Raw genomic sequence first — 288,358 nt, 5'->3', positions numbered from 1 at the left:
TTATGGTTATTTTTTGATGATATGCTAAACAATGTATGGATTATTCATGCCTCCCCTTTTTAGACCATATAGGGTAACTTCCCAATGTTGCCATGGTATCTGTAAACTGTCAGGGCGCTGGTGGGAGTGTAGCAGTGAGGACAACCAGAGGTCACTCTCATGGCCATCTTGGTTTTAGTGGGTTTTGGCTGGCTTCTTTAATGCAACCTGTTTTATCAGTGAGGTTGTTATGATCTGTATCTTGTGCCAACCTCCTATTTCATCCTGTGACTTAGAATGCCTTCACTCTCTGGGAATGCAGCCCAGTAGGTCTCAGCCTCATTTTGCTCAGCCCCTATTAAAGATGGAGTTACTCTGGTTCAAACGCCTCTGACAAAATGACTAATCTGTAACAGTCACCTCCTCCAGCTTGTGGAGCCAGGAAATGGTACATGATCTCACAAAGAAAATATTCTGAGCTGAAAAAAAGAAGGATCAAATTTCAGTTTGGATTTCCAGTAGAAATACTTTTTTCCACACAGACTTTAAAATTATATTCTCTATCACATATGCAGAGAATACAGGCAGTAAAGTGAAAGATGCTGAGAGTACACTCAAGTCAGTCAGAGCTTCAGTTTTGCTGGGTCAGTCCTCAAGTTAATGATCAAAGACTAAGAATTCTCTGTAGGTCCCAAAGTAAACCTTTGACGGTTAAGGTTATATGGATGAGACACTTAAGGATATATGGATGAGACCAACAACAGAGGATACAGAGAAGGATCCATACCACATTGGAGAGAGAGAGTATTATTCTAGATATGTTATCCAAGGTTTCTTAGCAGTTCATTAATGAGACTAAACTAAAAAAACCAGAATCCAATGATTTATAGCTTATTATATTTGCATGTAATTGTAAACCATATATACTTACCAATACAACATTTAATGAAGCACAAGGAACTCTCCTATTATTTCCATAAGAAATTCAGCTAAAGAACTTCTTTAGGTCCTGTTCTAGAGAAACATCTAGACGGAATGAAACCTTTTTGACTATTAGATCAGTCTTGGTACCCAGCGGAGGTGTATTAATCCAGGTCAGATTTGTCCGTAAATGACAGAATGCCCCAAGTAACAGCTATTTAGGCAAAACTGAAGTTTACTGCTTTCTCATATCACCATGAACACCCAGATCTGGAATATCTACCAGGGACCCAGACTCCCTCTGTCGTATTACTCAGGCATCTTCGACATGAAGTTTCCAACAGGTGGTTGCTTCAGAGAAAAACTCCAGCTTCAGCCATCTTCATTCATTCTGGCCAGTGAGAAGGAGCAAAAGAAAGGTAAGGCATTATTTTCCTTCTCATTAAGGACTTACAGTCCACCTGCATCTTCTTGGTCAAACTTAGCTGTATGACCACAACCAGTTACAAGTAAGGATGTACATTTCAGTTCTCTTTCCAGGTAGCCACAGTCAAGACCAAAATCAGAGTCTCTCTCAGGGTGGAGGAAGGAAAAATAAATGTTTAAAGCCAAATAGCAGTTTCTCTTGCAGTGACCAAAATTCCCTCTATCTTATATGATTTTGGCCTAACAAAGTGTTTTTCTGTTTGGATATATCAGCAGAAAACATCAATGAGAGCTTATTATGGGCCAAGCAAATAACTAAATACTTTAAAAATAGTATTATGGATTAAATTGTGTCTCCCTGAAAAGGTATGTTGAAGTCCTAACCCCTACTACCTCAGAATGTGACCTTCTATGGAAACAGAGGTAGGTGCAGGTGTAGTCAAGTTAAGGTGAGGCCATTAGGGTAGGCCCTAATATGATAGGTATCCTAATTAAAAAAATGGAGAGGATAATTTGAACTCAGATGCAGACAAGACATGCACAGAGGGAACAGTGTGCAGAGACACAGGGAAAATGCCATGTGAAGATGGAGGATTGTAGTGTTGCATCTGCAAGCCAACCACAAGAAGCTAGCAAGGATTCTCCCCTGTAGGTTTCAGAGGGAGCATGGCTCTGCTGATGCCTTGATTTGGGACTCCTAGCCTTCAGAACTGTGAGACAATAAATTTCAGTTGTTTTAAGTCACCCAGTTTATGATACTTTATTACAGCAGCTTTAGGAAACTAACAGAAGTCTAGGTCATCTCCAAAATTACTAGGTAGAAGAAATAAGTTCTACTGTTCTATCATGCTGTGGGGTGGCTATAGGTAACAATTTATTATCTATGTTCAAAAAGATAGAAGGGAGGATTTTGAATGCTCATAACACAAATAAATGATAAATGAGGTGATGGATATCCTAATTATCCTGATGTGATCATTAAACATTGTATACATGTATCAAATATCACTCTGCCCCTCATAAATATGTACAATTATTATGAATAATTTAAAAAATAGGTTATCTCATTTAATTCCTACAACTACTGCTTTGAGAGAGGTGCTCTTAGTTTTCCCTTTTTACAAATAAGTACATTAAGGCTCAAAGAATACAGCAACTTGCCAAGATCTCTTGAACTTTGATTCAGACCCAGTTTTTTTTCTGATTCCAGAGCCTGAGCTCCCAATACACTATACTAACTAAATAACTCAAAGCACATGTCTTTAAAATCTGCATCCTTTCTCAACTTGAATACCACAAGAGATAAATGTGAAGTGTTAAGTACATATTAGGTGAGATTAGTACCCCATAGTTCCCACATCCTACCCCATAGGTCCCCCCATCCTACCCCATAGGTAGCATGATATTGTAACCTATCATCCAAACAGGGACACTTCTGAGAATGACAAAGATGCTTGATATAGTTTGGATGTATGTCCCCACCCAAATTTCATATTGAAATGTAATCCCCGTGTTGCAGGTGGTGCCTGGTGGGAGGTGATTGGATCATGGGGGCAGATATCTCATGAATGGTTTAGCACCATTCCCCATGGTACTGTCCCAGCCACAGTGAGTTCTCTTGAGGTCTGGTTGTTTAAAAGTGTATAGCAATTCTCTAGCTCTCTTGCTCCTGCTTTGCCTTCTGCCATGACCTTAAGCTTCCAGAGTCCTCCCCAGAAGCAGATACCAGTGTTATGCTTCCTGTACCTCCTGCAGAACCATGAGCCAATTAACCTCTTTTCTTTATAAATTACCCAGTCTTAGGTATTTCTTTATAGCAATGCAAGAATGGATTAATACAATGCTACTTATGATTACATTGGGACAGGAAGCCTAAATGAAAACTATCTTGGGCAAACCAGGGCTTACTCACACAGTAATACTTACCTTATTGCTCAGTGCCCCATCCACACTGACTCCTAACCAGAAATGTCACTGTAGCAGACTTGCAGAATTCTAATAATTACAGTTAGAAAACATGAAAATACCTTAATTAAGCAATAATAATAATATGGTACCACACAAATAAGGTATTATTTCATGAGTAATATATAGAACACATAAATTACAAAAATGATGTTTAAGGTGATTAATCCTAAAAAAGATATATTTTGATTATTTAGCTGAACATATTGGAGAAGACTTTCCGACAAAGATTGAGAACTCCTACCTGTGGAAAATTTAAAAAGACAGAAGGTAAGGTCTATCTTGTTTGAAACGCTACATATTGGTGCTCTGTTTGTTACAGCAATGAAGCCAATAACCCAATACTGTAAGAATGTCAAGCATCCGGTTTTTCACAGAAGAACAAAAGCACTCCTCTTACAGACTCATTTCTAGGGTTGAGGAAAAAGTCACTCTTTCCTAGAGATATGGATTGAAAGTCATTGTCTCTAGTCTCATCCAAATTTGGACTTTAATAATATCAGAAAGGAGTCAGATTAGACATCAGGAAGAGCTTTCTAAACTCGAACGTCTGCCAAGCTAGAGCCTTCTTTTATTATTTCTAAGAGAGCTAGGTACCCTTGGAAGTCACTTCGCCTGGACTGTAACCAAATAATAATAAAACATAATAATTCTACAAAGGCTTAGTATATGATCTACATAATTGTATAATCTGATAAAAAGCTCAAATTAGGACTCTCTATATTTGTGAAAGTCCAGTTCCCACAGCCTCTGTCTGGGGCTAAGACAGACTCAATAAAACTATTTTTGTGCATGTGAATATGCACTTCAACAAACTAAATACTGTATAATCTGACTAAACTGTAGGGTTCTAAAATGTTAACTCTGCTTACCTCTGCATGGGAGGATTGCCAGTGATTTTATGTGTCTGTCTCTTTCTTTGTTGAGTTTTCTCATTGAGAATATAATATTTTGAAATTATATTAAATATTTATGAAATTAAGAAAAATTTCTTTTAAAAAGATCATCAAAAATATGTATAGAATGAGCCTATATCAGTTATCTATTGGTGTATAACAAACAATGCCAAAACCTAGTGGCCTAAAAAAACAAATTATCTCACATTTTTGTTGGCCCCGTCTTTGGAAGCAGTTTGGTTAAGGGGTCCTTGCTAGGGTCTTTTTTGTTTTGCGACAGAGTCTCACTCTGTCACCCAGGGTGGAGTACAGTGGCACGATCTCGGCTCACTGCAACCTCTGCCTCTGGGTTCAGGTGATTCTCCTGTCTCAGCCTCCCAAGTAGCTGGGACTACAGGCATATGCCACCACACTCAGCTAATTTTTGTATTTTCAGTAGAGATGGGTATCACCATGTTGGCCAGGCTAATCTTGAACTCCTGACCTCAGCTGACCCGCCCGCCTCAGCCTCTCGAAGTGCTGGGATTACAGGCATAAGCCACCACACCTGGCTATTGCTAAGGTCTTTTATGAGGTTGCAGTTAGGATGCTGGCAGGGGCTGCAGTCATATGAAAACTTGATTGGGGCTGGAGGATCCCCTTTTAGTATATCTCACTCGCTTGGTATTGGCAAGAGGCTTTACTTCCTCACCATGTGAGCCTCACTCCATAGGTGGTTTGAATTTCCCCATGACATAGCTGTTGGTTTCTCCCAGAGTGGTCTGAATGAGAACAAGGCAGAATTCACAATGACTTTCATGACTTAGTAACAGAATGTACACACATCACTTCTGTCATATGCTATTCATTAGAAGCAAGTCAGTAAGTCATACCTGCACTCAAAGGAAAGGGAATTAAGCTCCACTTCTTGAAGAGAGGATGTCAGAGAATTTGTGGATATATTTTAAGACCACCACGGAGCCTATCATCTACAAAAAGAAAAAAAGAACAACACATACATACAGAGACCCATATAATATTAGGCTGGTGCAAAATATTAGGTTTTGTCATTACTGTAATGGCAAAAACTGCAATTATTTTGTACCAACCTGATATATTGAAAAAAATCTTTAAAATAAAGTTATCACTGGGAGTGGAAATAACTGAACATTTAAAATTTATCCTTTTCATTTTATTTCTACTTTTTAAAGAACAAAGATTTTTCTTTTGTAACTAAACAGAAAGGAAAGGTTTTGACAGAGATTTGTGGTCAATGTAGTGGTGAAAATAATTGTATTAATCAATAGATCAACTTGGTCAGATTTGATATCTTTAGAATATTTATTTTTTCTGATTCATGAATAAGGTGTATCTCTCAATTTATTTAGGCCTTCTGTAATGTACCTTGATTGTTATCTTTTTTTTTGAAGAGACTGTGTACATTTTTCTCTTTGGTTGGATTTATTTCTTAGTATTAGATATTCTCTGACACTATTATATACTTTTTAATTACAATATCTAGTTGTTTGCTGTTGCTGTAGAGAAATTAATATATTTTTAGTCTAATCTTATGCTAATAAGCTCTCTATATTCTCTATTTCTAATTTTTTTCTCTTAGATTATTTTGGATTTTTCTATACAAACAATTTTATCATGTAAAAATGATGACAGTTTTAATTTTAACTTTCCAATTCTCATACCTCTGATTTCTCTTTTATTTCTTACTACTTTAGACTAGGAACTCCAACATCAAGTTAAATAAAAGTCACAAACATTGATTTTTTTCACTTCTGATTAAATAGGAATGCTTCCAAAATTTCCTTGTAATGAAAATATTTTCCTATAGTTTATCACTATCAGGAAGTTGTATTATATTTTTGATTTACAAAGTTTTTTAAAATCAATAATTCAACATTATCAAGTGTTTTTCCTGAATATAGTGAAATAATAACATGGTTTTTTCTTACCTGTTAATGTTGGAAATTATATTTATGAACTTTTTTGTTAATTAAGCCATCCTTTCATAGTTGGGCTATATTCAACTTTTTTATGATATTGTTAACTTTTTGTGAACAGATAGGTTCAACTTGCTAATAGTTTGCTTGGAATTTCTGCATCTATTCTTTTGAGTAAAATAGGGTTATAATTTTTGCTTCTCAATGCACTTGTATCAGGATTAAGATTACTAATATTAAAACTGTAACTTCACAGAATTAGAAAAAAATTTAAAAGAGAGAAGCTGGGAAAAGATACGTATAAAACATATAAATGACACAGGGTTGCCACCCCAAATATATAAATTATGCTTACAAATCAATAGAAAAAATTTACAACCAAAACCAAATGGGAAAAAAAAAAAAAGAAATTCACAAAAAGAACAATGGAAATATTTAACTAGTATGTAAAATATCTTCCATCTCAATGTAAATTAGGATAATACAAATTTATACAATAATTATACACCACTTAAAAATCCAGCAGAACAATGAAACTTAAAAAATAGATTAAGTAAATCCTGGTGTTGCAGACAATGTAGAAAAACAAGAATTTCAACTCTGTTGGTAGAAGTGAAATTCATGTTATCAATTTGCAAAGCAATTTAAAAATATTTAATGAAGGCCAGGCACAGTGGCTCACACCTGTAATCTCAACACTTTGGGAGGCTGAGGAGGGTGGATCACCTGAGATCAGGAGTTCAAGACCAGCCTGGCTAACATGGTGAAACCCCATCTCTACTAAAAATACAAAAACTTAGCTGAGCGTGGTGTGGGCACCTATATTCCCAGCTACTCCTGAGGCTGAAGCAAGATAATCACTTGAACCCGGGAGGCGGAGGTTGCAGTGACCAGAGGTCACACCATTACTCTCCAGCCTGGGCAACAAAACTGAAACTCCGTCTGAAAAAGAAAAAAAAAAAACTAACGAAGATGAAAGTGCGCATGACCTACTATATAACACTTCTACATCTAGAGAAACTGTCACTTTTATGCTCCATAAGAGTGTAAAATGAGAAACAACCTTACTATCTTTCAGTAGGGGGAAGGCTGACTTAACTGTTAGATATAATGAAAAAAAAAAGCGTATCTGCATATATCTACATCATACATGCTGAAAATAAAAATGCCAGTGGAAAAAAAAACATGTACAATATGGTACCATCTTCGTAAATGTTGAAAACACAAAAGCCAATGTTATATATTGTTTATGGCTATAAATGAACAGATTAAAATAGAAAGCATGAATAGCAAAGATAACACTAACTTGATGAACCGATGACTCCAGGGCTGAAGGTCTAGGGAAAGGAATGGAGAAGGTCAAGGAGGTTCCTATTGTGACATTATTTTTACTTTTACAATTTGAAGAAAATATGACAGCATGTTAACATTTGTTAATTTGATGGCAGAGTGTATATAAAGTTTATAAGTCTTTCGTTTTCCCACGGTTTTAATTTTTTTCATAATTATAAGTAAATATGTATGAAACAGAACCTCTTTAATTAGGTACAGTTGGCCTCCACATCCCCAGTTCTGCATCCATGCCTTAAACCAATCCCAGATCAAAAATGTAGTTAGCGCTAGGATGGGTGTGTCTATACTGAACACATAGGGACTTTTTTTTCTTATTTCCTAGACAATACAGTATAACAACTAGTTAAATGGCATTTACATTGTATTAGGTATCATAAATAATCTAGAGATGATTTAAAGTATGCTGGAGAATGTGCCTGGGTTACATGTAAATACTATGCCGTTTAGTATCAAGGACCTGAGCATTCCTGGATTTTCGTATCTGCAGGAGTCCCAGAACCAATCCCCTGTGGATATCAAGGGAAGGCAGAATTTGGTAAGTATGATGGCATATCACCCCTCTTACTGCCCCTGAAACTGTTGTCTTATGCATTCTGTCTCTGATATTGAATACTCTCTGGACTTGTTGCTTCATCTGTAATGTATAGGTGGTCACTGAAGATTCCTTCTAGCTCAGACACTGTAGGTGCCATCCCTTTTCCAAACCCTTGTACTCCTCTTTCCCTCTTCAAGGTTCATTACCTGAATCCATTAACAATCCACCTTCATTTTCTCTATGGCTCCTTTTTCTAAAAAGTTACCAGAAAGCGTTTGACCAAAGCATGCTCAGTAGTCAAGTTTGCTAAAACCCTAGGAAAGTTTTTTGTTTTGCTATTCATTTTCTTATGAGTCTTTCCATTTCCATTTACAATAAAAGTCCCAAATTTTCACCCGTCGTCTCTGCCGTTGAAAAGGTGTAGCGAGGAGGAGATGCTAATAGGGAAGATGTCCCACGGGCCCAAGGGTGCTTCTGCGCTCTTACCTGGGTTTCGGACCCAGCAAAGGCGCAGCTAATTTAGGAACGAGCTGCAACGAGGCGGTCATAACTCTGTGCAATCTAGGCAGGGCAGCGTGGGTGGAACCAGTTGTCCTCTGCAGCTTCGGGGAAGAGTAGCTCTCCCTGTTCTCTGAGGAAGGCGGGGGTGTGGAGGCGGGAGGCGGGGAGACAGGGCAGCCCGGATCAGAAACATCCTGCAGCATCTCCGCATCCGGAGGAAAACTATATTTGGGCGAACTCCGGTGGAAAAGTGCCCCAAGCTGTCACAGCCTAGAGATCTTGGGGCTGCAGCCCTCGCGGCCTGCCGACGGGGCAGAGGGCGCCGGTGGAACTGGCTCCCTGCAGCTCTGCGGCGGCGCGCGGACCTCGGCTGTGTGCGAGGTGGCGGAGGAGGCTGGCGGGATGCGAGCCGGACCTCGGCGCCAGCATCTTCTACCTCCTCAGGACAACCGCGCAGCCATGGGCTACCAGAGGCAGGACCCTGTCATCCCACCGCAGGTAAAACTAGCGACTGGGCGTTCTGAAGCCAGTTTTCCGGAAATTTCATTCACCTTGCAGCAGGTCAGGTCACCTACCTTCACCCGGGCTCTTGGTTTAGCACCGCGAAAAGTTCTCTGGGAGAAAAAGTTTTGCCTTAATCTGACTTTGTTTTTTTTTCCTTAGCAGGCAATTTAATTTCACACAATCACATCACCGAATTCCTAACAGATCCTGTACTTAGCAGCTGGGGCAGCTGTAATCTGGAAATTTTAGGGTGGAGTTAGCTTACCAAGCTCTGTTGAATTACTAGCCATTATTGTTATTCTTTATTACTGTTATCCTGGCATTATTTTATTTTCATTAGTGACATTACTTATTATTACTAGAAATATCGTGCTAGTATCCTGCATTACATATTTGTTACTTTTCTAATTTTCTGAGCTAGTATTTGCTTATAATTGCTATTTTATCTATTAAAATAGAGAGATCTAGATGACAGAGAAACCCTTGTTTCTGAACATGAGTATAAAGAGAAAACCTGTCAGTCTGCTGCTCTTTTTAATGTTGTCAACTCGATTATAGGATCTGGTATAATAGGTAAGTGTATGTTGTTTTGGTTTCAATTTTAAGTGAAAGGGCAAAATTTAAGACTCGCTATGCTGCTAGTGTTCATTAATTATTTTTAAAGAAAAAAAGACTTAAATAAGAAAATTGGAAATTTTCTTCCATAAAAGCCTTCCTTTTTTTCTAGTGTAACTGTATGTGTGCGTGCCTTTTATGCTGAAGATGGGGCTGTCATTCACACTGCTTCCACAGTTAAGAGCATCTTCCACATGTAGTAGATTAAGGTGAAACTGCATATGGGCGGTGCTGAATCTTTTTTCTGTAGGCTGTGTGGTTGATTGTTAATGTTACCTAATGTATTTTTTTCCACTTACTGAAGGGTCCATCATTATTTGAATCATCTTTCTTTAACCTTATAGAAGTATAAAACTTCCAGATATTTGTAAATGTTAGAGGTGAAAAGTTTAATATGAAAACATACCAATCTTATGAAAAATTAAATTCATACATTCTTTACCTATCTATACAATGTTAAATTTTAAAGTACAAAATTATTACAATATATTAATTTTAAATATCATTTAGTCAACAATGCAAATTTGTTCATTGAAAATGCATATAATTTTCCTAGCAAAGGAGCCATAAAATCAGAATTAAAAGAAATAAATAGCTCAGATTTTCCCATTGTATTAGAAGCAAGGGAAATTGTCTGAAAAAAGTTAAAAGTGTATTGCATTATAGTAATAAAAGCAGCTATATTTTCAGTGGTTATTATTCTTTTTGGTACCTGAAAACATTCTATCTCAGAAAAGACAAGAAGAAAACAAAATCCTGCAAAATGCAATACTTTTTTGAGAATACAAGGTTTTATAAAGTTGTGACATTTTTGTCTCTGTCATCATCTTCTGAAAATTAAATATTTATCTGGATTGAGCTACTTTTCTTACTCTTGAGTTACTTTTACTTTTCACAAGTTAATATGGTTCCTGATTTTACATTTTTCTATGGATAGTCTTTTTTTTTTCTCCAAATGATACATAAAATGGCATTACCTGAGATAAAGTAGAAGGAAACAGGGACAAAGGTTTGTTTACAATTCCACCTCCATGTGCAATGAAGGTATGGGCAGCTGTACTTAGAAGAATTCTAGAGCTAATTCCTGATGTGAACATGCTAAGCTAAGACATGTCAGCAATGCTAAACAGTACCACTGAATCCTGCTCAGCGGCTTGTTTTCTTTTCTTTAAGGGAAAACTTTTCAGAGAATAAAAATCTTGGCTGCAAATATTTTAACTGTGTTTGTTTTAGATATTTTATTGTCCATAATCTAAAGTTGCCCATTTTCCCCAAAATTACAAGAAATAATTATACGTACCCTTGTCAGCATTATAAAAAAGACTTTCGCCTTCTCATTTTTCTCTCATTTTTTTCCTACATAGTAGCCCCATTTTGACTCCAGAGTCTGTCTGTCTTAATATTCCATAACCCTTCTGTGCTCTTTATTATCCACTCTGCTTTCTTGGCTAGCAGGTAGGAAAGGATTTGAGGTAATGATTTTCCACATATTCCAGGGCTGTGTCACTCTTACCCTGAAGTAAACGTTATTTGTGTGAACTGGCATTTGTTTTTCATTTGCTGCTTTCTAATTCTTATCCCATCACCTCATAAACTTGCTCTCTTGACTTGTCCCTAAGCTAATAACATTTTATTCTGAAATAAGTATTAATGCCTAACATTTAATGTTAATACTGTCCTATGTGCAACTTACAAGTATGTCATATAAGTTTATAAATTGACTTTACCTATTATATGCAGAAATTGAAGGGGGGAGTTTCTGTATTTCTAGCTTTCTTGTTAATGTGAGGGGTGGGGCATTTTATGTTTTTTCAGGATTGCCTTATTCAATGAAGCAAGCTGGGTTTCCTTTGGGAATATTGCTTTTATTCTGGGTTTCATATGTTACAGGTAAAATACTATATAATTTCTTATATCTGCAACTTTAATTGTGCAGTAACTACACACACACACACACACACACACACACACACACACATGCTGCAGCTGAATTTCCTAGTTAATTAGAAAGTGCATCAAAGAATCCTAAAGAATTTAAGCATTTATGCCTGAGGAGATTTACTTTTCCTACTAATCCTTTAAACAGATTAGAAAAAGTAGAAGAGCATTATATATTACCAAGCCTAAATCCTTTTCATGTGCCTTTTTCACTTAATGCAGAAAGTAGTAGATGGGGAAGTCATTTTAAAGCTTCATTAAGGCTAAGAGAGGACTGTGCTCTGAAAGTGCAGACAGCAGGACTTCGTGGGCAGGTGCATGTGAATGAACAACCTTATTCAGCTGTTGCTTGTAGAGGTAGAACTGAAGTTCTGGTGATCAACCAGCAGGGCTCATCAAGCCTCTCCACCTGGCTTATGCCTGCCCACACTCGCTGCCCGCTACTATCTTTAAATGCAGCAATAAGTTGCTTCTATATCACATCTTCTGTTCTGCTTCCGCTTCTTCATGTAAATAGTTCATTCACACCCACCTTTTGTCACTCTCCCATTTAAATGCAGGGTTTACAACTCATAATCATCTCCTCTTTTTGCTGTCCTCGTCCCCGCCCTGTCATCCCACCATCTCACCTTATGACAAACACAGCGTCTTTCCTCTGTCTTGGGATCACTGTGAAAGAGGTGGCAATGATCGAAAACAAGCACCACTCACAGGAGTTGCTGCTGTGGTGGATTAGATGCCCTTTTACCAGCTAGTGAGTGTTGCCCTGAGCCTCATGGGGGTCTCCTTGCCTCCATGAGGGACCAATGTGCGGTACGGTTGGAGCTCCAGTGCTCCACCACGGCAGTACTTGCTGAGCTCTTTCCCCTGCCCTGTCCTCTCATTCCCCTTCTTCTGGAGTACTTCATCCACAGACCCCTTGCCCGGCAATGTCTGTCTCAGCTCTGCTTCTAGAGATCCTGCCAAGATGCCATCCCTCGTAAAACCTCAGGCTTCCAAGACCTGCCCAACGCTCAGCTATTTTTTCTCAGGCTGACGAAGAGACAGTAAAGCATGAAATCGTTTTCAAATTCAAAGCTAGACAGGCATTGAACTCCCTGCCTTCTTCCTACCCCCCACCCTCAAGACCTAAACTGCTTCTAGTTATTACAGCTCTTTATTTATAACGTAAGCACCTATAATTCTGTGCTTATTAAGAGTTGCTGGTGTTTAAAAATTGCAGTCTACTTATTGGGGCATTTATTACACTAAAAAAAAAAAATCTGATTCAAGGATTTGTCCCTGTCATTCTTAAATTTCCTGTTTCCCATCAGCACTGACAAATAATCAATTTCCACCATAATCACCATCGTTTATTTAAATGCATTGTAAACATTTACACACATTGTAAACAGGTAGGCAGAAAAAATTTAAAAATATGCATCATCCACGAGTTCAGGACTTGAAGAGAATGAACAGTATGCTAAAGCCAATCATATTATACATGAATAAATCATAATGTGAATAACTTTTTCAACTAATGCCATATATAAACCTATAACAATAACTGTGAGAAGTCCTTTGCAAATTCATATGTTGCAAATTTACTTATTAATGAAAATTACCAACTCTTAAATTTACTTGCATGATCCAAATTCTTAAATAACTGATAAAGGATGACCACACAAAATTGAAAAAAATATATAGGCTGATTCATTTTTTTTTCTTAATTAGGCTTTTAAGAGCAAAATCTACATGTAGGGTATAATGTTGAATTTTTCTTTAGATTGGAGCTATAATTAATCAGTGGTTTGCCTCTAGAATTATTATTTTGCCTTTTAAGGCCACTAATGAGGTATGTTCAGTAAAACAAGTTTTTCTAAGTTCTGTTTTCATGTTTGTGAAATGCTGGGGAACAAAAAGAATTATGAAAATTTACAACAAATAATTCTAGTTTGCTTTAAGATTTTCAAATTTGTTGATTAATGTAAAATAATTTTTATTGTCTGAGCATACAAAATGATTTAAAAGAAAATTCCTCTGTTAAGTAACATAGATTAATTCATGAAGTTTTTAAAAAGTTGCATATAATATATTTAAAGGGAGATCAAAATATTATAGTAATTAATACTTAAGATACCTAAAACTGTTAAGGGAATGTATTTGTAGCCTGTATTTTATAAGCAGATGAAAGCATTTACATTTATTATTGACTAAATTCTTAACACATTCTTACCTTTAAGTGATCATTTTGAACTTTTATTAAATGCTCAGCGTTCTCATCCCAACCATACCCTTCTTCAGCAAGCCTTCATACCATCTTTGAAATTGGCTGCCTCCTCTCTGTGACATAAGTATATAAATTGTATATAGATTACATAAGAATCAATGAGAATCAAGGAGGAGAATCAATGCCAACTCTGTTGCCAGTAACTTCAGACCTTGGCTAAGCCATTGTAACCAACTGAAGTCTCAATTTTCTCCTCCAAAAAAGTAAAACATGAACATCTACCTCAAAAAGATTTCACATTATGGCTGCATTATTCTCAGCATCTAGCTCATTGATTCTCCTTCTTGGCCAGTGAGCTACTGCTCAGTTTTCCTGCCTCCAGCATCTGTCTACTTTCTGATCAGTCCTCCATACTGCTGCAGATTATTTTTATAAAACCTCAGGCTGAACTCTGTAAACTCCCCTGATCAAAACATTCTGAGACTCTGTAAGGACAACAACAACAAAATATTGCATGTAAATTCCTTCATAGTTTGGCCATAGTCTGCATTTTTAGTCTCATTCCAATTATATTAACTGCCCTCTCACTCTGTGACCAACAGTCACATGCAGACATTCTCAGCCATTCCAGAGAATTCTGTTACCCAGGGAGAGAATAAGCTTTCACACCATCTTCCCATTGATAGTCCTCCTGCCTGACATTCCTTTTCTTCTCTACCTGGTGAAACCTTGTTCTTCCTTCAAGGCATTATTCAACTTTTTTGTGAAGCAGTTTCTAATTTTAAGCAAAGGAAGTAGAATTTATTGATATGTCCTTTGTGTTTGCAGGATATTTTAAAATCTATTAATACTTCTTAGGGCTGGGCACGGTGGCTCACCCCTGTAATCCCAGCACTTTGAGAGGCCGAGGCACGTGGATCACTTGAGGTCAGAAATTCGAGACCAGCCTGGCCAATATGGTGAAACCCCATCTCTACTAAAAATACAAAAATTAACTGGCCGTAGTGGCTCACATCTGTAGTCTCAGCTACTCAGGAAGCTGAGGCGGCTGAGGCAGGAGAATCGCTTGAACCCGGGAGGCAGAGGTTGCAGTGAGCTGAGATTGCGCCACTGCACTCCAGCCTGGGCAACAGAGTGAGACTCAGTCTCAACAATAAATAAATAAATAAATAAATAAATAAATAAATAAATAAATAAAATTAAATAAATAAAAATTTATTTATTAGGTCATTTATCACATTAAATTGGAATCCAATGGGTAGACATATAGCAATCCTACTATATTGATCATTGATTCATTCAACAAATGTATACTGATCACCGGTGTGCCAGATATAGCAATGAGAAACATTATCCCCGCCTTTTTGAAGCTCACAATATAGTCAAGCAGAAAAAAAACAAAACAAAACATAATTATAGTACTTCATAAAAAATACTATAATAAAAATATGTACGTGACAGAGACTGGCATTTAACCTAGCCTCAAAAGAGCAGGAATGTTCTAGGGAGGAGGAGACACTTCCTCTGCGTATTTATCAAAAAAAAAAAAAAAAAAAGTGAGTTAGCAGAGAAAATGGAAGCAGATGGAAAAGTGGGAATGCAAAATGCAACTGAACAAATGATTTAGTCTGGCCAAAGTGCAGGGTTGGTGTTTGCAAATGGAGAGAGGGGAAGTTGGAGAGGTTTGCAAAGGCAGATGGAAAGCCTTTCATGTAATGATAAGCATTACCACTTCCTGAGCTAGATGCTGAGCACAATGCAGCCATAATGTGAAATCTTTCTGAGGTAAGTGTTCATGTTTTATATAATGTGAAATCTTTCTAAGATAGGTGTTCATGTTTTACTTTGTTGGAGGAGAAAATTGAGACTTCGGTAGGTTAAAATGACTTAGCCAAGGTCTGAAGTTACTGGTAACAGAGTTGAGATTTTAATTAAGTGCATGGATTCTGAGGCCAGACTACTAGGGCCTAAGTCCCGATTCTTCTTTTACTACTTCTGTAGAGATCAATTTACTTAACCTTCATGCCCCACTTTTCTCATCTGTTAAATGGTCATGATAGTAGCACCTACCTCTGGTTGTTGTGAAGATTAATTAGTATTTGTAAAGTATTTGGAAAAAGACCTACCAAACAGAAAAGCATTGTGTAAGCATTTGCTAGTAGTTTATGGTTGTTATCATTATTATCTGACTCCAAATACAATAACTTTTCCCACCGTCACATGCAGCTTGTCAAAAATAAGTAGAAATAGCGTAAGTTCCCACTCAGCTTCTAGAAGACAGTAGGCATTGTGGTGGATATTTAAACACCATAATCCTCACACCACTCTTCAAGGGTGCCATATTGCCTTACTTTACAGATGAACTCAAATCTTTCATCCGAGGTCACACAGCTATAAATAATTTTTATCCAAAGACATTAATGGGTCTCCCTGAAATATTTTAAGCAGAAGACACAATTAGTTTTATAGTAATCTATGGCCAGATCCACCTGGTGGAGGGAGAATGCTCAGAATGTCTTGGTAGGGAGGAGAAATCAAAGGTATCTTGGTTGGGGGCCAGATTGGTGGGTAAAAGAACTATTAGTGGGTTATTTCAGTACTCCAGACAAGAAATTATGAAGTCCAAAGCGCTACCATAAGGCAAGTCAAGATTACAGATTAGGGGCTACATTTGAATATTTCTGATGCAATCGTTAATAGACTTAGTAACCACAGGAATATAGAACGTAATGAAATAAGTTAATGATTAATAAGATAAGTCTGGGGAAATTCTCAAGTTTCTGTTGATACTAATTACAGATTGGAGAAATATGGATAGAGAATCAAATTCCAGAACCAATAACCAAATTAGAATTTATATATTTTAAAAGTAAGATGTCTATGAGATCTTCAAGGCAAAATATTTATTAGGCAGCTAGCTGTAGAAGTCTGAAGTTTTGAAGGGGGTCTGACCTGGAAACACAAATTTATAGGTTATTAACATCTGAATGAAAATTGCAACCACAGCATAAGTGAGATCACACTAGTACATCTTGAAGGGTGAGAAAAAAGGCTGGGCACAGTGACTTACACCTGTAATCCTAGCACTTTGGGAGGCCTAGGCGGGTGGATTACCTGAGGTCAGGAGTTTGAGACCAGCCTGGCCAACGTGGCAAAACTCCGTCTCTGCTAAAAATACAAAAATTAGCCAGGCATGGTGGTCAGCACCTGCAATCCCAGCTGGTCAGGAGGCTGAGGCAGGAGAATTGTTTGAACCCAGGAGGCGGAGGTTGTAGTGAGCCAGGATGGCGCCACTGCACTCCAGTCTGAGTGACAGAGCAAGACTCCATCTCAAAAAAATAAAAAAGTGAGAAAAAAAAAGTCCAAGAATCCAGGGCTTGAGCAGAGTGAAAGAAACTGGTGAAAAATTGAGTATAAATGACCAAAAAAGTAGGAAGAAAACCACAAGAAAGAGATGTCACAGAGGCCAAAGGAGGATGGTTGAGAAAATAAGGAATGATCAACAACAACAAAAAACAGTGTTCCGAAAGAGCAAATAAGAGTGAGGTCTAGGAGGTATCAATTGGATTTATCAACTTGGAGATCACTGATGCTCTTGTTGAAAGAAGTTTCACTGACCTGGGAGGGAATCAAGGGGAAATCATATTACAATGACTTGCATTTTTATGCATTTCCATATTACTTAATGGATAAAAATGAGAAAGAGAGAAAAGAGAACAAGTATCTCACATTGTGTGTAGCTGTGTACCAAATACAACTGCAGTGTCTTTCTGTAAAAAACATTGAGTTAAATGAAAACAATGAGGGAGACTGTCTTTTCATTATATAATTTCTGTATATATCTATCTTTAACTTCAATTGAAGTTTCTTAAAATGTAATTTTTTTTTTTTTTTTTTGAGACAGAGTCTCACTCTGTTGCCAGGCTGGAGTGAAGTGGCAGGATCTCAGCTCACTGCAGCTTTTGCCTCCTGGATTCGAGCGATTCTCCTGCCTCAGCCTCCCAAGTAGCTGGGACTACAAGTGTGCATCACCACACCTGCCTAATTTTTGTATTTTTAGTAGAGACGGGGTTTCACCATGTTGGCTAGGATGGCCTCGATCTCCTGACTTCGAGATCCACCCACCTTGGCCTCCCAAAGTGCTGGGATTACAGGTGTGAGCCACTGTGCCAGCCACAAATGTAAATTTCAACAGCAAAATTTCATAGAGTGTCTCTTTCTTAACCATAATAACTATAAAATAAAGTTACTAATTTTATTATATTATAAAACAAATGCTCTGACTCTCCTAAATGTATTATTTTCTAAATGCTACCACACCTTTAATTCTCAGTCTTCACACATTGAATACCTATGAAATATTTGATTACCTACATACCTACAATTGAGCCTCAACCTGATGATATTTGCTGCATTGGTTACATCAGGAAAGTAAAATGGAACACTGGCAGTTTGACTTGAGTCTGTTTTCTTTTCTGCCCTATTCTTTGCATGGGTATGTTAAGTATATATTTGCATCTTGATTGAAAAATATGTAACTGGAAGCATTACTGTTTCATAAAAGGTAATGTTTTATGAAAAAGCCTGGCTCTGCTAGTACTGTAACATTAAATTAAATGCTTCTTTAAAATTTCCCTTTTTCTCAATGGTAATTAAGTTAAAGCATGAAAAATATTTGTATTACGTGTAATCTGACATTTATTTAATTGATATTATTGCCATAGACTTTTCCCTCATTTTATTGATAAAAGGAGGGGCCCTCTCCGGAACAGACACCTACCAGTCTTTGGTCAATAAAACCTTCGGCTTTCCAGGGTATATTCTCCTCTCTGTTCTTCAGTTTTTGTATCCTTTTATAGGTAAGTTGACTGTGAAGATAAATATTGCAATTATGTGCATAAGCATATGGTCATTTCTGAATAAAATACTTTTAATAGTCTTTAAAGAATATCATTATAGCAGTTGAAATCTTTTCCAAATTAAATATTTACTTCTTTAACCATTTTCTTCCTTACTTTCTGGTCCTTTTGATTTATTTTCTATTTCTTTTAAATAAAATGAGGGTTATTTTCACTGAGTTAATGTTTGGGCTTTCTGTACTTGGTAAAAAATTGCATGATCTAGAATAAAGAGTGAATAAGAGAAATAACACATTTCTTATAAGGCTTAATACTTAAAAAAAAATGCTAAGGATTTGTGGAAGCCATGTACTAGGCCAATGTGCTATTTAAAGTTTATACCGTAATGGTGAGAATGTCACCTAACACTTCTTGAAAAATGAAATGTTAATATTCGCCAATGGCCAAATTGACTTCATTTTTAAAAATCAGTACTATGGAAGGTATTGTTCAAACCACTAGTTCCATATGTCTCCACAGAAAGCTAAGAATTTATTTCCCAAAAAAGTCTTACTTTTTCAATGGAGGGGATATTTTAGTGCCTTCAAAGTTTTCTATTATTATTCCCCACTTTACGCAGTACATGTGTTCCTGAAAAGAGGTTTGGAAACTGAACTTTAACAACAAAATAAATTGCATTTTTAATAACTAGCAGAACTTGCTACTTAAAGGTATTCTGAGATGAATCAACCTGTAAAGAGAAAATCCTTTTTTAATACAAATTGATACTCTGCCATAGATCTGTTGTCCACTTATCTTTAAAGTTGTCCAAATGGGTAATCATAATATACATTTGAAAGGAGTAGGGTAATGCCAATGTTTGGGAAGTAATAAGTGATTGCTTTCAAATTATTTAGGATGAAATATGTGATGGCTTATTGATAACTCTTATTTTAATTATGTTTTTAGCGATGATAAGTTACAATATAATAGCTGGAGATACTTTGAGCAAAGTTTTTCAAAGAATCCCAGGAGGTAAGTCAAAATAAAAATTGGGAGGATTTAAATATATTTATTTATATAGTTATTTATAGTTAACATGGTTCATAATAATTTATAAATAAAAAATTTGAAAGTGAAATTATTGGATTACTTCAGGTATCTCACAATTTCCGTGATCCATTTTGATTTTAAAGTTCAGATCTGCTTTTATACATAATTTAGTTCTTATTTAGCCATTTGAAAAAATGTTTTTACTATTTATATACTTAGAATACTTTATCTTTTAAATTTTTTATGCTTCATATCACCAGCTCTCTGGACTAATATTTTTTCATGTACTATTTAAACTATGTGATTTCTTAAATAAGCAAGCAGACTATTTTACCCATTATTTGTATTAAGGTATAATTTAATAGAGTAAAATTAACCCTTTAAAATCTATATTCTGTGGCCAGGCATGTTGGCTCACGCCTATAATCCCAGCACTTTGGGAGGCAGAAGAGGGTGGATCGCTTGAGCTCAGTAGTTCAAGACCAGCCTGGGCAACATAGTGAAACCTCATCTCTACAAAAAGTACAAACATTAGCAGGACATGGTATCTGCACCTGTGGTTCCAGCTACTTCGGAGGCTGAGGTGGGAGGATCACTTGAGCCCAGGAGGTGGAGGCTGCAGAGAGCTGTGATCATGCCAATGCCCTGCAGGTTGGGCAACAGAGTGAGACCCTGTCTCAAAAAAACAAACAAACAAACAAACAAAAAAAAACCCAAAACCTATATTCTGTGAGTTTTGACAAAGGCGTATAGTCATATAACCACGTCTGCAATCAAAATACAGAACAACAAGCCAGGCACAGTAGCGTGCACCTGTAGTCCCAGCTACTCCAGACACTGAAGCAGAAGGATTGCTTGAGCCCAGGAGTGTGAACCACATACAGAGAGTCTGTCTCTAAAAATAATAAAAATAATGCAGAACAATTCCATCACTCCCTCCAGTTTCCCCCATTTCTCTTTGTTGTCAAACCCTAATCTCCAGCTCCCCCTGCCAACCTCCTGATGAGATTTCTCTCCCTATAGTTTTGCTTTCTTCAGAATGCCAGGTAAATGACATCATACCATATGTAGCTTTTTTGAGTCTGGCTTCTTTTATTTAGAAAGGTGTATTTGAGATTCAGCTGTGTCTTTAGATATATCAGTAGTTTGCTCTTTTTAACAAATTATTTCTGAGAAGCATTTCATTTTATGGATGTACAATAGTGTATCTATCACCCAGTTGAGGGACATTTGTGTTGTTTCCAGTTTAGGGTAATTGCAAAAAAGCCAGTGTGAACATTCTCAAGTAGACCTTTTCAACATATTGCTACAACTCCACTCCCTGTTCAACTTTTCACTATGTGATAGCTTTTAGAATAATTCAGAGATCATGTGTCTTTTTGCTTTGAAGAGCTTCTCATCCAAGCTACATAATCCCTCTTTCATTGTGACACTCTCTCTAGTTGCTATTACAGTTGAGGAGATTGATGCAAAAACACCTTTCCTCTTAGTGCTTGAATCACTTATTTTAGAGACATACAAAACAAAACGAAACAAAATCTAGAGCCAGAAAGTACACCTATTCCTCACACATGGTTTAGTGGAACTTGAGATCATGGAGACATAGCTGTCAAATCACAGACTCACTAATGACCAGCTGTGTGACCTTGAGAAGGTTAGTTGTCCTCTCCGAGTTCCAGTTTCCTCATCTCTAAATTATGAATCAGAATATCATCTGCTTCATAGAATAGTTGTGTGAAGCAAAAGAGGTGAGACAGGTAGTTCTTAGCACACAGTAGACTTACCCAGTACTGTTAGTCATGATTTTTGTTACCCTGAACTGTCTGTAGCTTCTGTGCCAGCCCCCAAACTCCAAAGCATGAATGCATAAGCTGAGGCCACATAAGTGGGTAGAATGCTAAGGGAAAGTGGTCAGAATATAATACAAGACATACGATATAATCTAAATTATGTAAATTTTCTATTTGCATATACAAGTAAGAAAAAATAAGAAAGAAATACTTTTATGTATAAACTGTGGTTATCTTTTAATCATGAGATCCATGGGATTTTTGTGGCGGTTTTTCTGTGTTATTTTTCAAGGTTTTTCTTAAGGGTTTTTCTTTTCTCTGTTTTTTGTTTTTGTTTCTGTTTTTGTTTTTTTTGAGACAGGGTCTCACTATGTCACCCAGGCTAGAGTGCAATGGCATAATTGGCTCACTGTAGTCTTGACCTCCCGGGTTCAGGTGATCCTTCCACCTCAGCCTCCCAAGTAGCTGGGATTACAGGTGCACACCACCATGCCCGGTTTTGTAGAGATGGGGTTTTGCTATGTTGCCCAGGCTTGTCTCGAACTCCTGAGCTCAAACGATCTACCCACCTCAGCCTCCCAAAGTGTTGGGATTATAGGCATAAGCCATCTCACCTGACCTCTAAAGTTTTTCAAAAGAGAATTACTAATTTAAAAATATATTTTATTACTGTGTTTTCCTATTCAAAAAGTAGCACCGATTTATTGGAAAAATATTAGAAAACACAGACAAGCAAAATGGAGAAAATAGAAAAGACTAATAATCTCTTCCTCTTGGGACAACCAGGTGGTAACCATCCTTTCAACCCCCTCCTGTTTTTCCTCTTCCTTCCATCCTTCCTTTTATCTTTTAATGTATACTTTCAGAGTTTTAAGAATACATGTAATTTCAGATATTCGTAAGAATAATATAACATCATACATCTTGTTCTGTAACACGCTTCTTTCTCTTAGTAATATTTTAAGAACATATTCTCATATCAAAACATAAATATATAAATGCTTTAATGCAAGTTCAGTATTCTGTACAGTACCTACTGTACAGTTAGAGTGGCCATAATTAATTTAACTTCCCTTGATAGAAACATTTTGATTGTTAATTTTTATTGATTTTTAATTATACAAGCAATGTATGTATAACACTCTTCATAAAAACAAAACATTATAGAACAGGCTAATGGTCCCTTGAAGCCCTCTTCCAGGTTATCAATTTTGTAATCATCAAAAATGATTTTTAAAAATGTAGGTCATGTGGCAAGGAACACAACTTTATTCTTACAGCATATTCACCCTTTTGGGGTGTGACAGTTTATAATGTTCACTCTGTTTGTATATCTTGTGAGGCATAATATTATGCCAAAGTATTTTTAGAAGCAGATACTATAAAATTCTTATCAAAGTTCTATTTTTATTCTGAAATACATCACTAATAAATTGGCAAGTAGGCAATTGCTTATACTTTTCTCTGGTAGCCAAAACCTTAGCTCTTGATATAAGTCAAAGTAACAAGAAATGTTGGGAAAAAAAATAGTATGTTTACATGCTTTTAAATTTTTACAAAAATTTTATTTTCAAAAATTTCAATTTTCACCTTTCTTTACTGTTGTTTAAACATTTAAAATGCATACTTGGTTGCATTTTTGATAGGTCCATTTAGGTAATAGATCTCATCATTAGATCATTAGTGAAAAACATCCTTTATGCAAATGGGATCCTCAGTTATTAGGCTCCTACCTGTTGATCACAGCAGTCTGTGTCAGCGTTTATCTAGCCCTTCACTTTGCCAGTGAAGCAAAAGGTGTAAAGAGTAAATAGAAATAGATACACAAATAATTTGGTTCAAATTATGTTCACCACAAATATGTAAATAGTGAGTTCAGGGATTTTGGAATTGATTTTCCTGTTTTGTTTCAATTCTTAATTTTATAATGACTAGTTATGGCTGAGTTCAAGTATTCCATTAATATTAATAATTAAATATTCCATTCCATATATATAATATATATGTACACACATACACATATATACACATCATATACATATATATACACATATAGAAAATACTAATAATCTATTAACCATATATATAATACATATATGTGGTAAAAACCTATGTCATTTTGAAATTTCTTTCTTGAAACTTTCTTGTAAGTTTATCAGCCATCTAAGAAAATTAGTGTCATTGTTTAGGATAACAGCTTTTATTTTCTTACCACAGTCATTCACTTATTTAAGACTGGATCTCTGTAGACTTTAGACTATGCAGAAATTGATGCACAATGACTTGGTACCACTGAAGACATTGCAACAATATAATGACATGATCTCTGAGTGAAATTTAATATGAGCTCAAAATTTAAACAGTAGTGTCTTCATTGAAATAGATATATAGCTCCTTAAGTGACTATTTTAATTAGCACACCTTTAAAAATATATAAATCCTTGTATGTTTCATTTTAGATTTAAAACTTCTGTTTATATTTGATTATACAAACAACACATATAATTATATATGTTATATATGATATAATATATTATATATTAATTTATATGTTGTATATTAATATATAATGTATATTATATATTTATAATCACACAAATATAATTATATTATATTATATATATATGATTTTCGATATATATAATTTTCTATTTGTATTTGACCATAGCCAAGAATCTGCCACATCTACCAGTTACAGCAGCTTCCCTGTGACTTTTGCCCTATCCAGTATGTTGCTTCTGCCAATCAGGGAAACCACTTTTTTCTTGACCAAAGTATAGAAATATATTAAATATTTTTATCTAAATCTTTATTTTTGAAATTTTGTTAAAGTATTACTGTCCAAGTCTCTTGCGTACAGAAAAACAAACAAACAAACAAACAAAAAAACCTTAGAAAATGCAGCATCCACCTATAGCTTACTTTCTACCTGAAGGATTTCGTCATTAAAGGGTTTTGGGCAGGGAATGACATAATGTTTTTTACCTTAGAAAAGGAATTCTGTAGTTTCTGGGTTAAGAGTATACCGTAAGAAGACAAAGGAAGGCAGAAGCATGAAAACTGGTAAGGAGGCTAGTAAAATAATTTCAGTGTGAAATATTATAACATCATTTGAAGTATAAGTCATCCTGAAGTTTTTTTGTATTTGTATTGTGATTTATTTTTATTTTTACATGGTTTTATGGAGAGTATTAACTCAAAATCATTGTCATTGAGGTAGTATTTATGTTTAAGTAATGTTTATAATTAAATGCTGGGCTATTTAGTGTGTCACCAATGTGTTACTTATACCTGTAATATTTAATATTTATTGTGTTTTAGTTGATCCTGAAAACGTATTTATTGGTCGCCACTTCATTATTGGGCTTTCCACAGTTACCTTTACTCTGCCTTTATCCTTGTACCGAAATATAGCGAAGCTTGGAAAGGTAATTTTTACATTTTAAATTGTCATAGAAAAGTACCTTGTTGCCTGCAGTAAGCTACTGTCTACTTGACAAAGTTCTTAATTACAGTATTCATCTTTAGTTTCTTCTAGTTTATTTAGGGGTTATGCTAGAGTAAACTGTTTGAATCATTAGTTTGTGAGAACCGATGGTTAAATAGTTGATGAGTATGAACTAAATATATTCTTCCTTTTTCTTTTTTAAGGTAGATACCCTGATGTCAGACAACACATTTTAAATTTAGAAAATAAAAATAACTATATTTAAAGCAAATCTAATTTATTGGAAAAGTGTTCCATCTTTTGTGTAGGTAGTTTAAACAATTTAAAATTAAGAAGCAACAATGAATCACTTCAATGGCTTAAAATATATTTATTTGTAAATTACAATGTCTATTGTGCTTATTTTTCATCCAGTGAATTTGATTTTCAATGTGTTGATTGGTCAATTTTTGAGAATTTTGCCAATATTTATGATTCGTATTACTAAAGAGGAATACTGAACTCTTCTAATGAAAACAATTAAATAATTATTCAGTTCACTACAGATACTCATTTGCACTTACTCTCAAGGAATATTTGTATTTTACCCAAAATATTATTGGTACTATGTCTACATAATGCCAAACATTCTGACAAGATATTTTTTAAAAGAGTTATTTATATAATATTTTTATATTCTATTTTGAAAAATCCAACATTTGACTGAATTTTACTTTTCACTGTGATGTTTGATGTTGTGTATCCAGTTATGAAGTTCATCCTTCCAGGTAGAGCTGAGGGTAGACATAATATATCAGAGTATTCTGACCATCCCTAATAGCCATCCAGAAACAAACAAGTCTGTATCAAAACATGCCTTTTTGTGAATTATATAAAATGTTTGAACTATTTTCCGTTTCACATATTCAGTGTACACATAAATGTTAACTTCTGAGCAGAGAGCGAGGCGTTCATAAAAGGAAGGCTATTCACATTCTGTCATATTATTAATACCTGGGCATTTTTTCCTAAATCCCCCTTAAAAGTGTCATATTGAGATAGCTAAATAAATCGCTCAATGAGCAAAGCAGAGTGGTTAGGAGCCCTAATCTGCAGTCAGGCTGCTTGTATCTGAGTTCCCTCTCTGCCACGTTCCAGCTGTGTCACCTTGGGGATGTTGTTTAATCTCTCTCTCCCTCAGAAGATAAGCCAATTCCTAATAGAAACTTCTTTCTAGTTAAAAATTAACAACTTAGAAAACAAGGTTAATGAGACTCACATAAAATACAAGCAGTTTTATATTTATTTTTTCTTATCAGAGAAAGGATCCATAATGTGCTTATTCATTTAAAAATATTAAGACTAGACACACAAACCTAGCATAATGAGTGCACAGGGCACAAACACACACAGACCAGTTTATATTTTAACCAGTTGACATAATGACAGAACAGAGAAGAAGAAGTAAAACAGGCCTAGAAACACAGACCAAAGGGCAAAACCATGTAGGAAAAGTAGAGCTGGAGAGCAGAGAGGAAAAAACTGAGGTACTCCTCCTCAAAAAAATAAATAAATAAAAATAAAAATAAATTTTAAAAGGAGGGGAGGAATGTGTGTGATGTTGGAAGAGAGTAAGACAAGTAGAAGCAGCAATTATAGATAGTGAAAAAGCACATGTCAACACTAAAATAGGACTTGAAGAAAAAAGGAAACATAATTTCACTTTTACTTTGATAAGCTAAAATCACCAGTTTTGTATTCCGTGCAGGAGCCACTAAAAATTTTCAAAGCCGTATTGCATGGTGATGACAGTCATATATAATACTTGCTCACCTACTTGGGGTGGGTGCGGGGACCAACACTATGATCTGATAAGAAGTTACCTGCCTGAGATTATCAACACCAAGCTTCAAGAATAACCTACTAAAGAATTAGGCAGAAAAATCTATATGTAAGTTTACCCAATTAAAAACGAGAAAGACTTAACATTTAAAGTAAAATAATTTCTGTCCTAAACTGGCAATATCCTTGTATTTTCTTTGACAGGTCTCCCTCATCTCTACAGGTTTAACAACTCTGATTCTTGGAATTGTAATGGCGAGGGCAATTTCATTGGGTCCACACATGTAAGTTTTGTTGTTATATTTGTTAGTCTTTGGTTTATAGCCTTCACATAGATACTTAGAGGGCATAGATGCAGAAATATAAAGTAACCATGGTATCAGAAATATCATTTATCTTTGGTATTTGACAAAATGAGGTAAAATAATTACAGGTCGGTAAACATACATTTTTCATTTGGACTCTACAAAGCTACAAAAAATTAAACCAGGTTTACTTATTATTTTAATGGCCTAAACAATTAGAATAAGAAATAATTAGAATTAGAATAAGAAAGGAATTTTGAATAGTTGAAAAGAGGAACAAAGTTTCACTAATTTGGACTGAAATAAGAAGAATAAGGGACATAGTGGATGTTTTTATCCACTAAACAAAATGAGAACACTTTGAAAACCACCCTTTATTCTCTTCTGATTATTTTCCTTAATTATTTTGTGTTAAAATACTCCATCATTTGTGAACTAAAGATAAAGACTGATAGTGGTATTTGTTTCTTTTTACTGTTATTATTTGGTCAGGTAAAATGTTGACAAATTGGTATTAGTTCCCCCAATTGTAAAAATGTTATTCATTCATGAAATTTAAAAGTGTGTGTATTGTCAATCTAAACTACACTGTGTGTATGCTTTGCTTATACAGTACATTCCCCAGATACGGACTGGGCAGTTCATAGTCACGGTCCCAAGAAAATGCTAGAATGAAACCAGCTTAGATAGGCTTTAAACACTGAATTTGGTTTCCACAATTCACAATAAATATTAGTTGAATAAATAAATAATACATTAAGGAGTTTCCAGGGTATCTTAAATGTTTTCTCTAAGCAAGACACAGAAAAATTAATTTAAGATGTAATATTTAGCACAGTGCAAGGAATACTGGGTTTTTAATGAATGACATCTGTAAGAAAAAACATAAAAGGAAACCTAATGAATAGCCCTAATTGTTAATGCAGTGGCCAAAGTAATTTATGTTTTCTCATTGATTAATTGTTGCTCTGCAAAATTAATTCATTTTCCACTGATAGGCTTCTTAGTTTATCAGGAAAATACCAAAAAAAAAAAAAAAAAAAAAAAAAAAGGCCTCAGGCTAATTGGGGAAAAAGCATGAAATATCTATGAAATATCCCGTCTAAGTGCATTTGATATAGCCTTTTCTTTGAAAAAGCAAATGCGTATTTTTAAAGGATTGAAGTAAAGGAGAGAAAGCATAAATATCTGTAATGTTTATATTTTTTTCTTCAAATAATTTAATCCTGATTCACAGTTGTATTGGTCATCTCAGAATAACAAAAAAATATATAAACCAAGTAATGTGAAATGACAGAAATGTATTTTCTCAGTTCTGGAGGCTGGAAGTCAGAGATCTGGGTGCCAGCATGATAGGATTCTGGTGAGGGCCATCTTCCTGCCTTGTTGAGGGCAGTCTTCCTGCTGTGTTCTCATATGGCAGAGAGAGTCAGCAAGATCTCAGGTGTCTCTTCTTATAAGGGCACCAGTCCCGTATTGAGGGCTCTACCCTTCCCTCATGCACTTATCTAACCCTAATTATCTCTCAAAGTCTCCCGAAGGTCTCAACTGCAAATGCCAGCACAGTGAGAGTTAAGGCTTCAACATGTAAATTTGGAGGGACACAATTCAATTCATAGCATTAGTGGTTTTTTTGTTTTGTTTTGTTTTTACCTTTTTTTGGAGACAGCGTCTCATTCTGTCACCCAGACTGGAGTGCAATGGTACAATCATAGCTCACTGCAACCTTGAACTCTTGGGTTCAAACAGTCCTCCTGCCTCACCCTTCTGTGTAGCTGGGACTGCAGGCATGTGCCATCACACTCGGCTAATTTTTTCTTTTATTTTTTTGTAGAGATAGAGTCTTACTATGTTGCCCAGGCCAGCCTCGAACTCCTGACCTCAAACAGTCCTGCCTCAGCCCCACGAAGTGCTGGGATTAACAGGTGTGAGCCACCATGCCTGGCCTAAGTTAGTGGTTTTGAAATGCGCCTCTTTCACTTCAATATGGCCATTTATTCATTCACTTTAGTAAACACTTACTGAGTTTCTGTTGTTTCCAGTGATTGTGTTGTGTCCTGAGAGAAAAAGCAGAGAGAGGCCTGAATTAGCACCTGCTTCCAATTATTCACAATCAACAATGGAGAAAGGGCTTATATTAAAACAAAAAAAAAAAAAAAGGAAGAAAAATCGATGACAGTACAAGGTGATAAGTGCAAAGCAGAAGCATGAAAGGAAAGCAAAGACCGTGCCAAAGTAGAGGGTGCTTAATGATCTATCCCCATCAGGGAAGGTTTCCTGGAGGAAGAAAAATATGATCTGTGTGTTTTAAAAGATGAATTGCAATTGTTCCAGATACATAGAGGGTGTGAGTCTGTATGCATTACAGACTCAGGGAAAAGTATGTATAAAAGCACAAAAACATATACTTAATTCTACTGATATTTATTTACTGATTCTACTGATATTTATTTACGTTATGTTGGTACTGTATTCAGCTCTGGTTTTTATTTTTTTTTTCTTTTTTTGAGACGGAGTCTCGCTCTGTCGCCCAGGCTGGAGTGCAGTGGCCGGATCTCAGCTCACTGCAAGCTCCGCCTCCCGGGTTTACGCCATTCTCCTGCCTCAGCCTCCCGAGTAGCTGGGACTACAGGCGCCCGCCACCTCGCCCGGCTAATTTTTTTTATTTTTTAGTAGAGACGGGGTTTCACCGTGTTAGCCAGGATGGTCTCGATCTCCTGACCTCGTGATCCGCCCGTCTCGGCCTCCCAAAGTGCTAGGATTACAGGCTTGAGCCACCGCACCTGGCCCAGCTCTGGTTTTTAAAGCTGAATTCACAGTAACAGAAAGCTAATAAGTATATTAAACAGAATACTATAAATGATAATTTGGGCTAAAAGTTTTAATTGTGTAAGACCAAACTGTTTTAATTGATACTTTTTATTATAAAAAGTGTTTACAGGGAAAAATCATTGGGTTATAACAAAAGTTCTTATAGGTTTGCTAAATATAGTATTATGAGGCAATATTGCGGGGGAAATATAGCTAACACAGGAAGTAAATTAATCCTCAGTTGCACCATGGGAGAACTGTGTAAAGCAATGATTCTCAACACTTGTTTCACATAAGAATCATCTGAAGCCGGGCACGGTGGCTCAAGCCTGTAATCCCAGCACTTTGGGAGGCTGAGACGGGCGGATCACAAGGTCAGGAGATCGAGACCATCTTGGCTAACCCGGTGAAACCCCGTCTCTACTAAAAAATAAAAAAACTAGCCGGGCGAGGCGGCGGGCGCCTGTAGTCCCAGCTACTCGGGAGGCTGAGACAGGAGAATGGCGTGAACCCGGGAGGCGGAGCTTGCTGTGAGCTGAGATCCGGCCACTGCACTCCAGCCTGGGCGACAGAGCCAGACTCAGTCTCAAAAAAAAAAAAAAAAAAAAAAAAAAAAAGAATCATCTGAGTAACTTTAGAAAATACTGATGCCAGAGCCCCACCTGTAGAGCTGAAGGAATTGATCTAGGGGGCAGGCAACTGGATTCATTATTTCGCTGTTGGGGATTCTATGAACAAAGATTCTAAAGTCTCTTGGTTTAAAGAGATTAAAATCATGAGTACATATTTTTAACTGATACATTGTTTCTAAAATTAAACCAGAGATTTTGTTATTTTAGTTACTGTTTTGTGATCATTTTTCATGATGCATTCTCTGCTTGTTTTTTTCAGTATTTTTTTATGTACAAAATATCGTGTGAAATACTGTCATGAATACATAGAGAAAGAAAATATCTCTGCTTTCCAGGGGCTCGCAGTTTAGTGAAGAAGACAAAGCTATACAAATGACTCTCATAGAGGCAGTGTACCTTGATATAGAGAAAAAAGAAAGGGCAGTCCACTTCCTGGTGGGGCTCAATGAACTGATTTTTATGGCCAAAGAGCTATTTAGTTCTGTTGTCAACAAAATGTGGCCTACATCTGTCTGCCCTTCCTCTAGTAGCGATACAGTATTTTATCGAGCCTTTGAAATTTAATAACAAGGATTATTTACTTAACTCTTTCAATATTTAGATGTTAAAGAAGTATGTTTTTTAATACTGTGCCACCTTTGATGTCTGTTTGAATACTACTGCAAACAACTTCTGTTCATCCTGGTTTACAATCAGGCTAATCAAATCCCAAGTTCAGGAGTTGGCATGGTAGCTAGTCAGGCAGGGCTTCTTTCTGAAAATACGACAGCGATGAATGCTTGTCATCCATAAAACATGAGAAATTCAATACTCCATGTGTGGTTTTCTTCATTTTCGGTTCAGATGAATGATCAGAAAACCTGTGTTTTTTTCATAGGTCTTTTAAAGTGGTGTTTGAAAAAGATCTTTAAACCCACCATCCGAAAAGGGGAAGGTCTGTAATGGCTACTGGTATTGACCTTGTTACTATGGAAACACCATTTTAGTGGTTATGTGTTAAAAATAAAACACAGTTCCATTTCCTTTTCCATAAGTCATAGGGCTATAAATTCTGCTTTTTGATATGATTTCAAATATCTCACAGTCCAATGACTTTCAGGTTTTTTGGAGATTATGTTCAGTTTTATTGTATTTTCTAACCTTTTGCTTTCTAAAAACTGAGGTGGCGAGGAAATTTAATTGCTTTTCAGAAAGTGTGCTAATATAAAAATGCAATAACAGTTCTCCCATTTTTTTAAACTAGAATCAGAGGCATTATCACTGTTTAAAAAAAAAGCCTTCATTTAATGCCTTATTAATATTCAATTCTTTACATTCAGAATGGAAATTATAGCATGCAGTCCAAATTTACAACTATTTTCCCCTCATATGACATCTTTCTTTTAGCATTTTAATCGTGTGGTATTCTAAACAAAATTCCAAAAAGCGAGTCCATACCTTAGGCATTTATACATATAAAATGTGTCTTCCACGAGGATCTCAATGCACATTAGTTTCCTTAACCCTTATACATTCAAACCCTGAATTCTGCAGTTTTATGCTACACATAAAGAAGAAGTACAGGGGGTTAAGAAAAGGATTTTTTAAAATGGGTAAAGACAGAGGAAGGCTACATATTTAAGGAAATAAATGATTCATTCTGACAAATATTAGCCACTGAACTTTTCTTTTAAGTGCACAGGTATGTGTGCAGATTTGTTATATAGGTAAATTTGTATCATGGAGGTATGTTGTATCGATTATTTCATCATCTAGGTATTAAGCATAGTACTCATTAGTTATCTTTCCTGATCTTCTTCTTTCTCCCAACTTCCACCCTCTGATAGGTCCCAGTGTGTGTTGTTCCCCTCTCTGTGTCCGTGTGTTGTGATCTTTTAGCTCCCACTTATAAGTGAGAATATGTGTTCTTTACTTTTCTTTTCCTGCATTAGTTTGCTAAGGATAATGGCTTCCAGCTCAATCCATGTTCCTGCAGAGGACATGATCTTTTTTATGGCTGCATAGTATTCCATGGTGTACATGTACCACATTTTCTTTATCCAGTCTGCCATTGATGGATATTTAGGTTGATTCTATGTCTTTGCTATTGTGACTAGTGCTGCAATGAACATAACACATTTACATGTTTTTATGAGAAAACAATTTATATTCTTTTGGTATATACTCAGTAATGGGATAGATGGGTCAAATGGTAGCTCTGCTTTTCAGATCTTTGAGGAATCACCACACTGTCTTCCACAATGGTTGAACTAATTTTACACTCCCACCAATGGTGTATAAGTGTTACTTTTTCTCTGCAATCTTGCCAGCAGCTGTCATTTTTTTATTTTTTCAATAATAGCCATTCTGACTGGTGTGAGATGATATGTCGTTGTGGTTTTGATTCGCATTTCTCTAATGATCATTGATGCTGAGGTTTTTTTCATATGAATGTTGGTCACATGTATGTCTTTTGAAGAGTGTTCATGTCCTTTCCCTACTTTTTAATGGTTTATTTTTTTCTTGTAAATTTGTTTAACTTCCTTATAAGACGTTATATATTAGACCTTTGTCAGATGCATAGTTTGCAGAAATTTACTGCTATTCTGTAGGTTGTCTGTTCACTTTGCTGATTGTTTCTTTTGCTGTGCAGATGCTCTTTAGGTCGAGTAGATCCTATTTGTCAATGTTTGCTTTTGTTGCAATTGCCTTTGGCATTTTCGTCATGATATATTTGCCCATTCCTATGTCTGGAATGGTATTGCCTAGGTTGTCTTCCAGGGATTTCATACTTTTGAGTTTTACATTTAAGTCTTTAATCCATCTTGAGTTAATTTTTGTATATGGTATAAGGAAGGGGTCCAGTTTCAATCTTCTGCATTTGGCTAGCTAGTTATCCCAGCATCATTTATTGAATAAGGAGTCCTTTCACCATTGCTTGTTTCTGTCAGATTTGTCAAAGATCAGATAGTTGTAGATGTGCAACCCTAATTCTGGGCTTTTTATTCTGTTCCATTGATCTATGTGTTTGTTTTTGTATCAGAACCATGCTGTTTTGGTTACTGTAGCCCTTTAGTGTAGTTTGAAGTTGGGTAGCATGATGCCTCTGGTTTTTTTCTTTTTGCCTAGGATTGCCTTGGCTAGTCAGGCTTTTTTTGGTCCCATGTGAATTTTAAAATAGTTTTATCTAGTTCTATGAAGAATGTCATTGGTAGTTTAATAGGAATAACATTGAATCTGTAAATTGCCTTGGGCAATGTGGCCATTTTAATGATATTGATTCTTCCTATCCATAAACATGGAATTTTTTTTCCATTTGTTTGCATCATCTCTGATTTGTGTGTGTGTGTGGCAATTGTGAATGGTATTGCCTTCATGATTTGGCACTCTGCTTTACTGTTGTTGGTATATAGGAGTGCTAGTGATTTTTATACATTGATTTTGTATCCTGAGGCTTTGCTGAAGTTGTTTATCGGCTTATCTTTTTTTGGCTGAGACTATGGGGTTTTCTAGATATAGCATCATGTCATTTGCAAATAAGGATAGTTTGACTTCCTCTCTACCTATTTGCATGCCTTTTATTTCTTTCTCTTGCCTGATTGCTCTGGCCAGGACTTCCTGTACTATGTTGAATAGGAGTGGTGAGACAGGGCATCCTTATGCTGGTTTTCCAGTGGAATGCTTCCAGCTTTTGCCCATTGAGTATGATGTTGGCTGTGGTTTAGTCACAGATGGCTTTTATTATTTTGAGGTATGTTCCTTCAATTCCTAGTTTATTAAGAGTTTTTAATGTGAAGGGGTGTTGAATTTTATCAAAACTCTTTTTGGCATTTATTGAGATAATCATATCGTTTTTGTCTTTAGTTCTCTTTATGTGATGAATCACATTTACTGATTTGCATATATTGAACCAACCTTGCATCCCAGGGATAAAGCCTACTTGATTGTGGTGGATAAACATTCTAATGTGCTACTGGATTTGGTTTGTCAATATTTTGTTGAGTATTTTTGCATTGATGTTCACCAAAGATATTGGCCTGAAGTTTTTTTTGTTGATGTTGTTTCTCTGCCAGATTTTGGTATCAGGATGATGTTGCTCTCATAGAGTAAGTTAGGCAGGAGTCCCTCCTCCTCAGTTTTTTGGAACAGCTTCAGCAGGAATATACCGACTCTTCTTTGTCCATCTGGTGGAATTCAGCTGTGAATGTCTCTAGTCCTGGGCTTTTTTTGGTTGGTAGGCTATTTATTATTGATTCAATTTCAGAGCTCGTTATTGGTCTCTTCAGGGATTCAGTTTCTTCCTGGTTCAGTCTTGGGAGGGTGTATGTATCCAGGAATGTATCCATTTCTTCTAGAGTTTCTAGTTTATGTGCATGGAGGTGTTCATAATATTCTCTGATTGTTATTTTATTTCTGTGGAGTCAGTGGTAATATTCCCCTTGTCGTTTTGAATTATATTTATTTGGATCTTCTCTCTTTTCATATTTATTAGTCTAGCTGGCTGTCTATCTATTTTTTGAATTTTCAAAAACCAGCTCCTGGATTCATTGATCTTTTGAATGTTTTTTGTGTCTCAAATCCTTCAGTTCAGCTCCGATTTTGGTTATTTCTTGTCTTCTGCTAGCTTTGGGGTTAACTGTCTCGTGGTTCTTTAGTTCTTTTACTTGTCATGTTTGGTTGTTAAATTGAGGTCTAACTTTTGGATGTGGAGCCACTGAATTTTTTGATGATGTGTAAATTGTCATCCTTTATGTTGCAAATGTAAACAAGCACAGAACCTTAACTGGTTGAAGCAAAAGAGAGTTTACTCCCTTAACTGTAAGTTCAAGGTTAGTTCTATTATTAGGATTATTAGTATGCTTGGATTTAAGAGCTCAATTAATGAAATCAGACATCGTCTCTCTTTTACCATCTCTTGCCTGTACTTCCTGTTTTGACTCTAGTTTCTGAAAGCTTTTCTCCCTGACAAGATGGTGGCAGCAATCTCAACCTACATCAATTCCAGTTCAAATCCATAGAAAGAGAAAGAATTTTCTCTTTTAAGGTACCTACAACCTCACTCACAGAATTAGTTCTGATTGGCTCTAACAAAGATATATGAGGATTATAGACCCTATCATCATGGCCTATATTGAGTTGTTTGCCTTTAGGTTACATGCCCACACCTGGATCTAGGGATAGGATGAACCCAACTAAAGCACTTGGAATAAAAATAGGGAAAAGGGTGTCCCAAAGGACAGTGATGCCAGCAGAAGGGGGAGTAGCCATTGCAAGGTGCAAACTACATATGTCCACTTCAGTGATGGGAATTTCAATCAAATGATATGGGTGGAAGCCAAGTTAAATGAAATTAAGATGTAAGTGAGTGATAGGAAAGTGAATTCGGAATATCCTTCCTCCAATTTCCCCCTTCCCTGCCCTTCTCTTCTTCTTTTATGAAGAACATCTATGAATGAAAGTAACATGGTGAAACAGTGGCTTGAGAGAGTAAGAGCTCTAAAAAAGTACCATCTTTATCATGGAATATATTGAGCATGTGACATAGACTAAGCTGAAACCTAGAACCCAAAGTCCTCCATAAGTGATGAAAGGCTAGACTTTTGGATACAGTTAGGGTGATCTTGGAGAGCAGTTAAAATACTTTGTCCTTTTGAAACAATAGGATAAGAATATAAGGAGTAAATTGTGAACACATTCTAAAGATCAGTGAAGGGAATTTGAGTATTCATGCCTGATAACCTATATTTTTTCAAAGATGAGATGATTATCGGAGAGTGCAGTAAATAGGAGTAGGTTCACAACATGAATATTCTGGTTGGTTAAATTTCCTGTTGGTCTCACCATAGGAAGTGAGAAGGATCTACACATAGAAATAAAATAATAATGTATTTGTTAAATTATCTTTAGTTATATTCTGTGTGTTTTCTTCTATGTGTATTTTCTGTCTCTCACTATATTGTAAGCACTGTGAAAAGGGAGATTACATTTGCTTTGTTCACACTATATACCCATTACTCAGCAAAGTGCCTAACAAAGAATTAGAATTCAAAAAAGAATTGCTGAATCATCAATTGGATGCATGAATGAATCCATGTGCCTTCTGGTTTTAGTTCATTCAACTTGGGGATTAACTGACAAAAATTTTGAAGTAATCAGACAATAAAACATTGTCTTGAGAAAAATAAAAATTTCATACAAACACTGTCAAAGAAAATTTGCCTAAGGCTACTTTGATGCTAGTAACATTTGCTAACCAATTTGCTAAAACACCATTTGACTCCAGGCTCTGCAGCACTCACTGTTAGACTATTGGTATGTTTTACCAGGAAGATTGCATTCATGAAAGAATGCATAGAACTATTGCTTTATCTGAGTCTACATAAAAATAGGAAAGATATTTGCAAGATAATGTATGCTCAGGGAGGATTAGTCCAGTCCCTGTGTTAGTGGAGCTGGAGGAACAGCCTAGGCTGCTCAATATTAAGTACTTATTTCACTCACTGTTAGTTATTTTATAAATGGAATCCATCCATAAATGGATGAACCTGTTCTTTGAACCAATAACATTTTATTAAATGTATAACTGATGCCAGTCACTCTTCCAGGTACTGGGACTATAAGATGAAGAAAGCACAGTCCTTGACCTCAGATCCCTATAGTTTGTGGAACAAACTTATGAAAGACAATCTCAATATAATAAGTAGTAGAATTATGAGTAAGTGCTATGGAAACAGAGGAAAGACCCTTAGCCCAACCTGTGCAGGAAGGTAATATTTCAGGATAAGAAAATACGTGGCTTTTTGCTTTAAAAAATAAACAGGCATAAGCTGAGTCAAAAAGGGATATGGGGGACGGGAAGTTGGTAGGGACGGGTTAGAAGATACTGTAGGCAGAAATGTGTGTGACCCAGAGATGGGATACATATAACAGCAGATGGAGTTTGATGTTCTAACACTAGGAAGAACTTGGAGAAGAGGGTTATTTTGCCATTGGCTGGGGGAGCTACCATATAAAAATAAAGGCCCTCCTTTGATAATTTTCTCCAAAACTCTTTTTTTCACATTGTTTCTCAAATGCATTTTATCATAGTTTTAACAAGTGTCATATCTCCATATTATCTCTTTTGAAAAACTGCTGAAAGTGGTTCTGTACTTACTCAGTCTTTGTATGCTGCAGTAACAAAATACCACAGACTGGGTAATTTATAAAGAATAGAAATTTGTTTGTCACAGTTCTGGAGGCTGGGAAGTCTACGATCAAGGCACTGGCGTTTGGTATCTGGTGAGAGCTACTCTTTCTGCTCCCAAGATGACACCTTGAACTCTGCTTCCTCTGGAGGGGACAAATGCTACATCCTCACGTGAAGGAAGGGATGGAAGAACAAAAAGAGGCTGAATTCACTTCCTCAAGCACTTTTATAAGGGTGCGAATCTCATCTATGAGGGCTCTGCCCTAATTGCCTAATTACCTCCTAAAGGCCCCACCTCTTAATATTGTTTCACTGGGGATTAAGTTTCAACCTTAATTTTAGAGGGAATGCAAACATTCAAACCATAGCACCCACTGATCCTGACTTCCCTATCACCACAAGCTATACAGCTTCTGTATTTAGAAAGTAACTAGGGTTTTGGTGATTCTGAGCTGAAAGCTGTAGCAGTGTATAAAAGGAAATGAGCCTAGAGAGTTTGGCAGAGACCAAGATGAAGGAAAGCTTTACATGTGGTGGTGAGAAACTTGGATTTATTCTTTAGTTAATGGGGCATTGAAAGTTCTTATACAGGTGAGTAACTAGATTGAGTCTCAATTTTAATTGGACTTCTTTTGCAGTGGAGGCGAGGACAGATGGGAATATAAAGACCTGGAAGGAGACTATCTATAGCAAGGCAAGCATCCAGGCGAAAAGATTCCATTTGCCAATGGAAATGATATAAGGATAAGACTGGTAATGAAGAAGAGGGGAAGCTCAAGTAATTTTAAGCTGGTAAAATCAGGAGAACTTAGTGACTGATTGAATGAAGGCACTAAGGGTATAGGAGTTACCTAGGGTGATGCCAAAGTTTCCAGCTTGGAGAACTATGTGGGTAGATGGCCCAGAACTCACTGCCAATGGAAGAAAATAGAAGAGTCTGCCAGCAAACTAACACTTATTTAGTGTCTACTGGGTAAGTCACTCTTCTACGTACTGGGGCTATTAAGACCAATATATCACACTCCTTTTCTGAAGACCTCTTACAGCTTATTAGAATGTGGGGTGGGGCAAAGGTCACCTAAAAGATAACCTCAGTGGACTATTTAATAGAATTATGAATATGCTGCTAGAGAGACATACAGGGGTCTACCTTTTTTAATGTGATTTACCAGGATATGAAGGAAAGATGATCTGGAAAAAATATATAGTATATTTTAAATATATCCTCATTTTGTGGAATCCTTGTGGGAAGAGGAGTAGAAGTCACTCATCCTTTTGGAAATGCAAGTCTGGATTTTGGAAAGGGTATGCGGACAAAACTGTACAGGGACTGCATATAAGGTGAAGAGAGGCACAATCCAAGTAGAACCCCAATGACAGAGAATTATGTGGACATCACATCTGAAATTACATTTATTTTTGATTTAAATTCACATGATATTTTAATTCTGTTTTGTGAAAAAGCACAACAAAGAACCAAAGCAACACCCATAATTCTCACAAGTTTTCATTATATTGAAAAAGTGATATCCTGCCCCCTCCCACCTATACTCTGCCCTTTTAATCCAAACCCACAGAGGTAAACACAGCTAACACTAATTTTTAAGTGTTAACAGAGGAATTAGAGACCACCCAGTAGGTGACAGAATAAGAATTAAAAGAGACTGGTGTCCCAAATGGCAAAAATGAAGTATTTGTGATGTTTATGGTGTCAAGCTGTGCTAGCTTTTTATGTGATTCATATTTTAAAAATTTATATTTCAGCAAAAAAAGCATAAAGTTTTATGTAAATTTTAACTAGAAATCAGTTTTTAAATAAATTTATTTTTAAGGTTTAATGAAAATTTGATCCATTGTCTTTTTAAATTAGATATGATTTACATCAAGGTTTTCTTACAGGATGTACAGAACTAATTAGAATATATACTTTTTAAATAATTTCAACTTTTATTTTATATTCAGGGGGTACATGTGTAGGTTGGTTACATGGATTTATTGGATGACACTGAGGTTTGGAGTACAAGTGATCCAGTCACCTGTACAAATGATCCCATCATTACTGTGGTAGTGAGCACATTACCCAATGGGTAGTTTTTCAACCTTTGCCCCTCCTTCTTTCCCCTCTTTAGTAGTCTGTGTTCCCAGTTCCAGTATCTGTTGTTCCCATCTTTATATCCACATGTACCCAATGTTTAGCTCCTACTTATAAGTGAGAACATGTGGCATTTGCTTTTCTGTTCCTGTGTCAATTTGCTTAGGATAATGGCCTCCAGCTGCACCTATGTTGCTGCAAAGGACATGATTTCATTCTTTTTTATGGCTGCATAGGATTCCATGGTGTATATGTACCATATTTTCTTTATGTAATCCAATGTTGATGGGCACCTAGATTGATTTTACATCTTGGCTATTGCGAGTACTGCTGTGGTAAACATACAAGTACATGCGACTTTTTTGTAGAGTGATTTATTTTCCTCTGGGTATGTACCCAGTAATGGAACTCCTTTGCTGAATGATAGTTCTGTTTTAATTTATTTGAAATATCTCCAAACTGCTTTCCACCATGGCTGAACTAATTCACATTCCCACCAATAGTGTATAAGTGTTCCCTTTTCTCCACAGCCCCACTAACATTTGTTATTTTTTATTTTTCAAGACAGGGTCTTGCTCTGTCATCCAGGCTGTAGTGCGGTGGTGCAATCATGGCTCACTGCAACTTTGACCTTCTAGGCTCAAGTAATCCTCCTACCTCAGCCCCCTAAGTAGCTGGGACTATAGGTGTGTGCCACCACGCATGGCTAATGTTTTTATTTTTGTAGAGATGGGGTCCCAGTTACATTGCCCAGGCTGGAAGCATGTTTTTTTGTTTGTTCGTTTGTTTTCACTTTTTAATTATAGCTATTCTACTAGTGTGTGATGGTATCTCATTGTGGTTTTGATTTGCATTTCTTGGATAATTAGTGATGTTGAGCATTTCTTCATATGTTCATCGGCTGTTTGTATGTCTTCTTTTCAGAAATGTCTGTTCATATCCTTTTCCCACCTTTTAATGGAGTTATTTGGTTTTTGCTTGTCGAATTAAGTTCCTTACAGATTCTGGATATTGGAACTTTGTCATATACATAGTTTGTAAATATCTTCTCCCATTCCGTAGGTTGTCTGTTTAGTCTGTTGATAGTTTCTTCTGCTGTGCAGAAGCTTTTTAGTTTAATTAGGTCCTACTTGTCAGTCTTCGTTTTTGTTGTGATTGCTTTTGAGGACTTAGCCATAAATTCTTCGCCAAGGCCAATGTCGGGAAGGGTATTTCCTAGGTTTTCTTTAGGATTTTTATAGTTTGAGGTCTTACATTTAAATATTTAATCCATCTCGAGTTAATTTTTGTGCATGGAAAAAGGTAGGGGTCCAGTTTCATTCTTCTGCATGTGGTTAGCCAGTTATCTCAGCACCACTTATTGGATAGGGAATCCTCTCCCCATCGCTTATTTTTGCCGACTTTGTCAAAGACCAGATGGTTGTAGGTGTGTGGCTTTATTTCTGGATTCTCTATTCTGTTCCACTGGTCTATGTGTCTGTATACTAGTACGACGCTTCTTTGGTTACCGTAGCCTCATAGTATAGTTTGAAGTCAGATAATGTGATGCCTTTGGCTTTGTTCTTTTTACTCAGGGTTGTTTTAGCTAATGGGGCTCTTCTCATTCCATATGAATTTCAGAATTTTTTTCCTAAATTTGAAAAATGATGTTGGATAGGAATAGTGTTGAATCTGTAGATTGTTTTGGGTAGTATAGTCATTTTAATGATATTGATTCTTCCAATCCACAAGCATAGACTGGTTTTCCCATTTGTGTGTGTGTGTGTGTGTTTAAATGAATCAGTTTTAATATTCAGAGTGATTCCTAAGAAGAATTTTCCTGAGCAGCTTTATATATTAATGTAAACCATGGTTGTCTATAGAACAGAATCAGAATATAAGTGAGCTGAGAATGAGGAAGTGACAAGAGCTTTCAGTGGATGCAGGAGCTGGGGGAAGTGGCCAGATCTGCTTGTCATTAATAACTTGTGGTGTGACAGGCAACATGGAGCCTTTGTTTTGTGTCATCCAAAGCACTTAACTCCCAGGTGTGTCTGGCTAAAAAGGCTAATACATGAGGCTCTTACAACAAAAATGCAGGCTCTGCTGGAATTGTATATTTGAAAGTGCCTCTGTTTAACTGAAAGGGGTTGGGCAGGTAGCATAGAGAAGCGTGATGTTTTTTGATTCTCCTGATCCAGAGGTTTAAGTTCTGAGGCTCCTTTTTATCAGTCTGCAGAGACTGGAGCTCCCTTTGATAGGACTTGCTTCCTACTACGTTGCCTTATTGTTATTCACCTGTTAAAAACTAGGCCAAAATTTCAGAATGCAAGAATCCAAACTGAGACAATATTGCAAAATGAATTTAACTCCCCAAAGCTCTCCATCTCCCACCGCAACCCCCGTAAACACAAACGGTTTATTAAAAATATATAATGAAGCATTCGTTTAGATTTTCCAGGGTAAGGGAAGCAATTAATTTTAAAAGTGTTTGCTGTTCTAAGGCTACAAACTGCTGTAAGCCAGTTCCTATTTTTGTTAGTACTAAAATATTTTGAAACACTTGAATCATTGCTGTTAAAATGATCTAAATTTTACAGTAGCCTTCATTATTTGCCTAGATCTTTTTAAAGCTTTCTAAGGTATGATAAGGAATTCTGCTTCTTCTCAATGTTGTTTTTATTTGCATTTATTCGATGTATTTATTTTTCTCAAAAGAATACATTCACAGTCCAGGCAAGATGGATCACACCTGTAATCTCAGCACTGTGGGAGGCCAAAGCAGGAGGATCCCTCAGACCAATGGTTCAAGACCAGCCTGGACAACATAGCAAGACCCCCACCTCTGCAAAAAAAAAAAAAAATTAAAATTAAAAATATAGCCAAGTGTGGTGACATGCACCTATAGTCCTAGCTTACCTGGGAGACAGAGGCTGGAGGATCTCTTGAGGCTAGGAGTTTGAGGCTGCAGTGAGCTATGATCACACCACTGCTCTCCAGCCTGGGGTTACAGTGAGACCCTGTCTCACAAATAAAATAAAGTAAAAGAAAAGAAAAGAAAATTTATTAACCTGATTTTATAAAGTCAAAGATTACAAATGACTTTTAATGAAATAGAGTAGCCTCCTACCAAAACCTGTTTTATTTCAACCCTTTAAGCCTCCTTATCTCTTGGCATTCACATCTCTATTTCTAAGTAATGTGATTCTAAGTGCCTTTTTTGGTGTCTCACTGTTATCTTCTCTTACAGTAGATGAAGATTTAGCTCTCTCAAGCTATCCTTCCTCTTCTTACATACATGGAGAATACCACAACTTTTAAAATTAAGTTTAGGTTTCTCTTCTTGTACACTTTTCCCTTTGTTTTCTCTACAATTACCACTCGATTTCGGTTTTGTGTTTATCTGGATATTCAGTTTAGCTTTTAAATTTGGTCATTTTTGTTACTTCTTTTCCAGATGCCAAAACATATAATCTATTAATTTTATTATTTTTCCTGAAAACCTCCATCCCAGAGCCTTCTGTTCTGCCCTCCATTCTAGGCAGATTGCTTTCTCACTTTGCTCCCCCACGATCCTCCTAGGACTTCCTTTTACCTCCTTTTTGTGTTATATACCCTCTATCCATGATCCCAGCTCTTCCATTTTCTTTCCTTTCTCCTTTTGTTGGAGCATTCTCGGTCGCTTTCTGGTATCTCTGAGTCCTCCACATCCAGGGGTTTTGTAAAGTGAATCACCTCTTTCTCATCATGAGCTCCCTCTACACGGCTGCAACATCTTCTGCTCTCAATAGTCACCACAGAAGTATGCAGTTTCCTTTTCACAGAGTGTCTTCTCCTCAGATATCTCTTCTTCCACTATCCTTTCCCTCATGAATTTATTCCTCTTTTAAATTTCTTTAGTAGCATTTTAGTGGGGTCTCAGAAAAGAGAAAAGATAAACTTATGTGGCCCATCTACACATGTTTAATTGGGTGTCCAAGTTTAACTTTTGATTATTAATTTGCATGGGGGTTTAATTAAAATTCAAACATTTTATTTAAAATATATTTTCTGCCTTAGGGAAGTTCTATCTTCCCTTCCTTCCTTCCTTCCTTCCTTCCTTCCTTTCTTTTTAGACGGAGTCTCGCTCTGTTACCCAGGCTGGAGTGGAGTGCAGTGGGGCACAGTCTCTGCTTACTGCAACCTCCACCTCCCAGGTTCAAGCGATTTTCCTGCCTCAGTCTCCTGAGTAGCTGGGATTACAGGTACACACCACCACGCCCAGCTAATTTTTGTGTTTTTAGTAGAGACGGGATTTCACCATGTTGGTCAGGCTGATCTCAAACTCCTGACCTTGTGACCCACCTCCCTCGGTCTCCCAAAGTGCTGGGATTATGGATGTGAGCCACCACACCTGGCCTAGGGAAGTTATTTCATTTGGGCAGGGGGCATTTGCTAGGCTGTAAATAGGATACCTTGCAAGGTTATATCTTGGAACATATACCCTATAGATAAGAGGGGAGTACTGTGTATACACTGTATAGTATTTCTTGATCACAGCCCTCTGTATTCACAGCTTCTGCATGTGCAGACACAACCAACTGTGGACAAAATATTGGAAAAAAATTAAAAATAACAATATGACAATAACAATGATACAAATTTTAAAATACAGTATGACAGCTATTTACCTAGAATTTACACTGTATTGGATATTGTAAGCAATCTAGAGATAATTTAAATTATATGGAAGGATGTACTTAGGTTATATGCAAGTATTAAACCATTTTATATCAGGGACTTGAGCATCCATGGCTTTTGATATCCATTGGAGGGTCCTGGAAACAATCCCTCCCACATACCAAGGGACAACTGTGTATGCATGACCAATGTCATCTTCCAGCTTTTAGCTTACCTGTATATTTTTAAATGTGTATATAAATAATTTTATCATATGGATGTTTTATATTTACCTTCCATTGATTTTATTATCTTTAACTTTATTATGATTTTTAATATTATGGGTTTTTTTGAGTTTTAAATTTCTTTCCCTCCTTCAATATTTTATTTATTTTATTTTATTTATTTTGAGGCAGGGTCTTACTCTATTGACCAAGCTAGACTGCAGTGGGGTGATCATGGCTCACTGCAGCCTCAACCTTCCAAGCTCAAGTGATTCTCCCATCACAGCTTCTCAAGTAGTTGGGTGTATAGGCACACACCATCATGCCTGGCTAATGTTTTAATTTTTTGTAGAGCCTGGATCTCCCTGTGTTGCCCAGGCCAGTCTTGAACTCAAAGCAATCCTTCTGCCTCGGCCTCCCAAAGTGCAGGGATTTCAGGCGTGAACCATCATGCCCAGCCTCAATATTGTATTTTATTCTTTGATTTATTTTTTTCTGTATTTTATTATATTTGAATTTAAAAATTAATTGGGGTAAATTGATGTTTATATGATATTGAGTCTTCCCATTTGTATGTATGGATATGGTGTATTTCTCCATTTATTTGTGTCTTTAAATAAAAGTTTAACATGACATTAACATCATGCACATCTTTTAAAGTATTTAGTGTTTTTGTTGTCACTGACACTTAAAAAAACATTTTATTTGGTTGTTGTTAGTGTACATCCACCCACTTGATGTTTTGTGTGTATTGAACTTGTATCCAGTAACCTTGCTGAATATGCTTATTTTCCATATGCATAATTATATTGTGCACAAATAATTTACACAATCTTTTCAGTGATTACACATCACTTATTTTATTGAATTAGCTAGGAATATCAATAATATATTCCAAATGCAGTGATATTGAACATCCTATCTGATTTCATTCCTTAAGTAGAATATTTTGAACTTTTCACTTTTAAGTATGTCATTTGCTGTAGGATTTGGTGGACATTCCTTATCCAGTAAAGGAAGTTCTATTTTATTATTAGTTTCCTCAGCATGTTTTTCAAAATAAATACTGAGTTGTATGCTTTTCTATATATTTTGAAATGGTCATAAGCTTCTTTCCTTCATTAATCTGTTAATGTGGTAAATTACACTAATATCTATTAATATAACAGCTATTAATAAATATTGATTATAATAATATTTTGTTATTAAACTCCCCTTGCATTTATTGAAAAAAAATCATAGTCGTAATTCCTTATCTTATAAATTGCTTGATGGCATTTGGAAACATTTTATTTCATATTTCAACATTTACAGTTTAAAGTCAAAAGGTCTATAACTTTATGTTTTCATCCAGGTTGAGTTTCAAAGTTTCAGCAATCTCATAAAATATACCCAAGAACTTTCTTCTCTCTCTTTTTTTTTCCTGTACAACTGGTTGTATCTGGAACTCAATCGTAGGCTATTTTATAAATGATTGGAAAGCCATACTCAATATCTGTTTCCTTCTCTTTCCCTAGATTTAGACATATGCATTTTCCTATCTGTAACATCTTTTTTGGCACTTTCCATCTTATAAAATCATCATCATTATGATGAACAGAGAAAATCCAAAATTATCTCTAGGTATTGTTTCACACTCCGGGAATATACCCAAGGAACCATATGGACCTAAGGAAAAAATTTAAATGGAAGAGAAAAAATGAAAACTAAACTTCTACATTTTATTACTAATATAAGATTTAAAAAGTAGGACACCACCACAATCTGTACTGGGGTTGGGGAGTAAGAGGGAATATTTTCCAAGTGCAAAAACCATAAGAGGGAAAGCATACCATTTAAAACATATTGTAAAGTTAGAGAATCCTCAAGTTTCTACAACTGTTAGAGCTGCCTGATCTAAATCATTTTCTAAGGATCATGTACAAAATATGTATTTTTTTCACATTAACTTTGGAATTTAACAGGTTATGCTACTTTTAATGTCGACTGCATTTAGAGTAGTGGAGGCAGCAGGTGGCAGTAGTTCCCACTCCCAAAACTGGGACTTGGAGCAAGTCTTATAACAATCCGTGGCCTACCCTTACAGGCCAGCCTTTCTGTAAAGTTTCTTTGTGTCTGTAACTGCTTGTTTCATACATGGGAAAAAAGATAACATAATGCATAAATCCCACAAGGTGTGGATAACAAACACGATTTTTTTGTGTGTACCTTCTTTACACAGAGAATGAATAAACAAACTTATGAAATAGATGGGTCTTCATCTTTAGAATGAATTCCTGTTTTTTATTGAAAACACCCAGTGCCTTTTCATGCTTCCTAGGAATCTCCCTGTTCCATTCTTCATGCATTGTTCTGAGTCTCACTCGAGCCTTCCCTTCCCAAGGAAGTTGACCATACTTTTAGACTTTTTGCTACCTTTATTAATAATGCCGGATAATAATATTAATACTAATGACTGTTTATTGAACACGTGCTATGTGATAAACTCTCTTCCAGAAGTTTTACATATTTTATCTTATTTAATCTACACAGTGACTTAATGAGTTAGATACTACAATTATCCTCAATTTATAGATGTTGAAATTGAAGCACAGAGAAGTCACGTAACTTGCCTAAAATCACACAGCTAATAAGTGGAAGGAGGCCAGAAGAACAATTTAGGCTAATGACCTTAGAGCCTCTGCTGTTCATCATTACTCAGGGTGTGTGAGCCAGGTACACCTATCACTGCCAATATCAAATATTTTAATTCCACTAGGATGTAGCCTGTTTCAAGCTGTTTAAAGTGCATATATTTCCAAAATACCCTTGAGAAATATATCTACAGGTGGGAATTTGAGGCCACTGTCAGATGGTACAGCCCGGAAAAAATATGGCAATGAATAAACCAAGAAGATAAATCTCAGCTTCTTCACTCATTATTTGTGGAAGCTTGGCAAATTATATCACCATCCAGAGCTTGATTTTCTTCATGTGTTAAATGGTGATGATAATTCTTAAGTGTTATTGTGAAAATTAAATGAGATAACACAGTAGAGTTTCTAGAAGATAGTACATCCTCAATTAGCATTAGTTCATGTTTACCTCCCTCAATAAATTTTAGTGCCAACTAAATTTTTCTTGGATAGGTTAAGCCTGAAAAAAATAAGAGCAGAATGAACAGCAGTAACTGGGCATTATTAATTTTTGTATCTCCCTCAAAAAGTAGCTTCACTGGTGGGTGTATAATCAGTGCTTTCTGTTAAATTGATGAGCAAATAAACAAATTCACAAGATTACAGAGTCTGGATATTTTACATATGTAAAAATAGAATCCGTCCAAGTATTTGAGATACATTTTAGAGGACTGGGGTTAAGAGAGAACACTCATGCTCCTGGGAAATGTATTCATGGTGACACAAGATTAATGGGAGCCCCTTATTAATTTCTGGCTTAAAGACACTCAGTTTATATTTGTGATACTGTTTCTTGTTATCTGATATACTGATGCTTGAATTTATTTAATAATTTATCAAGTTAACTGATTTTTCTTCTAGACCAAAAACAGAAGATGCTTGGGTATTTGCAAAGCCCAATGCCATTCAAGCGGTCGGGGTTATGTCTTTTGGTGAGTATTTGGTTTCAAAGGCCCTTTCTCAATGTGGAGTTCTCTGTTCCATGAAAAAAGTGCTATGTTTCATATTTATGTCTGGATAGCAGATGTCCTAAGTTTTAGACTTCCTATTAGCAGCATATGATCTAGTTTGTGCCAATATAAAATTAGGCTCAAACTTTTCTCACTCATCACTAAAATTTGCTTCAATTTGAAGAAATCTATTTCTCATGCAGAAAACTCATTACAGTCATCTTGTTTCTTAACTTGGAAAGCTAGCAAGTGTTATGGACTTCTTCAAACCCTTTATTATGTCCCAAATGGCAAAGGAAGCCACAGAATGAAAATGATGGTATTTAGATTTTCCTTAAGATGGGAAGGGTCATTAGGAAAAGGAAAATGGGAGAGAAGGTTGGACTGGCCTGGTTTATATCAAGAGTGACGTGAAAAGACCATATAAGCCTGATGTGAATGGTCTCATTTCTAGAACTATTAGAAAAATTATTTGCTGACATATTAATAAATTTGTATATTTAAACTGCAGTTCATTGGCATCTAAAGTAGTACATGTCTCTGAATTTCAGAACTAAAAAAGAAAACCCTGGTGCTTGCTTTAATAATGCTTTTTTGTGTGTGTGTTTTTTTTGTATTGCAGCATTTATTTGCCACCATAACTCCTTCTTAGTTTACAGTTCTTTAGAAGAACCCACAGTAGCTAAGTGGTCCCGCCTTATCCATATGTCCATCGTGATTTCTGTATTTATCTGTATATTCTTTGCTACATGTGGATACTTGACATTTACTGGCTTCACCCAAGGTAAAGTGAGAGATTCAGTTATAGTGTTATAGTGTTGATGTGCGTTGGTACCGGAATACCCAATGTTCTACTCCTTATTGTACAAGTATGCCCAGTGTTCTATTTCCAAGATTACTCTCTTCCACCCATTCTGTCTATCCTCCTGCCCCCTGCTGTCTATTTCCTAATTTTTACCTTTTTAAACTGCTCAATTTAGTTCTGTAGCCCATACTCTCTCCTTCTACACACTGTCACTTCCCAGGACACGACTTTTGGCTTTCCTCCACTGCAGCTTGATTTTCAAAGGTACCAGTGGCCTCCCAATCTTCAAACAACCTCGATTTGGATTCTCCTGAATCTCTCTGAATCACTTACCAATACTGAACTTCCTTTCTTTGCTCAAATTTTCCTCCCTTAGAGGAAAGAGTTTTATTCTTTCTCTCTGTTAATTTTTTTCTCTTTTCTTTTTCTGTACCCTCTCTAATCTCCCACTCCACTCCATCCCACACCACCCAGATAAAGGTCTCAAGCATATTGTTTGCTCTTCTCTCAAACAGTTTTCCAGATATTTTCGTTGTTTTAACTCTAACCCAGACCTTCATATTGTTTGCTCTTCTCTCAAACAATTTTCCAGATATTTTCATTGTTTTGACTCTAACCCAGAGCTTTCTCTTTGTCTCCAACCTGCTGCCTATAGGACATTTCTACTCAGTTGTTCTGTATTTGTTTTAATCACAAAACATTATGTTTCCCTTAAAACCAGACCTTTTCTTCCTCCCTCCAAAGATACTTCTCTCTTTTTTTGCATTCACCCAGGCCCAACAACTGAGCAGTCCTCTCTTCTACTTCCCTTGACCCTTACATTCAATCATCAATGTAGTGTAATATTCAGGACAGTCCAGCAATAGGCTGCGATTCACGTATTTCACAGCTCTTGCAGGTCTATTATCTCATTGACCTTCAAATAACCCTTTGAAGGGAAGTGGAATAACTAGTTCTACCCCCTGATTAAAACACAAAAAGATGAAGTAACTCGCTCATGCTGGCTGGTGACAAACCAGAAAACAAGTCTTCTGACTCTCAGGTTCAATTTTCTTTCCATCCGCTTTCTGCCTCCCCTATTTTGGTCAACTGTGACCCTCTGAAAGTTGTGCCTTTGCCTCAGCTCCCATTAGCTTAGTTTTCTGAAAACTTGGGTGCTCTTGGAAGGATGGCTGCCTTATTCTGAACAGAGGTTACAGATCACTATGATTTTAGGCAAATATTTCTCAGGAAATGAAGGAAGATGACTTCAAAAAATAATGTTTAGCAAAATTCAAATGCAGTCAAAAATATAATACATGCGTGTGCCACTAGACTGCGGTAACAAAGTGACCTTGAAAGTTCTGATAAGAATTGTGTTTCAAAGCATTGCCATGTGTCACTATTGCTACATAGTTTGCCAATGCAAATGGCCTGTGGGCTCTGGTCTGTACAGGACCTTCGTTTTAAAATGCCTTTTCTGTAAGACATAAACCTTTTTTGTTTGTTATATCTTCCTGGAGCTTTTATCAGTGGTAATTGCTCAGATATAATTAAATCTCTATAAAACAAAGCTGACAGATGTTTGATGTCATTTTCCCCCTAGCTGTAATTCTTTAAAATATACTTAGATTCAAGCTGCAATAAGCTGACATTGTTTCTCCAGGCCACCTCTCCTTGGGTGAATCTAGTCTAATTGGTGTATACTGCATTCTTCTTTTCTAACCTCTTTCAGTAGATAAATTTCAGCTTGTGAGGCAGTGGGAACTCAAGATTCTCCCTGACATTTCTATTGGAAAGATGGTAGGGCTTATTTTTTTTTAGTGGAGGTTAGTGAACGGGGAACTTCAGTCTTTTTTTCTTAGAGTACTGGAATCTTTTCAGTCAACCTTGAAGCAGGTTTCTGCCACCTTTGTGTTTTAATCCCCTCCTGCCCAAAAGGGATGTTCTAAAGTAATGTAGATTTGTTCTAGTTGATGGGGGGAGGGGAGAGAGCCACTTCAAGTAAATCTTGGGAAGAGGCAAATTATTTAGGATATTCAGCTTTGTAATGAAAAAAAAAAAAACAGTTCAGAGGTATAGTTTTTCTTCTTTTTAAATGGTGTAGTATTGAGTGACTTTGACCTAATTTTCAATTAAGTTTAATTTTAAAAAGGTAACCACAAGTTTAACATCTAAGCGTGTTATATTCAGAAAATAAGCAAGCCTAAATACTCTGTTTCGGCATTAGTCGTTGTTTTATTTATTTATTTATTTTTTATTTCTTCCATGGACTACTGTACAGTTGTAGGTAATTGTTTTTTGATGACATGACATCTGCGCCCTAGTTAGATCCCTGTATTTCTTCATAGGCAGCTGAGAAATATAGTGTCTAAATAAGAATTGTTTCAAGGTCTATTTAGTCCATCATCTAGTCTGGAACTTATTAAATTTAATGTTCTTTCTGGGACATAGCCATATTTTCACAGTTTTGAGTCACTGCATTTACACTTGGGCTCATGAGATGCCATGAAAGGCAACATATGTTTGGAATTTCTTGCTGTGGCCCCAAGGTTGCAATGAAACCCTATAGCATGATACACAGGAAATTCAGCTCCCCAGATGTACTGGTCTACTCTTCCTTTCAGGATTGTTCTTGATCTAAGAATAGCATTTCAAAAGGAAATTTGTTTATTTTAACAGACATTTTTAAAAGATAATGAAGTCACTTACTCACCAGAAACAAAGACCAGAAACCAGTTTACAAAGCCAGTGCCCAAGAATTTAGGGAGTTGATTCTGATGTAAGAAGACAATGGATCAAGTGTTTTTCAGAAGTCAGTACAAATTTGCAGCAAATCTACCAAAAACAAATAATAAGAGAAAAACTATCAGTGATGGATTTATCTTCACATGGAGCATGTACTGGTTCAAATCAGTGAAAAACTACATAGTTATTGGATTCAAAAACTTGTATTTAGACCTGGTCATCTATTCTCTTAATTAAATGAAATGAAGTTTATGGAGATTCACTTACAAGTCATGTGTTGCTTAATGACAGGGAAACATTCTGAGAAATGCATTGTTAGGTGATTTCCTCATTGTGCAAACATCATACAGTATACTTACGTAAACCTAGATGGTAGCACCTATTACACATCTAGGCTATATGGTATAGCTTATTGTTCCTAGGTTATAAACTTGTACAGCATGTTTCTGTACTGAATTATGTAGGCAACTGTAACAGAATGGAAAGTATTTGTGTATCTAAACATGGAAAAAATACAGTAAACATACAGCATTGTAATCATATATGTGGGCCATTACGTGATGCATGACTGTAATATCTAATATTTCATTTATTAGATAGTTATCTCAAACATTTAGTATCTAGTAAATGAACTTATTTTACATTATTATCTAGGAGACTTATTTGAAAATTACTGCAGAAATGATGACCTGGTAACATTTGGAAGATTTTGTTATGGTGTCACTGTCATTTTGACATACCCTATGGAATGCTTTGTGACGAGAGAGGTAAGCACAGTTCCTTCCCAACGCTTTACCCAGGTGATCTCTCTGCCACATTTAATTTAGGAAGATTTATAAATAATACAGTTTGGCAAATTCCCAAGGGCACGACAAATGGTATAATTCATAAAATTTTCTTTTTTGACTATAAAATGTAGTCATTTATGTAGCTTAAAGATGAATTGATATTCAGATGTTTACAAGACAATTTTTCAAAAGTTGGGTTTGAAAATTAGGTTTGGTGGATTTGGCTTATATTACCATGAGCACAAATATTTATACAACTGCATTCCAAAGTGACTGCCAACCTTTAGCAATAGCCAAACTAAAGTTGTTGCTTTTAAGGCATTCTTACAAAGAAATTAAGTACCAATGTTTAAAACATGTTTTACAAAACTGTCTTTTTGATTAGATGTTTTATCAGTCAACATGTATTAAAGGCACTGTAGAATCTACAGATTCTAACTGGTTTTGTTATTTTTTAAAAACTAAAATATCTTATATTCCATGGAGAACCAAAGTTCAACTGAAACTTTTAGTTTTACAGATATATTTTATTTATGTATTTATACATGTAGATGTATATATTTACAACTATACATAACATAAAATAATATAAATAATAACAAATATATAGGATATTATTTACATATACATATATTGTCAAAGTCAGCTCTAAATTGTGTTATATATTCCACTTGGATTTGTAGAGAAATATTTTCTGAAAGAGAATTCATTATTTGGTGTAAATTAGATAACATGGCCGTCAGGAATCCCTTATGCTGTCAGCTGAAAATCCACTCTACCAGTGAGCAGTAAAACGTGATCTGGCTTCACAGTGGATCTTTCAGGGACCACACTGAAAAGGGCTCAGATCTAGGATCTGTTCCTAGAGGCTGTTTACACAGTGCACCATGTGAAAGGGTCTAATGAGAGAAGTGAAATGTCTACAGAGCTTTAAATACACTAAGTAATCAGCAGGCTTCTTGAGGCAAGCCAGGGCTTACTTTAAGTCAGTCCCAGTGATAAGGAACTGACTGCACAGGGAAGCAGAAGAGGGAAATGTTCAGCACTGTGTATGTCCTTTACAACTAGTACTTCTCTCCCTCACACATGTACAACTCACAGGCCAGTTCTCTACCTTGACTATAAAGGAGAAATAGACTGAACTAATTTTTTTTTTTTTAATTTAAGAGCCTTTTGAAACTTTACTAGCTATTGTTAGTTTCAGGAAATGGTATTATTTTAGCTTCTGCCCAGTATGTAGGTTCAAATTTGATCTCTAGATCAACAAGTAAGAACAGATGGTGCATTCTCACATGGTTGCTGGTAAACTCCCTACAGACGGGCTGAGTCACTTCACCTGCACAACTTCTGTCTTTAGTACTTGAAACTTGAGTTTCCTTTCCAGCTGCAGTGGCAGGAAGACAGAACTGAATCAAGATCTCTGCCACAGTAGCAAAGACTCAGCAGACGAATGGTGTCTATAACTTTCCCTTCTCTTGCTCTTTATTCTACATGCATACACACGTACACACACAAATGTACGACTGACAAAAATATAATCAAACTGTTTCAATTCATAAAAGCACTAAAAAGGCTGTCTACCCTTAATAAATATCTCTTACTAGCTGCCTCACTAAGGGATTTTTTCACTCTCACAAGGATATCATAGAGGCATCTGTAAGAACGGATCTTAAATAAGATACTATTTGGAGAGACATTACAACTTATGTTATCAATATCACCATTAAGTTATTAACAAAGTCATGGTGGTATGTGACACGTGGGAGATGTTGCATATCCAGGCAGCACTGCTTAGAGAGATGGCTTCTTTATGATACCTCAGTATCTGAACTTCTGTCATTTCCAACTCTTGTCTCACTGTTCTTTTGCACAGGGTCACTACTTATTCAGACTATCTTCTCTTTATCCTCCATAGGTATTGTTCCTGTTCTTACTTCTTTGCTCTTTTTCATGCTCTTGTCTCAGCCTGTAATTCTGCTCCAAATCCTGTGCATGTTTCAAGCCCTACCTCAAGCCAAGGTAGGTCAAGCATATTTCAGGGATGCTGTAAAGGAGATTACTCTAAGGAGACAGCTCTAGATACCTAAAGCTCCTTCTAGTCCTAAATCCTCTTTGATCTTTTTTGTCCTGTTATAAATTGATCTCTACTTGCTTTTTTAAGTTTGGTTGTATGCCTCCAAGAATTAATTCCTGAGAATAGGAATCATTTGCCTGACATTTTATCTTTGCAAACCATATCACAGTATGGGACACATTAAGTCGGTAATGTTTTATTGCTTTCCTGATCTGAGTAGTCATGAAAAATGGTGATGAACTCTTTCCCATTTTTGTTGAGGAAAGGCAAGATAAAATAGACTTAAATTGTAACAAATAGGAATTAGTTTATACAGAATTAATTTCCTGTTAGTAAAGGATATTATACATCCAGTATTAATAAGGGAAATGTGACAGCTATTTCTTAGAAGCCCTGCAAATAATCTAAATAGCATGTTTAGTTTGTTTAAGTAGTAACCTGTTGGACTCAAGAAAGAAGGAAAGGATAACTTTCTAAAGTCTCTCTTATACTTGAAAGATACATGTATTGAAACATCGGTATGCCACACTATAGGTCTGTAATGTAATCCACTGACTGATAGTTCAACAAAGAGTACTTGTTATTGATATGTGTGTCTATATGTAAGTACTTTGGAAAAGATAGAACATTCCTAGTGACTTGAGATTTGATTAATAGCCTTGTTGGTGGTATTTTATACATTCCTAAAGACCATTGTGAAATACTCCCTCTACAAATCCTGCATGCCTTTAAAAGTCCCTCTCAAAATAATCTGTTTATTTGGCAGGTAATTGCCAATGTGTTTTTTGGTGGGAATCTTTCGTCGGTTTTCCACATTGTTGTAACAGTGATGGTCATCACTGTAGCCACGCTTGTGTCATTGCTGATTGATTGCCTTGGGATAGTTTTAGAACTCAATGTGAGTACATTCTAAGATTTACCCCTTCACTCTAAAATTCTCTGTAAAAGATAATGATTACATTTAACATAAGATTTATTTTCCTTAACAAAAGTATCACTTTTGAAGTGGAATGAAAATATGTCTATAATAGTAAATATTTTCAATGATGATTCTGTGCACTTTATGGAACTATATAGTTTTAAAGCAGTGGTTGTTTAGAGACCTATGAGGTTGTCACAACTGGGTAGGCAGTGCTATTGGCTTCGAGTGGGCAGAGGACAGGGATATACATCCCACAATGTGCAGGCCTCTTACAGCAAAGAATTATCTGATCCAAAATGTCAATAGTGCTGAGATTGAGAAACCCTGGTTTAGAGTTTATCTTTTGTATATCTCATTTACTACAACACATAAATGTTACTAAAAATAGCTATAAATTAAGGGACTATGGACTTTGCTGAAAAATAATATATCTAGTGAAATTTATGAAAAATATGAAAGGATTCAAGTTATATCCATTCACTTGCTATGACACAATTTCTTTTTATTTACATATTTTTCTCTCTCCAGACCTTTCTTTTATAGTCTGCACTGCCATCATCCAAATAGAAGTCCTCATAATATCACAGTTGAATTAATCCCAGCTCTGTTTCAACTATCATATATTTAAGTTCTGCTTTCAGTTTGCCGGCATTTTCCTACTAGAGCAAGTATAAATTCTGTTGCTTCTACTTTCTTGTCTTCTATGTAAAACTATTTCCCATTTACTTCCCAAAAATCTATGCTCAGCTCTAGTCAGTCTTATTTTTTGGCCTGTGAATAAGCCATATTAATTCTTTCCATTATTCTTTGTCTTATCTGCTTTTTATTTCCTATAACAATTATTTTTCTTTCATTTCTGTCTACATTTTACAAAGACTTTAAGATCCAGTGCAACTTCTAATTCCTTTATTCACTGATCAACTATTTATTAATTACTATGTGCCACACAATAGAATATAAGGATGAATGTGATAAGAAAGGATCTATGCATTCTCACAAATAAACATAAAAGTTCAACTGCAATATAGGTGATGAAGACAGAGGAGGCTGGGAATGGTGGCTCACACTGTAATCTGAGCATTTTTGGAGGCCAAGGTGGATGGATTGCTTGAGCCCAGGAGTTGGAGATCAGCCTGGGCAACATAGTGAAACCCCGTCTCTACAAAAAATTAGCTGTGTTTGGTGGCACGTGCCTGTAGTCTCAGCTACTCGAGAGGCTGAGGTGAGAGGATTGCTTGAGCCCAGGAGGTAGAGGTTTCAGTGGGCTGCAATGGCACCACTGCACTTCAGCCTGGGCAACAGAGTGAGACCCTGTCTCAAAAAAAAAAAAAAAAAAAAAGAAAAAAGAAAAAGAAGAAGACAGAGGGAAGTGAATGGATTCCCAAAACACATTTTTGAGAAAAGATTGGCACAATTTGGTGACACAGATTCCATTGGGAAGACGGGAGCAGAATGACATCTTGGTTTTATTTTGTGGAACTAGAATAATTATACCATTTGCTAAGATAGGAATGGAAGTTGTTCTACCACTACAAAGTGGCTAATCTTCTCAATCCTTACAGAATTTCTCATCGGAATCACCCACCGGTTAGCATTTATTGGTCATGCACCACAGGGAGGGCAAACCCGTACAGATGGGATCCCAAGTCATCATTTACTCATTTCATTGAGAATTGAGGCATAGGTGAAGGTGTTAGTGTCAATGCCCAAGTTACTATATCATCCAGATACCATTTTAATTTGAAATTCCATACAAAGGCAGGAGGGAATTCATTCAGGGACCCTACTGGGGACTTTCTTGTAAATGGAAAGTGAGGAGTAAGCAGTTTCCAAAACCTCAGGAGACTGGTAATTATCTATTCTACCAACAGTGGAAGGAAAGCTCATAGGAAAGTAAGCAAGTGTCAAAGGTAACTTTTACCTTCTGCCCAATTTTGCATAGGCCAAAGACTAGATCTTTAGATGTTTTTAAAACCTGATTATATAGACATACATTAAAAATTAGAGTGCCAAATTGTTATGACCTGATAGCCCAAGACAATTACACTAGTTTTAAAGCACTTTGTAAGAATTAATAAACTCTAGGATCTCCATTCTCAGACCACCTGAGAATAAGTGTTTTCCACATCAGTACGTCTTTTGGTGTGCATAAGAATGTATTCACATCTTTACTCAACTCTTTTTTGTGTGGATACTTACCATGTCTAATAGAGCCAAATCAAGCGTCATGTCTGTTAGTAACTAATACATGCTGGATCATGCAACACTTTAGAAATAACTTAAAGCATGCTGTGCTCCACTTCATAATAATAATGTGGACAGGGCGCAGTGGCTCATGCCTGTAATCCTAGCACTTTGAGAAGCTGAGGCAGGCGGATCACCTGAGGTCAGGAGTTCAAGACCTGCCTGGTCAACATGGTGAAATCCTGTCTCTACTAAAAAATACAAAAAAAAAAAAAAAAAAAAAAAAATTAGCTGGGTGTGGTGGCACATGCCTCTAGTCCCAGCCACTTGGGAGACTGAGAGAGGAGAATTGCTTGAACCCAGGAGGCAGAGGTTGCAGTGAGCCAAGATTGCGCCACTGCACTCCAGCCTGGGTAACAGAGCAATACTCCATCTTAAAAAATAAAAAATGAATAATAATAATAATAATAATGTGAGCTACCATGTATTGAGTACTTACTCTGTACCAGGTGCTTTGCAGTATCATCTCCTTTTATCTATATTAAATTGACAGATGAAGAAACTAAGGCACTGCATGATTAAATAGTCTGAGGTCATACTAGTTACAAGTAAAAAAATTCAGATTTGAGCACAGGCATTTGGACCCTAAAGCTCACATTTTAAACCATTACACTACTCTGAGATTTTCTAAGCATAAGATTTTAAATTATGTAAAATGATTATGCTCATTTCTCTATCCACTTTCTAAAGTTATAATATCTATGCATTGAGTTTATCTATAAGAAAGGTTAAGAGTAATCTATGATACATATGGATAAACTTTAATAATGGGTTAAAACGTACCAGGAGATGAAATAAAATGAAACTAAAAGGTTTTTGTCTTAATAATTTTTAGTTAATAACTTTCATCTTAGTAATTGTAGGACTTTAGAAATGTAGTTAATAGCTTTTATCTTAGATAACAATTTTAGTACTTTAGGAATTCTTTTTTATTTTGGCTTCTGAATAAGTAGAATAATGAGCTTCACAGATGAGATGAATCAGGTCTTGCAAAGTAAGGAAATGCTACTATTTAGTATCACCAAATAAGATAGAATAAAATGAATTGAGGTAATATTAGTTATTAAATTAAAAAAATAGAACTTTGCTTTCCTTTTTTTTCCTGTTTGCATGGCAGTAGACAACAGTGAAATATTTTTCCAAAGCAAACACACACTAAGTTTTAAAGGTTTCATTTTAGAAGCAAATCAAATAAATATAAGCACTATTCTTGGTAACAAGAATCCAGCATCTTAGCACTAATGTTGCTATTGGAGAAAAGAGGCATCCGCAGTAATTGGACCCTATGGGTTTCTACTTGCAGCAGTACAAAGAGAGAAAATGAAGCAGCTGGTGCCTGTGGCCAGCGTAACCAGCTCAACAAGCCTTATGTGTGGTTTACAGTGGAAGGAAGAAAGCAAGCCAAATGCCAGCAAGGGCCCACATAGAGAAATACAGTCTTTGGGGTGAGCAAGCCATAGTCCCAATTGCCAAAGACTCCCTGAGCAAGAGGGAGTTTCTTTTTGAAGTATTGGAGTGAATTTCATGAATTTAGATTGATTATTAAGTAGAAATTTAAAAGATGTATAAGCATTATTTTATTTAGTTTCCAGCTTCCTTGCATCATTTGAGAAATTTCTATTCAGGTAGGAAAATTCAGACACTTTTTCAATCTGTACTGGCAATAAAAATTTTCAATAGCTTCTGTCCTTTCTCTCCAGCAAACTGCAAAATGCCCTGACATCCATAGTGTTGTTATCAATTAATAAGTATTATCCCGCCTTTATAAATTAGACTGTATTTTATTGTCTTTTTAATAAGCAGTTATGATTTTACATCCTGTCAAGCAATTTCAAAAATTATTCCAAAGCCAGTGGTGTATCCCTAAGCAAGACTAATTAAATAGAGCAAATAATCTGGACTAGTTCGTAGGGAATAGATCAGATGCGACCACACTATCATTTTACTCCTGATCTTGACTTCTAGCAACAACCTTTAGTAAGATTGAGTGTTTAAATATCAAGAAAGTAGCTGGTATCTAAACAAGATACTCAACTGGAATCCTTCTAGTAGAAATATGAGCTATATAGTCTTTCCTCTAACTGCTACTTTCTCAACACTTAAGAATTATAACAAACAGAACACCCATTGCTTCGCGCTGCCCAGCAAGTTAAGTTTGGAAGAGTACCAAAAGGCTGACTGATGACAGCTTCTTAGCAGAAGCTGGGGGCAGTTTTCATTCTGATAGTACTTTCACAATCTACAGTTCCAGATGAATTAGCCACATGTTTGTGCCTACAAAGAGGAGACTACAACACACACACACACACACACATATACAGACACACACACATACACATATTTGTATTTGAATTACTTTTTGTTGTTTTCATAAATTGTTATTTTAAAGAAATCAGAGGGTAATACTTTTTGTTATAAATACAGACCAAGTGTTACAGTATCTTTCATAATTTAAAAAGCACTGTTAATTCCAAATATTATGATAGAATCTATGGAATCCATAATACATTTCATTCTAGTCATATAACAACTAATTGTTTATTTTTTGTGTACCTTTGTAGATATTAATTTGTATTCAGGTGCTATGAATGGCAAAAGTATATTTTCCATATATTCTAAATTAGAACATGATTTTGGTATTTTTTAGTATTTTCTCATTCTTATGTCTCTTACTTTGGAAATATTTTCCATGCAGTGTGGTCCCTACTACTCTTTCTCTGGATACTTTTGTTTTTGTAAAAATTCAAAAAGTTGTATAATTGGGATCATAGTCATAATATTTCTGGTATGGAGAGATTGCTTTGTATAAAACACACAGCAATTTTATTAACTGGTGTGAGAATATGGTTATTTTAAAGCTATTTTTAAGGTACAATTTATAATTTTACATCATCCAACTTCAAATTCACTTTGCTGTTATTTTCCCTGGAGAAAATTTACCAAAATAATGTGTCAAAAAGCTTTTAAACCGTAGGTGATAGTTGCATAGATTTTCATTATACTATTTCTTTCTACTTTTGTATATGCTTACAAATTAACTTTTAAATTTAGAAAAACATAGTTTATGAAAACTTGCATTTAGTTGTAAAGTAATAATCACATTTGTTATTGATTTTATATATTAAAAACTTACATTTTATTATTTCAGAGAACAACATTTGTGAAATGTCATATTAAGGGAATGAAAACCAAAAACCACATGATCAGATGGGTGCGGTGGCTCACACCTGTAATCCTAGCACTTTGGGAGGCTAAGACAAGAGGATTACTTGAGCTCAGGAGTTCAAGACAAGCTGGGGCAACATAGTGAGACCTCGTCTCTGCAAACAAATTAGCCAGGCATGGTAGCATGTGCCTGTAGTCTCAGCAACTCAGGATGCTGAGGTGGGAGGATTACTTGAGCTTGGGAGGTCAAGGCTGAACTGTGATCATGCTAGTGCACTCTAGCCTAGGCAACAGAGTGAAGCCCTGTCTCAAAAAATAAAAAAAAAAAATTTAAAAAAAAAAAGAGAGAGAGAGAGAAAACAAAAAACACGTGATTATCTCAACTGATGCAGAAAAAGAGTCTGACAAAGTTTAGCATCATTTCTTGATAGAAACTCTTTTAGCAGTTTAGAGAAAGAAAAGTCCTCAACATAATAAAGGCTATTTATGAAAAACCCACAGCTAACATCATAATTAATAGGGAACAACTGAAGGCTTTTCTACTAAGATCCAGTAAAAGGTAAGGATACCCACTCTCACCACTTCTCTTCAACATAGTACTGGAAGTACACACCACTTCTCTTCAACATAGTACTGGAAGTACTGGCAAGAGCAATCAGACAAGAAAAAGAAATAAAAGGCTTCCAAATTGGAAAAGAAGAAGTAAAATTATTTCTATTTGCAGATGACATGATCCTATATGTAGAAAACCCCAAAGGTTCCAAAAATAGTGTTAGAACTGATAAATTAATTCAGTAAAGTTGCAGGATACAAAACCAACATACAAAAATCAGTAGCATTTTATACACAAATAATAACCTAGCTGAAAAAGAAATCAAGAAAACAATGTCATTTGTGATAGCATCAAAAAATATACTGGAATAAATCTAACCAAAGAGGTGAAAAATTTGTATACTGAAAACTATAAAATCTTGATGAAGGAAATTGAAAAAGACACAAATAAATGGAATATATAAATGAATGGAAAGATATCCTGTGAATGGAATTAATATTGTTAAAATGGCCATACTACCCAAAGCAATATACAAATTCAACATAATTCCTATCAAAATTCTAATGGCATTCTTCACAGAAATAGAAAAAACAATCTGTATTGAAAGGAAAAATAAAGTTGAAGGCATCACACTTCCTGATTTCAAATGACATTACAAAGCTGCAGTAATCAAAACAGTATGGTACTGGCATAAAAACACAAATATAGACTGATGGAACATAAAAGAGAGCCAAGAAATAAATCCAAACATATAGGGTCAACTAATTTTCTATAAGGGCACTAAGAGGACACAATGGGGAAAGGATAGTCTTCAATAATGATGCTGGGAAAAATGGATTCCCAAATGCAAAAGAGTGAAATCGGACCCTGATCTTACACACCATACACAAAAATCAATTCAAAATGGATAAGATACCTTAATGTAAGGCCTGAAACTAAAATTCCTAGAAGAGAACATAGGGTAAAAGCTCCTTGATATTAGCCTTGGAAATGATTTTTTTGAATATCAGACTAAAAACTCAGACTATAAAACCAAAAATAAATAAATAGGACTACATCAAACTAAAAGGCCTCTGCAGTGAAAAAACAACAAGAACAAATGAAAAGACAACGTACAGATTGGGAAAAAAATATTTGCAAACTGTCTGACTGATAAAGGGTTACTATAAAAAAGTTACAAATAATTCTAATAACTCAATAGCAGAAAAATGATTAACTTGATTAAAAAATGGGCAAAGGACCTTAGCAGATATTTCTCCAAAGAAGACATGAAATGGCCAACAGGTACACGAAAAAGTGCTCAACATCATTAATCATCAGGAAAACGCAAATTAAAACCACTAGACAATATCACTTCATAACCTTTAGGATGGCTATAATCAAAAAGAACAGAAATAACAAATGTTGACAGAAGTGTGGAGAAAAGGGAACCTTAGTACGTTGCTGGTGGGAATGTACATTGGAATAGTCAATATGGGAAACAGAATGGAGGTTCCTAAAGAAATTAAAAATAGAACCACCATATGACCCAGGAATCTCTATTATGGGTATATACTCAAAAAAAATGAAATCATCACCTCATAAAGATATCTATACTCCCATATTCATTGAAGCATTATTCACAATAGTGAAGAGATGGAAACAACTTCAGTGTTCATTGATGTATCAATGGATACAGAGAATGTCATATAGATCTGTCTATAACATGGAATATTATTCAGCCTTGAAAAAGGAGATCCTGCCATTAGCCACAACATGGATAGACCTGAAGAACGTTAAGTGAAATAAGCTGGACACGTAAAGCAAAATATTACATGATCTCTCTTATGTATGGAATATTTTTTTAAATGTCTAATATATAGAGTTAGAGATAAAAGGATAAAACCGTGATTACTAGGGGCAGGAAACAAAAGGAGGAAATGTAGAGAAGTAGGTCAAAGAATTCAAAGTAGCACATAGGTAGGATTAACAAGTCTACAGATTTAATGTACAATATGAGGGCTGTAATTTATAAAATTGTATTATATTTGGGACTTTTGTTAAATAAGTAGATATTAGCTGCTCTCATCACCAAAGAAATAATTATGTGAGATGATAGATATGTTAGTTCAATACAATAACCATTTTATGTATTCTATGACATCATGTTATAAACCTCAAATATACACAATAAAATTTATTTTTAAAAAACATGGTTTATGGTTTAAGAGAATATTGGTCATAAAATTTTAATGTATGTTACATTGTTAAATATACTATAATTAAAATTTAACATAATTAGAAAAACATATTACCTAAAATGTATTAAATGTTAACATTTGTATTATTTGGTAAGTTTCTGTTGCGAATTAGGCCTACTCAAGGGGAAAGTCTCTTCCTTTGACGTCAATAACTGTTGGTATTTTTTATAATAGACAATTCTACCACTCATTATTTTAAATCTGACATTCCTCCTTAGGTTGAGTTTATTCCTAGATAATGCAGGCAACTGTGAATGAGTTATAGTCATTTAGCTCTGCTGTCAACTGTCTCAGTAATTAATGTGCTTAGTTTTATTTGAAAGATGGTTTAGAAATGCTATTTCACGTTAAATGCCTTAGGGTTATGGTTTTTCTTTCTCACACAGATAGGCACGACTTCCATACAAGCTCAGGTAAAGAAGAAAGACATTGTGGCCCCTATACAATTTCCCAAAATTTCCCTCTTATTCACAAATGACAAATAGACCATTCATGTTTGAAGGGCATAGTGGATACACAGTAGTTTTAATGAAGCATATAAGGAAATACGATGAACTGAAAATACAGGAAATTTCAAGAGTCCTATTATCTGCTTTATTTTCTATATTATTTTCTGATAATTTCTTAAGTCGATAAGCTGTTGTACTATTTCATTATTTTCATTTGTAAATATGCCAGTGGAAAAGGCAACGCCTATTTCTAAGTCTTTCTTAGAATTATTTTTCCTCCCTTTGTTTGATTCATCTGAACCTATCACATGTTTAACATGTGCATGAAAAACACATTTTGTAAATGCTTTTCAAAGCTGTCCAAAGAATGTTTCCATCTAGTCACATTATCTTGTTTCTTGTTTTCAACATGCAGGGTGTGCTCTGTGCAACTCCCCTCATTTTTATCATTCCATCAGCCTGTTATCTGAAACTGTCTGAAGAACCAAGGACACACTCCGATAAGATTATGTCTTATGTCATGCTTCCCATTGGTGCTGCGGTGATGGTTTTTGGATTCGTCATGGCTATTACAAACCCTCAAGACTGCACCCACGGGCAGGAAATGTTCTACTGCTTTCCTGACAATTTCTCGCTCACAAATACCTCAGAGTCTCATATTCAGCAGACAACACAACTTTCTATTTTAAATATTAGTATCTTTCAATGAGTTGACTGCTTAAAAAAATATGTATGTTTTCATAGACTTTAAAAAACATAACATTTACATGTTTTAGTCTGTCTTTATATTATATAAAATTGTTATTTTGGCATTTTTCAAGACTTGGCTTTCATGACTCTTTAGTGCAATATCAAAGATAAAAGAAAAATTGAATGTATTTCACCTTTAACTGGAACAAAATAAGTGTTTTGTTCTAATGACTGCACTACACTAATGCTGATTGAAGAAGGGAGAGTGAAGCCTTTAGCATTTTCCCCCTTTTATTTAATATGCAAACCAGTATATTGTGCTCCAAAATAAGTAGGCGATTGTGGATTGGAATTTTGTGTAGATGTCTTTTGGTCGGGGGCGGGGGGCATTTTATTTGTCCTTAAAAATCTGTCGAACTGAAGAGAAGGGAAACCCACAACTATTGAAAAGAAGACATATCCCAAGAGCAAAGAGATCTCCATTATAATTTCAGCAGCATCCCTTATTTAAAGGGAAGTGGATCCCTGGAGAAATGAGCACAGACCTCTCCTTGTGAGGAAGCCTGAATCATAAACTGGCTGTGAGGAGCGAGGTGAGTGAAGAATCAGAATCACCTCCCATCTTCTGCTGCTGTGGGAATACAATGGTAGCACCATTCTAAAACAGAAAAAAAAAAAAAGCAGTTTTCTGTGGCAAGAACCTAAGACACTGATGATATGCATCAGTTGAATTTTCAGTGCTGTCAGGAATATACAACGGGAAGCTGAACTTTGAAACTAGAAACGTGTAAGAAGAATCAGGGCTACCGAAGAAGCTTTCTCAGTCCACTGGGGGTTCCTCAGAGAGATTTCTGGGAGCTCTTGTTGACTGGGTCTTTGGGAGCAGATAGTGAGATGGAGTTTATCATAACTAATGGGAGAGAGGGGAAAGCAGGAATGGTAGGGAGAGGTAGAACTGCAATGCAGGCTGACCTCAGCCAACTCCACAGGGAAGCTGGTGCGTACATGACCCATCAGAGTTGTCCCTGTTCGGGGGTAATAACCCGGTTTTGATACGGCTGCCTCCATCAGTCTTTGAATGTGAGCATCTGGAGAAGGGTGAGTTCTTGGGCTAGGCAGCTTTTTGCAGCAGAGCAAACCCTAAAGGAACTGAGAGCTGGAGGTGGTCTACTGATAGCTTCGTCACCACATGCTTCCTTACAGGGGTATCTGGGACACACAGCTGTGCCCACCACAGATGCCCTCGGTTTACTGACGATTTTTAAATGATTTTTTAATGAGGATTTTGTGTCTTTGTATCTATGACAGTCTTTAAAAAGTAACATGAAAATTTGGGGCCATCTGGATGGCTTCCTTATATAGAGTATCACCTAAGATTTCCATTTCATTTGTATTCCAATCAGGTTGTCCATCTGTGGCACTATATTAATTGTTATCAAATAAGAAACTATCACAAGCAGAGTTAATACATATATGATAAGTTCGTACAAATCAAATGCAAAAAAAAAAAAACCTACAGGAAGTGTATAAAGGGTAGGTTCATAGTAGTTTGAATAAAGTGGCAAGAGCTGAGTCACTGTGTGACTCATAGTGGGAAAGGCCTATTGAACACAAAGGAGGATGCATTTTAGCAGGTAGAACCATGCTCAGGGTTTTAGTGGTGATTTGTTTTTTCAATAAAATATTATCCTTGCCACTAAATTAATTTAAATTCTGTTGAGTAACTTTTCTGTATTTAACTTATAAATTTGTTTTTTATAGTTAAGGGTCATAGGCTAAGCAGTTTGTGCCTGTTTTTAGATTGGTACATGCTTAGGTAAAATATAATAAAAATGCTTTCATTCCATGTAAGAAATGAGGAAATGTAAGCAAGTTTTGCCACAGTCTGTCCTTACATTGCTCAAGACTGAGAAACACTGACCTACATAGTTATTAAATAAAGTCATGAGGGATGAGATCTCTAAACATGTACAAAGAAAAGTATGTCAAGGATAACATAATTTAGCACGTAACCATCTCTTATCTTGTACTTCAGTGTTGCTTCATACTCTTCAAGTAGAGGAAAGCTCCTGGTAGGAAGGGAGCGCATCATTAGTACCTAATAAATATGTATTGGTTTATTTGTTTTTAATCAGCTGTAGAACAAGACTGCTTATGACCCAGTTATTAGCTGCATGAATTACCGACATCTTTCCAATTATAATTGAATAAATCTTAGGAACTCACATTTATTTGGCAAGAATACTTGTATGCTTATTTTGCCATCATGCATAACTACAAGAACCCCACCCTCCCAATCTATTTTCTGCCTCAGTTCAATAAGAGATTCCCCTGAAAATCTTTCCATCCCTGCCACTTGTTGCCCCTAACAAAGCAACTTGAAGGTTTTAAACCAGTTTTTGAAGCTGTCACTACACTTAAATGTATAAAGTGCTTCTTAACTTTAAAAAGGTGGTGGTAGGCAGGAACCATATCTTTACACACAAATGAGAACATCTAGCAATACACTTCCTTTAAGAATATAAGTTGGATAGCATCTGTGTAATTTAGAAATTGAGTCATTGTTCGCTTATTATAGAGTCTTTATTATCAACACTAACTTGAACCATCTTCAAACATCAGAATGGGTAAACTGTCTATGACCATACCACCCTGAACACACCAGATCTCATCTGATCCTGGAAGCTGAGCATGGTCTGGCCTGGTTAATACTTGGATGGGAGAACAGGTAAACTGCCTTGCCTGGACTATTTCCAATGATGCCAAACAATAATTGTTGCCTCTTGTCTTTCTTAAACGAAGACTGTATCCATTTTACCAAACTAAGAAGTTTACAGTTAGTCCTCTGCTGAAGTCATACTATACACATCTACTTAATTAAAGATACATTTATTGAACAGAACAGGTCTCCTCCTGGCTTATGTGCTGTAGCCTTGCTTAGGAAAGGAATTATACCCTGTCTTTTAATTAGGGGTGGCTATTGACTGGAGCAAATGTTGTCAGGTTGTCCAAGAGTGGCCCAAGCATGAATCAATGAGTGACCATGAGTGAACTCATCAGTGAGGGTCACTCATCAGTGATGAGTGATGGTCACTCATCAGTGAGGGTACCCATGAATGCTTTACTAACTGTGGCAAGGATTGCTACTTCAATAGAATCAGTGCTCTTAAGAATTTATGCTCATTCTAAAAAATGTGTAAAGAATTTGCCATGATAGCAGAGCAAGTATGTAGAGTGGACCAGAGATGCTGTGAGCTAGAGAACACATAGACCTGGAGAGAAAGAAAAGAGCCCAGTCTTTTTCTAGAGTAGTGGCTTTTAAACTTGGACATGTGTCGGAATCACCCAGAGGCCTTGTTGAAACACAGATTGCTGGGCTTCACCCCCACAGTTTTTGATTCAGTACTTGGAGTGGGGCCTCAGAATTTGTATTTCTGAAAAGTTTCCAGGTGATGCTGCTGCTTCTGCTGGCTCAGGGATCACGTTTGAAAAAGGTTGGAAGTTGGACATAAGAAAGTGCTAGATGGAGCCATTTATTTAGAGGCTGGGACACAATACAAGCAAGATGTAGGAATACCATGCTAGATCTCAGGGAAGAAAATGAGACTGGAGATGTAGGAGGGAGAGCAATTGGTACATATTAAATGTGTTATACTTTGCCTCTTTGAAAAATCATTTAGAGACACAGTGAGAAGAGGAGAAACCAAGACAATAATATTAGTGAAGAGCAATGACAAAGGACATGGGAGGAGAATGAACACGGGAGAAAATAGAGATTACAACCCAAAATCAACACAGCTATGCTGGTTAAGCTACAGGCCTGGTTCTGAGCCTGCCAGCACTCAGGGAAGGTTGTCTGAGCTTTATGGCTACCATTGTGAGAAGGAAGAAAATATATCAGTTTCTCAAAAGAACATCAAGTTTTCCAAGGACTAAACTCTCAGCAGAATGGCTTACTTGGAAAATTACATAGGGAACATGAGTAAAACTGGGTTATGAACAATAACATCATTCAGATAAAAAATTTATGTGGTTGTCTTTTATAAGACACTTTTTCATTCCATTAATGTTTGCTCATTGATAATAAAGATTATCAATACATTTAGCTTTGGCATTTTTATGATAGTATTCATGTATGGTAATATGTAAATGCTCCATTAAAACAAAAACAAACAAAAAATCAGATTTATTCTGTTCTTCATTTCTAACTCTCACTTGATTCTGGTCCTTACCAAATGATATGATTTGGCTGTGTCCCCACCCAAATCTCATCTTGAACTGTAGCTTCCATAATTGCCATGTGTTGTGGGAGGGACCCAGTGGGAGATAATTGAATCATGGGGGCAGATTCCCCCATACTGCTCTCATGGTAGTGAATAAGACTGACAAGAGCTGATGGTTTTATCAGGGGTTTCTGCTTTCACTTGGCTCTCATTCTTCTCTCTTGTCTGCCACCATGTAAGACATGCCTTTCACCTTCTGCCATGATTGTGAGGCCTCCCCAGCCACATAGAACCATAATATGAGTCCATTAAACCTCTTTTTCTTTATAAATTAGCCAATCTCAGGTGTGTATTACCAACAGCATGAAAATGGACTAATATACTAACTCACACACTAACTAATGCTATGGCCACTTACCTGAGCATACTGCCTTCAGACTCCTCCTGCCAAGATAATTTATGTATCACTTCAAGAATCTTCTTATTAAACAAATACTTTGATAACTAATGCTTTCTGACCACTTGCTTGCTCAAAAGCTTTCCATGAAACTCTTTTGCTTGTAGAATGATGTACTGACTCCACAGTCTCTACTCAAAGCTTTCCTAATATGTCCTCAACATGCTATTTTGGTCTTATCACTCATGACTGCAGGAAGGAACAATTTATTCTAACATAACTAAAACATTTCTTTACCCTAAAAATGTTCTGTACACCTTTAACTTTTACCCCTGAATTCTTATCATTCTTTCATCTGAAATGTCCAATACCCCCATCAAAATTCTATCAATACTCCTGTCTTCCCCATGTGCCATTCCTGACAACTCTTACTGCAAAATAGTTCTTCCTCCTCTGGAATTCTTATAGTAGTGTTATACGAAGGAACCTTGTCTGGCTAATCAGTCTAAAAATTCCTTGAGAACAAAGAGTGTGTCTTAAAACCTCTTTTTATTCTTCATAGCCTATAGTGTGGCACCTTGGAATGTAGTAAATGTAGTAAACACTTAAGTATTTGATGTGAGATTCATGGTATAAAAGAGAAGATGGTTAATTGCACCTCTAGCCACACAAATTATTTTATTGGATATTTTCAGCTATAATGATTGTCATTCAGTAAAGTAGCAATGTGACGTGATCATTCATCCAACAAGCCAGCTTAGATAATTAAATTCAGTTATTTGTTTTTCTTTACTATGCATAGACCCTTCAGAGAAGTTACTTGAAATATTCTTAAAACCACTCAAGTACACACCAGTCTGCACATATTTTTTTTCACTTTTCTGTCACTAAATAAACATGTACCTGTATTTTTCTTAATTATAAGCTCCTTGACACCTGAGACAATGTCATAGTTTTATTTTTTGCCAGTGTATGCTCATATATCTTACTCATTTAAGATGCTTGATAAACATTTAATGACTTGAATTTATCTAATTTATGTGTATTTAATCCCTTTTAATTTATACCCTAGCAGGAAAACCTATATTAATCCCCTTCACTTAATATTATTTCAAAAGAAACAAAGAGTCAAAACTTTAAACCCAAATGCATTTATGGTTTAGGCACAATCATCACCTTGCTTAACTTCAGCAGACAGCTCAGTAATTTAATATAGTGCCGAGAAGAGGTAGTTTAAGAACAATTTAAGAAAAACACCTCAAGCTATATCTCAGCTTGCAGTTTAAATTTTCAAAGACTTTGGAAACGTATTTCCAAGGCCCAGTGGCAGCTACATATTTGTCATTTTCAAAATTTTGTTTTGCCAGAGGATAGCAAGGCCAGTTCCAGAAAAAGGAATTCAGTTCGGGCTTCTTACAGTCAAGTCCCATCACATAACAACATTGTTCTTTAAATCTTTAGGTACTGGAAGATAAGACAATAAAGTATCTTCTAAGAAAAAGGAAAAATTATTTTATTTCAGGAAGGCAGTCTTTGAGTGATTCATGACTTCTCTAACAAAATTTAGCCTTCTTGTAAAGTCTTAAGAATTGTCTAAGCTACAGTTTTTAACTACTGTGTCCCTACGTGAATGACGTAGAGTGGAAATTGAGTAATATGACCTTGAGTTTTACGTGCTCTATGTCTCAAAGCATTTCAAAATAAATTTAGATTTTTTTAAAGCTATAAATATAGACAAGGGAAAGGAAATAAGCTTAAACATTTAGAAAAACAGGGCTTAGAAAATCCTAGGACTTTGTAGGGGCTACTCAATTGTACAAACATAGTGGGAGATGTTCCATATTCTAGAAGATAGCTTGACTTTTCCAAGTAGACATTTCTTAAAAGAAAATAAGCAATTAAAAAAAAATGTTAGCTTCAGGTGCAGAGTTTCCTAGGAGCAAGCAATTTTATATGTGAAACCTAAATGTCAGCTGTGGACATGCCCCTTCCACAATTCAAAGCCTACTCCATAGTTCCTGCAAATTCTTTGGGCTTTCTTTCTCATATGTCCTTATGCTGCCATAAACCATTATTATTTTGTTCCGTATCTGTAAAGCTCCATAATATTTTAGATGCAAAACACAATCCTTTCATCATTTCCATGAAAATCCACTTACATCATGCAGCGTGTAAATGTTTTGATACTGTTGTTGCATCTCTTGAAGATTTAGAATGCTTGCAAGGAAGGGTCATATCCCAGAGAAAGGCCTTCCACCAGTTCTCAGACTTCCCTGTCTGAGCTCCTCCTCTCCTCCTCTCATGTTGCATCTCCTTCTCCGAATTAACAAGGAATATTTCCCTCTAACTTCCTCAGGGAGGTCCCAGCACCTCCAGACTTCTAGGAGACCCACTATACCCCCTCAAAAAACAAACAAACAAAAACCTTTACCCCACACCTTATCATTGTTTTAATCCCGACACAAATGCTAATCGCTTTCTAAAAAAAAAATCACAGCTGGGCACGGTGGCTCATGCTTGTAATCCCAACACTTTGGGAGGACGAGGTGGGTGGATCACCTGAGGTCAGGAGTTTGAGACCAGCCTGGCCAACATGGTGAAATGTCATCTCTACTAAAAATACAAAAATTAGCCGGGCGTGGTGGTGGGCACCTGTAATCCCAGGTACTCTGGAGGCTGAGGCAGGAGAATACTTTGAACCCCAGAGACGGAGGTTTTGGTGAGCTGAGATCGTGCCACTGCACTCCAGCCTGGGCGACAGAGTGAGACTCCATCTCAAAAATAAATAAATAAATAAATAAATCACATAGAAGCTATCAATACAAATATGTTTTCCATTCCCTTACACGTATGTACTCTGTCATTTATATTCTGAATTACATTTCTGGTCACTTTGTTCTCCATGAAAAGAGAAGCCCAGAAAACTTCTGCCTTGCATAAAACTAAAACTTGGGTTAATGGCTTTAAATAGAAACCGTCCCATCCAGATGGGTAACAGGGTTGACCAGCTCCCACTGTGGTTTCCCGATGCAGTGAAGCCACATGGCTTAAAGCTGTGCTCCAACAGATCTATTGAGCTTATCTTTAGCCAGTGTTATTTTTCACCCCAACACTGTACTGTTCTCCAAACAACAGCTGTGTGTCTGCCTACTTCGTTTGCCCTCTGGATAAATCTAGCCTTTTAGAATTAGATTAGAGCAGTCCCAGCTGTAGTGGGTGGATAATCATCTGCTTTATGAGTGAGGGGAATTTGAAAAGCCTACATGTTTTCTCAAATATCATCTATGGAATGATACTATGGTGTCTGACACATTGTTGATGGCTTTTCAGTATTCAAAGTAGGAATATCCATTAACACTGGAGCATAATTAGAGGATCTAGATGAAGAATTAGAAAGTGTAATTCTAAGAGAATGAGAATGCTGCCCTCCCAACTTCTCTCTACTTTCCTAAATTCTGGTAGAGTATAAGGTTCTGTCCAAATACCTCCTACTCTAAGAGGTTTCCCCAGCCTTCACCAGCAGACAATAACTTTTCTTCCTCTGTAACCTGTGAGTATATGTCTTGCTAGAAGGAGTCATCCATTATAAATAAGAACTTTCTAACAATTAGAGCTGACCAGTGTTGGCACAAACTACCCCGAGTCTTAATGAACCCTCTGTTCCTGGAACAAATTAAACAAAGGTTTGACAAACAATTGCCCGCAATGTGCTGGATAAGAATTAAACTTGATGATTTTTAAGTTCTCCTCTCATGCTGAGCTTCTAGGTACTGCGTTGTGTTTTCTGTTGAAATAAAATACAGCTGTTATGGAACACCTTTAATATTTACTTTTGCATGTCTTTTATAGAGAGAAGCCACTCATTTCTTTTCCATGTTTAGACCACCTTGTACAAAATAAGTGTTCAAGAAAATGGATGGATTGGACAATGCCAGATGATTTTTGAAGGGGTCTTAAGAAAGGGAAGGGAGGACAACCTGGAGACAATAAAGCAGTTATACAGCAGTGCCATGAAGCACCAGATTTCCAGCATTTAGGACCCCAAGGAAGCATGGGATTTCACAGGGAGCTAGAGACACCCTACAACAACTTCATGTTTATTTTACCACTGGGCCTATCCATGTGCTAGAATTTTTGTTGCCACTGCTGAGAAGCATGCAAGACTTGCTCTTATTCTCTTCCTTCTTGTCATAATTCCTGCTTTCTTCCTCAAGGAAAGGATCATTTGCAGGAAACGTTAAAGAAACTTTAACAATTGTGGCAAATAGATCCGCAAATTCTGTAATTGCTCCATTTGAATGGAGAAGATTTACGAAATGCAGAATGAACCCTAACCACAGATAAAAACAAATGCATCCAACCCATAACTGGGTGCACAAATGTGCGGCATCTACTGGTGATTAAGAGCTTGGAGGTGGTTGTACTGCTTTTTCCCAAAAACTATAGTCTGTGGACCAAAAGTATTGGCATGACCTGGGGTCTCTAAAAATACAGAATCTCAAGCCTTGCCTCAAACCTACTGAACCAGAATCTGCATCTTAATAGGAGCCACAGGTCACTCATGTGCACAGTCAGGTTTGAGAAGCACTAGCATAAAAGAGACCTTGTCCCTCGGGAGCAGGACCTATCAGAATCAGCTAGGAAACAGTTACATAAGCAGTCACTTATTGGAGAGTCTATTACGCCCACACTGGGGCTTTTGTCACGCATGAGAATGTGGGGTAGCCTTTCAGGAACCTGGGGAAGAAAAAAGGTTCTTGGCTATAACACTTAAACCCATTTGTATCTGTTCTACCTGTATTCATGTGGTCAAAAACTTTTTTTTCCAATTTAGCCAGGCAGAGTGGCACCCACTTGTGGTCCCAGCTACTCAGGAGGCTGAAGTGGAAGGATTGCTTGAGGCCAGGAGTTTGAGATCAGCTTGGGCAACATCATGAACCATGCCCCACCCCATCTCTACAAAAAAATATTCAAAAATTAGCCGAGTGTGGTGGCTCAAACCTGTGGGCCTAGCTACTCACGAGGGTGAGGCAGTAGGAAACCTGAGCCTGGGAGACTGAGCCTGCAATGAGCTGTGATCACACCACTGCACTCCAGCTTTGACAATAGAGCAAGACCTTATCTCAAAAAGATAAAATAAAACTTTTTTTTTGCCATCATTGCCTAAAATTGAAACATACCATCCATACCTTTTATTTAGGTCACACTGGCAAATTCTTTTTAACTATGGTAGAAATAATGCTACAAATGAAGAAAGCTTGAAGACAACCTGTTGATTTCTAGTTTGTATTTTAAAAACCCTAATGAATAAGTCAGTTAGAAAGTTTTCAGGATGGGAATATGCTTTGAATTTAGAGTAGTCATATCTGTTATCAAACAAATAGGAGATGGGCTGTGGACGGGGTAATCATTGAGATAAACATTTAAAGCCTGAATATACTACTTACTTTGAATGCAAAAAGAGGATAACTTAATAGTTAAATATATGAGAGTCATAAAAATTACTCTAAAATTTATGTTGCTTCTAGATTAAGTGGTTGACTAAATATAAAATATTCAATATCATAAGACATACTCTCCAAGTTGACTGAAAGCCACTTAAAATACATTTTGACTTTAATAATAATGAACATGCAATTATTTTGGTGACATTAATAGCTTAATAAAAAATATAATCTATTTATAAGCAAGCAGTAACTGCGTCACATAATTTAATTTAAATTTAGTGAGGGTCTGGTGTTCAGCGAAAGGGGAATATTCCTCATTCTAACCTCAAGAACTTTTGATAATAAGGGGAATCACAAAAAAAAATTTCCTTAAAAAAGAGAAAATCCTGCCTTTTGCAAACGTGGATAAACCTGGAGAACATTATGCTAAGTGAAATGAGCCAGACACAGAAAGACGAATACTGCATGATCTCAGTTATATGTAGAATCCAAAAACTCATAAAAGTCAAGAGTAGAATGGTGATTGCCAGGGGCTGGGAGGGGTGTGTTGGCAGAAATGTTGGTCAAAGGGTAAAAAGTTTCAGTTATGCAGGCTAAAGAAGTTTTAGAGACCTAATGTATACCATACTGGCTATAGTCAATACCAGATTGTATACTAGAAATTTGCTAAGAGACCTTAAGTGTTTTCACTAACATGAAAAACAAAAAATAAGTAACTATATGAGGTAATAAATATGTTAATTAGCTCAATTATGGTAATTATTTCACAATATATACAGACATGAAAATGTCTTGCTGTACATCTTAAATATATAACATTTTTGTTTGTCAATTGTGCCTGAATAAAGCTGGGGGAAAAGGAAGTAAGCCCAAAGAAGTCACATCTAGATGAAGGCCAGTTGGTTTCCTAAGTCCCGATTGTGACAGAACATGAGATCCAAAGTTCCAAGGCTGAATCTGAATTTCGTCACTGTTTATGTAAGCAAACGATATGACCTTTTTGATCTTCCTTTCCTCATCTTTAAAGTGAAGAAATTATCATATGCTAGGTTTCTCTGAGAGTTTTTCTTATGTTTATTGATCATTTGAATTATTTTATACACCGTATTTTACTTATTTTCTCCCACTGGGTCTTGGTTTTTTCCTTGATGAATTAATAGTATTATACCATTATGAATAATTTAATAATAATTAAAATAAATTTTGTATTTGTCTTTTAATTTTATTTTTTACTTAATGAAGTTTTTCATTTTACATGGTCAAACATTTTTTATCTAAGAGTTTTTAATAATTTTTGTAAAAGTCATTTTTCAACTCGAGTAGATATTTTACACTTACTGTCTCCTATTTTTAATTAATCACAGTTTATGTTTATGTCTTATTTTATTAAAAATTATAAAATGCACATTATAAGTAAAACATAATAACATAAATATTAAAAAGTTAGCACACTTCATATTTTGGTTTATTACCCTACAGTCATTTTTCTATGCATATTTTCACTAGATTGAAGTAATACTATATAGAGGTTTTGGGTCGGTTTTTTGACTATCATATTACGAGCATTTCCTCTGCCATTAAAATTCTTCAAGGGAGACCTGGTTTTTAATAGCTGCATAACATTCCACTTTTCCTATGTTCCATAATCATTTTGCTATTGTTCTGTTTTTAGGGTATTTCTCATTTGTGTTATAAATAAACTTAATGAACATTCTTTCATGTGAATCTTTTTACCATATTTCATGTTATTCTTAATATAATTTTTTAAAAATAGAATTACTGAATTAGAGAATATAAAAATTTTAGGGCTCTTCCTCTTTTGTACTGTAAACTCAAAATCGAGGTAAACTATACTAATTTAAAATGTCACAAGTATACATGAAGGTCCATTTGCCACACATCAGCAGTGAATACTACCATCCAAAAATATTAAGTATCAGGCAAGATCTGTTCCAAATGGATTTAAAGCATAATGTTTTGACTCTATATTCTTAGAGACATACTTTAAGGGGGAAAAGAACCTTTTTTAAAACAACAAAAACAAGCACCATTTTCTGTAACCTTATTGTAGGTACCTGTGGTGGTGTAGGCATTGTATTCCATGGCTGCTATGTGAGCATATGGTTCAAGGCAAAGGAGTAATTATAATGGTGTCCTTAAAAATCAAAATTTTGGACATGGCATAAAGGAGATGCAGATATAACATCAATAAATTTTGTAAGCTGTGCGAGATGGCCCGTGCCTGTAATTGCAACACTTTGGGAGGCTGAGTCAGGCGGATCACTTCAGCCCAGGAGTTCAAGACCATCCTGGGCACCATGGCAAAAACTCATGTCCACAAAAAATACAAAAACTAGCCAGGTGTAGTGGCATGCACCTGCAGTGCCAGCTACTCAGGAGGCTGAGGTGGGAGGATCCTTTGAGCCCAGGAGGTTGAGGCTGCAGTGAGCAGTGATTACACTACTTCACTCAAGTCTGAGTGACGGAGCAAGACCCTCCTCAAAAATACATACATAAATAAAATACATACATAACATTTGGTAAAATTCCTGTCATCTTAAAATTGAACAGGAAATATGTGTATGAATTCAAAAATATTTTATCTCCAAAAATTTAAAAAACATATTTCCTTGTTCTATAAACTGCAATGACTGAGAAACAATGACCAATGCATAATACAATGAACACAGCAATGCCAATATTGTGGTCTCCAAATGCCTTTCCCACTGAAAAGGACCAGGGCTCTTTGGAGAAGTGGTTCCTCGTAGGAGTGGGACAGAAAAGTTACAAGATAAAAATGGAGCATCATTTGATGGTAGAAAACAAAGAGGCAGATGTACCAAATTAACCTGCAAGTCATCTTGGAGTGGTCTGTTTCCATTAGTCAAAGATGGGACAATATGAGCATCAATCAGAATAGTAACACCAGTGGCCTAAAATACGATTTGTATATGTTTTTAAAACAAAACAACAACAAAAAACTCATTCATTATCCTTGGAGCATTCCAGGGAGCCAATGCATTATTTGAAAACTGGTGGCTGGGCGCGGTGGCTCACGCCTATAATCCCAGCACTTTGGGAGGCTAAGGCCAGTGGATCACCTGAGGTCAGGAGTTGAAGATCAGCCTGGCCAACATGGTGAAACCCTGTCTCAACTTAAAATACAAAAAAAAAAAATTAGCTGGGCGTGAGGGCAGGCGCCTGTAATCCCAGCTACTTCGGGAGGCTGAGGCAGAAGAATTGCTTAAACCCGTGAGTCGGAGGTTGCAGTGAGCCGAGTTCTCACCACTGCACTCCAGCCTGGGTGACAAGAGCGAAACTCTGTCTCAAAAAAAAAAAGAAAACCAGTAAAAGGGGGAAAATCAAGCATTTTTGTAGGCTTTCTTCTAAAAGTTCTACTGCTGGGTAACCAAAGAATTCATGGGAGAAATTTCTCTTTATTAAAATATTCTGGATAATAAATGCAAAGAGAATGATAGAATTAAAATATCATCATTATATCACCCTCTAATGAAATATAAATCTAAGCAATGATCACCAATAGCTCCTAACATCAGCAAGAGAAAAAACTTGATAGCATTTGTCATCAAAGGAAGATTGTGACTCCACCTATATAGGAATGTAAAAAGAAAAAATCAAACTTGAATTATCAAGGCTCTAAATCTAACTTCCAATCTGTAAGAGATAAAGAAGGGAAATTATAGATTAAAAGAGACTCAAAAGGCCTGTTGATCAATTACAATGTATGAATCTTCTTTAAATCCTGATTACAACAAACAAGTTGAGTGACAGAGTGAAATAATGGGAAAATGTAGATACTGATAGAATCTTTGAAGATATTAAATAATTATTTAAATTTTTATGGGTGAAAATGATATTGTGATTATGTTTTGTGAAGGATCCCATCTTTTATGCACACTGAAATATGTATAGGTGAAATTATACCTGAGATTTGCTTCAAAATAATCTAGCAAGTAACAAGGGAAGCAGATGAGGGTATAAATTAAACAAGATTGTCCATAAGGTGATAATTGTTGAAACTTGGGGACAGGGACACAGCATATTATTATTAAACTATTCTCTTTCTTTTTGTATATGTTTGAAGTTTTCCATAGTATATATATTTTTAAAGAATGAAACATTTTTGAAGTATCTTTTCAGAGGGAGGAAGAGGGATTGAGTCTAATTACAACCTTCAAGGGAAGAAATTGCATAGTCTGCCCCTTTTTGGAACGTTAAAGAAAAATGTGTGAATTCATAGTCTTCTGGTCATTATGCAAGAAATGTTCTCCTTGAACCAGCATCTGTGCCAACTTCATAAAGAATATTATCATTAAGAGGACAGCATAGCTCTTGCAACCCAGGTGATACTTATTTTCTTGGGTACAAAAATGAAACAGAATACCAAGAACTCTTAAAACTCAACAATAAGAAAGCAACCTGATTTTAAAATGGGCCAAACACCGTAACAGACACCTCAACAACAAAGGTATACAGATAGCTAGTAAACATATGAAAAGATGATCTATATCATATGTAATCAGAAAAAGGCAAATTAAAACAACATTGAGATACCATGATGCACCTATTATAATGCCCTAATCTGGAACACTGTTAACACCAATTGCTGGTGAGGATGTGGAGCAATAGAAACGCTCATTAATTGCTGGTGGGAATGCAAAATTGTACAGCCATTTTGGAAAACAGTGTGGTGGTTTCTTATAAAAATAAATATACTCTTACCATATGACTCAGCAATTGTGATCCTTAATAATATATTTACCCAAAGGAATTGAAAACTATGTCCATACAGAAACCTGCACACAGGTGTTTGTAGTAGCTTTATTCACGACTGCCAAAGCTTGGAAGCAACCAAGATGTCCATTACAGATGCATGGATTAATAAACTGTGGTTCATCCAGACAATGGAATATTATTCAAGGCTAAAAAGAAATGAGCTATCAGGCCATGAAAAGACATGGAGGAAACGTAATTGCAAATTATTAAGTGAAAGAAGACAACCTAAAAAGCTTATTTACTCTATGATTTCAAGAATATGCTGTCTGGAAAAGGCAAAATTATGGACATAATAAAAAGAGCAGTGGTTGCCAAGGGTTATCGGGAAGGGAGTGAGGAGTAGGTGGAGCTCAGAGGACTCTTGAGGCAGTGAAACTACTCTGTATGATAGAATAATGATGAATTTTTTTTTACACTTGTTGAAACCCATAGACTGTACAAAAGTAAGTGTGAACCCTAATATAAACTATGATCTGTGAGTAGTTATGACGTGACGGTGTGAATGTACCAATCTGACTGGTAACGTTGAAAGTTGGGAAGACCACACATATGTGGGGTCATGAAGTATGTGAGAAAACTCTGTACCTTTCTCCTAAGTTTGCCATGACCCCAAAACTTCTCTAAAACATTTATCTTAAAAAGGTGAAATGGAAGTAAAAATATCATCATTGAGGGTTTTCCTTTATTTGCTTTCTGTTGTTTATTTTTTAATATTAAAAATAGAGTATTCTATAATTTAGAAAAAGAAAGCTTATCACGTAACTCTGTTGAAGACTTATAATTATTACCTGCTGTGAACTAAAAAAAAAAATAGTTTGCCAGCATAAAAATATGACTAAAAGACATACAATGTCCAAATGGAGCACCCAAGTGCAAGGAGTGAATCCAAGTCTCTCCTTCATGGGTTCCTTCTGATACTTACTGTGGACAAGTTTCTGTGTAATCACAATGGCAAGAGAGCTCCCTCCAACATCACACAGGGAGAATCGCTATCTTTTTCTCTTTTCACTTTTCATCTCAGCAGCACCCAGTCCTGGCACTGTTCGCAACACAGTATCCTCGGGATGCACTAACATCCACGACTCCTTTAGGATCACGGAATCATAAGTGGAAAGATTCTAAGGCTCTGAATCTTTCACAGGGAGAGAAGATTTCAGCATACAAATTATATAGTGTTGAGGTAATTTGCAAGTACACAGTCTCACATTCTTCAATAAACCTGGCACAGGTTTAAAGTCTTAAACCATCTGTTCTTGGATGGCTTCACTTTTATTTCCCTTGGAGGCAGCTGGCCTCTCCTTTGGCCTTGACCCAGAGGTCAATGTTCTTTCTTGCTCAGCCTACCATCATCCCAGGCCTCCTCTGAGTTTCACTTCCACAGATTTCCTAGGCCCTTAGAGAGCCAGGGTCCTTTCCAGCCTGGAGCCCAAGTCAAGTTCACTGCACTCAAATGGAAACTGTTCTAGTAGTTCCAAATGTGAGCTGAGAGTTTTCTGACCAACCTTCCTCTGGAGCCTGGGCAACAACACAGTTTACCTGAGCTAAGCATCCTCCCATGATAAATGTGTTTTGGGTTTCTCTTATTTTTTCCCTTTCCTTCCTTGTACTTCAAAATTTTGCAGAACTTGTAGTCTCCTCTTCTTTATACTTCTGATCACTTACACCTGAGGATTCCCCACCAGCAGGTCACATTCCATATTGGAATCACAGTTTCTTTGAAAATGCCCAACCTCTCAGTGCACCATTAGACCTATAAACTTGGCCTCAATGTTGAACCCTTACCATAGACCTTTCGGCTCAGTAAAACATGGAGAATCATCTTTCTAAACTTAAATGCAGATTTGTGACAGTTGTGTGTGCATATTCCTGGTACCCACCCTGATCTCCTGGGGTCCCCTCTTCAGAGGACTGGCCTTGAGCTGCCTTCTGAGTGCTGACCTTCTGCACTTGTACTCTTTACAGAGAAGCAGAAGTGCCTGAGACACTACATTCCTGAGGAAACCCATAGCCAAGTACTGACTTGTGTGGGAGTTTAACAGCCCAGTCTTTGCCTCAAAGAGGGACAAATCTGAGACGTAATATATATTCCCTGTGGAATCACTGTGAGGCTGAGAATCTACCTGAAATGTCTCCCATTTGTCTTCTTTTGCCTTCTCAGTCCTACTTCTTCACCTAAGAGTACATCCTGAATAAATCACAAATATTAACACATGAATTCTTATCTCAGAGTCAGCTTCTCAGTAACTCAACCTAAGAGTCCATGCCGTCAAAATACCAACATGTAATTACAGTCAATGCCTGGATTCTGCAAAACTGATCATTCTAGATTTGGCGAACTTTAGGAGGGAAAGTTTGTACCTCCATTCTAGACAAAAGAAATATATAGAGATAAAATTATCCCACTGTAATTTTTTATATTGTATTTTCTTTGATGATAGCTTTTTTAAAAAAACTTGCATTCAATTTTCACATTTTTAAAGAATCAAAGTTGACGTATGTTTTTTAGCATACATTTCAAGAAAAGGGAAGGATTTAACTTTTCCATATAATTAGTAGCCTGAATACAGTCTCTTAACCTATAATTAAAGTGTTTTCATGTTACAAACATGTTTTCAAGTACATGAAAATAATATTAATGAACATTTTTTGGTGAGTAAATTTGCCTTTATTTTTATAATTTTTCAGAATTATAAACATAGCATATTGTAAACATTTTATACTATGTATAAAAATCTGGAAGGAAATATGCCAAAAGATTATATGGTGAGGCTGTTTTTCTATTTTTCTATTTTTGAGATTTTCATGAAAATATACTATTTTCATAATGACAAATTGTAAATACAATATAGATAATATAATCAAGTGAAATAGAAATGTTTAAAAAACCAAAACTTTCTAAAATAAGTAAGCTCACATAATTTGTATAGATATTCAAGGTATCTCCTACACTAGCTCATTAAAAAAAGTTCTGGATTCTGGATGTTTATATTTAAAAATTACATACTATGTATCTTCCACCTAGTAGATTGCCTAATACTGAAGCATAATTCATATTTGCTGAATAAATGATTTTTATGATAGAAAATTATAGAAGAAAAACAACTTTTATTTAGCTTTGTGTTCATTAGCTGATTAAGCAAAATATTCAATAAGCATCACTAGGATATGAGGCAGAGTTTTTTGGTGCTCATATTACATGTAGAATTTCAAAATTCATATTTACATGTAAAAAAAATCTAAGCAAAAAGGAGTATCTACTTACATAAGCAGACTGAACATTAAACAGAAGATATAAAAGTTTAATATTAGCCATCCTTAAATGCAAACATCAGTACATCAGTGATCTGTTTGAGATTTACATTTATTGTCATAATCTGGTTATCATTTTACATGTTTGGTCACTGCTTACAATATATAGCACAGTTCAAATGAAAGCCTTTAGTCTAGAAGCTGCTTTACACACTGTTGAGTACTTTTGATTTTATTTTCAGACATCTCATGCTTCAAATGTGAGCTACTCTTAACCCATTGGAAAGAACATGGAGATTTTTAGCTAATTTAAGAAATAGAGGACTTCTACTGAGAAAAGAGTTATGTTCTCAGATCAACACTAGATATAAAATGAGGTTGTTAGCCAGGCATAGTGGCATGTGCTGCAGTCTCAGCTACTTGGGAGACTGAGGCAGAAGGGTAGCTTGAACTCAAGAGTTCAAGGCTGTGGTGAGCTATGATTGCACCACACCACTCCAGCCTAGGCATCAGGGTGAGACCCTGTCTTGAAAAATAAAAATAAGCTTAGTGTTGAGGCAGGAATTTCAGTCATTTGTCAGAAGAATGTTCCCCATTATCCTTCTTTTAATTTTTTTCAAATAAATATGTGACATCTCAATATCAATATTCAAAAAAACTGAAACATCTAAAATAGCAAAATGTCACCAAACCTTAGCTTCTGTTCACTTTTCATTTTGTAATCACTGTCACAGCACATTTTTTGATCAGCTGTTCTGTATTGTAATAGCAAAACCATAGAAAGAGTCATAATTTTCAGTGACATAAATTAGACATCATATAAGCTTTACAGAAAAAAAAAAAGGATGATTTAACATTAGACAGGTTACCATGGCAAGACTCTAGATAGTCTGTCTTGGGGGTCTGAACAATAAAATAACTGTCAGTGTGCAGTGGACCCAGGTGGATTCAGGTTCAACTGTGACATTCCTTAAAGATCTTTCGAGTTACATGAGCTTGTGATTATTCATTGAAGAAAGATTTTGTAGCATCTACAAAATTTGACCTCTGCAACTTTAACTTTATGGAAAAAGTTAGACAAACTTATTTTCCAGGCAATGATTTAAAAAGGACAAATATTTATGAGGTACTAGATTGTAACGTCTTAAAATGCAAGGTACAATCAAACACATGAGGTTTTTCTTCACCTAAGAGGTATTTTTACTTGCCTCAGACAAAAAATACATAGTCTAATACACATGTACATTACTGAGATATTTGAAGGGATAGTAAACATTTTATAGCACATATAATTAATGATGTTTTACATGAAGCCAAAGCAAGAAGTCAGTGTGAATGACCTTTGAATTGAAAAAAGACAGGCTGAAATGTCTTCAGTAATTATTTTGGCTGCATAAAATCTGAATCAATAAAAGAGATTCCAAAGTTCTTTTACAGAACCCATAGGACTCAATATACTTTGTATTCAATGAAGTCTTGGGCAAAATTATGACAAATCGTTTGTATTAAAATACAAAAACTTTTAATTGTGGTCCTCATGCATAGCTCACCTTTGCCACTTTCATGAAGGAATTACAAATCAAACACTTTTTCTTGGGTTATTTTAGTAATTTTGACTGGTATACATAGTCTATGAGAAAAATATAAAGTTTTTTCCTAAGATATTTTAATATGCTTATTTAGCAGTTGATAAATATTCCTTATATTTTTATATCAATTAATCTTTGTTTTGTATTTCTTAGAAATATGAATGAATGCAGCTAGATAGGCCAGAGACAGTGCCAGGCTTTTCACTGTCCATTATTTCTTAATCACACATGCAAAACATCTAAGATATTCTCGCTAGTTAAGAGTAGCAGTTTGGTTGAAATTCTAGCATGATTCATTGCCACAGGGATAACATGTAAATCACCCAAGGCACCGAAACTTTCTCCCAGCATGTTGAGGCTTTCTAGCTTTTGCTGTTTGTTCAAATATAAGCAAGTAAGTTGTGAAACTTAGCTCATCTGTGTCAATGGCCAGTTTCCTTTGCCCTATATCCTATCACTTAGAGATTCACCCCAGCTGACTCTTCCAACTCTAGTCCTAGTACTGCCCTTTGTTGTTCTGGCTGCCCAGCAAACTTTTCCACAAAAGGCCAAAACAAATAGGACCATTGACAGACATTACAAAACGGCAGTTACTCTGCCAGCAGACTTACAAACCCTCAGGGGGTCTCCGGTGGTGAACTGAGTCTAACATAAGCCTGGAGCTCTCTGCTGCCAAAGGGCCAGTGCTCTTCTCATAAACAAAAGGTGTACTATAATTTCAGGATGATTTTTCTGACTCATTTATAGATCTTGCTCAAGGCCTAAGTATAAGAGAGGTAAAGACAATGTCCCTCCAATAGGAGATGGACTGGTAAATAAATGATTGCCCAGCCTCATCAGGATATCAGCAGCACTCCAAACACACCTGGCTACACCTGTCCAGTAAAAACCCACTGTACAGTACTTTTAAGTAAAATATACTTTACTAACTAAAAATGGGAAACCATCAGAGGACTCTGAGAAAAAGAACTGTGGTTTCAAAAAGTTATTCTAGCTGCTCTGAGGAACATTGGCTGAAGAGGACGAGAATGAGAGTGAGGGGATGGGTCCAGAGGCCGTTGGTATAGGGAAAACAAGATGGTGGCTTGGTTTAGAGTGCTGGCATATAGATTATGCCTAGAAGAAACAATGTTTCATGTTAGAAGAGTTATAGGAAGACCTTCTTTGTGGCTAAAATGACATAGCAGAGCTGGTTACTAAGGCTACTTCTAGTACTCCCAGATACAACTATGTAATCTGTATGCCTATTAGCTAAACTCTCTGTGCCTCAACTGCCTCTTCCATAGAATGGGCAGATAGAAATGCATGAGGTTGTTTTGAGAATTAAAAGCATTAATACATGGAAAGCTATTAGAAAAGAGTTTTACACATAAAAATTATGAAAAAATACCAGCTATTATTATTAACTTTCCATTCCCTATGTTACAAAGTTTCAGATAAGATGGCACAAATCAGTCTGTCATGATTTACATTAAATTATTAAGGTATAATGTAAAAAGAAGGCTAATAAGAAGACATCCTTGTTCTACTCCACTGGTAAATATCGTATATGACGAGCCATTCCTTCTGCTTACTCTGGTCTTACAGCACCATGAATGCCTCTATTCAACATAACTCCATTTCACTCACTGCTGATTTCTGCCCACACAGTCATAATACAGAAAGGGTCTTTAAAGGACACAGACAAGAATTTGTTATACCAACAGCTTTCATTTCCTTTCAGGGAGAAGTTAGGGTATTCCTTCCTCTCTCTCTTTGGAATCTCCAAGGAATCTCTGATGGTGCCCATGTCTCCTCTTCATGTTTCCACTCCTGCTAGGCAGCACGCCTCCCCGCAACCTCTTGTCCCCAGCAATCACTGGGCCGCCCCCATCGTGGTTCTAGTTCTCACCTGAGTCCAGTTTGTGGTTTCTGGTAACCACACATTCATCTGATATCCTTCCATTCCAAGAGAAATTAGAGCTCCCTGAAGGATAACCTCTGGGCTGCTTCACCCACATAGAATTTCTGAGTTCCTAATGTATGTCTGAGTTGTTCCCAGTTTCACTTCTCTGTTTTTTCATCATCTGAGTGATCAATTCTCCATATTTAATTCCTCCTCTTTGAAAGGCTAAGGGTGATTTCTATTTTCCTGGTTAGACATTAAATGCTATTTGGAGAGTTATATTTGTACTGCCGATAATATTTGTAGAGTTGATCAAGTGAAACACATTGGCAAAGATCAGGGCCCACCATTTACAACATTACATAAACAGCTAGAAGCAGGAAATCTGTTTTGAGTACTTTATCTACCATAAATTTTCAAAATAATTTTAAATAATGTTTAAAGTTTTGTTATGAAGATAATAGCTGCTTATATTTTTTTAAAAAATAAGGAAGTTTGAAAAATAAGACTTTAATTACTGTTAATATAACTCTCCTATATTGTTCTTGTGCACATCACAGTAGTGTTGGGACGTGGGGGAAAGATGCAATATTTACATTTACACTAACTAAATTTCACCCTATTAAATGAGCCATTTAAGATCACAGGGACACCAATTTAACACTGAATCAAGATCACAGAACTTGAGAGGGGTGGGAAGAAGGCAATGGGGATTTATTAATCAAGACTCATTTGACCCCTCTCCTATTAACAATGGCAGGGACAGTTACTAAAGAGGAAGACACCAGCTTTGTAATCTGGGAGCTTTCTGCTAGCATGGAACAAGAAAAGACAGAGGCAGAGAGCAAAAGAGAGATGAACCCCAGGGGCAGAATGGATGTACTCCTCTGAAATACACTGAGGCATCCAACTCCATTATTCCACTCTAATTCCTGAATAATTTCTCCCCAAAGACACATCTCTTGAGCTATTTCTTCTTATCCAGGAGCACAGAGCACTGATTGTCCTCTGCCTATGACAAAACCAGGATGCTGCTCATGTGACTAATTAAATCTTGCAAAATTAATTACACTCTTCATGGTAATTGAAAAGGCCTCAAAAAATATAAACCAAATGTTACAGGATCATCTGGTTTGAAATAACTTATCTCAAAAGATATAAAACATTCTGGAATTAGAAAAAAATTAGAGTTTATCACATCTGTCATTTAGCCAACCAAAAAGGTCTATATGCCAACTAACAATAACTATGAATTCACCTCTAAAAATCATCATTAAAATGCATTTCTCGATTTCTTTTCATTACTTGCTTTCTTGTTAGTCCGTATCTATTGTATCACCTCCAGATTCCAGGAAAGAATCAGATGACAGATGACAGCCTTGTCCTCAAAGGAAAGAACTACCCTGAGTTGTACAAAGACTGCAGACAGCCTTGACTTCTGTACTGACAGCCAAAGAAAAGTGAAGCAAACTCACCGCCCTGTTGGTGAGGACGAGTTGGCAGCTCTCTCTTAACGAGTGAAATCCAAGGCCAAATATTTCTGTAGCTTCTAGTTGCATCAGCCTCACTCCCATGGAGCAGATTTGGGGAGTTTCATTTAAAAAAAAATTTTTTTTTAATTAACAATATATTTTACAAATGTCTACTGTAGGTTGTTCAAAATCAGAATATATTATAGAAGTCTATCTCAGTTGGAAGTTAATTATAAGATCGGGTGCGGTGGCTCACGTCTGTAATCCCAGCACTTTGGAAGGCCAAGGTGGGTAGATCACTTGAGGTCAGGAGTTCAAGACCAGCCTGGCCAACATGATGAAACCTTGTTTTCACAAAAATACAAAAATTAGCTAGGCATGATGGTGGGTGCCTGTAATCCCAGCTACTTGGGAGACTGAGGCAGGAGAATCGTTTGAACCCGGGGACAGAGGTTGCAGTGAGCCGAGATTGTGCCATTGCATTCCAGCCCGGGTGACAGAGCGAGACTCCATTTCAAAAAAATAAAAATAAAATAATAAAACATCAAAAAGTATTACAAAATTATAAGCAAATTGACAAACACAAAGTTGAGAAAATATATACAGGCTTATGGTATAGAGTGTTAGAAATGTGATGTATCTGGAAAAAAAAATTATTTGAATGGTTTCCATCTTAATTCCTAAACAAGACATATCTCTTGAGCTCTCTTATCCATGAGCATAGAGCAGTTTGCACACTGTGTATAAGGACGTTGCACCCTGTGTATGAGGATACTAAGATGTTACTCTCATGACTTCAATTAAATTTTGTCAAAAATCAGTTATAGTCAACCCTTGAACAACATGAGTTTGAACCGCATGGGTTCACTTATACATAGATTTTTTCTGCCTCCATACTTCTTAGATAGCAAGACCAAGCCCTCCTGTTCTTCCTCCTCCTGTGGCTCCTCAGTGTGAAGGCAATGAGGATGAAGAACTTGATGATCTACTTCACCTTAATGAACAGTAAATATATTTTATTTTCCTTATTTTCTCAATAGCATTTTCTTTTCTCTAGCTTATTTTATTCCAAGAACAGAGTATATAATGCATATAACATACAAAATATGTGTTAATTGATTGTTATCAGTAGGGCTTCTGATCAATAGTCAGCTATTAGTAGTTAGGTTCTATAAGAATGAAAAGTTACACATTGATTTTTGACTACACAGTGGGTCAGCACTCCTAATCCCTGCATTGCTCAAGCGTCAACTGTATACCAAATAATATTCTCCACTGGAAGGGTCTTTTATCTTTTTAATCTCTCCTTTCCTTCTCTTTCTCCTCTTCTCCTCTTTCATCCCATTCTCTTCCTTTTCCACCTCATCTTTCTTCTTCATATTTCTTTACTTAGCATAAGTCTGGTCCTTAACACTCACTCAAGTTTCTACTCCACTCCTGGAGTAGAGTCTTTTCACCCAAGAAGAATTTCTGGACTGAAGACAGTGCAGCAACTCTCAGTACCATCAATGTCAGTTTCCTCATGTGTGAAATGGTGACAATAACGACTTCCTAGTAGGTATTGGGGTGAGGATTAGAGATTATATATGTGGGATGTTCAGTATGGTCTTGACGTGTTAGGAATCCACAATTAAATATAGCTGCTGTTATAACTGGTTGGTTACTGGACTAGGAATTGAAGGAGTTGAATTTCAATAGGTAAATATTAAATTAACAGAAATTAATAGGAAATTTAGTGTGTGTTGAGGAAATTTTGCACAGTTTAGCAAGACTGCCATCCACAATAAAAAAAAAAAAAAGTGGTAAAGCTAGAAAGGTAGGTTGGAATTGGGGGATAAGGTGTGTGTTGGCAGTGGGGAAAGAGAGAGCCATGTCAAGGGGTTTGGATGCCATCCTGCAGAAAGTGTGGAACCAGTGAAGGTTTGAATGTAGGGTCAAGTAAGAGCTGTGCTTTATTCGGAGGCCACTCTGGCAGCGACATATAGGATGCTTGGGAGCTAGAGAGAAACTAAAGCAAGGACAGAAGAAGAGAGGGAGCTAATTTATATCCAAGCAAAACATAATAAAAGGCTGAAGTATGATAGTAGCAACAGAACTGAAAAGAGAGATGATTCAGTAGTCATTTTTGAAGCATTAATTACAAAATTCAGCATCCAACAGAATATAGGAAGTCAGGAAAAAATGCTGCCAACGTAGTGACCTAAACTTTGAGTTTAATGGCAGCATTTCTCAGGGTGGAGTGCGGACAACAGGCAAAGGAGAAAGAAGACCTCATAAAAAATGTGAAAGGAAAGAATGGAGAGGGAAGTTGACAAGAGGGAAGAGATGGAAAAATACTGGGAATGGAAATGATGATTAATATAAAATAAAAATGGTTACATTCTATGGTGTTGTTTAACCCATAAAAGGAATTTTCTCAGGTAAATTAACAAATCTGTAAAACCTAGATGACTAATCCAGGGTATGTACTAATTTGATTGTGTGGGAGGCACTGCCAATGTACACTTCAGGACATTTATTTGCTCTTGCAATTACATTAGCATAGAAATAGTCAGAAAATATGCAAAAATGTTTCTGAAGGAAATTCCCACTCCTTAGTTTTTCTGCTCTGATTAAGATACAAAATTATCCATCCGGAAATATTTGGGCACAGTTCACCCTTCCTCGAGGCAGAAGAATGAGTTAACTTACCTCTTGGTGCCCCTTGCAATGCTCAGATCGTGTGACCAAGGGCTCTGGGCTCAGTTTCAGCAGTTAACAGTCACAGTGGAAACCCAACACTAAAGCAGGATGGAGAATCACTGCTAGAATCAAGGTACTTTGTCACTTTGAGCACAGAGTAAGGAACATAAACAGTCTATTGACAAAGTTGTTTGCTTATCATTTAAAACTGGGCACCAGACATTTAAAACTGGGCAGGAAACACTTTTGAAAAATGATAATCCCAAAAGTCTAGAATTAATAGAGTGCTTTCATCTGCATTTCTGGGATTTTTGGTCATTTGGATTTTGGCACCAAATTATCTAATGAATTCTCAGGGTGATAAAGAGGAACAATTAAATTTTAGAATTTTCCTTTTTTTGTTTTTTGTTTTTTGTTTTTCGTTTTTTGAGACGGAGTCTCGCACTGTCTCCCAGGCTGGCGTGCAGTGGCGTGATCTCGGCTCGCTACAACCTCCGCCTCTCAGGTTCAAGTGATTCTCCTGCCTCAGCCTCCGGAGTAGTTGGGATTACAGGTGCCTGCCACCACGTCCGGCTAATTTTTTGTATTTTTAGTAGAGACGGAGTTTAACTATGTTGGCCAGGCTGGTCTCGAACTCCTGACCTCATGATCCACCCTCCTCGGCTTCTCAAAGTGCTGGGATTACAGGCGTGAGCCACTGCATCTGGCCTAGAATCTTATTTTCTTTTCTTTTTTTTTCTTTTTTTCATTTTTTTTTAAGACGGAGTCTCGCTCTGCCGCCCAGGCTGGAGTGCAGTGTGGCCCGATCTCAGCTCACTGCAAGCTCCGCCTCCCGGGTTTACGCCATTCTCCTGCCTCAGCCTCCCGAGTAGCTGGGGCTACGGGCGCCCGCCACCTCGCCCAGCTAGTTTTTTGTATTTTTTTTAGTAGAGACGGGGTTTCACCGTGTTAGCCAGGATGGTCTCGATCTCCTGACCTCGTGATCCGCCCATCTCGGCCTCCCAAAGTGCTGGGATTACAGGCTTGAGCCACTGCGCCCAGCCTAGAATCTTATTTTCAAATAATTATTCTTAAAATGCCTTTAGGGAAAGCTTTTATACAAATACATTTTTTTCAGTAATTAATCAGTATTATTTCAAGTAAAATATTTCAGCAAAATGTCCACTCATTTTAAGCCTCAGAAACCTCTTTTTAAAATGTTATGTTTTCTTTCAGTACTTTGGTTGAACTTACACATAATCATTTCTCCACTAAATGGAGTCACAAGGATTTATTATAGCAATTAATTTTGTACTTGTTCTGCCTAAGGCACTCAATTAGCATGGATGTAAAAGACACAATTTTATTATGCTAAATTATCTCACATATAATATGTGATTAGGGCTAAATAGTGTCAGAAGTCAAAGTGGCTATAAATAAATTCATATTAGAGGACTGAATGAATGAACATCATGTTTTTCTCATCTTTCGGAATTTTATTACCTGTGAGGTTGCAAGATTCCATGAACGTATGACACCTTAGAAGCAGTAAAAGTGCTAAGTTGGGGATATAAGGATATTCATAAATAGCCTTATAATAGTGAAGGCCTCTTAGTGGTGCATCCTCACATTGGCAGCTATCTGAAATAACACTAACCAGTTCTCTTTCCTCCTTCAGCTTCATGGAAGTACTCTGCTAGGTCCTTAAGTCTCACTCTGAGATTTCCCACAGCTGAAGTAATAATGTCTTAAATGTATATAATGTATATAGGACTTTCCTTGTAGGGTTCACTGGCGTAAGTACCATTGAAGGAAATAGTATGTATCTGTTATAGTATATCCATAGTCTATAACCACATTCCCATAACCAAATATTTTATAGACTTTAAAAGTAAGGGTTAAGTCAAGGTCATGCAGTTAGAAATTAATTTTTTTAACACTAAGTCTAGTGTTCCATTTATTACCTTATTTTTATTAACTTAGAAGGCACACTCAGCATGTACTATAATGTTAAAGTTTGCAAAACACAGGTTAGTGTCTGAATCAAGATAGCATGTCTTCCAAGCAGCTTGCTTAATTTGCTCAGAACCTAATGCCAACTTAAAAGAATTCAAAGAACTTGGATTAGGTTGCTTTTAATAGTTCCCATTATGACCTACTAAATTAAATTACAAATTGAAATGCAGCTGAAGTAACTCTGTAACTAGCGGCTCACTGCAACTTCTGCCTCCCGGATTCGAGCGATTCTCCCGCCTCAGCCTCTTGAGTAGCTGGGACTACAGACGCCTGCCACCATGCTGGGATAATTTTTGTATTTTTAGAAGAGACGGGGTTTCACCATATTGGTCAGGCTAGTCTCGAACTGCTGACCCCAAGTGATCCACCCACCTCGGCCTCCCAAAGTGCTGGGATTACAGGCATGAGCCACGGTGCCCGGCCAACTAGTGTTTTTATGGCTGATGAAAAGCCTTCAGCTTAGCATGGAGGCTCACGCCTATAACCCCAGTGCTTTGAGAGGTTGAGGCAGGAGGATCGTTTGTGCCCAGGAATTCAAGACCAGCCTGGGCAACATAGCAAGATCCCTGTCTCTACAAAATGAAATAAAATAATTAAGCCAGACATGGTGGGGTGTGCCTATAGTGCCAGCTACTTGGGAGGATAAGGCAGGATATTTGCTTAAGGTTGAGGCTGCTATCTCAAAAAGAAAAAAAAAAAAGAAAAAAAAAAGCTTTCAATGTCTAACACCCGTATCTGGAACATTTATTTTCGAACATGAGTTCCATTTGCCAAACTCTAATGAGATATTTTTAGGGCTAAAACTTTGTATTTGGGTTTTTCTTTTTTTCTTTTGAGACAGAGTCTCACTCTGTGGCCCAGGTGGGAGTGCAGTGGCGCGATCTCAGCTCACTGCAACCTCTGCCACCCGGGTTCAAGTGATTATCCTGCCTCAGCCTCCCCAGTAGCTGGGATTAAAGGCACCTGCCACTGCGCCTAGCTAATTTTTGCTTTTTCAGTAGAAATGGGGTTTCACCATCTTGGCCAGGCTGATCTTGAACTCCTGACCTCGTGATCTACCCACCTCTGCCTCCTAAAGTGCTGGGATTACAGGCTTGAGCCACCGTGCCTGGCCTGGATTTTTCTTAAAAAAATCACAGCACCAAGATCAGAGAAGCGTGGGATATGGATGGGATTCCAATTAGTGCTATTCCAATTAGCGTCTATTTCAATTAGTGCTATTGATCTTTGCCACATGCCAGAGTCTGTGCTAGGCCCCTTCATGAACATTATAACATTTAATTCTCCCTGAACATGGTGGGATAGGCATGGCAACCCCAGCTTCACAAATGATGAAATTTCAGGATTATGAGACTTTTTGATATTTTGTCCAGAAGCTTAGTAGCAAAATAAATTGCTGTTACCATCTTACATTGAAACTCAAGGATAAGCTAGCATATCATGCAATTTTAACATTTATCATGAATGGGTCAATGCATTTATAAATTAGGCTGACATTAGCAAAATAACTTATGTTTGAATAAAATAGAACTTTGGCTGGGCTGTGGCAATGGAATAGGTTGTGGAATTTCATTTATATACTGTATAACCATTTATTAAGGTAAATACTACTTGTAACTACAAACAATGTAAATATAAGAAAATAGTAGGAAGACTTTAATTCGATTTCTCTGAAATCTGTCAATATTGACTTATTTTAATTTGATTCTGGGTCTCCATGATGCTATGGTAGAAATCAATAATGATTATTATTACAGAAAACATGTATATTGTACTTACTACATGCCATATACATCCTTTGTGTTCACTCATTTAGTACTCACGACAACAATTTGATTTATGAGTTATTATTGTTCCCATTTTAGACATGAGAAAATTACAGCACAGAGAGGTTAAGGAACCTTCCAAATTTTACACAGCTAGCAAGTGACACATAACCCAAGCAGTCTTCCTCCTAAACAGAGGTCCTTTAACCCTACTCTATATGTCATATATTTTGGACTTCTTATAGTCTAGTTCAATGACCTATGAGGTAATATGTGATTTTCATAGTTGTGCTTCGAAACTGCAGTTCCAAATTGCTAGTCCTGAACTCAGAATTGGAGAACCAAATCACTTTCAATTAAATTCAACACATATTTATTGAGTGTCTGTCATTTACCAGAAAATCTTCTTAATGCTAAGGATTGATCAGGTACCTCTGTGCCACTGAAATGGCAGAAGATAGAGAAAAAAAAAACAAAAACAAACAAAGAAAACCTTTCACCTGGATTCTCCATGAAGCAGAGTCTAGACAAAGGCTGCATTAAGTGAAAGTGGTTAATTTAGAAGTCTGATCTCAGTAAACAGGAGTTAGGGACGGGAGAGTGAAAGAAAAACCATGACGGAAACAATCAATGGACGCAATAAGCCGGCCACCCCTCTGGTTGACTAGGTGTTCTATCTATCCCCTGGGACACTTTGTGAAAAGCCTTCCTGGTTACCTGTCTGAACTCATCTCCTGCACCTTTTTTGTTCCAAGCAGACACAATTCCTACCTTTAAGCCTTTGAACTTGTGATTTTTCTCTGCCTAAAATGGTCTCCCTCCAGATACAGGATGATTAACTCCTTTCATTTCTTAAGATTTTTCTCAAAAGTCATGTTCTCAGTGAGGTCTTTATCCCATCGAGAAAAGCACAACTCCCCACAACACTTCCAATTGCCCTTCCCTCCTTTATTCTTCAACTTAGCATTTATCACTTTCTAATATTTTCCTTAACTCTATTGCCTATTGCTTGCCTCTGCCACTAGCATGCAAGCACCTGAAACTGTGCCAAGCACATAAAATCTGCTCAGTAAGATTTTGCTGAGTGAAAAAATAAACAAATGGTTTCAGAGGCATCCATATGCCTTTGGGGGAGTTATGACAATTACAACAAAGATCTGAAAAAGTAAAACATTCAGCTTTTGACAACAGACTGTAATTTTTGAGTTCATAGATAGTCAATAAGCTTCTGTATCAGAATGTTTTGAAACAAAACATTTTCTAAGTTTATTTCTGATTAATATATTAAGAACAATGCCAAACAAATTGAATGGCAGGGTTTCATTACAGACCACAGAGAAAAGGAAACCCATGATCTCACATCAGCAAGTTATTTCAAAGAGCAATAAGGAGCAGAAAGTCTTTCCCTTTCAGGAGAGGTGATATTGGGAAGTAAAAAGAGAGGCAGAGAAAACAGCCTTTCAGATATATCTTATATTCCGCCTATACTTATCAGGGTTAAAATCATGGGAGGATGGAATACTAGGTTGAGGAAGGAGCCAAAAATGGAAAATTTTTGTCCCATGTTCCACTTGGTATCTTGGGAGTATGTTACCATGAAATAAACTTCACACTGATACAGGGAGAGAAAGGAGGATTATAACAGTGGGGATTCAGTGAAGGGATGTGGTTAAACACAGTGGGGAGGCAGTGAAGGGATGTGGAGGCAGTGAAGGGATGTGGTTCCTCCTCCAGCAGGATTTGTGACTCCACAAAGCCTGCACATAGCATAAAAGGGACCCAAAAATTCCTGTCTATAACAAACAGGCACTGCTAGTATTTCAAAAATTAGCTGGGTGCTTACCCAACATGGTTGCAAGATGAGGTCAAAGTCCTCCTATAGCTAAAGATTTCCAAAAGGGCCCAAACTTAAGAGCAAGGGGGAGACACACCAGAACAAATGCAGGATCTGTAGTGCAAACTAGGATTAAGTAAGGTAGGAGGTAGTTATGGAAAAACAATTAGGTTCTGACTTAAGATGAACATACCACAATTTCCTAGCCATAGATTTCATTCATACATACCAGCAAAACACTCAAGAACCGAACTAGCGTGAGCACAAGTTAATAGACATCAACAGTTGCAAATCCATGAGCTGGATCTGCACAAAGACCTTCCTCCAGTGAGAATCTTATGCTTTCCATCGAGTTGCCCTCTTATAAGGGAGGCAGGAACAGGACAAAGTCCTAATAATGAGTTGAATTTGGAATTGACTAAATGTTTACCCAATAGAGTTTGCTTAACTAGAAAGAAACTGTCTAAACTTAAGAAATTGATATACCTTGAACTGGCAAATTGAAATTTTAACCCTTACCCCAATCAACCCCTGTATTAGTCAGGGTTCTCTAGAGCGACAGAACTCATGGAATACATATATACGTGTATATATATATATATATATGCATTATATATATAATATATATTATAACAATGGGGAGGCAGTGAAGGGATGTTGCTCTGTAGAGGGACAGAACTCATGGAATACATATATATGTCATATATATGTAATATATAATATCTATGATAACAATGGGGAGGCAGTGAAGGGATGTGGTATACATATATATACAAAGGAGAGTTTATTAAGTATTAACTCACATGATCACAAGGTCCCTCAATTGGCCATATGCAGGCTGAGGAACAAGGAGAGCCAGTCTGAGTTCCAAAATTGAAGAATTTGGAGTCCAATGTTTGAAGGCAGGAAGCATCCAGCACAGGAGAAAGATGTAGGCTGGGAGGCTAGGCCAGTCTCTCCTTTTCACATTTATGTCTGCTTATATTCTAGCCACACTGGCAGCTGATTAGATTGTGGTCACCCAGATTAAGGGTGGGTCTGTCTTTCCCAGTCCAGTGACTCAAATGTTAATCTCCTTTGGCAACACCCTCACAGACACACCCAGGATCAATACTTTGCACCCTTCAAGCCAATCAAGTTTACACTCAATATTAACCATCACAAGTCCACCGGTTGTCAACCCATACACATCTTCTGAGATCATACATAATCTTCAAATAAAGACAATAATAAGGTCATAATTATGGCTAACATAATACAACTATCCTTTGAGCAACTGGAAACGCACCAATCCCCAACACAAATACTATTACATAAAGTTAACAATGCTCAAATGCTGATGTGAAGTCAGTAAATCTTATGTCCCATGATAAAAGAGAAAGGAAATAAAATGAAGATATTTTCCTAGTACAAGTGTATACATGCACAAACATGCTTTTAACAAAAGAAGGAGGAAATACTCATGACAGTTACAGTCCTCGTTTCTGCAGCTGGTCATGTGGTCGTAGGGTATTGATGACTACCTTCTTCCACTACCCATTCTGTATTCCCTTTGCCTTAAGCAAGCATCTTAGCAGGTAGCAGGTCATGTTTTTTTTGTTGTTGTTGTTTGTTTGTTTTTTTCCTGGTGGAGTGACACTAATTTTCTTTCTTGAAGGGTCTGGGTCATCTGTAGTCCTGCCTGGATTGGGCTGTTATAGTTTCCCATTGACCTTAATCACAGGGCATGGTAAAACTAAGAGACACCCTAATGAATCTCCTATATGCCAGGCAGACTCTTCCTTACCTCCATCGTAGAGTAGTAGACTGATTTTATATTGATAGTCTGGGTCAGTCACCCCTGCCAACATTGTAATTCCCTTCTTAGCCTGTTGACTTAAAGGTAGAAGAAGCCAAAAGTGTCCAGTGGTAATCTTAACTTCCAGTTTAATGGAATCATAATTGTGTCTTCTGGTGGCAGCATTCCTCCCTCTGGAACTAAGATCGCTAGACCAGCAGAACATAATGTCACGGGAACAGGAAGCAAACATTTTGCTAGTGAATCACTAGGAGTGATGGTGAGTGGTGCCACTTCTACTCCCCCAATGACTGAATTATCAACAAAATTGGATTAGTTATAGATAAATAAAAATCCACACATTCTTTGCACATCTGTATAATGAGTGAATTTTCTACCCTGCAACTATAGCATAAACATTACCACTTAAGTCTGGCATAAACAGTTATAGATTAAAGTACTATGATCCATTCCAGACCAATCTAACTGATCGAGTCCTCATGTGCTACTTCACATTGATTAATATAGGAACAGAACAATTTCTACTAGAGTCTACTAGTCTGAGAAAAGATATATAGACAGAAAAAAATAAGCTTTTATAGTGACTGAAATGTTGGCTGTCAACATAATCAGATGTATATTAAATACAGAAACATAGATATAGGAAAAAATACATACACAAAGCCTACTTTCTTCTTCCATGGTTCCTAATAAGTTAAGGACAGACTTTTCTCCATATTAATCATTCAGTCAACCAATACTCAAAGTAGGAACTGATACCCTGAAGCATTTCCAAATGGAACACTAACCAAATATATTGCCATGTGACTTTAGGTAAAAAAAATGAATCAGGACATCTCTTAATACATGTAATACTTTTGAATGAGAATGTAATACTTCTTCCTTTAATTTAATGTTAATTTTTTCTTTAACTGTGTGTTTGTCTGGGAAAGACTAGTTACATATAATCTATAACAGGATCTCAGTTTTTGCATTGGTCATGTAATGAAGGAATTTAGTACAGCTGTTGGTCAATCTAATTACTATTTTTGAAATAAAAATAAGGAGTTATATCCTGTTGTTGTTTTTGTTTGACAGTCACTGATAGAGTTTCCTGGCTAAGCGACTAAGCTAATGTCATAGCAATTACTTAAATGAAAGGTTGGAGTATAAGACTCACTGGGGAAGATGGTCATGAAGACCTATTAACTAACCAAAAACAACTACTCTATCCATCTTACAAAAATTCTCTACACAACAAACAGGCAAGAATTATTAAAATACCATTGGGCAAAATTTGGTCTAGGTATTCCAGTCATTTGAAATACTGTAACTGGTTTCAATGTATACACCAAAATTAAAGACATTCTATGAGAAATCCAAAGGTAAAGTAAGAAAAAGACATATTTTGTTGTTTTTTCCATGTGCAATTTACTAAAAATGGTTAATTTGCCCCGTTAAAATAATTTATAAAAATTTTCTTCTCACTGCTAATACTATTCTCTGCCTGTTGTTCCTAGTCACTGCATTTTATGCTTAATCATTGATATTTGCTCCCTTTCTTCTAGTACCAGTTCTCACTTACCCGATTACAGTTGTTCCTAAATTGTAGTACATCATACACAAAAAACATATTCTCTGTGGTTTCTTTAACGTAAAAATGACTAGAAGTGAAATCAAATATTAGTGCTGGCAATGAATTCACTAATTGGAAAATACTCTTGCAAGGTCAAGGCAAGTAAGGAAATAAATAATCAAGAAATAGATCTGGTGGCTTTTATGTTCAAACAGTAATAATTAACTGGTTGATTTAGAGAAATATAATCTTTTCATCTCATTTAACATTACAGAAATTTCTAAGACCAAGAGCAAGGTAATCAACAAATTTCAGTGAAGTGTTTCCTTTAAGATTGTAAAAATTAATAGCTCAAAAAGCAAAGTTAAACAGTCATTGTGTTGGAGTATAATTCCAAAGTTAAAATTATTAATGACAATAAAGTTATTAAAAGTTAGGTATGAAACCTAAACTGAATTTCATTATGTTTTTGATAACGTATCATTTTCAAAAAGTTGAAAAATTGACTAAAACAAATGTAGAATAAACATGTGTCAAAGATTTATTTGGCTCACTAATGAGGGAAACAGAATGTTAAACCTGGTTCCAAGCGCAGAAATACCACCAACCACCACCACTAGTCTGGATATCAAAAACTTGTTCTTTTCAGTGGTGATAAAATATTTTCCAATTGACAAAAGGTCACAACTATACAAACAACAACAAACCCCCAGAGATTATTTTTGAAAACAAAAGAAGACTGGTCTCATTTTATCCTGACATATGATTGTAGTACAAAGTGTTAATTAACCTCCTTGCTAAGGTTGGCACATCTAGAGCCATATAATGTTGAACAACTACCCAGTCTAGAAAATTAACTTCAGTGAAAATTTCATAAAGAACCTCAAATTACATTTTTAATAGATTTATTATTCCAAGTTTTTTCAAAATTGCTCTTGTTGGCTATATTAGTCCAAATCTAGGAAACCAAACCCAAGATACTCATCTCAACAGATTTTACCTATAGTATCTATAAATTTGAGTATATTGTTTTCTGCTCAAGGTCCCTAAAATACAGTGAAGTTCCTGGCCTGTTAAGAAGTAATGGTATTTATAGCCTATAAGATCTCAAATGCATATTAGCGACCATTTTTCTAGGACTGTTTTATGGGCATAGGTTTCACCTACGAAGTGCAACCTTTGTTCCTTCATGGTGGTCTTGTCAGAACTGATGAAATAAGATTTATTCTCATATATGTCACTTCCAAGAATGGTCTTGGTTGCACAATCAGTTTGTCTATGTCCTGGTAAAAAGAAGGACAGATTTTTATTGAGCCTGTGCAATTAACTATATTGCCATAACAGAAGATCAGAAAGACTCAGGAAAGTATTCTGTTCCTCAATTCTGAAGCCTCAGGGAAAATAAGTTACCATTTAAAGAGTGTTTCATTTTCATTTGCAAAAATATAGTCTACTATATCAAGAGTTAAGGAGAGATTCAGAAAAAATGCGGGAGGGGTTTCTAATATACCCATTAGAAAAAAGAACACTAAACATAATAACAACAATTAGATTTTCCTACACTTTAAATCTTAGGTATTAGGTCAGCAGTTTGCTTTCATGAGGTTGTCTGCAGGACTAAAAAGAGAGTACCTAAAATCCTGACTCAGTCTCCTAATACTATCTGACAGTTGTCTAAGTGGTGACACTTAAGATCCACATTCTATACCCAGATTCTATATCTTGAAGTATCAGTAGTTAAGAGTATAATCAATGAAATATTTTCATTAATAACATAAGTATAATGTAATTACATTCATGGTATTTAGGGAAGGTAGAGATGCTCTTTGATATGCCAACTACTCCATCGGATTTTACAATAGTGTACAGCTCTTTAAGAAATATAGAATATAACCTATAACTCAATTATTTACATCTTCCTGTTTTATGAAGTAAAAGGAAAAAATTTTGGAATTGCCCACGGCCCTGGGAATTTCCAAAAATGGTTTAGATATAAAATATATATTGAAAATAATACTTCTTCCATTGTAGGATCTGACCTTAGGTAGGTAAAATCATAAGAGTTATCAGTAGATATTTGGTCACTTACAAAAGACTCATAGATGCCTGAGAACAGTGAATGGTTTTGATTGGCTACCTATTAATCAAAGTGGCAATAAAATATTTAAATTAGAAGTCAGGAAATTTTATTTTGTTTGTGAATAATCAAGGATATGAAAAAAACACACTACCACAAATTATTAAAAATTATTAAGGTGAGACAGAATCCCTGTTCTGTGAGCAGATTATACAGTATAACTTTTTACTACCTCTTGCTAAGAGCAGATGGAATTCTCTAAGACTTACCTGCAATTTTAAGAGAGAGTAAACCAAATTCTAGTTTTACATAAATGTAACATTTGACAGAGGCTCATTCATAAGCAGCTACTTTAAAAATTATCTTATGAATAGCACCATCAAACCTGAACAAATTTGCCAAAAATTTAACACATTATAATTCTTCTTTTTGGACTTATCATTTGCAGGGAATTATAAACCAAAGCAACTAAAATTCACTTTCTACAAACCTTCTGCAATTGTCTGTATCTATTCACATTTATTTTTTACTTTCTTCTTTCATACTTTAGAACAACCAGACATTTTACCTTAGGATAATACTACTTTCCCCTCCCCTTTTATCAACTAAAACATATTCCATCATCTTAATTTACAATCATAGCACTCTGCCACAGTTGCTTTTAGTAACATTTCTATCACCAATATGAATTTTAACCATAACCAAAGTAACCAACTTCCACTTCACAGAGATAACGGAGATATAGATAATTGAGTCATTTTCGTCAGACCCAAGCAATTTAGCAGATTATCAAAAATCATAATCAAATATAACATGACTTTATACATGCATTCTTTTTGTATTTTCTTAAAGTAACAGAAAGTAACATGCATGCTAGCATGAACCAAAAACACAGTTTCTCTTTAGTGAACAAAAATATTGGCCTTTGTTTCAGTATTCTATATTACTTAGAAATTATCTAAGTATCCAATAACATCCACCAACTAATTAGATTTCATGCTAATTCCAGTTCTCAAAGTTAACCAAGGGGCTTGAAAATTGTTTAAACTGATACATTACAGAAGATACTTAGTTTTATTTTTTAAAAGATTGTCAGAATTGTAATTCAATCTACATGATTGTTATTTTTTCTCACATTATTTTTTTCATAAATTACGTGAGAATAATGTTAGCTTATCTAATCAAGAAACAGTACAAGAAGTGTGGAAATCCAGATTAATTAATCTTTTCATAAAAAACAAACCCAAGTCTTAAATGAAAAAACAAATAAATAAATATGTTTTATTACACTTCATACAGGTAAAAGACATATTGCTGTATTTTAAAGCTAACATTTTTAAAAGTCTAATTTGTTTTCATAGTTTGACCTTGATTAAGTAAACTTGATTCTAAAATTGAAAGGTTTCTGATTGGTCGGTTTCTGTAGGAAGGGCTTTTTGCTTCAGAGTCTAGATCTCTTAAAGGCCTAGAACTTTAGTTTCTTTATTTTCCAGAAATTCTGGAAATTTGAGATTTACGTAAGTGCTTATCCCTAATAAATAAAAATCGAGCTCTGTTATTTTAAAAGACACTGTAACAAATATTTAAGACCCTTCAGAGATACGAAAATACTCTACACTCGGTCAATGAGAGTCAGTCTTTTCACTATCACAGACACATGGAAAGCCTGCATACAAATATAAAACATGTATCAAAAATTTACTTAACTTGTTAATGAGGAAACTGCAATATAATAAACATGATTTCAAGAGCAAGCACACATGAAGAGATACTAAAGAAAAGAAGGGCCGGGCACAGTGGCTCACACTGGTAAACCTAGCACTTTCGGAGGTCAAAGTAGAAGGATCCCTTGAGCTCAGGAGTTCGAGTCCAGCCTGGGCAATATAGTGAGACCTCGTGTTTACAAAAAACAAACAAAAGTTAGCCGGGCATGGCAGTACATGCCTGTAGTCCTAGCTACTTGAGAGGATGAGGAGGGAGTATCACTTGAGCCCAGGAGGTTGAGGCTGCAGTGAGCCATGATCACACCACTGCACTCCAGCCTGGGCAACAGGGCCAAACCCTGTCTTGAAAAAAAGAAAAAGAGTCGGGCACAGTGGCTTCTGCCTGTAATCCCAGCACTTGGGAGGTCAAGGTGGGTGGATAACCTGAAGTCAGGAGTTCGAGACCAGCCTGGCCAACATGTGGTGAAACCTCGTTTCTACTAAAAATACAAAAATTAGCTGGGTGTGGTGGCAGGCACCTGTAATCCCAGCTACTAGGGAGGCTGAGGCAGGAGAATCACTTGAACCCGGGAGGCGGAGATTGCAGTGAACCGAGATTGCACCATTGCACTCCAGCCTGGGCAACAAGAGTGAAACGCTTCACAAAAAAAAAAAAAAAAAAAAGAAAGAAAGAAAATAAGAATGTTGGAGTAAGATTGCTATGTTAGATATAAAACTGATTTATGTCCTATAGGGAAATCAAATAATAATCTTAGAGCAATCTTTTGTACTAGACAAATCCTTTGCATCTCTACCCAATGAAAACCCACAAGTTAACATGTAACTTCACAGCGTAGGTTCTAATCAATAGTAAATACTATATCAAACAAAGGGGCATTCTCCCACAGAGTTAAACTACCTTTAAGTGGACCTGTTAGACAAAGCTCCCATATGATACTGAAAGGACACATGATCCTTTTTGCTTCATTTCCAATGTGTGAGTAATTTTTCATAACAATGTTTAAAGTTGAGATTCTTGATAAACATGAGAGTTCCTATGTCTTCAACTAATCCAAATAATAAAACTTAATTAGATGTTTATCTGTGACAAAATTAATATTATTTTTCAAAAGTTCATATTTAAGCTAAACTTCAGTTGTTGTCAGATACCAACATGAAATTCCTTAAAATCCTGGAGGTCGAGGATAAATTTGATCATAAGATTAGAGAGGGATCAAATTGATATGAGTAGTATTGGGCTTCAGGGGGCAGAGAGCATTCTAAAAATCAATACTAAAAGACATTTTTTTCCCCACGTGGTAATGTAGGGCATAATTTGAGTCTAAATGAACTCAGGAATGCCCAGACATGTCTGAAGAACTAATTAGGTAGACCACAGGAGTTGACTCCTGAGTTCTAGGGTAGAAGGAATTTTGAACAGAAGCTGAAGGAGTTTGAGAAATACAAGGATTAAAAGCCTGTTGGTGTAGCACACAGCCTGACCTCAGGATATTGAAGACTCCAGGAATGGGCACCTCCCTAGTATCTTCAGGACTTACAGCTGTGAGAGCACCAGTGATAAACTTCTGTAACCCAGAGAGATGTGTGCTTATGGTGCAACCCTGCAGCAATAGTAGTGAAGAGCTCTTGCCCTAAGTAACTGAGAGTGAATAGAACCCAGTAACATAAGAAGACTATCCATGAGCTCAAATTAAGCAATTTTACCTTTAATCCCAAGATCTCCAGGAAAAATATGAGAAATACAAATCCTTGTTATATTGTGAGAAATACAAATCCTTCTCAACACTTGAGTAGCTACAGCCACTGCATTAGCAAAGAAGGACATGAGTCCACAAAATATGGATTTTCAACACTACATAACCGTTTGTACCCAAAGGTAGAGAGTCTAATGAAAGAGGCAGCTATTGAGAGAAAAAAATCGGTTGAATGATTTCTGATATTTTAGAAGAAAAAGCAAACTTACTGGTGTGCATTTAGAAATCTAAGCTTTTTCTTTTAATTTATGACCTATGCAGAACTATTAGCACATTGATAGATTTTTGTGTTTTGTTTTTGGAGAGTATTTATTAAATGTTTTAAACAAATAAACAATAGTAGCTTATAGGGGGCATTTAATTATATCTCCTTTTCCTCACCTTTGGTCAGAACATTTAATAAAAGGGAATAGGAACCAAAAAATGATGTTTGGAGTTGCCCAGGTGATAAAACAGGTTAGAGTGTTATTATTGTTTTTTTTTCTGGGTTCATAATTAGGTGAGTGGATGGAAGGGACATTCCTCAAAACGGGGTGAAAGCATTCTGTGAAGATGCTCCAATTCAGAGGATTGTTCAAATGTTTCATGTTCTTAATTTGGAAAGTATTAAGATGATTTGGGAGATGATTGTTCTCAGGTATTGGGCCTGCCATGAAGGATGAGGATCCTCTCCTAACCATCCCTCCTTACCGCCTCACCACAATATTCTCTGTGCTCTGGGTTATGAGGTTGATGTGGTTTGGTTCTGTGTCCCCATCCAAATCTCCCATCCAAGTACTAACCAGGTCTGCCCCTCCTTAGGTTCTGAGATCAGATGAGAACAGTCACTTTCAGTGTGGTATGGACCTAGACACAAACCTCATCTAGAATTGTAATCCCCATGTATCAGGGGAGGCACCTGATGGGAGCTGATTGGATCATGGGGGTGGATTTTCCCCACGCTCTTCTCATGACAGGGAGTGAGTTTTCATGAGATCTGATGGTTTAAAAGTGTGGCATGTCCCCATTTGCTCCCTCTCTCTCCTGCGGCCATGTAAGACTTGCCTTGCTTCCCATTCAGCTTCTGCCATGATTGTAATTTTCCTGAGGTATCCCCAAGCCATGAAGAACTGTGAGTCGATTAAACTTCTTTTCTTTATAAATTACCCAGTCTCAGGTAGTTCTTTATAGTACTGTGAAAACAGACTAATATAGTGGTTTTACAGTTATCTTATTACTATCATTTCCTCTGGCCACCAATCCAACCCCTAACACACATGCACATATACAACATATGCATACAAATATCTGTTACAAATAAATTACATCTTCATAATTTTACACTGAACACTCCTTATCCATAAATGACATCTTCAGAGCTGTTGAATTCATTAAAACATTAGTGTGGAAGATTCTAAATGTTTCATATTTTCCTCAAACCTCTTTCAACCACAAAGAAGTTGTTGGGTTTGAACACCAACCAACCCCTTTCCCAGTCCAGCCTCCCCGATTCAACCTTGCTTCTGCTACTCCCACGAAAAATTTTAAGAGAGAAAAAACAATTAAATGTTTAGCTACACTCCATTTTATTTTTCTTTGAGTTATTGCTGTACCAGTCACAACATATCAATGATTTCTTTTGTAAAACCAACCAGGTAATAACAATTTCTGCTCTGGAATAGCTTCTTTGTTAAAAGAAAAAGGTGTTGCCCCTCTGCATTTCCTATTTTGTCATAAATTTGAGCTGCATTTTACTCATCTTTCAAATAAAAATAAAGGTCAGGTCCACTGGCTCACACTTGTAATCCCAGCAGTTTAGGACGCTAACATGGGAAGACTGCTTGAGCCCAGGATTTGGAAGCCAGTCTGGGCAATATAGTGAGATCCCCCTCTCTACAGTAAAATACAAAAATTAGCCAGTCGAGGTTGTTCACACCTGTAGTCCCAGCTTCTCGGGAGGCTGAGGAGGGATAATTCCCTGAGTCCAAGGAGGTTGAGGCTGCAGTGAGCTGTGATTGTACCACTACACTCCAGCATGAGCAATAGAGTGAGACCCTGTCTCAAAAAATAAATAAATAAAATAAAAATAATTATGCTTCCTTGTTGTCTTGTAACATGTAACAAGAATTAACTGCAACCTTTAAATATATAGCACTCCTTAGTACCTTATAAGTAAATATAATAAATACCAAACATTACTGTAACGTTGGTAAGAGATTTTTCTCTTTATGGCTTGCTAGAAGGCACTATGTATTGTAGTTTGCATTGTTAATAAAACTTCTTTTATAGAATTTTAAGACTTTTATTTCATATTTTTAGGAGTACTTTATATGAAAATATTATAATTTCAAATTAGCTACAACTACTGCTTTTGCTAAATAACACAACTTTCAAAAACAGACTTAAGTTTAAGAGGTGTCTATTGTTCCAACTTCCTACTCAGGGCAGGCCTCATCTCTATAACCAATCTGATAAATTGTCTTCTAAATCCTACTTGATTTTTCCCTGGGGACTACTGGAAGAGCAATGCATTGCATTTTTAAAATTAAAAATAAACATGCAGTGGACATGAAAAGCCAAAAGTTGGTAATGAAAAAAGTCTTATAAAATTGACATACATCTGGCAAGACTATTAAGAATTTAAAAAAGAAGATAGAAATAAAATGGATTTGGAATAAAAAAATGCAACATAATTACAGCTTTTTTAGGCTAAAACAAAGGATGTTTAAAACTTCAACTAATTTAAAACTTCAACTTTAGATCAGAATAAAAGATATAAGATTCTTCTACATGATTCTAATGTATACTTTTTTCTCAGCTAAGATTTTTCTACTCTTAAAATGACTTTAATTGTTTACTAGGAGCATAGGTATACTGTATACTTTTTTTTTAGATGGAGTCTTGCTTTGCCATTAAGGTTGGAATGCAGTGGCGCAATCTCGGCTCACTGCAACCTCTGCTTCCTGGGTTCAAGTGATTCTCTTGTCTCAGTCTCCTGAGTAGCTGGGATTACAGGCACATGCCACCATGCCTGGCTAATTTTTGTATTTTTAGTAGAGACGGAGTTTCACTATGTTGGCCAGGCTGGTCTTGAACTCCTGACCTCAGGTGACCTGCCTGTCTCGGCATCCCAAAGTTCTGGGATTACAGGCGTGAACCGTGACGCCTGGCCCATACCTCATTTATTCTGTTTCCCTTTATCATGCTTCACAAATACTGCATTTTTACAACTTGAAGGTTTCTGGCAACCCTAATCAGGCAAGTCTATTGGCATCATTTTTCCAACAATGTACTCATTTTATGTGTCTATGTCACATTTTGGTAATTATCCCAATATTTCAAACTTTTTCATTATTATTATATTTATTATGGTGATCTATGATCAGTAATCATTGATGTTAATTACTACTGCAATTGTTTGGGGGCACCACAAATTGCACTTACATAAGATGGCAAGCTTAATCAATCAATGTTGTGTGTGTTCTAACTGCTCCAGTGACCAACCATTCCTGGTCACTGATTGATTAAGTTTGCCATCTTATTGGCTAAGTTTGCACATCTCTCTCCCTCCTTTTGAGCCTCCCTATTTTTTGAGACACAACAGTATTGAAATTAGGCCAATTAATAACCCTACAATGGCCTTTACGTTTTCCAATAAAACGAAGAGTCACAGGATGCTCACTTTAAATCAAAAGCTAGAAACGATTAAGCTTAGTAAGGAAGGTATGTCAAAAGCTGAAAAAGGCTAAAAGTTAGGCTACATGCATCAGTTAGCCAAGTTGTGAATGCAAAGGAAAGATCTTAAAGGAAGTTAAAAGTGCTACTCTAGTGAATATACAAATTATTTTTAAAAATTCAAAACGATCATAATGCTGATAGAAATTTTAGTGGTCCAGGCCGGGCGCGGTGGCTCAAGCCTGTAATCCCAGCACTTTGGGAGGCCGAGACGGGCGGATCACGAGGTCAGGAGATCGAGACCATCCTGGCTAACACCGTGAAACCCCGTCTCTACTAAAAATACAAAAAACTAGCCGGGCGAGGTGGCGGGCGCCTGTAGTCCCAGCTACTCCGGAGGCTGAGGCAGGAGAATGGCGTAAACCCGGGAGGCGGAGCTTGCAGTGAGCTGAGATCCGGCCACTGCACTCCAGCCCGGGCTACAGAGCAAGACTCCGTCTCAAAAAAAATAAATAAATAAATAAATAAATAAATAAATTTTAGTGGTCTGGATAGAAGATCAAACCAGCCACAACATTTCTGTAAGGCAAAGCCTAAGCCTGAGCAAGGTCCTAACTCTCTTTAATTATATGAAGGCTGAGAGAAGTGAGCAAGCTGCAGAAGAAAAGTTGAAAGCTAACAGAGTTCAGAGGAAAGAAGCCATCTTTCTAACATAAAACTGCAAGGTAAAGCAGCAAGTGCTGATGCAGAAGCTGTGGCAAGGTATCAAATCTAGCTGAAATCATTGATGAAGGTGGCTGCACTAGGGAATAAATATTCAAGGTAGATGAAATAGCTTTATACCGGAAGAAGATGCCATCTAGGACTTTCATAGCCAGAGAGAAGTAAATGCATGGCTTCAAAGCTTCAAAGGACAGGCTGACTCTCTTGATGGGGGCTAATGCAGCTGGTGACTTTGAGTTGAAGCCAACAATCACTCACCATTCCAAAAACCCTAGGGCCCTTAAGAATTATGCCAAATCTACTCTGTCTATGCTTTATGAATGGAACAACAAAGCCTGGATGATAGTGTATCTGTTTACAGTATGGTATACTGAATATTTTAAGTCTACTGTTAAGAGCTACTACTCAGAAAAAATATTCCTTTCAAAGTACTACTGCTCATTGACAGTGCACCACATCACTCAAGAGCTCTGGTGGAGATGTACAGAAAAATTAATGTTGTTTTCATGCCTATTAGCAGATCCATTTTACAGTCCGTGAATCAGGGAGTACTTTTGACTTTCAAGTCTTATTTAAGAAGTAGATTTCATAAGGCTATTCCTGACATATATAGTGATTCCTCTGATGGCTCTGCACAAAGTAAATTTAATGCCTTCTGGAAAAATTCACCATTCTAGAGGCCATTAAGAACATTTGTGGTTCACAGGAGGAGGTCGAAATATTAACATTAATAGGAATTTGGGAAAAGTTGATTACGATTCTTATGGATGACTCTGAGGCATTCGGTAGATAAAATAACTACAGTAGATAAAATTCAATACATAAAATAATGACAGATATGGTAAAAATAATCAGAGATGGAGAGATAGAAGTGAAGCTTGATGATATGACTAAATTGCTGCAATTTCATAATCAAACTTGAACCAATAAGAAGTTACTTCTAATGGATAAGCAAAGGAAGTGGTGTCTTAAGATGGGATCTTTCCTGGTAAAGTTGCCATGAACATTTTTGAAATGACAACAAATGATTTAGAATATATGTATATATTCTTTTTTTTTTCTTTTCTTTTCTTTTCTTTTTTTTTTTTTTGAGACAGAGTTTCACTCTTTTTGCCCAGACCGGAGTGCAATGGCACGATCTCGGCTCACCGCAACCTCTGCTTCTGGGTTCAAGTGATTCTCCTGCCTCAGCCTCCCGAGTAGCTGGGATTACAGGCATGTGCCACCATGCCCAGCTATTTTTGTACTTTTAGTAGAAATGGGGTTTCTCCATGTTGGTCAGGATGGTCTTGAACTCCCGACCTCAGGTGTTCCACCGCCTTGGCCTCCCAAAGTTACAGGCGTGAGCCCCCGTGACCTGCCATGATTTAGAATGTTATAAAACTTATAAAAACTTGGTTGATTAAGTAGCAGTAGGGTTTGAGAAGATTGACTCCAATTTTGAAAGAAATTCTACTGTGGGTAAAATGTTGCCTAACAGAATCACATACCACAGAGAAATCTTTCACGAAAGGAAAAGTCAATTGATACAGCAAACTTCATTGTTGTCTTATTTTAAGAAATTACCACAGCCACCCAACCTTTAGCAACCATCACCCTGATTAGTCAGCAACTATCAACATCAAGGTTAACACCCTCCACCAGCAAAAAGATTACAACTCACTGAAGACTCGGATGATAATTAGTGTTTCTTAGCAACGAAATACTTTTAAATTAAGATATGTACCTTGTTTTTAGACATAATACCATTGCACACTTAATAAACTACAATATAATGTAAACATAACTTTCATATGAAATGGGAAACCAAAAAAAAATATGACTCGTTTTATTTCAATATTCGCTCCATTACAGTGGTTTGGAATGGAACCTGCAATATTTCCAAGGTATGCCTGTATTCAGAAAACATGCCTTAAGGAAGAACTGCTATTCAGTTCTGGTTAACAATGGTTGCCAACTGAGGAGCTACAAAAAGGCTTCAAAAGTTTTCATCTTAAATTATTAGATGTTTTTCAGTTTCTTGTGAAACTGTGGTTATAAAATATGGTTATTTTCTTTTACTAAAACATGCTACTATATAACTTTATCAACTATAGGAGTGATCTGTAAACTCTGTAACTGTTCAGTTTCTATTCCTGTACTAGCATATAATTATGTGTATGCCCTCTGAAAAGAATGATCATATCCCATGAGACATGAAACTGTAAAACTCCTAGAGGAAAACAGAAGAAAGTCTCCTTGACATTCATCTTGGCAATGATTTTTTTGATTCGCATGCCAAAAGCACAGGCAACAAAAGCAAAAATAAACAAGTGTGGCTACATAAAACTAATACGCTTCCGCATAGCAAATGAAACAATCAACAAAATGAGAAGGCAGCTTACAATTGAGAGAAAGGAGCTGCAAACCATATAGCTGATAAGGGGTTAATATTCAAAATATATGAGTACTTTACACAGCTCAATAGCAAAAAAGATGAATAACCTGATTGAAAAATGAGAAAAGGACCTGAACAGACATTTCTCCAAAGAAGAAATAAAAAATTGCCAACAAGTATATAAAAAGGTGTTCAATATCATTAATCATCAGGGAAATGCAAATCAAAGCTATAGTAAAATATCATTTCACACCTGTTAGATTATCAAGAAGTTATTACCAAGAACAACAAGCGGCCGGGTGTGGTGGCTCATGTCTATAATCCCAACCTGGGTAATATGGATCTTTACCAAAAACAACAACAACAGTAACAACAAGCAAAAAATTAGCAGGGCACAGTGATTCATGCCTGTAATTCTAGCACTTTGGGAGGCTGAGGCAGAAGGATGGCTTAAGCTCAGAAGTGTGAGACCAGCTTGGCCAACATGGCGAAACCCTGTTTCTACAAAAAATACAAAAATTAGCTGGATGTGGTGGTATGTGCCTGTGGTCCCAGCTTCTTGGGAGGCTGAAGTGGGAGGATTGCTTGAGCCCAGAAGTTCGAGGCTGCAGTGAGCCATGATTGTGCCACTATACTCCAGCCTGGGCAACAGAGTGAGAGACCCTGTCTCAAAAAAAAAAAAAAAAAAATTAAGGAAAAATAAGAAATAACAAGCACTGGTCAGGGTGAGGAGAAAGGGAACCCTTGTACACTCTGTTGGGAATGTAGATGGATGTAGACACTGTGGAAAATAGTATGGTGGTTCCTAAACAAATCAGAAATAGAACAACCATATGATCCAGTAATCCCTACTCTGGGTTTATACCCAAAGGATATGAAATCGCCATCTTATAAAGCTATCTGCACATCTATGTTTATTGCAGCATTAGTCACAGTAGCCAAGATATGGAAATAACCAAAGTGTGCATTGATGGATAAAGGAAACACTGTGTGTGTGTGTGTGTGTGTGTGTGTGTGTGTGTGTGTGTAAATGGACTGTTATTCAGCCTCCAAAAAGAAGATCCTACTTGAGGTGAGAGGTTTGAGACCAGCCTGGCCAACATGACGAAATACCATTTCTACTAAGAATACAAAAATTAGCCAGGCGTGGTGGCGCGTGCCTGTAGTCCCAGCTACTCAGGAGGCTGAGGGAGGAGAATCACTAGAAGCTGCCAGGCGGAGGCTGCAGTGAGCCGAGATCTCACCACTGCACTTCAGCTTGGGTGACAGAGCGAGACTCTGTCTCAAAAAAAAAAAAAAAAAAAAAAAGACGAAGAGAAGAAAAAAAAAGATCCTGCCATTTGCAACACTGTGGGTGAACCCAGAGCACATTATGCTAAGTGAAATAAGCATGACACACAAAGAGAATTGTTGCATGCTCTCTTATATGTGAGATCTTTTTTAAAAAAATTGAATACATTTTGAATAAACAATTGAATACAGAGTAGAATGATAGTTACCAGAGTTGGGGGATGTGGGTTTGGGGTTGGGGGTGGAAAATGGGCAAAAGGCTCCAAAGTTACAGTTATATAGGATGAATAAGTCTAGAGATTTAATGTACAAAATATGGTCAAAGAAACGAACAAAAGGAATTGTGATACCTCTACAGGTAGGGTCGGCAGGTAAAATGCAAGATATTCAGTTAAATTTGAATTTCAGATAGACAGCAAATAACTATTTATAATAGGCAAATATTGCAGGTGACATACTTATGCCAAAAAATTATTCATTGTTTATCTGAAATTCAAATTTAACTGGTTATCCTGTATTTTTATTTACTAAGTCTGGTTATCTTACTTATAAACTTCAGTTTTCTAATATACGTAATGAATAGTTTGAGCACATGTTATCTAAAGTCTTTTTCAGGTTTAATGTTGTATGATTTCTGTTACAATCAGATATTTTTAATAGAGCACAGTCATTTGCCATACTTATTCATAATTCATACCCTGCAACACAGATGATGATACTGTTGTATTACCATTTTATTGATAAAGAAACTAAAAATTACAAAATTATTTTTTAAAATATTTTTCAGATATGGGATTTTGAATTTCCACTAATGAAAATATGATAATTGCAGAATGCCTAGCTTCAGTGAATTGACTTGATTTTGATATTTAAAATATATATTAATCCTGAAATAACTTAGGTAATTCATCGGTTTTGCTAGACTGCTATGACTGATGTCAACTGAAGCACAGAACTCACAAACAAAAAGACTGTATTCTAAAACCACCGCTAGCATGCTCCACCAATTTCTTACAATCTTCAACTTCCTTAAACTTTTTTTCTTTAAGTGGCATATCTCAGAAAGAACTAGAAGAAAGTTCTTGGATGTTGAAATAGTGTTAACCATAGCTCAGCTTGTTCTGTGGTATTGACAGATTGCAAAATTTATAACATACATAAGAATTACACCTGGAGTAATGAGGCAATACTTCATTTAAATCAAAATATGTAGAGAAGAAAGGAGTCTTACATTTGCCAGACATAAAACTATATTTTAGTAGCATTCCATGTAAAAGGTCACTGATTATCACAAATAGTCCCCATGTAGCAGGAGATTGAGAAGTTAAAACTGATATGATAATTTTGAAGTCTGGATATTTAAAAAAATAAAAAAGAAAAAGAAAAAATGACATGGTTTCCTTTAACACGGTCAGAAAAAAAAGTCTTAATCCCAGTTTTGTTTTTAATTCCAAAACTAATTATTTATTTACTTAGTACATTCCTAGGTCTCTGAATGAAAATATTTGTTCTTTGTTGATCAAAATTATGCACTCTATTTATTACAACAGAAAATTATAAAGATCTAGAAAATATATATCACTATCCCTGAAATATACACTGTAGCCCTTGTAAATATGCAATCATATAAAAATACATCAAACAGGAAAATCACCTTATTTAAGTAAGCTTATCCTGCTACTTACTTGTATTGTGGCAGCTGATAAATACTGTAAGCCCAGGAGAAAATACTTCAGTCAGAGATCTGCATCACTCTTTCCATTACCTTGTTAATTGCAGACTCATACCTGTATGCCAGGGATGCCTGAGTGCCCTCTATGCTAGACATTGAGCTAAGTCTGTTAACTGTGTTCTCTCATTTAATTTTCTCAACAATCTTATGGAATTGCTATTATTTTCCCAAGTTACTAGATGAGCTAAACAATAAAACCCAAAGTTCACACACTTACATATATCTAATAAGTTATATCATCATTTTCTGCCTTTCTATCATTTTTCCATTTCTACTGCAGTTACCAAGGAAAAATAATTAAAGTAGCCAATAATGAATGTTTAAAACATTAAAAAATTGTACCTTATATGTGCTAGAAGCAGTGATTTCCAACATACTAGGTGGACTTTTGGCAGTGTGCTCTTCCCATCATACTATTTGTAATCCAAATATTCATTTTGTGTAATTTTCCATGTAGGGTTGCCTTTGATTTTCCTAGATTGTTGTTGTTATTGTTGTTAGTAGAGGAAAATGCACAGTGTCATTAATTCTGCTGCAAATCTCTCATGGGGTGGACCTTGTTAGGAGTACAGAATGATCTGATTCAACTTCATCCTGTTCTGTACAGTTTTCAATGTCTTGGGTGGATCCCACAGCAGAACATGGACTAATAATAACAAGAGTTCACATTTTTATAGAGTCTTTGTTCTTGGTCTGGTCAAGGGTGCTCATTCCAGAATGTATCTGAGTTTCTGACCATCTCTTAATTTTTCCTCTCTCTATTTTGCCTCCCTGATCTTCATATTCCTTAAACGAAAATGGATATGTCTACAACCTTAAACTCTCCCCAGACTGAAGTGTGTCCTTTGGGACTAGGCGGGTTCAGGTAGGCAGTACCTTTGAAGCTGGCCTAGGAGATAGAAGATCTTCAGCATGCTGCTTACACAATAATATTTATTTGCTCTGGGATAACTTTTAAGTCTGCTATGATTGCAACAAGGTAACTGTAATGCTACTGCAAAATAAAGTAAAAACCAGAAGAAATAACTTTGGATTCTAGTTTTGCTACTTTACTAGTATCAAGGCTTTGGGCAAGTCTTTGCTTCAGTTTCCAGAACAGTGAAATAAGGATATGAGTGTCAATCTATGCAAGCCCTTAAGTGGCTCAAACTGGATTCAATAAGTGAGAGTGCATTGCAAGGGGCTGTATGTGACATCTTGTTATTAATAGTCCATATATATGAATTCAATAGTTTTAACACAATCAGCTTGATTACTCAACATAGATAGTGAGAAAACTCAGAGATCACAGAATATCTATAGATTCATTATAGAGATAAGGAAATTGAAGATCCCGCAGTAAAGTGATTTACTCAAGGTCATTACAGAGCAAGAAGCCAGAGCTCTCAGCTTGGAGGAGGAAATTATCTGCTTCACAGATGGCAGCTTACAGAGACACAGCTGGCTCCCATTTGTAACATTTGTTTAATAAGGGCTTCCATTACCCTCACTGGACACTTACTCTTTGCCAGAAACAGTAAATTTCCTAATGTCACCCAGATAGTAAGAGTCAAATCCAGGGATGTAAACTCAAATCTGTCTGGCTCCAGAGCCTGAGCTCTTAACCACTGTGGTACTTAGTTAACCGCACACACACTCAGCCTCCCAAGAGAAAAGGCACAGGAGGGGGCAAGGAGCCCTGCCAGGATGAAATATGCTGAGACTTGTTAGGTTTTATGCCTGGAAAGCCAAATCAGTGGCTACCTGGCTCAAAGTCGAACATTTTGAAATACATGGAAACTGACAAGCAGTTAAGGCTTTAGGAAGCTCTTTAAAACAGAAAGGGAGAGATGCAGCTTCCAGTTACAGTTAGAATTGAATAGACAATGTAAATTCTAAATACAAAGATTCAGTTAATTGTATCACACGAAATAGAAAAAAGTTGACTGTTTTGTCCTTATCTTTTTTTTTTTTTAAAGGAACACCCGCATTTGAATGGTATTTGAATTTTAAATTACCAGGGTACTTTTAACAAAACTGATACTTTAATAGAAGGGCTTATTTACTTCCAATGAGTAAGAAAATTACTGCCAACAGAATTACGGAATCCAGAAATAGAAATTTATTTGACAAAAGGATATCTTAAAGAGGGAAATGAGAAAGTAGATTTTAGTTAACTTTGTGTTGATGGAGGAGAATCTGAGCTTGACATTTGAATGGGCACTGAAAACCCTGCCCTCTTTAATGCTCATAGCACTAAATTACATGTCTGCATGCCCGTGCACGTTTCTCCAGGCCTCACCTCTATTCTGGAATGTGTGCATATTAATAAAGAGTTTCTTTTTAGCACTGAATATGATAATATAGAAATATAGCACCATTTTAAGAGATAGCATACCAAACTCAGGCATTTCTTCTTCTGATACTTAGAACTGAAAAATTATTTATATTTTGGGAGAGCAGTAAAAGGCCCTACACTGATTATTGACCAACTTCCTTAAGATTTTAAGTTGATTGACAGTCACAAAAATAGTACTGATGAGCCCAGTGGTCTGTGAGCCCCTCAAGGACAAAGGCAGTATCTTTGTGATCTTTGTTTTCCTAGCCCAATTCTTGGTATAGCAGATATCCGATAAAATGCTCCTTTGATTGAAATAAAATTTAATTCATGAATATATAATCCTCTCGGAAGTTCTATTCTAAAAAATGTTCAGTGATTTTTCATGTTTCAAAATATAAAATCTGATGAGTTAAAAACTGATTAAAATTGAGAACAAAGCACATCTATTTTGGTTCTTTCAATCTCTAGAAGGCTTGTTTGTAAATGACCCTCCAGGAGAGAAAAGGTATTAAAAAAAAAAAAAAACCTCTGTAATTCCAAATATAGGACCATGAAGAGTGTAATTCATATTTTCCCTTTACAAATAGTATTGCCGGGTGCGGAGCCTCACGCCTCTAATCCCAGCACTTTGGGAGACTGAGGCGGGTGCATCATGAGGTCAGGAGATCGAGACCATCCTGGCTAATACCAAAAATACAAAAAAAAAAAATAGCCCGGCGTGGCAGTGGGCGCCTGTAGTACCAGCTACTCGGGAGGCTGAGGCAGGAGAAGGGTGTGAACCTGGAAGGCGGAGCTTGCAGTGAGCCGAGATTGCGCCACTGCACTCCAGCCTGGGCAACAGAGCGAGACTCCATCTCAAAAAAATAAAAATAAAAAAGTATTGTATTTATTTTCTTCAAGCTTTGATATCAAAGTGAGTACTGAACTTCATACAAGAAAAACAGGGATTTATTCATACTTTAGGAATAAATTAGTCAAATATGACTTTTATTTCTTCTGTTAATATAAAATAACTGGATAAAAATATCTCCCACACTCAGTTACTCTACAAAAAATATTTGTTATCTCTGGTACTTAAAGAAGGGGCATGCATTAAACTTGAAAGTATGAATAAATGTATTACCACTTCATTTGGGTAGGTCATTTAACTCACATATTAAAATAGATATGATGAGAGTTAAAATGGCTACAATTATTATGGTTATTAAAAACTACATAAACAATACAGCATTTAGCCATTATATTTGACTTTGAAATGTTTAACAATTGGCTTTAATTTCAATGGACAAAACTAATTCTGTCAGTTTTTATTATAATTGCATACATTGGACATCAAAGTAAACATTTAATCATTTAAGAGTTGTTAACAAGTTTTCATATTTTCCTTTGTATATTTCTAACTTCAGTGCAAAGAAGAAAACAGTTCTCAATGAAACAAAATCAAAATTTTTTTTCATGAATAGACATTTCTGTGTTAAGGAAACTATACTATTTCAACAAACATATCTGCTGAGTTTATTTATTCTTACCTATTAATTGTTGGTCAGTTTGGAAAAAGGCATTAAAATAAGATTATGAATTGGAATAGGAGGAAAGGGAAAGGGAGATATACCAATGATAAAGATAAATACAATTACAAAACCTGGCTAATTACAAAACCTGGCCCAGGATTTCTGACAGCCAAAGAAAATATTTTTGTTATTTTGGGATAAAGTTCTCATGCAGCATTTATATAGGGAACATCAAATTCTAACAACACTTTCTATGTGTTAATACATGTAGGAATACTCTGTAAATTATGAAAGCACTACACAGAGATGAAAAGGTAATTAACTATTATGCATATATTACTGGATTGAGACTAAAGCTACAATTCTGACTTTCAGCTCCCTGTTTTCATCAACGAAGTCTTATGCATAAATAACATAACATATTTGTCTGAGATTGGGCAGCTTCTCTGAAATACAAAGTCTGAAATAAGACTTTCATTAAAATTGATATGCAACAGCCCTGATCTTGTTGTATAAAACCACAAACACATACAGTCTAAGAAGACAGAAAATAAACACTTCCTTTAGGTTGTAATGTGCAAAGGTGAAATGCATAGAAAGATATTAATGACCTTTGAAGTGTAATTTTTCAGTTTTGAATAGAGCTTTTCAAGTGGTACTTATAGTATGAATATAATGGTACTTTTCAAATGGTACTTATAGTATGAATAAAAACATACGTAAAATAAGCATTTATAAATGTTTTCATTGTTCCAAATAGTTCACAAAAATTTTAGACAAACTCCAACCATTATGGCCCACTTTAACATGCCTGTCTGCTTTTTATATAAGCACACAGGTATTTATTAAGCATGTAAACCTCCTTTCCATTTATTACTATCCAGCAGGATTCCAAAACCTAGATTATTATTCAGAGAGATATATAGCTAGGTGAGCCTTCCTTTAGCATCATTCTACCCATTGATTTTGGTACTAACCCCATCAGGTAACCATGTGAAGAATAAGTCTTCTTTCCCTAGTAGGACAAACTCACCTTCCATCTGTTCCATTTAAAATGGCCTACCAGCCCCTTTGAGTTGACGTCTTTCCCCAACTCAAGTTCCTTTTAGGATTCTCCTGAGGAGGCAAGGCCTGAAGGTTTCCTTCACTCTTTTATTCAGTGCACACATATTGGTGGAGAGTCTCCTGTGTTCTTGGCTATGCTTTCAGGAGACAAAGGGTAAGACGTCGTCCTTTAAGGGCACGGTGGCTCACACCTATAATCCCAGCACTTTGGGAGGCCAAGGCAGGCGGATCACAAGGTCAGGAGTTCAAGACCAGCCTGGCCAACATGGTGAAACCCCTGTCTCTACTAAAAATATAAAAAATTAGCCAGGCGTGGTGGTACACACCTGTAGTCCCAGCTATTCAGGAGGCTGAGGCAGGAGAATCACTTGAACCCGGTGGCGGAGGTGGCAGTGAGCCAAGATCGTGCCACTGCAGTCCAGCTTGGGTGACAGAGCGAGACTCTGTCTCATAAAAAAAAAAAAAAAAAAGAAAAAAAGAATAAACCCCCCTAACTCTGCATTGTGTAAATGAATAACTGAAACAAAATGTCATGGGGCCTTGCCCTACCTAACAGAACCTACTGGGGGCCAAGAAAGGGAAGGGCTACTTCTATCTCTGCAATGAGAGAAGTCTTCCTGAGGGGATAATACCTATGCTTAGGCACTTAAAATGATCGGCAGGGTGGTGAAGAGAGGGGGAGATTCCCAAACGGGGAAATTGAGCACAATCTTGGAAACATGGGCAATTTTGAAACAGCTCTGCATAACCAGAAGATTGGAAAACAGCAGTTTTCTCCTGTTATGTAAAAAGATTTATAGCAGCCAGGCACGAGTGGCTCACGCTTGTAATTCCAGCACTTTGGGAGGCCGAGGTGGGCGGATCACCTGAGGTCAGGAGTTTGAGACCAGCCTGGCCAACATGGGGAAACCTTGTCTCTAATAAAAATACAAAAATTAGCCAGGAGTGGTGGCGGGCACCTGTAATCCCAGCTACTCGGGAGGCTGAGGCAGGAGAATCGCTTGAACCCTAGAGATGGAGGTTGCAGTGAGTTGTAGTCGCATCACTACACTCCAGCCTGGGCGACAAGAGCAAGACCCCTTCTCCAAGAAAAAAAGAAAAAAAAGAAAAAAAAAAGAAAGATTTATAGCAACTGTGATTATTATTTTGCTAATCATTGGCTACAGTGAGGATAGCTTAGTACCATATGTGAAGACCACCAAGCTTGGTGGTGCTCTTAAGTGGTTTTGCCCAACATGAGCTTATTTCTTGGTTATGTGGATTCTGTTGTAGGTCCTTGGACTCTCCAGGGCAGCTGTGCTCTGGGTGATAGTTTAGCATTCCAAGAACCTTCAGTCTTGTGTCACCTTCATTTTAATAGATGCTTTCATGATTGTAGCAGCAAAGGAAGGGAACATAGAGACTCAAACACTGGCTTAAGTAATTTCACCAGGAAACAAAGCATTTCATGTCTGTTCACATTTCCACTTATCAAAGTCACAGGGTCATACCTAATTTCCATGGGGTGGAGCATATATTTCTCCCTAGGACCAGAAGGAGGAGAGCAAAAAGTGGTGAGCACTGAAAATGCCTTCAGCGGTTATGAAATGTTATGAAAATGTTTTATGACTAAGATAAGGCCTAATCTTACTAGTATTAGGGTCCATAATATTACTAGTATGTCGTACATTAAGGCTGAAACTAATTAAAGATTTAATCTTGTCTTGTGATTGAAAGTTGTGGACTTTCAAGTAGTTTCACTGTTACTCAATATTTGCATCATTGTCTGTGCAAGCAACTGTAAAAGCTTGCACAGCTCCGTGTTCAGAAGCATAAATGATTCATGAAATTGTTTAACTAGAGTTATTGTTTAAAGACTAAAACCCAGAGGTATTTACATAAATTGCTTTACTCTTAGTTAAAATCTCTAAAAGCAACTTTTTCTAATATGGTTCCAGTATTGCAATCCAAATGAGTCATGTGTTTTTCTTTTCATATTTAAGATGCACTGAAAGGACTACATTATGCAGTGAAAGAAAGAAATATCAATGCCTGCGTATGATAGACAAATGGCACACTGCTAGGTATTTAGTTCAGCAATCTTTTTTGTTGCTGAAATGGATAAACAACTAAAGGAGCATTAAAATCAATTTAATTTTAATACCTGCCAAATGTTATTCTATCAGTGGCTAACACAGGTTTATTACTTGATGTTAGTACTACAACAGAAGTCCCCTGCAGGATGTTCCTTCATGTAAGATCTCTCCATCAGTTTAATCCAAATATGTTTTTAAAACTGTCATTTTAAGTTGATTTCTTAATGTCATATGGTTTTCTGAAAACACATTTTTGGACCCATCAGAATGGCTCGCATCTTAAAACAATTGGCACTTATGAAAAATATAAAATATGTAAATAATTAGGGTGGTGCAAAAGTAATTGCGGTTTTACCATTACTTTTAAAAATGGCAAAAACCGCAGTTACTTTTGCACCAACCTAGTACCTGTCTGTCAGGTGTAAAGAATCATGTAAAAGGCATGCACGTGGATACTAAAACGTTCAAACAAGCACACATCTGTGTCTAATTCCTTTACCCTTGTAAAACTTCCAATAAGTGAATACAATCTATCAGTTAATTCTTAGTTTATAGACTGTCATCAGACATTCTGTTGTCCAGTTCTCATGTCAGAGCTGTTATAGGCTTTTACAAAAAATGCCTCTGAAGACAGGGCAAGCTTAAACCTGCCATCAATTAGAAAGATCTGTGTCACAGGTGCACTTTTAAAAGAATGGCAATCTTAGAGGTCAAGTTAAAAACACAAATTAAAAAAAAAAAAAAATCCTGGACGTCGAGGGTCAGACTCCAGGGAGGGCAAGCTGCAGGTCCCACTCTGCGAGTTTCTGTCCTCATTCCGCGGAGGCCCTAATCCTCCCCGCGGATCCTGGCAAGGCAGGTAACCTCCCTTCCCCCACACCTGTCCGGCTCGGGCGCACCAGCCTTCCCCAAGCGCAGCCCTAGCGGTGGGAATGGGAACACCTCGTCTGGGAGCTTCCTTTCGGTTCAGCTTCCCCAGCCGGACCCCAAAGACCCGAAGCCCTGGGGGAAGGAAATTCCAACTCGCTCCCGGCCCACCCCCGCCCCGTTCCTTTCTCCGGCTCGCTGCTTCCCTCGCTCCGATGCCACCGAGCTCGTCCCCACTTCTGGGCGGCAGTGCTGCACAGGCGGCGGCGAGCTCCCGGACTCCGGGCAGGGAAATGGGGCAGGGTGAGTGAGAGATCGGGCTCCAGCGAGGCCCCCAGCGCCCAGCGAACGCCCGCACCCCGCCCGCGGGACAGGGGAGGCGCTGAGTCGGCCCTGCCCGCGCTGGGCTGAGCCTCGCAGGGGTTGCCGCTTCTCCATTCAAGTCCTGGCTTGAGAGCCGAGCGGCAAGAGCGCGGGCCGGGGGAGGGAAGAGTAGGAGAGGAAGCCGCGAGGGAGAACAGGCGAGCTACTGTCTCCTTTGGGAAAGAACGTAGGAGCCTTGGGTGGGAAAAGAGAGATCAGCCCTTCCAACTTCTCTTAGGGAAAAGTTTTCCCAGGGCGTTTTGTTTGTGCAAACTCGGCCGGAGGAGCCTGGGAGTGCGCTGCCGGCGTGGCGGCGGTGCCCGTGCGCCCGGCCCCGCTCCTCTCCCTCCCCGAGAGGCGCCAAATGGCTACCCAGTAAACCCCACGGGGCGGGGGCTGCAGCGCCGCCGCCTCCTCTGCGGTGCTCTGGGCGCCCGCTAGACCTTGCAGCGACGGCGGCGGCGCCCGCGGGCTGGGAGCCGGGGCCCGCAGGTGGAAGCGCACCCGGGAGGCGGGCCGGTCCGGGCTGGGGCAGCGCGGGCGGGCTCTTGACGCTCAGCCAGCTTCGCTCCGGCCTCGGGAAGGCGTGCGTCCCGCCCTGACCCGCCGGTCTCTCCCACCCCAGCAGTGACGCGCCGCCTGGGAGCTGGAGCCCGCGCAGCGCCCCGCAGGGCGATGGACGGCCGAACCCCGCGCCCGCAGGACGCCCCAGTCGGGTAAGCCCAAAGCGCCGCGCCGCCCCTCACTGGGGAGAGCGAGGACGGCGAGGATAGCGAGGCCTCGGCCGTTTCACCTGGCTGGCAACTCGCTGCCCTGCCGGCGGCCTGACTCACTGGCTGTCCTCCACGCGGCCGGGGAGGCTGCTTCCTCCCGGCCTTCTCGGAGGCCGCCCGGGCGGAGGGCTCGGGTCGTTTCTGGTTGCCTTCCTACCGGGGCTGCCCTGGGTTGCTGAAGGCCAGCTGAATGCCAGGAATTGGGTGAGGAGTCCGAGAGCAAAAATTGTAACAAAGGGGCCCTTGTTTGGGCTCTGGGGGAGCGGTGGACGATACCTGTAAGTGAGCTCCTGGGGAGGGAGGGCAAAAGTTTCCTTGGCCATGGGCTGAGACCCAGGCAGGTGAGCAATGCCAAGGTGACTGTAAGGAGTGGGCTTTCTGCAGGCGGTTGGAGGGGGACAGGAGGGTGTGCCAGCTGTCAGCCCGCATGACAGTTCCGGGAGCGAGCGGGGTGCGCGCCTCTGACTGGGGGTGTGTGTGCCTGTGGCCAATTGCTGGTGCCAAAACCCAGGGCAAATCAGATTGCAAACAACTCTACTTTTCTTTTTATCCTCACATGTTTGAGAAGAGAGGAAGGGGCTGTCACATGGTGAGTTAATGTTAAATGAGGCATGTCTTCCTGCCAGATATGCTAATAGTCACCTTGCTAAGCGTTTGAGTAAACAGCAATGAGAACAGGTAGTTCTGCAAGAGATGAAGAAAACCCGAAATTAACCTTGGTCTTGGTAAATAGTTCAGGAGTAACCTGGATGCTAGTTGAGCTTCTGAAGTGGGAAACTCATTTGATGTAGTACAACTTTTTTTCCCCCCAGCGTTAAGTGTTCCTCCAACAGTTTATTTTCTTAGTTAATCTGAACGCAGAAATGCCCAATTGAGAATATGAGCATTCCAGAAATAGAAACGTTAGGGAAAAATCGACGTTGTCACTAATGAATGAGACTTGTACAATTTTCCTGATTTAAGAGTGTAGAAGTCATTTTTCCCTGGAACATGACAGGCGTTTCCTTAGAAGCAAGTCACAGCATGTTTATTCATCAGAGACCATGCGAACATTGGCAGTTGTCTAGAGGAAACATGGAAAAGTCTCAAAGCAACATGACTAATCTAAAAGATATTTAGTATAATTTTTACATAGAGGAAACGTAGTATGTGAATTAATTATTTCATTTTGCTCCAATTAACTTTCTCCTCTCTGCAAATATTCCTCTCGCTGTTGACTTTCATTTCTTTCCCCAGGTTTTTCATTGTTTAAATATTATCATATCTCCTTACATATATTCTCACATCAGGATGAGTAAAGAAATATATTGGTAGAAAGATATTGAGCATACAAGCAAGATTCCTAAGTGGAGCTGCAGAATTATGTGAATTGACGAGACAGCTGTCAGGATACTGAAATGTATTCAGGGATTGCAAAATAAAATAGAATTAAATCGGGTTTGGAAATGGATTAGGTTAAGGTACTTTCAAAAACAAGAAAGAAAAACATACCTGCTTTCACAAAATACACCCATGGGTGTTCAGAAGTCACTGGGGACTTTAAGTAAGTAGGTGAGGTCAGGTGGCTCTGTGTTAAAGAAACAGAAAAACACTTTTTGCTGGCAAGCATAACTATAGTAAGAACCTTCAGACTTTACTCTTGGTATTTTATTTTAATGTAGAGACGAGGTCTTGCTATGTTGCCTAGGCTGATCTCAAACCCCTGGCTTCAAGCAATCCTCTAACCTTGGCTTCCCAAAATGTTAGGATTACCAGTGTGAGCCAGTGCGCCCAGCCACTTTTGAGAATTTAAAGGTTAAACTGATAAGTTGTTTGCTTAAAAAGGAAGTACAAAAGAGCTTTATCTAATTTGTCAAACATCTTTAAAGGACTTTTGCCCTCCCCTTTTCAAATTTAAGTAGGGAAAATGTGTCAACACCTTATCTAAAATAACACAGTAGTTCTATCATTTTACCTGACATTATTCTATTCAGGGAAGTGATCATTACCTGAAAAATATCAACATTAAAAAATTACCTCTCTACTTCATTTGTCTTCTTTCACTTGTGTAACTTGTCCTTTGGCATATGCCTGTCATATAAGATTTGTTGAATATTTAATATTCAGTATTGCCTCTGTTCTTTCTCAAAAACCCAGAATATAAAGGGTTTAAATTGGGGGAGAAATATCTAGACAAGGATATTTTGGAGGTGGCAGGCAGCAATCTTAATATGTTATAATTGTTAGGTTTTGGAGGAAAATTTCTTGCTATAAAACTGACTAATTATATCATAACTCATTACTTTAATAGACAATGAAGCCTAGTTTAGTCTTTATCCTTGGATATTACTGTTGGAAAGAATTCCTCTGTAATTTTCCAAGTTTTACATTGTTGTAACATGTCATTTTAACATAGCACCAAGTTTTGTTCTCCACATTTTATAAATGAGACTCTGAAGCTCAGAAACACTGAGTGAGTGTGTTGAAGTCCCAGCAAATTAGTAGTAAAACCAGAAGAAAAACTCTTAAGTGCCTAGTTCATTTTGTTAATTGCTTTTAATCTTTTCTTGACCATGGTATGATATAACAATCTACATTTTAACAGATAACTTATATTTAACCATTAACTCTGTAATATTTTAATACATTTCAGGAAAAATGTAGTTAATATCCTTATCCTCACTTTTATTAATTCTATGATAAATTAGCCCATTCGGGGAATGATTGATTATTTTAGGAAAATAAAATAGTATTATGGCCTCTCCGCTGCTGCTTTTTCTTTGAAACATTCTAAATAATAATTGTAACATCAAAAGGGGTAGTTTGAAGGTTTTTTGGTGCCTTCCCGCATTTAACTCGCATTTAGCATTCTACGACATTGTGAGTTATGTGGGTTGGGTGTCATTTTCTTTTCAGTGGAAGCGACGGTGCAAAGAAATAGTGGCTGCCTTAGGGTGTGTGCTGGTGAAATCCCTGCCTTGAAAGGGTCTGATACTGTGGTCATCTTGAATGTCTTTCATTTTGGCCTCCATTGTACTGCTTTAATCCCTTACCATTCTAGATTAGATCCCTTTCTTTTGAGACAGGGTGGAGTCTTGCTATGTTGCCCAGGCTGACCTTGACCTCTTGGGCCCAAGTAATCCTCCCACCTCAGCCTCCTGAGTAGCTGAGACTACAGTCACAAGCCACTGTGCCTGGCTTTAGATCCCTTTCTTAATATCATGCAGAAGTATCCACTTTATATTTGTTGTTCTGTATCTTATGGGCTTCTTTTTGGCATTTGTTTTGAGGCTAAGAGTTCAGATGTCAAAAGACATTGAGTCACAACAGTTTCAGTTTTCCTTTGAGCAAAAAGTTTGCATGCAACTTTATATATATTCAAATGTGATATGTACATTCTTATATATTTACATATTTTATGTATACTATACATATACATACATAGATACTCCTATCTAATTCATGTGTGTGTTTTCATATGTATGTGAAAGTTGACTGGCTTAACTTGCATAGTGATCTAGATGAAAAATGATAAATCATTTTTATATTTGTTTCTACGAAGTGGAAATCCTAGGTTGGTTTGAGTTTTTTTGTAGAGAGCAACACTGTTGGAGACCCTTGTTGGAAAATTGAAATGCTGCATTGGAAAAGAGAGTGATAGCCAAAAGTGATTTCCTTCTCTAACGTGGATATCCAATTAGTAAAGTTATTTAAGTTTCCTATATTAGTACTTAGTAAAGTGACATTAATCTCTTAGAAAAAGCAACATGATTGCTGACATCAACTTGGGTGCTTATCTTTGGAACTAGTGCTTACGTTCTTTACTTACCCAGATATGCTTTACAAAAAAAAATCCTTCGAAATTTAAATGTCAAAAGCTTAATTGACCTTGCTCCTGAGGATCTTAATATTTTGATTCTGAAGTACATTTTCAGGAATGTACAAGGGGGACAAAAGCTCTCTATCATTTTGCAGCTTTGGAGCTATGGGGTTAATTGAAGGCATATGAAAAATTAAAGAATGATGTAACAGCTGCTTTCTTAAGCTTTCGTAGGGGAGCGTTATTGGTTCTAAAGTTTCCCTGTGTGAACTGAGTTCTTGAATACTTAGAAGTTAAGTGACTTTTCTGAAGTTTCAACATGAGAGTCATCTGGGGTGCTTTCACACTAATTCTTGGGCTCTCACACCCCCGCCCATTCTGATTTTAATTCTCCTGGTCTGGGACCAGGGGATGGCTAGTTTTAAAATGCTGCTCAGGTGATTGTAGTGTGTGACCAGATTTGAGAATCATTGATTAAGTAGATATCAACAGCTAACATGGAGCTGATGCCAAAAAGAGAATAGAGGCTGTTACTAATCATTTGTAAGGAACTCAAGATTGTAACTTTAGCATTATTTTGCCTTTTGAAAGATTCCATGTAGGTGCTTTACAGTATTATTTTTAAAGCTTTTGCTACTTCTTTTTGAATAAGTATATTAACTTCATTTTACAGTGAATGAAACTGAGGATCAGAGAGCTTAATTAACACATTGAAGGTCATACAACTCTAAGGAATGGAAGATTATTAGAAACAAGCTCTGATTCCAAACCTATGCTTTTCATAGGGCTATGTTTTCTACCATGGATTATACTGAATGGCTAAAAATGATTTTTATTTAAAGTGGCCTTATAAAAGCATTATCTTGATTCTTTTTAAAATCATGTTTATATTTTATATTTAAAAACTACAAATTTCAATGCATATAAAATGTCTAGCATTTAAAAGGAGATTAAATATTGGATTATGTCTTCAAAGTAATGTGTAACATATTCCTGTGTTTGGTATGATGTAATTTAACTCATAGTAAACTGGCATTTTTTTTCATCATATGACAAAGTCTATACTTATTTTTTGATATTAGGCAGCTATTAAATGTGTAATAATATTTCAAAAGTAGGATTTTTGATTACTGAATAAGAAAAATGAAATTATTTGTTAAAACAGTGCAATACTTGTCCTTCAAAATCAGATTATCTCTGCATGAATTAGAGGATATTGAATAACAATATTATGACCTTATATTTTTGGTTTATATTTAACCATTAACTCTGTAATATTTTAATACATTTCAGGAAAAACGTAGTTGATATCCTTATCCTCACTTTTATTAATTCTATGATAAATTAGCCCATTCGGGGAATGATTGATTGTTTTAGGAAAATAAAATAGTTTTATGGCCTCTCAGCTGCTGCTTTTTCTTTGAAACATTCTAAATAATAATTGTAACATCAAAAGGGATAGTTTGAAGTTTTTTTGGTGCCTTCACACATTTAACTCGTATTTAGTGTTCTACAACATTGTGAGTTATATGGGTTGGGTGTCATTGAAATGCCAGATGTGTTAATATAATAATAAATGCCAAACTTCATGTTATTAAGACAACTACTTTTAATTAATCAGTCAAAAACTCCTGAACCCTTACTTTATATAAAACACATTTTTCTAGGCACTGGGAAATAGGCTTCTAATCTTAAGAGCTTCACTACAGAAATTATATGTATCTGTAGGAATAAAAGGAACATGATATTAGTGTATAAATGATACTTTGTTACTGGCTTAAAACATTATGTCTATGCTTATAATTTAAAATGCAACAGCCTAACTTATGGGTCAGCAAACTATGGTCTAGCCAACTATGTCCTGAAAGTCAAAACAGCCCTCTACCTGCTTTTTTCCCCCTTTTTTCTCCTTTTTTTTTTTTTTTTTAATTGTGGTAAAATATGCATAGCATAAAATTTACCATCTTAACCATTTTTAACTGCATGGTCATTGGTGTTAACGCACATTCATATTGTTGAACCATCACCACCATCCATCATTATAACTCCTTCATCTGGCAAAACTGAAACTCTAAACCCATTAAACAGTATGTCCCCATTCAACTTTCTCCAGCCCCCCAACAACCACCATTCTTCTTTGTCTCTATGATTTTGACTACTCTAGGTACCTCTTACAAGTGAGATCAAAGTCTGTCTTTTTTTGACTGGCTTATTTCACGTAATGTCATACGTGTTGTAGTATGTATCAGTACTTTATTTCTTTTTATAGCTGAATAATATTCCATTGTATGTATAGACCACATTTTGCTTATCTATTCATCCGTAAGTGGATATTTGGGTTTCGTTCACATTTTAGTTATTGTGAATAGTGCTGTTGCTATGAATAAGGGTATACAAATACCTCTTGAAGACCCTGCTTTCAGTTCTTTTGGGTATGTTGTTAGAAAGGCTGGATCATATAGCAGTTTTATTTATTTATTTTGAAGAACTGCCGTACTGTTTGTTTGTTTGTTTACAGTGGTTGTATCATTTTATATTCTCACCAAAAGTACACGAGGTTCCAATTTCTTTTCACCAATTTTTATGTTATGGAGCTCCCCCCCACTTCCCTGTAGCTGCTATCCTAATGGGTATGTGGTAGTATCTCATTGCATGTTTGATTCCTGTTTCCCTAACGTGTAGTTATTTGGAATACCTTTTTGTTGGCCATTTGTAAATCATCTTTGGAGAAATGTCTGTTCAAGTCCTTTGTTTTTCAATCTGTTTGTTTTAATTCTGTCTATATTCTGGATGTTAATCTGCTATCCTCCACCTGTATTTATAGAGTTTTACTGGCAAACAGCCACCCATGCTCATTTGCATATTATTCTCCAACTGCTTTCACATTATAGTTGAATAGTCCAGATAAAGACCATATGGCCTGCAAAGCTAAAAATATTTGCCCTCTGGCTCTATACAGACAAAGTTTGCTGACCCACTGGCCTAATTTATAAGATCAGTAAATTAACTAGTCATTGTTTAATTAAAAATTTATTGTATACAGGAGACTTCTAAGTATGAACTGAAATGTCGGTTAAAACAAAATTATTTATTATCTGTATGGAGTGAAATATATCTTATACTAGAGGATTTTGCAGAATGGAGATTGGTGATTGATTCCTTTTTCAAGTAAAGACTAGACTTGGCTGTTGGCAAACATTTTAGACTTTTAACATTTATAAGATATTAGAATATATTTTAAAGAGAATTCCAGACTTCTGTGCCAGAGAAACTTTAGAAAAAATGACTGATATAATTAAGAAGATATTTAGAAACAAATGTGCATAGGAGGAAATGGACCGAAGGTGGAAGGAGTTCCTATCTAGTTTTTTGAGTCTAAAAGTCAAAATGTCTTTATAATTTCCAGCAAGTATTTTTATTGTTGTTCAAGATACTTCATGTACTCAAGCTTTTGGTGTTCTAACATTAGTATGATAGTTGTTATGAGATTTTTTTTATGACTTTGCTTTGCTAAAATTTTCCCCCCATCTGCTACAGTAAAAACAAACTAAAAGTATGAGAGAAAGAAGTTTCCCATGACTATTTATAAAAGGCCAAACGTCTTCAGTTTTGCATACAAACTTCATATCTGAGGAATGAATCCTTTGGAAAAGATTCTCAAAGATTGGCTAGTCTTTAGAAAAATGGTAGAGTGAGCATGGGTAATTTATTTCATATAATTTAAGTTCACTGTGCTGTTTATAAATTTAAATATTTTAAAACTGTTGACTTTAGATGTAAGAAATCTGTGGAGTTGAATTTTGGAGCATTTTGGCAAAGTGCTTTAATTGGAATTGTCATCTCAGTATGAAGGCAGCAAAGAATGTAAAGGCAGGAGATATGGCCTATTAAGCTCAACTCATAGAAAGTTGAAAACTTAGTTCTATTTGTAGCTTGTAGCTATTTATTTATTTATTTATTTTTGAGACAGGGTCTTGCTCTGTGGCCCAGGCTGGAGTGCAGTGGCACAATCTCAGCTTATTGCAGCCTCTGCCTTCTGGGCTGCAGTGATCCCCTCACCTCAGCCTCCCGAGTAGCTGGGATTACAGGCATGTGCCACCATGCCCAGCTAATTTTTGTACTTTTTGGAGAGATGTTGTCCAGGCTGGTCTCAACCTCCTGGCCTCAAGAGATCCTCTCACCTCAGCCTCCTAAAGTGCTGAGATTACAGACATGATCCACAGTGCCGGGCTTGTAGTGTGTGTGTGTGTGTGTCTTTTTTTTTTTTTTTTGAGATGGAGTTTCACTCTCGTTGCCCAGGCTGGAGTGCAACGGCGAGATCTCGGCTCACCGCAACCTCCATCTCCCAGTTTCAAGCAATTCTCCTACCTCAGCCTCCCGAGTAGCTGGGATTACAAGCACGCACCACCATGCCCGGCTAATTTTGTAGTTTTAGTAGTGACGAGGTTTCTCCTTGTTGGTCAGGCTGGTCTGAAACTCCTGTCCTCAGGTGATCCGCCCGCCTCGGCAAAAGTGCTGGAATTACAGGTGTGAGCCACCGTGCCTGGCCATTTGTTGGGCCATTTGTAGTTTTTAATTCCTCAATTGAAATCAGAGCTATATAAACAATTATTATTTGTAATATAAACAATTATTTTTTAAAAGTATGGTTTAATAGCACAGAGGTTTTCTTTTGTAATGACTTCAGGCTTGTAGAAAATTCCTTTGGACATAAAGGTGTAAAAATACCATATATTTGAGAATAGTCAAAGTGTTTCAGAAGCAAACCTCTGAAATGTGGTTGAATAAAAGCTGAGTTATAGTAGTTTGGGTTCAAAATATGGTTGTACTTATAAAATCTGATGTTTTAAAATATGGTGTGTAGGTTGACTTTAAATAGGATTGAATGCTAAGGCATCGGAATATATCTTTAAAATAATATTAATCATTAGAAAAATTACATTGATTCTCAGTGTGATTAATTTGAGGGATTAACACCAAGTAGTTGGTAGGCATTCTGGTGTATTTTTAAAAATTAAATATACCTTTTTACCTTATAGCCTAAAGTAAAGCTTTACATCATAGCTTCTGTAATTACAACAACATGTGTTTGTAAGGAAGTAGAGTTAAGATGCTCAAATCTAGGTGAGACATTTATCTACAGTCCTTGAGGATTCCAGCTCTCAAATCTGCCTTCATGCACATGCACACATAGTATTTCTGGAGAAATGGAATCGAGGAAGTATTAGATGATCCCAAGGGGAGTAGCGGGGGCTGAAGCCAAAGTTTTAATAGCTACCACAGTTGTGTATTGATTGAGATGTGCTGGAAAAACAGGAAATTGAGCTGCTAAATGGGAAAATGACTACTATCCTACCATTCCCAGACCTGATTGGATGTGCCACAGTTTCTAGGCCAGTTAGCCATAATCAAGATAATTACAGGAGTCATTGAATTCATTTTCTCCTTTGTGCTAAGATGAATGCAAGTTACACACAAAATGGAAGCCTCCGAGGGTAGAGCAACTCTTTCTCTTTTTTTATGCCTGATAGTCACTTGCTGTATCACTGCTTTAATAGAATTAGGAGAGAGACAGGGTCACTATCTTATAGGACAGTATCTGTATTTCCTGGTCTATGGCAGCTCCTATAATTCTCAGGTATCCGTGATTCAGTTATTGGTGGCAAACTCCTGAGCAAACTGTCGTACCACACTGTGGGGGTGAGTTCTTCCTGTCTCTTGCTCCTACATAAGATGTGGTGTTCCCCATTTCCAGATAGCAGCTAGGTGCTTTAACTTAAAGCAAAAAAAAAATACTGTTTCTGTGCTTCAGGAGAGCAAAGCTGAAAGTGGTAGAAAAAAACATCAGCAGGTGAAAAGAATGTTTAAATTTTATTTATTTCTGCTAGATAACGTAAGTAAAATTTAAATGATCCCTACTAGGTAATTTAAATAAAATTTAATAACATTTTAAATGTTAAAATAAAAATTATTTTTATTTTTTTAATTATTTTTTGAGACAGAGTCTCACTCTGTTGCCCAGGCTGGAGTGCAGCGGCTTGCTCTCAGTTCACTGTAACCTCTGCCTCTCAGGTTCAAGTGATTCTCCTGTCTCAACCTCCCGAGTAGCTGAGACTACAGGCATGCACCACCATGCCTGGCTAATTTTTGTATTTTTAATAGAGACGGTGTTTCATCTGGTGGCCAGGCTGATCTCGAACTCCTGACCTTGGGTGATCCCCCTGCCTTGGCCTCCCAAAATGCTGGGATTACAGGCATGAGCCACTGTGCCCTGCCAAAAATAAAATAAAATTTTCAATGTTCGTGATCCTATGATATCAGTCTTTTCAGTTTCCTCTTTCTCTGAAAGTAGGTAAACTTTATTGTGATTATTATCTATGAACTTTGTTCCTCCCTTTAGGAAAGTGAGATTTGACTTTGATTGAACGAAAAATATTTAATGCTAGTAATCTGAAAAGAGGAAATATACTCATTTTTCCTCTCACATTTGAATTGGGATGAGTTTTATATCTAGAATCTATTCCACTTTCTAGTTCACTTCACTTTACCATACATCATTTTGAAATACAATCTGATCTGAAACAAACAATATTCAAGAGTAATTCACACCATAGGTTTGTGATTCTATGTAGAAATATGTAGGAAATTCACTCTTAGATGACGCTAGGAAAATATAGTCCTGAAGTTTGTGCTGGTATCCTTGTGAAACCTAGAAACATATTTCCAACACTAATTTAGTTACACGGTTATAAGTTATATAATCTTAAATTTATTTAGGAGAATTTTTACAGCTTTCTAATCAAATTCAAGATTCATATATATATGTGGGGTGCAACACTTTGAGATTTGAGATTTTCATTTTTTATGTATCATTTAGGACACTAAGGTTATGCATGTTTGAATTAGTGGCAGTTCTAAAAATTATCTGAGGATTTTGAATATTTACTATACTTTTTGATAACCCAAATCCATTCTTTTTTGTTGACAGCAGTGGGGTGTTTGAATGTCTTGGATTTGGGACATTCACAGTTTCCGTATATTACTATAAAGCGTAGGTAAGGTAGAGACCAAGTTTCTGGCATCCCATGGATATTTGGAAGGGTTTGAACACAAAGGTACCACAAATACCAGTGGTATTAAAGGAATAGCCTTGCGGCACCAAGAAATACAGTTTAGGATGCAGGGAGTGAGTAGTACAGTGAAATGATTTAATTCCATGATCAGCATCTTTTACTTCTACTTTTACAGAGGAACTCATCTCAGCTTAGTTGCCACTCGGTGGCTGAACCATTGTGGATGGTTTTGTACTTGTCATCACCGTGGCCCTAGGACTCTCTTTTTTCAGAATGTGGATCTATGTCACACCAGTATGGACCTATGTCAAACATTCTTATGGAAGTGGAAGGAGTGCAAGAAAAGGAGGAGACACTTTAGGATTTGAGAAGGGAGATGTTTTTATTCCTAAATCTTAGAGAACCAGCCAGCTTCTTAAATTTGACACTTCTAATTAAATAGTTTTCATTGTTATATGCAGCTGAAGCTCTATAATTGGTTATCTCAAGAAAAATATTTTAAAGTATTTATATTCAAAATAAAATGGAAAAATCTGGGAGATTTGGGGTAATACCCCATTCATATACAATTTTATTTTTCATTTATATTTAAATATATTATTTTTCAGTTGTGTATATGATATATATTTCTTTCTTTTCCCTTTGCCCTGTGTGATCTGCTTATGTATTTACACTACTGCTTCATGGAAAAAAATTAAATTTCATGGAGTTTTCTTCAAAGAGAGAATTTTATTTTTTATTTTTTGCTTTGGTTAGCTAAGTAGATGCATGCTTTGCTAAATGGAAATGGAAGAATAATTGTGTTTTTATTTGGGGATGTGGATGAAGATGAAAGAAGAAAACAAGCAAAATATATTCAGTGGGTGGGAAAATAAAAGCAGAGCAGTTTCTGATGGTAGAAGAAGAGGCAGCTGTGCTAATGCTGGGCTGTATTGCCACTAAACAAGCAGTTTGAAGGCTTTGATCACTTGTATTCACTTTGTAACTCGGGTACTGTTTGTGGAACACTTCTGTGATCTTAGGTTATTATGAAGTGTTTTCTGCCAAAGACTATATATAACCCCTTCAAAAGTACCCTATCTGATTGTGGGGGAAAATATTTCGTCCAAAATTAAATGGATGGTTGTGCCAACGACAGTTCTTTACAATGGGATTTATGGGCCATGTTATTTATTCGTTATTTTTCTAATAGGCAACATATTCAAATGTCACAAAAAGCAAAAGAGCAAAATGACAAAACGGTGAGACATCTCCTTCTAGCATCTTGGTTCCTGTCACCCATTTCTTTCCCAGAGGCAATCAGTGTTATGAGTTCTTTTGAATCCTGGTAGCATTCTAAACTAGCACTGTCCAATGGAAATATAAGCCACAAATGCAATTTTAAATATTTTAGGAGCCACATTAAAAAATTAATGTAAATAACATATTACATGACACATGGTTATATGATTCGAAGTCTTTCAAAACAATAAAGTTGTCTTTAGCAAAAAAAATTTTATACCAAGTCAGATTTGAAATGTAAATTAATTCCATTAAAATGTCAGTTTCTTAGTCACACTAGCCACATCTCAGTTGCTCAAGAGCCTCATGTGCGTAGTGGCTACTGTACGGTTAGTGCATCTCCTTATATTCATGAGCCAGTGTGTGTACGTATATAGTTTCTCCCTCTTTTATACACATTGAGTGCTGCTTCATACATTTCTTTTTTACTTAACAATCTACTTTGTAATTACTCCATTTTATTACATAAAGAGCTTTATTTTTTTCCTAGCTATGTATTATATCTTTGTAGGGATGAATTTTAATTTATATAACCAGTCTCCTATTGATAGATATTTAGGTTTATTCCCCTCACTCACCCTTTGCTACCGAGTTGTCATTTTAATAACCTTTATGCAGTTTACAATTTGTTGTGAAACCCTAAAGGGAAAAGGCCATATTCTTTATTGCTTCTTTTGTGTAATTTGCAGGGTTTAATATCATTTCCACAGATACCTAGAAACAATGATCAGTTATTGTATAGGTGGTATTTGAGTTTGTGTGAACTCAAGCAAAAAGTCAGTGTTGAAGATGGAGACAAATTACTTGTCCATTGGAACGATAGGAGCTGAGTTACGCAAAGTATTGAACTGATTATTTAATATTCATTTTTATAGCCATTAAGCAATGAATTATTATTAAGACACCATTAAATGCCACACCGTTAACATTACTGTTTTATACCTCTCAGCACTCTATTATAAAATTCCATTCTTGGTTTGAGCTTCTCATTTAGGATTATTCCCTGCCATAGTATTTTTGAAAGAAATATGCATTTCATTAACAGTACTATATAAGTGAAAATTCTGAATAACATGTTCATTTTATATCTAGAAAAAACAAAAACTTTGTCCATCATGGGTAAGGTTGTTTAACAAGACAGAAAGGGTATATTATTTTTTACAACCTAAATATCCCCATTTGAGTAATTACAGCAGAGTGCTATTTTATTTATAGAACAGGTTGTATGTTTGAGAGTGAAATAGTCGTTAATTGTGTGACTAATTAGTACCTAAGAATTCATACTCATTTGTGTCAACACCTTGAAATCTAAATTGTCAATTTCCTTGCTATTTTGATTCCAGACTTCAATTGGTAGAGGACATTAGTCTTTTGATGTGAACAATAATGGGCTGAAGAATAAGACCGAATAATGAAGGGTGTTTTCTTCTAGCTCATGAAAGAAAAGATGAGAATTTAGAGGTCTCATAAATGCAAGGAATCCAATTGTCATGTGGGCAGATAGGAAAGAAAAACAAGTATGAGTATTCTTTTATTCTTTCTTCCCAGTGTTTTTTGAATGTTACTCTTCAAAATGGCTACAAAACTGCAAATATTGTGGTAGAAATCAGATTTGTGCTTTTTAAAAAAATAAATGTTTTTTGGCAACAAATCAGCATTTTACATTATTTCCAAATAAGATGAAATTCTAAGCCAGAATTTACCATGAAAGAAAACCTTAAAGAAATGGGCCGGGCATGATGGCTTATGCCTGCAATCCCAGCACTTTGGGAGGCCAAGGTGGGTGGATCACTTGAGGTCAGGAGTTCGAGACCAGCCTGGCCAACATGGGGAATCCCTGTCTCTATTAAAATTACAAAATAGGCAGGCGTGGTAGTGCATGCCTATAATCTCAGCTACTCTGGAGGCTGTGGAGTGAGAATCTCTTGAACCCAGGAAGTGGAGGCTGCAGCGAGTCCAAATCACGCTACTGCACTCTAGCCTGGGTGACAGAGCGAGGCTCTGTCTCAAACAAAGAAACAAGCAAAAAACAAAACCCACACAAAAAGAGAAACAAAACAAAACAAAACAAAAACCAAAAAACTTTAAAGAAACGATCATTTAATAGGATCAAGTATTCCATAAAACATTTTAAGTAAGCCTAATACTCTACATTTAACTCTGCTGGCTGCCTCACAGTTGTCTGATGCAATGAAACAGTGCACTTGGCACTCTAGCATTTAACAGCATTAGTTTTGGTTTCAAATAAAACTGGTCCAGCAAGAAGTCAGATAGCACTTGGCAGGCGGCTACTGGATAGCGAGCTTGGAGACAGAACCTAGACCTCAATCTGTGCTCTGCCACTTGCTGACTTTAGGCACTTTGTTTCCCCTCTCTCAGCCACAATTTCTTCCATTGTGGAAGAAGACAGTAATACAGAATGAAAGTGTGACAATAATACAGTATATGCCAGCCATTTGGTTTATGTTTGTGAAATCTTAATTACATTGCTAGAAAACAGCTGATTGTGATGTGGGCATCATTATTGTACTATTTTGAAACCAGTGAAGGACAGTACACTCCCTGTTCTCATTTGCCTCTCCCAGGAAGTGGAGGATGAAGTTGGTTAGAAAGTTCATAAGTCCACTGTGAAACTTCTTGTGCCAGGGAACTTGTTCTTGGCACATTGAATGCAAAATGTGTACTAATCTTAATGAAAATCACATTTCCTTTTGGAGGAGAAAAATGCCCCCACTGAGATTAGGAATATGCTACCAAGGTGATTGTAATTCTGATTCTTTCCTTGCTTCACCATTCTGAGAATTGCCTTACCTCTTAATATTTCACTTTTCTCTTATGTAAGATGAAAGTAACTCTAACTGCATTTCTTTGATTTTGTTAAGACTGATATGCAGTGACTGAAAATTTTCTATGGTAAAGTCGTATACAAGCATCATTACTCAGAGAGGAGGTAGAAACTTGACATCCATTCTAATCATAGGTTATCATATATTGAATATACTTTCTTTACACATGGATTAAAATCAGATTTCCTACCTCCTATAAACAAGAAATTGAGGTATTATACTTTACCACAAATGGCTGTAAAACTGTCAAGAAGCTGACTTCAGTTATTAAAAAGAGCAAGAGAAGTCTATAACTTCTGACTCCTCCATCTCTCAGGATGACCGCGACCCATGACTTAGTACAGGGGATAAGAGTGGGTGGCATTTGTTTCAGGTTGTTTAAAGCTGTAACTCTTTCAGGTGTGGTGGCAGCACAATGTCATAGTCTGAAAATTTGCCTCACCCTCGACTAAAAGCTTTTAATAGCACAAATACAGCCAAATAGACTTATTGATTTGTATTTTTTACTGGATTCGCTTCTTGTTGTAATATAGAAATTTTTAAAAAATTTTCTTTCAGGTTAAGTTTTGATGTAAAAGGAAAGTGATTTTATTCTATAATTTCCATGTACTGTACAGCAATATTTTCAATGCAATTGGCTGCTATCAAAATCTCAACATAATTAAGATCTATTTTTTTCCTAAGTAAACTTAATGGAAATTTTCAGGTAGAATACAGTATAATCATGCATAAACTCTGCACTTGGAAAGTTTCTTAAGCATCAGGGTACTCCTGGTAAGTTTACCTTATAATAAATGTGTTTCACAAGTAGTATATAAAATAATATGGTGCCTTAATTGCTTCAGAGATTGAATGAATATTTGTAAATGTATTCAAATTTCCACTAATTAAAAGTGTCAGAGTCACAGTAATTTAAGAACAGTGACCAGTGGCTTGCATGACTCTGGTTATGCAAGTAATGAACATTTATGATTCACTAGGTACTGTGCTAAATGCATGACATGTTGCTATATTTAATGGTCGCATCGAGCCCATATCCAGTAGATGTAGATGTTATCCAGATTGTACAGAAGAGGAAACTGCAGCTTAAGGTATAACTTGTCTGAGATCATGTGGCCAGGCAGTGGCAGATATGAGCCTGGAATCCAGATGTCATTTGGAACCTATTTGCTTGACCACTTTGCTTTTTGACAACTTATAGACAACTTGTAGACTGGCTTTACTGACAAAGCCAGTAGGATAAGTAATAGCAAGAGTGATCTTAAATGGGAATGAACACTATTTTTTTGCATTTTTAATATTTTTTTCAATTACAAAATAAACATGCTTGTCACAGAATGTTTGAAGCAATAGGAATAGGTAAAGAAAAATAATTTTGCAAGCCACCTAGAGATAAATAACACAACTGACTTGCATTCCAACCTTTCTCAAGGTGTATTCTGATTTATAATTTAAAATGCTTTCTGTAAAAACAACTCCCATGGTCACATAACTTTGGGAAAGTGTAGGTTTTAAAAAGTTAAAAAGTTAAAATTGTTAAACTGTTTTCTTCTCTCCAGGCTTTCCCAGAGATACCTTGAAATCACTGTTTTTTTAAGCTATATTTTAGATAATGCTATGTATAGACTGCATCCTTCTAGACTTTTTTTTTTTTTTTTTAATTGAGACGGACTCTCACTCTGTTGCCCAGGCTGGAGTGATCTCAGCTCACTGCAACCTCCAGCTCCCAGGTTCAAGCAATTCTCCTGTCTCAGCCTCCCAAGTTGCTGGGATTACAGGCATGCACCACCATGCCCAGCTAATTTTGTATTTTTAATAAAGACGGGGTTTCTCCATGTTGATCAGGCTGGTCTCAAACTCCTGACCTCAGGTGATCCACCTGCCTCGGCCTCCCAAAGTGCTAGGATTACAGGCATGAACCACTGTGCCCGGCCCTAGACTTTTTAATAAGCATTTAGGCTTTTAACTGTGTATACTATTTATATATTCCTTTTTCTTCAGGGTTATATTATAGGCTATTTCAATTATTTAAAACTCATTTAAAAATATGTTTTGAAGTATTTGCATAGCAAACCGTGTGTGTATGTGTGTTCTGCATTTTTTTCAACCTTTCATCTGTTGAACATTTCTGCAGTTTCCAATGAAATCATTAGATGTGAAAGTTTTCCATTTGGGTGAAGGTGATTCCAGAACTGAAAGGTTACAGTTCCTGCAGCAGTGAGGAAACCAACCCCAGGGATTGTTACACAGCTAGAAACTGCAAAACCCATCACAAATTTTATCCTGTGATTGGCCATCGTGGGAGAGACATGCCAGAGAAGGGACATTCTCAGGGGAATAAATGAGAAGTCATCTATGAGAATGAGTTGGTAAGTTAGGTGTCTGCATATGTAATTACACATTTGGTTCAGAGATATGGAATTATTCAAGCATAGCCTGTGTGTTCCCCAGGTTGTACTGGAGAAGCTTGGACACATGAGGAGTTCTGGTTATTAATCTTTGCTGTGGTGAAGGAGGGTAGGAGGTTTGGAAGTTTTCAGTCTCCTTGAAGGGTGAAGAAACTGGGCCTGTGGACAGGGATCGATTTAACAGGGAGATTTAGATTTGTTGTAGAGGATTGGGTTTGAAGCCATTTAATCAATAACCCATTCTAAGAAGAACAAGAAGTCTTGAATCAACAGTTTGTTGATTTTCAATAAGTATTTGTTAAGTAAACAAACAATGTCTCAGACACTGTGCTGGGCACTAGCAGCTAATTGTATTGAAACTATTACTATACAGTACATGGAAATTATACTTATGGAGTAATGTAACTGCTTGTAATGAAAACATGATTGAATCTTATTAAAAACACACATCTTTGAGCAACCTCCAGGGCAGTGTAAACAATACTCTGTTTTAAAATAAGGAAAGTCCAAATCTCTGAATTGCCACTTACTATGCAGTTTCAAATACTTTTTTTGGTTGTTGTTCCTTGGATGAATTTATGTTTGGTTCATAAGATCTCTTAAAACTTTTCACCAGCCTGGCCAACATGGCAAAATTCTGCCTCTCCTAAAAATACAAAAATTAGCCAGGTATGTGGTGGTGCATGCCTGTAATCCCAGTACTTGGGAGGCTGAGGCACGAGAATCGCTTGAAATCCGGGAGGTGGAGGTTGCAATAAGCCGAGATTGCGCCACTGCACTCCAGCCTGGGCAATAGGGTGAGACTCTGTCTCCAAAATAATAATAATAATCATCTTTTCAGAGAGCTTACATGACTATGGAGCATGTAAATGTGTATATACCTTCTCTCTACTCATATTGAAATTTTCCCTGAGATTAGTTCATCTCATTAGACTTTGGGAAGTTAATATCGACTTCTCTTGACCAGAGCCAAGTTTGAAACCTGACCTTCCCAGTTTGAGATAATTAATGGCAACACTTGGAGAATATTACCTTCGTCAGGGGCAGTGGATTGCAAGGGCCATTGAGATGTCAAAGGGAAAATTCCCAAAGGGAATAGCCAACAACCCAGAAGGCATATGAGGACCATTGTTGAGGCAGCTAGAGGTGGTTGGCTTTGGTGATCCCTTCCCTGCCTGGGGCTTCCAGGGCCCCCAGCTCAGCAGACACAGTGGCAGAGCTGCCAGTTTGACATCAGACAACAATAGAGGTTATTCTTCATCTGACCAGACTCTACCAGTCACCTTTGTTCCCTTAAACGTGTGACTAATTATGAGAAGTGACAATTAGGACACACTGGAAATAGTCCAAGGGACACTGGTGTGTCATTTTAGGGAGACCTATGGTTGAATCTTGGCTCAGAAATTGAACAGTTATGAGATATTTGGACAAATAAATGTCTTTGACTCTGTGTTTTTGTTTTCCATCTGAAATTGAGGATTACTTGTCTATTTCACAGGCTCATGGGTATTAATTGGAAGCATTTATATGTAAAGCCATGAAATATTAACAAAGTGATAAACCTCATGGACCATGATTTTCATTTAGTGATTAAATATCTGTAGCTAAGTTATTAATGTTTTTGAACATCAGCCATATGAAAAGTTAACAAGATTGGTTTAAGCTCACCACTCTCAGTTTCTATTCAGTAAGTTGGTAGTTGATACTTGGTTTAGGATCATTGTTTTCCAAATATAAATAAGGTAGTTTTGTAACTCATGAATTCATGGAATGTGATTCTTGATAAGCAGGTTTTCCAGCCCTTAATCATTAGAAAAGGTTCTACTAGGTAAGATGCAGAGATAGTGAGCACACAATATGTATATTATAATAATTCCCTTTTCCTGTAGGAAATAAAATAACCAAGTAGCCAAATATGTTCTTTCCCTAAACTTTATTGTTGGCAGTGGTTCCTAACAAAAAGGCTTTGTCTCTGAACCCGTAAGACAGTCCTCTTGTGTAAGAAGATAGTTTTAATTTTGTTCCTCCCATGAGGTCTATGGCTTGGGTTTTATCTCTTGTACACAGATTGGGAACATTCACTATGCTGTCTCCCAGTAATTGCATAATTTCCACATCTCCACGTCTGTAAACTAGAAATAGTACCTTTACATTATAAACAATGTGTAAGATTGTTGACAATATGTGTCTTGAATAGGTTATGCATTTCCTTTCTGTGTTTTTGACGAGGTTAGTTCTCTTGACAGCACAAATTCCCTTGGGTGTGGAGAGTCGGATGGCATTTGTGTGAAAGTGTTCTTTCTCAAAAGTTCTTTGAGCTTTGTGGTGCCATCTTCATGTCAGATCACATTCATTTTGACATGGATACTTATCTAATTAAAAATTGTCCATGGCTGGGCACGGTGGCCCACACCTGTAATCCCAGCACTTTGGGAGGCAAGTGGATCACGAGGTCAGTAGATTGAGACCATCCTGGCCAACATGGTGAAACCCATCTCTACTCAAAATAAAAAAATTAGCTGGGCGTGGTGATGTATGCCTGTAATCCCAGCTACTCAGGAGGCTGAGGCAGGAGAATTGCTTCAGCCTGGGAGGCGGAGGTTGCATTGAGCCAAGATCACGCCACTGCACTCCAGTCTGGGCGACAGAGCAAGACTTCATCTCAGAAACTAAATAAATAAATAAATAAATAAAATTGTCCATGTCATTTCTGAAGGAAGGCAGATTATTATTTTATAATATTATTTTAATCATATTATTATTTTAATCATAAAGCACACAGTTGCACTTTTTCTTATTTAAGGAATCCTAACCAGGTTACCACTGCTCATAAACTGCTGAAAATTGGTGAGAACCTCAAAGTCATGGAGGAAGAAGGTGTGATCATGCAAGAGGGTAGCCCACTAAAGTGTGCTCACGTTTTGAACTTGATGTTTTCTGATAAATGCAGGTATTCTTACTGAAGCTAGCTGGACAGTGTGAATACATTACTATTTTGTTATTTCAGATAACTAGATAATTTTAAAGATTTGTAAAGTATTATTGTTTCCTGGCAGTACTTGTATATTTTATGAAAATAACAGCAGGCCTGGCGTGGTGGCTTATGCCTGTAATCCCAGCACTTTGGGAGGCCAAGGTGGGCAGATCACCTAAGCCTAGGATTTCAAGACCACCCTGGGCAACATGGCAAAACCCCAACTCTATAACAAACAGAAAATTAGCCAGGTGTGGTGACATTTTCTTGTAGTCCCAGCTACTCAGGAGGCTGAGGTGGAAGGATCAATTTAGCCTGAGAGATAGAGGCTGAAGTGAGACGTGATTCTTCTACTGCATACTAGCCTGGGCAACAGAGTGAGACCTTGTCTCAAAAAAAAAAGTGGGAGTAAGGAAATGACAGCATTTTGCTCACTCCAATAAACCGTTCTGAATAGATTAACATTTGGGAGTCTATGAAGTTAAAAAATCCAGTGGTGGCTGGGCACGGTGGCCCACACCTGTAATCCCAGCACTTTGGGAGGTCAAGGTGAGCAGATCACCTGAGGTCAGGAGTTCAAGGCCAGCCTGGCCAACATGGCGAACCCAATCTCTACTAAAAATTTTTTTAATAAAGGACAAAAAAAAAAAAAAAAAAAAGAAAAAAAAGCCGGGTATGGTGGCAGGTGCCTGTAATTCCAGCTACTTGGGAGGCTGAGGCAGGAGAATAGCTTGAACCCAGGGGGCGGAGGTTGAAGTGAGCCAAGATGGCACCATTGCACTCCAGCCTGGGCAACAGAGTGAGACTCTGTCTTAAAAACAAACAAACAAAAAAACAAAAAACAAAACAGTGGCAAAAAAACTAGATGTTCTTTTTTACCCTGTGGAAATAACTAAACGAAAAATATTTTAAAATCTCCCAGCTTTTAAAGCTAAGGGCATATTTTAAATGAAAGTCAGTGAAAACCTGGACCCAAGATTATAAACAGTAGAAACACAAGTTTCTGAACAATTGTTTCTTTCTCTACCTCAAATTCACTTTGTGTTTGACACTTTGCCACATTCCCTGACATCTCTGAGCTTTCATTGCATTTTCTCATTTTTCACTTTGATTAAAAAACTTTTTTTTTTTACATTGTCAAACCTTGGTGGTTTCCAATATGATCAGAGTAAATAGAAGATTATTTTAAGGTTGTATATTTTAGATATTTGACAAACTCTTAAAATATTCATAACATTTCAGAAACTCTTAAAATATTTAATTTTAATTTTTCCATTATAAATTCACTTCCTATGCTTTATCTCTTTTATGTTTGTGTATCCATTTTTCTCTTGTTGACTTTATAAAAGCTCTTAGTATGTAAAAGCTATTGATGCTTTAAGACCTATGTTCTAAATATTTTGCTAGTTTTATCATTTACTATGCAACTTGGTTTATGGAAACATTTTTAGCATTTTAATTTCATTATTATTTTAGAGACAATTCTGTTTATTTTCGCTTTTCTTGGAAGGAAATGCTTACACTTTGTAAGTCTTTAAACTATTACTTTAAGTTATGATAGATTAAATATTTGACAGAAACAGGCCAGGCACAGTGGTTGACACCTGTAATCCCGGCACTTTGAGAGGCTGAGGCAGGAGGATCCCTTGAGGCCATGAGTTCAAGATCAGTCTGAATAACATGATGAAACACTGTCTCTACCAAACAAAAACAAAAACAAAAACCGCGCTTGGTGGCATGCACCTGTAGTCTCAGCTCCTTAGTAGGCTTAGGTTGGGAGGATCCTTTGAGCCTGGGCAGTCAAGGCTGCAGTGAACTCTGATTGTACCACTCACTGCACTGAGTGACAGAGCAAGACCCTATCTCGAAAAAAAGAAAAAAAAATGTATATATACATGTATGTTTATATGTATATTGTATATACATATACATATGTACATGTGCATATATACATATATATTTGGCAGAAATTAAGAAGTATATATTCTTTTTTGTTATGAGATAGCATCTAAATTAAAAAGTAATTATTTCAACATTACCTGCTGGACAATGAATCTTTTCCTACTGACTCAAATAACACCTTTATAATATTTGATATCTTTTTTTTTTTTTTTTGAGACAGAGTCTTGCTCTGTCGCCCAGGTTGGAGTGCAGTGGTACAATCTCAGGTCACTGCACCCCTCGCCTCTTGTGTCAAGCAATTCTCGTGCCTCAGCCTCCTTAGTAGCTGTAACTACAGGTGTGCGCCACCATGCCTGGCTAATTTTTGTATTTTTTGTAGAGATAGGGTCTTAACCATGTTGCCTAGGCTGGTCTTGAACTCCTGAGCTCACGCAACCCTCCCACTTCAGCCTCCAAAAGTACTAGGAGTACAGGTGTGAGCAACTATGCCTGGCCTTGAAATCTATTTTTATTCATGTGTTTGGTATCAGGCTTTCCATTCTGCTCCATTGATTTTTCTGCATTTCTATAAGTGTTTTACTTGAGGTGTGTTTATAGTATGTTTTAATGCTCTGGTAGAGTAAGTCATATGGTTACTATTCTTTTGCAAAATTCTCTTGTCTCTTTTCAGGCATTGTTTTTCCAAGTGGCATTTAGAATTGGGAATGAGAATTGATTAGGTTGCATACAATTTCCATTTATATTTGTATTGCATTTTCCCATTCAGGAACTTCTCCCCAGCACTATTGTCTTCCCCTGATGTCTTATCTCCCTGTTATAGGACATATTTTATCACTGGGAAAGTGTTTCTTCATGAGTTCTTTCTGTTAGGAGCAAGTTGTCTTGAGGGCTACTGTATTAACCAGATGCCTTCAACTAAGTAACTTATGGTATCATAATGTAACATAATATAATTAAATCATATTATGGCATTGTGACGTGGTTCTTAAAGTGTGGTCCCTGATCCGTAGCATCAGTATCAACTGGAAACGTGATAGAAACAGATTCTCAGGCCGGGCGCAGTAGCTTACCCCTGTAATCTCAGCACTTTAGGTGGGCAAGGTTGGCAGATCCCTTGAGGTCTGGAGTTCGAGACCAGCCTGACCAGCATGGTGAAACCCCATCTCTACTCAAAATACAAAAATTAGTTGGGTATGGTGGTGCACGCCTGTAGTCCCAGCTACTAGGGAGGTTGAGGCAGGAGAATAGCTTGAACCTGGGAGGCGGAGGTTGCAGTGAGCCGTGATGGTGCCACTGCACTCCAGCCTGGGCAGCAGAGTGAGACAGAGTCTAAACAACAACAACAAAAAACAAAAACAAAAACAAAAACAGACTATCAGACCCACTCTGGATGTATTTAATCAGAAAATCTGAGGGTGGATTCCAGCCATCTCTATAAGCCCCCTAGATGGTTCTGACCATGGGAAAGGTTGAGAACCACTGGTGTAGTAGAGAGAACATAGGCTTTGGAGTAATATAAAATAAAATCCCACTTTACCCCTTTATAGCATTGCAATTTGGATTAAGTTTTTATATGCCTAAGTCTTGGTATGCTCTTTTGTAATATGGGCTGTAACAGGAGTAATCTGTATTATAAGCAAAGGGTATAGATACGTAGTAGCTATTAGTGCTATCAGAGTGCTTCTTAATAAGTGAGAGCTGAAGTAGTGTACAATATGAGTATTAGAAAGAGTGATGGTGCCTAGGCAAATAGAAGGAAAGGTCTAGAAAGTAATGGGTGTTGCAGGTTTTGATGGGCTCTATATAGTTGGTAATGGCCAGAAGTACATAAGGATTCTTGTTATGGGAAGGTGAAGATAAACACTTTTAGTCTTGTTCACAGTTGGCACCTTTTAAGTGGGCAGACACTCGAAGGTGTGCTATCATTGAAAACTAAGAATTTGTGTTAAGGATATATGTAGGATTAAGTTATTCGAGCTCTGCTGTTATATTGCCCAAAATAAAACACTTCTCTCCTACATCTCTAGTTTTAAACAAAAATCTGTCATAATTAGAATATGCCAGTGGAATAAGGATTGATGTCTTCATTTGGTAAAGATTAATATGAAAAAGTAAATACACAAAGCCTTGTTTGTGATTGAGAAACTGGAAAAATTAAATGATGTAATTTATTGATAAATTGCTTTATGCCAGAAACTGGGTTAAGTGGACTTAAAAGGATGATCAGCATTTAGATGTGGCTCATGGGCAGTTTATAATTGGGAGGGAAAAATAGCCTAGTGATGTGATACTACCTATGACAATGCCTACTGATAAAAGTAGCCTACTGATATGATATTACCAGTAATAAAGGAAAAACAAGCATGGCTATGGAAGCCGCAAGGTGGCTTCCCTTCCTAGAAGAGGGAACTGTTGCACTAATCTTGAAGAATAGGTAGATCCTATCCCAGGAGAGGTGTGTAGAATATACTGTAGGAACTCATTCAGTGATTAGTTCTGCCTGAGGCCACTGGAGTCTTACAGTGATGGTGAAGGATTTAATGGGAGTTGCCAAGCCAGACAACGAAGAGCTATTCTAAATGATGCATAACTGTTGGAGATTGAGGAGTAACCTAGCGTGAGGAGAACGTACAGGCTTGGCAGGGCAGGTGAGGCTACAGGTGAAACTGCGCAAGTTCTTCAGATGTTGTGGTTGACTGAAGAGACTCTTTGTTTTGTTTAATATTTGTCTTATTTTTAGATAAACAGTATTTTTATCTCCATTGTTGTAAGTCTTTCTTTTTTAAAATTTTTTAAAATATATACCATTACACTCAGATAAGGGAATTTAGGTTAGAAGTTCAGGAGAACTTTTATGTTACAAGTTCACATTTATACATCCCAATTTTAGTTTGGGTTCTATTCAGTCTTTCTCAGCCTTGAAGGCTTTCAGCTGTGGGCTCAAAAGTTGGTTGGTTAATCTGACAAAGCCTCTTCCACCAGCGGCTGTGGCTATGAGTTATTCTTGCTACCTGCAATGCTGTTGCTCAGTGAGTTCTCATCATTCATGTTCCAGATTCTACAGTGTTCCCCCCTTAGCCTATGGATGTTTGTGTATACCTCGCTGGAGTCCTGACTTAACTTCAGTTCACGTAGCTGGGTTCTGACTCCCTGGCTAGCTTTTGCTAACCTTTTCCTCTTGGGGCCTGGATCCTAAGTTCTGTGGCCTCCATAATCAGCTGTAAGCCTGCTATGAATCAGAGAGATCCACTGGGAACCTTGGCTAGATTCCATCCTGACTTCTATACATGGTACAAAGTGCCTTGAGATCTTGGCTGTTGTGTTTCATCCACCAGATGATACCTGTTTAGTAGAGTGTAGATAACCCCCCATAACTAATATTGAACCTCTACTTAGCAACTCTTGGGGTTCTTTTGACTATTGGTCACACATGTTGATAAGCTCCTCTTGTCTTAGTCCCACATAGCCAAACACTGACTTTTATCCTGAATGAAAGATATGTATTTTTATATTGTAAGGATTATAAATTGCTAAATTCTGTGGATTCTTACAATATAATATCCTTTAAAATAAAATTTCTAATTTAGTCCTGGGCTATTTTGATAACCTCTTCTTGCCCTCAGCTTTTAAAAACTTAATACACTACAGTGTTATTTCCAAACTACGTGTCAATTCCTGTCAAGCTTTCCTTCTCTTCCCAAAAGTCTTTGCTGTCTGTACGGTAAAGGCCAGATTCTGTAGAAGGCATTGAGAATGCAGGGTGTCTGGTTCTAACTTTCCTCTGTGGCCTTATCTCTCACACTGTCTTTTCATCCATATTCTTTTCAGACTTGGAGGGCCGCTGGTAGCTTCTGAAGACTGGGGAGTTTCACACCTCCTTGCCTTTGCCTGCTGTTTCTTCAGTGTGGAATTCTACTGTCTCAATTCACTTCCTAGAGGAATCCACACATTTTTCAAGACCCACTTCCAAATTCCGCCTTGTCTTTGAAGCTTTCACAGATCCTCAAACCAAATGCATTTCTTCCCTTTTTCTTTCATGATACTTTTAACTCTATCAGAGTATATATTACCTTCTATTTTCTATGTTTTTATGTACAAGCTTGCTTTTACACAAAATTATAAACTTCTTAGGCAAGATTTCTCTTTATATCTACATTAGCACTTGCTCACATTGTTTTGTACCTACTGGGTTTCCAAAAATTATTTTTTCCATGATTAGGATTTTGATGGTCTAAGAAATTTTACTTTTTGCAAAGAAGGGTACAGTGGAGGAATTTAAGTCTTTCAAATGGTTGTCTGTTTTTTCTAACCCCTTCCCTTTCTCTTGTACGTGTCAGGTAGAGGAATCTGGGTGAGTGCTTGAGGCTGTGTTAGAATGAATAATATGGTTTGGGGAGGAACAATTCCCATGGATCTTTAACCAATTAGGATAATGGTAATACTTTGTTTGAAAATTGTTTAAAAATAGATCATAATCCTAATGATTTATTGATATTCCTAATACCAAGTACTGGGATAGCACTTTTACATCCTCCTGCAACAACCCCATACGGTTCATGTTTTATCCCTTTTTATACAGGAGGAAACTAGGCTTATACAGTTTTCTTAACTGAGATTAAGTGAGAGATGGAGTCAGGTTTTCATGTCAGATCTGTATGATTTCAAAGCCTGCGTTCTTCATCACTGTGCTCTCTTGCCTTAAGCGTTTGGAAAGTATGCATTTCTGTGAATCTTTTTTTTTTTTTTTTTCTTTTTTCAGACAGGGAATCACTTTGTGCCCCAGACTGGAGTGCAGTAGCATGATCTCAGCTCACTGCAACCTCCGCCTCCCGGGTTCAAGGTATTCTCATGCCTTAGCCACCCAAGGAGGTGGGATTCCAGGTGTGCACCACCACACCCAGCTAATTTTTATATTTTTAGTAGACGTGAGTTTCACCACATTGGCCAGGCTGGTCTCAAACTCCTGACCTCAAGTGATCTGCCCACCTCAGCCTCCCAGAATGCTGGGATTACAGGCATGAGCCACTGTGTCTGGCCTGGAAAGTATGCATTTCTGACCTCACTTTCCTGCTATGGAGATCAAATCAAGTTCACCAGCTCACAGTAGAAACTAGTGATTTCAGTGTCTGCCCTTCTCCAAATTAGCTCATTAGCTTGTAGGTGCTCAAGAGGTCAACACGGTAAGTTACCTTATCAAATTGGATAATAGATAAGAGAAAGAGGCTAAAATGCTGAGACACTTATGTCAAATATAGTTACTTTTTGTTGCATATAATTAGATGCCAGGTAATTAAGAGAACTTGTTGGAGGGTGGAGGAAGGTTTAGAGGATAGTGAGAATTTATACATTTTTCTAAAGTTGAGGTATAGTTTACTTTTAATGGAGAAAAGACTAAATTGAGGTATTTTGTATGTACATGTCTACCTGTTTTTCTTTATATGATATATGCAAATTCTGTCTTTTTCCCCTCTTTCTCTTTAACCAAGTATGACTTCCTATGGAGATATGGTGTCCTCAGAAACTTTTGAATCAATGAATTATTGTGGGGGAAAAAAGAAAGATTAGTAGAAGGAATACCTTATTGTTTTACTCTCCATCAGTGTACATACATTGAGATAAACATATATGGAAACTTTTAGTTGATTTATTTATTCAATCACTATTTATTAAACATCTATGTGTCAAACTCCATCAGGATGAGAGATAAGACACACCCAATGTCTTCCTCAGAGATTGCTTAATTGAGCACCCAGAAGAAAGTAAAGACTCTTTCATTTTATATATAAGAAAAAGAGTAATAATACAAAAATCAGTTGTTTATTAAGACCTTATTAGATGCTGGGTCATTGAATATATTAATGTTACAGCATTTTATCCTTATAATGACTGTGTGTGAGAGATACTACTATCTTTTTATCTTATTTATAAATTGTCCCAATTTATCAGATGGGGAAGGGTAGGGGGGAACCAAAGAGACAATGGGAAATGAAGCAGCTTCTATAAAGTATTTCATTCTCGCTACCTTACTACTCTGATTCATCTATTTAAATTATATATTATTTTGGTGTATACTGTGTGAAGGATTTTCTTTAGACATTACTTGTCCAAAACTTTATAGAAGTAGCATTCCTTGTGCCTGTTCTGACCTTGTTACACAGACATGGGTCTGAATCAAGGATGTGCCATTTTCTTATTGGGTAACCTTGAGAAAGTTACTTAATTCTCACAGCCTCTGTCCCCTAGCTTATAAAATGTAGATTAAACCCCATTTTGCATAGCTCTGAAAGCACATGTTGGTAAGACCTTAAAAGTTTATTTCTCAGTCATTTTCCTCTTATGCATTTCCATAAAATAGCTCAAAATAATCGTGTGATCATATAAAAAAGATTTTGCTGAAATTTTCAGCTTGACTGAAAACGGTTTTCTTGTAAATTCCTTGAGGTGTTCCAGCAGCCCAATAAGTTCAGTTGTGATGTTGGAGAGTAAACATTGGAGTTGAAATTGGAAGCCCTGTATTTATTTTGCTACTTTGTTGTTCATTTCTTATTTTAAGAGACATGGAGTTGCTTTCATTTAATAATTAGCTTATAAGTTTTTACTACTTGTTGATGCTTGAAAGGGCCACCAACTCAGCAGTCAGATGGAGAAATAACCAACACCCCTGATGTTCCATTTGGATAATGGTAGCTGGTTACATAATGAAAATAATGCTGTTTCTATCTGTTTAGCTAAAAAAGCAACCATGACTCAAGATAAAAAATCTCTCCTGAGAAGCTTCTTGAATGCCCAGTTTGACGTTATACATTTTGTACCATTGGTTACCCCTGTGAGGTCTTTCAAGGGGTACATGGTTGTTCATGTAGTGGTTACAGTAAGTGCATTACTAAGATCTTTGTTGATTAAACCAAAATTTCATATGACAATGTAGATTCACATTAGCATATTGTTCTGTTGTGATTTAAAAATCTTGACTTAAAGTGGTATCTGAATATAGTGAAGATGTGTTTATTCAATATTTTCGCATATGTCCATCCATTTGATGATAGGCCTGTGAGAATTAGAAGTGTGTGTCACTTTCTAAAATCTAATTTTAGAAACGTTGCTTAGAAATCAGTTATTTTTTTTTATTTAAATCAGAAATTTAATTTTTGGTCTTACATGTACTGAAAAAAGTTGTTATTTCAAAGAATCAATGGTAAAATATTTGAGGTGAATAATCAAGACCTAATTTATTTGAGTGTGCATAAATGAATTTGGTTATGCCATACTTATGGAGAAAGTGCAAAACTAAAGTATTTCTATTTTAGTGTACAGTAGGGTGCAACTGCATAATGCTTATTTAAACAATGACTTTTTTTACAGAGTCTTTTTAAAACTAAAATCAGGGTTATAATTTTTAATACAAGGATCAACTAACAATTATCAAATGCTTACTCTAATATATGCTAGGCATTGTGCCAAGTTTTAGCTTATATTTTATTTTTATGACAACTCAGAGATGGGTGCTAAGATACTTGTTTTATATCTGGAGAAATCTGGGCAGGGAAGGGTGAACTCTTGCCAGAGTTACAGGAGGTTTGGAAGGTCGTGGGAGGAACAGTGTGAAACCATTCACATTCACTTAACCATTAGTCTGTTGTTGCCTCTATAGTGTCACAAAAATGCTATTTGCTTACCTTTTTATGAGGATTTTTTTCTAGAAATTTAATGTTTCTAGAATATAAACTGATAAATAACAGACAGGAACTAAGTAGTTCATAAAAATCTTAGGAGGACAGGGACAATGCATGCCTTATTTACTTCACTATGTACCTAGCACATGGTAGGCCAGTTAATTCATTTTAGTAAAATGAATCAATTAAAATGTCATCGTAGAATAGTGGTATTAAAAATTCCTATGTACATCCTGATTTTAATTTTGTGTGTAAAGCCAACATTCGAGTGTTCTTGACTGGCTGACCTAGTTTCGTACATAATACAGTGTCAGAAATTAAAATGGTTTTGTTCTTTTATTTGTGTTTCTAGATGTTGGTGAAAATAGTATAAGTCTTAAAATATCTTCAACTAATTGTGATGTCAGAAAAAAATGGTTTTGTTTGTTTGTTTGTTTTTTCGGAGCCTTAGTTTGAAATGGGTTGTCATGGTTACTACAAATTGGAATCTAATCAAGAAGAGTCTCATGAGGAATCAAGACCATGCTGCAGGTATTTTAGTTTTAGAATGAAAGGAAACAGGTCTTGACATCTCAATCTATGTGAACTGTTGAACCTCAGCAAAAACTCTACCACAGAGGATTATGAATTTAGGTTGATAGTTGCAAGTGTAGATGCTTCTAGCATTCAATTTGGATAATATAAAAGCTTTTTTTTTTTCTTTTTTGGTGAACTTTTGCAGACCGTTGCTCAGGTTCTTTATGTATTTCTAGTCTTGATGACAGAAACCTGGATAAACTTTTTTGGGTGTTCCATTTTTTCAGTTATGTCTTGTTGATTCTATCATTAAATGTCTTTCAGATAGGGGTTTGAAAAATGTAACTTCAACTTTTCTGGAAGTCAGAATACCATTTTAAAATAAGTAATCTTAGAGCAAAGAAATTGAGAAACTGGAACCCAATATAGAATGCTGGTCACAGATGATGGAATTCTAGCTCTTTAACTAGAGTCAATGTTTAGATACATGGTATTCCATTCAATCTAGGATGACATCAAATCTTAGATTCACCATTATGTATATTTCACTGAAAGAAAATCACGGCCAATTAAACTGATACAGTGCTTTACACCAGTTTTGATAAACACATGCAGTCATAATGCCACTATCACAATTGAGATCTACAATTCCAAACACGATGCATTATTGCTTAGTTTAATATTTAATGATACTGAAAGATTTTAAATTTTTCCTGTTTTCATCATATCCTGTGCAATCATGAGAAGAAACATGTAAACAAAATAAATAGTTTTAAGGTGTTTCTTAAACTTCTTCAGATTCAGATCTGACTCTTCTTTTGAACTCCCAGTTGTCAATGACTGTTATTTCGCTTATCTTGTTCTTTATGCAGTGAATTGCATCACTAGTTCAATACTTCCGTAATCAGAAATGCTCTACTGTTGTCCCTGGGGTTTTCTTTCAAGTGGATTAAATCTATTATGCAAGTTTTGGCCATCATTTTCTTATTTGACTAACTCTAGCTTTTGTTTATTTCTCAGTTGAGTAATATGTCACTTGAAGTTAAGCAATTTCTGTTCAAAGTCAATAAGAATGTTCTGACAGATTAATGCTTGAAGCATGCTTCATGTATTTATTTTCGTATATTTCAACATGCTTTTCATATATTTTGTTATTTTTCTTTATACTTCTTTTCAAATAACTTTTGTTTTGGATAGTTTTTTTAAAAGTTTCCACTGTGAACCATATCTCTGATATCTGAATTCCCTTTAGAGAACTTGAATAAAATTCAGGATTAAGAATTTTGAGCTTTAGTGATTTAGAGAATTATAAATTATTAAAATATGTTCATGACATATATAACAATTAACTTCAATGTTACCATACCTAAAGAATCAACTCTTTTGATTTTAGGATATTTCCTTTGTTTTAAAAATTTGGATCCTATGATTTTATGACAATTATGAATACTTCTATATTGCTATAACAATCAACATTTTCATATCTATATTATATTAAATTTCATTGCTATGTCATTCATTTAGTTTTTATATGGCATGTGCTTATATAATTACTTTTGGATTATTTTATAATAACTTGGATTTTTACAATAAAAATTTTAAAAAGAAATTTTCCAATAAATATAAAATCTGTATATGAGACAGATTTATATTTCTAGAACATACCTCTCCAACCCCAAATCCAATTTTCAAATCTCTTCTTTTAGGAAAAAAAAAAATTCTTAAATATATTCCAAATACCAGAAAGGAAAATCATCTATAGTCAAGAATCAAAAGATGTTTCTTTATACTAGAATTATAGGTAATGAAAATATCATATGATTATAAGATGGTATTTATTTGGGTTGAGAGCTAGAGAAGTGGATGATTTCTTGTGTTAAATCCTTTTTCTCTCATACATGTGCCAATATATCTGATCTTTGTTTTATTTTTTCTAAAGTAAAATTTTCTAAGCATCTCAAAGCAAAATAAGATAGATGATTTTTTAAAGACCTTTTTGGGCATTTATTTAAAAGAGGGCTTTTTTGTTAAAATTGTTACCAAACAGTTTAAATAATTACTAGAATTGTGTGGCTCTTCATATATAAAATTCTAGTTCTATTATATGATGTTAATGTCATGTGAATATCTTGCATAAAATTTTGAGCTTAAATGCATACAGTATTTGTATTTGAGAAATTATATATCATGATCAGGGCAACTCAAATTATTAAAAGATGCTGACTCCAGGTGTTTCAAAAGAAATTATTTTATAGTCTGTTTAATGGAAATGACTATTAATAGTCACTTTAATTCAACAGCTTATTTAGATACTTTAAAAATAATTTTTATAAAGTCAGTTCTTTAGAGGTTAAATATTTTCTTGTCATTGTTGTCTTTGGATTGTCCTTAATACCCTGAGACTTGGCTGTTTGTTCTTGAAAGACCAATTCTGTAATTTTGAGCTGTTTGTCATTTAGCTTAGGCAATGAATCATACAAAATTTTAGACCCCCAAAATATTTTTTTTTGTTAATATCCTGATTTTATGGATGATTAATAGCAATTCCCAGGTTGTCCTCAAAAACAGGGATTTTGCTGGCGAGGGAAATTTTGTTACATGTAGGAATAAGAGTTCATTATACTTAATAATGAATATTTCCTTTGTAGTTGGACATTTGAAAAATGGCTTTTATGGATGCTATCAAGCATACCTACCAGAATATTAAAATATATAAACTGCACATATCTTTCAACTCTGTGATTTCTATTGAAGGGCAAGAACAGATTGCTGAAGGTTCTTTAAATTCAAATATAAATCTTATTTATTCCTAATTTAAATGATAGAATTTATCCTCTAAGTCAACAAAACACTATTGTAGTCAAGAATGGGAATATTTCGGCTACTTCGTATATTGACATTTTTTTGAGGATGACAGTCTGGTGATTAATGAATTCCAAGTGTTGCTCTAGTGCTGCTCTCCAATGTACTCTGAGAGTATTTAGTGAATGCTGTAGAAAGTACCACATTGTTTGGCTATAAAAAGAAACATTGTTCTTACTTGTTAAGAATATGTGAGTGGGGCAACAAACCAGCTATTTCTGGTTGAAACAACTTCACTTAGTGATAGTTTCTTTCAAATACAGTGATATATGAAAGAGTATAAAACACTGTGGACTTTTATTTACTTAAAATTTTCAAGTTTTTAAAAAAGTAATAGTGTTGTATTTTTTTTTAATGGGCTTAAATGCTTTAAAAATCTGGTTAAACTTATACTCTTCCTTGGAAAGCTAAACTAAAAACAAAGAAGTAAGGAAATAATGTCAGACTAGCTAAAGGAAGTACCATAAAATTCAAACATGTTTCTTAAAAGACACTAACAGATTTTTGTTCATGCCTTATCAATTTTTATTTAACATTTAATCCTAACATGTAGCTAGTTGGTTTGAAAACCAAAGGCAGATGGTAGAAATGGTGATTTAGAATGGTGAAAGATAGACTGCTACAAATGTGTTGGACTAACAGTAAGCACTGATGACGAAAACAAGAGGAGACAGAAAAACTATTAGAACTAGACTCAAAAACTGTAAACCTTATCATGAGGGCCTATACATATCAGTAAATCCCTAAGCTATTGTATAATCCAGCAAAGACATAGTATTAAAAATTATTTACCAAGTCAAAAGACCATAAAGCATCAAACTGAGGTAAAATGTGCTTATTAAGGAAGGTTGTAAAACTAATTACAGATTGGGCCCGAAGGAAAATCTAGTCCATTTACACAAATGTGAATTGTACAGAGACATTCTTTGACCCAAAGATATTATTTAAAGTAAAGCCGAGGCCAGGCACGGTGGATCATGGCCGTAATCCCAGCACTTTGGGAGGCTGAGGTGTGCAGATCACTTGAGATCAGGAGTTTAAGACCAGCCTGTTGAACATGGTGAAACCCCAGCTCTATTAAAAGTACAAAAATTAGCCGGGCGTGGTGGTGCATGCCTAAAGTCCCAACTACTCAGGAGGATGAGGCACAAGAATTGCTTGAACCTGGGAGGCAGAGGTTGCAGTGAGCCGAGATCCTGCCACTGCACTCCAGCCTAGGACACAGCAAGACTGTCACAAAATAAAATAAAATAAAATAAAATAAAATAAAATAAAATAAAATAAAATAAAATAAAATAGAGCTCAAACAAAAACAAACCACTTGGAAGTAATAATCAAATTATCCTAAATGCTTAGAGGAGAAACTAATAGGAGAATAAATTATCCTAAATGCAAAGGAGAAATCAAAACAAAACAAGTATAAACAGTAAAAACAATGCTAGTACTATTAATAGACTATACTCAGATGCAAATAAGTATCTGCACTGTATTTACATTATTAAAGTGAAAAATGAGAACATGAATAAGAAATTCAACTCCTGATACTAAAACAACAAAACAAATATATGGAGAGGATGTAAATAATGCGTACATAAGTAGTAATTAATGATTTGACAAATATAGAATTGAAAACTGTGTAGCTTTTTTTTTTTTTTTTTTTTTTGAGACGAAGTCTGACTCTGTCGCTCATACAGTGGCACAATCTTGGCTCACTGCAGCCTCTGCCTCTCGGGTTAAAGCGATTCTCCTGCCTCAGCCTCCTGAGTAGTTGGGATTACAGGCGCTCACTGCCGCACCTGGCTAATTTTTCTTTTTTTTTTTTTTAATTTTTAGTAGAGATGGGGCTTCACCATGTTGGTCAGGCTGGTCTTGAACTCCTGACCTCAGGTGATCCACCCACCTCGGCCTCCCAAAGTGCTGGGATTACAGGCATGAGCCACCATGACTGGCCCTATGTAGCCATTTTTTAGGAGAAGGGCAAAATAGACTTCTTGAAAATTTAATGAAAAGGAGAACAATAATGTTGTAATGGCTTTCCAGAGTTAGACATAACTTGTGGTAATGGGTTAGAAATTGCAGATGAAATGGATGAGTTTCTAGAAAAAATATAGGCCGGCCATGGTGGCTCACGCTATAATCCCAGCACTTTGGAAGGCTAAGGCAGGAGGATAGCCTGAGGCCAGGAATTTGGAGACCAGCCTAGGCAACTAGTGAGACACTGTTTCTGTTTCTACAAAAAAATAGAAAAATTAGCCGAGTATGACAGCACGTGCCTGTAGACCCTGCTTCTTAGGAGGCTGGGGTGGGAGGATGGCTTGAGCTTGAGAGGTAGAGGCTACAATTAGCTGTGATGGTGCCACTGTACCACAGCCTGGGCGACAGAGTGGGACCCGGTCTCAAAAGAAAAGAAAAATAAATAAATTGAATCGAGAATTAGAGCTGTTGGATCTAACAATGATAGAATGAAAATTATGAAGAAAGTTATCAAAGGTCTACCCTCCAAAGGCTCTGGGGTCATTCATAGAAACAAACTTATTAAGTCTTCTAAGGAAGGCATTACACACTCTTTATAGCTTTACAGAGCATAAAAGAAGCCAGGAAGCTTGAGTTTATTTCACATAGTGGATACATTTCTACTAACATTTACAATGAAATTGCACAAAATGAAAAAGAAGCCATCCTCTCTTATGAGTATGGTTGTAAAATCCTAAATTAAATTATTGTTACTAAGTGGGATTATTGCAGGAGTTCAAGAATGGCTTAGTTAGTAGAAAATTATTCATATATTAATTAAAGAAAAATCATGCTTATAGTTATATAGATTATACGTGGCAGAACTAGGTATCAAACTCAGTTTTGTGGTACACCGATAGTCACTGTATATTCCTTGGGAAGTCACTGTTAGAGAAGAAATGGCAGCACAAATTTCAAAGGAGTTTCTTTGGAGTTTCCTACCCACCCCCCCTTTTTCTTCCTTTTATTTTTTGTAAACAAGACCGCTAACAGTAAGAGAAGCAAAGGAAATCTTTCATTTAAAACCAATAAAAACATTTAGGAAATTGTCTGGATAAAAAATATGTAACCACCTATTAAAATGGCTAAAATGTAAGACATGGACAGCATCAAATGCTGGAGAGAATGTAGAGCAACAGGAACTCTCATTCATTGCTGATGAGAATGGTACAGCCACTTGGGAAGACAGTTTGGTAGTTTCTTACAAAACTAAATATGTTCTTACTATATGATCCAGCAATCATGCTCCTTAGTAGTTAGCCGAATGAACTGAAAACTTAAGTCCACACAGAAACCTGCAGACAGATGTTTATGGCAGCTTTATTCATAATTGCCAAAACTTGGAAGCAAACAGGATGTCCTTCAGTAGGTAAATGGATACACAAACTGTGGTATACTCGTACAATGAAATATTCATGATAAAAGAATGAGCTATCAAGCCATGAACAGACATGGAGGAACCTTAAATGCACATTACTCAGTGAAAGAAGCCTAACTGAAAAGGCTACATAACTATATTATTCCAACTATATAACGTAAACTATGGAGACAGCAAAAAGATGAATTGCTAGGGATTTGATATGGAGAAGGAGGAACAAATAAATAGATCATGGGATTTTTAGGGCAGTAAAACCATGACGTATGATATAGTAATGAGGGGCACTTTATACATTTTTTCAAAACCAATAAAAAGCATGAACCCTAATGTAAACTGTGAGCTTTAGTCAATAATAATGTATCAGTATTGGGTCATTAGTTGTAACAAAATTACCACACTGATACAAATTGTGTATAATAGAGACAACTGTGTGTGTGTGCTGAGGAGGAGATGAAAGGAGTATGTTTGTACTTTTTGATCAATTCTTTGTAAAGTTAAAATTACTCCAAAAATTTATGAATCAAAAATTAATATGGAAAAATCTGCATCTTTTGCCTTAGCCACTTGAGGCCATCGTCATCTGTCTTCTAGATCAGTTGAATTTTCAGAGAAAGGAGACATATAAAATGACTTGCCGGCGTGAGAAAGAAAGCACTAGAACTTGTATTAATATGTAATTTTACAATCAGAAATTAAGCTTCACTAATAAAACATAAGTAGGCACTAGAATGTTACTCAGTTTGTGGGTCAGAGAGTCCACGTGTGGTGTTGGAGTTGGGCTGTGGGAAGAGAGGTTGATTTGAGCTGCACTAGGAGTTGCCTTGTTGCCCTCGTGTAGTTAGCACCTTTCAGTATAATGCAGGTTACATAAACCAGGTAAGTGTTTTACACATTGTATTATTTATTAACTAATCTTCATGATGGATAGGTGAATATGTTTGCAAAGAAACTCTACATTGAATACAGTGAAAATGCAAGCACCAGTGACCCACAAGAAAATAGCAGAGTTGATGGTTATCCTTTGTATCAACGTTTTGTCAGCCACGTTATAAGAAACAATCAGATCTAATAAGAATTGAACCCCCAAAAGCAGTTATCAGACTATCTGAAATAAAGATTTATATTCACCTTTACTAAAAATATACCATTAATAAAACATTTTATATAATATGAAACAGACATTTCATATTATAGACTTTTGATTTCATAAGTAAACTTTTATTATTCTTTTCATTTTCATTTTTTAAAAAAGCACCCATGAATACAGCAGCACATGTTATTTATAAGTTGTGTCAATTCTTTTTCTTTTACTCATAGAGTTGTGTGATCCAATACGTCTGGAGATTGCTGGTCTGAATGACTCCAACAGTTTCCCAGCTGGTTTTCCTGTCTCTGGTCCTCCAGAGACTTTCCTCCAAACCATTTTTCATATTGCCACCAAGAAAAGCACCCCAAAATGCAACTTGGATTCTGTCATTTTCTTGCTTAAAACATGTACTTTCTATTTTTTTATGCTAAGGCCTAACACTGGTCATGTAAGACACTGATAGGGGCCTGGTCCTCCTCCCTAGCCTTATCTTCTACTATCCCTGTTCCTGAAAGATCTTTCTCTCTGTCTCTCATGAGTATCTAGAGGAATTTCATCTCCCCCTTCATTAGCCTGTGTCTGTCTCATTATTCGAGTATGTTGAGCCCTCACTGCCTTCAAGAAGATGTTTTCTGCCTCGAACTTGGGTGTGATGTGTCCTTAAATAGCTACCTGCCTAGTCCACTGGGCCTGGACTATTGGTATTTGCTTGTCATCACTGTGACAAACTTCAAGTACCTCTAGGGCTTACTGTTTTGGCTGTCTTCGTGTGTATAATATATGTTTGTGATTAGACAAATTGATTAAAGCCGTATTTTAGAAGGACAGTGATATTTTGTACAATGTTAGTTGACACAAGATGTATTATTATAAGCCTACTTATCCAAAAATAGATCAAGGATTATAACCAATGGTAGTTTTATTTGTCAAACTTTGTTTTTTAAATCTTGTATGATTAACACTTTTTAAAGATATCACATATTACTAATACATTTATTGAGAGGCAGAGAAATATGTAAAAACTTAAACTAACATACATAAAATAGTTAAAGCAAAAGTTACTTTCTAACATTCTCCAAAAATTTTGGTTCTTATCCTTTGACCAAGTTTACATTCCAGAAGATCACTAAGGCTTTATAATAGTGGAAAATTTCTTCTTTTATTTGAGGAAATACTTGTCATAAAAAGTGAATTAAAAATCTGTATATTGTAATCTATAATCTTTGAAGTGGCAATTTCTGTTCTTCAGAAAGTGAAAGAGTACTTAGCACTGACTATATCACCTGATTATTTAGTTTTGGAAAACTTCTATTCATGTCTTCCTTTAATTATTCATTTTTCAGTTTGCTTCCCTCCCCTTCCTTCCTCCCTCTCTTTCCCTCCATTAAGCATGAGTTTTAGTTTAAAATGTTATTTCCTACTTGTAAGTCTAATGGGATGTTATTTAGGGAATTTTATAGACTTTCAAAAATAGTTATGTATCAAAATAGTAATACTGCAAAGACTAAAAACTCTTAGTATTAAAGTAAACTATGTCAGACTTTTAATTTGTTACAGACTTTCTGTATCTAAATACCTGAACATATGTATGTTCTAACTTTATCAGATCACCCAATGGACCTTATTTGGAAAGTCAACACTGTCTAGTGAGTGAGGCAGTGGAAGCTGTGCACACAATCTTCTCTTGATTTCAGTAAAATCCCTCTCTGCCTTCAATCCTGTGCTTTTTCCTGCTGTATTGGGCCAAGTAAACTCAGTTTTTCCACATTTCCATCATCTCTTTCCTTCACATATATTACTGGCAAATACACATGCACATTTGGATGTATGAATTGTTCAATCTTAGTCTACATTATAGAGGTGCAGGTTTGAACTGTTTAAAACTGTTATCAGAGGACCCATTATGAAATTATGATCGATGCTTACCATGTGCCAGGTATTGTGCCAAATATTGTGAGGTTTACGAGAGTAGAAGCATTTTACTTTTTCTTTCAGTTTCTTGACAATTTTACTTTCCCTACAAATACTTTTTTTGTCACTAGAAATTATTTATGAATCTTAATATACTATGTAATTTGATAGTTGACTGTAAATAACAAATATAAAACATGCTAAGTATTTTACAACTTTTTTTGCTTAAATTTTGTTTTAATTTTTAAACTCTAGGTTCTAAGCTAAAATGGAATTTCATATTTATTTCAAATGCAGCTACAAAGAATCAGAAAATACATTTTTTTCCTCCTTTTGAACGTTCAGGAAATAGGACATGCGATTCAAATGACTGGTTCTGTCTGTAGGAGCTTGCACTGTAGCCGAGTCTTCTTTCAGCTTCTGGATGCCATTATTCTGCTAGAAATATACAGCATGTTCACAGATAATAGAAATAAATGTACTATTTACTTGTGTGATTTCTTTTTCCTGTCATGGATACTTTTACTTTCAAATGGAGGTGGGACAGGATCAAATAGAAAACTGTGTGGCAGCCTGGATATCAATTCTGGCTATTAAAACTTTGGACAAATAAACATGCAGTAAAATTGACTTTCATTGGATGTATACTTCTAGGAATTTATTAAATTAAAAAAAATTGAGATAGGGTCTTGCTCTCTCTCTCAGGCTGGTGTGCAGTGGTGTGATCATAGCTCAGTGTAACCTCAGATTCCCGGGCTCAAGCAATCCACTTCAGCCTCCCAAGAAGCTAGGACTACAGGTGTGTTGCCACCACACTTAGCTAAGCTTTTTAATTTTTTTTGTAGTGATGAGATCTCACTATGTTCCCCAGGTTGGTCTTGAACTCCTGGCCTCAAGCAATCCTCCCTCCTTATTCTCTCAGAGTTGGGATTCCAGATGTAAGCCACTGCACCCAGCTTCAGTGCTAGGAATTTTAACCCATGCACATGTTTATAAAATTTCCACCACTGTCAGGACATAGACTGGTTCCATCCCTCCAGAAAAATCCCTTTTGCTGTTACTTTGTAATGAGACCCTCCCTATCAATAACACCTGGCGACCACTGATCTATTCTCTGTCAATGTAGTTTGAATTTTTATGAATGTCTTAAAAATAGAACCATACAGTATGCAACCTTTTGAGACTTTTTTTTTTTTCCCACTTGGTATAATGCCTTTGAGATTCATCTAACTTTTATGGGTGTCAGTGGTTCCTCTTTATAGCTAACTGTAGTATTTTGTAGTATGGATGTACTGCAGTTTCTTTATCCATTCACCCATTGAATACCATTTAGATTGTTTCCCGTTTGGGGTCATTATGAATAGAACATTCAAGTACAGTATTTTCATTTCAAGTACAAAATTTTCATTTCTTTTGTGTGCTGCCTAGGAGAGAGATAGCTGGGTCATGGTAAGTGTATATTTAATAAGAAACTTCTAGACCATTGTCTAGAGTAGTTGTACCATTTTGCATTCCACCAAGAGTGCAAGAGAATTTTATTTGATCTGCATTCTTACCAACATAGTATTGCTGGTATTTATGTTAGCCATTCTAATACATGTGTCATGAGATCTCATTTTGTTCTTAATCTACATTTTCATAAAGGCACTTGATGTTGAAAAGCTTTTCATGTGCTTATTTGCCATTCGTATATCCTTTTTTGAGAGAACTGCTTAAGTCCCTGGCCATTTTTAATTTGGGCTGTTTTCTTACTGCAGAATATTCTAAGTTCTTTATATATTCTGGATACAAGTTATTTGTCTGATATGTGATTTGCAAATATTTTCTCCTAGACTGTTGCTTGTCTTTTTTATTCTCTTAATTGTGTATTTATAGAGCAAAAGTTTTCAATTTTGATAAAATCCAATTTACCATTTCTTAAAAATGTACTATGCTTTGGCGTCTTAAGAACTTGTTGCCTAAATCCAGATCATGAATGTATTTTTGTTTTTTAAAATTTTACAGTTTTTCATTTTGTATTTAGATGTATTCATCATTTTGAGTTAATTTTTGTTAAAGGTATAAACTTTAGGTCTGGATTCATTTTTTTAGCATACAGTCCAATTATTCCAATATTATTTGTTGAAAAGACTATCCTTTCTCTAATGAATTGCCTTTGAACCTTTGTCAAAGACAAGTTGTTCATGTTTGTGTGGCTCTATTTCTAGATTCTCTATTTTGTTCCATTGATCTATGTGTTTGTCAATATCACATTGTTTTGATTACTGTAGCTTTCTTTATAATAAGTCTTGAAATTGAAGTTTATCAATTCTCCAGCTTGCTATTCTTTTTTGAGCTTTTTTAAAATTCTAGTTCCTTTATCATGCTGTATATTTTAATATCCGCTTGTCTGTACCTACAGAAATCCCACTGGAGTTTTGACTGGAATTGTGTTACAAATACAGATCAATTTGAAAATAATCTTCACTGTACTGAGTCTTCTAATCCATGAACAGGATATGCCTCTGAATTTAGTTAGGTCATCTTTGATTTCCTTCATCTATGTTATGTAGTTTTCAAAATACAGATCCTCTACACATTTTGATGGAGTTACAGTCAAGTATTTTCATTTTGGGATCTTAAAAATTATTTATTGCTATTATATGGAAATATTTGTGGTTTTCAATCAATAAAAAAAGGGCAGCTCCCTCTGTGCATTAGGAAACCCCTTCCCTTTCCTTGGCCTTGAGCTATAGAGCATCTCCTTGTATTCCTTCTAATCCTCTGCTTCTGAGTTTAGGCTGCATTGAGTCCAAGCTGGGGTATACTGGAGGGGAAAAGTAGTTATTCAGCTGCTTTTCAATTTACTTTTCAGATTCTTTGAATTGTTGCTTTATGGATTCTCTCTGGGTTTTATAGCTGCGTTCTGTTAAGGTAGAGTAAGCAACCACTTGCTTACTCCCTCTTAACTGAAATTTGAAGCAATACCAGTTTCTTCTGCTGTGAATAGAACTAAATAATTTGAAAAACATTGTAAATATGTTTTGTTAGCAGATAGTCCTCCTGAGTATTGAGATCTTGCAGCATTCTTCCCTTGTCTGCTCCCTCTCAAGAAAATGACAGTACAACTCCTTTCCCAGCCCTGAATACCCAGCTCTTATTTATGGTCTTATTTAAGTATTGATTAGGGAAAAAAACCTTTTTTGGCTTGAGTAGTTGTAATTGAGTATGTGATGTCAGAGTAATCTGTTTGTGAAAATTCTTCTTAAAGAAGAGAAGTCATAGTGTTCTATCTACATAACTAGGTTTGAGTTATTTAAGACTGCGTCTGCTGGCAGCCTTGGCAATCTCTAGGGAGAAGTGGAGGACTGATATTTAGAAAATTGTATGAGAAATGTATGAGAAAAATGTATGAGAAATTTGATATTTCACAATTAAAACTTTTATGTAGCAAAGTAAATGCTGAGATGTGAAGGCAAATATTTTAAAGAAGGAATGAACTCCATTAATTTACATAAGAGCCTTAGATTTTTTTTTTAAATTCACTGCTTTAAAAGCTGATTTATCTAGCTAGAATTCTGCAGTGAGAGTATTAAAAGCTTTTGGATTGTAACTGGTGCAAGTACATTTTCTTTTACATTTGTTGGCCACTTTGTTTCAGGTTTGTTTTAGGTATGCCAAGCGCAAACCAGTATAACCGTGAATTTCTGAACCCATCTCCTGTAATAATTGATCCTTTCAATGTAAGTTTTAATTATGTTCTGGCTTAGTATAATGATATAGAGATAGTGTTATATAGTTTCAGTTCCAATCTGGTTTTCCCTAAAACGGAAGATATTTAGCAACATTTGTATCTGCTATTACTTGTTCTTGTATAAGAGAAAGGAAGTAAAGAAATGGTTAGTTTTGTGTTTGCAATGGAGGAAGAAAGTGTTCACTTGCTTTTTCAAAAGTGGGAGAAAAGTGCTCTACATTCCCTTTTGCTTTGCTTGGAAGAAATATGTACTGTAGTAAAAAAACAAAACAAAACAAAACAAAACAAAACATAATTAGAACTTCTTGAAAAAACTAGCTGGTATTTCAGTTATACCTCATTTTGATGAAGGATGGGTATCTGGAAGCAGGGTTGGGTACATGGTCATGAGGAATTGAAAAAGCATAGACTTTAAGGTCAGAGAGATATGAGTTTGGATCTAAGCTCTGTCATTAAAATGGTGGATATATTGTTTAATAACCCTAAGGTTTTTGTTTTTCTGTCTTATGTACAGTTGATTTACCTACTTAATTCAGAGACTTGCTTAGTGAATTTAACAAGAACATTTGTAAAGGGGCCCAAAACTATGCCTGTCATATAGTGGCATAAGAAATAGTGCTGTCATTATACAATAGAGCAAAAAAGTCAGTAGTTTAATAGCTTAAAACTCTCTGAAAAAAATCACAGGATGAGTAGCAAGGAAACTGATTAGCTTATTTAATATGGGCAGATTCCAGCCATCAGGGAGGCCCAACATTGCCTAGTGTGGTAATGCCGGCACATGAGAGGACTTTGAGTTACATTGGCATTCCACCTGTAACTTATGACATCAACAAAGGTCCCAGAAATAGTACTTCATTTTTCTTCTAGCCTTGTGAATAGCATTGACTTTTAGAAACTTTATAGGCAATACCAAATGTGAAATTGTTTCAATTAATATTTTTTGTTAGATAATTTTATTGACGTTAAATCTCTTTCTCTTCTCTTTAAAACATTTTTTAGAGTCAGAGTCTCATTCTGTTGTCCAGGCTGAAGTGCAGTGGTGCAATTATAGCTCACAGTAACCTTGAACTCCTGGGCTCAGGCAATCCTCGTGCCCCAGCCTCCCGAGTAGCTAGGACTACAGCTTTGCTCTACCACATCTTGCTGATTTTTAAATATTTTGTAGAGATGAGAGTCTTACTGTATTGCCCAGGCTGATCTCAAACTCCTGGCCTCAGCAATCCTTCCCCCTTGACCTTCCCTCTCTTTTTTTTTTGGAAGGCCAACTACTTCATCTGTCATCACCCACCATAAAATTTTATAGGAGCTTGGTTTCCTGAACAGGTTTTTAAAGTTTTTATTAATTATAGTAAATTTATATTAAAAATACTTTATTATAAACAATATTCCTTGTAGAAAGTTCGAAGATATTAATATGCATAGGTAAAATAAAGCAAACTTCTCCAGAGTTTATTCCTATTTTCTTCAATGTATAGAATTCTATATTTATTTATTTCTGTATGCATTTGTTTATACCAAAATGAAATGGTATAAGGTATGAGGTTATCCTCATTTGTCAACTGATTTTTCTCTGCTAATGCTCTTTACTTTTTCATGTTAATTCATTTTCATCTTAGTTATGTCCATTCTCACATCCTCATATGTACCCAGTTCATCCTCACATTGACTCAAATGCCCCTACTAATTAGGGTCTAATCTGGGACTTTGCTTGGCATTTGGTTATGTCCTGTAACCTTCAAGTAGTGTCCACTATGACTCTTTTTTTGAGGGGATCAAGATAGTTGCTCTACAAAATATTGTGCCATCTGGATCTTTCCGGTTTCTTCTTTGTGGTGGTGTTAACTTGTTCTTAAATCCTTGTATATGGAAAAGCAAGATCTAGGCAACATCGATTTAAGTTAAATAGGTTTCAAGTAGAACATATGTATGTGGGGTCCTGGGTGCCACCACGCATCCCACCAGGAGACACAGCGTCCAGTGGGGCCGCTGTTCAGGGAGTACTCTTCAGACCACAGTCTCAGTGCTGCTTTCTGAGTCTGACATGCTTCTACTTCTTATGTTTGATATCACTGTATATCAAAGAATCATAATTTTTTTAGTCTAATAAAAAGTTTGTACATTTTAAAAAAGTTAATTTCAAGTGTAACTTTGAAAAAACTCAGTTTTTACAGAAAATGTATATTTTAAGATTGTTGATCACACTATTTATTATCAGGGCTTTCTCTAAGACTAGGGATGTATTATTTGAGGTTTCCTAATGTGGCGCCTTTAGTCTCAAGAAAACAGTAAAACACCTTAGATATTGTAGATGTATGTTCTGTATGATTAAAAAAAATACATATAGACTTTTAAAGCCTGTAAGAAGTTGTGATGAAGACATAGCTTATGATCCTGGAGAGAAATAATTTAACTGGGAGCTGGTCATTGGTCAGTCTAGCTACTCTGGGAGTAAGAAAGATTAGAAGATATTTGCAATGGTTAATTTAATAAAATATAATGAATTAATAGAAACGATTAACAATAATGCCATGAAACATGTTTTTAATTGACATTTACTTCATTTTAATTTACTAAACTTTGAGGAAATTCCATATTTTTATCAAAAGTGAAAAAGTTGCCATGTAATATATCTCCTCTCTCACTCTCCTCATATATATGCATAATATTCTTCTGTCAAATAATTTTCAGTTTATACCCCTTTAGCCTTGTGAGTGCTTCAGAATATTCTATTGCTTCTTAAAAAACATTATTTCTAAAAGTTCTCCTGTAGAACATTATTATAAAGGAGTACCTTTAAAGAGACATTTAGGGTTCCCTTTCAAAATAAGCATATTTGATTACTTGATATGTGGAACCAACTTTCCCTAGAGAAGAAGATGAAAAGAGTCCTCGAAGGAAGTGGGCTTAGTGAAGACTGGTCATTGTGATAAGTATTTCTCACAATTCACTTTTGTTTTTATTGGCTCTTGCTCTTGGCATTGATTTAGAAGGTTTAAAAATTCATTTTCTTTGCTTTTCTTAATATGAAGTATTAAATATTAGTACTTGTTGTGTGGGGCAAAGATATGTGAATCCAACAATGTCTTTTGCTCTTACATGTAAATGGTGTTAACTTAATAGAAGAACACAAGGGCATTCTGGGGCAAGAGGGTCTGTGTCTGTGAACCATCAATCTTCATGTGGGGGACGTGAAATTGCCTTGTAATTCCTGGGGAATTCAAGTACTCATATTCCATATGTACCGAGCCCCAGTAAGTCTTGTTCTTTCTCTTTCCTTTTCCTGTCACTGCCTTGTTCAGGAGTATGCACTTGACTGAACAAGTGGAATAAAATTTGCTAGGCCATCCCTGTGCCTAGTAAAGGGTCACCGAAATGTCAGAATTCTAAATACGGTCTTGTATGACTCTTCAGAGGTGTGTCTGCATTTTCCCTAATCTGATTTTTTTTTCAGATTACTCCATCCTGCTGCCCTTCGCCTCTGCAATAACCTGAAATGAACTTTTATCTGTATACTTCTGAAAATTTTTACCAGGACCTTCCCTAGGTGTAACATGCTCCCAAAGTCAAGGACATTCTTTTTATACTCAACACGGAGCATTTAGACAAATGTAGTTTTCTTTTACCTTGCATGTATGGAATGATTTATGGTATGCATAATTTAAGCCTTACAATAACACTGTAAGAATAGGTACTGCTATCACCAGGATACAGATCAGAAGGCTGTGGTTCAACTTCCACCCCTTCAGTTTTGAGGTCTGGATTTTTCTTTTCAAAGGAATTGACACCTTAAATGGGTAGACAATTCTTTCTCTTAACAAAGAGAGCTTGACTGTGAACTTCCTTCAAATTTACTCTGCCATTTCTAAGTAAGTATTACCTTCTGTTTGTATTAATAAATAGGAGACCATATGGAGGGGGTACTAATTATGATTAATAATTTATGTAAAAAGCCATTTTTACCATCTGGTAGAACTTTCTATAATGTTACTTTTACAATTTAAAAACACATACACATTCCTAATCTGTAATTGAAAATTACTTCTCTAATAGATGATGCTAATGATTTCCATACTCTGTTACAGTTTACAAAGGAATATACTTATGGTCTTATCAGTCTGCTATAAAGCAGGCTTGGTTTTGAATTGTTAAATGGTTCCTCATGCAAATGTCTTTTATATTCCATGACATACTAGGATGATTTTTCTTTTCTTTGCATTTTTTTCCTTGTCCTATGTGGACCTGTTAATATTGGAAAGGAATTTCACAAGGAACTTAACATGGAAGCTATAACAACAAAAGTCTCTGAAAGTAGAACATATTTTCAGATCACTAGTGATTTTAGTCATTTAGTTTTTTGAAGATAGCAAAAAGGATCTAACATAAGAATATAGATAAATTAGGTCACAGTATTATCATAATCTCTCATTTGTTTTCCTTTAGTATTTTTCAGCATAATAAAATGTATGTCAAAATAACATGAAAATACCTGAAATGAGGTTTTGTTAAAGAATTAAATCTATGAGATTTATGTAAAAGGTTCAGTTTTGGTAGTGCTGTAAATATAAGATGGTACAAACTCCCCTTTTAAAAAACTGTTTTTTAAAGAAAAGCTTGAAACCTTCCTTTAAAAAGGTTTACAAGACACTATCATGTTTTGTTCTAGCTAAACAAATTTCTGTTTGACAACTTAAATAGTACAGAAGTCACTCCAGAAGGAATAAATTGGATGTTTCACAGGTTTGAATTACATTCTACTGCGGGGTCAGGCCCATAGCATGAATTTAAGAGTTTCTGCCTTTTGGTAGGATTCCAAAGGCTGATTATCTCGGACCTGTTTTTCAAAAGTAAGAAGCAGAAGATAAGCTTGTGGCTCTTTTTTCTCAGACTGGGTGGTGATCCTTCATTGGGAGTTGAATGGAGTTTTGGGGTAGGAATTTTTATGGGGAGGAACTGTAGGGTGTGTCTGCCAGTGGAATGTTCATTCCAAGGAAAGATTCCAGGATAGAGTGGGCCTAGGAATGGAATTAATCCTGAGGTGGAGCAGAGTACATCACTTAATCTTCCTGCATACTGATCGCAGGACAGGCATGTTTGAGGAGTAACATCTCCGGGGAAAGAGTATATGCTCAAAAGTGTTCTCTCTAGATGTAAAGCATACATACAAAATTGATATTATAAATACTTGAAAAGGGAAAATTAGTCTTTTTCATCTGAAGACATTTAATGCTTACTGCATGTTACATGTGTAATTTAATCTGAACGCTATTTGATTGGTACTATTCAATTTGAAAGTTGAGGAAATTAAGGCTTGGATGTTAAGTAATTTACTTAAGGTTATATAATGAATAATGGAGTCTAAATTTGGCCTTACGTCTTTTGAACTTGAGTTGTTTCTTAGTCATGATCCTATTGTGAAAAGCAGGCTGTTTCTAATTATGTGATGGCTGAACCCTAAGGAGAGCCAAGAGCCAAGGAGGTCCAGTGCAGTTGGACCTCCTATAATCCCAGCACTTTGGGAGGCCGAGGCAGGTGGATGGCTTGAGCCCAGAAGTTTGAGACCAGCCTGAGCAACATAGTGAGACCCCATCTATACAAAAAATAAAAATTAAAAAAATTAGCCAGGTGCGGCGGTGCACACCTGTAGTCCCAGCTACCAGGGAGGCTGAGGTGGGAGGACTGCTTGAGCTCAGGAGGCGGAGGTTGCAGTGAGCTGAGTTTGTACCTCTGTACTCCCACCTGGGCCACAGAGTAGTCTCAAAAAATAATAAATAAATAAATAAATAAATAAATAAATAAATAAATAAATAAGAATAGAAAGAAAGGAAAAGAGCCAATGGGAATTGGTTCGGAAAGTGTATCTACTCTCTACCTAAAGCAGCATCTCTTATGTGTTTATCAAAAGAGACTGTGGATTTAAACAATTAAAATAATTGAGCACTTATCTGACCCACTTTGATATTGAAATACAAATGTGTATGATCAGTCAGTTTTTAGTTTCAGAAAACAAGAAAAGCCAGCTGTTTTAAACAGAAAAAAAAAAAAAAAAAAAAACCCAGGGAATTTGATACTTGTAAAAAGGTTGGCAGTTTGGAGCAGCAGAACCTCACCTGTGCTTTCAGGTCTGGTGACACCATTTGTCTGGCCTACCAGAGGTGCTGCTACCTTTGCTACCATCAGGAACGTGGAGAAGTTGCTCCTAAAGTTTAGTTGTGATCCGAGAATCACAAAGACAGCACTATACCTGGTGGCATATCTAATTAACAGATGCCTGGAGGTAAGGGAGCCTGGGAAGAGAAGTATTTAGGATTTTGGCCTCTGCAATTCAGGCAGGCATGCAGGAAGACACTTGGTATGGAGGTTACCCACCATATTTTAAAAAAATTTATCTATCTTTCTATCTATCTGATAGCAATGGGATAAGACCCTGCTTTGCCTCCATGTCCACATTTCCTGACCTCCCTCACTCCCAGCTGTCATTAAAATGTGACTTTTGTCTTTCTGGTCGTGTGTTTTTGTTTTGTTTTGTTTAGTTTAACCATGTCACTAAAGGCTTTCTCAGTGAATAAATAATTTAAAAATAAATATTTGATTAATATAGGTAGGTAACTTTTTAAAAAGTAGTTTGAGAAGTTGTTTTGGCAAGTAAGACAAGGGGTGCTAGAGCTAAACTCTAGCTCTCAATTCCAAATAACCAGCAAAAAATAATTAGCAGATATAACACTAGGAGAGTGTTCTGAGTCTATTGTAACTCTGGCGGCACTAGATAGGCTGCAGAGAATCAAGTATTTGTATAGAATACACTGCTATATGTATGTATTTATATACATAATTTTTCTGAATGGAAAGTAATTTAGATGTGGACTTTACTGGACACTTCTGATAGGAGTTATCTTTTGGAGAGCACATTATGATATCATATTTCAAGTTATGCAGAAGTGTGCAAAGGATTGTTCTTAGCTCAGGTGCCTAAAACTCTCAAAAGTTTAATTAGTTTCTAGGGAGAGGTGGAGAGTCTTCCAAAGCATTTTTCCCCTCAGTCATCAATGATGTATTATGTAAACCATGTTTTCTTTTCTGGAGTTCCTTGTGGAGTCTTACAACTTTCTTTCTTTACTTCTTAAACCTTTTATATGTAGCAGGCAAGTGTGAGATACCAGTGTATAAATTAAGAGAAACAATTCAGTAGGGAGACTCTTTGTTGCTGTTTAATTTCAGACATCTGTCTCTCAGATTTTTTCTTTATACAGTTAAGTCCTCAATTTATGTTGTCACTGGGTTCGTGGAAACTGCAACTTTAAGTAAAATGATGTATAAGGAAACCAGTTTGACTATAGATTAATTGATGTAAACAAGACTTCCTATGACATTTCTGGTCACAAAAGCATCAACAAACTTTTAAGTAAAAACCCAAACTGTGAAATTATTAAACATTAAAATAAATCAGAGCTATACATACATTTAAGAAAGGTTAACAAACCAGGTGGGATAATGATTTACCTATTTATTCCAGTTTAGGGTCATGGGTGGCCAGAGCATATCCCAACAGCTCAGGGTGCAAGGCAGGAACCCATCCTAAATAGGATGCCATCCCATGGCAGTGTGTAGTCACACACACCCATACTCACATACACTGGGACAATGTAGACACACCAGTGAACCTGACGTGTACATCTTTGGGAAGTGAGAGGAAGCCAGCCATTCTGGAGAAAACCCATGCAGACATGAGGAGTAAGTGAAAACTCCACACAGATGGTGGCCCCACCCAGCGTGAATTGATTTCTATTCTCATTAACATTATAATGAAACAACATTGAATGAAACAACATTATTCAAGAATCTGAAGTTATGTATTTTTCCCCTTCCTCTGTTTTCCCTTGATGTATTTAACTACAGGGAGGAAAAAACAAGTGGTAAGCTTTAAAAACAAACCAAAATCAGCTGGCTGTTTTGGAAGTATTCACGTTTTTGTAACCAGTCCAGTGTGTGTAAAATATCTATTAACTTAAAGGCAAAACAATAAGCAGTAGCCTTAGCTGAGAATTACCCAGTTGCTCAATTACTTCATTTTCAAAATGTCCTTTAAAGGGGGTAACTGCAGAGAGAATGTCTGCAATTACGATCTAAGTTTTGATATGAGAAATAGGCTTGCTGATGATTGGGTTTCAAGTAGAGAGTTAAGTAGTCTTAAATTTCATATTCTCACCTATTGTAAATCTGAATACAAATAATACAAAAGCTAAAAATATAGACTTTTGATGGAATAGCTAAGTATTCTAATATACCCTCTGAGCTCCCCCTCTATGCCAAACAACTTCAATTTCACACTTCCCTCTCCTTCCCCACATATTCTTATTCCTCAAAAGCACTGCTGTTCCTTTGGAAGGTATTAATTCTCCTTAGCACAGAGGTAATATTGGCTTTTCTCATGCCCCATTTTTGCTTCATATTCTATCAACCTTATAAGACAGGATATGTACAACAAAAATTCTGACTACTTTGGATACCATCTGGCTAAACATACGTGACCACTCTCTTGTCCTCCATCTACCAGCCAGGTCATTTCTTCCCCATTTCTATCATCTCACTCCCTTCTAACCTTCTATCATCATGATCTCTGTTAAAATACGGTGTATGACCAATCTAATACCCTATCTTAATGTGTTTTTGTTTTGTTTTGAGACAAGATCTTGCTTGTTTTTTTGAGGCCAGGTCTTGTCTAGGCTGGATTTGAATTCCTGTACTTAAGTGATCCTCCTACTTCAGCCTCCCAAGTAGCTGGGACTACAGGCGTGCACCACTGCATCCGTGTGTGTGTGTGTGTTTAAACCTCTACTCCTACAGGTAATTTCCTTTGTTACTAACTGGAATGACCATACCTCTGAAATTCAGAAATTCCACTCACTTTACAAATCCTTTCCAACTAAACCTTTTCTAGTACTCTGTACATCTCTTGAACTTTTTATTCTAGTTATCTGGCTTTTTTTGGTTAAACATAGAGATGGGGTCTCACTATGTTGACCAGGCTGATCTTTGTCTTACTCTTGGCCTCAAGTGATCTTCCCACCTTGGCCTGCCAGAGTGCTGGGATTGCAGGTATGAGCCACTGTGCCTGGCCAGTTATCTGACTTTTCATGCATTTATTTCTGTATTCTGTGTAAATTCCAGCATCAGTCATTTTAACTACTTTCAAAGTTGACTCAATTTCAGGTTTTTCCTTCTTCCTAGACAAACTTTTACCAAACATGTCACTAACCATAAAATGGAATCATCCTAAACTGTAGTATCTCCTATTTCTGTTTTATAGCTGATAGATGTTTCTAGAGGGAGAAAGTGGGCCTTGATAACCCAGTGGAAGACTCTTTGCACGTATCTCATGTAATTTTCATAACCTCCATGAAAGCTATTTTTATCAGCAACTTGCAGACTTTTTTTTTTTTTTTTTTTTTTTTTTAAGGTGCAGTGTTGTGTTTGAACCTAGGCCTTATGATGTGTGGAGGACAATGGATGTGGCAGCTCCAAATGTCATATCTGCACATGAGTCTTTCTTAGAGAATAAAATCTCTTTCTCTGATTGTCAAACAAGACTTGTGGTCTCACTCTGAACTAGCTTTAACTGAGTGGCCAAAGCAGTCGCCATGGCCGGAGTAATGTCAACATCTAGCTGGCCTGGGCTAGGGTTCTGGTCAATCATAGTAGTAAGTTTGGGAGATCTTTCTACTTGGTTTAGGCCAATCAGTGCCCACTTATGTGGGTAGGTTATGGGAATCAATCCCATCTAGTCACCAGCACTGCTAATCTGTGCAAAAAGTATAAAATGGAGGCCAGGGAAGCATCTGACAAGTGTCTGTTACAGTAATTGATATTTTTATTAAATAAAAAGGCTTCTCACATTTTCAAATTCTAATAGTTTATTTCAGGTTTGGTTGTAGAAATTTAGAAAGCCAAGTCCTAAAAGAAGGCACTATGAAATCAACAATGAATAATTTTTCAGGGTTTATGTTTTTCAGAAGCTCCTATGGGAGTAGGGAAGGTATTATTATAGTAAATACAAGTTGGGATGTTATGAGCCATATAAGCTGGAAGACCAAGGATGCAAAGTAATTGAGGTTGCAGGTGAAAGTGTAGCCCTGGTGATTCTTCAAGTACTCAATGATGGATGGCATGTAAATGAGGTTAGGGTATTTATTTGAGGGCTCAAGGTCACAGGCAAGGGATGCAGGAGTGGAAAGTTATAAGAAGCTATATTCAGAGGATGAATACTTCTTTTTTGCCCCAGCCTTACTGAGGTATAGTTGCCAAATAAAAATTGTATATATTTAAGATACAGAATATGTTTTGATATATGTTTACATTGTAAAATGATTACCACTGTTAAGTTAATTAACATATTCATCGTCTCATATAGTTACCATTTTCTGTGTCTGTGATGAGGACATTTAAGTTCTACTCTATTAGCAAATTTCAGTTTTATCAGTCACCATGCCATACATTAGATCTGCAGAACTTGTATTTGATACATTATAATCGTTATATTTGATACGTTTGATTTTTCAGATGTGGAGATGTTTCAGGTAATGACAAGTTCCTAGTGGTAATGGAGGACAAGTTTGGAAAGACCAGTGAGCTAGGTAGGATGTTGAATGGACTATCAATATGGGCACTGAAATTTAGAGAGTAGTGACAGCACCACGGAAGTATAAGCTTACTATTAGCCAGATGTCAAATTCCTCAGTGTTTGTTGAAGGTGACTCAAAGTTAAGTGATTAACATGGTTAAAGTGGTAATAGACATGGATGATGAGACCCTTGGGGGTGAAGGAAGGATTGTTAATGAACTAGAGTCATACATTAGCGCGGAAGGGATTCAGGAAAATGCTGACTGTTTCCTTTCCCTGGTCTGTGGAGGCAAGCAGAGAATGAACAGAGTCCATTTGACAAGTGTGTGATGGAGATGGCATAATCAAGAAAAAGACAAGAGACCTTAAGGCAAGGAAGTAGAGGATGCTGTCATAGAAAATGTTAAGAATGGTGTACCAAGCTTTTTGGGAATTAGCATTTCAAGAAGTACAATGGAAATCATTAGAACGGTGTGGGTAAGGGTTAGTGAAAAAGGATCTGGGAAGGTGACACTGAAGCCATTCTGGGAAGTAATTCTGGATCTCTGTCTCCTGAGGGAGACAGGGCTGCGAGATGAAGACCCTGCATACAGGTTCTCTATGCTGTGATTCTAGACTTTTAAAATTTTTCATTCTTTTAGTGTTATCACTGACTGTTGCTTGAGCTTCTTCTCTTGGATCACCCAAGAAACTGAGCTTCTTGCTGTTTTCCAAGCCATTCCCTATTCCTCCTGCTTCTGTTCATACATCTAGTTTTGCAGAAATGTCTCAGTTCTACTTCAGCATCTCAAGTTAATATCCCATAAGACCATGTCAACCCTCACCTCCTCCAGCATGTGACTCACTATCCCTCTGCCCAGTTATATTCTCTGTTTTATTTGGCATGACTTTTAGGACACTTTGTATTCATGTTATTTTGTGTGTATTTGTGGCAGGACTCCATATCTTAGTATATTTCCTATGCTCTCTAGTAAGGTGCCTTGCACTTTACATGTATCAAAGTACTGTGTGGAATATGAGCAGTCAGAAAAGACTCCAAAAGGAAAAGCCTTCTGAGTTTGTGAAGTTTTGATCCATGTATGAAAATATGCTTAATTCATTTCTGTATGCAGTAAATTCAACTTTGTTAACTAGAATTAATTTTATATAGTACATAGAAACACTGGAAATTGAATTTAAGACATTATTCATCTGAAAAATTAGATTTACCATCTTTTTTAATGTGACTGCTTCATTTTAATTCCTTAATCATCTTAGCTGCCTGTTTTATACCTGTCTGGTATTTAAAAAAAAAAAATCCACCTTTTATTGCGGAGGAGGATTTCCTCTAGCTATTTATTTTGAATCAAAGGAGACATCAGCTGTAGCCTATGTCCCTGAATCAGCTTCCTATTTTCTTCTTTGAGAATAAGCCTCAGATATCTTTTTTTTTCTTTCTTTCTTTCTTTCCTTTCTTGGACTCAAATACCACTGAAAACTCCCAGCAAGCAGAAAGAATAGTTATATGATGACTGGAATATTGGTATAAAGTTTATTTTTGTTGCCATAGCAACTACTCAGCTACATTGTCTCTCACTTGTGAAACTTCTAGCTCCTATGAAAATATTTTGTGTAACTTCCTGTATTAACCCCTGCTTGAAGTTATGTGTCTGTTCCTGGCTCATCGTGAAGGGCTTTGCCTATTGTTTTTCTTGCTTTGAAGAAACCAAAACCAAACAGAACTCTTTAAATCTTTGACTACTTCTGTTCATTTATGGGGTTGGCTGGAAGTTTCTTGTGAATGTCCAGAGTACCCTTCTGGTATAGTCCGTTTATGTGGCTATCTGGGACCATCACAGACCAGTCTCACTCTGTCGCTCAGGCTGGGGTCCAGTAGAGCAATCTCTGCTCACTGCAACCTCCACCTCCTGGATTCAAGTGATTCTTGTGCCTCGACCTCGGCCTCCCCCAGTAGCCAGAACTACAGGTGAATGCTACCACACCCAGCTAATTTTTGTATTTTTAGTAAAGATGGGATTTCCCCATGTTGTTCAGGCTGGTCTCAGACTCCAACCCAAATTACCAGACTAGGTAACTTCTAAAGACTAGAAATGTACTTTCTCACAGTTCTGGAGACTGGGAAGTTCAAGCTCAAGGCCTGGACATCTGGCAAGGGCCTTCTTGCTTCATCCTCACATGGCAGAAGGCAGAAGAGCAAGAGAGCTCACTTGCAGCCTCAAGCCCTTTTTACAATAGCATTAATCCATTCATTAGGAGGGAGCCCTTGTGACCTAAACATCTCTCATTAGGCCCCCCTCCCAACACAGTCACATTAGAAATTATGTTTCTAACACAGAAAGGAAGGACCATAGCATAGCAGGTATGGACAGTCATACCATAGCACCTTCATTTTATATGTATATTAATTGTTTAAAAAAAAAAAAAAACATGTATTGACTCTAGTAGCAGTGCAATCCAAAAACGAAAATAGCAAATTTCCTTCTCTAAGGGAATCTACAGTGTAAAGGGAAACAGATAAATGCATAAGTATCATATAGCACTTTTGCACCCTGATTACCCATGAATGGCCTCCTCTAAGTGCTTAGGGAACAGAAGACAGGGAAGCAAAGTATGCAAACAGAAGGAAGGGAGGAGAGATTAGGATGCCTTCTTCAGGAAATTCACATTAGAGCTGGCCCTTCCAGAGAGAATACAGTACGGTGGACAATGGGTGGATATGCTCACTTCACTCTGGAATTCATCGCAGCAGCCGCGTGAAATAATTACATATGTGGATCCAGCACTTTCTGTATGCTTTCGCAGTGTGTAAGGAACTTGGAGGACTAAAGAAATATCTACAAATTATGCCTTAAAGAAATGAACTTAACATTTAGAGATATAAAATGCAGATACAAAAATAGAACAATAAAACGATGTAGGATTATATACAAAAGCAAGTGTTTATTGAGGGACTTCTGTGTGTTGCGCAGTATAGTGATGCTACTTTTGTGGATCTTAAAGTCTATAAAATATAAAACATATAAAACATGCATAAATGAAAACTTAATGTGAATGAAGTTAGAGCTAAATGCTGTGAACACTTTGAAATGACAGAATGTACCATGAGATGAGAGAGAAAGGAAGCCTGAGAAGATGACAGTGGTCCACTTGGATCTGCTGCTTCTCCTGCCTGGACTCTGGTCTTGTCACCTCCTTCTCATGGCCTGGCTCCACACATCTAGAAAGAATGTGAAAATACCCACTTTTATCAGAAGCGTTTGATGGGTTAATTGATTGATTGAGACAGGGTAGCTCTCTGTTGCTCATGCTGGAGTGCAGTGGCATAATCATGGCTTACTGAAGGCTGTATCTCCCAGGCTCAAGCAGTCTTCCTGCTTCAGCCTCCTAAACAGCTGGGACCATGGGCATGCACCACCATGCCTGGCTAATTTTTTATATTTTGTAGAGATTGAATCTTGCTATGTTGCCCAGGCTGGTCTCAAACTCCTGGCTCATGCGATCCTCCCTCCTTGGCCTCCTAAAGTGCTGGGATTATAGACATGAACCACCATGCCTGGCCAGTGTGATGGTTTTAACTTCATTTCGATCTCTTGCTTATAATATTAAAGTGTCTGAAACCACTACTGCTAAATCTGTAATTGAATATCTGGGATGGAGGAGGAGTTTTTAATGTTTGGGTCTGACCAGCCCAGCGAGGACATGCACTTCTGACCACACTGATTCCCTGAACTGCTTTCTTCAGAGCCACAGGCCACAGCTTGAGAGCCTCTCTTCTCTCCTCTCTGCTCTCCTCTCTCCTCTCTTTTCTCTTCTTCTCAATGGAGTCTTACTCTATTGCTCACGCTAGAATACATGCAGTGGCACGATCACGGCTCACTGCAGCTTCGACCTCCCAGGCTCAAGTGATCCTCCTGCCTCAGCTTCCTAAGTAGCTGGGACCACAATCATGTGTCACCACATCTGGTTAACTTTTTTTTCTAATTTTTATTTTTAGTAGAGATGAAGTCTCATTATGTTGCCCAGGCTGGTCTGGAATTCCTGGGCTCAATGGATTCTCTGACCTCAGCTTCTCAAAGTGATGCGATTACAGGTGTGATCCACCATGCATGTCCTTCATCTTGCCTTTCTGAAAGACCTGTGGAATTTGGGCATTTATTCTTGGAATATTTCTGTAGAAGTCCAAAAAATACATAGTTGTGATAATTGCATACTGAAGGCTTAATCTCCCTTTTATGTAATATATGAAAAAAAATGTGAAAGCAAGGCAAACTACTGAACTATTGAAGTTATAACATTTTAAGTATAACCATTTAAAATGTATCTTGGGGAAGTTCTGATTTTATAGGTGATAAACTTATACTTGCAGTGCGTTTTCTTGTTATTTTGAACATTAAACTTTTATCAAACATTTAATGTGATATATTTATAGAACATTATTTTTGTATTTCAATTGCTATTATGAAGTCTAAATCTTTGACCAGAAATCTACTTGTTATATTAATAACAGTCTTAAAATATCTGGCTGTTTTTATTAAAATTGTGGTAAAATACACAAGATAGAATTTACCATTTTAATCATTTTAATGTGTAAGATATAGTAACAGTTAGTACATGTAGAGTGTTGTGCAACCATCGCCACTATCCTAGCTCAGAACATTTCCGTCATCCCAAAAGGAAACCTGTACTCATAAAGCAGTCCCTCCCCATTCCCTTTCTTCCTCAGCCCCTGGCATCTACTGATCTGCTTTTTTTTTTTTTTCAAATGTGAATAATATAATGTCACAGATTGCAAAATAATGGAAAGAAACTGGTTTGATCTTTCTTGCTCAGTTGATATAAAAAATAATACTTTTCTATTCGGTTTGTTAGACTAATTTTTTAGTTAGGTGATTTAAAAAACATAATTAACAGTTAATTTAGGGATGAGGAGCTCCACTGTAGAAATTTTTATTAAAACATTAGTAATTTTATTAAAGTAGCAAATGAAACTCACAAAATTAAGAAGTAGTAGTAATAAAGGCCAGGCATTTTCTTAAACTTTCATAATACTGAGAATGGACTGTAATAATGAAGCTAGCCATCAAGATTTTTCACACTTTAGTAATTTCTGGGAATATAAAATTGCAAACATGAAAGTAAAAGATAATTCAAAGGAACAAGGATTAGAAGTGTTGGCTGAATAAAGTGTCCTAAGTTTTAAGGATAAAAGTTCTACTTTTTTTTTTTATTTTTAACTGGATAGCCTTCTCTGAGGCCAAAGAAAAAACACCATTAAAAGAAAGGAATCGCTTTATTCCATTTTTAAAAATTCAACAACACATTGATAATGTTTTTAGGGAAGCATGTTTGCAATTTCTCTAAAAAGCAGCAATGAGGTTTGAATACTTTGTTATATTTTTGAGATTTGTTGAAAATAGATCTACTTTATTGGTTTTCTCTGTGTATGTGGTTTCTTTATGCTTTGTTTTGTCTTGAGCACCTTCACAGATAAAGCCTTTGAAATAAAGTCAGGGTCGATGTTTCATTTGGGGCACAATTTCGAATTAAATTTGACTTTTAGTTCAGTGGAAAAGAATGTAGCTCTGGAGTCAGACTGCCTAGGTTCAAGTCCTGCCTCCAAGGTGTACTACTGCCTTGACTAATTTGCTAAATAGTTCTTACCCTTATCAGTGAAGTATCTTGTAAAGTATCCATAAAGAGATGTGTCTGTGGGGTTGTGAGAAAGGGGAAAGAGCACCTCAGCAGCACTTCACAAATTGTCTGTTCTGTAGTAAGTATACAGTGAACATGAAAGCTTCTGATTTGACCGTGATGATACCAAAGCATTCTTTTATCTAAAAATTAAATGTTGGCCCAATGCTTCTCTAACTTGTTAGTAGCAATTTTATTTTTATCAGCCTTTCTCAAAACTGTTCCAACCTCTCTCCACAAGTATTCACATACTGTTATCACAGGCATGGGCCATTATTGTGCTATTTTTGTCATATGGATATGAGGTACCTAAAAAATAAAAGGTTTTGGGTTAAAAAAAGAAAGTCTAGTAAGTTAAATCAATTTAAACAAGAGAAATGTTTGTTGTATCTGTGTAGTGTTCATTGTGATGTATGCAAAAGGTATTTAATCTTATTTTTTGTGTTTTTGATTTTGAGGCAGTAAACTTCTTTTATAATTAAAGTGCAACATTATGAAACTCACACTATTACAGAGGGAAATGCGTTACTGCTGTTGAAATACTGGAGGGATGTTTGTGTATTTAAAATTCTCCTAAGTATAAGGAAACGCCCAGGGGAAAATATGCACATCACAGGCGAGGGATTCTTAAAGGGTGTCTGTTCTAAGGTTGACTTAGTGGAGGAGCAAATTATTGACTGAGAATTACATTTACTCCTTGCCCAGAGACCTCACAAGGCGACAGCAGTCTCCATGAAAACACAGCATTTACACTGTAATGTTGCCTACCCTGCCTTGTGGATTTCCACTTTGCCCGTTAGATACTCTGGCAGCACTGCCCAGGGCAAACATTATTTGGTTTCTAAATAAGGCATAAAGCTGAAAATACACAAAAGTGGAATGGTTGTGGAATAAATAGGAGCGCTGCAGCTCTTGTCCCTTCTCTGTGGTGATAATATCATCTATGTCTTTGAGCTCATATCCCATTATCCTGAGATCCAAGGAAAATAATAATTAGATCTTCAATTAATGTTTAATTATTCATTATTGTCAAAGAGGAAACCACGCTAAAAAGATTGCTCTCGAAAAAAGCCATGAAAATCTCAAAACTTTTCCATGTGACTGACTCAGAAGCCTTAAAAAAAATGGACATATGTCTTTAAGTTGGCCAATAACTTTTATAAATTTAAACGTTTATAAAAGGGAGGAATTACATGGAATTCCTTTCATTCTCAGAAAATGTTTACTACAAAGGCCTCTTATGTTCTTATTTGTGGCATTAGAACCCTCAGTGTCAGCCATTTCTACACTGTAGGCACTGTGCTGAGAACTTTGGTTACAACAGTCCCCTAAGTGGCTGTTATTACTACCCCATTTTACAGATGTGGATTTAGGAGAATGAGGATAAGTTAATTTGCTCTAGGTCACACAGACAACTAATGGGAATACCAGGAATCGGGTCCAGGTAGTCAGCTCTGTGTTGCTAGACTACCTCACATTTAAGCAAAAGTAACACTTTGCTTGAATTGTAGGACAGCAGAGTGACATCATTATTTATCTAAGCTATAAAAGAAATAAAAGTAAATCATATCATACTTTAAAAATATTTTAAAATTCATGAGGCAAACCTTTTTCTCATTAGGCCTCATCTCGGCTCTGAGTGCAATATGCAAACATTCCCGCAGATGGAGGCCTGACCCGTGTCTCATACCTGCACGTTCCCTACCCTCCCTTCAATGTTTGGTCTAAACGTGTGGAGTGCTGTCATCTTAAGTCTTCCCTTTCCCTCTAGACTCAGTTACTGAGACAGAGGCTGATGAAAAAAGACCTGAAGGAAGGCCCTAGTCTCTGTGGTCTCTGTTTGGAGGAGCTAAAAGGGGACTTTTTGGTCAAGAGACTCAGAGAGAATGTCCCTGCTGTAAGGTGACTGTCCTGCCTGGGCCTGAGAGTCTGTGGGAGGCTGGGAAGTGTCCTGTGGAAATAGGCTCTGTGTTCTGGGAAATGGTGTGGGTGGGGCAGGGCAGGGCAGGACAGGACAGGTCATTAAGAGCAAGGAGGAAGAACCCTGCATCTCCTGAAGTTTACGTGGAATTCTCCGAGGGATTCAAGACCTCATCAGTGTTGGTGAAGGCTCTTTAATATTGTTCTCAAGGCTGAAGGGAGCAAGGAACTTCCCTGGCTTTTCCTGTTGGGAAAATAGAAGGCAGGGATAGCCCAGATTCTTTCAACTTATCAAGAGATAGCAGGACAGTTTTGCTGAAAATTTCCCAGGCAAAGATGGTGACTTTGTCATGATTTGTACTGTTTATCCTTTCTCATTAGAGAGCCTGTGATCTAGGGTAATATTTACATGTTTGGATCACTTTTCCACTTAGAATATAAGAAAAGACCAAATTTCCCTACCCCTACTTAGGAATAGGAAAGTAATTTGGATAGAAAAACAAAAACAAAACAAAAGAAAAAAAAAACACAAAAAAACCCACAAGCAATTGATCTCATTTGGAGACTGCAAAATATAAAGACCATGTTTCCAATATGACTCTCAAATTCAAAAATCCTGAATGACTCATTTCCTGTGAAGTTTTGTCTTCCTCCTGTAATTTCTATCCTAGTTGTGGTTGGTCTCATCATTTACTGAATTATCGTAGTCATACACTGGGATTTCTCCTGGTCTTCCCCCTCCCCTTTTGTTAACCTGTGACTCGGTCACTAAATTTTGCTGATCCTATCACTTAAATGTCTCCTCAACCCATTTCCTTACCTCTCTTCCCAGTGCTACCAGGTCTTGGCAATTTTTACCTGGATTATTGATCATTTAATTGGTCTGCTTGTCCCTGGTCTTAACCCTTTAATCAGTCCCTTCCATTTTCATTATAATGATATCTCCATATGCAAATAAGATCATATGACTCCCTGTTTTACTGATTTTAGATAACTCAAATTCAGTATGGCCTACAAGGCCTTGCTTGGAAAGTTGTCTTTTTTGTCTCACTCACTCTGTTGCCCAGGCTAGAGTGCAGTGGCATGATCTCAGCTCAATGCAACCTCTGCCTCCTGGGTTCAAGCAACTCTTACGCCTCAGCCTCTTGAGTAGCTGGGACTACAGGCACATGCCACCACCCTGGCTAAGTTTTGTAGTTTTAGTAGAGACATGGTTTTGCCATGTTGGCCAGGCTGGTCTTGAACTCCTAACCTCAAGTGATCTGCCCGCCCCCGCCTCCCAAAGTGTTGGAATTACAGGCATGAGCCACTGTGCTGGGCTGACAAGTTATTTTCTTTGGAGCATTAAGACCTCTTTTCTCCCCTTTCATTTGCTATTCCTCCCAAGTATAACCCTTTCTGACACACCCACTCTCTGAGCTGGCATTTTATTCCTTCAGTGCCTTGCAATCTTCCATGTCATAAAGGCTCAGTCAATGTTGAGTAAGTTTCTCCTGATCAGTCTCTGCTTTTCTCATGTATCTGAGGCTATTCCTATTAGAACCATCCTATTAGAAGCGCCAGAATTATCTTTTTGTGGCTGTTGCTGGCAACTCTTGGCCACTACGCATAGGAACAGACAACGGTGAGATGTAGCCATGTACTTTGTTTTCAGTGCCATTCTCCCAAGGCCACATAGAATGCTGTGTTTAGCAGGGCAAATTATTTGACAACATAGAAAATTTTACATAAAAATTCAGAGTTCTTATGTCTTCTGAAAAACTGGAAAACTTCCTAACACAAATTCTCTTTTCCCAGAGTATTAATTAGCTAGATCTGAATAGCCTGTACTATTGCTAGCCTTTTCTCCAGCTCGCTGCAGGTACCCCTATGCCAGTTTCTTTTACACTTGACCCATTTCATTTCTATTGTGCCTCAGTGATGCCTGTCCTAAGGAAGTTGTTTTACACTCTTTAAAAGTTGCTTTCGGAAATCAAGCTAATATTAAGCTTATTATTCATGAATTTCATTTATCTTGGTTTAGAAGATTGTGTTCTTATTTTTCCTAAGAAGGATCATTGTGAGCATTCTTGCTGTTATCTGCATTTAGGTATATAGCAGCATTCCTGTGTCGCTCTCCCTTAGTGCTGCCTGGAATCCTCAGGTGCATAGGTGCATATACAAAACGTTTCAGGAGAAGCTTAGGGCAGCATCCTTAGGAAGGTATGCAAAGAAAATCTAAAAAAGAATCTTGGATTATACTGTAGTAGTCATTCCGTCTTTAACAGTAGTGTGTGTGTGTGTGTGTGTGTGTGTGTGTGTGTGTGTAACTCATGATTTAGTGAATTTTTGTTTTTCCTGGCATATTATTTCTTTTATATTGGGTCAAATTACTTCTTTTTAAATAAGTTAAGACCAATAGTAAGGTTTGTATATGCCAGATACAGAACTGAAAAGACATTTTGAAAAATAAAAAAAAAATAAATCAAGCTACAATTCAAAATTAAACTTGTACTAAATGACATATGGTATTCTGGATTAGATCATGGAACATGTAAAAGACATTAGTGGATAAACTCTTGAAATCCAAATATAGTCTGGAGTTGAGTTAATAATCACTAATTTTAGTATTAGTTTTGCCAAAGGTACATTGTTATATAAGATGTTAACATTAAAGGAAACTTGGTAAAGTGTATATGGGAACTGTCTTTAGTTACTTTACTAATTTTCTGTAAATCTAAAATTATTCCAAAACAATAAGTTTATTTTTAAACATTAAATATCGATCGTAATTATTTTTGTGTTTTTTCCCCAAGGGCTAATAGTGTTACCCTTTTTATATATGTTAATCATAATGTTGTTCCAAGGACACTTAATCACAATTTATATAAATAGTTGTTGAATTAAAAAGAAAAGTGTTCCTCATAACTGATTCACTTATTTGATAGCAGAGACTTAATGATTGCTTGTCAAGTGCCAGCCCCTGTTATAGGCATCAGGAGAAGACTGACAAGGTGTCTCTTCTCAGAGTTTAGATTCTGAGGGAGAACCAGGTTGGTGGGGGGCGGGGGGGGGGGCAGCCAGACAAAATAAATAAAAAAAAAAGTGATAAATGTTTTGAAGATAATTAAAATAGGGTGATGGTATAGCAATTGGTATGCTACCATAGACTTGACTAAGAATCTTTATGAGAAGGAAACATTTAAACAGGGATATGAGTGAGAAAAAGCATTATAGGTCCAGGGAACAGTAGTGGCAAAGCCTCTAAGACTGGGGGTGCTTGTATATACCAGACCTAGAAAAAGCCAGTGTTGCTGGAACGCAGTGGGCTGATGAAGGGGCCATGAGAACTAGATAGCGCTGCAGTTTGGGGCTTCCTTTACCAGGATGAGGAGTTTGAAATTTATTCTAAGGGCCATGGGAAGCGTTTGGAAGATTTAAAACAGAATGAATTGATAGTTTACATTTTAAGATGGTGACATGGAAGTTTTGTGGAAGAGATTGGAATGCCTCCTGAGAGCAGAGGCAGGGAGACTGTCAGGGTGGAGTGGGAGAGGATGGGGGGTTGAACTGGACTGGGGGAGGGTTGTTGTAGTGTAGATGAAGTACGTGAATTCAGCATCTTTTTCGGATTGAAAATGGAAGTGAGGGAAAGAGAGGAATGAACCAAGATGAATTCTTAGATTTTGGACTATATTGGGGCTGTTATTGAGGTGGGGGAGACTAAGGGAGGAGGGGTGAAAAGTTCACTTTTGACATTATCAAGTTTGAGATGAAAAATAGGCACCCAAGAGATTTTAAAATATGGGTAGTAAGACCCCCAAGTAAGGTGATCCCATATAATTGATTATGCAACTTGGGGTATCTTTGAGGGCATACGAGGAGGAAGTATTTGGACACTAACGACTACCACCAGGGGCCAGGTGCCATGGCTCACGGCTGTAATCTCAGCACTTTGGGAGGCCAAGGCTAGGGGATCACTTGAGGTCAGGAGTTTGAGGCCAACATGGTGAAACCCTGTCTCTACTAAAAATACAGAAATTAGCTGGGCATGGTGGCACATAGCTGTAATCCCAGCTACTCAGGAAGCTGAGGCAGGAGAATTGCTTGAACCTGGGAGGCGGAGGTTACAGTGAGCCGAAGTCACACCACTGCACTCCAACCTGGGTGACAGAATGAGACTCCGTTTTAAAAACATAAAACAAAACAAAACAAAAACTACCAGCAGGACAACAGAGACAAAAACAGAATGTATTGCATGTAGGAAAGATTTCAGGATTGGCAACATGAAACGTTTAGAGTGCCATGAAGAAATCAAGCATGATAAGATTCCAGTAAGAATCCTGTTCTTCAATATCTGGAGCAGCATGAGGGGCATTGGTGTTAATGAAGATATGAGACAGTCTGGGTGGGGTTGGGGATGGTTGCCAGATGGAATTGGACTCATGAGAGGCTATGAGGTAAAGAAGTAGAAACTATGAATGCATTTTTTTTTTTTTTAAGAGGCAGAGTTTCTTCCTGTTACCGAGGCTGGAGTACAGTGGCACAGTCACAGCTCACTGCAACCTCAAACTGCTGGGCTTAAGCAATTTTCCTACCTCAGCCTCCCTAGTAGCTAAAACTACAGCATGTACTGCCGTGCTAACCTGAACATCTTGTTTTTTGAAGTTATTATTGTATATATATTTAAGGTGTACAACATGATGTTATGATAAACATATACATATTGAGATAATTATTGCAGTCAAGCAGATTAAAATATGTATCTCCTCGCACAGTTACCTTTTTTTTTTTTTTTTGAAAAAATGGTACAGGCACTTGAAAACTACTCTTAGCAAATTTCCAGTTTCCAGTATACAGTACAGTATTATTAGCCACAGTCCTCATGCTGTGCATTAAAGCTTACTTACTCTTCTGAACACCTTCTTAAAAATGTTTTGTTGTGGAGAGAGATGTAGGTACAAAGTACGCAGAGCTGTATAAGAGACAGTCAAAGCTACAAAGCAAATGCCAGTGACAGTTCTTGTGATATTCTGAGCTATAACCTTATCAGTCAGTATTGCACACATGGAGGAAGAAATAATGCTTCTGTCAGTGAAAGTAATGGGACATGTAATTTTGTATCAAAGTTTCTGTCACTCAGAATAGTCTGTGTTTGATTTTGAACATTCTGGAAATATCAGAATTGTTGCAGAGATGCACTTTGATTTAGAAGAAGACTGACTATAAAATCTAGGTGTTTAAAGTCTTCTCCTTTCACATCAGGGCCCTCACAGTAGAACGTTAGTAGAAGTGAAGCCATGAGACTGAAATGCCAGCTTCTACTGGCTGAATTGAGGTTTCCATGATAGAAAATGATGTTTGCGCTGGACCCATTGGGAGAAATTTTAGGGCATCTGCCAGGAAGTTTACCTGGTTCTTTTTACAAAATTAAATGCCTGCTTTTTTATCCGAATTTTATTTTTATATACTCAGCTTTCTTCAAACTATCATCCTACAAGTAATTTTAAGGTTTTAAAAAATATTATACAGATGTGCTTCTTAGCCATAAGATCAAATGATGAATTAAAATATTTTGTATATATTGAGAATCTGCATTTATAACTTTATAAAGGAAACAAAAAATTGGATTCTCCAGTTTTAAAATTGCTTGATAAGGAGCTGCTTTTTATTTTTGTAATTTTTATTGTGTAAAACACGTTCTCTTCAGAAAAAGACCCTATGAAAATGTTAGCATGATTATTCCCAGAATGATTTGATAAGACCAGTGAATTCTTTCTTTTACATATTTGCCAGAGGTAAGAAGTGCCTGGTGCTTACGCATACATGATAAACAATTGAGTTAGTAAGAGAGCAGGGCAGTTGGTTCAGCATCCTCTAAAAGTAAAGCGCTAAAGGAACTACTGTTTTATAGAGACTTTCTGGAACAGTTGTAAGTAAATATGTTGTGTAAAACTTTTAAAATAATTTAACCTTTCCTAATCTTTTGCTTTAAAAATATCTAATATTTTCTCTCAAACTACTATTACCCTTACACATTTTAATATGTCTGAGGACTCCTTTTCTCTGTCAGCATTTTTGTAGAAAAAACTGAAGTAGTTATGTTTTTGTGAATTGATGTTTTGGAGAGTAAATTATGTAATTTTTTTTCTTAACACATTAAATGTATATGCAATGATTAAATGTACATGCATATTAGGGAAAAATTTTTTTAAATGTAATGCTTAATCCATTAAACTCTGTGTGTATACATTATTAACTACTGCTGTTCATTATGTTCTTACTGGAAACACTTCCTTAAGACATGGTGAAGTTCCTTTCAAATTATGGTAAATACTTCAGTAAACAATATGATAAATTACACTAATCTAGGGCTTTAGCTTTTACAAGGAATAATCTCTATCATTTAAAATATGAGAACCCTATGAAGCTAACTTTAGGTATTTTCTTCGGGTACTGGACAGAAATTCAAACTAGAATGAAGCATTTTGATCTCTAGATTGGCACTCTTTCCCCTGTACTCTTTCCCCTGGCATAGGCATCTCTGTGTTAACAACCCTCTTGCTAGTAACAATTGCAGTTAGTCAATTTACCTGCATTAAATTAAAAAAATAAAGAATCCTTTAGTACATGACCCTTAGAACACACCTTGAGTGTAATATTAACTGTGTCAGCATGAACCTTGAATAAGAAGGTTGCTCGTGGACATTCTAAGTTGGCTGGTACACGATTACATATAACTTTGCTAAACTAACTGAATAATGCAACTTGACTCATCTCCTTGTTTACAGTACTGTACTTTCTGTGTGTGCTAAAACATTATTCTTTTATTAAGGACTGCATTAACTTCATCCCTTAAATAGATGTCTGGTATTATGTAATATTAGATGAATGTGAGAATTAGTCTTTTTATGTAAGATAAAATTGTGGTATAGAATATCTGTGGATAGCCAAATGCATCCTTTAATTGAAACTCCAAATGGTTTGTGTTGAAAGTTTGGTGGCCTAAAAGAAAAAATTGAGTTAACATTGTCTTGTGGTATAAAGTATTGCTTCTAACAGAGCTAATTAGTATTTAAAGAAGTCTTAGAAGAAATGATAAGATTAATTAAAAATCTTTACAGAATGAAGGAGAAATAATACATATACTTAGGAGAGATTCCAAATGTTCAAATTATAAATCTACTTGCTATTATAAAATGTATATAAAATGCGAAAAATAGTCAATAGAATCATTGGTTGTATTTTTTTTAAAAAACAAGGGCTGTGTTTCTAAATACCTTGTAGAAATCTAACTTATATAATTCAAATGTAAATTTCCCTTAGAAATAAATACATGAGATTTACATTTTCCAAATTTTGCCGATAAAGAAACTTGATCATATTTAAGGTTGACATAAACCAGACCAGCACAAACTGCAATCTCGCCATGTTTTATTTTAAAAATAAAAAAGATAGTATCAAGTTACTATCTGTCACTGGTTTATGGCTGCTAACCACACACTGTGAGGATTAACAGCTAAACAAATCCCCTTATTCATGTAGGGCATGAGGTCAGATGATTGAGACTATACATAGGCAAACTTAATGATGTCATTAATAAGGAAGAGGAGAAGGTACCTTTCAGTGTCTTGTTTACTCCCTATGTTCTTTAGAAAGCAAATTACTGAACCATATGGAAAAGGAAAAAACTAAGGTGAGTAACAGAATTGTTTAACACAAACTCATTATACATTCAATATTAAGAGTATAATTATATTCCATTTTCATGTTTGAAATAATTATGCAATGATCTTTAGAACTGGATGACTCTTCTGTAGAATTTTGAAGTTATATAGCTATAACTTGGAATGTTTAGATGCCTTATCACAATTTATTCTTGTCAAAGGAAAGTAGATAGTAATTTACAAAGACACATGCAGTAGTTGGCACATAAACCATATATGTGGTGATGTACAATTAGTAACTAGTGCTTTCTAAACCTGTCTCCATCTATTCAAAATAGTGTGTCTTGTACTGACGCATTTTTTTTTTTTAACTTCAGCCTGTTGTCAATTATGTCATGAAACTCCCAAGTCATGTGGAGAAGCCCATTTATAATTCTAGTTGAGGTCATTTGTTTGTTAAAGATTTTCACGTTTGGCAAAATATACTTAAGTTTGAGTTTATGTTTTGTCTAATAGGAGTACTCTAATCATGCTGTAGTGCCTGAACTGAAACTGTACACAATTTTTTTTTTCTAATAAGAAACTCTAGAAAATAATGATACCCAGTTGTTTAAACAACAAAATATTTGGATGGAATATCAAATTGATTACGCGTTACATGTGTGTTTTTTGTTTTGTTTAGAATTATTAAAGATGATTTTCAAAGTGTCATACTGTTGACGTAAAAAACTTAGGTGGTTGGTCAACGTCATCTGTGGTTTCTTAAAGTGCACATACATTATAGGTATCTCATCAAATTCATAAATATAAGCAATGATCTCAGTGATATAAAATTAGTTTTGCTTTTGAGATAAAATTTTTATATTTTCTAACTTTTTATAAGAAAAGTGGTAGAACGCAATTAAGAAAATATTGTAAGAGTAACATAAGTGGTGCTTATGAAATTGAGGACAAAATATAGAACATAATCTTTTTGTGAGTTCAGTACAATAAAAATATCTTACTTTTATTTTAGGATCAAAAAGTAAATGTATAAATTAGGATTTTAGCTTCTGTATCTTGACATTCATAATAACTGGACCACACCTATAATACCAAAATTCTTGTGCTATAAAAATTGTTTTAATGGCTTTAATATTCAATGGCTATTTTTGAACAAAGTCTTTGCTAAGACATTGCTAAGTACTGACCGCCACCATTACTTGGCGTGTTATATACGCCTTTGTTTCTAGGTCCACCTATTTCCTCAGGGAAAGTTTGTATAAATGAGACTACCGTATATTTCTTTCTCATTTCCTTTTCTTGTTTCTGGGAGGAAGAATTGCAATGGATTTTACAGTGTTTATACATTAAATCAGATACCTTTCTGTGGTACTGAATGTGATGGTAGTTGGGAGGGCCAGGAGTAGTATTTTTGTTTGTTTAAACGAGGCAGATGACAACATTGCTTACTTTTCAGAATATGGGTATTTTTCCTTTGTTTTAAAAGATTTAATATAGTTTTACAGATCATGAAGGCATAATTATAATGAATTAGTCTTTAGTATGCATATAGCTAATGCTTTTCTTTTGATAAGTTAGTGTTTCTTTTAGTAGATGTCATTTCAGAGGAACTATTTATTAGATAGGTTTGCATAATGTATTGTGTGGTTTTTTTTCCTTTTTGTTTCAATCTGTTACTCTAAATAGAATTTTAAGATCTTAGATTGGTGTTTCAGTGGTGCTGGGCACACAGATAGGGCATACAGTAACAGAATGGCAGAGGAGAAAGAAATGGGTCTTTGAAATGAACTTCTCTGGGTTTTAAACCTAGGTCTGCAGTTTACTGACTGAGGACGAGTTAACTCCCTTCTCAGGAATTTATGCCTTGTCCTGTAAATTATACACAAAACAACAACTCACAGTGTTGTGGTAATAATTAGTTTAATTCGTATATAGTCTCCTACACATTGTACCTTAGTAAATTCTATTATTTATGTTTTTACGGGTATTTCAAAAGTGCTCATTTGTTGACCAAAGACACCTAAAGAGAAAGGGAGAACAAGGTAACATTTGAGACTTTTAATGTGAATGTGTAGTTGATTAATATTGTCAAATAATAAACTGTTGGTTCTTTAAATACAGGAATTGTACTTATTTCTTTATCCATAGCCAGCATAGGTGCTTAATAAATGCTTGCTCTAGGGGGCGTGCATGTGGCAAAACTAAAGTTTCTTCACTTCCTGGTTTAGAGTTATTTCCTGTGCATTGCTTCTTTTAACTCCGTGCAATTACTATTTTTGAAATTGAGAGAGGATCTAACTATGTTGCTCAGGCTGGTCTCGAACTCCTGAGCTTAAGTGATCTGCCTCCCTTGGCCGCCCAAAGTGTTGGGGTTACAGGCATGAGCCACCGTGTCTGTCCCAATTACTCTTAAATGAGCTCGTTTTAATTAATCTGTAATTTGACCTTTTTCACAAACAGGAATATAAATATATTCTTATTTACTGATGGGGGAGAATATATATAAAATGACTTATTTGGTAGAGTTGTCAAACCACCAGTCTGAAAGTAAAAGGCAAATGTCTCTACGATAGATGGGAAGAAGAAAATGATTTTCGTGGAATATAGATGTTTAGTAACCCTACAGCTTGATTATTTTTATATATTGCTGGAAGACAGCCTGGTTGTTGAATGGCTGAGGATAATTTATTCTTTGTGCAGGTTCTTGTTTTCTATGAATCAGGGTCAAATGCTGAAAGGAACTGTTATTTCACACTAAATACATTAAAAATTCTAACCCAGCATGCTTTTAAGAAATGAGATTTTTTTTTTTTCAAAATTAGGAAAACATTTGAACACATAATACAGTACGTGTGTATCTGAAAGAGAAATCATTCAACCATGTTTTATTGAGCATCTTCTTTGTTCCAGTAAATATTCTAGATGCTTCAAGACACAGCTTTAAACCAGAGAGTTAAGGTGCCTGGACTCAGTCAGCTTCCATTCACTAATATGAACTTGCTAATCTGAATTAATAACTGAGAATTGTGAACATTTACAATAAGCCATTTGCATATTGTTGCTTATATGGAAACATTTAGTGGGTAAACAGATTTCTTTGCTTAGTGTGCCATTGTGTGCTTGCAATAAAAATATGCCTAAAAATAGTTAAGGAAATAGGAAGGCCAGTGCCTTCTCAGAGATTTTTAGAAATGTCATTTGTCAATACATATTACTTGTCTTTAAATTTAATTGTGATTTTTTCAATTCTGATGACACTAGTAAGATTTGCAGATTTTTAAAATTTCTTTTTATCAAATTATTTACTAAGGGATAGATGATAGGAGGCATTTAACTAGTAGACATAAGATGGTTCTGGATCATTTCCTCCCCAGATAAGAGGGATTATTTCTGTAGATGAGTAAAAATGGTTTCTGGAAAGCTGTGCTTTCTGTATTTATATCTTAACTCAAAGGTGTCCAATCTTTTGGCTTTCGTGGGCCACACTGGAAGAAGAAGAATTGTCTCGGGCCACACATAAAATATACGAACGCAAACAATAGCTGATAAGCTAAAAAAAAAAAAACAAAAAAAAAACCTCATGTTTTAAGAAAGTTTACGAATTTGTGTTGGGCCACATTCAAAGTCATCCTGGGCTGCATGTGGCCCTCAGGCCACAGGTTGAACAAGCTTGGCTTAGATTATTATTTTATTGAGAGAATCATTTGTATTGTTTCTGGTGCATGTGATCTATCCACAGTCTTCTCATTTTCTACTGCCTTTCTTCCAAATTGTGTAATAAATTAAGGAGTAACAGGTGGTTGCTTTTGCTTGGCCTGCACGTGTTTGGATAAACTAAAAAAAAAAAAAAAAAATCAAGTTTCAGGTCATGATTTCTTAAAGGTTTGTCAGTGTATGTATCAAAGTTCCCCATCATTCCTGTATCTAGTAATCTGTAGAAGTTCTTAAACTTCAGTCACAAACTTGTTCAAATAAGATCTCCAATCCCTCAGTCATACATGCTGAATGTCTGTTCTTTGCACTGTTTGGGGCTAGGACCAGTAGGGTAATTTCTAGTTCACCTGCTCATCCAGTTATATTTCTTCAAAATTTTGTTTTACTTAACCTGTTGAGGCCTGTTTTTACAATTGCTTATTTTAATAATGTAATTTTGAAAATATTATATACATACAATGCAAAAACAGGAAGAGCTGTTTCCATAAAAGCAAAATTAAATACTTCAGAAAGAATCTTTGGTGAGCTACCTACCCTAACCAAAAAATTATGCTATTGAATTATAATCGAATGAGACTACTAAAATAATGAAATAAAAATATGAAATAAATGAATTTACATATAAATTATTTTGCAGATGTATTGAAATATTTGATCTACGTAGAAAAGGAAAACATCAAAGGCAAGCCTTTGTATGCTGTGTATGCAAGAAGGACAGGATGAAAATCCCATCAGTGGGTGCATTTGCAAAAAAAAAGCTTTCACTCTACATCAAAGAGCAGTGAATGAATTTGCATCTGTGCATTTTAAGTTAGAATGTTTGAGGTTATGTGAACTTTTGATTTCCCACTTTACCTGACCTTTTTGTAACCTACTGACTAGAAATATTACAGAATTTTGTTATACTTGCCTCCCTTTTCGATCATTTTTCTAAATCATTAATCCCAAACTATTTTCCATAAGATAATGCTAGTATATCTTCTATCTATATGTTTTAAAACTCTAGTGATTTTTCCAAAAAATGAACTTATTTAATTATGTGAGAAAAAAATTAAAAGTCATTCATGCAGTTTTATGTTTGAATTTGAAAGTACACTTTTGAACGGCCTATTGTTGCATAAGCAACACTTGGAGCAGAATTCCATCCCTCTCTGGTTTTCGGTAGTGAAACCAGTACATGAGTTAAACACAGTTATGCTGTCTTCATTGTACCAACTACATCTTTCTTTATTGAATATGTTAGTTTATTCATTATCCTTATGATATACTCAACATTTATACTAACCCATTGATCTGTAGTTGAAGGAAGAATGGCTTAATGAAAAAGCAGAGGCTTATGGTTCTTCAACTGTTTTAATCATAATCAAAATATTTCTTGGATAATTAATTTTGTGTCCGAGGCTGTGTTTTGTGTAATATAGGTGTGGCTTATAGTTCTTGAATATCTGTTGATCTTTCATGAGTAACTTATAATTTTAAATGCCAGTGGCTTTAAACTATTTCTACGTGCATGGAGGAAAGCAGGAGGAATCAGAGAGTACTAGGAACATGTTATGTATCTGTGCTGTGAAGTCTTAACAACAATGACATACTGTATTAGTTCGTTCTCTCACTGCTATAAAGAAATGCCTGAGACTGGGTAATTTATAAAGAAAAGAGGTTTAATTGGCTCATGACTCTGTAGGCTATACAGGAAGCATGATGCTGGGATTTGCTCAGATTCTAGGGAAGTCTGAGGAAACTTAGAATCATGGCAGAAGGCAAAGGGGAACCAGCACTTCACATTGCTGGAGCAGGAGGAAGAGCAAAAGGGAGGAGGTGCCACATACTTTTAAATGACCAGATCTCACAAGAACTCACTATTGCAAGAATGGCACTGAGGGGAAATCCACCCCCATGATTCAATCACCTCTCACCTGGCTCCATCTCCAACAACAGGGATTACAATTCAACATGAGATTGGAGCAGGGACAGGGAACCAACCCATATCACATGCAAAAAAAGGTATATGCAAAGACTTGTATGTGAGTGTTCATAGCAGCGTTATTCATAATAGCCAAATAGTGGAAGCAACTCAATCATATATTAATTGGTGAATGGGTAAATAAAATGTAGTCTATTCATACAATGGCATTCTATTAGGGAATAAAAAGTAACAAAGTATGGATATTTGCTACAACAGCGGAAGAAGCCATTCAGGAGAACACATATTGCATGATTCCTTGTATATGAAATCTCCAAAAAGCAAATATATAGAGACAGAAAACACTCTACTGGGTGCTTGAGGCTGGGGTCCATTAGGGTTAGAGCAGATATATTAGAAAAAATTATGATCTTGGCTTATTTAAAGGACAAATAAGAAATAGTAGAATGAAAAGAACTTCAGAGATCTTCCAGACAGCCCTTCATTTTACAGATGAAAAGGCAAAAGTGACCTTCATTTAAGTCACTGTTCCTAAATGTATTTTTGATTAGCTTTAGTAATTGCTTTTGTTTCTATGTTTCAATTATTGTTTTGTTCATGTATATCGTAGAGCATAAGATTTTTTATTGTTTTACATTAGTAATTTTCAAACACAAAAGGAGTATTCATTACTCACTTTTCACCCAGCTTTTAAAGTCACAAACGCTTTGCCAATTTTGCTTCAGCTATCTCCATTTTTTCCCCTTTATTCATCTCAAGAAAATCCACACATAGCCATTTTACTCATAAATATTTTATAATATATCTGTAACTGATAAGGAAATTTAAAAAATACTTTTTGTGGCATTAATGTATCTAACATTTGGTGATTATGTCACTTAAATCTCTTATTCTATATGGGTTCTTTCCCACTCCCTTCTCTTTGTTCCTACATTTTGATTTGTTAGTTAAATTGGATTATTGATCTTGTAGACTATCACAAATTCAGGATCTTGCTAATTACATTCTTGTGATTGTGTTTATATTGTTTTTCAATCTACTTAATTTTTTGGTTAGAGTCATATTAAATGTTTTAGGTAAGAGTACTTCATATGTGGTATTGTGTGTGTTCCGTTGCAACATGTCATGAAGCACATAATATCTGTCCAGTATTTAGTGATGCTAAATTTGAAAAGTGGATTCAGATGGTGTCCATCTCATCCATTTATTATATTCCCAGTTAAATTCTCACCTCATGGCTTAGAGTTCATTGATGAATGGTTGCTTAATACTGTTTTTGAGCAAACATTGAAACCAATAATTTTCTAATTATTTTATTCCTTCTGTATTTTACTAGCTAGAATTCTTTAAAGGAAACCCTTGTTCGTCAAATGTTTTATTTCTGTATGAACTGTATTTCAGGCAGTATAAATGCTTGATTGATTCTTTCCCTACATTTTCAGGGTGCTAAGAGATGTCCTACCCTAGCGTCCTTCGTAGTGACTATTTAGTTTATTATTAATAACTTATGGATTTTTAAAATAAATGTTATGTTTCTAAACAATGTAGTCATTCTTTTAGTGTTCAAATTATCCCATCTTAGGCCAGAAAGAGGCCCTTCCAGTTGCCTGCTGAGTCATTTTGCCATGACCTCCATAGTCTGTGATAACCTCTCTGATCCTAGAACATTCTGTTTGCCAGAAAGGTCTCATATGCTTTTTTGGCCCACACCTGGACTCAGCCATTTTTTCAAGGAACCCTGGTTCCTTTGGTGGAAAATATATTTTCAGACCATAGGTACATGCTCTTTGCTACTGGGTGATGACTGTCAAGTGGACAGCTGGATAATATGCACTTTCGAAAGAAGAAAATCATGTTCATACTAATATATTCAATCAAATTTAAAGTTACAGCATTTTTATTTAACTCCAATTTTATGTTTATCTCTTCTCATTCAGAAAATATTGACTCCTAATAGTATACATTTAGGTATTTATTTTATAATTATATGAACAACATAGTTTCAAAATACTATGTTAAATAACTACTAATAGACAACTGGTTACAGTTTTAAAATTTTTAGTGTTTTTGTCTTTAGAATATATCATATTAGGAGCATATAAAAAAGAAAAGCTAGCTGGGTGTGGTGGCTCACACCTGGTAATCCCAACACTTTGGAAGGCCAAGGCAGGAGGATTGCTTGAGGCCAACAGTTCAAGACCACCCTGATAAACATAGTGAGACCCCATCTCTACTACAAAAAACAAAAAAAATACCCAGATGTGGTGGCACTTGCCTGTAGTATCAGCTACTCTGGAGGCTGAGGCAGGAGGATCTCTTGAGCCAATAGCTTGAGGCTCCAACAATTACGCTCCTGCACTCCAGCCTGGATGATGGAGCGAGACCCTGTCTCAAACAAAAAGAAAAAGAAAAGCTGTTATTTAAAAACATTTAATGTTTAAAGGCAAAATTTTAAGGTACATTTGTAGAAATCTAACTTTCATTCCTATTCCTTTTCTCCCACATAATCATTTTTATTTTTATCTTGACATTGTTTCTATTATATTCCATATAGAACCCCATCTACTTCTTATCAAAAGATATTATACTAAAAGCACTTATTTTCTTCATTTCATTTGCCAATATATGCCAGTCATGAATGTATACGATCTTTTTCATTCCTTTTCATGATTGCATAATACTTTATCAAGTGAATGTACCATAATTTGATGTCGTCTAATATTCATGGATATTTGGTTGTTTCTTGTCTTTTGTTTTCAAAAATGCTGCAAGAACTAACCTTTTGCATAAGCCATAAGCGAGTGTGTCTTTGGGATAACTTCCTGGTAGTAGGATTATTGGGCCAAAGGGTAACTACGTATTTGATTGTGTTAGTTATTGCTAAATATTTCTCTATAGGGAAAAATTCCTCCATTTTGGTCTCCCACCAGAAAGGTATGAGAGTGCTTGTTTTCCCAGCCATACCTATAGTGCGTAGTCAAATTTTTTACATTTTTTTCTCAAACAAAAAGAAAAAAGACTTTTTTTTCATACCTGATACGTACGAAGTATATTTTTGCATAAAACTAAGGATTTTAAAATTGTGTAGTTATTGGAAACACGACCCTTTATGCCAGGAATCAGTGAGCTTTTCCTGTAAGTGGCCAGACAGTAAACATTTTAGACTTTTAGGCTCCAAGGTCTCTGTTACAACTACTCAACTCTGTTATTGTGTGAAAGCACTCATAGATTATATGTAAACAAATGAGCATGTTCGTGTTCCAGCAAAACTTTTTTTTTTAAAAAAAAGGATGATAGGCGGCCAGGCACAGTGGCTCATGCCTGTAATCCCAGCACTTTGGGAAGCCGAGGCGGGCGGATCACGAGGTCAGGAGATCTAGACCAACCTGACTAACACGGCGAAACCCTGTCTCTACTAAAAATACAAAAAATTAGCCGGGCGTGGTGGCGGGTGCCTGTAGTCCCAGCTACTCGGGAGGCTGAGGCAGGAGAATGGCGTGAACCCAGGAAGCGGAGCTTGCAGTGAGCCAAGATCGCACCACTGCACTCCAGCCTGGGTGACAGAGCGAGACTCCGTCTCAAACAGAAAAGGATGATAGGCTTAACTTGGCCTGTAGGTCATAGTTTGTTCACCCTTGCCTTATACTGTTTTTAATAATGCAAACTTTTTAAGATGATCAGATACTTTTACCAGGCTAGCTAGTTTGTTCTCGTATAATACACTATACATTTAATATATTGATTAAATGAGACAGCTGAGACTCAGCTCAGTATATGTTGATTGATACTAGAACTGAAGTATACTGTCTTGTAATGCAGCACTCTTTCCAATTCCCCACTACCTCTCCTGGTTGGTGCAGGACACTGTATATTGGATTGTTTCATCTATGGTACAGTAGATGCTACTACTGGCCAAACTTACAGTGAAAGTACTTTGAGTTGTCGTAGACTTGTCCTCCTTCAAACACACATGCTCAGTTGACTTTTATTTTGCCCAGTGACACTCACTTTTTTTCTGGCTCAGTGGTTGGCACTGTCACCTGTGGCAAAAGAGCATGGTCAGGTTAAACAGCCCTATAAGGAAGGATTAAGCCTATAATTATGGATTCACTTGAGGCCAGTATTAATCAGCTGAACTATTTGAGCATAATCACATAATGACTATAATTTTTCATCCAAAAGAACTTATTTTTCCACAGAGCGAAGAGCAAGTGAGCTAGCATTTCAGAGGTTACAGCAACTGTTTAATTTAGAGATTAGCAACCTTTCAGAAATGATGTTGTAAGACTTGATTTATTCTCTAGTTGCGTTGCTACTTCTCTTATAATGAGATGGCTGGGAGATAGTGGGAAAACTGTGATTCAATCTTTGTTGAGAAAAGGTAAAAGGGGCCTGGTAGGTACTTGGCACAGAGCTGCCTAATATAAATGTGAAAATTGTACACCTGGATGTTCCTGTGGATATCCTGTGAGGAGAGAATTTGAGTGAAGATTTGGAAACTTATTGGGTTTTAACTTACTATGTTGTATATGGAGTAATATTTAGGTTGATCTTTTCATGAGTTATATCGAACAAAGGAAACTTTTAAATCAAATAACTTGATGCTTATTTTTGTCTATGATTTGTCAACAATAATTATTTCATATAAAAGCATAGATAAAGGCCTCTAATAGACATTTAAATATGTGACACCAGTGTCTTATTGAGGATGTATTTTCCCTGCACACCGTTGTTTTCATAGCATGGGTTTTTTCCTTAGGTCAGTGTTTTCACTTCTGTATTGATATATCAAGTGTGTTATGACTAACAGTATTAGTTGTTTTTTTTTGGGGGGGGATGGAGTTTCGTTCTTGTTACCCAGGCTCTAGTGCAATGACGCGAGCTTGGCTCACCGCAACCTCTGTCTCCTAGGTTCAAGTGATTCTCCTGCCTCAGCCTAGCGAGTAACTAGTATTACAGGTATGTGCGCCACTTCGCCCAGCTAATTTTGTATTTTTAGTAGAGACAGGGTTTCTCCATGTGGGTCAGGCTGGTTTCAAACTCCCGACCTCAGGTGATCTGCCCGCCTTGGCCTCCCAAAGTGCTGGGATTACAGCCATGAGCCACCGTGTCTGGCCAGTATTTGCATTATTAAATACATCCATATCGTCATTGCATTTCTTTTGCTGTATCTGTGGCAGCCTCTTGACTCAGTTATATAGTCTGTGAAGGAGGTCTTGTGTGCGTAGGACTTCTTTAGTAATTAGCCGTTAAATAGAACAAGAGTTATTGATGGGGATCATCATTTTTTCTAATATCTTTGCCTTTATTTTAGTTCAGTGGTTTCAACCTGTAATGTGCTAGATTATCAACATATATTACCTGGACCCCGTATGCAGGTTTACTTTAAATAGGCACAAAGTAGGGCCACCCAAGCAAACCTTTTTATAAACAAGTTCCATAGGTGATTCTAATATCTACCAAATTTTGAGAATCACTACCTTAGATATAGTTTTATTGTAACTTTTATTTTTTTTACTAGTTTGCTTTGAAAGAAATTACAGAAATAGTGCAGAAAGTTTCTCTGTGCCCTTCTCCTAGCTTTCCCCCAATTAATAATATCATATATAATGGTAGTATGTTGTCAAAACCAAGAAAGTGACATCCATACTAATGCTATTAACACAGGTACAGACCTTATTCTGATTTCATCAGCTTTTTACATGCATTCTGTAATCATTATGTTTGTTGATTCAGGTTTGTAGTTCTATGAAATTTTGCCACATGTAGATTTATGTAACTGCACCATTCATTATCAGAGTACAGAACTCTTCACCACCACAAAGAAACTCTCTTATGTTAACTTTAATAGTCTCATCATGCCTCCAAATTTGGCTGCCATTGATCTATTTTCTGTGACCTGAAGTTTGTCCCTTTGAGACTCTTACATAAGCAGAACCATACAGTATGTAACTCCTTGAGACTTTCTTTTCTCAGTCAGCATAATGCCTTTGAGATCCATCTGAGTTGAATGTATCAAAACTTGGCTGCTTTTTATTGCTGAGTAGTTTTCTGTTGTATGGATGCATCATAGTTTTTTATTTTTTTCTCCCATGGGAGCACATTTGGGTTGTTTCCAGTTTGGGTCTATGAAGAAAGCAGCCATAAACATTCATGTAGAGGTTTTTGGGAATATAAATTTTCACTACTCTTGTGCAAATACCTAGGAGTAGATTACTGGGTCATACATTATGTGTATGTTTAGTTTTATATGGCAGTGCCAAATTGTTTCCCAGGGTGGCATTCACCATTTTGCATTCACATTATACAAGCCACATATGAGACAGCCAGTTTCTCCACATTTTTGTCTGTACTTGGTATTTACCAGTATTTTAAAATTTAGGTGTGGCCGGGCGCGGTGGCTCACGCCTGTAATCCCAGCACTTTGGGAGGCCGAGGCGGGCGGATCACAAGGTCAGGAGATCGAGACCACGGTGAAACCCCGTCTCTACTAAAAATACAAAAAATTAGCCGGGCGCGGTTGTGGGCGCCTGTAGTCCCAGCTACTCGGGAGGCTGAGGCAGGAGAATGGCGTGAACCCGGGAGGCGGAGCTTGCAGTGAGCCGAGATCGCGCCACTGCACTCCAGCCCGGGCGACAGAGCGAGACTCCGTCTCAAAAAAAAAAAAAAAAAAAAAATTTAGGTGTGTAGTGGTAGCTCATCATAGCTTTAATTTGCATTTTCCTAATAGATAATGTTGTTGAACATTTTTTTGTGTGTCTATTTGCCATTCGTGTACCCTCTTTGGTAATGAGTTTAAAACTTTTTTCCATCTCATGACTGGATTGTTTCTTACTATTGAGTTTAGAGGGTTCTTTGTATATGCTAGATATGTCTTTTTGCTGAATATGTGACTTGCAAATATTTTCTCCCAGTCTGTGGCTTGCGTTTTCATCCCCTTAATAGGGTCTTTCACAGAGCAAAAGTTTTTAATTTTTGATGAAGTCAAATTTTTTGATATACATATATGTATACTAAATCTATGGATTGTGCCTTTGATGTCATATCTAATCCTATGGCCTAACTTTTGTTCCCAAAGATTTTTTTTTCTTATGTTTTTGTCTATAAATTTTTTAAGTTTATGTTTTAAGTTTAGATCCAATTTAAGATAATTTTTAAATAATGTGCTACATTTGATTTTAATATTTCTAAACTCTGTTTGAGATACTATGTCCAAATAGTTTTTTTAGCTAGTATTTGTCAAAACCCATAGCTAGGAAAATTATTTTGGCAAATTTATTTCAGGGAATTTTCTTTATCAGTATATGGTGATTGATAGGTTTACCCCAACATAAATTTAAAATTTTGACAGAGTCGATGATGTTTAATATTTACCCAAGTTCATATTTGAGAGTAGGTTATTCGGATTGTGACTTGAAAGCAACTTTTGGTTTTATTGTTTGGTTGGCTAATCTACCAGTAGGCTTGCTTGGCTGACATATGCATTCCCACTCTTTAATATGTATATGTGCATATATTTTAATAATTATAACTCTTACATTTAATGTTTTAAATGCTAGGTTAGAAATTTTGGAAGTTTTTTTAAAAAATCAACTAAAATTTTTTAACTTCCTTTGGTGGAGAACTTTTTTTTCTACATTTATTGTTTCAGAGAACAAGTATAGTAAAATTTTTAAAAATCCAAGATAATTTTGTTTTTAATGAGTAACTTTTTCTTCAAATTTTTATGAATAATAATTTAACCTTTTTAAAGTAGAAATACATATTTGTAATAAGGCCTTTTATATTTAATTTCTATGTGCCAAAGAAAAAAGAGTTCAGAATTTCACATAGTTCTCTCTTCTCATGTTTTTGTTAATCATTAAAAAAAATTTAATTGTAGTGTCAATCACATTTTTATGACCTTTTTTGGACTAATTTTTCTAAACCACAGTAATTCTCCCATATATGTTGCCTGCAAGGCAACAAACAGAAGTGCGAAGGAAGCTTTCAGTAGATGATGTTGAGTCCAGTTGCTGCTGACACTTGTACCGGCGGAAAGCTGTGCAGGAACACAAGTGAGCATTGGGACATGGTTTTGTGGTTTGGGTTTGTTATTGAGTGAAGTTATTTGGTCATTTCTATAAATGTTTATGAATTATTTTAGGGTTCTATTCAAAAAAGGATAGTATTTGTTAGGGGATTATATACATAAAACATTTGGCATAATTTCTGCAACTAGATAAGCATTCAGTTAATGTAGAGTTTTTTTTCCTAGAGTGCATTTAGGGCATCTTTGCTGTTGTTTAGTTGGACTTATTTCATTTTTAAGTTATTGGTGTCTGAGGGCCTCATATGGTATTTCTTTAATCTGCTCACCATTTCTTTATATAGCACTGAGTACACAGGGGGTGCCCAGTAAGTGTTGTTGACTGTCTTGTGACTCATTGTAGATATTTCTTTTAAGTCTGTTTTCTCAAATTGCTCATTTGTTTATATTAATTTTATATCTCCTCCTTTGATATAACTATTTCTGCTGAAGGTTTTTCTCATCTTTTTTCTCATCTTGTTCCCTTTTCTTGTTAAGAAAGTTTGACTGTCTTAACTGTGCAAAAGTAAACATCCCCTGTAAGATATTTAGGAAAACCCAGAGATAAACTGAAATTACAGGAACATTTATGGGACATATATAAGACATTTAATATTTAATTATTATTATTATTTTTTGAGACAGAGTCTCACTGTCACCCAGGCTGGAATGCGGTAGCATGATCGTGGCTCACTCCAGCCTTGACCTCCCAGGATCAGGTGATCCTATCACCTCAGGCTCCCAAGTAGCTGAAACTATAGACATGAACCACCATGTCTGGTCTAATATTTAATTTTTCCTTTGTAGTTATATTTTCCTATCCTATATCTTAGTCTGTGTTGGTGGCTCCTTGAGAGAGAAACCCAGACAGACAGAGGTGTGTGTGTATATATGTAAAATTCTATTCACTTCTATTTGTGCATTTTCTTATGTAAATTGTATCTCAGTAAAAAATATAAAGTAAAAGATAATTTTTATTTCTTTCATGAGGAATTTTCCTCTTTGATAAAAGAAAGCAAAAATATAACAGGGATTTAAATTTGAAACACTTATTGCTAAACTTATGGACTGCTTTTAAGATATGTTATATATTCACTGATCCTGAGACCTTGAGTTTACATAAATGTGATTGACCTAGGTAGCAGCTTTTAGGTGTATATTAGAGTTTCCAGTGAAGGTATATCATTAAGTCTAACTGAATACTTACGGTGTGCTAGGCATTATATGAGACCGGTCGTTCTCAAAATTGACTGTACTTTAGAATCTCTTGGGGAGATTTTTAAAAATCCTCACAAACCAATTAAATCAGAAACTCTGAAAGTGACACCTAGGCCTCAGTATTTTCTTAAATGTAGGTGGGTCCATTGTGCAGCCAAGTTTGAGAACCATTGTGCTAGAAAATGAAGGTACCTTACCCATTTAACCCTCTCAGCAACCTTGAGAGGCTGGAAGTGTTATTCCAGTTTTGCAATTCAAGTTCCGGTGAGATCAAATGACCTAATAACTAATTTGTGCAGACCCAGACACAAATCAAGATCTCTGGCTCTGAATCTTGATTTTTATCCAATAACTCTTGGTGATTAGTATGTAGATTTTTTTTCCTTTTTAAATGCAAGTGTTATCTTTTTTTATTACCCCGTGCCTTTCTGGAATGCATTAATGTTGTCACTGGGAGATTATACTGTATGTATTTAGTGAGCAAGATATTTTTGTTTTCTCCCTCTCATATTGCCCACATATCCCCACCAGAAACAGTGAAGGCCAAATTATACAACGATTATCTAAAGCACTTATTTTAAATTTATAGACATTAGAATAAGTTTATTGACTTAGAGATGCTGCTTAGGAGTAAACTAGTTCTCTATCAACTTTTATAAAAATATATTTTTGCCATTTTTTAACTCAGATATTATAAGCAAAATGAAAAATAGAAACCAGGGTTTTGGAATTGAAAATATTATTAGGATATTACTAAATGTTGAAGAAATTTCCCTAGAAATTACCTGGTGATGACAAGTAGACGGGGAATGGAGAGAGAGAATTATGTTACTTAGCATCTCAGTAACTGGCTATCATAGTGAATATTAAATTTTCCTCACCAGAATTATTTTTAGGAGTTACATGTTTTCTACTGGAATACATATCTGCTTAAAATAGGAGAATAAGAGTTGCTTCAGGAAAAGTTACTTGGCAAGTAAATTTGGAATAGACCTCTAGTGAAAGCCAAAGGAAAATAAGTGCTCATGGTGCTCACTAGCGCATTCTCTCGCACGCGCGCTCTCTCTCTCTCATGGTGTCAAATACACACGTATGTATACTCACACATTTGTATATGTCTATATATGTACTACATGCATAGAATATATTTAGAGTAAGGTGAACAAAAGCTGGCCGTATGTCTATTAAAGGTCTGAAATGATAACTAAGCATGAGTCAGAACAACTTCTAAGATGTATTTGGGAACCACTTTTGCACAGCATAGTGATGTTTTTATGTATACATGAAAAGTATGGCAGGATGATAAATGCTGTCCATTTGTTTATATGAATTTAAAAGGGCATTTAGAAGCAAATGAACTATCTAATTTCATTTAAGAAAAAACAGCTTTTGAGTTGAGACCTAAATTAAATTTAAAGAATCCTGTCATTACCTACATGACCCTTTTATTACATGAGTTAGAACACAGAGCAGGTTATGTCTTTCTGGGTATATGACAACTAAATTACAATAAAGCTTCATCTACTCATGCTAACCTTATTCTCAAAGGTCTAATGATACAAGGAGGTTCTATTGTGTTCCTGTGGCCCACTTTACATAATTGCTATGTTCCTTAAAAGTAGTAAAAGGGAAAGATTTGAGAGAGATATAACAACAAAAAATGAATCAACCTAATGAAGCTATATTTAAGTAGATTCATTCTTTAAGAATTAATTGAACATACTCTGCAGAAGGTAATGTACTAATAAAAAATGCCGAAATTATGTTAATGGTTTTTGCCTCAAAAAATGTTTCTGGCGGATAAGGTGATGTACTTTGGAAACTATGCACAAGGTACCCTGGGGTATTTCCTGCATTGTGCTAGTCACTTGGCTACATCTTTACTCTTTCTGCCATACTCTACTTGCTAGAGGGAAACCTGTGTCTTTAAAAGCAAAAATTTTTTAAATTTTCCTATATTTATTTCAGACAGGGTCTTGTTCTGTCACCTAGGCTGGAGTGCAGTGGCACAATCATAGCTCACTGCAGCGTTGACCTCCCAGGCTTAAGTGATCCTCCTACCAAGTAGCTGAGACTAGAGGTGCATACCAGCATGCCAGGCTAATTTTTTAATTTGTTTGGTAGAGATGAAGTATTGTTATGTCATCCAGGCTCTAGGGTTCAAGTGATTCTCCTGCCATGGGCTCCAAAAAATGCTGGGATTACAGGTGTGAGGCACTGCGCCCAGCCGGAAAGCTGGGTCTTGTCTTTGGATTTGCTCCACTTCATCATCACGCAGAGATGGGTGTGATAGATCATCATAGCTAATTATTGAACAAAAGGATTTACATGTTTCCTTTAAATACAGACAAGATCCTAAAAGAATTTAAAATAGACTTCTATGTGTAAAACAAGAAAGGTTCTTGGATTATAAAGAGGATGTGCTCTAAATGTAGGTCATGCCAGGAGCAGTGCTTTAGAGCACAGCGAGTATGTCAATCACCTGAAACTGAAAGTCAGGTACAGGGTGTATGTAGAACTGTCATTCTAGTTTGTTTTTGAGTGGTGAGATTGCAATCAAGGTGTACACTGGGGCTGAAGTCTCTATTGGGGAGAGATTTGCTTCCAAGCTCACTCTTGTGACTATTGGCCTGATATGTCAGTTGCCACATGGGACTCCCCATAGGGCAGCTGGATTCTCTCAGAGCAGGAGGGTACCTAAAACAACACCATGGTCTTTTTGTAACCTAATCTCAGAAATGACAGCCCATCACTGTTGCTGCATTCTGTTTACTGGAAGTGAGTCACTAAGTCCAGCCCACATTCAAAGGGAGGACATTGCACAAGGAAGCAAAGTCATTGGAGATCATCTTAGAGGTGGTCCACTGTGGTAAGTGTATTTCCTTAAACTGAGTATATAAAAATATTATTTTAACATGTAGTCAACATACAATAATTACCAATAGATGTTTAATACCTTTTACTAAGTCTATGGAATATAGTGTGTATTTTACACTTATAGCACTTCTCAACTCAGATGATATATTTTCATTGGAAATACCTGATCTGTATTTAGATGTCATGAAATTTATACTTGAAAAAATAGATTCTGGGCCAGCACAGTGGCTCACACCTGTAACACCAGCACTTTGGGAAGCTGAGGCGAGTGGATTATTTGAGGATAGGAGTTCACGACCAGCCTGGCCAACATGGTGCGACCCTGTCTCTACAAAATTTAGCTGGGCATGGTGATGCATGCCTATAATTCCAGCTACTCAGGAGACTGAGGCATGAGAATTGCTTGAACTCAGGAGGCGGAGGTTGCAGTGACCTAAGATCGCACCACTGCCCTCCAGCCTGGGTGATGGAGTGAGACTCTTAAAAAAAAAAAAAAAGTTCCTATACGCAAGTTGTCACAAATATACTTAAACATTTTCCAATAACTGAATCAAGTATCAGTTTTAAAATTCAAATAAAACTAAATAAAACTGTAGTCCCTCAGTCACACTAATTATGCTTCAAGTGCTCAGTAGCTACATGGCCGCCATGTTGGACAGCAGAGTCCTGGAAGTTTTGCTGCAAAGAAGGGAGGGTAATGACAAGGTACTTGGAAGAAGCAGACAAGTAGTATTTAAGATAATAGAAACCTCTGCTTTTTTGTGTGTGTGTGCGCACCTTGGAGAGAGAGATTTAAAGTGGCAGAAACATGGGATGAAATTGATGTGGCTATGGTCAGACTTGAGTGGAGGTGCCATGGAGGCAGAAAGCCTGAAGGGATGAATGGCTTGTGGTAGGGACTTGTTATTCCAGGTGTTGAAATGTAAAATAATTGAGTGTGGGGGACTGAAGCAAGAGCTTTTCAAAATTTTCCTTTGCGTTTGCCATTCCCTTCATCATTTTTTCCTAGTGTGAATGCCAAGAGAGAGAAGAGCACTTGGAAATGGATCCCATTTTCCAGGCTTCCATTTCCTATGAGCCTCAGAGGAGACCCTTTCCTGACCAGGAGCAGAAGTGTTCTCAGCATAGGAAGAGCTACCTGGGAATGGGCGTCCTGTCCATGTGACTCTCAACCAAATGCTGCTTGTAAATTAGTGCAACCACTGTGCCCTGCCCTGACTCTAGTCCTAACTATCTTGTTTCCATTTCCAGTCTCTAAACAAAATTGTGCATAAATATTTGTATGTTTGAGGTAAAGGGGCATGGGATCATCTTGTTCAATACCTGTATTTTGTAAATTAGAAAATGGAAGACCAGAGAAATTAAGTAATTTACTTATGGTAACGCAAGTGGCCATTTAGGGTACTCCCAGGCCTTTTGATGTCCAGTATATTGTTTCTCCAACCTCACCTGGGGAAGTAGCTGACTCAGTGGTAGGGCTGGGGTATGGGTACATCTGGCATCTGCCTTCCTGTTTAAATGTTGAGGCTTATGGCCCTTGCTAGGGTTACTGGGGCAGGGGATGGATTTGGTGGGTTTTCATTTGTAGTTGTCCCATGTTCTCTGTGCTTTTGGGCAAATTTCTTAAACTTCTGTAAACCCCAGCTAAATGGCAGTGGCAACTGCCTCATAAGATTAAATGTAGACAAAAAGCACCTGTACAGGACTTAGAAGAAGATATTCAATAACCACATTTTTTTTTTCTCCTTCACTACCTGGCTTTTGCTCATTCACTTGTTGTTGTTGTTGTTTTTGTTTATTTTGATGAATGTTTAAGCTCTCAAAGAAATGATGTATGTGATGGTAAGGAGCGCCGACTTTAGAATCAGACACCTTGGGTTTAAATTTCAGCCCCACCACTTACTGGCTAAGGAACCTTAGGCAAGTTCCTTAATCTCTCTGCATGTCACCCTCGTCTGGAATGTGGAGGTGGCAGCACTTGCTTCATACAGTGTAGTAAGGACATGAGTTAGTGCAGGTAAAAAACATTTTCTAACACACAGTCAACACTCAAGGATTAGCTGCTGTTGATACCGGATAAAAACTATTTTTTCTTGTGTTCTTTCTGGCTCTTACTGTTGGGACATGACACTAGCATTCCATATGTGCTGCTTTGATGTGAAGAATACTTACTGCCTTTGCTTGATATATTATACCAAGTATAACTGAAAGATGAGTCCCATTCTTAAAAATGAAAAATTAGATTATTATTTTCTGATAATAATCATGATTCTCATTGGTTAAAGGAAGCTACAGATGAAACATTTGAGTCCTGTCCCACAGATTATATGGCTTCAGCAAATTACTGAGCATCTGGGCAAAATGAGGGAGTCTTCATACAATCTAAAATTTTGTCAGTCCCAATTTAATCCCGTCCCCAAATAGGAAAACCATTTAGAAACTTCCTGAGGATTGAGCTCTTTTATCCATGTGGATGTCTTTGGGGCTTATTTAAACATTGGGACTTATTTGGGTGGCCTTTTCTATTATCTTTCTTATTTGGGCGGGGAGATTTGGTGGGTTTTCATTTGTAATTGTCCATATTCTCTGCGCTTTGGGGCAAATTTCTTAAACCTCTCTAAACCCCAACTAAATGGCAGTGGCAGTGGCCTCATAAGATTCAATGTAGACCAAAAGCACCTTTATAGGACTTAGCAGTAGATATTCATGAATGACTTGAATGACTTCTCATACCTCTGGCTACAGAATAGGTTGACTCTCAGCAACCCACCAAGTTTTTGCTTTTCTATGAACTCATGAAACTAATATGACCTTCCCTCCCTTCCTTCCTCAGTTAAATAAAAAAAAAAAATGCTCATCGAGAACCCCATCTTGTGCCAGTGATAGTTCTAGGTGCCAGCAGAGAATGAGACAGGCCAGGTCCCAGCCCTCCAGGAATTTTTATTCTGGGGTCAAATAATAAACAAGGAAATAAGTAAATAAGCAGGATGATTTCAGATAATGATAAATGTGATGGGGACCAAGCAGGGCTATGTGAAGGGTGGGCCACAGTGGGTGGGGTGCACCTTGGTACCTTTTTTGAGTGGTTAGAGAATACCTCTAAGAGGGGGAAATATTTTAGCTGAATTCTGAATGACCTCAAGGAGCAGGCAATTTGAAGTTTTCTGGTTAAAAGCATTTTGGACCGAGGGCAAAGCTGTGGAAGGCCCTTGGATGTGAAAAGACTGGGTCTATTTCAGGAAAGAATGCCGGTGTGAATTACATGGAGCATTGAAACTGGGAGTAACAAAAAGGGAGCTGAGGTTGGCTCATTGGTTCTCAGATGTTAGCATACATCAGAATCACTCGGAGGGTTGTCAAATGTGGCTTCTAAGTCCCTGCCCTTAGTGTTTTCTGATTATGTATGTCTCAGGGCTATGGTGGTCAAGTACTACGGCTGCTGCTCTGAAACCATATTTAGCTCATCTGGGGCCTGCAAGCCAAGGAAAAGATTTTGGGTTCACCAATGCATTGGAAGGCCAGTGAAGGATCAGAGAGATGTGATCTGATTTATGTATTTTTTCTTGTTTTTCTCCCCCACTGACCTAATGGCATACATATTTAAAAGATCACTCTGACTACTGCAGGGGAGAATAGATTTTAAGGGACAAGAGGAGAAACAGGAGAGACCAATGAAAGGGCTTTTGAAGCAGTTTGGGCAAGAAAAGATGATGCCTTAATTACCAGGGTGGTAGCAGGGAGCTGGTGAAAAGTATAGAAGTTCAGGATATGTTTTAGTGTTTAGATCCCAGGGGAATTGTTAAAGGATTGGAAGTAGGAGATAAAGGACAGAGAGGAATTAAAGTATGCCTGCTGGAGTTCTTTTTGCTTGAGTTAACTGAGTAGTTAGTGGAGCCATTTGTTGAGATGGGGAATAATATACAGTAGGTTTGTGTGAGAATGAGGATTAGAGATGAAGAGGAGAATCAAGTTTTGATTATATACCATTTGAGATACCTATGGGACATCCAAATGGAGATAACCATGAGATGATTGGGAATAAAAGTCAGAGCTCAATAAACAAGTCAGGGTTGGAGATGTGAATTTGGCAGCCACTGACATATAGTGATATTTGAAGCCATGGGGTTTTATGAAGTCCCTTGGAGGTAGAGGTTGTAGAAAGAAGAGAAAAAGGCAGAGAATGGACTCTGGGTTGCCCCAGCATTTAGAAATCGGAGGAGGTGAGGATGGGGAGACTGAGGAGTGGCAGTGAAGAAGGAAGAAAACAGTAGATTATGTGCCCACACAAAGAAGCCAAGGGAAGACAATCCCTCACAGAGGAATTGAGTGACTGTGAAATAGCGCTCAGTGTGACCAAGATGAGACAGATAATTGTCTATGATTTGGACCCTCATAGGTTTTTGGCTACCTTGAAGAAAAAAAAAATGTAATATAAGAGTCATATAATGTCTTGGGTTCTCGTCGATTTTCATTTTTGCATATCATTTCAAGCCGTTTTGACATATTCAGTCTTTGAAATTAGGCTCATCAAGAAAAGAGGGCTTTTATTGTTTTTAATTGTATTCCCTTGAGAACATATTACAATGTTATGCCCACTTCTAAATAAATCTTATTTAATAAATTCTTCTGTTGTTTCATTAAACCCAGACAAACTGAGAAATTGTGTTGAGAAATTGGTCTCCAATTTATAATTGAAATACATAATTTAGTGGCCATCAAAACACTGCCAGTTATTTTGAGGGACTGCCTTATCAACACTTACCACAATAAATCCTGTTTTTGATCACCCTCTGTGTTGAGAGAAGGTTACTGTTAAATTTATTTTTGGTCTTTAGACTGCAATACTTAGAAACCCTATTGTTTTAACACTGAGAATTCACTCTTATATTTTTGTCTTTAATGTTGAAGCCATATTTTTATGTAGCACTTTTCTGAATGAAACTGTAAGAATACTTTATAAATATAATAAATATAACAAACTGATGAGATCCCATTGGAGTTGAGTAGCTTATTAAGGATGTAACTATATCTCGTATAGTATTTTATACCTTTGCTTTTTCAAATCAAGACTAGAATTATGTTTCGCTGAGCTCTTTTATTCCCTCTTTTTAGCTTTTTTAAGGACATTATATTGACAGTAATGGAGTAATGATTACAGTGGGCACATGATTTTGGAGTGCCCTGTAAATCAAAATGATAAAAAGACCAATCAGCAGTAATAGTAGAACACTAATTAAATTCTGTGTTAAAATGAGGTTATGATATTTTCAAAATATATTATTGAGTAATGCAAATTTTGCCTTAATTGGCCTTATTAAAATTGAGTATAATATTGAGATAATTTTAATAAAGCAATGATTTGCATAAGCAATAATTTACTGTAGCTTGTTATTTTTAAGCTTCAACTAAATTATTTTTGCCCTGATGTGGGAGGAGTTTTCTTATTATACATATCTTTCCAATATAACCTCCTCTCCACCCACCCTTATGTGAAATTTGCTCTTGTTTACTGTTAAGGGGAAAAAACCTCTGAAGAGTAGACTGATAGTCAAACAAGGCCACCGGAGAAGAAAAGCATACGTGAAAATCTATTTGATAAGAAAACTGGCTCAAACATTCCTGTTTAAAAGGGGTGAGGAGGCTTCAGTGGCAGTTACTATGATTTTTAAATATTTAAATATTTTAAAAACTTAGTATTCTTAACTATAGTTGTTATTGAATGTTAATGTTACATTTTTCTCTTTAGTTTGTATTATCAGAATTTCCTATATTTAGGTGATAATACGCGTTTGATTATTTTCACTGTACTTTTAACTTTGGGTGACAATTTTGTTATTACTTCAGAGCCTCTGACCAAAAAATTAATGTTAGGAGAGTTGTGAGTAGGTAAAAGATATTTTCAAAATTTTGCTGGTGACTAAAAGGTCAAATAAGTTAAAGGCTTAAAGCTACTTAGGATTCAGGCCAAATCCAGGCTTCCATCTGGTATTCTTTTCACTAGACTGGACTATGTAGTAAGCAAACTAGATAAACACATTCCTAAATTTAGTGCGTATGGATCACAATTGGGAACTAACATATAATTGATCGTACAGACTCTGCTTATCAAAATTCTACTTTTCTTGCAAAACCTGAGTCTCTTGTCTTTTCTCTTTGAAGCATGCCTTGGTGCTGCTCCCCAGCCCACACAGCTGGGCTCAGCTGGCTTTCATTGACCTAAATTTTCAAAGTTGCCATCTGTCTGATGACCCTTCTTTTTCGTTTTGTATTATTTAATTACGCGTTGCATCTTCTCGGTTGTACTGCGCATTCATTGTGGAAGGATCTTGGTCTTATTCACATTGCTTTCCATTTTTCAGGAACAAAGGTAACAAATACATTATTAAATTGAAATAACAACTGGGAACATTAGGATGTTTTTCTAGAAGTCTTGTGTAAATGCCCCAGTGTGGTGGCTGCTGCCTGTAATCCAGCACTTTGGGAGGCTAAGGTGGGAGGATTGCTTGAGTCCAGGAGTTCAAGACCAGCCTGGACAACATGGCAAAACCCGGTGTCTAGTAAAAATATAAAAATGAGCTGGGCGTGTGCCTGTAGTCCCAGCTACCCAGGAGGCTAAGGCACGAGAGTCGCTTGAACCTGGGAGATAAAGGCCGCAGCAAGCTGAGATTGTTCCACCGCACTCCAACCTAGGTGACAGAGCCAGACCCTGCCTCAGAAAAACGTTCTGTGTGAATGGTTTTTCAACTAGTGCTTTGTCCTACTTTCCCTGTCTTAAAAGAAATTGGCTTATGTATAGTGGTTAGAGATGGATTTTCATCACAGACTCAAACTACCTGAGGAAGTAAAACTGTCACACACCGACATCAAAACTGTGAGTGAGAGGAGTTCACTGCAGTGTGCAGTAGACAGGGAACACTTCCCCGTAATTACGAAGTTCTCAGTTATCCCTTGCTAATAAAGCCAATGTGTATTTTTCATTCATCTTGTAAAAAATAAAACATAATCAGTTAATTTTTTTAAAAAATCCCAGATAAGTATGAAAGCTCATTTTATCTTTTGGTGGTAAGGACTCTTTTCCTTCCCAATTTTAGGCGTAGGTAGTGCATCTTCTGTGGAAAGTAGTCATTGAATTCACTCTTTCAGCAAATATCAGTGCCTGCTATGCGGCAGGCATGGTCCCAGAGATTCTGTGTATTTGCAAATGTGTGGACAAGGTGATGGAAACAAGTCCCTAGTCTCATGGAATTAATTACCCTTTAACGGAAGGAGACATAAGTATGTTGCTCATTAACCCTGTGGCCAAAAGTAAAGCAGAGAGGAAGAGATGGGGGTGTTAAAGTCAGGAACAGACACTGTAGACGGCCTGGTATTGTGGATGTGTTCAAGAAAAAGGCAAGAGTCCTGAGATTGGAATGCAGTGAGCCTAGGGAGAAAGTGTTAGATAGGGGACTGGAGAGGCCGGAGGTAGGGAGGAAGGAAGGACCTATTACAGATGGTCCCCTGCTTGCAATGGTTTGACGTATGATTTTTCAACTTTATTGTGGATTTGTCAGAATGTAACCTCGTCATAAATTGAGGGACATCTGAATTTATGACGCTTTGAATGAGGATTTTCTGATTCTATGATGGGTTTATTGGGGATATTTGGTACATTTTGATTTTATATTTTCAACTTAGGGTGGATTTATCAGGTTGTAATCCCATCATAAGTAGAGGAACATTTGTATAACACTCTGATTGAGGCAAGAAACCACTCGAGAATGTGAGAAGTGAGGCAGTGATCTGACTTGTATTTTATTTTATTATTTTATTTACTTATTTTTCCACACATTCAGAGAAACTTCTCTAGTAATGAACTACAGAAATGACCCCTGAAAGTTTAGTCATCTAACTTGTATTTTAAAAAGATCACGCTGGTTGGTACGTTGATACTAGATTACAAAGTGACAAGGTTGGGAGTGGGGACACCAGTTGGCAGCTTGAGCAGAGGTGTTTGGTGATCCAGGTGGTTGGTGGATTCTGGGTCTATTTATGAAATAGAGCTGGTGGAATTTGTAGATGGATTAGATATATGTTTATATGAACAAGGATTTTTGGCCTGGACAAATGAAAGAAATGTGATTGACTGAGATGGGAATACTTGGAGAATCTTTTTAAATTTCATTTTTGTTGCTATTACCAAAGTTACTTTTTCTTTCATTGTACTTTATGACTAGTTTTTGCTGATATTTATGTAGACTATTGACACTTCCATATATGACCTTTGTACCAACCCACCTTACTGAATTCTCTTATAAAATGTTTCAGTCAATTCACTGATTTCTCATCTCTTCTGATTTCTCTGTGCAATTTTACCAAACCATTTAATTCTAAAAAGTACCGTTTTCTTTTATGGCTCTATTCACTTTCCTCTGCCTGAAATATCATTTATTTCTTGCCTTTTCCTGTGTTTTCTCTTCATTCTTCAAAACCCAGCTCATGTTTCCCATCTGTAAGACATTTCTGGATTCCTAGGAAAGTTCCGTTTTCTTCCTGTGACCTGCGGCTGCACCATCTGCATACCTGTGTTAGAGCAGTCATCAAACTTAATGGTAATTTTGCCTGCCTGTCAATCCTTTGGGGCTATGAACCCTTCAGGAATAGGAACTGAGTCTTACTCATCTTCACTTTTCCTGTGTTTAGCTGAATCTGCTCTGATAATTGTCTGTTATAAAATAAATATTTGTTATACACGAGTGGTCAATTTCTGCAGATTTAAAAACTGAAATTTGAAATTGGGGGCATTCTTCTTTACAGGGATTTTTATAAGCTTTTATTCATTGTAACAGTTTATAAAAATGTAGTTTTGCTACTTTAAAGTTCATATGGGACCAAAAAGCCCGCATTGCCAAGACAATCCTAAGCCAAAAGAACAAAGCTGGAGGCATCACGCTACCTGACTTCAAACTATACTACAAGGCTACAGTAACCAAAACAGCATGGTACTGGTACCAAAACAGAGATATAGACCAATGGAACAGAACAGAGCCCTCAGAAATAATACCACACATCTACAGCCATCTGATCTTTGACAAACCTGACATAAAACAAGAAATGGGAAAGGATTCCCTATTTAATAAATGATGCTGGGAAAACTGCCTAGCCATAAGTAGAAAGCTGAAACTGGATCCCTTCCTTACACCTTATACAAAAATTAATTCAAGATGAATTAAAGACTTAAATGTTAGACCTAAAACTACAAAAACCCTAGAAGACAACCTAGGCAATACCGTTCAGGACATAGGCATGGGCAAGGACTTCATGTCTAAAACACCAAAAGCATTGGCAACAAAAGCCAAAGTTGACAAATGGGATCTAATTCAACTAAAGAGCTTCTGCACAGCAAAAGAAACTACCATCAGAGTGAACAGGCAACCTACAGAATGGGAGAAAAATTTTGCAGTCTACTCATCTGACAAAAGGCTACTATACAGAGCTACAAAGAACTCAAACAAATTTACAAGAAAAAAACAACCCCATCAAAAAGTGGGCAAAGGATTTGAACAGACACTTCTCAAAAGAAGACATTTATGCAGCCAACAGACACATGAAAAAATTCTCGTCATCACTAGCCATCAGAGAAATGCAAATCAAAATCACAATGAGATACCATCTCACAGCAGTTAGAATGATGATCATTAAAAAGTCAGGAAACAACAGGGGCTGGAGAGGTTGTGGAGAAATAGGAACAGTTTTACACTGTTGGTGGGACTGTAAACTAGTTCAACCATTGTGGAAGACAGTGTGGCGATTCCTCAAGTATCTAGAACTAGAAATACCATTTGACCCAGCCATCCCATTACTGGGTATATACCCAAAGGATTATAAATCATGCTGCTATAAAGACACATGCACACGTATGTTTATTGCAGCACTATTCACAATAGCAAAGACTTGGAACCAACCCAAATGTCCATCAATGACAGACTGGATTTAAAAAATGTGGCACATATACACCATGGAATACTATGCAGCCATAACAAAGGATGAGTTGATGTCCTTTGTAGGGACATGGATGAAGCTGGAAACCATCATTCTCAGCAAACTATCACAAGAACAGAAAACCAAACACTGCATGTTCTCATAGGTGGGAATTTAACAATGAGAACACTTGGACACAGGAAGGGGAACATCACACACCAGGGCCTATTGTGGGATGGGGGGATGGGGGAGGGATAGCATTAGGAGATATACCTAATGTAAATGACGAGTTAATGGGTGCAGCACACCAACATGACACATGTATACATATGTAACAAACCTTCACGTTGTGCACATGTACCCTAGAACATAAAGTATAATGAAAAAAATGTAGTTTTGTTGCTCTTGTAAAATAAGTCTTTTCTGAAGTATAATATGTTCTATTATTATACCACTAAGAGTTAAGGGCTTGTAATGTACAATGTAGGAACCTCGCTTCAATCTTTTCATGATGAGTCATATGTTAAAGGAGTTGGAGTCATGAGACCTTAAATTTTGAAAATTCCGAATAGGTAGATGTTATATATTTACTTACGAAGAAGCCTTTTGATCTTGTTTGGTTCTAATGTTTGCCTAGCAAGTAAGGATGGGAAGAATTGAAATCTATATTTTTCTGAGTGGAAAGGAGTAGTATTCATTCTTCTAAAACCAATTAGCCTTTTATAAAGGTAATATTTTCAAAAACTTTAATTCACAGTGTTTCAAATAAAACCATAAATATGTCATTACTTATAGTTTATTTTCACATTTTACTTTTTCAACCCATCAGATCTTTGGATTGGCCTATGTAAGTTCAGAATGTCTACTATTCCTGTTATAAGTTAAGAGGTTGTCTTAGTGACACAAAAATATTTGTTAGAAAATTATTAGTAATGTTTTTCATTGAAGCAGATATACTATTTATCAAACAAGCCATCATAGTTCATTGCTAGGTACAGTGGGAAATATAGCCATCTATGTGCAGTGGGAAATGCAGCCATCTTTCTTGCTTTTGTTCTTTGAGTTAGGGTCTCACCATGTTGCCCAGGCTGGACTCAAACCCCTGGACTCAATGCATCCCTCAACCTCAGTCTGCTGAGTAGCTGGAATCTCTGCTGTGTGCCACCACATCTGGCTAGCATGCTTCATGCTGCTTCTTTTGCAGGGAGTGATAAGTGTAGATAGAGAGTTGAAACTGGTACCCAGAAAAAAATACTTAAAAAGTTACATCTATGGAATTGATATGTGCTATATTAATTCAAAGAAGGAAGAAATTCTGTGGAAGGGGTAGTTTGGGGCAAGCAGGGTGGATTTAGCTAGTCTTTGAAGGATAAGGTAGGGTTTGTCTGAATGGAGAAGCAGAACATACTACATCGGAAACAAATAGGATGAAAGGCCCAAAGGTAAGAGTTACTGTGAAATGAGAGAGTGAGATACTGATCTTTATCCTGAAACATTAAGGATTTTTGTAATTTATCTCATCAAAGATAATAAATTTTCCTCTTGACTTGCTAGAGTGAATACACAGTAACTGAATGTAATAGAGGCCAGTGTAAAATCTCTTTATCATGTTTCTTTTTACGTCCAAGTAATATAGGCATAGTACTCAAACCAAAACAAAATGCTAACTGGAAAAGGAAAAAAAAAAAATCCTAATTTGACCATCCGACACTAACAGTTAACATTTTAGAACATTTTTTCTAGATGTGAAAAACAGCTATATATATATATATATATATATATATATATATATATATATATAAACTCATATATATATGAGTTTATAAAATTGGATCATATTAAAAAGTTACCTTAAAAATAAAATATTTTGTATTTTTTGTGTTTTATTTATATTTTAGGAGAAAACCAAAAGCCAAGGCACCACTTCCTCCAGCTGAGACCAAATATGCTGATGTCTCTTCAGCTGCTGATTCTGTAGAATCCACTGCTTTCATCATGGAACAGAAAGAAAACATGATAGATAAAGACATTGAACTCTCAGTGGTCCTACCTGGGGATATTATCAAATCTACTACTGTTCATGGCAGGTACGCTGGAGTGAATGAAATATCAAGACCTCCCCTTCTTATTCCACCATTGAAAGCCTCTGTGATATATGTCTTGATGTTTGTTCTTTGAGAAAACGCTTCATTTATCACTCAGTTTAGTTACCTGTTAAAAAAAGAGTGCTAAAATGGTGTTAAAATTTTTCTATCAATGTTTTAATATCAGTGCTGTGAATTCCACAAGCCCAATTAAATGTCTTGAAATCTGGAACCCTTTCATATCTCGTTAGTTATCTAACAAGTTTTTAAAAATAAGCCTTTCCTGGAGGAATGGCCATCAGTTATACTGATTTTGTAAACCGAACTTACAAAACAAGCCCAGTGACCCAAAGGAAAATCCTATCCTTTTCTTCTCAAATTTTTCTTCCCTCTTTAAGCTGCTTCTTTAAGTTTGCAAAACTCTTAATTTTAAGAGTTTTATTACTCTTTATTAAATACTTTTGTATTTATCAAAACAGTTAAATCTGTCTGTAAATTAATTGGCAATTTTTTTATTTCATTGAATGATTTAATTAATTTATTTAAAATGTGGGTGAGTTAAGTAGAAAAGTAAAATCAAACTTTATCCCAGCAAAAAGGAAAGATGTGATTTAGAAGACTGATATTTTTAAATACCTTTGTGAAAATTGGAAAAATGGAACAAAGCCAAGTGTAATTTTCCATTTCACTTTGAAATGGAAAGTTACATGAACTATAGACTTGGTCTTGTTCTTTCACCTTCAACTGCCTATTTGTTATCAGGAATCCTGTTTTAGAAATTTAAGCTGTTTTGACCTGAGCGCTCTCTGTGTGTGTGTGTGTGTGTGTGTGTGTGTGTGTGTGTTTGTGTGTGTGTGTTGTGTATAAGGAAAAGAATATGTTGGGTATTGCATTCTTACAGTCTGGTTTTGTCTAGAAAACCTCATTTAAGGTACCCTTAATTTTAAGATGTATCATTAAAATCATGTGTAACTTTACAGATTATTTAAAGTACATGAAAACAAAATAGTTCAGCTTTAGCAAATCATATAGTGTTATTTAGCTCTGATTACATTTGAGGAAGTTGCATTTTGCCATTTATTTTGTATTGAAAGTCATTTTGGAGATCACACATTGAATCCTGTTTATGAGATTGAGAAAACTGTGTCCCTGGCAGGCTCCCATCTGCAACCGTGGATGGCCTCGTACGTGTGAGAAAGGCATCTTGAAAGTTAGAGACAACGACCATTATCATCAATTCTTGAAATAATATTACTCTGGTTTTAAAAGGATAATGGATCTGGCTGGGGGTAACAAAGGCAATTCCTTTTTTTATTTTTATTTTATTTTATTTTTCCTGAATTCAAAGTAAGTAAAAAAAAAAAAGTCACCCTTTTTTTCTAGTTATTCAGGGTTACAGGTGATGCTGGTTTCATCACAAATACTCTTCAGAATTTCTTCTTGGGGATGTACCAGTCATCTATTTATATTGCCTTATTCTCTGCTTGCTATAAGTGAATCTCTGGGTTCTTCAGATTTTTTTTTAAACCTTAGTGACTTTAATATAAGGAGCATGTTTTTTCTCTCTGTCCTGTCACCCGTCATATTTATTTTAGACTTTTCCATATGCCACCCCGAGTTAACTTTTCTTCTCTTTCCTCAACTCTGGAAACCGAGATCCATGGTCAGCTTCCCTATTTCCACCAGAGAATGGTGGAATCTCATCATTTTAAAACTGTTCCAGTTCTTAGATCTTAGGGTTCCTTATTTGAATACTACCTTTTAAAACATCTAGCTTATCCACTTTCTCTTTAACTGAATTAGTTCTTCATCCTCCTCAAGTCTAATTTATGACTGTTCTGTAGGATGCTGCATTTTTCTTCATGTCTAAATTTTCATCATATCTATTTTTTCTTTATACCTGATAGATTCTGCATCAGACATTTCTCCTACATTTGTACTTACAAGCACCCTAGATTTTTCCTACCCTCCTTCCAGCATGTTTGCCTCCTCAGGTCCCTAAATCTGAGTAATTTTTCATCAATCAGCTTTGTGTTTCTGGGCCACCAACTATTTTGAATTGCTGTAGTTTTTTTTTTTTATCTATGAAAATGTATTGTAGCTGAATTGATAGGATTAAATATGATTAAATGAAATACTATCAGGGCTTGGCACCTATTGATTGGCTTCCTTGTTTTTTGTTTGTTTGTTTGTTTTGTTTTGTTTTGTTTTGAATTGGGAACTGCTTTTCTTAACCCTGGCTCTCTTCATTTACCTTGCACCCTCAGATTAATCTAAAATGCCTCTCTGTTTGTGGTACTACCTTTGATAAAAGACTGCAGGACAGCAATTCAATATCAGATTAAAGAAGTCCAAACTACCTAGCCTGGAGATTGGGATACCTTATTTTCTCCTCCAAAATTAAGTAGGCTTTTCCTTCACCACCACTCTCCTTTCTTTCTTTCTTTCTTTTTTTTTTTTTTTTTTGAGACAAGAGTCTTGCTCTGTCGCCCAGGCTGGAGTGCATTAGTGGGATCTCAGCTCACTGCAGCCTCCACCTCCCAGGTTCAAGCAATTCTCCTGCCCCAGTATCCCAAGTAGCTGGGATTACAGGTGAATGCCACCATGCCCGCTAATTTTTGTATTTTTAGTAGAGACGGGGTTTCACCATGTTGGCCAGGCTGGTCTCGAACTCCTGACCTTAGGTGATCCACCACCCCCAGCCTCCCAAAGTGCTGGAATTACAGGCGTGAACCACTGTGCCCCGCCCTCCTTTGTGTATCTTAAGCTTCACCACATGACTCTTTGCTCTTCCTTTGTTCTTCTACAAATACTCTATTTCTTTCACCTCCATACTTTTATGAACTTTTTTTCCCCCCTGGTGTAACTCACTACCCTCATTTTCTCCAGTTAGTTTATATAGCTCAGGTGAGATATTTTATATAAAGGCTCCCTGATCTCCCCGGAATCAAGGATTAACTCTGGCTTCCAAACTCTTCTGACACTTTATATCATATTTATTACATACTGTTTTTTGCTGCAATGTATGTGTAGGTCTTAGCTTTCGAAGAAACTACAGAGCCATGAGAATATCATCACTTTTCTTTATAGTGCCTAGCACAGTTTCTTGCAATGTAGTAGGCATTTCATAAATTTATCAAAATGAATATTGTCTTCCTAAACACTTATGTGTAGATGGAGGTAGCAACATAAATGGTGTGAAGAAGCACTTGGAATGAGTCCTAGTTGTTTACCCAGAATCTTTTAAGTAAAGATATTTTCTCCAGGCAGGGAGCAAGGTAGGAATGCCCCAAATTTCGATTGCTTTTTATATTTTGTTTAGGGCTGAAGAGTTTTTCTGAGAGTAGAATTTATATCAGTGTGTTTGTTTGTTTGTTTAGACAGGGTTTCAGTCACCCAGGTTGGAGTGCAGTGGTAAGATCTGGGCTCCCTGCAGCTTCTGCCTCCCAGGCTCAAGCAGTCTTCCCACCCCAGCCTCCCAAGTAGCTAGGACCACAGGCGTGTGCTACCAGGCCTAGCTAATTCTTGTATTTTTTTGTAGAGATGGGATTTCCCCCACATTGCCCAGCCTGTATATCAGTGTTTTTACTATGGGGTTACATTTAGGGACTTTGTTTGCAGTAGTTTTATAATTCAGACATGACTCATTGATGCTATGACTGATTTTCTGTTTTAAGTGTTTGTGATTTAAAGTAGTTGTGTGATTCTGAGTATCTTGGAAGTGTGATTCTGGGATATCTTAATGCAATCCAAGATGTTTAAGAGTCTGACTTGGTGTATCTTTAAAAGTGTGACTTGGGATATCTTTATAGTGTGATTAGGGATGTCTTGAGTGTCACAGCTGCTGCTGACCTATTGTTTCACAAAACTGTTTAATAATAACAACAAAAAGAAATGTTCAAATAGAAAATTATGTACTACTACTGATAAATGTTAACTGCCTAATGGGAAGACTCAATGATAAAAATAAATGTTCTTCATGGCTTTGTTACTACCATATAAAAGAAATATGAAAAATCTCAACAGAATAATACAAGAATTTGGTGGGGGACTAAGGAAAGTAATTTTAAGTGTGTGAGGGTTTCTTAGATAAACAGAGTTCTATATGTAACTCTGAAAAGATTTTAATGCAGTTTTTTCACGTCATATTTATGTTTGAGAAGTGTCTAGTGATGACAAATGTATGATAAATATAAGCACAGTGTTATCTTCAGAAGAATGCACTTGTTTGTGCATTGATTTTCACAAAAGAGCTTGTTCAGTTTAGGGAACACAGTAGGGTTGGAGGTGCTCATAGACTTTATGCTCAGGGAGAAACTGACTATCCTGAATTAGGTTGGCAGCCATCTGCCAGCTTAACTATTTTTGGTACCAGGACTTAGTGATGCCATCTCTTTAATCTCTTAGTGATGTCATCTCTTTAATAACCAAAAGTCACCATGTCTCCACTATCTTGCCTTTGTGAGCCCCTGCTTACATTAAGGGGGCTTGCCATGCTAACCTGAAAACTCTTGGGCATTTCTAAGTATCCTGATACCGTGGATGATTGGACTGAAAGAAGGAGGAATTAAAATATTTTATTTATATATAAGATACAGTGTAGTACAGATGTATGTGTACGTATGTCTATGTGTATGTATATATGTTTGCACACATATATAAATGTGTGCATCTATGTATATGTAGACTGTGTATACCAAATCCAAAATCTCAAATGCTTCAAATTCCAGAACTTTTTGGTGCGAATATGATGCTCAAAGGAAATGTTTATTGGAGCATTTCAGATTTTGGATTTCCAGATTAGGAATGCTCAACTCGTGTAATGCAAATATTTCAAAATCTGAAAAAAATATGAAATCTGAAACACTTCCTGCCTCAAGCACGTTGGATAAGGGATACTCAACCTGTTTCTGTGTGTATGTGTATCATGTATATAATCGATAAACATCTTTTTCACCAGACAAAGCAATTCTTTGCCTTTCTAGAAATGAACATTAAAGGATACTACTGTTACAGAACTGGTGGCTCTTCTTCTCAGAAGATGCTATGTACTTCACAACAGCATAAGCAGTGGTGTCTGCTAGTACTTGGGAAAAGTTAATTTTTAATGAAAGTGAGCTTATAGACTAAACAGATATAGAAACCACATAGAGGCCGGGCGCGGTGGCTCAAGCCTGTAATCCCAGCACTTTGGGAGGCCAAGACGGGCGGATCACGAGGTCAGGAGATCGAGACCATCCTGGCTAACCCGGTGAAACCCCGTCTCTACTAAAAAATACAAAAAACTAGCCGGGCGAGGTGGCGGGCGCCTGTAGTCACAGCTACTCGGGAGGCTGAGGCAGGAGAATGGCGGGAACCTGGGAGGCGGAGCTTGCAGTGAGCTGAGATCCGGCCACTGCACTCCAGCCTGGGCGACAGAGCAAGACTTCGTCTCAAAAAAAAAAAAAAAAAAAAAGAAACCACATAGATTAAGGAAATATGTGGGTACATTTGTATATTATTCTAGGTCTTCATCTTATAGTCGGGTATCTGCTTCATAGGTAATTATTCCTCATTGAATAGGTATTAGTTCCTTTTTCTTCTCTTCCCTTTTTCCAGGCTAAACTTTTAAAGCAAAATGTTCAATTTGGGAAATCTGATAAGATTAACACGAATCCTTCTTAGCCTGTAGAGAGAGCATTCTATGGCCATGCTATCACACTTTCTTTCCTACAAGAGGGAGAAAGAAATAAGCACCATTTATAACAGAGGAGGATATTTCTTTTACGCACCTACTACAAATAGGAATTTGTTTTGATTCGAGCACACGTGAGATGTCATAATTGAAAACACAAAGAGAGCACAGAACTCCAAGCTAGAAGTCCCAACTAGAAGTTACAGTTTGTTCTAGACTTGCTGTGTGATCTTAAGCAAATCACCTCACCTCTCTGGGCTTTTCCCATAAAATAACCCAGAGACATGTCTCACATGCTTTTCGGCCTGATTTGCCTGTCCCATAACACCGGTTTACAGCAGAGTTGAGCCTGAGCTTTGACTGGCACAGGGTGGGTCCGCGAAGGAGCTTGGGAGCATTTTACATGGATTACAGCGCCACCTATTGGGAAAAAGTAGACTATGAAAAAAAGTGACAAAATCTTTTTTTCATGGTTGGATCAGTGTGGGGTTTTTGCTAAAAAAAGAAAAGAGTAACAGAACAGAATGGATCTAGAAAAATTTCTGAAGCTCACGTCATATTTATGTTTGAGAAGTGTCTAGTGATGACAAATGTATGATAAATACATGTATATAATAGGGTACTTTTTAAAAAACTGCCCAACATCTATAGGGTGGTACAAACCATGTTTAACTCTACAAGATGCTTAAATTTTGGTGTAGATCCTTATTCTGCTGTAACTGCTTAAAACAAAAGTTGGCATTTAACTGTGCAAGTACCTCAACATAACAGTACTACTTGAGTTTTTAATCGGTACTATTTGAGTTTTTAATCATCCTGTCATCTAGGTTCTGTCACTGCCCTCCCATATCCCCCATGGCTCTGAGCCCAGGAGAATGTCAGCCTCTGTCACCTGCCTGCTCCCCTGGTTGGGAAAGGGGTGACAAAGTATTCATAAATGTCCTCAGAACATTGTTCCTGGCAGGGCCACCCTCTTCCCTTTGCTGTCCTGGCATCTACGCTTTATAATAATGACTCTCTTTAATTTCAGATTTTTAACTTAATTTAATTTTTAAATTTTTCTAGCGACAGGGTCACACTCATTGCCCAGGCAGGAGTGCAGTGGTGTGATCGTAGCTCACTGCAGCCTCAAACTCCGGGCTCAAGTGATGTCCTGCCTTGGCCTCCCAAGATGCTGGGATTACAGATGTGAGCCACCGTGCTCAGCCCTAATTTTAGTTTTTAAATTTTTGTGATTACAGTTGCAATAGTTAGATGTTTTAGAAAGTTGGAAAATACAGATAAGCCAAAAAATTGTAAATGCAATTTCATTAAGCAGGCCGATTGCAACTTCTAACGTTGTAGTGTCTAGCCTTTTATTCTTAGGCATGCACATCTATGTATACATGTATGTATGTACACACATCTGTATGTGCACTCTTCTTTTTTACAACAATATGGTATTATATTGTACATGTTATTTGTAACCTCCTTTTTTCAGTTAATGATTTCCATCTTTCATGTCAATAAAATTTTATCCTTTGTCTATTTTCAAATTGCCCCAGTTATAGTGAGATGTATTTGTGGTATTTTTGTTTTTATAAGTGGCATGTATGTGTGTTTAGTAGGTGTGTTCTTAAATCACCATTTTTATGACGGTAATTATTTATAATCAGCTGTGAGTATAACACCCAAGATAAACGACCAGATAGAGTCCAAAGTGGTTACTTTCTAAAAATTGTGGGATTTTTTACATTTAGTAATATCTATTTTTAGTATGTTAAGAACTTATCAGCTTAGTAATCTGACCTATTACTAATTATCTTCAAATCTTAATTTCATGTATTTTCTTCAAAATGTTTCTTATAGCATAATAAGCATTCTCAATTTTGAGATTAGGTCTAGTTGTTTTGTGTACCTGGTACATTTCATTTCTTGCACACACAGACAGAGCACTGCTTCATTCCTGAACTCATTAATGAACTACATGGGTTAGCATAAGATTGATAAACTCAGCAATAGAGAATGTTTTAAGATTTCTGTACGATTACTGGTATGTATAATTGGGTTGTTGGTGTGCACTTACAAGGTACAGATACGAAACTAATACAGGGAATTGTTATCTATTTCTGAAAGAAGTGGGAAATCTCATAGGGATTTCTTCATTTCAAAGAAGAGCTTTTAGAGTCTTAAAAAAAAATTCTGCCCTCCAGAAAATTATTATATTATCTTACAAGAGAAAAAATTCTGTAAATACTGTTAATGCAAAGCAGACTCCGCTGAGTAATAAAATAACCCAAAATTCAATGTGGTGTAATAATATAGAGGAGTGATTATAATGTTCATTCAATCCTTTTCCACTTTTAATAATTTGCCTCCAGTTTTAGATGGACTGCTCACGTGTGCTCCCGCCTTAGGGAGCAGGAAGACAGGCATCTTTTCTGTGGTGATCCCGTGGTCAAACTCATTAGCCAACTGCCTTCAGGTGCATCGGCTGGGGGATGATTATCCAACCAGAGTTGTTATCTTTGGCAGAAGTAGTTTGGCATCCAGGTATATTCAAGAGATGATTTTATTTCCTGTGGGTGCACTTTGTGACTAGTTAACCCCAGTGGCGTCTCTGTTGGATGCAGGAACTGCTTAAAAGTTAATGTCCGACTTTTATAGCGTTATGACTCCTTTATGGTAAAGCTAGACAGTCAGTAATTCCCAACCTCAAAATCTTGTGGTCAGGGTCAGCTTTCCTGTGTTACAGTGCTGAATGCTGAGGCTTCAATTAAATATTTAAAGCATTCAAACTAGTCTGAGGCTGTTTTTGGAAAAGATCTTAACCCTATTTAATGTTTATGTTTCACCTTTGTGTAAAGATATGGCTTAGGCAAAACAAGCTTACTAATTATAAAAAGCAACAGAGCTTTCACCATGTTATTTTTTTCTAAAGCATAGGAATCTCCTTTCAACAAGTATGCTTTCTCATGTGTCAGTTGTATTAGTCTACTATGCATTTGAGCCCATTGACTTTCAAACAGAATTAATCACTGTTTTCTCTAAATTCCTCATTCGACAACAGCGACCTGGCCAAGTACCTACAGATTACTAAGATGTGGTCCTGCTAGAGGGGAGCTCACATCCGTGTACACACAGAACCCAAATAACTTGTCGAGGTCACTCTGCTGCTGAAGATCTAAGTAAGATTGGCCTGAACCCCTGTTCCACTTCTGGAAGGTTCAATCCCCTTTATAATCTTATCGTAAACTCCCAAGAGTTTTACGTTCTTGGGGCCACCTCTGGCTCTGACTTTATGTCTTACCACCTCTGGATTCATATTTTTCAGTTTCTACTTCTGAAATTCCATCTGAAATTATTTGACACCTCCCAAGGCTACCCAAAATTCATTGTGATGTAATAATATAGAATGATGCTTTGTAGAGTTACAGTAAGCACATCACATAGCAGACCATTGAAATTTACATTTTAGATCTCCTGTTGGGTACTTTCAGCAACCCCGCCACTTTGTTATGTCCCTCCAATCCTGGCCCCTTTCCACTGGCTAGCTCCTCTTTCTGTCTCTGTCTCCTTTCTGCATTAGCTTCAATCCTATCAGCTCCCTACAAAATGTATCTGGAATCTGAGTAGTCTAGGCCACCACCATCTTCCACCTAAATTTTTGCAATAACCTTGTAGCTGCTGCCCCAGGCTATTTTGAATACAAAAACCAGAATGTAATCCTTTTAAAAAGTAGAGTAGATCACATCACTCCTCAGAACTGTTTGGAGGCTTTCTGTCTCACTCAGTAAAATCTCAAGTCTTCACTTGAAAGGCCTTTAAACACTACAAGATTATCACTGATTTTGTGCCTATTGTTTTCACCTTAGCTGACTAGTTTCTGTTTTTCTTTAAACACTTAGAGCACATTCCTGCCTCAGGGTTTTTGTACTTGTCAAAGCTATCTTTCCCCAGATATCCCAGGCCCTTCAAGTTCTCTATTCTGGTGTCATTTTTCAATCAGGACATTCCTAACTTCTTTCTTTGTTTTTTTTATTTAAATTTTATTTTTTTATCAGAGCATGTATCACCACCTGATATTTTATATATTTTACTTTTTTCTTTTTTTCTCTTCTCTCTAGATCAGAGTTCCATAAACTTCATAAACTACAGTATGATCAGAACAGGCTGGAGTGCCTGTCAAAGCACAAATTGCTGTTCCTTGTTCCCAGAGGAATTAATGTTCTGGGCTGGGGCTTGACAATTTGCATTTCTAACAAGTTCTCAGCAGATACTGATGCTGCTGGTCTATGTATCACACCTTGAGAACCAGCATGTTAGAATTACTCTATCCATTATGGCAGCCATTCACCACATGTGCCTACTTACATTGAATTTAAATTAAGTTGAATAAATTAAAAATTTGGTTTGGGAGTCCACTAGCTCAGTAACCACTGTGTTGGACAGTGCAGATATAGAACATTTCCAGTGGTGCAGAAAATTCCATTGGGCTTATTACTGTAAAACACAAACCACATAAAGATCCACATGGAGCTTACTATGGTGTAAGGAATCAGGTTAGATACACAACTTTTCTTTTTCATCCGATAGTTTTCCCAGTACCACTTATTGAAAATTCAGTTGTTTCCCCAGAGACAATTCATATGCAGTATTAAATTCACATATGTAATTATGTATATTGCAGAACTTTCTGGATTGCTGCATTTATCTGTCTGAGAATAGGAATACTTTCAAGACAAATTTGGCTTCTGAAATTATTGAATAAAGAATTGGACCTGGAATTATAAAATGAGAGAATAAAGTCATAAAGAAGTTCTGTGGTTTTCAGTTGCCTCTAAAAGAGGCATTTTTAGTAGAAAACATGTAGGCAGTGTTGAGTTCAAAGGTCATGATATAGTCGGCAATTTTTTTCTTATGAAATCTGATATAGTGTGTAAAGTTTCTAGATAAATAAAGTGACTGAGGGAATAGGCCATTATATTAATATTCTTGACCAATTGTCCACCCCATTTATTAGATTAGAAAATTAATTTGTCACAGAAATACCAATATTTCTACACAAAGTATCAAATTGTTCTAACTTTTTAAAAAAATCAAAAATGTATTTTTTTAACATTTATATGTTTATACATAAAGGATGATAATTATGGCACAAAAATAGGGATAAAAACGAAACAAAACTTTAATAATTTTTTGTATTTTTGTTTTGTTTTGTTTTTTGAGACGGAGTCTTGCTCTGTCACCCAGGCTGGAGTGCAGTGGTGTGATCTCAGCTCACTACAAGCTCCGCCTCCTGGGTTCACGCCATTCTCCTGCCTCAGCCTCCCAAGTAGCTGGGACTACAGGCGCCCGCCACCACGCCCGGCTAATTTTTTTATTTTTAGTTGAGACGGGGTTTCACCGTGTTAGCCAGGATGGCTTTGATCTCGTGACCTCGTAATCCGCCCGCCTCAGCCTCCTAAAGTGCTGGGATTATAGGCGTGAGCCACCGCACCCAGCCATTTGTCTTGTTAACTTTTGTATTTCTGGCAGAGATTCAAGAAAACTGTGTATTTAAGAAGTAAAAGATGTTGGAAGAATAAGTGTCAATGTTTTTACATTTATTACTTGACACATTTATATATAAAGAGAAAGAAATACAGTCTGCATGTATCATCATTTACTCATAGACAACAGCAGACAGTTACCCAGTCAGTTGGCAATAAAAGTTCTCTCCTCCTCCAGCTAAACTGTATTTATAATTGTATTTAACTAGACATTACCTAATCCTTCTTAACTTTATTTACTATCAAAGAAAGTACTATTTCCAAGTCTAGAATTGGTATGTGCCATCCAATTGCTCTTGTAGAGTACCATATTACCAAAAAATCAACTTCCACAAGACCGTTTTGCTAGTCTCTCTCTGGATGAAATTAAAAATGTACTGTTTAAAGCCAAAACATGGGCAATATAGATACATTTATGGGCATAGCCTGTGGCTCAAAAGAAGGATGTAAAACTCTTAAATAATATGCAACCATCTAATAAAGACACAGGGAATGTATTTTGAGAATTGAAATGTATTCCTGAGAATTGTTTTTGAATTGAGGGACTTAGAGCCTTTTATTTATTTATTTTTCTTTATATATATACAAGTAATAGGGTGCTACTTGTATGTGGGGGAGGAGAAGGGAGGTGTGAGAGACCATTGAGAAACATACTCCTTATCTTATAAAGATTGGACTGCCCAGGAGTAGGCAGCGACCACAGAAAGTAGAAATGGGGGCTGAACACGGGATGATCTGAAATCTATGTAATGTAATGTTTGACTTCAAGACCACACAGTATCCAAGAGTGAATCCTTCCCCATCTCTGCAGGAGACTCCTTGTCTGGAAGAACTGCATCAGAGGGACTGCAGGCCTGGGAGCTTGCTGAGGGTGACATGCCATATGAAAACAGAGGCACTAAAATAAAAGTGGCATACCGAATGGCGAGATTTCTAGCCCCATTTCCCTGTCAAGTTCCCAAAAGCCAGTAACCAGATTTATATCTCTAGTCAAGAAATTGGAGAATAACTTTTTACTAATACGTGCATTTCCCTTTTGAGGTGGGATGCAGATGTCTGGCTCCCCAATTACCCTAAAGTGAATCCCATGAACCTACACCTCCAGCCATAAAAATAGGGTTTTCACACTGCAGTTCAGTGCCTTATTCTTAAGTATGAACTAACAGCTTAGAATCACCTGACATTTGGGGAAAGCACATGATACCAAAGATTTTTTAGTGTGCTTTCCTTAAGGGCTGACAGTATTAAGAAAGACTCAGAGACTATGTTGTTCTGTTGATGATATGAATGAAAATATAAGTCTGTGTCAACAATGAGAGTCTATGGAAAGGGAAGCAAAAAATTGGTAAGTATCCCTGAATTCCAAGTTGGGTATGAAAGTTTCTATAGAAATAAGTCCTGTATTACCAATGCTATTAAACATTCATTCATTATTTGAAATTATCTCATGCATTTACTTTATTTCTATTTTATGTTCTAGTACACGAGCTGATAAACTTTTTCTGTCATGGGCCAGGAAGTAAAAATAGTAGGCTTTGTGGGCTATGCCTATATAGTAGGTGTGGTCACGCTACTCCATTCTGCTGTTGTAACTAACACAAAAGTAGCCTGAGACGTTATATAAACAAATGGGCATGGCTATTTTATAATACAACTTTATTTACAAAAACAGACTGTGGGCCCATTTTGACCTGCACATTGTGGTTTGCTGACACTTGGTTTAGTACATCCAGTAGAGTGTTAGATCTATGAGAACAGATATACTATAATACTTGTACTGTGATTCCAGTGTCTAGAGAATATTCATAACCTTTGAATGATTAAAGAATTTGTACTATGCCCTTTAGGATTTTGTGGACTTCCTATGTAGATATTTACAGTCTGTTTTCTAAAGCCAAAAAGGTGGTGGTGCTTGTTCCAAATACTTCATTCTTATGAGAACTTTGTAATCAATTCATAAGCTAAAGACTGCCAATATTGTATTACAAATAATGTGTTGTGAAGGACTGCTCTTGGGTAAGGAAAGGACTTCTCCTGAAACTTATAATTTGGAAACAATTTGGTAAAACATAAAAGTAGTTGTTGAACTAACACTAGGATCCATGCTGTCTTGACTATCCCAACACTTTTTAACTAGTACAATTTTGTCTGTTTAAGTATCTTGTAGTTCAATTTTTTGCAGTTATATTATTTTTGTTATGATGATGATGATGATGATGATGATGATGATAATGACAGGGTCTGGCTCTGTTGCCCAGGCTGGAGTGCAGTGGCGTGATCTCATCTCACTGCAACCTCATCTTCCAGGGCTCATGTTGTTCTCTGGCCTCCACCTCCTGCGTAGGTGGGACCATAGGCACGTACCACCACAGCAGGTTATTTTTTAAAATTTTTTGTAGAGACAGGGTCTTACCATGTTGCCTAGGCTGGTCTCCAACTCCTGGGCTCAAGCGGTCCTCCTGCCTTGGCCTGTAGCTTGGCCTATAGCTCAAATTTTAAGCTGCTTTTCCAAATACGATTTTGTAGCCTTGTTTATCTATTGAAGACAAGCATTCTAAGAAAATCCTCAAAATAATAACAGGTAATGAAATACTCTTGTTTTACAGTAAACCTATGATGGACTTGTTGATATTCCTTTGTGCACAGTATCACTTAAATCCATCAAGTTACACAATCGATCTGTTGTCAGCTGAACAGAACCACATTAAATTTAAACCAAACACACCAATAGGAATGTTGGAGGTAGAGAAGGTAATTTTAAAGCCAAAAATGTTGGATAAGAAAAAACCTACACCTATAATACCAGAGGTAAGAATTCCATTATATCTTTTGGTATCTTATGGCTAAAATATTAAGTTGATTTTTCAGTCATTAGCAGCTCATTGTAAGTGAAATGAAAATGGACTTTCCTGATCAAATTTGATGTGAACATAGGTATTATGTTTTTCTAGGCCACTGTGTTTAGGATTCAGTTGGTTATTGATCCTTGGATTCAATAGAATTTGGGCAAAACTTTAGATTTAAGTGCTCTAAAATGATATCTAATATGATTGCATAAGAATGTAACAATTATGAATGATTTGTATTTTAAGCTCCTTTTAAAAAAAGTATTTTATATGTAAAGGAAGGTTTTAGAATCTTTTCATGCAAATTCATCTAAGAATTTCTTAAAGTAATATTTTAGCTTCTGCGTACTTGGTAAGCAGCAGTCGTAACTTACATCTATTTGTGTGTGTGTGTTTTTGTTTTTTTTCTCACTCTTCATTGTGTTTGAATTAATAATTTCTAAACTATTAATGTGTGCTGCACATTAACTCCATTTTCTTTAATGTACAAATTCCATGCAAAAATTTTTAACCACATCATTCTAATATCATCAGTCCTTATTAAAATTGTTTTATTGCTGCACGCAATAGGGTAGAATTTTATGGGTTTCAACAAATACTCTTTCATTATGAACATCAACCATTTTCATTTTATAATATATATAAAAGTTTGTATATTAAATTGCTACATGTGACTTAAATATACATATTCTTGCATTTTCTTCATGTTGTTATGAAGCTTTTTTCAAAGAAGTTGAGTTTTTGAAAATATTAAAACATACTTGCTTTCTGCAATATATGATTTAATATTATTAATATGTGTTAGGATATTGGACTGCCTTCTGTCTAGGCATTTGTTTCTGTTTAGGTGTTTATTACCTATCCCTGCTGTTTTTCTAGGTGGAAATGGTTATATTTATGCTATTGCATGGGATTATACAAAGGGTTTTAGTTTTGTGAATGAATGTCTTTAAGGACCTGCAAAATGTACATTTCACTTAGTATAGTCTCATGTAGCTAAGTTCCATACAGGATTTAATTCAATTACATGATGAGATGCTTAAAATCTTCCCAGTAATTTTAAATTATCAGTACTAGATATCTAATGAAGACATTTTAATATTCTTTACTAAAATATTAAAATTAGCCAAAGTAGTAATAGTAACAACAACAAAAGCTAATCACAATAGTCAATGTTCTCTTATTGATCAATGACTATGTGCCAGAAAGTCTGCTAAGCTTTTCATATGGATTATCTCATTTATAATGTTTCAAACAGAAACAAAATTTTAGTGACTTAACCAAAATACCCCTTTTTTTTTATTGAGGCAATAGAGAAATTATTTGAAAGATAAATATTCCTCAAAGGGTAGGATAAAATATACATAATTTTGTACTATGTACATCTGCTAATTTTAAAGTAAATATTTTAAGGAACAAAGTGAAAACATGAGTGGTACTAGATATGAGGCTAGTTTGTTCTTTTTTAGTTTAAAATCTAATTAAAATCTTACTATAGAATGGTTGGATTATTTAATAAGTAAACTAATGTGTTTGCTTCTAAGAACTTGCTTTGGATTTAGGAAGTAACATTAATCAAAAAGAGAATTTCACACCAAAATAGGAAAGTACTGTTTGGTGGCTCACGCCTATAATCCCAGCACTTTGGGAGGCCGAGGCAGGTAGATCACCTGAGGTCGGGAGTTCAAGACCAGTCTGACCAACATGGAGAAACCCTGTCTCTACTAAAAATACAAAAAAAATTAGCCGGGGTGGTGGCGCATGCCTATAATCCCAGCTACTCGGGAGGCTGAGGCAGGAGAATCGCTTGAACCCGGGAGGCGGAGGTTGTGGTGAGCCGATATCGCGCCGTTGCACTCCAGCCTGGGCAAAAAGAGCGAAACTCTGTCTAAAAAAAAAAAAAAAAAAAAAAAAAAAGAATGTGTAACTGTAGGTTATCTCATTATTCTAGACATTATTGTAGAATGTTTGTTTCAGTAAATTATGATACAAGTATGGCTTTAATCTGTGTTTCAGAAAACTGTGAGAGTAGTGATTAATTTTAAGAAAACACAGAAGACCATAGTGAGAGTGAGTCCACACGCATCGCTTCAAGAGCTTGCCCCTATTATATGTAGCAAATGTGAGTTTGATCCATTGCATACAGTATTGTTGAAAGATTATCAATCACAGGAGCCCCTCGACTTGACAAAATCTCTTAATGACCTCGGACTAAGAGAATTATATGCAATGGATGTCAACAGAGGTAAGACAGACTTCTATTTTATTTATTTAGTGGGATGTATATATTTGTATATTTTTGTGCATTGTGTTTGCATGTAGATATTCTCAAGTTCATAATGGCAGTTAATGGGTCCTATAGATAGAAGTAATTGCATGGCATTAGGAATAAGAAAACAAAATGTTAATAAATACAAATCAAGTTAAATATAACATTTAACTTAATTTCGGTTATTGAAATTGGAATTAAAACTTGTCTTTTTAGCCATCATCTACATTTTATATTTTTTTCTTTCTCTGATTTTTTTTGGGGGAGGCGTAGGATTTAACTTAATTCTTTATGGCTTTGAGGCTTAAACAGAAAATAAAAATTTACATGTAAATTCGTTGTTATTCTAATCAAGTGTGAATTACTGTAGACTCATTATGATTTTGTCTGAGTCTTAATTATCATTCAAGTTTGGAAGTTTCTTGCTAAATTTTTTCTAAGGTCAACACCAAAATAAGTTGGCTTATGAAATGAATCAATCTTACTCAAAAAATTTTTGAAATAGCTTCCAGTTTTAATCTATAGAAATGATGTAATGTATTAAAGTTTGGAGATCTTAGATAATGCTGGTTTGTATGATGTCTAGTAGACAAATGCAAACATTTATTCAACATGAATCTGTTTCACTAAGCGAAATAAAAGTTTAGTGAAGCTGACAATTATTTACATACTCTTTGCATAGGGACTTCAAAATTTGTCCTGAGGTTGTGGCTTTATATAATCCATAAACTACTTTTTCAACTCAGTGATGTTTTATACTTGAACAAACATCATCTTCACAGTCAATTTACCCTCTTTTATACCCCTCCTTCTGTAGCCACTTCTGTTACTGTCTTCAGTAAGTCATCTTTACAAGGTAAGATGTACGAATCAGTAGAAACAAATTATAACCTGAAATTGGATATATTGAAAATAAGCTTCTAATTTTACCTTTTCTTAACATCACTAATATGTTCATTCTGTAAGAGATTTTAACCTAGAAAATATTTGGGTTTTATTTCCTGAAAAAATTTATAGGTTCCTTCCCCTTGATTTCCAAATGTAATTGTAATAATTTCATTTCAACAAATGTTTAAAAATTATTCTAACAGTGTGGGAAAACATATTCTTTACTCTCATACAAGGAAAAATGATTTGCTAGGATCTTTGTTGGGTACAAGTGCTAATAGCTTCGTAGTAACAAGGAAGCATCTCAGATTATTTCACTGAACAGTAATTCAGAATAATGATGTTATATTAACCATATGAAATTTTGCAGTCATTGTTTGTGAATATTTTGTAATAACATGGAAAATGCTTACGTTGAAATTAGCTTTTATACCATATAAGTGTGTTTAACACAATAGGTGAATAAATGCTTTTATATGAAATTGCTAAAAGGAAATACATAAAAAATTTCAATTGTGGTTACCTTTGGGTGGTAGGGTTATGGTAGGTGATTTTTTTTTTATTATTTATTTTCTTTATAATACAGAATTACATAATGGGCATGCATTCCTTTCGTAGAGAAAAACTGTATTAAAAATTGTCCAATAATAAATTGTAGAAATCATCTTTCACCCATTAAGAAAAGTCTCAAATAATTGATTACCCTAATAATTACCAGCTTACTACAAAAACAAGCCTTAACAAACTGCATATATTATGTGTTATTGAAATCTCACCTTCTACTTCTATAATAATAAGAGATTAGAAATAGTGATCTCTGTGGTTCTTTCTAGCAACAACATTTTATTACTTGTACTTGACCTTTACTCCTAACTTTGCCTAATCCTAAGCAAATTCCATAAACTTTCTGGCCTCATTTCGAGGTTGTCGAATGTATTGATTTCTAATATCCCTTCCAGTAATGGAAGGATGTGGTTTATTCAGAATATGAAATGTTGTGGATAAATCTTAGAGTGAAATATTAAAATTAAGAAAGCTTTACAGCATCAGAATCTACAAGGTCAATCCAAATGCTGTCAGTGCCCTTGCCTCCTTATTTTTTCTGATACTATTTTGAAAACTTAGACGTTTCCATGCAATTATTTTTAGCCTGCCTTTTAGAAATAGAAATAGGAAACTACAGTATTTGAGTTGCTTTTCTAAGTAAGCTCAAGGCTTTGCTTGTCTTACTGTTTAACCTGACTTGCTATGATCCCTGATATAGAACTTTAAGTGAAAACTTAAGGGCTAACTAGTGTGGAGGATGACCTGAAAATTTCTTCACCAAAAATAACCATGTGGGCCAGGCATGGTGGCTCATGCCTATCATTCCAACACTTTGGGAGGCCAAGGTGGAAAGATTGCTTGAGCCTAGGAATTTCAGACCAGCCTGGGCAACCTGGCAAAACCCCATCTCTACAAAAAATGCAAAAATTAGCCAGTTATTGTAGCACATGCCTGTAGTCCCAGCTACTTAGAAGGCTGAGGTGGGAGGATCACCTAAGCCCAGGGAGGTCAGGGCTGTGGTGAGCCACGACCCTGCCAGTGCACTCCAGACTGGGTGACAGAGTGAGACTGTCTCAGAAAAATAAATAAAAATAAAAAATAAATATAAAAAATATTCTGGTTGTATTTATTGTATTGCACAACCATATGAATTTTTCATCTACTGTTCTAAATTTAATTGTGCATCCATATGCAATAAGTGGTATATTCCATCTTAAAATGAAATAGTGGCAAATCTAAAACAAAAATACAAATATAAATAATCTTTAAATGGAGACCAGTTTTAGTTCTACTGTTTAATGTCTATTCGTCTTTGTGCAAGTTATTAAAATTCTCTGTTCACTTATAGTTACTGAGAGCGTAATGGAGTAATACCACTGCTTTCATATATATATATTTTTTATATCCTGCAGGGTAAGTGCTAGCATCTTCCAATGAGAAAAGGGGCTTAGAGTGATAACTTTTGATACTTCCCTCACAAGGGCATTCTAAGAAATATATTAGGCATGCAAAAAACTTTAACTATAAAGTGCTATGCACGTGTTCATTATTATTAGTTGCTAGCATTGTGAAACTCATTGTGCAGAATGTATGCTGCTTATTGAATATTTGAATCATCAGATTTAAAAGTTTTACTTTGTAAAATAGTTTTCCTTTCATATGTTATTGAGGCATTACTGTATTTATTTGGTGTTAACTAGCTTTCCTTTCCTGAAGTAGTCCCTATTTTGCCATAATTTATTTTGGTTTTTTTTAGACAGGTATTTTAAATAAAAGCATTTAAGACTATATATTTATCTCTTAGTTTAGCTTCAGTTATGTCTCACAAATTTTAATACACAATATTTTATTTCAAATGTTATTGAAATTGTACTGTGATTTACCATAAAATCCATATGTTGCTTAGTAGAAGAAATATTTTTTGAATTTTACAGATCACCACTCATTGCTTTTCCAAGGCTTAGGAAAATTCGCTACTCATTTATTGAAGAAACCAGGTCATTTGTCTTATAGCTTCCCACGTTCAGATTTTTACTGTTGCCTCCTGTGGTGTCACTTAGTGTTTAACTTATTGCCAATGTCATTGAAATTTTATTTCAATGTAAATTTCCCCTCTATTTCCTGTAAATTGATGGTTAAATCTAGAGGCTTGATCAGATTTTGGCAAGAGATTTTTTTGGCAAGAATACTTCACAAGTGTTGCTATGTACTTCCATCAGCAAACATGTAACGACAAGTTCTTTTTTTCTAATGTTAGCCATCAATGATCTTTGTCTACATCTTAGTTAATTAGGAGTCCAAAAATAGTGAAAGTCTATTCCAAACAATATTACTAAAAAAGCAAGCTTCCCCGTGTCAGCTATATGACTGCTACAGAGGTTGAATTCAATCAGAAAAAGGTAGAATAGGCCAGATGCGGTGGCTCACGCCTGTAATCCCAGCACTTTTGGAGGCTACGGTGGGTGGATCACCTGAGGTCAGGAGTTCGAGACCAGCCTGGCCAACATGGCGAAACCCCATCTCTACTAAAAATACAAACATTAGCAAGGCATGGGGGCGCACGCCTGTAGTCCCAGCTACTTGGGAGGCCGAGGCAGGAGAATTGCTTGAACCCAGGATGCGGAGGTTGCAGTGAGCCAAGATCACACCACTGTGCTCCAGCCTGGGCGACAGAGTGAGATTCAAGAAAAGACTCCATCTCAATAAATAAATAAAAAAGAAAAGAAAAGAAAAAGGTATAATAAAAGTTTGATGATTTCCTCTCATCAGTTTTTAAAATAATGGACTGGTTCTCCAGCATAACACAAATGTGAACAAAGAGGCTTTTTTTTTTAGTATCATTATGAATGTATGAAATTAAACACATGTGACATGTTTCAGTTTATTGAGTTACTTTTATGATGTCCAAATTATCCTTTTACCGGTAGAAACCATCTCAAGTTGGTTCCTGAGTCCTTTTAACACAACCTGGTAGACTTTGACAGCATTCTTTCTAGTATGGCTAGATGTCCCAAGCTTATCTTGTACATTCCTTAATACCAACAGAGAATCAACCATTCTCAAGTAATCATGGTTTCTTTTAATGGGAAATGGAATTTAGAGCCAGTTTGGGCCAGGGAGTCCTAGCACTGTTGGCTGTGTCATTGTTTGTTGGCCCTTCAGTTGATATTAGGAGATGCTTTTTGGAAAATTTTATATAAATATTATGTATGCAACCTTGAGGTTTGACATTTGCCATTCTAACTAAAGTAGGGCTTCCTAATTTTCAGCAGTATTAACATTTGGGACAAGATAATTCTGTCATTGGGGACTGTCTTTTGCAGTGTACTATGTTTGAAATCCTCACTGGCCTCTACCCAGTAAATGCCGACAGCATAGTCTCCTAACCCCATTGCCAGTGGTGGCAATCAAATTGTCCCCAGACTTTGTCAAATGTCCTCTGGGGGGGCAAAATTGGTCCCAGTTGAGACCCACCCTATTAAAGAAATAACTTTTATGAAACATTTAGCAGAGTACTGAGCAATTATAATGACTCACATTTTGTAGAAGAAAATATTTCACATAGTTTAGCTGTGAGAGCAAAGTATAATAAAAATAAAGGAACAAACTGTGTGGTAGCAATTTCATATCTTGTTTAATTTGAAGTGTCCTTTCTATTTTACTTCTGCTTCTGAAATGTTGTATAGAACACAGACTCTGAATCAGAAAAACTGAGTTTGTGGTATAGCTCTATCATTTCCTGAGTGTTCGCCTTGATTATGTATCTTAGTTTTTTAAGCTTCAGTTTCCTCTTTTGTGAAATAAGAACAATATTTGCTTGTTGCTTTGAGAACTTAATAAGATTTAAGGTGCTTAGCAGAGTGCCTTGTTTGTAGACTACAATTAGTAGCTTTTAGCATTAGATAAGTTTACAAAGGGGAAGTAAGAGAAAGAAATCTTGGAATTGAACAGTCAGCCTCACGTACAAAAGTAAGATGCTTTTCTTCTATTTTAGAGTCCTGCCAAATATCACAAAACCTAGATATTATGAAGGAGAAAGAAACTAAAGGGTTTTTCAGTTTTTTTCAACGCAGTAAGAAAAAGCGGGACCAAGTAAGTATTTTCTTATATTGCATTTTGTAAGATTCTTCAAATATTTTTAATTACTAATGCTTTTTACTAATATCTTGAAATTACTAGATTTTGGCTTTGTTGTTCTTTACCAGACTGCCAGTGCCCCTGCAACTCCTCTAGTAAATAAGCACCGCCCGACTTTTACGAGGTCGAATACCATTTCCAAACCATATATTTCCAACACCCTGCCATCGGATGCACCCAAGAAGAGGCGGGCTCCACTGCCTCCGATGCCAGTGTCTCAGAGTGTCCCCCAAGACCTCGCACACATCCAAGAGAGGCCTGCTTCTTGTATAATGAAATCCATGAGTGTGGATGAGACAGATAAGGTGCGTAGTTTTGTTTTCTATTTTGTTTTTTTGGATGAGGCAGGGTACCATTTATTTTTCCTCTTACCTAACTTGTCCTTTCTAGGTAGACTAGAAAGAAGTAGTCCTATAACAGTTGGTAATTAGTAGCAGTTACTAATCTGTAATAAGATGAATAGCTCATTCTAAGATTGGTACTAGGAATAGATCTTCTGTATACGTACAGGTCTGTGATGCAGTAAAGGATAAATGTCCATTTTAAGTAACTTTCATATTCAGGCGAAAAAAATATCCGAAAACTAAAGTCTTGGTTTACTAAGGCCTAACTAGGGGCTCTTGCTTGGTGCATGTAATAGGAATGGAAATACAGTCTTTATTTTTGAATAATTCTTTTTTAAACAGTAACACAGTCTTTGAGTTGTGTTCATGGGTTTCTAACCACATGTATCTTCTTGACCTGACTGAGATTCTCCAGGGAATAGCCTGGTATCTACCTAGTACATAGATACTCCATAGTGAAAAAAGAAAATGAGCCTTTTTATATAGAATATATCACAGTTACCTCTTATCTTCAAAGCACAGTTCTATGTGTACCTTTTTCTCAAAGTTTTCTTATTACTCACCTTTAATCTCAAATTTTCCCTGAGTTTGCCATTTTGTGGAGATCCATTTGCAAACTACTTTTCATTACTAAACAATCCGCGTATTCCTTGCTTTATCCATGTGAAAAATAAATGAATTTTTAGGTATATATAATTGAAGATGAGACTGTATATATTGTTGCTGGTAATCAGACAGAATGATTTAAGTAACTTTGAGAGCAGATTTTATTTGCAGATACTTGAGACGCTGAGAAGTTTTCTTGTATCTAGTTGAAAGATTTCGTTTCCCCCTCGGGAGCTTAGTAAATGCAATGCTAAAGTAAATTAACTCTTCCTAAGCACCTGATACACATTTCTGTGCTGCTTTGACTTAAAATTAACCATAGTTTTAAATGTAGTTTATAGACAATCATATGTGCAACTCAAAGAGATAGAAATGAATTTTGAAAATGCTTAACCTCAGTACTTGGGAAATGATCCATTAAGTTTCTTATTTCTATTAAGATTTTCTTGTCTAATTTAGTATTTGTGGTATAAAATCTCATAAAATCTCATCTAATCTCACAAATCAGGAGGATAATGTTTTTGTCAAGTGATAGAATCATATACTGACAAAGAATTTGCAGGGTAACTGCTTGAGAGTTAGGTGAATCTTCACAGAAGAGATGATTCTTGAGTTCACTCTTAAAATATGTGCGGGATTGCATTAGGCAAAGGAACCGTGTTCAGAGATGCAGGAATGTGAACACTATGGCTTGCCTAGGCATGAGCAAGAAACAGAGATTGAAATTAAGCATGGTAAGCAGGAGTCAAGTCAGGGTCCCAAAGACTTTGTTTTGTGCTTGTAGCCCTTTTAAATTTATTCGCAATAAGAAGTAGCATTTTTAGGGTTGGATCATAGAAGAGTGTAAATTATACTCTTGAGTAGCTATGTTTTTGCATATATTAATATATATAGAAATATACTTTAGCCCATGCTCACAAATCTTTATTCTAGCTGTGCTCATCCAATCTATTTCAGTAAACTTCCTTTGTACTTGGTTCCCCAAGAGGTCTATGTTGTCTTTCTAGTAGTCTGTTTCTTAAAATTCTGGGCTGCGCTACCAGTGACCTCACTGAAAGCTATTTCTTTTGAAGCTCTCCCTCTGCTCTGTGACCAGTTGCTGCCCCTGTGTTAAGTAATCTTTTTTTTTAGTATGTTGCCTTTGGCAAACTACACATCTTTGTACAATTTTCTAATTATTTTTTCTTTTGATCTGGACATCTGGATAGTTCTTTGATGTATTGTTCAGTAGAACCCATAATTATTTGTTTTTCCCTAGAGAAGCTGAAAAACTATTTTTTATTTATTCATGGCAAAAATAATAGTGATTAAGCTGTAGTGCACACACAAATTCATACCTTCCTAGACATCTCTGCAACAAACTTCTTGATGTATTTGATGTGATTAATTATCCCCTTGGTCTTGATTTGTCTTTTTCTTCCTTGGTCTTCAGCCTCTTCTTATATCTCAGCCCTCTTGTATTTTTTTTTTCTTGTCACTATTTTATTCATTTTCTACATTTGGAGGTACTAAATCCATGGTCTTGGTCTATATTTGTGCACTCTTTCAGAGAAGACTTCTCTTCTTTTTTGAGTTTGTGGGCTGATGGTTCTCAACTGTAGTGGTTTGAATAATGTTCCTTGCAAAAGGTGTGTCTGAACTCTAACCCCTCCAAAACCTAGGTTTCTGACCTTATTTAGAGATATAATTTTTGCAGTTGTACTTAAGGATCTAGGGATGAAGTCATCTTGGATTTGAGGTGGGCCCAAATCCAGTGACAGGTATCTTTATAAGAAGAGGAGACACACAGGGAGAGAGACACAGAGAAGGTAGTATGAAGACAGAGGCAGAAATTGGCATTATGCTGCCACAGCGAACCATTACCAGGAGTCACTGGAAGCTGCAAGAGGCAAGGGAGGGTTCTCCCTAATGCCTTCAGAGGGAGCATGACTCTGCCAACACCTTGATTTGAGATTTCTGGACTTTAGAACTGTGGAAGAATACATTTGTGTGGTTTTTAGCCACCCAGTCACGGTAATTTGTTAGGGCAGCCCTAGGAAACTATACATCAACTTCGTAATTCTAATCTCAATATTCTTCCAGTTGCAATTTGAATTCACAGTTGCTATTGACTCATCACTACCTGGAAGATGTATTGAACACCAACATCATTGTTTTTCTACCAGACTGAAAATCTCAAGATCAGCTTTGATTTTCTTTTTACATCTAATTAGAGACCAATCCTTCATTCAGTCTCCCTTCATGATGTCTTTTATTCCCTCTGCTGACATCTTTTGTAGAGAAATCCAGGACAGAGTATAAAGAGAAAACCAATACTTAACATGTCATTGAAATACTCAACGTGGCAAGCTGCTGCATTTGTATTTCTTAATTATCACTTCTCAGTTCAGAAATTTTGCATAGCTTGTTGTCATTTTTCTGGGCATTCAAGATCCTCTACAGAATGATCACAATTTTACTTTTAAACTTTTTAATTCCTCATCATTTATAGGATAGGATAGGATACTTGTATCTCTAACCAGAAGATTTGACTTATTGTTGCTGATGCAAAATCCTGTGTTCTGTCTTTTCAGAATGGAGTGGCCCCACTTCCATCTTCTTCATTTCTACTTACCCATCCAAAGGATGTCCATTCTTTTATCAGATTCATGGAGAATTTTCAAAAGATTCCAGCACAGAATAATCCTTGCTTTCTCTAAATTTGTCTCTCTTGTCCCTTTTTATTTTCTCTTAATTTGCATTATGTATAGGTTGTATATGTTATTCTAAAAGTAAAACGAGGAATACAGTAAAAATTCTCCTTCCCTATCCCCAACCAAGTTATCCTGCCCAGAGGCAACCACTATTAACAGTTTCTCGTGTATCTTTCCAGAGATCATGTATGCATATTTAAACCAATATTCATGCTAAATATTTTTTTTTCCTCAGGTGGCCATATGCTACATGCATCTTATACTTTACTTTTTGGTATGGAATGATTTATTCTGGATATTCTTAGCAGTTCATAAAGGGCTTCACCTTTTTGAAGGATTGAATAATATTACATTGATGGGTATAACATGACTTACTTACCTCATCCTCTAAAGATAAACTTTAGGGTTGTATTATGGCTTAATGCTTGCAGCATTGTTAAATTTTGCCTTTTTCTTTTCCCCACCCAGAGGGCAGGAATTGTGTTCTCCAGCAAAATTCTGTAACATGGTAGGTGTTCAAGAGAATTGATAAGTAAACATTAATCACTGCTTTCATAGCCAGGTACAGTATATACAATGAGAATGTGTCACACTTATATCGTAAAATTTTAGTATGTCATTCATATATCTGGTAAATTTTCAGAAGTACTTGGATAACTTAAAGATTGCTTATGTTTACTTTTATGGTAATTGGACCATGTAATTCTTAACAATATATTTGTTAAGCTTTTATAGAAAAGTCAGAATTTAGATAAGGTTATATTGAAAACTTAAGGTCCAACTAAACTATACTGTACATTGCATAATGCTTATAAGTATAAATGATCCTTGAATTAAAATTGTTTATAGCCCAGGCTTGGTGGTTCATGCCTATAATCCCAGCACTTTGGGAGGCTGAGGTAGGAGGATCACTTAAAAGCAGGGAGTTTAAGACCAGCCTGGGCCACAAAGTAAGACCCCTGCCTCTACAAAAAAATAATAAAATAAAATAAATCAGCCAGACATGGTGGTGTGTGCCTGCAGCAGTCCCAGCTACTCAGGAGACTGAGGTGGGAGGATCACTTGAGCACAGGCATTCAAAGCTGCAGTGAGCTGTGATCTCACCACTGCACTCCGGCCTGGGTGACAGGGTGAGACCCAGTCTTTAAAAAATAATAATAAACTTTAAAATAGTAAAAGCATGGTTTGTATAGCCAGATGTAGATATTCAGGAAATTCAGCAAAACATATGAATTTATGAGTGAATCATACTTATTTCACTGCTTGCTTGTTTTAAATTTAAAATCAAAGATGGTCATTATCACTATAAACATTTGTATCTATTTTCACAATTTAGTTTTGAATTCGAAAATGTAAAATGTCACTATTTTTAGTGATTGAAAATGATAGCATGTTGAGGAAAACATAACTTGGAAGAAAAATATGTATGACCAAATTGGTTCTAAGTATGTGAATTTTAGACACACTTTAATTTTTATTGTTCAGGATACAAAATAAACCACAAGGGTGCGCTGTTTGACAGAAGTATAGCATTCTAATTTTTCCACTTTTTTCCTCCAAAGCACCTTTTAATAAAGCAGAAAGAAAATACTGAAAATAGTTACATCGCATGAGAAATAGAAAATGCTTCTTCATGTGGGTAAATAAAGCTAGAGAGATAAATGTCAGTAACACATGACAAAGGGATTTTGTAATTAGCAATTTTATTCATTTTGAGTTTTTAATGCATTTTATTGTTCTTTTAAGAGCCACAGAAACTATGTTTGCCTTAGTCAAGGTTTACTGATGTCAGTAAATCTGTAGCTTAGGAAAAATTTTGTCAACCACGTTTATTTTATACTTTTTGGCTGTCTATATTTAATAATTTGCCTCATTCTTCTAAGATATTTCTCAATATTAGCAAATTAAAGTATATGGATGGTGAGTTTTTTAGAGCTCATACTGAAAATGCTCACATAAAAGACTGTTGATTTGCTGAGCTACTTTTAACAAACTAATTGTGCCGTTTCCAAAGACTATTCAAAGTTAGCAGAGATAGCAAAGATCCAAGTTAGCAAATGATTTAACCCAACCTTTCTTAGAATATTTCTGCATCTAAAATTATTTTTTCCATCTAAAGAATACATTTTGAAGAACACATATTTTACTATTATTGCTGCAGTATCCTTTCATATCCCTAAATTTCTCTGCACCCTCTTTCACATTATTTCAAGTGTCATGTCATTTTTCCTATAAAGGTGAATATACCATCCTCTATGAAAATGTTCATTTGAAAAGAAAACTTTCCCATTAGAAATTTTCTGGCAGTATTTCTTGGTAGTTTTTGAGCATTTTTTAAATATGATTTTTCCTGATGATTTGAAATGGCATTTGTGTAACAAGACATGTAATAGATAATGCTTTATTTGTATGACCCATATAACATATATTCTTATATAAAATGTACATAGTCATTTACAATAAGATTGTCATTTGTGAAATGGGAAGTCAGAAATTCAATTACATTGACTTAAATTGAAAGTGACTTAGAATTCTCAGATAAATCTAAGTTCAGAAATCTAATTTCTGCACCATATCTGCTGACCAAGAGTTTATGAAGAGAACATTTAATAAAATCAATGGCCAAAGGATGTTCTGGTCTTATTGACAAATTAGCCTCATAAACTGATTTTACATTTGAATAAGTGGAAGAAGAGTCAGGAAAAAGCATTGAGTAATCTTGACCCATAGAATTCACAGAACCTTTTGGAGAATTTTTCATTTGGCACATTTGGTGTGACTGCCGCTTGGAATGATGAATATACAACAGCAATCAATTTTTCCCCTGGCTATGGGCGTGGCACATCATTTTGTTTCGGACATTACATTGTGGCTGGAAACACTGTAAGAAGTGATCTTCATTGGGCATTTTATTTTGTCTCATTTTGCATCCTGCTTTGTCCAGACAAATACTCAACTATTGAGAAATGGAAACTCTTTGCCATCTAGTATTATGCAAGTGAAATTTAATACCTAGAGTGTTAGTTTTAAAATAACTGACTTAACTTTTTAAATGTTTTACATTATTCATCTTTTACTCAATTTCATATTCTAATGTATATCATGGTTTATAAGCAGATAAGATGACATATTGTCATATACTTATCAAATGTACAGGTACATATTTTGCTCTTTTACTTCATTTTAATCTTAGTGATTTTACACAGAGTATGTAAGGTTGTACCCTCTGTTTTAACAGAGTATGTATTTGCAATTTTTAAGAAACACACCCCTTTTTAGATTTTTACACAGGTTGTCACAGTTTATTTTCCCCTCCATTTTCCTCTTATATTTATTATATAGAAAGTGGACCACACGCATAATTCTACAATTGCCTAGGAACAGTGGTTACCATGGCATTTGCAGTTTGCTGTACAGAATACAGCTGTCTGTACTTCCAAAAATATGATTGGTTTCATTCAGTAGAGAAATGTACCAACACAGTATAATATTTAATCTGCTCCCCTTTTTAAGGCTTTCCTAGATATAATACATACTTTGCCACTGTAGTTTTCATCAGATTTTCAAAGGGTCATAATCACAATAATAAAAGCAATGGTGAATGCTTATATAATGCTTACTAATGTTTCAGACAAGGCTCTAAGAACATTACTGATTTAATCCTTATGACAACCCTCTGGGCCATTCCATTTTAGGTTTCTGACAATACTACCTCTGGCCTAAAAGTAAAGAACTATGAATTATGAGGAATCAATGACTTGTTAAATTTTAAGGAAAAATATATTATTCAAAGAGCAGTAGGTCATTTGTGGAATTAATGTGGATTTCTCGTTTTTATCTGTTAGTATATAAAAAGTCGTACCTCTCTGAAATAACAGGCTGAGTTAATAAAATACTATTGAAAATAATTAGTGTTAGGAGGCTTACTTTACCAGTATGAAGTTTACTTAGTCTCTGTACCTCTGTGATGTTTGCGACCTCATGGGGAGATTTGCCTTTCTCTAGTAACCAGCATGTGTTAACAGAGGCCAGGGCAGATAGAAGCAGGCCTCTTTCCTGGAACCACAGTGATAACCTTATGGTGTCACTGGGATAAGCCTGCTCCCAACCTTAATTCCCTTTCTGGATGAACTGACTTGGCCCCAGTTTGTTTGATTGACTGTAGCTTCACTCTGGTATAGGTCCTAAACTCAGTTAACTTCTAGATTATTCACATTTTCCTACCCTGTGGCTAGGAGGGTCTGTGATCACTGTGATCACAGAGAATCATGGTTACCACCATTCCCTGTCTTTTAAACTTGATCCTGAGCTCTGCTTTCTGGTGGTTCATCCTGGGTTTTTTTCATCCAAGATGTACCATTGAGCTAGACCCTCATCACTGGGCTTTTACTAAATGCTATATGCAAAGGATTATCACGAATAAGACTTAGTTTATGTACTTTATCAAAGTATCATAGGGTTGATGAAAGCACAGATTGCCTCAGGAAGACAAATGGAAAAAACCTACAGGGGGATAACATGGGAATTTTTAGTGTGTGTGTGTTTTCTTTCTTTTGTGCCTAGAGAAGGGCTGGAAAGAAGAAGTCCTGACCTGGCTTGAAAGAGAGAATCTTGAATTCTACTAATAGGTCTATTATGTTTTTCTTTGCTGTTGTAGTTTTTTTTCCTTCACCTTCGCTGAACTTCTCTATGACTTAGTTTTCTCCTCTGTAGAATAAGGTTGTGTAATTAAATTTCCCAAAGTCTCTTCCAACTCTAGTATTACAAAATTATGCTATTTTGCTATTTTTTAAAAATTGACCTCTAACAGATGAATGTGCTTGTTTTGGTTTGATCGACATTAACGAGATCATGGTGTCTAATTCTGGCATTACTCCTCTGAGGATTTCGGAAACTTAAAGTACAATAACAAAATAAAACATTGACTGACATCTTTCTTCCCAAACTCCTGACTGTAACACAAAAGTTAACACGATTGCATAGGTATTGCATTACTAAAAAGAAGTAGAAGACTTGATGATTGATGAAGACATGCTTAGATTAATGAGTTTGTTAACCATGGGATACAAATGTTACCATTGACTAATGATGAGTTTTAAAGTAGATGACTTTAAGAGAAATCTAGTGGCAAGCTTGGCCACTCAGAATCCCCTAAATGGGTTTAATTTTAGTAACCAAAAAGGGACAAGTTACTGTTGGTGGTGGTATTTAGATCACATATAAGTGAACCTAGTTGTAACCTCATTGCTTCCTCTTATAGTATTTATTTCAGCAGATTGGTAGGAGCAGCATTAAAATTGTCCACATAGTGATAGCTGGCCTAGTGTAGACGTAAGAGCTCCAGACCCTGGTACTGCTGTCCTATTTCTCCTCTCGTTATTACAGTTGTCTGAGATCTGACATACCACCTCTATTCCTTATACCCCTTCACTTTGATGTTATACAACTTTTCTTAATCTACAAAACCTAGGCAGGCTAAGATTTCCTATGCCATCAGTGAAGAATCTTAAAACAGGTTTATATAGAGAATAAAAAACTAGAATGTATAAGCTCTAGATTTTCAGGAGTTGGGAGGAAGTGCCATCCAAACAGGAAAAGGGTGTAGAACAGGGAGATACAGGATATCAGAAATAAACTTCCCCCACCCCACCAAAAGATAACATTTTATTTTTACAAATCACAATAATATAATGAAGAAACTGGCATGTATGCTTTCATACAATGCAAGCCAAAATTTGCATGCATGTGTGTGTGTGTATCTATGTGCATTATGTATATACAGGTGTAAAAACGATACACATATAATAATGGACACCAAAACTTCTATGAGGCGACTTTTATTTGAGATTTACTGATTTTTTTTCCTCATCATTATATACATTATTTGTGTCTTATGAGATTGAGCTAATTTTATCACATCAACCATAAAACTGATTTAATTGTGATAAAAACAGCTTATTTTGCGAATTCAAAACAAGACCTCGTACTTCTAAATTACATTTATTATAGTGTAACAATAATATGTATAATAATGACACTTAAAATTGACTTGCTTGTCTAAGTTGTAAAATTGTTTTTGCATTCTTCCATGAAGAGTTAAGCGTTAAAACTTGACCTTCAGATATATGAAAAGTTCAGTTATTGGGATACAATAGCAAATATCATAAATTAATGTCAATTTATAAGATACTTTATACTATTTAATAGTGTTTATTGGGAATGTCCAGGTTAGAGAAGAATAATGTGAGTCTGTCCCTTGAAAAAGAAAACATGAGTTTTCAATTTCAAGAGATTGTTTACATTCTCTCCACTAACCCCACCCTTTTCCACCTGTGAAAATCATATTATAAACAGAACCAACAGATTCTATTAGAAACATTTAACAAAATTATTGAAGTTGGGCTTCTATGTTTCTATCCCCTAATTGAGTGTTTTTATTTTCCGTGTGTATTCTTTCATTTAACTCTTTTTTTTTGGGGGGGGGGGTCTCAGTTCACTCTTTCCTTGTTTGTTAAATATCAACTTTTCCTGCCTAGTGGGCTGAGGTTCATTTTTCCTTTCCTCGAGGTTAGGGTAGACTATCTAGGAACTTATTACATCTTTAGGCCGGCTGGCTTAGTGCTACCCATCTGAATCCCCAGATTACTACCCAAGTCTTCCTTTTGCCCCTTCCTGCCCTAACAGCAAGTACCAGGCCAGTCCCTTCCCCAGCAAATGCCAGGGGCTTCATGTGAAGAGGAACTGGCCACAAGGCTGTGAGGGGAGGAGGAGAAACTGTTTCTGTAGGAAGGACAGCAGTGCCTCCAGGCTCTTGGGCATCTTCACATGTTTCTAGAGAAAGGACAAACTCAACTCTCAAGCCTCTAGTAGGCAGAAGGCAGGAGGCAGGGAGTATGGCCTGGGCTTCAGACACCGCTGTTCTGGATGGATCCACAGATGATGAAGGCAGGGTTCCTGGCACCCAGAGTCACGCAGGGCCACGACCAAGCCTTTTCACTAGAAGGGCAGGTAGTGCCCATTCATCTTATCAGAGGTAACCTCAGCTGTGGACCTGAATGGAGTGAGCAAAGGGAGTCCAGACCTCCACTCTGCTCTAGAGATGGCAGTGTCCAGGCTCCTGATTCCCAGGAAGCAGGGAAGCTAAAGAAAACCTGGAAAGACACTCTGGAGCAGCAGGATGGTCACAACGATAAGCCCGACACACAGCAGGAGCAGGAGCCTCACAGGAACACTCTGCAATGAAGGCAGCAGATGCAACTGGCAATGACTGTCCACAGCCACAGAGAACCGGGCAGTTTCATGGGACCCAAGGAGCTCTGGACCACGACCCTTCTCAGGTAGAAAGGCCACATCTGTCACCACAATGCCATGGGCCTCCCTCATGTAGTACAGGCACTGGAGAGAGAAAGCTATGTAGATGGCAACAGAGCCAGTGACCATGCCCAGGCCTAGGAAGGTGCCAGACTCACTGACATTGAGGCAGGAGATGACTTCATGGCCACAGGACTTGGTGCGAAGGGGCAAGAAGTTGGAGCCATCCCAGGCTGTGAGGTAGCAGGGAGCGGGCTGGCTCAGGCGCTTGTGGGGAATTTGCACTGTGAAGAGTCACAGCCCAGCAGGCTGGTCTGGAACCTGCCCAAACCTGCAGGCCTGACGATGGTAAGGTGTGCTGGAAACGGTGGGTCCATTCTCTTGCCAGTGCAGCTGTGTCACCAGCTGATCCTTCTGCCACGGTTACCAACTTGACATCAGGCCCTAAAGCCAGGTCTTCAAACTCCCCTTCGTGGGCTTTGAACTCCAGAACCTTCTCCAGCCCTGGTACCTTCCAGACACGAACGTAGCCATCTGTCCCTCCAGTGGCAAGCAGGGTATTATCGTGGTTGAAGCACACAACTTTCTGCAGTGGATCAGAGCTGAAGTCTGTCTGCACTGCCTGCAAATTCTCTACCCTGAGTTCTAGCCCCTCGTGCTGGGTTTCCACATTTCTTCTCTGCTGGGGCTGCTCCCTTCCTTTGTCGAGGCCCCTGCTTCTTGGAACCTGCCTTCTCTGCCTTGTTGACCTTCTGTTGATGGGCCTGGAAGCGCAGGAGCTGACAGTGGGCATCCTGCCCTGCAGCAAGGATGTCACCAGCCAGTGCCAAGTTCATGGTGACCCGTGTCTCTGTGTCATGGGAGTGCAGCAAGGAGGCACTCAAGCGCCCATTAATCCGCTCTAGCTGCAGAAAGTGCACGCCATTCTTTATGCCTGCCTTGGCGGCGCCGCCTCCGCCTGCAGCGATGAGCAGCCCAGTGCTGGGGTCGACCTGAAGCCCTAACAACGGGAATGGAGCCCGGTACAGTTCTGGCGCCCGGCATGGGCCCATCCGGCCTGGCGCGCGTTCACTGCCCGCACCACGGCACCCAGGACGTGCTGGGCCTTTGACTACTGCCCAGGCCGCTGGTGAATTCGGCCCCGTCGCCGCCTGGAGCACTCCCTTTGCATTTAACTCTTTAATCCAGGATACTTCGATTTCAGTGACCCACATTTTATAATTCAACTATGATTATTAAGTGATCTAATAACTAGTACAGAGCAGGTATTCAGTAAATCTCTTGAATGCTATTTGATTCTATTTTCTTCAGCTAAATTTAGTTCAATTTTGAATCAGAATTCTGATCTGGATGTGAATTCTGGGGGATTAACAATCTAGCATGGTTTTCAACCTGACCTTACCACTTTCATTAGTAGATTCTGTTTCTCCTTGTGGTATTTTCCTTTTTACAGACCATAAAATTTGGTGATGTGCATTCCTGTTAGAAGTGCAGTTTTCATTAATGGCAAGCAGACTTATCAGTGACTCTAACTAAAGTAAATAATTGAACATCGCTAATGATTAACCAAAACAGTTTCCCCTAGTAAGTAGAAACCTCTGTGTTTTCTCATTTTGTAAAGCCTTCAGACTTAATAAATTTTAATGTCTACCACTTTTTAAAATGTAGTCATAATTTGAACAAAGAAAAGGTTTGTTGGTAGTAAAAGCTGAAGAGAGTTATAAATAGTTCTTTAATTTTTCACATTGAATTTGCTTATGAGACATTTCAAATGTATGTACTATAATACACATCCATGAATTCACTGATTCAACAAAGTAGTGTTAAATATTTAACTTTTATTAAAGTCCTTTAAAGTATGTTGAAGAGACCTGAGTTGACTTAAAGGTGGAGATTTTTAGACCCACAGTGATATACAGTAGACTAAGCATCGGTTCCTGAACGCTGGGCACTGTTGAGCTTTAAGGTTAATTATTACTAAGACTGATTCCAATAGGACTGTTACCAACGCAGTCACCAGAGAGTACAATCTTAAAGTAAATACCTCTTTTTACCTATACTTTTTACTCCAACATCTACATAATTATAATTCTTACATTATTTGCAGAACATTTTCATGTACTTTAAAATAGACAAATTAGATGTAATAATATCAGCTGATGGTTATGAAGCATCTATTGTATGCTAGGGACTGTGCTATGTATTTTACATATAACATTTCATTTAAGCATCCCAGCCCCTTTTGACATAGGTGCTGTTACTTTTCCTTTTCGTGAATGAGGAGACTGAAGGTCACAGAGACAATGGCAAGCTTTCTGGTTCAACCGCTTGTATTGACTCCAAAACCCATTTCTTTGGGAATCATTGTAATGGGCTGCCTTCTACCTTGCAAACTCCCTGTAAGCCTCTCTCCAACTGGACAAATTCACATTCAGAAATAGTGGGTAGTTTAGCTGTGATGAATGCAAGAGCAGAGCTATTGGGAGACTATTTGGAGCATACTCCTGAAGTGCACAGAAGAAAATATAGCTTAAGAATGCTGCTGCTGGCCAGGCACAGTGGCTCACGCCTGTAATCTCAACGCTTTGGGAGGACAAGGTGGGTGGATCACAAGGTCAGGAGTTCAAGATCAGCCTGGCCAAGATGGTGAAACCACATCTCTACTAAAAATACAAAAAATTAGCCGGGCATGGTGGTGGGCGCCTGTAATCCCAGCTACTCGGGAGGCTGAGGCAGAGAACTGCTTGAACCTGGGAGGCGGAGGTTGCAGTGAGCTGAGATCGTACCACTGCACTCCAGCCTGGGCGACAGAGCAAAACTCTGTCTCAAAAAAAAAAAAAAAAAAAAAAAAAGAATGCTGCTGCTTAAGTATCAGTGGTCTTCCCACCCTTTTAATTTAATTTACTTTTTTAGCATTCTAAACTCATGATGTATATTACTTAAATGCTGTGGCAGTTTAGTAAGGCTGCTTTTAGCATTAGTCATTCCTGGGTTTGGAGCCTCTCCAGTCTTGCATGTTAGATATGTATATTCTCTGTAAATCCCAGTGTATACATGTGTTTTCCTGGCTACAATCTATTTAGAAACATGAGAGTCTTCTAACTTAAATGTCCCTTCTTTTCCTGCAGGCTTTCACCCCGCCTCCCCAAGAGAAGGTTTTTTAGTAGGTGTAGAACATCTCTTTCTCAAGTCCCAGTTGTTCTTCTGTTTTGTGTTAAGAGTGATGTTTTAGTTAACACACAATAATTCCACATTTGATTTTTATTATCTTAACTTTCCTTGGCAATTTCTTAAGTAATTGAAATTATTTTCCAAGAGTCTTCAAAAAACCTCTTGCTTCTGTATCTTATAGGACAACAAAAATATATATATAAAGCTATTTCCTTGAATGCTAATATGAATATTACTTATATTTCAAAAGAAAATTTACATTTCTGTCCATTAATCTGTTGCTTATTATCTAAACTCACTATTCTTATTTCTTCAAAACTCTTGCCTTTGCATGACTTATACCAATTGTTAAATTTACATTTTGTCCTCAACTTTAGTAAGTTTTAAGCATTATTAACAGCATAAGTTCCAGTTATGACAGGCCACATAATTGTACTTCATATCAATTAGTGAAATCATGTTCACTTTCCTCTAATGTCTTTTTATTTTTATTTATTTATTTGTTTATTTATTTTGAGATGGAGTTTCACTCTTGTTGCCTAGGCTGGAGTGCAGTGGCGCGCTCTTGGCTCACTGCACCTCCACTTCCCAGGTTAAAGCGATTCTTCTGCCTCAGCCTCCCAAGTAGCTGGGATTACAGGCACACACCTCTCTACCTGGCTAATTTCTATGTTTTTAGTAGAAACGGGGTTTTACCATGTTAGTCAGGCTGGTCTTGAATCCCTGTCCTCAGATGTTCTGGGATTACAGGTGTGAGCCACCGCACCAAGCCAATGTCTTTTTTCTTAGCCGCTTTAATTCAAATTGCAGCTTTAGTAATGCCTGTCCATTTACCATCATGATACCCATGCACAACATGGTAAGGGTGGTGAATGTCGCAGAATGGGGTTGTAAAATAAATGCTTCCCCTGATGTCCATGACTTTGTCTTTTCAATATGCACTTCCCCCAATTATCTTCATAAATGCTGTTGAAAAAAATTTAGCATTTATAAAACTGAAATATGTCTATTTTGACAAATTTTAAATTCTTTATCCGTAAAAATATAAATACTCTGTTTTACAAAAAGCTACCTTATTTTAAGACCTCTAGGCTGAATAATGAAATATATGAGTCTGTGGTTATTCTGTCTTTGAGTTATGAATAGGTTCATAAAAATTAGTGAGTCTGTATATATTCCTCCCTTTTATAATTCTGTACTGTCTGCTTTATTATAACCAAAATATAAGAGCTCTAATTCCCAAATAGATACTCTCATTGAGAAATTCATGTCATGGCTGCTTTTATCATGGAAAATACCAATAAGTGACAATGATAAGGAATGTGACCTAATGATGAACACATTTTTATTATACACCTCATGAAAGCAATCAGTTGAAACACGGGAAACATGGAACTGGGGAGGAAAATCAAATGCTGCTGTTGCTTCATGCATTAAGCTGCCACTTATTGATCACCTATTGCATTCTTACTGGTAAACTAGATCTGCCATAGGAGTGGAACTTGGCTTTAATAGGGCTTTACAGAAGTAAATCCAAGAAATAAAATCACATCTTCTACTGCTTTTGATTTGCAGGTAATTATTTTTTTAAAGTGAAGGGCCATGTTCTTTTGGGAGAACTTTTGGCCTTTTTTTCTGATGTTTCCTAAATTTGTTACTCTTATAAGATATCAGGGGAAGGTTTTAGAACACAAAGACATTATCAGTAGAAAGATTTCTATTTAACCTTTATATTCTATTCAAAGCAATATTTAAATACTGCCAATTCCTTGGTGCATTTCTTTCTTACCTTTTTGTTGCAGCGGGCCCTTGTTTTGAATTATTTCAAACATCGATTGAGAATCCACCCCCATGCCTACCCTAGTCAGGATGATCATAATATTTAGTCAGAATTGACTTTAGTGACTCTGAAACAAAATCCGACTTTGGGTGGCAGGATTTAACTCTTTTCTTGCTGGATTATAGAGAAATCTGAAGAATTTTGGAGGAGGAATCAGAGTAATGGGATGGGGTTGGAGGCAGCTATTTGCTAACTAGTAGGAAAGAAGGTTAACATTTCAACTATTGGTAAGACCTCCCTGGTGCCACCTTGTCCCATTCCTCTGTTATAAGGCACAGTTAGTGGGTTTGTGAGAGGTTTGTTCAGTGAAGCTCCTGCCACTGTAGACCTAACAGTTTCTCTCCCTGTTGAAGTGACCTGCCTTCCTCTTTAGTACCTAACACAATTGGCAAAGAGCACAGCTAACTCAAACCCTTTTCTTTGGGAGCAGGCTTCCCTTTCTCTCTGGCAGATATATTTAAAAATTATAAAATAGTAAATTTGCCCATTTTTTCTTGGTGTGTAGCAAGGCATAAAGACTGAAAAATATCTTATGAATTAGTTCACTTCCCTTAGACGTACCTATCTTGTCTTGTAAGACTAGACTGCCCCAGTCTTTACACATGCTCCTGGTCTGAGTACGTCAAGGTCTTTTATTTACAAATGAAGATGGCAGCATATCATTCATTTTTTATTCATTCAAGGAGTATTTACTTAGAAACCTCTGTGAGCCAGGCATGGTTCTGGACAAACAGCAGTGAGCAAAATAGGGGAAAAAAATCCCTGCCTCTGTGGTCAACCCTAGTGGGAGCAGACAATGTATAAGGCAAATAAGTCAACCGTATAGTATGTTAGAGAGCAATTAAATGCTGATCATAGAAATAAATCTAGGAAGCAGGGATAAGAAATATTGGGAGTCAGGGAGGAGTTCGTTGAAGAGATGACATTTGACCGTGTATGGTAGCTCATGCCTGTAATCCATCACTTTGGGAGGCAAAGGCAGGCAGATTACTTGAAGTCAGGAGTTTGAGACCAGCCTGGCCAACATGGTGAAACCCTGTCTGTACTAAAAATACAAAAATTAGCTGGGCGTCATATTGCATGCCTGTAATCCCAGCTACTCAGTAGGCTGATGCATGAGAATCACTTGAGCCTGGGAGATGGAGGCTGCAGTGAGCCGAGATCATGCCACTGCAGTCCAGCCTGGGTGGGTGACAGAGTGAGACTCTGTCTCAAAAAAAAAAAAAAGACATTTGAGAAATGGCCTGAAGAAAATGGACACCGAGTTGTCAGAAGAAAAAGCATCCCAGGGACAGGGAGCAGTAAAGGATGACCACCCTGTGATGGAGGAACTCTGCCGGCACATTTGAAGAGCAACAAAGAGGCCAGTGTAGCTGGAGTGGAGTGAGCCACTCCATTACCAAAGGAGGAGGCCAGAGAGAGCTAGATGCCAGGTTGTTAATGGACTTATAAAGGGAACTATTAGTGGGTTTTAACCAAAGTTAACCTAATCTGGCTTACATTTTAATAGGATCCTTTTTTATGATCTTATTTAAAGATAGCAGATTCTTTTTGCTGCTATCTTGAAGGACTATAGCGAAACAATGTGGAGATGGAGTCTAATTAGGTATTTTCTAATGATGATTCAGACTGTGTAGTAGCAGTTAAGCTGAATGCTGGATATCTTCTAAGGGAAGGGATAAAAAGGTTGACTCAGTGTGAGATGTGACAGAAGATGAGGGCAAATGGAAGGATAACTTGTTCTTTACTAAGACAGGGAAGGCTGTGAGACTACTATGTGGCAGAGGGATAAAGAGGAATTATCATGATCTCAGTTTTAGACATGCTAAATTAAAGAGGCTTCTCTTTAATTTAAGGGGAGATCAGAACAGATGTCCAAGATAGAGACATGGATTTGGAATTCATCGGCATACACATTATACTTAAAGAGAATAGATGAGATCCTCTGGAGAGGGAGCAGAGATACTAAATGGCATGTGTTCACAGACCACGCCCTGGGTCACACCAGTGTTGATCAGGAGATGGAGAGAAGCAGACACAGAAAACTGAGTAGCCAGAGAGTAGGGATCTATGAAGAGTAAGAAATGTGGTCTCCTGGAAGAAAAATAATGTATTTTAGGAGGGTGATCAGCTTTGTTTAATGTTGCTAATAGGTTGCATAAGTGAGTTCTGAGAAGTGGCCATGGATTTCTTCATAGTCAAAGTCTTTGGTGACTTTGATAGGAATCATTTTAATGGATCAAAAGCTGAGAAAAGTATCATTGAAAGGGTTCAAGTGGGATAAGAGAAATTAGAGACACAAACTGCAAACAACTCTTTTATTTATTTTTTCGAGATGGAGTTTCACTCTTGTCACCCAGGCTGGAGTGCAATGGCACGATCTCAACTTACTGCAACCTCTGCCTCTGGGATTCAAGCGATTCTCCTGCCTCAGCCTCCCGAGTAGCTGGGATTACAGGCGCCCGCCACCACGCCTGGCTAATTTTTTTTTTATTTTTAGTAGAGACGGGCTTTCACTGCATTGGCCAGCTGGTCTCGAAATCTTTACCTCAGGTGGTCTGCCCGCCTCGGCCTTCCAAAGTGCTGGGATTACAGGTGTGAGCCACCTAAACAACTCTTCTAAATAGTTATTTATTCATTTATGCATGCATGCATTCATTCATTCATTCATTCATTCATTCATTCATTCATTCTCGGTAAAGGGAAAGAGCAAAGATGACATGGCCATTGGTGAGGAGGCACTGACCCCTGCTGAGGGAGGATGTCTTAGGGTCTGCTGACAGTCATGGGCTAGGAGTGTGAGCCGTAGCTGTTTCTGGTAGGTGACCTTGAAGGACCTTTCCTCGGGTAGACATACAGATTTTTGCAGTATTCCTCACTGAAACACTGCAGTTATAAAGAGGTAGATTTAATCAAGCTAGATGCTACTGTACAAATAATGTTCCCTTTTTCATCCCTTCCTTTTTATTTCTCCAGGTTTTTCTTTAAAAGTTAGCTTTTAACTCTGTTACTTATGAGTCCTCTACATTACAGTTAGTTGTTTGCATGGCAGTCTCCCATTCTAGCCCAAGTTTCTTGAGAAAGGCCATATTTTATTTTTCTTTATGTATCTGTCCCATAGCCCAGCTTCTGCATGTGGCAGATGCTTCATAAACATTTTTAAGGAATGACTATTATGTTCCATTTGGGTACATCTGTGTTTGACATAAAGTTCAGTGTCTTCCTAAAGTTTGCTACAGATCTCTAAATGTAGGATTCTATTTGGTCATTTTGTTTTCCAGAGTCCCTGTGAAGCAGGAAGAGTGAGGGCAGACTCACTGCAGCTCAGCAGCACATCTGCAGGGAATTCATCTTTGAGAAGGACAAAGCGAAAAGCACCTTCCCCACCCTCCAAAATACCCCTGCATCAAAGTGATGAAAATAGTCGTGTGACTGGTAATGTGGTTTTTTCATTAACATTACATTTGTATTGTGTTTTGTTTAATACGGACAGTAGGAAAGATATGGGTTTGTAAGTTGTGCTTTTTTAATAATAATACTTAGGCTTTTAAAATACATCTTGATTAGTCTCACTTAACTGCCTTTTAAAAATCTGAAACATCACCAAATAAAGTATCAAAATTATACAGCTCCATTATCCTGAGGTGAACATGTCATAATTCGTGAATTTATTCAGAAAGATACTGCCATTTCAGGATTAGCTGTATGTAGAAAAGGGAGTCTAAGTGGATTTTAGTGTTTTACAACTAGATAGTAAAATGACTTCTAGCAAGGCTCACTGCTTTCTGAACAATATAAAAATAACTAAGTTAAACTGTTAAGGAATTGTTTTATTTGTGAATATGACTTTATAAGTAGTGTTGCTTCTTTCCTTTAGCCTTACAGCCAGTAGATGGAGTTCCTCCAGACAGTGCTTCAGAAGCAAACTCTCCTGAGGAGCTATCCAGCCCAGGTATGATGCCCTTATTCCACATGGAGTAATTACTGAAAAAGAACTTCTATGATAATTGAGAAATGAATCCATTCGCGATGCTTTATACATGAAAGAGATACAGATTCTTTGGCCTCATTTCCCAAATTCTGTTATTATGAAATGAATTCTTGCCCCCACCCCTCTGCCCCTCAACTCAATTAGAGTATGAAGCTGGCAGAGATCACAATTTCAGTTCTGGAATTGTCCTTGAGTAGTTTCTCTATGTAGTCTCCTGCTTTCCCTTATGCAATATCAGGTTAACATTTATTAACTCCTTCCCAAGTGTAATGACACACCATAATTAGGAATGTACCTTGGCGTGTGCGGAAGAAAATTTACAGGAAAGTGTAAGCACGATTTTTTTATGCAACTGTGCTAGGTATGAACTCAACATACAAGTTACCCTACTCTAATGGTAAAAATTTGTTACCATGAAAATGTTTTCTGTTGCAGTATATGGCTCTCCTTGTGCATTCTTCCCAAACAAAATTCCATTACAAGTTGTATAATTTATTCTAATACTTTTCTAGTATTTTTAATAATATCTACTTAGTAGCTTTTATAAGAAGTATGATAACAATGTTTTAATCTTTACAGTTACTATAAGACATCAATGAATGTGATAGACTAGTAATGTCATACCAAAAATAGAATATGATTATACTAGGACTTTATCATGGGGATAATTTTGTAAGTATAAAAAACGCTTAATATAACTCACCTGATTTTTATAATTTATATTCTAAATACAGGAAACATTTAGGAGCAACACTCTTGAATCTTGAATCTTTAAGTGGTATTTAAGAATTTGGAATTTTAACATATATATGTAAGAATTCTTCACTCCTCTGTGATTTTAAATCTTACTCTCAGATAACTAGTAATGATTTTTCTCAGCTTTTACTCAGAATAATATAAATGGCCCCATTTTTTTTCCACAAAGGAAATGTATTGAATAATAACAATTAAAACTGTTGAGTGAAATTAGAAGTCACTGAAGCATTATAAAAAGGAGTACATGCTATTCAAACTTTGCTTCATATTTGTTTTTCTTCATTTTTTTTCACTTTTACCTCTTGTTTAATGCATCGATAATTGTGAGCTAACAAATCTGATTTCTTCCAAAATGCTTCTTAGTCTCTGCTTGCCTTAACTCTGTTGTCTAAGTGCCATTTCTACAGATTCTACTTCTTTGGCAGAAACCTCCTTTGGCCCTGGGCTCTCCAGTCAGGAGCAGTGCACTACGCCCAAGCTGATGGAGGAAACCTCTGTCTTTGAGTGCCCTGGAACACCTGAGGCAGCCATAACATCATTGACATGTAGGTGGTCAGGCCTTTCCTTGCTGGTGCTTTGTGTCAGGCAGATTAAGATATCATCAATTGTAAATTTGATTAGCTGTTGAAACCTTGTGTGAACATATTTTATAAAGAAAGATAAGTTTCCCCCTTTTCACTTGAAGTTTTATCTGGGTTTAGACTTTGTTGTTTTTCCCAACCACACAGATGAATACAACAGAGTCGATTAGTTAAATAAAATCAGTGGTTCTGAAGAATTTTAGCTTCTCTTCTATTTGGCTTACATATACTGAGGGGTCACTTTGAACACACAGTTGAGGCTGGGCCTGGTGGCTCACACTTACAATCCCAGCTACTCATGAGCCTGAGGTGGGAGGATAGCTTGAGCCCTGAATTTTGAGACGGCAGTGAGCTATGATCATGCCACTGCACTCCAGCCTGGGTGACAAAGCAAGACCTTATAATAAAAATTTAAAAACACATTTGTATCTAAACCATCATGGCCTTTCATTTTTCTCAATACAGTTTTTTCAAATTATATAAATACATTCTTAACACATAGATAAAATATCGTAGACACATTATATTATATTATACATTGGCATCATAATGACTATTTCACGTCATAATAAAGCATCATTTGCCAAAATATGTACATTTGAAAATTCACTTAAACCTAAATTTTAAAATATTTTTTATTGAGTAATCTATTTTTATTAATGATAAAAATACCATTAAAATTTCCCGTGTTTATTTCTCAAAGAGCACAAATAGCACACTTTTCTGCCTACATACTTAGAGATAAAATTTTAAAAGTATATTTTAAGTACTTTATTGAATTATGTTAAAAATTAAATTTTCTGAATGTACTGATTACTATAATCGGATGCTATACCACCTACTCACCCCACCCCCACGACCACGCCCCCAGCCTTGGGATAAAATTAAATTTCATTCAGATACTATGGTGTACATGGAAATGTTTAATTGTATTTAGCAAAAATCCAGAACCTCACTCTTTGGCTTCCATTTACTTCCACGGCTAATCTTGACAATGAACATTAACTGCTCGGGGTGCCTCCTTCTCTTTTACCCTGCTGGCTTGGTGTTGGTGATAAAATACATTTTTTTATACAATGAAATGTTAACCACAGCTATTGAAAATATTTATGTATACACATATATATTAATATGGATAATATTTAAGATATTGTAAGTGGAGAAAAAAGCTAGGTGGCTACAGTATGCTTCCATTTATATTAAATAAACTAACAAAGGGAAACATGTGAGTATAGTTATCAGCCTATATATGTATATTACACTTTCTCAGGACATAGAGGAAAAATGGTTAAAGTAAGTTGCCTCTGAGAATCAAACTGGATAGGAATAAAACTTAATTTTCATTGTCTGATACTTGCTCTGTTTGTATTTTTAAAAATTAAACATCTAGGTCAGTGGCTTTTAACTCAGGTTGCATAGTAGAATCATCTAAATAGTTTTAAAAGTCCCTTGCCCCACCCATCAGAGATTCTGATTTTGTGGAGTAGGGTGTGAGCCTCAGTATTTTTAAAGGGGGCTCAGGTAATTCTCGAGTTTAGTTGGTTTTAATAACTATTGAGTCAAATTTTATGAGTGCCCTTGTAGACAATACAAAAATCTCATGTGCTTTTCGTTTTCACTTTTAAAATTATTAATTTGCCTTTAATTTGCACTATTGAGTTGTTGGATGAGTATAAAAAACATTGAATTGAAAGATATTTCTTAAATGAAATATTTAACTTGAGGTTTATGAGATTAAATAACCTCTTGTCTCTACCATGAATGAAACCTAGAGTGATAGCAAATTGTTTTGAGAATTATGAGTCTGAGATAATCTGGTTTTATGTTAACATGACTACTCACCAGGAGAAAGAACTTCACTATTATTTTTGAAGCAGAACTTAAAAGAGTCCAACTAATTATTATTTTTCAAAATTCCTTCCTTGCCAGAATTGCATAGGATTAATGAGGCAAATTAATATTTAGGATTATATCTGCATTTCTTTGTAGCTGGAATAAGCTCTGATTATAGCCTTGAAGAGATAGATGAAAAGGAAGAACTGAGTGAAGTGCCTAAAGTTGAAGCTGAAAATGTTTCTCCGAAGTCACAAGATATTCCTTTTGTATCTACTGATATAATAAATACACTGAAAAATGACCCCGATTCAGCCCTTGGCAATGATAGTGGAGAGTTCTCACAAAACTCCATGGAAGAAAAACAAGAAACTAGAAGCACAGATGGACAGTAAGTATTCTCTGTGCTGGGGTGTTGGTGGCAGTTTGTTTAATTAATATTAGTGTTCTGAAATATAGATCTGAAATTTTAAACATAAATATAGTCAGCCCTTTGGTTTTGACTTTATCCCTTTTACCATTATTATAAGAATGTTTATTAATGAAGTACTTATTTGCATGTAATTATGTTCAGAGAAAATCAAATGTGACAGTTCTAATATCCCTGTGTCAGATAAGCCATGAGAAATAGTTAATTTGTGTGATTCAAAAATGAAAGTTTTTCTTTGTGTGTGTATTTTGCCTGTTACCTATGTGACCTAAATGTAATATTTAATTTTCAATTTTTACCAAGTATTCCTGGAGGATTTTCACCGGTATGTGAAAACAATTCTGCATATTAGAGTATGATGTTAAATCATGAGTATTATCTTTGCAGTCAACTTTATGAAACAGAGAATGTATTTTCCACTTGATTCTAGAAATGGACAGCTATAGTCTAGTCCATTTAGGTTTGAAATGCAACAACATGCATAAAGATGAAATCAGCCAAGCAAAATAAACCATATATGTCAGAGGTTTACTATAATTTGCATGAGATTGTCTCCTTATTAAACTGTTCTATCACCAAAGGGAAAAAAACATCAGTGAGGTCAATCTACATTCTGATTTATATAGTTGACCTTGCCAGATGCAAAACTAAAATGTTTCATTTAATTTCCTTTTTCTTTAAAAGGCAAATAACTGATAATAACCAAATAAAGCCACTGTTTTGGAAAAGTGTCTATTTTACCAAGCTTCTTTCTTTTTAATGGGACCACCATATGAAAGCTAATGTGTCATGGCAGCATTTCTTCTCAGTTATATTTTTTCTCTGCTTTAAATTTCCGCCGTTTGGCAGAAATAAATGATTGTTTTAGTCCATCTGTCTTTGGAAATTATTGCCTGTTTTCTCATTGAGCGTGCGTGTGTGTGTGTGTGTGTGTGTGTGTGTGTGTTTTTCAATAGTATCAACATATAACATACAATGTTATATCTTCCAGAGAACCACACAGTGTAGTATATGATACAAGCAATGAAAAGAAGGTAGTTGACAGTATAAGAAACTTGAAGTCGTTGGGCCCAAACCAAGAGAATGGTGAGTTATATAATTAATAGCCAGCATTTTATTTTATTATATGCCAAGGACAATTCTTAACACTTTATATGTATTAACTCATTTAAACTCCTGTAACTCACTTAATACCTACCTCATTTACGGATATTTTGGGTACTATTATTTTTATTCCCATTTTATGTGCCACAGAGGTATTAAGTAACTCACCTTAGGTCTCACAACTGCTATGGTAATGGTGAACCTAGGATTTAAACTGGGGCAATATTGCTCTTGAGTGTGCCCTTAACTACCATGTGTACTACTTTTGTTGTTAAAACATAGAAATGATCTAATTTAGACTTTGGATCTTAAAAATGTTTCCTCTGTGTATGTAGCTGTGATCTGTTTCTCTTTTTTTCCATCTAACTTCCTTAGATGAAACTTTTCTGCCTGATTTTTCAAGGCCCAAATCATCTAATAATATAACCTTATTTACCACTGTTTCCCAGTTCCCATCCTCAAATCAACATAACTTATTTTTTCTCATGATGTCATTTGCTCATTTCTATATCATAAGGCATATATTCATGTTGTCTTTGCCTAAAAAACAATTTTTCATCTATTTTACCCATTCAATTTTTATCCAAATCATATTTCATTTCTTTTACTTGATTATTAGGAGCTTTGTGGTTCTATATTTACAATTCCTCAACTGAATTGGGTAGTCTTGGATCGGAGAAATTACATTTGATATTTTTGCACTACTCACGGCACCTAGCAGAATACTGAGATACTCATAAAGTATGTACTTGGTATTGAATTTCAGAAAAACAATCCTACGCAAATAGAAAATTCAAGGAATAAACAATGGTGTTTTAAGGGGTTAAGAAGGAAGTGGCTTATGAATTCTCATAGTTCAATCTATTATGTTAATATAGAAAACTAGGTTAAGATATTTAGAAAACATAGGGATGTAGTATTCATATTTGAATAAGACATAATCACAATGTCATATTTATATATATATATAATTATATATATATAATTTTATGTATGTGTTCATTAACTTGAATATATATGCTACTGATTCATTTTCTCCCACATTCAATACCATTGTGAGATACCATACTGAGAAGGTCTGAAAGCAAATAAGTTTTTCATTCTTTTCCACTTGAGTCAGTTTTTCACAGCATGTACTATGATGGCAATAGCATTCCTATTGAGAAATTATGATTTAAAAGCTGCTTCTTTCTCTTTAAAACAATAGTCAAGTTGAATCATTTTTGTTAAGATTTTTGTTGTCAAGTTAGTGCCAGAGTCACAAGTACATTTACGTGGTATTTTGATTTGCACATGTTTTATTTTGCTATGACCTTTGTCAACTCTAGTTCTTTTTTAAAGTAAATAATGTCTATTATTCTTTAAGTACTTTTATTCTGTTTTCCTTTTTACCTACCCTTATCTAAATCACCTTTTTGTAAGTTTGTCCATGTCAGTGTCACTTTTGAGTAGAGGGTCACTATAGTATAAAAGATACCTCCTCCCTCTACTGGGCATCCTTGGAAAATGATCTAGCCCTTCATAAACACTTGGTTAACATCATTGTCAGTTGTAGATGAGGATGGATTCTGGGTTTCCAGGACTGCCAATCACTGGAAATAATCATGAAATGTTGAGAAGAAATTCAGAGTTAGACAATGGTAAAGCAGGAGTAACCTACCAAAAATATGAAAAACAGAAACTTATAATTCTAAAACCAATACATTTGGGTTTTTAAAAGGGAATTCAACGTAAAATATATGTTTACATTGGTTTACTTTCTTTGGGAAAATGTTTCTGTTGTGTGAACTGGGAAATATATATATTCAGTGGAAAATTAGAAATAAGAAAAAAGGAAATACATTTAGATTCATTTCCTGCTGCCAGAGGGTCTTAAATTTTTCCATGCTTATAACAATGTTCAAAATAGTGTTTTTCATATGAACATTGAAAAATACTTATGAATCAAGTAAATTGAGAGCAGAGGCAGAAATATGCTTCTTCTATGGTTCCTAAGAGCATGGGTCCTTAATTTTGTAAATCAAAATAGTTAATAATCATTGGTCACTGAGAAAAGAATTCACCTAAGTATATAATATGTATTCTGATACTCAGTTGCATTTTATCTGGGAAGAATAAAAATGAGTTCCATTTTAAAATTACATGTTTAATATAGGAATCTTGCAACACAATATGTAATATTAACTGCCACAACCAAATAACTGTGCAATCAGGCAGAGTTTAAAAACGTGAAGATTTTTAAAAAATTGTTTGTATACAAATTTGCCTAACATGATATTTTTCTGCCTGCATATCTTTTTTCTTTTTCTTTTTTTAAGAGAGAAACTATATAATATAGCTCATTACATTTTAGGCAATGTACTTCATCTCATCCTTTAAGTAAAAGTGGGTAATGATAAAACTATAGAGAAATACTTGGCATACATTCACAGTTTGACCCCCAAACCTCACATTTAACTTGTGCTGTGCAAACTATTGCCATATGTGAAAAGGCCACTAGGGTTTTGAAGATAAGCACAGTGATCGCGCAGGAAGCATGATTCTTCAGGGCATTTAAATAGAGGAGCAGAGGAATGACTTAATTCAGTACTAGGCACATGGTACAGACCCCAAAGCCTGTTTCCTTCCACATGCTTCCTGCCAGTGCTTTGCCGTCATGTTGTTGACTGGAAGCTGTTGCTCTGTTAACCTAGAGACTGGCAAATGGTTTTTGTTTTCAGGAGGTCTGAATTAGAATCAAGAGGAAAAGTAGTGCAAAGGAGAGGAAGGTTATTTTCTCTACTTTGATTTTGACTGTGACTCTAGAATGAGGATGCCTATTTCCAACAGAGAAAAATCAAAACCAATATGACTGATTTCATGCATTGAAATCACTGATGTTATAACTAAAAATAAAGTCCTCTAACAGCCTTCAGCAAAGATACCTAATTAACAAGACCATCAACTGAGATTCTGGTCTTTTTTTCTTTTGAGATGGAGTCTCACTCTCTCGCCAGGCTGGAGTGCAGTGACACGACCTCAGCTCTCTGCAGCCTCCACCTCCTGGGTTCAAGCGATTCTCCTGCCTCAGCCTCCTGAGTAGCTGAGACTACAGGCGTGTGCCCCCGCACATGGCTAATTTTTGTATTTTTAGTAGAGACCGGGTTTCACCATGTTGGCCAGGATAGTCTCGATCTACTGACCTCATGACCCACCCATCTCGGCCTCCCAAAGTGCTGGGATTACAGGCATGAGCCACCACGCCTGGCCTGAGATTCTGTTTTTACTGTAAATCTTAATGTTTTCTGTTAAGGCCGTCATTAAAACTGACTGCATTTCCTGAGATTCCTTTCCTTTTAATGTAAGGTATGAAAATATAAATATGCTAGGGGCTATAGAAAAGATAGTCAAAATAGAGGAAAAATACAGTTTTTGAATTTGTCAGTTTCATTTTTTGTCATTATGAACAATGGCTGAATGACATCTAAGAAGTAAAAACTTATTTTTACTTACCTTCTATGGAGTGTTTATTGTGGTCAATATACTAATGAGCATGCTATCTAAATGATACACATATAATATACATATTTTCGCCTTTTTTTGTCTGAGCAAACTGAGGCTCAACAGGGTTAATTAACATGTTGTGGCCACACTAGTTAAGCCAGGGGTTAAGCCAGGGATTCCAGACTTCAGTCTGTATGAATCCAAAGCCCATACTGTTTTCTCTGTATGCTACTACCTACCTTTATATAGTCAGTGAGTTGAAAATTATCTGTCGAATTCAAACCAAACTATTTCAGGTGGGAGAAAGTAGGCATTAAAAACTTGAGGTTTTTTCATATATTTAACTTGATGATTTTTTTTCTCTCAATAGTACAAAATGAAATAATTGTCTTTCCAAAGAACACAGAAGACAATATGAAAAATGGAGTGAAGAAAACAGAAATCGATGTAGGAGGCGTTGCCAAAAATAATGACATTGATATGGAAGTTGAGAGACCATCAAACTCTCAGGCACATGAAACTGATACTGCTATAAGTTACAAGGAAAACCATCTAGCAGCTTCATCAGTACCAGATCAAAAACTGAATCAACCAAGTGCAGAAAAGACAAAAATGCAAGATGCCGCAATTCAGACAACCCCTTCTTGTAACAGTTTTGATGGGAAACACCAAGATCATAATTTGTCTGACTCCAAAGTTGAAGAAAGTGTACAAACTTCAAATAACAACATATCAACTCAACACTCATCCTTAAGTTCACAAGATTCTGTAGATACCTCAAGGGAATTCAGGAGTCAAGGCACCCTAATTATACATTCAGAAGATCCGCTTACCCTAAAAGATCCAATTTGTGCACATGGTAATGATGATCTTTTGCCTCCTATAGATAGGATTGATAAAAATTCAACTGCTTCTTACCTAAAGAATTATCCACTTTATAGACAGGACTACAATCCCAAGCCAAAACCTTCAAATGAAATTACACGAGAGTATATACCCAAAATTGGAATGACTACTTATAAAATAGTGCCTCCCAAATCCTTGGAAATACTGAAAGACTGGCAGTCAGAAACCACAGGGTATAAAGATGATCAGGACATACATGCTTTAGGGAAAAAGCACACTCATGAGAATGTGAAAGAAACTGCCATCCAAACAGAAGATTCGGCTATTTCTGAAAGCCCAAAAGGGCCACTGCCAGACCTTAAACCGAAGCCGAACCTGAGAACAGAGCATCAAGTGCACAGTTCTGTGAGCCCACCTGATGGAGCCATGGTTAGTCCTCTGAAACCAGCTCCCAAAATGACAAGAGACACTGGCACAGTTCCTTTTGCACCAAATTTGGAAGACATAAACAATATTTTGGAATCAAAATTTAAATCTCGGGCTTCTAATCCCCAGGCCAAACCCAGTTCTTTTTTTTTACAGATGCAGAAGAGAGTATCGGGTCACTATGTGACATCTGCAGCTGCCAAGAGTGTCCATGCTGCCCCTAATCCTGCTCCAAAAGAACTGACAAATAAAGAGGCAGAAAGGGATATGCTGCCTTCTCCAGAGCAGACTCTTTCTCCCTTAAATAAAATGCCTCACTCTGTTCCACAACCCCTTGTTGAAAAAACTGATGATGATGTCATCGGTCAGAAGCCTGCTGAAGCCTCTCCTCCTCCCATAGCTCCGAAACCTGCGGCAATTCCTGCTCGTCAGGTATCCACACAAAATCTGAAGACTCTGAAAACTTTTGGTGCCCCACGACCATACTCCAGTTCTGGTCCTTCACCGTTTGCTCTCGCTGTAGTGAAAAGGTCACAGTCTTTCAGTAAAGAGCGCACCAAGTCATCTAGTGCTGGTGCATCGGTCCAACCTCCAGCCAACACAGAGGAAGGGAAGACTCATTCTGTAAATACATTTGTGGACATCCCACAACTTGGTGTGTCTGATAAGGTAACTGTAGCCTTTTTAAAAATAAGTATTCAAATTTAGTCACAGGGTTTAATGGGGATTAACAAGCATGTTGGTATGTTTGTGTGCTACTTTACTCTGAACTCATATTAATCTGAAATTAAGCTATTGTAGTGAAGAGAGTGGTAATACATAAAATCTGATTATTTGCTTACAATTATAACTTACATAACTTGTTTAGGTATTGCTGTAAGGTCGTCATTATATAATTGTGTCATTAGCAAAGGGTTTAAAGTTTCTTTGCTCATATCATTTGTATGGTATATTTACTAGTTTATGGTTCTATTTTCCTGTGTTACCTTAATTTGTTTTTAACTTGTCTAAATCTTCTGGTTTATTCTCCAATTTTACATTACTGTGCAATAGCAAAGGAAATAGTCTTAATGAAATGGAAAAATAACAGTTATCAGAGACTAGACAAAATAACTGAGCATCTCTCAGCTATGTGATTTCTATCATATACACTCAACTTCAGCTTGCATATATTGTGCATTTTCACATATAAATAAATTGAAAGCAGAGTTTTAAAATGTAATTTTCTTAATTTTCCATTTTGTTAAGTCAGTGTCAACTTTCAACTATAATATGTATGTTGACCAAACTGTTATCTAACCACCATCTAACCTTAAATATTTACCAAAAAGGAGTGTTGTTGACTTAGTGTTTGGTCAACCAAGTGTTGTATTTTGCTAGCTTCAGATAATAGAGTCAAAGGAGAAGATGAAATTCACAGCATGATTTATGATAATCCTCATGCAATTTTAAAGAAATGCTTTGTGTACTCTTACTCTGATAGTGTTTAAAGAATACATTCATATTTGTGTGACAGTTCCAGAAGTATTTAATATTACTTTTTCAAACATTCCTAGAGCAAAAGAATGTTAACCATATTGCCAAGTAAATGTTTTTCCATAATTGTATAACAATATCTTAAATAATATTTTTTCATGTATTTTACATTTATGTTTATTACTTTGATATAGCATTGGGAATAGAAGTATGATATAGAGATTAATTCTGTACTTGGGCACAAAGCCTGTGATTTTTCTTGGACTAGAATACCATTCCTAAACAATGGAAGCTTGGTGTAGATAATAAAGCTTTTAAGTCATTGCCTGAGCCCTCTTTGGATCATTTTTTGGTAAAGATATGTATTTGGCAGTTTGAAAAAGACATTTAAGATTACTTGATAACATATGCCAGTTACATCAGTTACTAAATATGCCTTCCTGAGAAGCGTAATTCAATTTTTGATTCTTCAGTTTGGAAGTTCCTAACTTTTATATGTTGCTTCTCATGGCAAAAAATAAAACATGGTCAGCACTTAGTCCATGTGACTTCCAGAAACACAAAATAAGCTACTAAGTGTAGCATAGTAATTCGTATTCCTTTATTAGAAGATATATTAGATTCAACAAATATGACATTGTCTATTTGACTCTTTTGCTCATTTTAAAATAGTAATTTCACAGCTAGTATGTTGAAACCATGAAAATGGGTCATTTTTTAGTTTGTAGTATTTTTAAAAATCTTAATTTGACTTTTCTAACCAATTCTGTGTATTGGTGAAGTCAGCAGTATTTAATTCAAGAACAATAAAATTACCACTGTATTTATGAAGCAAAGAGGTGGTACCACTTTTCTTCTTTGGCTTCCTGAGTTCAAGAGAAAATAATGCCCTCATCTTCCAGCTTAGCTCTGGCAGCAGAGATAATTCAGTGGGTGAGGAAACAGAGCTGTGTCTGAAACACCAGTGTGGCAAATGGCGATTGTTAAAGAACTATGGATGATGAAAACGTTTTGCAAAAAATGGCCCATTCTTTTCTTGGCATTCATATAAATATTTCACATTTATTTTTGTAGGATAATAACTCTGCACATAATGAACAGAATTCCCAAATACCAACTCCAACTGATTGCCCATCATTCACTCTTATGAGACAAAGTTCTTTAACATTCCAAAGCTCTGACCCAGAACAGATGCGACAGAGTTTGCTGACTGCAATCCGTTCAGGAGAGGCTGCTGCCAAATTGAAAAGGGTAAGTCTTCTTTATCAGATGGGTGACAGTGGGTTTATTGTCACCATTGTCAAACTAATACTTAGGGTAAAAATTTTCTAGCATGTAAATCTAAATAGCATTCCCAAAGTTACTCTTTTATGTCTTTGAAGTATAAGCTGAAAGAGTTCCAGAGTCTTACATGTACTTGAAAAATATGTCAGGTCTATTTTCCATAATATGGGCCAGGTGCAGAACTTGAATTTTGTTCATTCTTATGTAACTATATAGAGAATGCCCTGGGCTCTTATTTTAAGAGATTATGCTAGCACCTCAAGAAAGACTCTTTGGAAAATACCTCCCTGTTCCAAAAAAGGTAAATTAGTGATAGGAACCTACAAGTTTGTAGTCATAGCTCTTGCCATGATTAGTCACTGCCATATGTGAGGCTTAGGGAAGAGTTTTATAGGTTAAACCAAAAAAAGTACAGAATATCTAGAGAATGTAGATGATAAATAATGCAGAAATTCAATTCTTAGTAATGTCCTGCCAAAGTTTTCTAGCTCCTGCTTACTGTGGGGTAGAATAAAAAGAGGAAATCTGCTTTTTCTCAGGAAAAACACCCAAGTGTCACAGGGAATTCTTTTCAGGTGAATTTCCTCCTTGCGTTCCCTTCATCCACTGAGAAGATGTGGTGAAGCTTTGAACAAGGCATCAGCACTTAACTTAGACTCTCCAGAGGCAGTCCTCTCCCTAAACCTTCTCCCCTTAATTCTCTCCCCTTAATTCTCCTGGTTGGAAGCACCTCCGCATCTAAGACAAGGAAAGTACTTATTATTCCATTAACTCCTGAGGCATTTCATTTTGTGAATTCCTTCTGTGATCGTTTTAAAAGTCATTTAGAGAATAGTAAGAGACTTGTTGAGCACAATATTGAGCTCAACAGAAATTAAATCTGCAAAGGAACAGGAATGCTACAAAGATAGGAAAAGAAATGGGGAAAGGCTTTCTGGGCCTTTCAACCGTATCAACATTGGCCAAACTTGACTGCGTAAGCCAACTTCCTCGGTGTGTATGTGAGGAGGTATGAGTGACAGCCGTTCCTTCCCAGAGGACTTGGCACCCTGTCTGGGCAAACATGGAGACAAGGCAGAATACTGGGTGCTGTCAGGAGTGGAGGAAACAGGAAGGAGTAATACAGTGGATTAGATTTGAATTTTGTAAATTATTTGTAAAGTCTGATTTTAGTGCCTGACAGCATAACAATTTGGTATAGTTTTTAATATTGAAATTGGTTTTTCATTGGTCATAACAAATTTATATTTTTAGAGAAGGATAAATACCCATGTTAATAAATTATACATCCTCACTTGTGAAAAATTTTCTCTTTCTGATCTTGTGAATTAAGGATGAGTTTCAAACCAAGAACTACTGGTTGCTCAGTTCAATAAATTTGGCAAGCATTTTTAAAGCACATAAGTAACAAATATTGTACTAGATACTGAGAACACAAAAATGAATAAAATGAAGCCTCTGTCTTCTGTGCATTCACAGCCTGGTCCTGAGATACAGTGGTATATTGGGGCCATGGGAGAACCAACTTACTACACAGAAGCTGATTGCGATGCCTTTATACTAGGTCAGTGAAGATATTCATCAGTTTCAATGAACTAATTGCAGAAAACTGCATTAAGTTGGAAATGCCTTTTTGGCCAACAGAATTATACAGGCCAGCAGCTATATACTTGGTGTGTTATGGGCCCTGACTTGGCAGTCCTTTCACACAGACAACTCTCATTGCTTCTAGAATGAGCTGAATATGAATCAACATAAAAAGCGGGCACTAAATGATTATCCTATAATTGTTTCCTGTTTAAAACTAATTACTTTAGGTTCTATTGAATCTAAAATTTTCTCTCTTTCAATGGAACCTTATTGGTAGCTCTGAGTATAGTGCCAGATTCTAATTTTTTTAAAATAAAAATTCCATCTATAATCCATCTCATTTCACTAAAAATGGACATGGTATCTAGTAAAGTTCATAATATACAAACTTCATGACCAGTACTTTTCACTTCTAGTTACATACCCTAAAAATGTTATTGTGTACCAGGACTCTCACACATAAGAGTGTTCATGGAATATTATTTGTAAAAACTCCAAATAAATATAACCCTAATATCCAATTAGTAGAATTAATAGCAGTATATTCAAATAATGGACAAAATATAGTAAAATGCAATAATGTGCACAAAAATAGATATATATGCGTAAAGTTTGACAGCATACAAAACTAATTTAGATTATTTAGTGATGCATGTATAAGCAGCAGTTATTTTTAAAAGCAAGGAAGTAATTACAAAACTTATGATAGCGCTTACTTCCAGAGGGGAAGAAAAGGGGTCGGTGAGGGCTTATTGAGGTAGGCTATGCACACAATTTAAGGGGCAATCAAAAAGCTAAGTAATCCACGTAAATGTTATTTATTGTAAGGCAATAAAAATATTCAATATAAGGCTAAAATCTATGATGAAGAAAATACCACAATTTTAAAAGACGATTAATAGGAAACTTGGAGGTGTTTTTTCTCTTGACGTGAGTGGTGCATTGTAAGCATGTTTGTTTTTCACTGGGCTACGTATTTACATTTAGTGAATTTTTCTATATATATATTCTATTTCAAAAAATTGCAAAAGGAAGTAAAAACGTGCACAGGCAGGCTCTTAATTTCTTGTGATCTTTGCTTAAGTCCTGTGTTTCTGTTCTGTACTGAAGATTTCTTCTAGTTTCTTTTAAATTCTGACATTTCTTTTATAGAACAACAATTGTATTGCCAAATAAAATCTCTGGTGATTTTGATGGTAGGTTTAGATTGTTCATCAGAAAGTTGGCTCTGTGTTTCTCTGTATCTTGGCACCCAAATATTCAATTTAACTCCAGGTACCCACTTGTCTTATGGCTCTGGTTCATATGCAGGCAATTAACCTTCATTATAATGGTTGGTTCACAATAGAACAATTATCTAGTTGATTACTCTAGTGTAAATGTAGTCATAAATATGCCATTTTTCTTCATGTTTCAGAAGGAATTTTTTTACATACCTTACCCTACTCAATCCCCATATAGTCACAGAGATTAGTCTTTTCTTCATGTAAAGCATTAATAAATCGAGCTCAGTATGTTATAAATTGTGTGATGTTAAGGTTTATATATGAATCAGCAAATTATTTACAAAGAACAAGACAGATTAATTCATTACCCTTGGCCTGTGTTGACATAAGAACAACTTTGGCTTTCAGTACTTGATGGTCTCTGATTTACTAAAAATCAAGTTATTACCCCATTACAAGTAAGGTCTGAAAATAGTGAATCATATTTTGATATTTATCGCTATGTATTAAGTGTTTTTCAAATGTAAGATTTATCTTTGGTTCAACAGAAGGTGGAGGGAAGGAAAAAACTGGGTAAGTCATACAGAATCTTGCTGGCTTGTTTTGTTTATTTAATTAGTTTTTTAAATTCATATTTCCTTAGTTTAAATTTGAACAACCAGAGTTTCAGGTTGGCAGCAATTTCTACGTTTTTAAAGTAAATGTAAATGATAGAAATTTTCATAGTTACATTCCTTGTGGAAAAAAAGAAAGCTATGTGGAATTCCTAAAAATTCTTTAAACTTCAAGAGTAGACAATCAATTAGTAGATATTCACATCAGTAAATTCTTAAATTTTTTTTTAAGTATCTGTATTATAAGTGTAATATGTTCCTCATTCAAAAACATTCAAGTGATACCTTCTTTTTTCTTTATGAATGTTTGTAAAAAGTTACCATATTCCATTCAAGAAATATTTATTGAGCACTACACTGTCCCAGGCACTAAAATAAATATTGATATAAAGTTGGTATAAACTGGCATTAAAATCAGTAAGATCTCTGCCCTCAGAATTTATAAACTAGTATTTTAATGATGGCTTCTTTTGTTTAAAAGTTTAGTAAACCAGTTTTTAAATAGTAAAGAAGATGTCATTTTTCTTCAAAAATAACCATTCTTGATAGGTTGCTCTGTAAGCTTCTAGGCCACTTTTGTAATATGTAAATGTATTTAATTTACAAAATGGAATACTCTGCAAATCCATTCCTAAACAAATGTCTCTTCGAAGCTTTTTCAAACTGTTAAATATATGTATCTGTACTATTCTTTTTAAGATTACATAGTATTTGACTTTATGAATGTAACATAGCTTATTTGTTCCTTATTGGTGGTCGTTCAACTGGATTCTATATATGGTGCTACAATGAGCATCTTTTACTTGGAGACATTTAGAGCCATCCATATGTTTTCTAAATGCCTAAAACAAATTTTCCCCTTCACAAAGAATTATGAGAACTGCAATTTTGGCAAGAATTACAAAATAATTCTCCCGTACACAGAAACATTTGGGACCAATGAAAGTCATTACCTCTGCAGCCAATTAAACCTACTGAGTTCCTTTCCTTATGGGGGCCCAGTGTGCAGTGGCTGCAAACAGCAGCCTCCTTGGTAGTGTATGCAACCTGTTTCTTATATAGGTTGCTCTAAGGGACCTTGGTGATAGGCCTTTCAGATGTATGTTCATGTCTCTGACCTTGCACTACCTCAATGTAAGCTCCAAACAGGCATAGGAGGTGTCTTTGGAAAGCCCCAGGGTACTGTGGCCAGGGTTCACATTGGCCAAGTTATCATGTCCATCCGCACCAAACTGCAGAACAAGGAGCATGTGATTGAGGCCCTGCACAAGGCCAAGTTCAAGTTCTCTGGCTGCCAGAAGATCCACTTCTCAAAGATCCACTTCTCAAAGATCCACTTGAGACTTCACCAAGTTCAGTGCTGATGAATTTGAAGACATGGTGGCTGAGAAGTGGCTCATCCCAGATGGATGTGGGGTCAAGTACATTCCCAATCATGGACCTCTGGACAAGTGCCGGGCCCTGCACTCATGAGGGCTTCCACTGTGCTGCCCCCTCTTAATACTCACCAGTAAATTCTACCTCCTCTCCAAAAAAAAAGAAAAAAAAAAAAAAAAAGAAAGTCATTACCTGTCATTTGTTGGCTATTCTTGGAAAGAAATCTCACAGGTATACTAAACAGAGTGCAGATGAGTTTTCCCTTCTGCTGGTGGCAACTCTTCTTCTCACCCATTTTCTTTTAGGTGTGTAGCGTCAATCACTCTGCTCCATCCTGGATTCATCAGACAGTCGAGAAAACTCATTAGTTTAGATGACCAATCTTTATTTAGTAAAAGGCAAAAAACGAAGCGCAAGGAAGCCAAGTCCAAACTAAATTTGCCAATTTCATTTTCCTTTTAACCAATTTACTCGGTTGCTAGGAAAATCTGTGGCCATTTGTACTCTAGTTGTCTTCTTGTGAGAAGATGATAGTGTTTAGTTATGAACCTAAATTAGTAAAATTGTAATCTAAATTGTCTTAAAATATCTTTATTATATTGCAGGTATGATATTTCAAAATACAGATATTTACTATTCATAATCCAGATGACTTTACATTTTTCAAAAGCTGGAATTCACACTATGTAGAAAATTCTTGTTTTCGTGTTTTTATTCACTTATAGTTTGTGAATAGAAGACTTTACCATAGAATTTTGAAACTTAGGAGTTTACTTACTAAGAAAAAGAAAAAAACTCCCTTTCAGTCTGCAATCATTTGGCTTAACAGTCACAGATTTTACTTTTTAAATCCTTCACATGAAAACATTTTTAATACCAAGGACTCGTTTTTTTGTTTTGAATAAATAGGGGGCCATGGGGAGGGGGATTTCATGTTAATTTATACCATCAGTACAAAACTTTGTAAAATTCATTGTTTTGTGGCATTCACTTTATCTTTCTACATTCTCAGAGGCAGTTTTGGGGAGCCAGAATTACAGAATTAATCTAGCTAAAAATGCTGTTTAACAGCTTGGCTTGCAGTCTGTTTGTGCTCTTGTCCTTTGTGTTGATTTGGTAATTTTGTACAGATTAAGATGTGTTAACGGATTATTTAACTTATTTGTTGTGAAAATAACAACTCTTTTTAAATTTTATGGTAGAATGAACGTTTATTCTTGATTATAATTTATTAAATAATAAATACTTAGCATTTACAATTAAGCAGAAGTTAAAATGTGGTAACTGTTGAAAATTAGACAGCTGTCCCATTTTAAATTGATGGGTGCAAAGTGTGTTTCTTTCTCTTAGGTTACCATTCCATCAAATACAATATCTGTGAATGGAAGGTCAAGACTCAGCCATTCCATGTCCCCTGATGCCCAGGATGACCGTTAAATGTTACCCCGCCACACCACTGCACTTCACTTCCACTTCAGACCAACTTCATACTAATGGAACATTTTGGCAAATGTATATTCAGATGTACACTAATATATTATCTGTTAAAATATTAGAATTTGTGCCGTGGCTTTTAATGCCAGAAGAAAAGTTACCAGAATTTATAATTTATAATAATTTTTTAATCTTTTTTTTTTTTTTGCCTTAAGTGTTGAATATGCTGCTTTAGAACTTTAAAACAAGGTGTAAATGATTTTCATTTTTTACAAATGAAAAATAATCACTTTGTATTGATTTCACTTACCAGCACATTCTCTACAATGGTGACTTAGACAAAGGTATAAGATTCACAGACTTATATTTGTATGACATACAACTAGGACAAACATAGATATGACATTTGCTGCCTCAATGTTGCAATTGGAAATATTTATAAGTTATATGAAAGCCTGTTTTGTGCTGAAAGAATAATTTAGAAAACTAGTGATATCAAATAAGTATATTCAGTTCAATAATTGTTTTCAATGATGAATCACTTAGTGTGAAAGACTTGCCTTGTGTATTCTTTGTGTAATTACAAATCACTGTCAATTTTATGGCAAGCTCATAGTATTTTAATATTTTATTAACATGGAACTCTTGTTTTTTTAATCTTTAGAACTTAAATTCTACAAGAATTTAAAATATTTTCTGTATATAATTATGACATTGTCACACAGAAATTACACATTTTATGTGCCAGAAGACTTAAAAATCTTTCTGTGAAAATGCTGATATATTGTGACAGTTATTTCACATTTGATATGTAGAGAGGAATAGGGGTTAGTTTATGTTTATATTGAAAAACTTTAAAGACTATTTGGAAGTTCCAGAAATTCTGGTTTTAATTCAAGTAAAATGATAAAATAGTCATTATATAGTTCAGATGCTAATATCCTAAGTAATAATATATATTTACATTGAAGCTAAAACTGTTAAGCAAAACAATGCCAATTTGTCGGCTTACAGCTCTTCTGGAGTCTAGAGCTTGTTGGTGTTCTGTCCCTACTTTAAGAATTTAATTGCTCACTTATTCTAAAAGCTTTGTTCAAACAAGATGATATTAAATTTGTTTTCACTAAAACTACTGGGATATCTGCCTCTTGGGGATTTTTTTTTCTATTTAATAAAAGTAAGTTGTATATTTGGGGTGCTTTTTAAAAAATATAGTTTCTGTCAACCAGAATATTTATTTCCCTTACCTGATGCATACATTTCTATTAGCCAGTGAACAAACAAGAAATTTGTAAAATTTACCATCTATCAGGGATCCCTAGTGTACATTTAAGCCCTGGCATTCTGACTCCAAAATGCATGGTCTAAGCATGTAAAATATTTAGAATAGTTCCTGATACATGGCATGGCCATCTCAAATGCTAAATGTTGCTGCTGTTTTCCTTGAATCAGATGGAGAGATCTTCGTATATAGATACTTAAGTTATGTTGTTATAAGCAAGTAGAGAAGAGTGAATTTTTTAAAAAAATTGTGTTGGCATAAATATCTACTAGTAAACATATGAATTTGGATCCCTAATTTAAACCGTCATATATTTGAGTTGGATTGAAGACTTAACTAAAAGATAAGCGACATGTAGGATGTTTTCAATATATTAATATATAAGAAAGGCTTAATTTATGAAGATATAAAAGTTCCTACAAGTCATGATGTCTACCTAATAGAAATATCAGCACATTATTCTTACAAGAGGGAATTCAAAAGGCCAACAAACATGGAAAAAAAATACCCTTCACTGATAATCAGGGAAATACAAGTTAAAAACATGGAAAGGTGTCACATCAAATTAGCAAAAACGTAAGTTTCAAAATAGCAAGTGTTGTCAGGAACATCAAACAGTGGGAACTCTAACTGTTGGTGGGAAAATACACTGGCTTGACTACCAGTTCTGCAATATCTAGTCAAATTAAAGATTCCCTACCATGTTACCTTAAATAAGTACTTACGCACATGCATAAGGAGACATCTACAAAAATGTTCATGGCAGCCTTGTGTAAAACAGCAGAAAGGGGTCCTAACCCATGCTCAACTTTGATAATGCATATATTCATGTGATAGACTTCCACACAATAGTCAAAATGAACAAGTTAGAGCTATGTGTGTCAGTATGAATACATCTCAAAAATAAGTGACAAGAGTGAGTGGTGGAACAAGGCATTTTACGAAATTAGTTATATAAAGTATAAATATAAAAAATGATACTATAAATTATTGCTGTATATGTAGAAAAAAATATTTGCTGATGGTTACCTGTGGGAACCAAGAAAGATTGAATTGAGGAGATTTATAAGAGGCATCAATTGTGTTTGTAGTATTTTATAAACTGCTGTTTGAAAACAAGTGCTTATTCTAGATTCTAGTATACTTGTAGTTTATAATTAAAATAATGTTTTAAAGGTCACATAGGATTTAGGGGCTATGTATATAAACCATTAATGCATTTATGTTCTGAAAAGTTGCCTTATCTACACCATTTTATGAGAATGTGTGCTACCATCTCAATGGGGAAAGAAATTTGTGACAAGTAGTTTTCACTCATCCTAAAATAACAGCACAAGTAAGATAAAGGAATGGTCTAGAACCAACTTTTGACTTTCATGCATAATTTTTAGCATCTAGGCATTTTGCTTTTCCTTCTTTTCCCCCAATCAAGTTATTTCTTTATATAATATTATAATTCAGATTATATATATATATATATGATAGAGTATAAAATACATTCTTTTTCATCCCCAGCATCCCACTCCCCTCTCTAAAGATAGCTGTTAATATTTTGATATGAAGCTCTATATAGATGTATTTATTTGAAGTACATTTGTGCAGGTGTGTTGGGGGCTTTTGTGTGTGTGTGTGTGTGTGTGTGTGTGTGTGTGTGTGTGTGTTTCTTAACATGAAAGGAGTCACACTCTAATACTGTTTAACAACTTGCCTTTTATACCAGCAGTGTTTTGGAAGAGCTTTTCTTTTTGCACATACAGATCGATCGTATTTCCGTTAGCCATTCTATTTTTTCTTGCTGCGGTCCATAATGTTGGCTGGAGTGAAGAGATTGCAGTTCAGATCACAAGTCTGCCACTCATGAGTCATGGGATCTTGGGCAAATTACTTTCTCTATGCTTCATTTTGTCTTCTGAAAAATTAATTAATATGAATAAAACTGAACACTTTTTAAAAATGGCAGGTAATTCATCTTTTAAAGTTACCTGATGTCAATATTATTAGTGAACAGGTGTTATTTGCCTAATACACTCCGTATTCTTTGAGTAGTGACCCTTCTTCCGATTTCACTTCTTTATATACTGCCAGATCTGGCCTTGGCCACTAGGCACTGGCAACAGCATATACACTCTGTCACCTTATCCAAGTCCTTGAAATGAGACCAGCCTTTGTCCTGAGACTTAGTTACTTATAGGTGCCTAAAACCGAAAGTGTCCCAATTGATACAATTATGTGTCTAATGCCAGTTTACTTTCTACCCCCTACCAATAAAGAAAATAAGTATCAAAGAGCTAAGAATCAAACTCATCATTTTAAAAATCTACTGATTTTGATAACTGACTTGACAGAAAAGAACTTGCAATTTGAGGTCATAGTGAAGATTTCCAGGATCAAAGTGGTTTCTGAGGTTTTAGATGTAAAAATAGTTCCTATTTATTTGATATTTCAGAGTTTACAATGAGATTTTTATTTGATCCACATATTTAAAAGGTGTGCAAAGATTGCTACTTTACAAAGGTCACACAAGCAGAGGAGTCTCAGAGTCCCACATCCAATTGCTAGTCTGTTCTTCCCTGTAACTAAATGTAGCAAATGATGAAGAAACTGGTGCTAGATTTCAAGGGATACCAGAATAGGAAGTTATTTGTTCTGAATCTTCAGTTCGTTTTCCTTTTCTCTTAAACGTTACCACTTTCCTGCAAATTTCCATCCTTAATATGTTAGACTCTTCATATAGATACATTGTGTTTACAACAAGGAAAAAATGCCACCATGTGCTCAGAACTTTTTTGACAGGTATTTTGAGAAGAGTTGTGGAACATTCTGGTAATTTGTAGAGATCTGTTGGCATCTCTGCTTCGCAAACTGGAAAAAATTTGGAAGTCTTGCTAATTACTTTTCTTGGAGAAGAAAAAAAATGCTACAGTTGCAAACAAATGTATAGTTTTCAAAAGAAGCAACTTTTTTGCTCCCCAGTTTATTCTTAGTTTCCAGCCCACGCCTTGGGATAGGCATAGTGATGGCCTCAATTCTTTCCCTCTCTTGCATCCATACCTTTTGCTGTGTGACTTTGCAGCTCCTCTCATTAAAGAGGCAGAGACCCCTTTCCTACCCATAGAAGCAGGTTTTGAGAGTAAGAGAATGAAGTGAAAATGACACTGTGCCAGTTCTAAGACCAGCGCTCGAAGGTTCACATGTTTCTGCTTGCTTTCACTGTATTTGAAATGTTGCTGTGAGAAAGACATCTCTGAGACAGCTGAATGGTCCTAAGAAAAGGATGAGAGACACAGGGAGCAGAGCTCCCAACGATCATCTAAGAGCCAGGCCCCCAGCTTACTCTGATGTGTGAGCAATAAATGCTTACCCCAGCAATACCACCAAGGTTTGTGGTTGGCTTATGTAGAGCATTAATGTGGCAATAGGCGCAATACACCCTGTTAAACTATACACATATGACTCTAACCCCAATCATAAATTCATTCAATCTGTTCAGGTCCACAACCCTGTTTCCTCCAGAATCTCACAGATGACTTACTAAATCCGACACAAACACACATCAGACTTTCTGTCTAGCTCCCAACCAGTTAAAAGCAATTCCAAATATTTTCTTAGTTGTGGTGCAAAAGTATATTCTCTCCCTTTCTCTATAGTTTTCTCTCATTTTGCCTTCAGGCCTGGAAGCATGAGAGCCCAGCTGTCAAAGTCATCTAGACCCCCTTCA

At 36.4% G+C, this 288,358-nt stretch overlaps 2 protein-coding genes, 1 non-coding gene and 2 pseudogenes across 20 annotated transcripts; 3 read left to right on the top strand and 2 right to left on the bottom strand.

The window, feature by feature from the left end:
* Window positions 1-8,752: 8,752 nt before the first annotated feature.
* LOC105483320 (solute carrier family 38 member 11) lies at window positions 8,753-64,954 on the top strand. 8 transcript variants are annotated; one of them, XM_011744141.3, is made up of 12 exons: window positions 8,753-9,008; window positions 9,473-9,587; window positions 11,445-11,519; window positions 18,501-18,635; window positions 19,584-19,649; window positions 24,779-24,885; window positions 26,931-27,010; window positions 48,133-48,203; window positions 48,844-49,005; window positions 52,408-52,520; window positions 55,382-55,513; window positions 64,604-64,954. In XM_011744141.3, the coding sequence occupies exons 1-12, from the start codon at window positions 8,913-8,915 to the stop codon at window positions 64,895-64,897; spliced, it is 1,446 nt and encodes a 481-aa protein (XP_011742443.1). In that variant the 5' UTR covers window positions 8,753-8,912; the 3' UTR covers window positions 64,898-64,954. The 8 variants fall into 8 exon arrangements, with proteins under 8 accessions (XP_011742443.1, XP_011742437.1, XP_011742440.1 ...); XM_011744135.2 differs by lacking the exon at window positions 11,445-11,519; XM_011744138.3 differs by lacking the exon at window positions 48,844-49,005.
* Window positions 64,955-122,854: 57,900 nt separating this feature from the next.
* LOC105483322 (cordon-bleu WH2 repeat protein like 1) lies at window positions 122,855-284,503 on the top strand. Of its 11 annotated transcripts, none has more exons than XM_011744143.3 (16): window positions 122,856-123,039; window positions 123,725-123,815; window positions 222,866-223,054; window positions 236,863-237,064; window positions 239,119-239,347; window positions 240,189-240,227; window positions 244,800-244,897; window positions 245,011-245,247; window positions 264,189-264,342; window positions 264,785-264,859; window positions 266,080-266,199; window positions 268,225-268,459; window positions 269,490-269,584; window positions 273,456-275,026; window positions 276,908-277,084; window positions 283,275-284,503. In XM_011744143.3, exons 1-16 carry the CDS (start codon window positions 122,952-122,954, stop codon window positions 283,359-283,361), a joined length of 3,687 nt encoding a protein of 1,228 aa, XP_011742445.2. In that variant the 5' UTR covers window positions 122,856-122,951; the 3' UTR covers window positions 283,362-284,503. The 11 variants fall into 11 exon arrangements, with proteins under 11 accessions (XP_011742448.2, XP_011742445.2, XP_011742446.2 ...); XM_011744148.2 differs by lacking the exon at window positions 122,856-123,039 and adding an exon at window positions 123,165-123,286 and having other exon boundaries at window positions 123,728-123,815; XM_011744147.3 differs by lacking the exon at window positions 122,856-123,039 and adding an exon at window positions 123,165-123,286.
* Window positions 218,817-218,894, bottom strand: LOC112426988 (small nucleolar RNA U3; annotated as a pseudogene).
* Window positions 255,726-256,948, bottom strand: LOC105483321 (guanine nucleotide-exchange factor SEC12 pseudogene; annotated as a pseudogene).
* Window positions 281,503-281,637, top strand: LOC112426979 (small nucleolar RNA SNORA70). Its single transcript, XR_003018386.1, has one exon. It is a non-coding gene; the product is annotated as a small nucleolar RNA SNORA70 (small nucleolar RNA).
* Window positions 284,504-288,358: the final 3,855 nt, after the last annotated feature.

Source organism: Macaca nemestrina, chromosome 11, assembly GCF_043159975.1.
Source record: "Macaca nemestrina isolate mMacNem1 chromosome 11, mMacNem.hap1, whole genome shotgun sequence".
Taxonomy (NCBI): Eukaryota; Metazoa; Chordata; class Mammalia; order Primates; family Cercopithecidae; genus Macaca; species Macaca nemestrina.
Note: the sequence above shows the minus strand (reverse complement) of the source record. Positions and strands in the feature narration are given on the sequence as shown.

Bases quoted from the DNA above. Each gene is read 5' to 3' on its own strand.
- LOC105483320 (XM_011744141.3), top strand. From the start codon at position 8,913: ATGCGAGCCGGACCTCGGCGCCAGCATCTTCTACCTCCTCAGGACAAC. The intron at 52,521-55,381 runs GTAAGCACAGTT...TTTATTTGGCAG, and splicing joins AATGCTTTGTGACGAGAGAG to GTAATTGCCAATGTGTTTTT. The intron at 55,514-64,603 runs GTGAGTACATTC...TTCAACATGCAG, and splicing joins GGATAGTTTTAGAACTCAAT to GGTGTGCTCTGTGCAACTCC.
- LOC105483322 (XM_011744143.3), top strand. From the start codon at position 122,952: ATGCCACCGAGCTCGTCCCCACTTCTGGGCGGCAGTGCTGCACAGGCG. The intron at 123,040-123,724 runs GTGAGTGAGAGA...CTCCCACCCCAG, and splicing joins GGGCAGGGAAATGGGGCAGG to CAGTGACGCGCCGCCTGGGA. The intron at 240,228-244,799 runs GTAAGATGTACG...CTTCTATTTTAG, and splicing joins CAGTAAGTCATCTTTACAAG to AGTCCTGCCAAATATCACAA.